At 36.6% G+C, this 244,127-nt stretch overlaps 9 protein-coding genes and 2 pseudogenes across 11 annotated transcripts; 9 read left to right on the plus strand and 2 right to left on the minus strand.

Moving 5' to 3' along the window:
* The first annotated feature begins 21,251 nt into the window (after positions 1 to 21,251).
* LOC132302609 (G-type lectin S-receptor-like serine/threonine-protein kinase At4g27290) lies at positions 21,252 to 28,107 on the plus strand. The gene is made up of 7 exons (XM_059799518.1): positions 21,252 to 23,692; positions 25,047 to 25,187; positions 26,508 to 26,632; positions 26,714 to 26,924; positions 27,052 to 27,289; positions 27,365 to 27,515; positions 27,616 to 28,107. Exons 1-7 carry the CDS (start codon positions 22,402 to 22,404, stop codon positions 27,916 to 27,918), a joined length of 2,460 nt encoding a protein of 819 aa, XP_059655501.1. The 5' UTR covers positions 21,252 to 22,401; the 3' UTR covers positions 27,919 to 28,107.
* A 40,279-nt stretch (positions 28,108 to 68,386) lies between these two features.
* LOC132305741 (small nucleolar RNA R71) lies at positions 68,387 to 68,485 on the plus strand (annotated as a pseudogene).
* Positions 68,486 to 91,466: 22,981 nt separating this feature from the next.
* LOC132304672 (G-type lectin S-receptor-like serine/threonine-protein kinase SD1-1) lies at positions 91,467 to 91,936 on the plus strand. Its single transcript, XM_059802409.1, has 2 exons — positions 91,467 to 91,690; positions 91,783 to 91,936. The coding sequence occupies exons 1-2, from the start codon at positions 91,467 to 91,469 to the stop codon at positions 91,934 to 91,936; spliced, it is 378 nt and encodes a 125-aa protein (XP_059658392.1).
* A 5,349-nt stretch (positions 91,937 to 97,285) lies between these two features.
* Positions 97,286 to 101,134, plus strand: LOC132304673 (uncharacterized). The gene is made up of 6 exons (XM_059802410.1): positions 97,286 to 97,397; positions 97,530 to 98,375; positions 98,513 to 99,142; positions 99,227 to 99,861; positions 99,962 to 100,194; positions 100,825 to 101,134. The coding sequence occupies exons 1-6, from the start codon at positions 97,286 to 97,288 to the stop codon at positions 101,132 to 101,134; spliced, it is 2,766 nt and encodes a 921-aa protein (XP_059658393.1).
* Positions 101,135 to 106,114: 4,980 nt separating this feature from the next.
* On the plus strand, positions 106,115 to 143,491 carry LOC132304674 (uncharacterized; annotated as a pseudogene).
* A 26,869-nt stretch (positions 143,492 to 170,360) lies between these two features.
* On the minus strand, positions 170,361 to 172,628 carry LOC132302611 (endonuclease 2). Its single transcript, XM_059799519.1, has 9 exons — positions 172,366 to 172,628; positions 172,104 to 172,278; positions 171,645 to 171,746; positions 171,494 to 171,549; positions 171,331 to 171,414; positions 171,150 to 171,242; positions 170,992 to 171,059; positions 170,744 to 170,817; positions 170,361 to 170,664 (listed from the first exon to the last, which is right to left on the minus strand). Exons 1-9 carry the CDS (start codon positions 172,477 to 172,479, stop codon positions 170,570 to 170,572), a joined length of 861 nt encoding a protein of 286 aa, XP_059655502.1. The 5' UTR covers positions 172,480 to 172,628; the 3' UTR covers positions 170,361 to 170,569.
* An 11,403-nt stretch (positions 172,629 to 184,031) lies between these two features.
* Positions 184,032 to 185,350, plus strand: LOC132302612 (uncharacterized). The gene has a single exon (XM_059799520.1). The coding sequence runs from the start codon at positions 184,171 to 184,173 to the stop codon at positions 185,113 to 185,115; it is 945 nt and encodes a 314-aa protein (XP_059655503.1). The 5' UTR covers positions 184,032 to 184,170; the 3' UTR covers positions 185,116 to 185,350.
* A 4,582-nt stretch (positions 185,351 to 189,932) lies between these two features.
* LOC132302613 (caffeoylshikimate esterase) lies at positions 189,933 to 197,431 on the plus strand. Its single transcript, XM_059799522.1, has 8 exons — positions 189,933 to 190,311; positions 190,442 to 190,471; positions 190,950 to 191,079; positions 191,166 to 191,312; positions 191,591 to 191,721; positions 192,670 to 192,807; positions 196,776 to 196,874; positions 197,001 to 197,431. Exons 1-8 carry the CDS (start codon positions 190,024 to 190,026, stop codon positions 197,217 to 197,219), a joined length of 1,182 nt encoding a protein of 393 aa, XP_059655505.1. The 5' UTR covers positions 189,933 to 190,023; the 3' UTR covers positions 197,220 to 197,431.
* A 496-nt stretch (positions 197,432 to 197,927) lies between these two features.
* Positions 197,928 to 208,632, plus strand: LOC132302614 (uncharacterized). Of its 3 annotated transcripts, none has more exons than XM_059799524.1 (9): positions 197,928 to 198,982; positions 199,147 to 199,508; positions 200,634 to 201,101; positions 202,306 to 202,493; positions 202,599 to 202,665; positions 202,781 to 202,906; positions 202,982 to 203,037; positions 207,906 to 208,004; positions 208,133 to 208,632. In XM_059799524.1, exons 1-3 carry the CDS (start codon positions 198,675 to 198,677, stop codon positions 201,056 to 201,058), a joined length of 1,095 nt encoding a protein of 364 aa, XP_059655507.1. In that variant the 5' UTR covers positions 197,928 to 198,674; the 3' UTR covers positions 201,059 to 201,101; positions 202,306 to 202,493; positions 202,599 to 202,665; positions 202,781 to 202,906; positions 202,982 to 203,037; positions 207,906 to 208,004; positions 208,133 to 208,632. The 3 variants fall into 3 exon arrangements, with proteins under 3 accessions (XP_059655507.1, XP_059655508.1, XP_059655506.1); XM_059799525.1 differs by having other exon boundaries at positions 202,982 to 203,016; positions 208,144 to 208,632; XM_059799523.1 differs by having other exon boundaries at positions 202,982 to 203,016; positions 208,133 to 208,630.
* A 770-nt stretch (positions 208,633 to 209,402) lies between these two features.
* Positions 209,403 to 217,466, plus strand: LOC132302615 (uncharacterized). Its single transcript, XM_059799526.1, has 6 exons — positions 209,403 to 209,644; positions 210,176 to 210,308; positions 210,419 to 210,522; positions 214,180 to 214,351; positions 214,470 to 214,610; positions 216,767 to 217,466. Exons 1-6 carry the CDS (start codon positions 209,595 to 209,597, stop codon positions 217,154 to 217,156), a joined length of 990 nt encoding a protein of 329 aa, XP_059655509.1. The 5' UTR covers positions 209,403 to 209,594; the 3' UTR covers positions 217,157 to 217,466.
* Positions 217,467 to 230,354: 12,888 nt separating this feature from the next.
* On the minus strand, positions 230,355 to 233,458 carry LOC132304675 (zinc finger protein JAGGED-like). Its single transcript, XM_059802411.1, has 5 exons — positions 233,415 to 233,458; positions 232,085 to 232,179; positions 231,576 to 231,707; positions 231,209 to 231,293; positions 230,355 to 230,925 (listed from the first exon to the last, which is right to left on the minus strand). The coding sequence occupies exons 1-5, from the start codon at positions 233,456 to 233,458 to the stop codon at positions 230,409 to 230,411; spliced, it is 873 nt and encodes a 290-aa protein (XP_059658394.1). The 3' UTR covers positions 230,355 to 230,408.
* Between the last annotated feature and the right edge of the window lie 10,669 nt (positions 233,459 to 244,127).

Below are 244,127 nucleotides of genomic sequence, written 5' to 3' on the forward strand. Positions count from 1 at the left end.
AAAGAGGCCATAAAAAGAGAAACAGATATTATTGATCAATCTGAGATAATAGCTTTTGATAAAGCAGAGGCTCTTGATGAGTCTCAGGTACCTAAAAATGATGAAATCATAAATATTGATAAGCCAAAAGCAACAAATGATGATATGGCCCTTGATGAGGCAAAGGTACCTGAAAATGATGAGATCTCATTAAATTATGAAACGAGAGGGAATAGAAAGGAAATTGTTGTCGACAACATATTCTCATATCTCGTTGCTCTTGATATTGAAAATGAGGATCCGAAACCTCAAAACGTCGAAGAATGTCGACGAAGAAATGATTGGCCGAAATGGAAAGAAGCGATACAAGCAGAGCTAAATTCATTAGCTAAACGTGAAGTATTTGGACCAATAGTCCAGACACCTGACCTATTGGGTACAAATGGGTGTTTGTACGAAAGCGTAATGAGAAAAATGAAATCGTGAGATACAAAGCCCGACTTATAGCTCAAGGTTTCTCACAAAGACTTGATATTGATTTTGAGGAAACATACTCCCCTGTGCTTGATGCAACTACTTTTAGATTCATAATACACTTGGCAGTCACAGAAAGATTGCATATGCATTTAATGGACGTGGTTACAGCATATTTATATGGATAACTAGATAGTGATATTTATATAAAAATCCCAGAAGGATTTAAAATGCTTGAAACAAAACCACGTTATATGTACTCGATAAAATTACAGCGATCCTTATATGGATTGAAGCAATCTGGACGAATGTGGTACAATCGCCTTAGCAATTACTTAATCAAAGAAGGGTATGTAAACAATCATATTTGTCCATGCATTTTTATTAACAAATCAGAATCTGGTTTTGTTATTGTTGCAGTATATGTTGATGATCTGAATCTTGTGGGAACATTGGATGAGATCAAAAAGACAGCTACTTATTTAAAGAAAGAATTCGAAATGAAAGATCTTAGAAAGACAAAATACTGCCTTAGGTTGCAAGTTGAATATTTTTCGAGCGGTATTCTCATCCATCAATTAACATATAAAGAAAAGATTCTAAAACGTTTTCATATGGACAAAGCCTATCCATTGAGCACTCCCATGGTTGTCCGATCACTTGATATCAAGAAAGATCCTTTTCATCCTAGAAAGGATGATGAAGAAATCCTTGGTCCTGAAGTGCGCTATCTCAGTGTGATTGGTGCTCTTTTGTATCTTGCAAATTGCACAAGACCTGACATAATTTTTTCAGTCAATTTATTAGCAAGGTACAGTTCTGCACCAACCCGCAGACATTGGAATGGAATCAAACACATACTGCGATATCTTCGTGGCACAACTGATATGGGCTTGTTTTATTCGATGGCACCAAAGTCTCCATTAGTTGGATATGCAGATGCCGGCTATCTTTCTGACCCACATAAAGCTTATTCACAAGCAGGATATGTGTTTACCTATGGCGGCACTGCTGTATCATGGTGATCAATGAAACAGACAATGATTGCAACTTCTTCAAATCATTCTGAGATACTTGCAATTCATGAGGCAAGCAGGGAATGCTTTTGGTTGAGATCAATAATCCGACATATTCGAACAACATGTAGTCTCTCATCAATAAAAGAAAGCCCAACAGTATTATATGAAGATAATGCGGCATGCATTACACAGATAAAGGAAGGGTATATTAAAAGTGATAGGACGAAGCACATCTCACCAAAATTCTTTTATGGACATGAACTCCAGAAAAAGGATGACATTGATATTCAGAAGATACGTTCATGTGAAAATCTAGCAGATCTATTCACTAAAACGCTTCCAACTACAACATTCAAGAAGCTGGTGTACAACATTGGAATGCGTCAACTAAAGGATCTTCAGGGTTGATCTAATGAAGGGGAGCAATTGATTGAAGAGATATTGGTATACTGTACTCTTTTTCCTTCGTCCAGGTTTTATCCCACTGGATTTTCCTGGTAAGGTTTTAATGAGGCAGTTTTAATCTATGCAATACCATTTTCAGATACATAAGAATATTGTACTCTTTTTCCTTCGCTAGGGTTTTATCCCATTGGGTTTTCCTTAGCAAGGTTTTAACGAGGCATATTCTTAGTGTAATTTTGTGGACCCCAAGGGGGAGTGTTATGTATATATCTAATAAATGAGTGGGGTCCACAATATATTGCATCATCCATGACATCAAGATTTTAGTCTTACAAAGAAAGATTGCATTTAGTGGCTTCTTAGGGAAGCTTACCTGTACGCCTATATAAGGCTATGCATATGTAATGTTTTGATATGTGTGGGAAAAGGTTTTCATTCCCTCTTTTACTCTCTCTTTCATTCTCTCTGTCTCTGTCTTTCGCTCTCTCTTATTTTGTGAAAGTGTTACTTCTTTTCTTACATAATATTACTATCTCTCTCTATATATATATCTACACATACACATATATTTTATTATATAAAGACAGATGAGATTAATTACCCAAAAAAAAGACAGATGAGATATATTTCACTATATAGTGGAGAGAGATTGATGTGCAGTAAATCACCACCATCCAATTTGCCACAATCCAACGATGTGGCTCACATCCGTGCTCAATCTCTCTCCTCTGTACTACAATCTAATGATCTATCTCATCTTTCTTTATAATTTATTAATCAATTTCTTCTTAAACCATATAATTTGCGATGGCAATCTATCCCTCCGAAAGCACAACCATCCAAGCCCACCTTCTCTCTCATATCCCCCTCTGTTTCTGAGTCAAATATATCTCTAATACATTCGCCGTCGCAAGTCACAAATCGTGTCCTAAAAATTGACTTCTCTCTATATTTATTTATCTCTATGCCGGAATCCATGGTGTGACACTGTGATGCCACAAGTTGTGGTGATATCGCCGGAGTGCTGTACTTTTGTTGTGGTTGTGGGTTTCCGAAGACAAATAAGGCCGATCATGATCTGGGTTTCCAGTATCGAAGAACGAATCTATGAAGACGAACAAGGCCGATCGTGATCTAGGTTTCTTGGATTCACCGGTACGAAACAGATACCTCTCCGGCAGTACAAACCACGCCTTTCTTCTTCTTCCCCGACAAGCTCCAAAACGCCAACAACCTTGTGAACACATACCTCTTCGGCAGCCTCTTTCCGACCGTCCTTTACCTCCACCTCTCCCTCTGTGACCTTAGCATCAACAAGATCGCCATCTACACCACCTTCACCTTCATCAGCAAGGCCTTGATTGAAGTCGTGAGCAGCGACCCAAAACTGATACTTAGAGAAAGTTGCAAGAACTGGTTTGCCCGGCGGTTGCGATTTTGGGATGCAGAGTAAGGAATGGTAGGGGTATTTTTGAAAGAGTAAAATGATAAAATATGCATTATATTAATTGAGAGTATTTTTGCACAAATTAAAAAGAATAAAAGTGTTTTTTGTACACCTAAATTTAGAGTTTCTTCTCAAAATGTGAATATGACATTGATGGAATGTGTAGAATTGACGTTTTTTTTTTGCACTTATTCCTTTTTTTCTTATTCATTTATTCTACATTGTTTACCCTTCCAGAAAAAATGAAAAAGAAAAAAAAAAATTTTAAAAGTGTTTTAATGAAAAAGAGGTTTAATTTGTGATATTTTGGAGTTAAATTTGCAGGGTTTCTGAGTAGTGGTGCACGCCGGTGCTTGGATGACTGTGGTGAGACCGGTTCAATAATTATGTTTTTATTTTTAAGGAATACTCAGGATTCTATTTTTATGGAATTCTACAAATATTATTTTTTTAAGATAAAAATATCTTTTTAAATCATCTGATCTTTAATCTTTCTCATTTTTTAATCGGTTCATATAAAAATATGTGCGTGTATATATAATACATATATAAAGTAACTAATATTGTGTGAATGGATACTAAAAAAGGAAAAAGAAAAATATATATATATATATAGATAAGGATATTCACAAGAGATAAATTATGAGGGATAAAAAATAAAAAATAAAAAGGAGTTAGAAAAGAATCCGAAAAGAAAAAAATGCGAGAAAAGAATCCATACACAAGATGGATTCTGAGATTTAAAATATATATATACAAAATTAGTTGATATATATTTCGTTTACAACTATCTTCGTGAATGAATTTTTTCCTTTTTCTTTTTTTCTGTTGTTTTTAGAATCCATTTATACAAAGGTAGTCGTAAAAAATAAAAAAATAAAAAAAACAATCATATATATGACAAAAACAAAAAGAAAAAAAAAAGAAAAGGAAAGAATTAATTCACCAAGTTTTAAGAAGATATATATATATATATATATAACAACTAATTTTGTTTTTTTTTTTTGGGTTAATTACAATGACACCCCCTGAGGTTTACTATAATTACAGCTATATACAAGTTAGACCATTTTTGAACGATGACACCCCACTAGGTTTGATAAAGTTAACAAAGACACCCCTTGCTAGAATTTTTTATCCAAACAAACCCTTAAAATGTGAGAAAAGACTAAATTGCCCTTCAATAAAATACTAATTTTTAATTTAAAATATCCAAATCTTCAAATGACAGAATTACCCTTATGAATTCTAATTTTATATCTCTATCCTCTCTCACTGAAAATCAGAAATTTTGCCCCCAAAACCACCACCACCCACTACTGCCACCTCCACCAAAAAACGAAACAGAGAGATTGCAAATGGATTTAGTAAGAATTATTGCATACTATTAATTAATTTCTCTGTGCCTATCCAATGTGTTTCTTCAATTTTGTGGGCAAAAAAATATATATATATTTCTTGAAAGAATGAACAGGGGTAATAGTGGTAGAGAGAGTGGAGGCGGTGCCGGGCCTTCATCAAAGCATCCACTGGCCGTGGAGACTTCGCGGCGAGCTTGCGAGCAAGATGGAGAGCACGGGTGTGGATGAACTGCGGCAAAGCGGTGACGGACTAGCTGTGACAGCTTGATGAAGCCGATAGAGACGGGCTGGTTAACTGCGGCGGTGAGCGAGGAGGGACTCTCGGCTTTGATGATGTCCACCGGCGGGCAAGGAGAACTCGGTTGTGGATATCTGTGACCGGCGATGAGAGCGACGGCGAGCTCGGCCAGTGGCTGTGGATCGGTGAGACAAATCTAGATGTCCACCGGCAAGGACTCTCGGCTTTGATGATGTCCACTGGCGGGCAAGGAGAAGTCGGCGATGATTTGCGACCGGCGATGAGAGCGACGGCGAGCTCGGCCGGTGGCTGTGGACGGTGAGACAGATCCGGCGAGGGAGGTGGAGCTCGGCTGTGGTTGACGACGGTGCTGCTATCCCAATTTTTTGTTGGACTTGGTTTTATATATATATATATATGTATGATGGTGTTGATGTAATAATGTATATATATAAGGGCAAAATTGACTTTTCATAAGTTCTGATATTTTCTCACAAAAATGAATTAAACATTGAAGGGCAATTTCGTCTTTTTAACATTTTAAGGACTTGTTTGGATCAAAATTCTCACAGGGGGTGTCATTGTTAAAAAAATGGCTAAGTTATATATGGCTGTTAATACATCAAATCTCAAGGGGTGTCGTTGTAATTAACCCTTTTTTTTTTTAAATATCAGAATCCATCTCGTACTTGTATGGATTCTTTTCTCATTCTTTTTTTTTTTTTCCTTTCTTTTTATTCTTTTTGGATTCTTTTCTGGCTTTTTTTTTTTTTCTTTTTTCTATTTTTTAAGAATCCATCTATCTCTTGTGAATAGATTTTTTTTTTTTTTTTCTTTTCATAATTCATTCACACATCATTAGTTGTTTTATATATATACACACATTCAGGCACTCTAAGATGAATTGATTAAAAGAGCAAAGAGAAGAAAGGATTTACTTGTATATAATTTAAAATATATTTTTGTCTAAAAAAGGTAACTTTTGTAGAATCTCATAAAAATAGAAAATAAGTAATTAATGCATTTAAAATTAGTAAATTCTAATAGTATTCTTCTTCTTTTTTTAATGTAATCCTCTTTATGTTTTTACCAAAAAATAAATAAATTTTGATAAATAATTAAAAAATTGCGTGAATCTTAATAACATGGCACAAGTAGACAAGAAAATAAGTTAAAGTTTTAAGTGCGAACATCACGCTTTAATTTTAAAAGATGAATGGTTGGCACCTTTCTGAATCCCAATATACACCATCATACCGTGCCGCAAACCTTGTAGGGTCCACAGTGGCATTACTTTAACCAAGCTGGTATACGATCAACCCAAACTCCATTACGATGCTTGAAAGGTTGAAGCGGAACTTGACTCTAGAAATGTGAGGCATGAGTGGATGAATTTTAGTACTCCAAAAGCACCAAATTGATTCTTTTCCATCCATTGAAGTCCTCATCAGAAAACAACTCGATCCAAATTAAGACAACACTTTAACAAAGACCACAAATAATACCTTTCTCTCTGTTAAATCCAAATTTCAAATAACCTACAACAATAAACGACACTCAGTCAAATGAAAAAAATAAATAAATAATAAAAAGCATAATGTATAAAACGACAATCAGTCGGAATCATGATCACAAAAAAATTTATTCTAGTCAGTTGTCAATTTAATGTACCAAAGGTCCACACCACACAACAATAAATCATATGGGACCATGCACCAAGTGCTTCTGGCCTTCAGATAAATTTGAAAAATCAGATGGTCAGGAACCTCCTTGATAACTCTTACTCTTCGTTTGAATATACAAAAAGAGAAGAAAGAAAAAAATTATTAGAGAAAAGAAAAAAAAATGATAGATATAATAATATTCATGTTTGGATGTGTAAGAAAGAAAAGGAAAGAATGGATAATATTCTTGTTTGGATGGATATAAAAGAAAAGAAAGGAATGAATAATTTACCATCTTACTCTTTTTTTGTGGGGGTCAGTAGGGCAAATCATTTCATCCTCTCCAATAGACTCCATCTCTGTTCCCCCCCGGCCCGCGCGCACGCAACTGCAAACTACAAAATGGAAGTTCAATCTTCCAAATGTTTTTTCTATTATTATTATTAGAAATATATATATATATATATATATATATATATCTAACGTAATATACACACTGTATATATTTACTTGGAACTGATCCGGCCTCCATCTCTATTCTCGTTCTCATATGTATTCCCTCCTCCCCCCCCCCCTCTCTCTCTATATATATATATATATATATCTTCTATTTTCAAAACCCATATATTTCATGCCCCTCTCTCTCTCTCTCTCTCTTTGCAACTGCAAACTATAAAATCTACAAGAATCAGAAGTTCAAAACCCATATTTCAAATCATTTCAACCTCTCCAATAGCCTCCATCGCTATTCTCATTCTCATATTGGCATATCATTTCAGATTGTTCAAAAAATCAAAACCCATATCTATTAGTTTCCATCACCCGCTGTTCCAGCTCAGTCATCATTCACAAAGCTTCAGTGTTGTCTCTCAACTCTCAAGCTTGCCCTGTAACATTACCAATTTTTCCTAATTTCTGAATTTATTTGATTTTTCTTGATTATTTGAATCCTTATCTCGTTTTGCGTGCCACGCGGGCCCCGAAGGGTGTTATCGGCATTTCATATGTGTAAGTGTATATTTATACATGTATGTATGCTGTATTAGTGGTATTGATTGAAGGATGATATTTTATGGCATGGTTGGTAATATGAAGAAGATTAAGGGGCATTATTGTCATTTTGACTCTTGGAACCACCTAGAGAATTCTAAAGACAATGATGTGTCTCCATTTGGCCCATTTCTTTCCTTCTTCCCCTCATTTTCGGACACCCCACAAGTTCTCTTTCTCTATATTCTTTTTCTCTCTACATTGTTCTCTCCATTCTCTCAAAAATTTGTTCATGCTAAAGAGGATTTGGTTTAAGCCATAGTTGGCAAATTGTAGAACATTGCAAGGGCTACGTTTTGGTACCGGTATTGCAAGCTTTTGGTGGGATTTGAGTTTAGAGCTTAGAGCTAGAGCTTACTAAGGACTTGATTGGTTGCTATCTTGAGGTAGGGGAAGTCTAACTTACAAATTCCTATGGTTTTAGTGAGTTTCTATATGCCTCCTTGCATGATAATTTTAAAGTTGTGAAGCATGCTTATATTTATTTTTTTTTAAATTTTGGTTGTGATGTTAAGCATGAATTGTGATGATTTAATTATTGAAGGATGAGAAAATGATGGTTTCTTGTATTTGTGCCAAGCATTCTACTTTTTTATGAGAAAATGTAAAAGTATGGTCTATGTCATCAATTTCTGGGTTTGGATGTTTGATATGATAACTTAAATGTAAATTATGACTTGTATAATGATGAATGGTTGTATGACATGCATATTCATGGTATGAGGGTGAGTTGGGAAGATGAAGGTTAATGTGGAAAGAAAGAAAGAGACATTGCATTTCATATTTGATGGTACAACTTGTGAAATTGTGAATTCCATGAATGTTGAAATGATTTAACCCCATGATCCTTTTTCTTTGATTCCCATTCTTTGGTTATGGCTCACAGGATTTTTAGGAATGTGATTTAGGCTTACTCTACTGAGCTGTTAAGCTCACCCTATCAATATTAACATTTTTCAGGAATGCGGGGATGAGCCGGTAATTAATGACGTCCATGAACATTGATGTAGTTAGGAATTCACTTCCATTTTGTTTATATTAAAGCTTTGTAAATATTGGCCATGGAGGCCTTGTTCTTGTATTTAATCCTTTAGAAATTGTATAAAATGAGACTTTTGTATTTCAGTCTTTAAATGATGTATTGGACATGTATTTGGGGAAGCAATTAAATATAATCTCACAAAATCCTTCTTGGTGTATTTTCTTGGAACGTGTTATGTATCATTCAAAATATTTATTACCAATATTGTTATCGTATTGGGTTTTGAATTGTATATAAATATATACACGTGCAATGGTGGTAATTGGGTGATTGGTTACCAAAGTTGGTGTATATGGGACAGTGGAAATTTCGAATGTGGGTAACCCAAAACCAGTCGACGTATAGCGTGAACTAGTAGCTTCCCACACATCGACCGGTATCCTGACAGTGAGTTTTTCACTGTACACATCCTAAACCAGTCGACGTGAATACCCCCACACGTCGTCCAGTATTCACGTCGACCAGTATCTTGGCAATGAGCCAATCACTGTGCGTGACCCAAACCAGTCGACGTATAATGTGTACACGTCGACCGATTCTTGTTCCATAAATTTTTTATTTAGTTTCCCTAATTATTCATTTATTTAAAGTTATGAGTATTTATTTTATAACCCAATAAAACTCAACAATTATATTTTAACCACGAAAAGGACTATATTGCCCGGACTTTATCTTAATTATTATGTGACATAAGTAAATGACTATTATACCCCTGAAGTCTCAAAATAATAGAATTGTGACGAATGACTATCTCGTCCTTGTTGGACTGTTGTATATAAATTTAACGTGAAAGGACTATAGTACCCTTGGATGATTCTGGGTTGGGTAAGGACCCGTTTAATGATCCGGATCCAGTGGATTTGGGTCGTTACAGAATGGTATCAGAGTTTTAGGTTTGAAAACCTAAGGACGAAGGGTAGGGTTGACTTAGTGTGGTTAGAGTTGGATTTGACGTGATTGCACACTTATGTTGTTGTTACTTGTTTAGTTTGTTTAGTTCAAAGGTATGATTAATTATTATATGCTTGTATACGAGTTAATTTTTATAATTTACAAACTCACGAATAAAATAAAGCATGCTAAATGATAAGGTGGTTATTGTTATTAAATCGTTGATTGATTAATGTAAAAACATGCCTATTTGCTAAATGTTTACGTGGAATTATTTGTATGATTAATAAGATAGTTATATTTGTTTAAAGCATGCCTAAATGTATGACGTTAAACGTTTATGTGTAACTGATTATATGACTAAGTTTACTTGAGACATGCTTGATTCGTTACGTGGTTATTTATTAACTGTTACTGTTGATAAAAGCATGCTTAATTAACTACATGCTTAACTGTTAAACGTTTAGTATTATTAAAAGCATGTTATACGAGTTCCTATTTCAAGTAGTTGAGCATGATAGTTATGAATCATGTTTTAGGACGTAGTTGCACGTTTAGGTTCATGTTGTAGTCGTTCATCCATTGAAGAGTGGATGTATGTGTGACTTATTGGTTTCGTTGTTGACGGGTTTGAGTGTTCGGCCAGTGTTGTATGTTGAGTTGCGGAAGGTTTTGATTCACGTAAGTGAGGGACTTGATCATTTCTATGTTTCTGAATGTTTAGTTCCTATCGAACGAATAGTGTGAGCACCGTAGCTCGTGGATTGAGTTACTTTATGCGTCTTTGTTGATCGTTTGGTTGTCATTGTAGAACCGTGTTTAAAGACTACGTGAAGTGATGGATCCGGATGAAGTTGGATAGCGAACAGGTGAAGGGCCATCCTAACCAGATAGGGTTTTGATGGGACAAGACCGAGGAAGAGTATCACAAGTACCGGAGGACGAAGTTCTGGTGGCAAGGGCTGTAGCCTCAGCCTTTTAGAAAATTGCAAGTACCACAGTTCCTCAAGTGGTACCGCAACTGGCTATTCAGCCTCAGGAAACAAAGATGGAGTGGAATCTTAAGTATCTGCTTCAATTTAACAAGTTCATGAAAGTAACATTTGAAGGAGGTCCAGATCCATTGGTAGCGGACGATTAGTTGGATGAAGTTGAAAAGCATTTCAGGGCAATAGCAGTGCCCGGTGATCGGTTGAAGATCACCTTAGCTACGTATAAGTTTGTTAGTAACGCGGTAGTATGGTGGAAGACCATGACTAACGCGCATGATATTGACAGTATGAGTTGGGATGCATTCAAAAGTCTTTTCTTTGAAAAGTATTTCCCACAGACTAACAGACGAGAATTAAGGACGCAGTTCGATAGTCTCAAGCAAGGTGACATGTCAGTAACAAAGTATGAGAATAAGTTCACTTCTCTCTCACGTTTCGCTACGGATGTGTTAGGGAGCGAGGAGGAGAAGACATGGCGTTTTGTGTACAGCCTAAACCGTTCTATTAGGCCGGGGTTGACATTTTTGGGGTTAAAGAATTATTCAGAAGCGGTCACGAGAGCATTAATGGTAGAAGCAGAAGCCAAGGATTGGCAAGAGAGGAGTGGTACCGTGGGTTTTCAGGAACGAGGTACGAGTATAGGTACTTCTTCCAAGAGTCGGGATAGGAAGAGGCACATGGATGTTTCCTTGTTTACTCAGGAGCAGCGGACGGCAAGTGCTACTCCTATTATTGGTGTTTCTTCAGAGCCTTCTAGGATAAGCTTAGTGTGTTATCACTGTAAGCAGCCAGGACACCGCAAGGCGGAGTGTCCTCTTGATAGACCTAGTTCCGGAGTTTGCTTTCGGTGTGGTCAGTCGAGCTACATGAAGAGGGATTGCCCACAGAGGAGATGAGATATTATTATGATTGATTCTTGTGTAACGGGGGATACCTGTGAGATTAGGCAGTTGCCTGTGCACAGTTCTGCTAGATGTAATGGGGGTTACCTGTGAGTTTTGTAACGGGGGTTACCTGTGACTGTTGTAACGGGGGATACCTGTGAGTTGTGTCGGTTGTAACGGGGGACACCTGTGAGCCAGCATGTGTTGTAACGAGGGCTACCTGTGAGTCATGTCGTGTTGTAACGGGGGCTACCTGTGAGTCATGTCGTGTCACATGGTCACCGATGAGTTGTGATGCATTGATGTCTATGGGTCGTGTTGTATTGTTGTCTGTGAGTTATGTCAAGTTGTACGGTAGTTGTCAGTTATGTTATATAGTTACCTGGGAGTTATGTCGTATTATCATATGTGCATCTTGTCGTGTTATTGTCAGTGCATTGTATCGTGTCGTAACGAGGGATACCTGTGAGTCTGGTACAGTAACGGGGGTTACCTGTGACTATGTAGCGGGGGATATCTGCGAGTTTGGTAGCGGGGGATACCTGCGAGATTGGGTGTGACAGGAGGTACTTGCACACAGTTGTTTTGGTAACGGGGGCTACCCGTGAGTTTGGACAGGTGCCCATACTCTTTGTGCAGTGTCGGTTCATCTATGCCAGGATGGTGGACATATCCCGTAGTGTGGTTCCGGATCGGGTGATGTTGATGATGCTTAGTGTGAGCCCTTGGGGCAGGATATAGATCAAAGAGTTTTGTAAATGTTTCAAGTTGTAATGATGTATCAGTTGTGACCGTTATGTATTAAAGCAATGATGTACTTGTAAGACTATATAAGTATTCCAGACAGTTTTATCAGATAATGATGTGTATTTTGTGAGCAGTTGAACTCTTATGTAATGGTTTTAATGATGGATTAATGATAGAAGAGTTTTCAGCCATGTCACTCTAAAAGGTTATTGATGAGGTTGTTTAGTGTCACGTAGTTGTTTCTAGGAATGAAGGGCATAGATTTTTACCTATAAAGTTCTTCTTTGAGCAGGACAGGACGCGAAGTTCTAGGATTCATTGTTTAGCCCTAGTACTTCTAAAAGAGGCACTGTCCTCGTTTGCTTATGGATGTTAAGTGTATAAGTTACGGATCGAGTTGTTTCGTCTCTGTTTAGTTCCTCTTTCTTGGCAAAGCTTATGCAAGGTATCGATAGATGTGTGTTCTGTTCTATTGCAGTAGAGGGACTTGATCTTCCTTCTTCGTGTGTTGGTCCTGGCAAGGACTTTCTTGTCTGTGAGTTTTGTATCTCCACATAGGGGTTGTGCGTTTTAGCAAACGAAAGGACTTTATAGAGTTCCCTCTTTTATTAGGGATCCGGAGTGAAAGTTTGATTTAGATTGTTCGACTTACCTCCACGGTAGGAGGTGAAGTCCTTGGTTTTGTGGGAATTATTCTAAGAAGTTATGGCCAATGTGATGTAAAACGTGACTTGTTACCGGTGTGTACGTTTTCTTAGCGCCTTGGAGCTAGCTGTGGCGCCTAGCAGTTGTGATTTGACTCGTGTGTTAAGGGTGGTTGGACTGTGTGTCTAGAGTTAGACGTGGAAATTGGTGCGTAGGTGTACTTGATGATTGGACCTGAGGACAAGAACGATGTTGGCGTTGAGGTCGAATGGACGATGGGAATGGCCTGGCCAACCATTTCCCTGAGTCAGTCTTTTTTTAACACAATGTCGGGTCAAAGGTCAATGATCATTGATTTTAGTATGCTTTGCGACCATTAGAGTACGGTGTTGTGCATTGCGTACGTGTAGTAGTACGATTCCATTTTTGAGTGAGTCTTACTTACAGTGATGGTATTCTTTGTATATGTTTAGGTGACTTGTCGTGGGTGGTAGTGCACTCGGTATGGGACTACATGTCCAAGGAGTTTCAGTTGTTGGATCAGTTAATCCTAGAGCTATACTGCTATGGTGTTTTTTCGGGTACCTGATGTTACCTTTAATAGTTCAAATGGTTCTCTTGGTTTCAGTTGTGGGTGTTCAGCTATGATGTAGTTACTGAAGGCAGTAGTTGTCAGAGATGGTTTTAAGGGTATCTTGGGATAGCGATTGAACTAGTATGTTGATTCATTGAGCGGTTTTGTAACCATTGTTCTGTGGGCCTTAGAGCATTTAGTGCGAACTGTGTGAAGCATTGCTGATTGGACCTACTGTGTATAAGATCCAACAGTTTTCTGGTGGATTGTCTTGTGTGGACAATGTTAGTGTAATTTTATAAATCGGGTTGGTTTTTACCAGGGTTGAGTGTTTCCCTTGATCTCACGTGCGGAAGTCGATGGCTGAGTGACGTGGTGACCTGGATTGAAGGATTATTTTCGTGATGCAGGTTGTTGGGTGGGTTGACTGAAGTCGTGGTTTAAGGATTTAGTATCGATTGGTGGTACGTTTTAGTTAGAAGGATGACAATCCTAATGGTTCTCAGGGGTCAAAACTCAGTGGAATCGCGAAGTTGGTTGGGGGTTTACGTCTCGTGTGCATATATGTGGCGGTGGAGAATTTTGTTCGGCACTGCGATGCCTTTTTCGTTCAGTTGGTCGTCGTGGGGGAAAGGTCGCATGTAATTGCGGTTACTGATCAGTCGTTGTTGCGCTAGGTCACTAGCTCAGGGTTGTGAGTGACGCAGAATGTGAGATTCTTTATATTAGGATTTTAAGGTATAGCGTGTTGCGTAGGGTACTCAGAAACATACTCCGTTGTTGTATCCTCTCGTCTTTCTCTCGTGAAGTGGGTTGATTTCGGGGACGAAATCTTTTGAAGTTGGGGAGATTGTAACATTACCAATTTTTCCTAATTTCTAAATTTATTTGATTTCTCTGGATTATTTTAATCCTTGCCTCGTTTTGAGTGCCACGCAGGCCCCGAGTGGCGTTATCGGCATTTCATATGTGTAAGTGTATATTTATACATGTATGTATGTTGTATTAGTGGTATTGATTGGAGGAGGATATTTTATGGCATGGTTGGTAATATGAAGAAGATTAAAGGGCATTATTGTCATTTTGACTCTTGGATCCATCTAGAGAATTCTAGAGACAATGATGTGTCTCCATTTGGCCCATTTCTTTCCTTCTTCCCCTCATTTTCGGACACCCCACAAGTTCTCTTTCTCTATATTCTTTTTCTCTCTACATTGCTCTCTCCCTTCTCTCAAAAATTTGTTCATGCTAGAGAGGATTTGGTTTAAGCCATAGTTGGCAAATTGTAGAACATTGCAAGGGCTACGTCTTGGTACAGGTATTGCAAGCTTTTGGTGGGATTTGAGTTTAGAGCTTAGAGCTAGAGCTTACTAAGGACTTGATTGGTTGCTATCTTGAGGTAGGGGAAGTCTAACTTACAAATTCCTATGGTTTTAGTGAGTTTCTATATGCCTCCTTGTATGATAATTTTAAGGTTGTGAAGCATACTTATATTTATTTATTTTTTAAATTTTGGTTGTGATGTTAAGCATGAATTGTGATGATTTAATTATTGAAGGATGAGAAAATGATGGTTTCTTATATTTATGCCAAGCATGCTACTCTTCTATGAGAAAATGTAAAAGTATGGTCTATGTCATCAATTTCTGGGTTTGGATGTTTGATATGATAACTTAAATGTAATTTATAACTTGTATAATGATGAATGGTTGTATGACATGCATATTCATGGCATGAGGGTGAGTTGGGAAGATGAAGGTTAATGTGGAAAGAAAGAAGGAGACATTGCATTTCATATTTGATGATACAACTTGTGAAATTGTGAATTCCATGAATGTTGAAATGATTTAACCCCATGATCCTTTTTCTTTGATTCCCATTCTTTGGTTGTGGCTCACAGGATTTTTAGGAATGTGATTTAGGCTTACTCTACTGAGCTGTTGAGCTTACCCTATCAATATTAACATTTTTCTGGGGACGAGCCGGTAATTAATGACGTCCATGAACATTGATGTAGTTAGGAATTCACTTCCATTTTGTTTATATCAAAGCTTTGTAAATATTGGCCATGGAGGCCTTGTTCTTGTATTTAATCCTTTAGAAATTGTATAAAATGAGACTTTTGTATTTCGGTCTTTAAATGATGTATTGGACTTATATTTGGGGGTGCAATTAAATATAATCTCACAAAATCTTTTTTGGTGCATTTCCTTGGAACGTGTTATGTATCATTCAAAATATTTATTACCAATATTGTTATCGTATTGGGTTTTGAATTGTATATAAATACGTACACGTGCAATGGTGGTAATTGGGTGATTGGTTACCAAAGTTGGTGTTTATGGGACAGTGGAAATTTTGAGTGTGGATAACCCAAAACCAGTCGACGTATAGCCTGAACCAGTCGACGTATAGCTTGAACCAGTCGATGTGTAGCTTCCCACACGTCGACCGGTATCTTGACAGTGAGTTTTTCACTGTAGACGTCCCAAACCAGTCGACGTGAATACCCCCACACGTCGACCGGTATCTTGGCAAGGAGCCAATCACTGTGCGTGACCCAAACCAGTCGACGTATAATGTGTACACGTCGACCGATTCTTATTCCATAAATTTTTTATTTAGTTTCCCTAATTATTCATTTATTTAAAGTTATGAGTATTTATTTTATGCCCCAATAAAACTCAATAATTATATTTTAACCACGGAAAGGACTATATTGCCTAGACTTTATCTTAATTATTATGTGACATAAGTAAATGACTATTATACCCCTGAAGTCTCAAAATAATAGAATTGTGACGAATGACTATCTCGTCCTTGTTAGACTGTTGTATGTAAATTTAACGTGAAATGACCATAATACCCTTGGATGATTCTAGGTTGGGTAAGGACCCGTTTAATGATCCGAATCCAATGGATTTGGGTCGTTACATGCCCTCTTTCACAAAGGCTACTTTTGTCGTTAGTTCCATTTCTCTCCAAATCCCTCCAAATCTTGTCAATTTTGGAGGGATTCCAAACTATCCCTCCAAATCCCTCCCAATCTTTTCTTTTCTCTCATATTCTTCCCATCCAAACACACTAATCATTATCCTTCCCTTTATTTTCTCTCCAAATCCCTCTAAATCCCTCAATCCAATTGAAACCTTAGTAAAAGTTTAAAAGTTAAAGGGAAAATTGCATTGACACCCCCTGAAGATTCGATCAATGTTACTTAAATGCGGGTCAACGATTTTTTTAACAATGACACCTCCTATGATTTCAAATATCATATTTGCCCTTGATTATTTAATTCAATTAATTTACCAAATATCAACCTTATTAATTAATTGACGAAACTACCCTCGTCATTAAACCTCTTTCTCTATCCTAATCTCTAACTCTTTTTTTTTTTTCTTTTTTTTGGTTCATTTTAGTACCTAGCTGTCGATACTCCCTCTCTCTCTTTCCGATCTCTCTCATTCCCCTCTTTCTTACTATGTTATTATTATTTTGGGTAAATTGCACCCCTCGTCGTTCTTGTCCTCGATAGAGGAGCTATCGGTGACCAATGGAGGAAAACATAAATGGCGCAAGAGGAGATGGCGGTTAGGGCAAGTTAATTCGTAGAATTTTGGAGACAAATGTTGCGGTGTGGTTATTGTAGCGGTGTTGGATTTGTGATTGAGATAAATAAAGGAATGAAAGTAGGTGTAAGAGGAAAGAAGAAAATTGATGGGAATGGTGAGTAAGTTAATTCGCAGAATTTTGGGAGAAAATGTTGCGGTGTGGTTGTTGTGGCGGTGTTGTATTTGTGATTGAGATGAGTAAGGGAAGGAAAGTGGGTGTGAGAGGAAATAAGAGAATTGATGAGAATGGTGAGATAAAAATAGCCATCGCTCTTTTTTAATTTTTTTTCCATTCTATTGTGTTAGTGGTGGTCTGGGTTGGACATAGCTGGTTTTTCTTCTTCTTCTTTTTTTTTTCCCCTATTGTGATGGGCCTGGGCTGGCCATGACTGTTTTTAATTTTTTTTTTCTACTCTGCTGGTGGTCGTGGTTGTGGTGTTATTTGGGTGTGGTTGTGGTGATTATGGTAGTATCTAGGTTATCAACGTGTTTCAAAAATTTTATTTTTATTTTTATTTTTTCTATTGTGGTGGTGGTGGTGGTTCTGATGGCATTTGGGACGTACAAGTACGGGTTGGTCATGACTATTTTTATTTTTATGTAGTTAGGTGTGGTGGTGGTGGTTATGGTGGTGTACAGTTATCTGGCTATTTTAAAAATATATATTATTTTTATTTTTATTTTTATTTTTATATGTGGTGGTGGTTATGGTGGTATAAGTATTGTTATATATAAACTATATCTATATGTATAGAAGAGATAAAGATGTTAGTTATGTTCATTAAATTTAGTTAGAAGGTTAAATTTATAATTTCATAATTTAAATTGAGTTGTTGACAAGTCAAATGGTTAAAAGGTAAATTTATATGATTTTAGAGGTCTGGAGGGGGTGTCAATGCACATTTTTGAAATCTCAGGAGTATCAATGCACATTTTTGAAACCTTAGGGGGTGTCAATATAAAAAAGTCATTGACCATCCGTTGAGTGGCGTTGACCAAAATTTCAGGGGATGTCAGTGCAATTTGCCCAAAATTAAATATATATTTTACATACATATATTAACAAATATCTTTAACCTTTTCTATTTTATATAATATATACTTATATAAATATAATCAAATGAAAAATAAATTAAATTTATTTTTTTAAGTGTTGGAAGTAGGGATAGTTTGGTCCAATTATAAATATCAGTAATGGTAATTTCATTTGATTGATGAGGTTAATTTTGTAAATATGTTACTCATCAGGGTAGTTTAGGCATTTATAATTTTTGTTTGATTTGAGAGGTGGTCATAGTTAGGTCAATAAAACTTTAGGGGAGGTTTTGTGTGGGTAATAAACCAAAATCTTATCCAAAAAGAAGATACAACATAAGCTAAGCACGATAATTAATTTGTACATAGACAAACATCAAAAGACCTCTTTGGAGGAGACATCACGCATATCTCAGCCTATAGGCACAGAGAAACAGAAGCAAACGATTAACTCTACAATCTCAGTTTGCAACCTTACAAAAAAATATATACACACAATTTCACTCTTAAATTGAGTTGGGAAGAAGGTAATCGGAGACAGACTCGGGTTTCTTTCCCTTTTTTTTTTTTTTTTAATCTTTCTTTCTTCTTTCTATAAAATATATTTATTTTTCTTATTCTCTTCTGGTTCAACAACCAATTCTGAAAGAGGACCGGCTGGGCTGCTAGTTCCATGTGGATTCCAATCATGATTCATCGTATCGATCAGTTTACATTGACTTTGTCCGAATCCGTTATACCGTGTGGGGGAAAAATCCCCATTAACCATATTACACCACGTGGCAACAAAAGAATAGCCCATTACTTAACTAGAATCGCCCAGAAGCCCACCGTCAATTGGGAGCCCAACAACAGAAACTGCACACTCAGCCCAATCAAACAAGGGAAGCTCTGCTTGACATAAAAACCCAAGGATAGGTCAATCATGGAAAGCCCATAAGTCTATAACACCTGCAATAAAAGAAATATTTACACGATCAGTAAACATAAATACCCACGTTTGGGAATAAAGCAAGAAAACGACTCCATGTAATTATCTGAACAAAGCCTATAAATAGAACATGAATGAGAATGAAAGAACATCGAATTCCCATCATTGTTCTTCTCTTCAAAAATTGTTTGTTGTATCATCAATATTTTGTGTATTTCTTTTTGATTCATTCCTTTAAGTGTTCGGGTGTGAGAAATTGCACCTAAATCATGATTCCAATACCAGAATTTAACAGTTAATTTTTCGTTGCAAAAATCGGCCAGTTCGTCGAACCATTGTATGCATTTTGTATATTAAATATATTTTTAATAGAATAAATGAATATATTATTTTGATATATATATATAGGCACAGGGCAGTTTAGGCATTTCAAAATTTATTTAACTGGATTTTAATATAGCTGACAATCAAGGTGCTCAGGAAGGTTGACTATCAAACAATCCGTACGGATGGATAAAGATCACTTCCAGTTGTACAGTAGTCAATTTCCTCCATTTTTGTAAGTAAAAGTACATTCCAAAATTTTTGTAAGGTGCATCCTAACATTTTCCTACTGTGCATATCAATATTTTCCTACTATGCATTCTAAATATGGGTGACGTGACTATTTTTGGACCCACTCATTTTAAAATGGAGTAAATGGCACACTATTTCACTAGATGATTTTCACCCCCATACGGACTGAGTGTGTGGTTGTCAGAAATATTGGCCTCGATGAGACAGGTTAAATTCGCATCCCTGGCCCATAATGTAAAATTGTTGTAAAAAAAAAAAAAAATCAAGAAATAAAAATTGTTGGCTGAGAAAATGAACCAAATAGAACCCTTGTTCTTTTGACCAAATGCCGAACAAAGTGGCGTAGTCAGAATTTTTTTTTTTTGGGGGCAATATTTAATAGTAATAATATATATATATATAATTTGAACCAAAACAATATATGTAAAAATTAAAACAATAATATAATATTTATATTCAGTACTCATCATTTAAATTTATGATTATAATTTGATATTATAATTTTAATTAAAAAAATTATTAGTTATTACTATCAAAATTATTTTAGGGCTTGTTGTTCTTTCAAAATTTAATTTGTGTAATGGTGTTACTAATTATTATTCTCTAAATAAGATCTAGATTTTTTTTTTATTTGCAGCTCAAATTAATGAAATCACAGATTCACTTTATCAAATTTTCTAATTGATTGAATTATCTGGTTATAACTTATAAGGTTAGATTTAGTTATCATGGATATTTTTATTTTATTTTATTTTATTTACATATGTAATATAGGTAACTGTGTTATTTTCTTTTTCATATCTTCTTGATTCATTGTGTTATGAGGAGTCTAAAAAGTAACATCGCCATTTGTAAGAGGGTAACATCACCACTTAAAAAGTAAAGGTTGTTGCAACAAAATACCTCATAATCCCCTTCAAAATCCTCTTTAAATTAACATGTGATTATTGTTTTGGATGTTTTATTTTTTATGATAAATTTTACTTTAAAAATATATAAATAATTTGTAGAATTGAGTAAGATTTATGTATGAGTATTAGTTTTTCAGTACTATGTGAATACCTTTTTTTGATGGTGAAGATGGTGAGTGTGGCAATTAATATTAAACTTGGATAAATTTTTTCTTTTGATGGTTAAAGTGGTGAGTGTGGCAAATAATATTAAACTTTGCCAAATTTTTTTCAAAAATATGCTAAATAATTTATACCCAAATGCATTTTTTTTTTTTTAATATTTAGAAGGAAAAAAAGAAAAGAAAAAGATGTGACTCTTTTGATTATTTTTTAAAACAACAAGTGTTTTGTTTGTTGTCTAAAGTTAATCCAACTTATTTTAATTTTGTTTAAAATTTTTAAATTAACATGTTAAAGTGTTTTTAAAATATTTTAATATCAAATTATAACATAAATGATATGTTGAATTGAGTTACGTTTAGGGTTACAACTCGGGCAGGCCCAACCAGAAATAATCTGAGCCCAGCCTGAAATTTTGTAGGCTTAGGCAATGTTTTTCTAATTTTGATTTGAGCATGAGTTATATATTTTGAGCCCGAATTCATTCAGGTTGGGTTTGGGTTGATATGAATAAAGTTCGAAATTCAACTCGAAATCTAAAAATATTATATATATTTATAATTATACTTTAAGTCACAGGAGTATTAGTTAAGTTGGGTGGCGTGGTTGTGATTTATACTTATAGTTTCATGTTCAAGGTATGGGTGCAACACTCACTGTAGGAGACAACATGGGAATCACACTACACGGGATTTGCGCCGAACGTTGCCCTAACCTCAAAGCCACCCGATTCCGAAGCCAAAATCCTGCCAACGAGTCTCGACGACAAAGACGAAGAACAAGTTCAAGTGAATCGACGACGAAGAACCCGAAGTTCAAAGTCCCGTACTGTCTTCTCCGTCCAGGCGATCCAAAACCCTAAACCCATTGTCTCTTCCTACCAAAACTCCGATACGTATCCAGGAGAGAGCGAGCTGTTCTCGCTGCAACACTTCCTCACCCAAACCCACCACCTTCTTCTACTGTCGGCGCATCATCACCTGGTTCTTTACTTCTCTCATTCTTCCTTTCCTTTCCGTTCCTTGTCCTTCTCTTTTTCAATTGATCGATGCCATTTATTTATTTATTTATTATTTTAGGCGGCTGAAGAAGGATACTTTAAAATAAAATTAAATTTGGAATTCTATGTTTGAGATTGAGTTTGATTTACTAATAAATTATGTAACAAATTAAGTGATTATTTTTTTCTGCTTCCTGCCTGGTGTAATTTCAGGTTTGAATTCCCCTTTCTAATTTTTGCCCTGTTAGTTCACATTTTTCTTAACTTTCAATCACATTATCAACTACTTGTTAGGTCACCACAATGATAATTATAATTTTTGTGTGTTGTGGATGTGCTCTTTGCTTTATATTTTGTGGACCTCCAATGGATCATTCGTTCCACTTGATTTTGAGATGACACCGTTTTTTACAAGTTTAGTCAGTGATGGTTATCTGAAAACTATGTAAACGACAATTGAGAGGTGAATGTCACCAGTCCTAGTCGTATATGCCTTCTAGATGGTTTATGTGGTCATCCGTGACCTTTGTGTAACAAATGTCAAGGATGTCATAGTGGCACATCACCTAGTTAATTAATTTAGTACTGTAAAGAGTGTGAAAGGAAGACTTTGAAGAGGACTTTCTGATTTGGTTTTCTTTTTTCTTTATGTGGTCTGCCAATCCAGTAAGTCAATAACTATCCTATGAGTTTCCTGAATTAATATTGAACAAAAAACTGAGAAACATACACAAACAACATATGAGTAAATCATCAAAGAAATATGGTTTTTGCCATAGTTCTTTTCTTTTATTTTATGATTTCCATGTTAACAATAATCTCCTATGCAGTAGAATTACACACCATAACTACAACTCAATTTCTTACTGATGGGCAAACCATGGTCTCTTCAGATAGAACATTTGAACTGGGATTTTTCAGCCCCTCCAGTAGTACTTCCAGGAATCGATACTTGGGAATATGGTACAAAAAGATATCTGACGGGACTGTGGTATGGGTTGCCAACAGAGATACTCCACTTACTGATGCATCAGGAGGTGTTGTAAAGCTCACTGATGGAGGAATTCTCGTGCTTGTCAACACTACAAACAGCATCTTGTGGTCTTCTTCAAATTCATCATCAAATAACAACACAGTGAACCCAGTTGCACAGCTTTTGGATTCGGGTAATCTTGTTGTCAAAGATGCAAATGATGTGAATTTCCTATGGCAGAGTTTTGATTATCCATGTGACACTGTGTTGCCGGGCATGAAGCTTGGAAAGAACCTAGTAACCGGAATTGATCGGCGTCTATGGTCATGGAAGTCCAGTGATGACCCCTCTAAAGGTGAGTATTCTCATGGACTTGATCTTCGTGGATTCCCACAATTGGTCCTCCTGAAAGGTTCAGTTGTGCGATCCCGTGCTGGACCATGGAATGGTCTTGGTTTGAGTGGCGTGGTGGGTTTACAGGCAAACAGCATCTACACATACCGTTTTGTTTTTGATCAGCAGGAAGTGTATTTTAAATATGAGCTTATTAATAGCTCGGTTTTCTCACGGCGGGTTTTGAATCAGAATGGAATTATACAGCGCTTAATATGGAATTATAAAACACAGGATTGGACAGTTTACGCGAATTCACCAGCAGATAACTGTGATTTTTATGGGCTGTGTCAGGGCTATGGTCGCTGCAGCATTGGTAATTCCCCGGTATGTGGGTGTCTTGATAAATTTATGCCAAGATACCCAAAAGATTGGGACACAGCAGATTGGTCAGGTGGGTGTGTTCGAAGAACGCCCTTGGATTGCCACAATGGCTCATCAAATGGATTTCTCAAGTATTCCGGTGTTAAATTGCCTGACACGCGGTATTCCTGGTTTAATAGGAGCATGACCCTCAAGGAATGCGAAAAGGTATGCTTGAAAAACTGTTCTTGTATGGCTTATGCAAATATAGACATAAGAGAAGGAGGAAGTGGCTGCTTGCTCTGGTTTGATGACCTGATTGATATTAGGGAAATCCTTGAAAGTGGGCAAGATATGTACGTAAGACTGGCCTCCTCTGAGTTAGGTATGTATGATATATATCCCCAGACATATATATATATATATATATATATATATATATATATATATATGTATGTATGTATATGAGTTAGTAGCTTTTACTTTCTGGTGTGGAAATAAAAAGAAAGTTGCCGTCTTTTCAACTGAAAGGTGGCATATAGAAGCTCTCACAAATGTGAGAAACTGATTTAGAGCCTGTTTTGGATTGCTTTTCAACCACTTGAAAGTGCTTTGTTTTTAAAAATTTGTATTTAGATGTGTTTGGTAACCATTAAAAGTGCTTTTAATTGTTACCAATTTGAGCTCAGTAGAGCTTTTGAATGAAGCTAAAATTTCTAGCTTTTAAAACTGTGTTTTGAGTAGAGATTTATTTTAGGTAACTGTTTTTCATTAGAAGATTTTATCCCTTTCTATATTTTATAAAATAAATCATCTCTTCTTTTATAAAATACTGTAATTATTAAATATAGTAACACTCTATTAAAGGACATTATTGTAAAATTAGTAGTAGAAGCGCTTAAAACAATGTTGTTACCAAACAAATTAAAAATTTTAATTGCAAAAAGTACACCTAACCTAACATGCTTTTACTATCAATAATTTTATGATACCTCTATTAATAAAAGTGTTTTTTTCATTCTAACATCAATGTCAAACCTTTAGTTTGTATGTTCAACTTTTTTTTTTCTCTGTCAACTTTTTTTTTCTCTGCCAACTTTGCTTCCAATTCAGTTACAACCGGGGATGAGCATTTGGCCTTTTACCACAATTAACTTCGTAAAGGCACCTAGTTGCTTTCCTTATCGGTGCAAGAAAAATTATTCAGTTTTGGGGCAAAGAAGCAGGGAATTCGCTCAAATTGATTGCTGATGATGAAATTTTGAGTGGTCACAGTATTAGGACCACATATGATGTGAGGTTCAAGGTTGAGCTGTGGTAGACCAAAACAATAAACAAGTGCCACTAGGTTTGTGCTCAACAAAGTCGCCAAATGAAATTGTCCATAATTTTTTAAACTTGAAGGAGTTTTGAAATTGGAAGTTTTGATATTAATTCCATTTGGGGTGAATCCGAAACCAAAAATAATAATATTAAGTTATTTAAGACAATTGTTTCCTAAACTAGAGAACTGATATCAATTTATTTTAGATTAGTCCAATTGCAGCAAATTTGCTGCAATTACTTCTTAAAGCCTGCTTCATTGTTGTGCCTTCAAGATGAATGACACCCGTGAATGAAAGAGTCTCCTAAAGACAATCATTTACCGAAAAGTGTCTTCTTTTACTGCTGCTTTATTTGTTAGTTTTCCTGCCTTAAACTATAGTTGCTTTACATTGTGGTAAATTTTGACCGTGCAGAGAGTCCAGAGACACATAGCAGCTCCCATGTAGAGGGACGATGGAAGATTATAGTCATTCCTATATTACTTACAGGAGTGGTACTCCTAGGCCTATTCCTTCTCTTGTATTTCATAAGGAGGAGGAAGCTGAAGAGAGAAGGTAAAGATATCTAGAAGACTCAAATTATTTCCCTTCCCTATTTAGCAAAGAAAACATCGGATTCTTACGGAGGCAAATCCAACCCCATTTTTTAGTTAGATTCCAAGTTTCTATTTGATGTCTTTCTCATGTCCTTTCGGCATCAAATGTCAAGATTTTCAAATAATTTCCTTTGCCCCTATATCTTGGTCTCATTCTGTACTTCCTCATTTTAATTGAGCCACTTCATCTTTACAAAAAGGCAGGTTGTTATAATCTGATGTCTCATGTACAGTGAAGTGTACCAAATTTAAGCTTTCTAAATGCTATTAAGTATTGACAAAATCATCCAACCAAAGTATTTATTTTTTATTTTTTTGTGGCAAATAATCTCTAAAATGGACCTATCAGATTGTGCGTCTAAATCATAATCCTTTCCCTTAGGCTTACATGACTTTTTCAGGATGAGTATGGAGACACAAGTTTTTTGTCATGAAGGGTGTGTAGTGGCCTTTACTGAAAACAACTGTTGACCACCATCTAATCTAAAAGTTTGAGCTGTTAGAGAGGGTATAAGTTGAATATTTAGATACATCAACGCATCCCAACGTGTGGCCTTCTTTTGGTCCAACACGTGTTTCAATTTTAATTATTAGGATAGAAGAGCTCTCCAAATAGAAAAGGAGATTAAATCTCCTAAAATCTTCTAGAGTATTATAGAAAGATACAATATGACCTATATTTATAAAATTTATAAATTTCTAGGTGTAGATTCTTTTGTAAGACCTGGAGAAGTTTGTGGCACTAATGACATCAATGGTCATCATGAGAGTCTGAGAACAAATTAACAAGTAGCCAACCCGGCCTCCTAGAAATGTACCATTTGGTACCAATATGGTTTTTGCACTGGGTGTGATAGCAATACTGCTATGGATGACATTTACTGAAGCAGGCAAATGATTAAAGAAACAAATCAATGCTCTGCTAAAAACACATCTAAGGGTGTCAGTACTTAACTGACATTATTTCACTTTCTTTTCTGTTAATGTGACAAAGGACCCCTTATTTCACATTCATTAAGTCATAGACCCTTTATTTTATTTTTTCTATTTTAGCGACAATAATATATTTCAAAATTTCGGGTTCTCACATAGTCACATGTTGCTTAAAAGTTTCTTTTTCTTTTTTCCTAAACAAATGATTATCATGCTGCCGCTGTATTTAAGAGTGTCATGCCATTCCATTCTGGAAAGAGAGTCGGGGTGATCCATTAGCATGCCAGACGGTTATTTGAGTGATGACAGTTATCTAGTTTCATCTATAACATTTTTTATTTTGCAGGTATGGAAACTAAGAATGAAGACATCGAGTTACCATTTTTTGATCTGGACACTATTGCAAATGCCACTAAGAACTTCTCTTGCACAAATATGATCGGAGAGGGTGGTTTTGGTCTTGTTTATAAGGTTAAATAAGTAATCTTTGGTTCGATATCTAATCAAAAAGTGAACCCCATGATTTTAACATTGCTATTAAAAAACTTGTAGGGTAAGCTAAAAACGGGACAAGAAATAGCAGTCAAGAGGCTTTCAAATAATTCTGGACAAGGTCTACAAGAGTTAAAAAATGAAGTTATGTTGATATCCAAACTTCAACACCGGAATCTTGTTAGGCTATTGGGCTGTTGCGATGAAGGAGAAGAGAGGATGCTAATATACGAGTACATGCCGAACAAAAGCTTGGACTATTTTATTTTTGGTCTAGTTCTCTTGACCATTCATCTTATTATACCACTTTCATAGTGCAATTTATGCAGCAGAGTCCTCTGCCCTATTTTTAAAATGATAACTGATGTAAAGCTTATATGGATGGAAATGTCATGCAGATCAGAATAGAAGACTAGAACTTCCATGGCAAAAGCGATTTGAAATTGCTATGGGAATATCAAGGGGACTTCTCTACCTTCACCAGGACTCAAGATTAAAAATCATTCATAGGGATCTCAAAGCCAGCAACATTTTACTAGATGATGAACTAAGCCCCAAAATTTCAGACTTTGGGATAGCAAGAAGTTTTGGGAGAGATCAAATTGAAGACAAAACAAAGCGAGTAATCGGAACATAGTAAGTTTTGCAAACAAATGTCAGATAGTACTTTGTTCAAGATTTCAAATGCTTAAATTTGATAATTTTATGCAGTGGTTACATGTCGCCGGAGTATGCCATTGATGGGAACTTTTCAGTAAAATCTGATGTATTTAGTTTAGGTGTGCTTTTACTGGAGATAGTGAGTGGCAAGAAGAATTGGAGATTTCATCATCCTGATCACCATCATTCCCTTTTGGGACATGTAAATCTCTATGGTTAAATATAGTCTATTCTATTCTATTTTATTTTTCTCTCTAGCTTTTTGTGTGAATTACTAAGTTTTAGGATTGTGATTGTTATAGGCTTGGTTGCTGTGGAATGAACAAAAATCCCTGGAACTAGTGGATACATATTTGGAAAATTCATACATTGAATCTCAAGTACTAAGATATATTCAAGTGGGTCTACTATGTGTTCAGAAACTGCCTAAAGACAGACCAACCATGTCATCAGTAGTGTTCATGTTGGGTAATGAGGGAGTGGCATTGCCTGAACCCAAACAGCCTGGTTTCTTTGTAGAAAGTTCTATGGATGCAGAGACATCAACAAGTGAGAGAAGTCATACTGGAAATGAATTGACAATAACAATAATGGAAGCCAGATAGAAGTTGCGCCTATTTCATACTGTTGTACTGATGGAGTTGATGCATATCAAGAAATGGAAGATTGTAATGTATATACATGGATTGTTTTATTGTTTAAATCAATGTTCTTGAAAAGTTAGCTTTGACTGCTATTCACCCATTGTAAAGAATTGGATAATGAGAAGTGGTTGGGGTTAGCATATTCTCACACATATGGACTATTTTTTTTTTCGTAGATCACATTATATTGACTATTCAACTGTAGCAATTTTTTTTTATTTGTTTTAGAGTTCAGAATTTAAGTCAACTTTGTGTCTAGAATATGAACCTACAAATATAAAATTCTGATGGAATTAGGCATGAATTGTTTTAACGTATCTGACACGTATCTGGGCTGTATCTACATATTCATATTGGTATATTTGGCAAATGTCTGTTACCACCTTAACATCTTAAGAGAAGTATTTGGTCAACAATAAATTGATATATAATAAACTTGATGACACTAGCTCATTGAATGTTCTTAAACACGAAATGGACTTGAATTTTTCGAATGGCTGTCAAAGCTCTCTACAAATATGGGAGTTCAGAAAATAAAAAAAATCATTTGCGTAAATATACATTACAATCTTTGTTTCTTTTCTTTTATCTCGAAGTACCAATTTCTTGATGTGCATCAACTTCATCATTACAACAATACGTAATACGCGATTCTTCTATCTGGCTCTCATTATTTTTATTATCAATTCATTTTTAGTATGGACAACTTTACTTCTTGATGTCTCTGCATCAATGGAACTTCTTTTCACAAAAAAACAATTTGGTTCGAGGCAATGCCATCCCTTCATTACCCAATATGATCAATATCCACTATGTAATTTTTAAATCATGAATGTAGCTGCATAGATGTACTAAATATTCGATTTAACAGTATTACTATCCAATACCCACAATGTAATTTTTAAATGATAAATTGTACTGATATCTCTTGAGGTTTTGGTCAACGCCACTCAACAGACGGTTAATGGCTATTTTTTATATTGACACCCGTGATGTTTAAAAAATGTGACACCCCTTCCGACCTCTTAAACCATATAAAATTACCTTTTAATCCTTTGCCTTGTCAATAATTCCATTTAAATCATGAAATTACAAATTTAACTTCCTAACTAAATTTAATGGACTAAACTACCCTCTTTATCTCTTCTATACATATAGATATAGTTTATATATAATAATACTTATACCACCATAACCATCACCACAACATAAAAATAAAAATTAAAATTAAAAAATAAAATTATATATATATATATTTTTAATAGCCAGATAACTATATACCACCAGAACCACCACTACCACACCCAACACCATAGTAGAAAAAAAAAAAAAAATTTGAAAACAGTCATGGCCAACCCATGCTTATACATTCTAAACGCTACCAGAACAACCACCACATCAAGACAACACCACCAACACATCCAGACTCTATCAGAACCACCACCACCACAATAGAAAAAATAAAAATAAAATTTTGAAACACCCTGATAACCTAGACATCACCATAACCACCACAACCACACCTAAACCACACCACAATTACCACCACCAGAGTAGGAAAAAAAAAAAAAACCATGGTCAGCCCAGACCCACCATAACAGGGGAAAAAAAAAAAAAAAAAAAAAAAAAAAAAGGCACCCCTGTTTGAGATCGAGAAGAGAAAGATGGAGTGTCGGCAGCTAGATACTAAAATGAATAAAAAAAAGAGTTAAAGATTAGGGTAGAGAAAGAGGTTTAATATGAGGGTAGTTTCGTCAATTAACAGGGAATAATCAGGGGCAAATATGACATTTGAAACCACATGGGGTGTCATTGTTAAAAAAGTTATTGACCCGCATATGAGTGACATTGATCGAAACCTCAGGGGATGTCAATGTAATTTACCCATTTTTAAATCATGAATGTAAAAACATAAATGTACTATATATTTGATTTAACAGTATTACAATATTGCAACACGATGTAATATATTGTATTTGTATTACATTATGTGATTCAACTGTACTGAATTATGATGGAAGGGTGTTATAGTATAATGAAAGTGCTTTACACTAGTGCACCAGACTCTTCTGAGGTTGATGTCATTTTCATTCACGTTAAACATAGCTACCTTCATTCTTTTCCAAATGTATTTATTAAACGGGGCGGGGCGGAACAAAGATGAGTTTTGTAGATTACGTACGTGTTCTAACTAACTAAAGTAATAATTATTTTCAAATAAGAATAATACAAATGGATATTTAGTGATTGGAATAAAAATAAGGACTAATTTTATAAAAACCCACTACTTTTAAATTTTGATCATAAACCTTCAACTTATTTAAAAAAAACCCCTACACTTTTAAAAGTGATCACATTGCCCCAATATCCGCGTCCGACCCGGACTGTAAAATGACAAATTTGACCTTGCTATTATTTAATGTTAAATTAAAAAAAAAATTGAAAATAATTTTTCTAAAATTACAAAACTACCCTGTTCTTTTTCACCCCACTAAAACTCTCCCTCTCTTTGAAACACTCTGATAGCGTGATAAAAACAGAGGAGAGGTTGGTAGTGGTGGATTTATTTTTGATCAACTGGATGGTTGTGAGGCAGAGGAGGCAAGAGCTGAATCAGAGTGGGACAATAAATCCTAGATATCGAACTCTGCTTATCCTCCACCATGCGATGATTGACCGTTATTTGAACAAACGGCTCAGATTCTAGGGCTTTGTGTTGTTGACGAGGAGGAGGAGGAGAAATAGTGTTAAGATTTTACTGTAGGATTGAATTATTTTCTCCTTAATTTAGGACTAATCGGTAAATAATTAGTTTCCCGATGTAATTGAATAACACCATTGTGAATAATATTGAATTGAGTTCGTAATTCTCATATTCTTTCTTTGAACTTCAAGATGGTATTAGAGTCATCATTGAACCGTTGCTTTGAATCTCTTTGAATATACACCGTATACACCCATACACATACATTTAGACCCATACCCATACACATACAGTCACCATAAACCAGATTCACAGACCCATACCCGCTGTCGAACCACTATTTACTGTCGAACCAGTCACCATAAACCAGATTCACAGACCCATACTCGCTGTCGAACCACCACTGACTGTCGAACCGCTGCCGGCGAACCATTGACTCTTGCGGCCATCCCAGATCTGTCGAACCGCTGTCGGCGATCTTTCATCGACAACGACGATGCCGAACCGCTGCACCGCTGCCGGCGAACAGCCGTAACCAAACCGCTGCACCTCGACGGATCTGTATCGCCGTTGCCGGAACCGTTGCACCTCGACGTCGCATCGCTGGATCTTCGCCGGATCATCGCATCGCATCTCCGGATCTCGTTGCACCGCTACCTGCCGGCGATTCTCCAAACGACGACGACGCTGCCGCAACGAACCGCTGCACCTTGCCTGCCGTTAATCAATCGGCCGTGTTCCCATCGAGGCCAAACCAGCCGCTGCACCAGTTTGTCCCTGCCGGATCTATTGTCGGCGGTGGGCTCTTCTCAGATCAGATCTGCCACGGCCGTCGTCTTCTCCGGCGACGCAAGCAATAATCGTCTCTGCCGCTGCAGTGCATCCCGCTGCCTTGCATCCAGTTTTTTGTTTTTTGTTTAGTTTATATTTATCTCTCTTAACAGAGAACAGCTTGATATATTATATATATATATATATATATATATATATATTCCAAAAAAAAAAAAAAAAATGAGTGAAAAACATATTGAATCTTTTGGAATAAAATCAGTTCCTATTTTTATTCAATCTGGATCCAATTATGATGTTTGGTCCCAACTGATGGAGATGCATATTGCTGAAAGGGAGAAACTCTCCTATATTTGTGGCAAGACTAAGCCACCTACTGAATCAGAAGATGGTTATGATAAGTGGTATGCAGAAAATTAGAAAGTGAAGTGGTGGCTATTAATGTCTATGACTCCATAAATTATGAAGCGTTATTTACACTTACCCACTGCCCGTGCAATCTGGAGTGCTCTATCAAAGGCTTTTTATGATGGGAATGATGAGTTGCAAGTTTCCGCCTTGAACCAAAAGGCCTTCACCGCCAAACAAAAGGGAAAATCTCTATCTGAATATTATGGAGAGCTAACTGAAGTTTTCCGAGAAATGGACCATCGAGATAAAGTGATCATGAAAAATCCAGATGACATTGAAGCATATCGGAAGTCTATCGAGCGACTAAGTGTTCACATCTTTCTTGCCGGATTAGATGGTGATTTTGAACAAGTTCGTAGAGAAATTCTACGCAACGATCTAGTTCCAGACTTGGAAGGCTGCTACTCTTTGGTTCGACGAGAAGCAGTACATCGTGCAACTCTGAAAGGGGAATCTAAAAACTCTAAAGCTTCAGTCATGATGGCTCGAAATAAGTCTAAGCAAAATTGGCAAGACCGTTCTAAACCTAATCAATCTAAAGCCACCAACGATGCAGACAAGTCTACCTATAAATGCACCAATTGCAATCAGACTGGTCATACCAAAAATCATTGTTTCGAACTTGTGGGATATCCGGAATGGTGGGATCATAGTTGTTGGAAGAAGAATTCAATGAAGACCTCCACTGCAGCAGTTGTTAAGACAGATGATAATGATGCTGACAAGGCCTTGGGGTTGGTAGTAACTAGAGATCATGGTGGTAAGGCTTTAAATATTTCTACACCTGTTGTTAATAGTGCATGGATAATTGATTTTGGTGCTACAGATCATATGACATTTGATTCTAGACAGATTTTCTCGCTTAATTCTTCCTCAAAACAATTTGTTTCTATTGCTAATGGTACTTCGACCTAAGTTATTGGGGAAGGATCTTTGACACTCACTGATAATCTAAATTTAGATTTTGTTTTAGTTGTTCCATCTTTATCTTATAATCTTTTGTCAGTTTCCTAAATAACCACAGTTTTATCTTGTGTTGTAATTTTTTGGCTTGATTTTTGTATGTTTAAGGACAACTAAACAAAGCAGATGATTGCTTGTGGTATTAGGCGAGGGAAACTGTATTACTTGGGCTTGCTGTAAAAAAGTTTCGACAAGCTACGATAAGCATTGACAGTAGATGGTTCTGCGGTGGAGAAAAAGAAAACTGAAATCTAGCTGTGGCATCGACGTCTGGGGCATGCTTCCTTTGGTTATCTGAAAAAATTATTTCCTAGTTTATTTGAAAATTTTGATGGTTCTAGGTTATGCTGTGATGTTTGTGAACTAGCAAAGAGACACCGTGCTTCGTTTCCATTATGTTTGAATAAAAGTCCACTTCCTTTTATGGTTATACATTTTGATGTTTGGGGTCCGTCCAAAGTTTCTACTTTAAGTGGATCACGTTGGTTTGCTACTTTTACTTGATGAAATCCAAAAGTGAAGTGAACTTATTGTTTCAAAAGTTTCATAAAATGGTTGCAACTCACTACAATGCACATGTTCAGGTTCTTCGTAGTGACAATGGTGGAGAATATCAGAGTTTTGACCTTTAACAATATTTGGAAGCACATGGAACTTTTCATCAAACCACTTGTTCCAATACACCCCAGCAGAACGGGGTTGCAGAGCGAAAAAATCGCCACTTGTTAGAAGTTGTTCGTGCTTCCTTGATAGATGCTCATATGCTGTTATCGTATTGGGGAGAAACACTTGTCTCTGCAGCATATTTAATCAATGGAGTACCTTCCAGCTCTATTGACTTCCAGACACCATTATAGGTTCTCACTGACACAATTGTTGCCCCCAACCGTCCGAAATCTACTTCCTCATGTCTTTGGTTGTGTAGCATTTGTACACCTCCATAAACATCAACGCAACAAGCTAACTCCTCGAGCGTTGCAATGCGTTTTTCTCGGATATGCTACTCATCAAAAGGGGTATCGTTGTTATCACCCTCTAACTCGACGAATGTTTATCACCATGGATGTTGTCTTCCATGAAGACTCGATGTATTTTTTCTCTGCGTCTGAACTTCAGGGGGAGTACCAGAAAGAAATTCAGACTTTGGATTATGATTATCACATTTTTTAGGACGGCGATTCTAGTGGTGATGACTCACAAGTTGGACCAGCCAATTAAGAATCGGGCGAATTGGATTCAACTGGTATAAGTTTGGATCAAAGTGGTGATGCACGCCTAGAAATGGAAAGCATGGTGCCAACTCCACAGTTGTCCGAGTTTGAGTTTCTCGCAACTGATATATCAAACCAATCGCCTGCTGAGGATGTTCCTGATTCAGTGCCTGAGCCACTCAGAAAACAATTACCACAGCCTCACACTAGAGGTATTCCTAAACTCACATATGAACTCGAACTTTCTAGTAAAGTTAAGTATCCCATGAGTCATTATGTGTCGAACCATCGTTTGTCAGAATCAAATTTGTTATTTGTAAATCAATTATCTACTGTATTTATTCCTAACAGTGTGCAGGAAGCTTTAGCTGATCCTAGGTGGAAAGCAGCTATAAACGAGGAGATGAAATCTTTACAGAAAAATAAAACTTGGGAACTCATTGATCCTCCACCAGGAAAGAAACCAATAGGATGTCAATGGATTTACACTGTGAAGTATAAAGCCGATGGCACAGTTGAACGCTTTAAAGCAAGATTGGTGGCAAAAGGTTACACCCAAACCTATGGAATTGATTATACAAAGACGTTTATACCTGTAGCGAAAATCAACACAGTTCGTGTCTTGTTGTCTTTAGCTGCAAACTTGGATTGGCCATTACAACAATTCGATGTGAAGAATACCTTTCTGCATGGTGAATTATCTGAAGAAGTCTATATGGATCTCCCACCAGGATGCATGATACCTGAAAAGTATAGTCCGAAAGTCTGTAGGTTAAAGAAATCATTATATGGGTTGAAACAATCTCCGAGAGCATGGTTTGGAAGATTCACAAAGTCGATAATAGCCTTTGGCTATCATCAGAGCAATTTAGACCACACATTATTCCTGAAGAAACAATAGGGTAAGATCACTGCACTTATTGTATATGTAGATGACATGGTGGTTACAGGGAATGATCTTGAAGAATTAAAGGCTCTCAAGAAATACTTGTCCAGAGAATTCGAAATGAAAGATCTAGGTCCTTTGAGATATTTTCTTCGGATCGAAGTATCTCGGTCTAATAAATGAATCTTTCTATCTCAAAGAAAATATGCCTTAGATCTCTTACAAGAGACTGGCATGATAGCATGTCAACCAGCTGAGACACCAGTGGAAGAAGGACTGAAGTTATGTGTTGAGTCCAACCAAGTACCTACTAATAAAGGAAGATACCAAAGACTTGTAGGGAGATTGATGTACTTAGCACACACAAGACCGGATCTGGCTTATGCATTGAGCATTGTTAGCCAGTTTATGCATAATCCTGGAGCGCAACATATGATTGCAATTATGCGCATTTTGAGGTATCTGAAATCTGCTACTGGAAAATGAATTTTGTTCACTAAAAATGCTGGTTATCGAAACATAGATGCATATACTGATGCTGGCTGGGCTGGAGCTATAGATGATAGGCGATCTACTTCTGGTTACTTCACTTTTGTAGGAGATAATCTTGTTACATGGAGAAGTAAGAAACAAAATTTTGTTGCTCGCTCGAGTGCAGAAGCTGAATTCAGAGGTATGACGCTTGGACTTTGTGAAACTTTGTGGTTAAGACTTCTCTTGCGGGATTTGGGTTATCTACCTGGGTAATCGATTCGACTACATTGTGACAATAAAGCAGCATGTGATATTCCCATAATCCAGTTCAACATGATCGTACGAAGCATGTCGAAATAGACAGATTCTTCATTAAGGAGAAGTTGGATGGAAAAATTGTGGAGTTACCTAAGATTCGTTTTGAGAATCAACTAGCCGACATTCTCACCAAAGAAGTCTCAAATCAAGTGTTTTCAAAAATTTTAGACAAGTTGGGCATGTGTGACATCTATGCACCAACTTGAGGGAGAGTGTTGAGATTTTACCTATTGTACAGTTGTAGGATTGAATTATTTTCTCCTTAATTTAGGGCTAATTGGTAGGTAATTAGTTTCCCGATTATTATATATTTAGTTACCTATTTTGGCTAGATATTACTCTATAAATTGAATGTAACACCATCGTGAATAATATTGAATTGAGTTGTAATTCTCATATTGTTTCTCTGAACTTTAAGAAACAGGACCTCTTCTGAAACAGGCATGACCGGTTCTGGTCTGATTGAGTAAGGAAATGAACTTCTTGAACTTGTTGACGACAACCACCCTATAATCGGAATCGCCGCTGTTCATGGCCTCTATAGTCTACACAGTGATGGTCGCCATGCTCACACCAACGATTTTCAAAGACTCAACCCTAATTTATAACCAATCGCAACACCAAACCCAAATCAATTAACATGGTCACTCCTTCTCTTAACACTCTCAAACTATCTTCCATCTCCACCATCAGATTCATATGTAGCAGCAGAATCCTCTCCCGCTACCCCCAACGGCAAGCTCCGCTACCACGGCGCCACACCTGCCTCCTCTCTGTCGAACTCTCCATCTCCTTTGTTTATCAGTCCCTCTTTTAATTCACACACACACACACACATTGATAGTATGTATATATGTTTACTTTGTTAGAAGATACATGTGTGGATGTGTAATGTGATATTTGTGATGTTGATGGGTCTGTTTTAGAGAAAGAGAGAAAGGGTGAGAATGAGAGAGAGAGAGAGAGGGATAAGAAGATGTCAAGGATATTTTTATAATTTTATAAAAAGTAATTTTCAGTTTTAAATTTAATATTAAATGAATATCAGGTAATGCGATCACTTTTTCAAATGTAAAAGGTTTTATGATATTAGTTATAAAAATAAACTAAATTTACTTAATATATAACTGATATTATGAAATATAAAAATAAAATATAAGAATAAAATAATAATTTATATGCAACTTAGTGCCGCAGGCACCTTTTTTTCTGCCCACCGCATAATCATGCGAGTTTTCGATGGTTCACCCAGTCCAGTCCCAAAACCATTTAACCAAGCCATAGCAATTCTAAATGGGGTATTTTGCCATCCTACCTGACGGGTTATGTTGCCATCCTACCTGACACGAGGGGATCCGGGTTCAGACGACAGACTGTAGATCAAAGGCCCGTAATGTCTCCTATCAGAAATCCTAAACCCATTGCCTCTTCTAACTGAAGCTCCGATCCCTGGCACATATGTATCCAAGAGAAAGCTGTTCTCGCTGCAACACTTCCTCATCCCAACCCACCTTTTTAAACTGCCAATGAGGCATCGTCCTCTGGTTCTTTCCTTCTCTCATTCTTCTCTTTTTCTTTTCTTTTTCAATCCTTTAAAATACATACATATATATATATACATACATACACACACACACACACACACATATATATATATATACATACATTTGAAATTCTATGTTTGTTGTTCTTGTGGACTCAGTACTTGAATGAGATTGAGTTTGAGAATTGTAGGCTTAAAAACTTGCACAAAGTAATATTCTTTCAACTCTAGTTCCAATTATAAGTCACCAAATACATGTTACCAAACATAATTTGAGAATTAATGACATTGTTGAGTCTTGTGTATGTGCTCTTTGCTTTATATTTATGGACCTCCAATGGATCATTCATTCCCACGATTTTGAGATGACACTGTTTTTGACAAGTTTAGTCCATGATGGTTATCTGAAAACTATGTAAATGACAATTGGAAATGTTAAAGAAAGCAATTTTTTTCTTTCCTTCTTTTATAAAATGACCGGTCCTTTACAAGGGTCGCGATACCAAGTCAAGCTTGAAGAGTTGTGAATTTAAGAGGTGGCCAAGTTTTACATTTATAGAAAGCCACTACTACATTTCTCTATATAAAATATAGATAGGGCGAGTAGGGATCATCCCAAGGGATTTGATGGTGTATCGAATTGTGAAACTATGGTAATTAGGGTTAGTAGGTCGAGTGATCACACAATTGATTGGTTGGTTGGTTAAGCTAAATTGAATTCAACTAAATAAAATAATATGAAGTAAACAAGAGAGAGAGAGGTCTTGGGGTGTAGAGATCACCACCAAGCAATACTTTTCTATACTACTAACAAGCGATCAATTGAGGGTAATGGATGTGTTGCAATATGATAAGGGTGTGTATGCATTAGGTTGATTCAATTGGCAATGATGACAAATCAAGCAAATATTGTCTAAACATCATGTGAAGAGCACAATATATCTAAACAATAGAGCATATATTGTCTAGACAACATGGGGATAGCACAATAGATCAAAACAAGTCATTAATCCTTCATTAAGCTCACAATCCACATACAACACAATATTAGAGGAATATGCCATTTGGACTCACAAGCATGGAACATCAAACATCAAGAGTAGATTGTCCTCCCATCTAACATTACACTACCACTACACTAAATCTACACTACTAGCATGAAAATAAAGCTATCTAGATTAGGGGAGAGGCACAAACCATCAAGAATAGGCATAAACCATCAAATGAACCAAAATAGCATTCATTAAGCATATCATCTTGATAATCTCTAGATCTATAGCATCAATACACATAGACATGCATCAAAAACACTAAATATAGGGATAAGCACATGAATATCCTACTCTAGCATACATAGACATATGGATAGAATAGAATAGTCAATTGGAAGCATTAAATCATACAAACCATGAAATAATCAAGATTTATATATACATGAATATCAAGATGTATCATACAACACTAATCCGTCAATAATACACAAGATTAGAGTATAGAAAGCATGCTTGGGGCTAACTCTAGCCCCAAGAGGATGTCTAGCCACTCATGGTAATGATGATCCAACCCTCAAGGGCTAACTCCATGGTTGCTCCTTGTTGGTGAAGATCTCCTCCAATGGTTACTCTAGTTTCCTAACTTCTTCCCCTCCAAGAATAGCCTCCAAGATGATTTTCAATGTGTGACAAGATACTCCCTCAAAAAATGTATCATATTCCTTATATAGGTAGGTCAAATACACCCCATGATGAGCTGTGGTCGTGCAAGGCATATTCTCCAATGATTGGATGAAGGACGGAATAAATGAACTGGACTTTAACTTTTTCTCGCTGGAGGAAGTTCGATCGATCGAACCTTAACTTAGATCGATCGAAAATGGGTTCGATCGATCGAACTGCATCTTGGATTGATCGAAGTGGTCTGACTCCTCCGGTTAATGACAAGGCTGGGATATTTTCAAGATATTTATGGGGAAAAAGACAAAAGTGGTTGGTAAGCGTACAGCTGTGGATAAGATCAATCATTTGAATAGGACAAAATAGGGTTCGATCGATCGAAGGTGATGTTCGATCGATCGAACTTGGAATTTCAGCAAAAGCCAAGGTTGGATCTATCGAGAAGTACTGTGATCGATCATAGATGTTCGATTGATCGAATTCTAAGTTGGATCGATCGAACTTTTCAGCTACACAACTTGATTCCTTTTTGCTCTTTTCTTTCTCCACTTTGCTCCCTCATTTGGTTTATCTCAGGATTGCTTCAATTAAGCTCTTATTTGGCTGAGTTAGCTAAATTTTGGGATTAGTGCCTGAAAATATAAATAACACGTAATAAGTCTAAAACGGCAAAGTAAGATAGATAAAGGTACTAGAATGCTTAAGCTTAATGGGTTTAAATGCGCACTTTTCAGTGCTTATCACACCCCCAAACTTAAATATTGCTAGTCCCTGACAATGAACTAAGAAGTAAAGGAATGAAATAAACAACTATACAAGTATAAACTAGAAAGCAAGTAAAATGATAACACTATTTTCGTAGGGAACACGATTGCATTTAGCATATGCAACAAGTCTTTTAAACCCCTAGGTTACCCCTAGTGGACGAGTAAAGTCTCGTGAGGGTTTCCAGAAATGGTACCCACAAACATTAAGCTCATTCTTTCAAAAGAGGCACCAATATTGCAAACAAGCATTGGGAGAAAACTACCTCAAGTATGCAATTTTTCAACTGTTTCTAAGCAATCTCCCAAAATTTCAATATCAAGCAAGCAAGTATGGTCCTCCACATATCAAGAAAATGATCATGAAAATCGAAACAAGTCTAGAATCCATGTGAGAGGTCCGGCATCAAGTGTGTTGCTATCTTAGCCAACTAGAGAAGTAATCACATCCTTACCCTCAAACTAGCACACAAATCTAGTACCGATCATCAAGATAAGAGAGTGGACCTTTTATTAAAACTTTATTGTTCTAGGTACGCTTATTCTTTTTACTCATTTTCTTCTTTTTTATTTTTTATTTTTTATTGAGGATCAAAGATGGAAATATTGTGCAATGTGTTGATCTCTTAAGCTTTCTAGAAGATTCATGTAGCGAGCTTTAGGTCAAGGACTCCTAAACCAGATGGCTTTAGGGCATTAGGTGTTAAGCCACCCCAACAGACTTACAAACTCAAATCAACTAGGCTACAAATCAAGACAACAACCATCTAATCATTTCCCACTTCTCGCCTTTTGGGAGAAGTCCTCACTTTTATTGCTTTTGCAACTTCCTTTTTTTTTTAATTTTATTTTTTATAATCAATTATTAACCTAGAGTTTGGGCCCTCCACCTTTCGGTGCGAGAAGTTCACTGCTTAATGAGGCAAGAATCCCGGCTACTCAATGAAAAGGGGTTGTTATCTACCTTTATCAAGAATGAAAGCTTTCAATGCACTACTAGCCCAATTGGGATATAACCAATTCAATAATCAACAAAGCATGTACCCCACAATTGAATGCTAGCGTGCGCCGGTGCTAGTGTAGAATCCTAGAATGAATCTCAAAACAATCACAAATTCAGGATGATGTGGACTATAAATGCAAGCAAGATATCAATCTTTTGAAAAATTTACTCCTAAATGGCATCCTCAAGGCATACAAGGAGTATTGGACTCTCAAGTCAAGCAATTTTTAAATTTTAAGCAATATAGTCCTCAAAAGATCAAAATCATAGCTAACATCAATCTCAAATCTCAATCATGCATTTAAAGCTCAAATCTTAAGTAGAATACAACAAGACACCCCCAAACTTAAACCGCACATTGTCCTCAATGTGTAATGAGAACAATGGAAAAGATGGAAAGAGTATACCGTGGTGGTGTAGATATGAAACCCGGTCATGATCCAATTCGAAAGACGTCTCTCCCAAACTTGGAATCAACAACCTACTTGAATAACCACACTAGCAAACTCACATCAAATATCAAATGGGTTAGGAATAATCAAATCATGCATTCTAAAGCAATATGACACAAGATGTAAGAGATATGAGATCAAACCCAAAATAAATCATAAAGTATGCATGACTACACATAAGGGCACAATGGTGATCTTTTTATATTTTTCATTTAATGAAAGCAAGTATATACAAAATGTAAGAAAAACAAAGAATAAAATACATGAACAAAATACAAAAAGAAAAATAAATAAGGCAAAATTCAATGAAAGAATATGTACAATGCAAGAAATGAAAAAGGAATATGTACAATGTAAAACAAATGGAAAGAATATGTACAATGCAAGTATATACAAAATTTTCTTACTTTTTGTTTTTCATTCATTTTTTTTTTTTTTTTTTTGATAATTTAGAAGAATTAAAAATTAAAGTTAAACAAAATATTTTTGGATTTTTGGAAATAAGATAAAAGGAAATAAAATAAAATAAAAGAAAAATGTTTTTGGGATTTGATTTTTTTTTTTTAATTTTAAATATTTGAAATAAAAATAAAAATAAAGCTTGGAAATAAAAGTAAAAATGAAAATAAAATAAAAATCTTTTTGGAATTTTTGAAAATAAAATAAAATTAACAAAAATATTTTTGTGTTTTTAACAAATTTCCAAAAACTTCTTTTTTTTTAGTCAAGAGAAAGAGGTAACTAAATGAAATAAAATAAAATAAAAATAAAAAAAATAAAATAAAATAAAAATAGAAATAAGAAAAAGTCAAAAAGTGAAAGGGTCAAAGGGGCAAAGTTGTGATCGATTGAAGATGAAGTTCGATCGATCGAACATAGCTGTGATCGATCCGAGATGAAATTCGATCGATTGAACATGTAAAATTTTGGAGATCCCGAGAGCATGCATTTTGGAATTTGGATGCAGGTCCAAAATTTTTCTAAGTGTTGGGTGCAAAATGAGAGCTGGATCGATCGAGTCCATAGTTGGATCGATCGAAGAACAATTCGATCGATCGAAGGTGCTCTTGTGATCGATCGAACTGGCACCAAATGCCTAATTTTGAACTGAAAGTGCAGAAAATCCTATGCTAAGCCCCAATGATGGTAACAAGAATGAAAATTTAAAAAATAGATGGAATAATGTACACAAGAATGAAAAATAAAAAGAAATGAGGGAAGAATAGAGTTGTGAAACTCTACGAATACTAATGTTTAACGTCTCTAGCAAGACGTTAGGTCAACTCACTAATCAAATGAATCAAAAACTGGATATGAAACATCCTTATTGACCCTCTTTTCACTTTTCTCATTTAATGTCCCACTTATGACAATAAAATCATCCTCCAAAAGAATGACTTGAAAAGAAATAAAAGAGATGATATTGTTCTTTTCATCCACGGTCTTGAAAACAAAATCAATCATGGTTAGGCTTGCCTCTTTGTTGTGTTCTTGAAACACATTCAAATGATCATTCACATTGACAATTGGTGAGGCATTATCTTTCAAAGACTCATTTGGATTAATAAGAAACACCCTCTCTTCATCCCTCTTCTCCTCCTCAAAAATTACCATTTCCTCACCTTCTAAGTAAGCTAAGGAGTCCATTAGAGAGTTTATTTTATTTTTAGAGCTTTTAAAGTCAAAACCACAATTTTTATACATTTCCAAAAGACATTCCTCAAGAGGGTCATTAGAGATAATAGAAGGAAGGCCCTCTTCAACAAGTTCCTCCTCCTTCTCTCCTACCTCAAGTGTGGTCAACATCTCCTCACTCTCTAGAGTAGCCATGTCCGAGATAAAATCATAATCAAAACAAGGAAAGTCCTCATTAATCATGTTATGTTTTATTAGATTAGCCACTAACTCACTTGCCACTTCCTCCTCTATACAAGATAGAGTGCTAGGCATTAGCTCACTTGTTTCATTCTCCTCACTCTCATCATCCTCATCTATATACATTGAAGTTCTTGCCATTTTTTCATTTGCCTCTTCCTCCTCCTCTTGATGAGAAAGAGTATTTGTAATTTGCTCAACTTGCGCTTCTAAGTTGGTTAAAGTTTGAGAATGAGAATTAATAAGTGAAGTGTGTGAAATATGCACATTAAGTAAAGCTAACACTTTTTCTTCAAATCCGGGTGAGTACTTAGAAGGTGGTGGAATTGATTCATCATAAAATGGTGGTGGAGGGCAATAGTCATAAGAAGGATTAAATAAGTGATCAAGTTCATAATAAGATGATGCATGAAATGAATTGGACTCAATCTCATAAGGATTAAAATATGATGGAGGAGCATAAGGTGAAGGGATGTAATCCCCCCCCAAACTTGGATCAAATAATTCCTCTATTCACAATTAAAACCCAAATGCAAGAAAAAATTGGCCTCAACAAGGGCCTATGCTTGGACAAAAATTTAGCAATAAAATGAGCCTCAACAAAGGCTATCACAAGCATACAAAGAAGTGAAACAATTAAAATACAAGAGTGCCAAGAATTGCTTACAATGGTCTTTTAGCACTTCAACTCCAAATTTAAAAGCTTAGCTTAGCAAAAATTTTTTTTTAGCAACTCTTCATTTTTAGCATTTTTTTTCCTTTTTGCTTGCTTTGCTCCTTAGCTTTGAAGTTCTTTGCTAGCTCCTTGCTCAATGCACCTTGTTAATGAAGAACAAACTTAATAAGTAATCAAAAACAGAAAATAAAAAGAAAGTAAAGACACGATCAAAAGAGTACTAATCCTAATTGAATTTCACAATTCGACGTTGCCAATTTAAAATCCCCGGCAACGGCGCCAAAAACTGACCGGTTGCCTCTTTACAAGGGTCGCGATACCAAGTCAAGCTTGAAGAGTTGTGAATTTAGGAGGTGGCCAAGTTTTACATTTATAGAAAGCCACTACTACCTTTCTCTATATAAAATATAGATAGGGCGAGTAGGGATCATCCCAAGGGATTTGATGGTGTATCGAATTGTGAAACTATGGTACTTAGGGTTAGTAGGTCGAGTGATCACACAATTGATTGGTTGGTTGGTTAAGCTAAATTGAATTCAACTAAATAAAATAATATGAAGTAAACAAGAGAGAGAGAGGTCTTGGGGTGTAGAGATCACCACCAAGCAATACTTTTCTGTACTACTAACAAGCGATCAATTGAGGGTAATGGATGTGTTGCAATATGATAAGGGTGTGTGTGCATTAGGTTGATTCAATTGGCAAGGATGACAAATCAAGCAAGTATTGTCTAAACATCATGTGAAGAGCACAATATATCTAAACAATAGAGCATATATTGTCTAGACAACATGGGGATAGCACAATAGATCAAAACAAGTCATTAATCCTTCATTAAGCTCACAATCCACATACAACACAATATTAGAGGAATATGCCATTTGGACTCACAAGCATGGAACATCAAACATCAAGAGTAGATTGTCCTCCCATCTAACATTACACTACCACTACACTAAATCTACACTACTAGCATGAAAATAAAGCTATCTAGATTAGGGGAGAGGCACAAACCATCAAGAATAGGCATAAACCATCAAATGAACCAAAATAGCATTCATTAAGCATATCATCTTGATAATCTCTAGATCTATAGCATCAATACACATAGACATGCATCAAAAACACTAAATATAGGGATAAGCACATGAATATCCTACTCTAGCATACATAGACATATGGATAGAATAGAATAGTCAATTGGAAGCATTAAATCATACAAACCATGAAATAATCAAGATTTATATATACATGAATATCAAGATGTATCATACAACACTAATCCGTCAATAATACACAAGATTAGAGTATAGAAAGCATGCTTGGGGCTAACTCTAGCCCCAAGAAGATGTCTAGCCACTCATGGTAATGATGATCCAACCCTCAAGGGCTAACTCCATGGCTGCTCCTTGTTGGTGAAGATCTCCTCCAATGGTTACTCTAGTTTCCTCCCTTCTTTCCCTCCAAGAATAGCCTCCAAGATGATTTTCAATGTGTGACAAGATACTCCCTCAAAAAATGTATCATATTCCTTATATAGGTAGGTCAAATACACCCCATGATGAGCTGTGGTCGTGCAAGGCATATTCTCCAATGATTGGATGAAGGACGGAAAAAATGAGCTGGACTTTAACTTTTTCTCGCTGGAGGAAGTTCGATCGATCGAACCTTAACTTGGATCGATCGAAAATGGGTTCGATCGATCGAACTGCATCTTGGATCGATCGAAGTGGTCTGACTTCTCCGGATAATGACAAGGCTGGGATATTTTCAAGATATTTATGGGGAAAAAGACAAAAGTGGTTGGTAGGCGTACAGCTGTGGATAAGATCAATCATTTGAATAAGACAAAATAGGGTTCGATCGATCGAAGGTGACGTTCGATCGATCGAACTTGGAATTTCAGCAAAGGCCAAGGTTGGATCTATCGAGAAGTACTGTGATCGATCATAGATGTTCGATTGATCGAACTCTAAGTTGGATCGATCGAACTTTTCAGCTGCACAACTTGATTCCTTTTTGCTCCTTTCTTTCTCCACTTTGCTCCCTCATTTGGTTTATCTCAGGATTGCTTCAATTAAGCTCTTATTTGGCTGAGTTAGCTAAATTTTGGGATTAGTGCCTGAAAATATAAATAACACGTAATAAGTCTAAAACGGCAAAGTAAGATAGATAAAGGTACTAGAATGCTTAAGCTTAACGGGTTTAAATGCGCACTTTTCAGTGCTCATCATAAAATATTAACGAAATATAAATAATACTATACTCGAATGGTATTGGCATCGTTAGGTCAATGTGTTTTTTTTTTCAACACGTTAGGTGAATGTCACCAGTCTTAGTCATATATGCCTTCTAGATGATAATATATACTTGATTCATCTGCAGCTGTAACTGATGGTAACCTGAAAACTATGTAAATGACTATTGGAAATTTTTATATATTTATTTTTTCTATTTGACAATTGGAAATATTAAAGAAAGCAATAGTTTCTCACATCTTTTTCCTATAAAATATTCACAGAAAAGAAATGATAATATACTGCAATGATATTGGCTTTGAGAGGTGAATGTCACCAGTTTTATCATATGTGCCTTCTAGATGCATCTTTCCATTTGCTGACTATTTCAAATAATTAGTCTGGAGGCCAAGGTAATAAAGAAGATGATCGATAGATAGTTTAGGTTTGGACATCCTTGTCCTTTGGATTCGTTACCCCCAAAGTTTGGACTGCATATGAAATGTGTAAAGGATTAGTCAAAAGTATATTTATAGAAGCTCATTTTTTTGACTCATGATTGACAATTTGGTGCCATGCTTATGATGCCACTCAGACCCTTTTATATCTGTTGTGTGTGTTCAACGATAAATTTACAAATTTGAAAGAACCAAATGAAAGGTCAATCATCAGTTGCGACGAGCTTTAAAATAGGAGATCTAGGCCTTATTTTTCCTAGTGAAATGACCAAATATCCATTGAATTAAGCAAAATTACATGACTTAATTAATTGCTCGTTCATACAATGGAGATTCCCATGCTAGCACACCACCTGGTCTGGGACCTTTATATAATTTATTAGCTTTAAGAGTGGGTAAGGAAGACTTTGAAGAGTTTCTGATTTCGTTTTTTTCTTGTTTGTCATCTGCTAACCAAACAATAACCATCCTACTATATTCCTATGGGTTTGCTGAACTAACATTGAATAAAAAACAAAGAAACACAGACACCCCATCATGTCAAGCATGAGTAAACCCATAATTCTTTTCTTTTATTTTGTGTTTTCCATTTTATCACTAGTCTCTGATGCAGTAGAATTAGACACCATTACCACAACTTTATCTCTTTCAGATGGGCAAACCATGGTCACTTCAGACGGAACATTTAAACTGGGATTTTTCAGCCCCTCGGGCAGCACTTCCAGGAATCAATACTTGGGAATTTGGTACAAGAAAATATCTAATGGGACTGTGGTATGGATTGCCAACAGAGACACTCCACTTGCTGATACTTCAGGAGGAGGCGTCTTAAAGCTCACTGGCGGAGGAATTCTTGTGCTTGTCAATTGTACAAATACCATCTTCTGGTCTTCTTCAAATTCATCATCAAACAGTAGCACACAGAGCCCGGTTGCACAGCTTTTGGATTTGGGTAATCTTGTTGTCAAAGATGCAAATGATGCTACAAACGGTCAGAATTTCCTATGGCAAAAGTTTGATTATCCATGTGACACTATGTTGCCGGGCATGAAGCTTGGAAAGAACTTAGTAACCGGAATTGAAAGACGTCTATGGTCATGGAAGTCTGGTGATGACACTTCTAAAGGTGACTGAAAGGTTTGGTTGAGCGATATCGTTCTGGACCATGGAATGGTGTCTGCTTTAGTGGCGCGGTGGGTTTAAAACCAAACAGCATCTACGCATACGGTTCGGCTTGCGGAAAAGCGCGAGTTCCACTTTCCAGGTGAGTGGAAAGTAGGAGTGGATGTCGGGCGTGCCAGGAACTGATGTCGTTCCAAAGTGGATATCCGAACAACTATCCGGTAGGAAATTGCAAGGATCAGGCGATTGAATGAAGGGCTGGAATTACCACCTTCAAGGGTTCTTTTTGCCTTGAAAAAGGACTTTCGGACTGAACTATGGCTAGTGGAAAGGAAAGCGGTATTAAAAGTGTAGGACTTCAAAGTAAAGTGCTGGAAAGTAGGAATAATAAGTGCAGGACTTGAATTAAACATATTGAAGGTGCATTACATGAATATAAAGATACATGAATGTAAAGATATTGAAGTACTGTTTTGCTGTGTGATTTGAACAGGGTTTGCAAGTGAAACATAAGTGCTCTATTTATAGGACTTTCCATGCATGAAGCAGCTTAAGGTGGCTGCTTCAGCAGCTTCTACGTGGACTGACTTCAGACTGCCACGTGTTCCATGATCTTCCAACCTTCTCTGGATATTGCCAAGTGTAAAACCATTTTCTTCCATGATCTACAACTGATAATTAATGGCCTTGGTAGTTGTATACATGTTGGTGAGCCTTCTCCCACATTCTGGAACTGCCTAGATGGAAAGGCAGTAGTTGCAGCAGCAATTAAGAATTTCTACCTAGAAGGTCTGGATTGTGTCACATGTCCCATGTCTTCCTTAGTCTTCTCCCTCATGCATGGTCTTCTCCTTTATTTCAGACCACGATTTCCCTAATTTAGCCATGTCATCCATTATCTTCAAACACTCCCTCAGTTAGTGGTAGTTACCATATGAAGTTCCACCACTTTTAACCGACGTATTCTCGTTTGGCCAAGTGTCCCACGATTTCTAATAGTCTTCCCCTTCTGTAGAACCTTCCTTCTGTATAATTTCTATATATATCATGCATGTATATAGAAATTATTCACATACCCATGTTCCCTTGGCTTTAGGTAACCTCTTCTGGTTGGACTTTCCATTTTGGTCTTTGTATCGTGACGCCGTGGCCCCTTTCTTTCAGCAATTTCTTTATCATGGGTAACATATATGTAAACATATATATCCTTGAATACATCATTCCCCACGTCTACTGACTATGATCTCTATATTTTAGTAACCTTTATTAATCAGACTTTCCCTTCTTGCTTGATGGCGTCGTGGTCCCTAAATTTCAGTAACTTTTTCATCGTGGGAGATATTCCATTCATGGTGTCATGGTCTCTTCTTTCAGCGATTTCCCTTTCATAAGTTATATCTGATATATAAATAAATATACATAAATATATATCCATATATACAGATATTCCCCACGTCCCTTTTCTTTTGTAAACCACGTTTCCATGATTTTGGCAACTTCCACCTTGAGAATTTCCTTCTAGGTTTAGAGTTCATGGGCTATGACCTCCTAGATTTTAGGACTGTTTCATCATGGATTACAGTTTCATCGTGGGATTATATCCAACCCACTTCCTTTCCTTTCATAGACCACGCCTCCTTGATTTTAGCTTTTATCATAGGTTGTTCCTTCCATGAATAGATATATCATCCTCCATATTGGACAATCACGTCTCCTTAATTTTAACAGCTTCCCTTCAGCTTTGCCTCATTTAGAACCCATGGCGCGATGGATTCCTTCCTCACAACAGTTACTTCATCATGGGCCAAATCTCATAAATATATATATTTTCATATATATATATATATATATATATATATATATATTTATAGAAATTAAACTCCCACGTCTCCTCCCTTTTAGTAACATTGTTTGACTTGGCTAAATGAAGTCTCCTAAAAATAAGGAGAGAATTAACACCACGTTCTCCTTCTTTTTGGCTAAACCAACTTTGGTCTTACCATATTTGGTAAGATAACAATCCTTTAAAAGAATTGATCCACAACAGTAAGTACCATAGTAAGCTCAGTAGAACCCACCATATGTAGTAAAACTCATTCCATACAGGAAGATGTGGGCTTTGTTTTAAAGATGGCAAGTCCTAATAGGACTCACATCTTTCCTTTAAAGATAGAAAACCCCACATGGTAGGATTATATTGGCCCACTTGTCTTTGATTTCAATTACTACGTAATATTACATAACTTCCAATAATAATTTATTAGAGTTGCGATTCAGCGTGATAAGTTCCATTGGAACTCGCCACATGTTGCTTTTCCACTGGGCCAAAAATAATGGAATAAACATATGCCCCCCAAATTCCATGCCTTATGGAGCAACTTGATAATAAGGCATGGGATTTGAATTCCGCCATTATGAAAAAAAAAAAAAAAAAAAAATTGAAGAAGAAGAAGTGGAAGTACTGGAAGAAGGAGGGGATATTTTGTATAAAGTAAAGGGATAAGAAAAAGTTTCTGAAGTATTTTTAATATGGCTGGACTTAACTTGGAATTGCTAACATTCAAATGCATGAATAAGCAAGATGAGTAATTTCCAGTATGAATAAAACCTGGACCATGTAATGTAGCCTCTTCTTAATGAAATGCTCATTACTTAGGAAATCAGCTGATCTTGGAAATTTAGCTAAGTCTGCTTCATTACTTTAGCAAATGTACTTTTCCAAGTACTTAACTTTTCCTTTTTGGAATGTCCAAAGTATGGCCATTATGCTTCCTTTCTAACTTTCCGGTTTACTTGGAAAGGAAGATACCAGCCATTCGATATGGCTGGTTGAATGATTGTGGATTTCCAGTTTTCACAGATGGAAGGGTAATACTCTTTCAAGTATACCCCATTCACAGGATGCTTGTGGGATCCTCCATCAATCAAAATGTAATGTGGCGCCAAAAGCTGAACCTTCTTGTTCACATTGGTACTAGGCTCCAGCAAGAATTGGATAATTGGTGTTATCCAATCTTCCAAGTTTAATCCATCTATATCAACATTGAAAATCTCCCATGTCCTTTTGGCAGGCTTGATCTTTTCTGGCTCGTCAGTTTGGAAATGACCTGCCATCTCATGTCGTAACTCTACAGAAAGGAGAGTACTTCTTTTGATTGTGATCATGGTCTCTTCTACACCCAGTGAGACTTTCACTCGAGAGGCTATTTGTGCTAGATCATTGGCCTCCATGTTCAAATGTCTTGGCCAATATTTGAGTTGGAAATCATTAAACTGGTAAAGTAATTCCAAGGCCAAAGAGTAGAAAGGCCTCAAATGTCAGTTGAGATATTTATATTCTTCAGAAAGTTGGCTAAGTATTAAGTTGGAATCTTCAACAATCTGGACTTTATCCACTTTTAGCTTTAGCAGGATTTCCAGTCGTAGTTCATCTAGATATGCTTTCAACCTAGCAAGGCAACTATTAACCGCCTGGCCAAGTATTTTATCTTCTTTAGGTTTCTCTTCCATAAAGGTTTTTGTTTGAGATGTAGTGCTGAACATCGGCCTTGGGTAGAATTGTTGGCCTAGGTGTTCCTTGGAAAAGCTCCCTTACGTCTTCTTCGGTGAAAGTTCTCCTCATGGTGGCCTTCCTTGGATGGCCCTTGCTATCCATTCCAATAAATCTGATTGGAACAAATTCATCACTATATAACTCGGCATCTGCATGGTGAACCCTTGCCACAAATGGCTGGCTATCAGCTTCCACCACTTGTACCTCATTTCCATCCCAAAATATCAACATTTGATAGAGTGAAGATGGAATGCAAAAGTTCAGGTGGATCCATTCACGGCCTAAAAGCAAATTATAGGCCGCTGTGGATTCAATAACAAAGAATGCTGTGATTGAAGTTCTATCCCCCACCGTTAATTCCAACGGTAGAATTCCTTGCGTCTTCATTATTCCTCCTGTGAATCCACTAATGGACACATCAGTTGGAATGATATCTTCAGGTGACTTTCCGAGCATGCACATAACATTGACTGGAACAATATTCAACACCGAACCATTGTCCACCAGAACTCTTGCCAAGGGCCTTCCTTCCACTAGCACCTTGATGTACAAAGGTTTAAGCTGCTGAGTCATGCCATATGGTGGCTTTTCTAATACAATTTTCTTTGGCCTTGTGGGGCTGTTCTTTTCAATCACAACCCCCTTTAATTTCTGGAGATGCTCAGCTTCATCTTCAAATACCTCCTCTATATGAATACCATTATTCAGTTCCATATTAATTGGCCCAGAACTAGACTGTTTAGGGCTTTCCATGGGAGGACTTGTATCTACTACATCTCCTTCCATTGAATTGGGCTGATTTGGCTGTGGCTAAAAAAATAAAGGAAGAACCACTACCATGTTGCAAGTAAATTTACCTGGAAGGCTCCTAAAATAGATTTTCTTGCTGCTACTGCTGGAACTGTAGGAAATTTCTAAATCTGTTTTATCTTTCGTAGGAGGATTGTCTGTAGTTAAGGAATTTCCAACCTCTGAATCAAGATCTAGCAAATCATCAGGATCTCTCTCCTTTCCTCTAGATGGAAGTTCTGATAAGTCTGACGGTTTAGTAGTCTTCTTTGGCCAACTAAACCAGCCATGGTCTTTTTCCCATAACCTTCTTCTATCAGCCTTCTTCCTTTACTGCCTCCGCTTTTGTGTGCGGGTCAAATAGGAATCATCATGGATAGGGAACTTGGGATGATCAAGCCTCTTCCATCTGTTATTTTACAAGATGGGAGGCTTAACCATTCTTGGTCGAAGATGCTCATTTTCCCTTCTAACCCATACCTCTGAGGCCATTTTTGGCCTGGAATGCCTGTCACCTTCAGGACCTCTGTCTTGCCATCTACTACTTTCAAACTTTTTGCTAGGAGGACGAGAACCTGGCTGATAGGAAATTCTATTCCTTTCCAAATTCTTTGAAAGGATTTCAGATTTCCTCTTTGCTGCCTTTCTTTCTGGATGAACCCGGCTTTCCTTCTCTGGAATGGTTACAGTAATTGTGTTTTCCACTTTTTGGAAAGTTAGTCGGTTATGGACTTTCCTTTTCTGACCCTGGTTATTATTGGAGGGCTTTTCATTCTGCTTCTCTTTGGAAAGTCTTTACGGTAACCTTCATTCTGAACTTTACACTTGGGGCAACAACCTTGTTGGATTAAAGCAATCTGGGCCTTTCGGAGTTGCCTCTCCAACTTAGCTACTGTCTTCTCCATAGATGTTGCCGCCTTTGGAATTTCCAACCTTCTACTCGTCGCTGGATTTACCAAGTCCACCTCCTTTTTTGAATGCTCCGGAACCGTGGAAGCAACGTTTGTTGCAACAACCTTGGGGAAAGGATTTTCGTCAACACCCATGACTTCTGATTTTTATGGAAACTTCAAACGGCCATCTTCGATTTCCTTTTGCACAATGTTGCGGAAGATAGTGGAATGCTTCCATGAATTGTGGAACTTGCAATACTCCTTCTCGGCCATTTCTAAAGCTGACGGCATCTTATGGCCCGTTGTGAAAATCAGTTGCTTGTCAGCCATGAGCAAATCAGGTTTAGAAATGTCAAAAGAGTAACTTCTGGAAGGGTCTGCCCCCTTCCACTTGGAACCAGAGGCGGCTTGCAAGTTGGCCGTGGCTGATTTTGATTTTGTGAAGGCCTCACAAGTGTAAGCCTTCTTTATGTTGAGCTCGGCTACATTGACTTCAAACTCCCCTTCAGTTTCAGTGGTATACACCTCATAGTTAGGATCACGATAGTAGGTGCCCTTGGAAGAGTTCTTCCTATCTTGCTCTTCACAAAGGAGCTCTTCATACTTAGCCACTTTGCTGGCCAAGTCAAACAAGTCATAAAATTGTATACCTTCAAACTTCTTGAGAAGTTCAAATTCTAGGCCGTTCACAGCCATTTTCACATATTCCTCCGGCAGCAAAGACAAATTACATTTGAACTTGGCTCACCTGAATCTGGAAAAGAAGCTCATCACGGACTCTCCAGGTAGTTGATGAAGTCTGGAAAGGTCTGCCATGGACACTTCAAGCTCAGCTCTATAGAACTGAGTATGGAATAAATCCTCAAATTGCTGCCAACTTTGAATGGAGTTGGCTGGTAAGTTAGAATACCACCTGAAAGCATATCCAGTCATTGTGTTTGGAAACATGTGTACTTTCAGCCATGAATTGGCTGTTGCTTCTCCACATTGGACAGTGAACCGACTGATATGTTCCAAGGTAGAGTGTTCGCCCTCTCCATTGAACGTTGCAAACTCTGGAATTCTGAAATTCCTTGGAAATTCAACTTCATCAATGAACTCTGGATAGGGCTTTCTGTAAGTTGGCCTTGCCCCTTCGAGTTAGGCCAAATTCTTGTTGAAGGAATTCTGCAAATTGGCCTCTGTCAAGTGCCATAGGTTGTGGAGGGTTGTTGTCTGGCCAACCTTGAGGTTGATTAGCCACCTGATACCCCCCACCCGCCATAAGCAAGGGGTTGGCATCTGCATAATTGTTCCTACCACGGTTCCTTCCTCCTTGGTCAAGAAGTGGCTCCCTTGGAATAGGTTGCCCCCCAACCGCTATAGGAATGACCATAGGTGGTGGCCTTGCTGGAACAGGTGCGGCTGGCTGAATATTCAGAGGTGGAACATTCTGTTGTGCTTAAGGGTTATGGTATGGCCATGGTTGGACAGGCTGATCATGCCAAGTTTGTTGTGGAAATGCCACAGGTGGAGGATTCTTAACTTGCTGAGTGGTTGGCATGGGCGCAACTTGTGGAATAGTCATCTATGCCACTGAAGCAGTCACAGGTGCAGCTGGAATATAAGTCTGTGTCATTGGAAGGGACTGCACCTGCTGTTGAGTTGGAGCGAGTGACCCTGCATGTTGCTGAGAGGAACTTTCTTTAACAAACGTGGCTGGCCTACTAGCTTAGAAGACCGACTGTTGAGACCTTTCAGAGTTGTTTGGCCAAGGGGCCAAACCTTGGTTTAAGCTTCCAAGGGTCCATTCCAACATAGACTCGAACTTTTGAGAGATTCGGTCTACTAATTCTTCAAACTTCTGGTCTTGAGATAGAACAGCTTTAGATTGATTTTGAGTAACTCTGGCTAAGTCTTGAGTGACTTTAGCTTGGTCTTGTGTAAACCTATCTTGCTACATTGCCATCATGCGGATTTTGTCCATGATAGGTCCATTTGCCATTGTTTGAGCAAATTTTTCCACCATATCATTTTCATCAGGTGCGAATCATGAATTTTCCACTGGAAGTTCATTGACTTATATCTCTTCTAGTTCAGCAGGGTCTTGGACAGACTTGCCTTGCCTTCTTCCACCGGTCATCGAACAATCTGTCTAGATGTCCCGCCGGGCGTGCCAAGAATGTTCGGCTCGCGAAAAAACGCTAGTTCCACTTTCCAGGTGAGTGGAAAGTAGGAGTGGATGTCGGGCGTGCCAGGAACTGTTGTCGTTCCAAAGTGGATATCTGAACAATTATCCAGTAGGAAATTGTAAGGATTAGGCGATTGAATGAAGGACTAGAATTACCACCTTTAAGGGTTCTTTTTGCCTTGAAAAAGGACTTTCGGACTGAATTATAGCTAGTGGAAAGGAAAACGATATTGAAAGTGCAGGACTTCAAAGTAAAGTGCTGGAAAGTAGGAATAATAAGTGCAGGACTTGAATTAAACATATTGAAGGTGCATTACATGAATGTAAAGATACATGAATGTAAAGATATTGAAGTGCTATTTTGCTGTGTGATTTGAACAGGGTTTGCAAGTGAAACATAAGTGCTCTATTTATAGGACTTTCCATGCATGAAACAGCTTAAGGTGGCTACTTCAGCAGCTTCCACATGGACTGACTTCGGACTGCCACGTGTCCCATGATCTTCCAACCTTCTCTAGATATTGCCAAGTGTAAAACCATTTTCTTCTATGATCTACAACTGATAATTAATGGCCTTGGCAGTTGTATACATGTTGGTGAGCCTTCTCCCACGTTCTGGAAATGCCCAGATGGAAAGGCAGTAGTTGCAGCAACAGTTAAGAATTTCTACCTGGAAGGTCCGGATTATGCCACATGTCCCATGTCTTCCTTAGTCTTCTCCCTCATGCGTGGTCTTTTCCTTTATTTCAGACCATGATTCCCCTAATTTAGCCATGTCATCCATTATCTTCAAACACTCCCTCAGTTAGTGGTAGTTACCATATGAAGTTCCACCACTTTCAACCGACGTATTCTTGTTTGGCCAAGTGTCCCACGATTTTTAATAGTCTTCCCCTTTTGTAGAACCTTCCTTCTGTATATTTTATATATATATCATGCATGTATATAGAAATTATTCATATACCCACGTTCCCTTAGCTTTAGGTAACCTCTTCTGGTTGGACTTTCCATTCTGGTCTTTTATCATGACGCTGTGACCCCTTTCTTTCAACGATTTCTTCATCATGGGTAATATATGTGTAAATATATATATCCATGAATACGTCATTCCCCACGTCTACTAACCATGATCTCTATATTTTAGTAACCTTCCTTAATCAGACTTTCCCTTCTTACTTGATGGCGTCGTGGTCCCTAAATTTCAGTAACTTTTTCATCGTGGGAGATATTCCATTCATGGCGTCGTGGTCTCTTCTTTCAGCGATTTCCCTTTCATAAGTTATATCTGATATAGAAATATATATACATAAATATATATCCATATATACAGATATTCCCCACTTCCCTTTTCTTTTGTAAACCACGTTTCCATGATTTTGGCAACTTCCACCTTGAGAATTTCCTTCTAGGTTTAAAGTTCATGGGCTTTTACCTCCTAGATTTTAGGACTGTTTCATCGTGGGATTATATCCAACCCACTTCCTTTCCTTTCATAGACCACACCTCCTTGATTTTAGCTTTTATCATGGGTTGTTCCTTCCATGAATAGATATATCATCCTCCATAATGGACAATCACGTCTCCTTAATTTTAGCAGCTTCCCTTTAGCTTTGCCTCATTTAGAACCCATGGCGCCATGGATTCCTTCCTCATAATAGTTACTTTATCGTGGGCCAAATCTGATAAATATATATATTTTCATATATATATATATATATATATATATATATATTTATAGAAATTAAACTCCCACGTCTCCTCCCTTTTAGTAACATTGTTTGACTTGGCTAAATGAAGTCTCCTAAAAATAAGGAGAGAATCAACCCCACGTTTTCCTTCTTTTTGGCTAAACTAACTTTGGTCTTACCATATTTGGTAAGATAACAATCCCTTAAAAGAATTGATCCATAGCTGGCTGGGTCGGGTATCGTCGCACTACCAACAGCTTAAAGAGTGCGCATTAAGGCGAGGGCCAAGTTTTACATTTATAGAAGCCACTACTATCTTTCATTATAAATATAGCTAGGGCGAGTAGGGATCGTCCCAAGGGATTGGTAGGTTGGTTGATTAAACTAGAGAGCAACTAAATTAAACTAAGTGATGACAAAAGAATGCAACTAAGAACAAATAAGAGAGAGAAGAGTCTTGGGGTTTAGAGATCACCACCAAGCAATGCATTTCTATACCATTAACAAGTGATCAATGAGGGCAAATGGTGTGTTGCAATATTGATGTGTATGTGTGTTTGGTTGATTCAACAAGCAAGGCTGACTAGTTAAGCGCGTATTGTCTAAACATCATGTGAAAGGCACAATATATCTAAGCAATGAAGCATATATTGTCTAAACAACATATGAAAGGCACAATAGATCAAAACAAGTTATTAATCCTTTCATTAAGCTCACAATCCAAATACAACACAAGGTTAGAGACATATGCTACTTGCATTCAAAAGCTTGGATCATCAAACAACAAGCATGGATTGTCTTCCCATTTAACACTACACTACAACTACACTACTAGCATGAAAATAAACTAGGGGAGAGGCACAATCTATCAAGGAATAAGTATGAGCCATCAAGAAAATCACAAGAGCATTTCATTAAGCACTATGTTTTGACAATCTCTAAATCTATAGCATCAATACACATAGACATGCATCAATAACACAAAATCTAGAGACAAGCACATGAACACATATTCTAACATATATAGACATATGAATAGAATGAAATGATTAATTGAAAGCATTTAACCACATAAATCATTGAACAATCAAGATCTATATATATCAAAGTGTCAAAACATTAATTACAACACTAATCCCTCAATAATACATAAGATTAAGATATACAAAGCATGCTTGGGGCTAACTTTAGCCCCAAGAGGATGTCTAGCCACTCATGGTGATGTTGCTCCAACCCTCAAGGGCTAACTCGATGGAAGAAATCTGCTCCTTGTTGATGAAGAACTCTAATGGTGTCTCTAGCCCCATCCTCATCTTCTTCTACACTAAGAATAGCCTCTAAAGTTGTATCTACCAAATGCTAAGTCTCCCTTATAAAAAGCAATACTTATCCTTATATAGGTAGGTCAAATGGCACCCAAAATGAGTTAGGGTCATGCACACAATATTCCCTAATGATTGGATAAAGGACAACTTTCAATGAGCTGGAAATTTAACTTTTTCACACTGGAGGAAGTTCGATCGATCGAACCTTGGACTTGGATGGATCGAACTTGGCTGAGATCCATCGAACTTAGGCTAAATCAATCCAACTGGTTTAGCTTTTTGGGAAAAGACAAATCCAAGATATTTTGGGAGATATTTTTGGGAAAAGGACAAAAGTGGTTAGTGAGTGGTATAGCTGTGGATAAGATCAATCATTTGAATAAGGACAAAAGTGTTCGATCGATCGAAGGGTGGTGTTGGATCGATCGAACTTTGGACTTTCTGCTTTGGGTCAAGGTTTGGATCTATCTTGAAGTGCTGGGATCGATTATTGTTTGATCGATCGAACCTTGAAGTTGGATCGATTGAACTTTGCTGCTTCCCACCTTTGGCTTCATTTGCTTCTTTCTTTTTTCACTTTGCTCATTTCTTTGTTTAATCCCAGAATTGCTTCAATTAAGCTCTTATTTGGCTGAGTTAGCTTATTTTAGGGATAAGTGCCTGAAAATGGAAATAATACGAAATCAATCTAAAACGGTAAAGTAAGATAGATAAAGGAACTAGAATGCCTAAGCTTAAGGGATTTAAATACGCACTTTTCAGCGCTCATCACACCCCCAAACTTAAATATTGCTAGTCCCTAGCAATGAACTAAAAAGTAAAGGAATGAAATGAACAACTATACAACTATGAATTAGAAAACAATAAATGGATAATGCCACTTTCGTAGGGAACACGATTGCACTTAGCACATGCAACAAGCCTTTTAAACCCCTAGGTTACTCCTAGTGGACGAGTGAAGTCTCGTGAGGGTTTGCAGAAATGGTACCCATAAACATTAAGCTCATTCTTTCAAAAAAGGTACCAATATTGCAAACAAGCATTGGGAGAAAACTACCTCAAGTATGCAATTTTTCAAACATTTCTAAGCAATCTCCCAAAATCTCAACATCAAGCAAGCAAATATGGTCCTCCACACATCAAGAAAATGATAATGCAAATCAAAATAAGAGTGGACCAGCATCAAATGTGTTGCTATCTTAGCTAACTAGAGAAATGATCACATCCTTACCCTCAAACTAGCACACAAATCTAGTACCGATAATCAAGACAAAAAGTGGACCTTTTATTAAAGCTTTATTATTCTAGGTGCGCTTATTCTTTTCACTTGATTTTTTATTTTATTTTATTTTTATTTATTTATTGAGGATCAAAGATGGAAGTATGGTGCAATGTGTTAATCTATTAAGCTTTCTAGCGATTCATGAGGTCGAGCGTTAGGTCAATGACTCCCAAACCAGACGGCTTTAGGGCATTAGGCTTTCAAATACTCATACGGACTTACAAGCTCAAATCAACTAGGCTACAAATCAAGACAACCTCCATCTAATCATTTCCCACTTTTCACCTTTTGGGAGAAGTCCTCACTTTTTATTACTTTTGCAACTTTTTCTTTATTTTTCTTTATTTCATTTTATTTTATTATTATTATTTTTTGAACAATCAATTATTATCCTAGAGTTTGGGCCCTCCACCTTTCAGCACGAGAAATTCAATGCTTGATGAGACTAGAATCTCGGCTACTTAGTGAAAAGGGGTTGTTATCCACCTTTATCAAGAATGAAAGCTTTCAATGCACTACTAGCTCAATTGGGATATAACCAATTCAATAATCAACAAAGCATGTACCCTACACATGAATGCTAGTGTGCGTCTGTGCTAGTGTAGAATATTAGAGTGAATCTCAAAACAATCACAAAATCAAGATGATGTAGACTACAAGTGCAAGCAAGATATCAATGTTTCAAAAAATTTACTCCTAAGTGGCTTCCACAAGGCATACAAGGAGTATTGGACTCTCAAGTCAAGAAATTTTTAAATTTTAAGCAATATAGTCCTCAAAAGATCAAAATCATCGCCAGATATGGACCAATTATAGAAAAATTCCTCAAATACACAAGTCATGCTCAAAATTTTGAATTTAAAACTAATACTGCAAAACACCATTCCCCCCAAACTTAAATGGCACAATGTCCTTAATGTGCAAAAGAACAAAGGAAAGAGTATACCAGTGCAACTAAGGCATAGAATGATCGGGACTGAACTATCCGAAATGGGTGGCATGGCCCCCGCAAACTTGAGATGAACTGTGGTCCTGAAAATTGGCACTTGGATAAACTCATCAGATAACAAAATGGGATAAATTAGTGCACAGTGGACATGCAAGTGTAAATGGGATAAACTGTAAAGAGATGAGAGAGGTATAAGGGTGGTCCTGAAAATCGAGTAACACTCTCTCACTGAAGTCACTGTGATGCACCTGATAGAGTCAAACATACAGATATGAGAATATAATCATACAACATCCATAGCAAAAACAGATATATATATAAAACAGATAAAGTGCAGGTACAACAGAAATATCAAAGCCGACAGACCGGCTGCAAAAATAATAGTACTGTACAGTGACAAAAATAGAGATCAAAGAGGGATCAAAAGATAGAAGGAACTGGGAACTCAGGAGGATGAGGCAGGAAGGGCAGGTCGGGCTCCGCGGATATCTCTGGATAGATCTCGGAACGTAGTCGCGACACCCGTACGGAAGGTAGCAAAATCAGCTCTGTAGGCCGTAAGATCAGCTCGTATAGCAACAACAGCATCCTCAAGAGTCTGTAGGCGTACTCCAAAGCCAGGGGTTAGATCTAGAGCCTCAGGTATAGAAGAGTCAGAAAAATGAAAATCCTGAGTCTGCTCCTGCTTTTGAATGGGGGACCCAGTTGGAGAGTACTGCTCTGTGTCATTTGCAGGTCACTCCAAATCAATATCTATATGCTCGGCAGCTGGACCGACTGGTACATCGTCCACTACAGGATCTGCTGCTGCTACCTGAGCTGCTGCCTCTGCCTCCTCACCCTCTAGCTCATCTGCAGCCACTACTGCGTGGTCCTGTAGTCTATTAATGATGGCATTGTAGCTCTTATCCCAGTCCTTCTTTAAGAAGTGACAGGAACCTCTCTCAGGGTGCTCCCGAGGATGAATAGGGTAGCACTAGTCAATCAAAATCTGGGTGATGAGGTGGCCGAATGGGAGAGACTTAGCCCGTTCGGGTTTCTCCTTGCTAATATACTCATCAAATAGCTTCCTCATCACGCTCCGGATGAGCGCGGGAATAGATACCCAGTGGCCCGTGTAGAAAGCGTAAAGGGCTGTCAAATAGTCTCATCTCCGTTGGATCTTGTGCCCGGCCATATATATATTCCGAAAAAGAACAGAATCGAAGAACCATAGGTCATCTGGAAGGAATGTGTGGGTGGCGAAAGTCTCGCTATTGGCATGGTGACCTGTAAGAAATTCTGCCATGTCGGCATAAGAAGGCCTGTATAGCCTCAGATATAACTCTTGTAGCTCCGGAAGGCATCTGTGTAGACAATGGCAAGAGTGGGCTAGCGAGTCCACAGTGATAGTGATCTGATGGCTATCTATGGTAGTGACCAGCTCTGCTGTGGTACGCGGGGATGGTCGGAGGTTCTGGAAGAACAACCGTACCAGCCGTGGGTAGACTGGCTCTGTAACTGGGGTAAGAATAGCTGCAAGGCCCCTCTGAATGATGTCGTGGTAAGTTGATTGGGTCAGCACCGATCTGGAGAAAAAGGCTGTGTCGAACACTGACTCATGGTCGACTGCCATATGCGCATATCTAGACGCGGACCTATCACCCTCCTGAGCTGGCTGGCGTGGTAGAGATGGTACTGGTGAATGCTCAGCTCCAGCATTTGGTGGAGATGGTGATGGTGTAAATGCAGGCTGAGCTGTAGAAGTGGATGGAATATGATCATCCTCAACCTCATGAGCAAGTGACTGAGGTGGGGTAGGCTGTACTGGCTCCTCCTGTGCATGAGAGGGCTCTGCTGGCTCCTCTATCCGTGGTCTGATATGTCTTTGAGGCCCGTGTTGCCTCTTGGCAACAGTCTTGCGCTTAGTCATAGCTTGAAAAATAATTTAAAAACTTATAGGGGAGTTAGTACCAGAATTAAGAATTGAAAGCACGAAATAGAAACATGCATGTCAAATAAGATAGACAAATCATATAGATGACATGAATCTATGCAAGTGACAAGATATGAAATATGCTAAACAATGTAAGTATGAAATGCATCCAATGTGGAATATCATAGGCATTGGGTATATATGAGATAGCATGAACATAAGGCATGATGAATAAAGTGTGTGTGAGATCTGTGAAGTTCGATTGATCACAAAAAGGTTTGAGATCGATCTCAAAACTTCGATCGATCTGAGGTATGAGTTCGATCGATCTCTCAAGATCGATCTGAGATTGAAGTTCGATTGATCGAACTGTGCGAAGGTGAAAACTCAAAGGTCACAGATCTGTGACTTTGGAAGCACGGGGGCCTTCATGACATAGTTGTGGGCCCATCAACACAACAAATCATCAATTACCATCACCCAAACAAGGCCCATACAAGAAACATTGATGAACTCTCCTCAAAATTAAAAATTAGAATTAAAATTAAAAATTGTAAAATAAAATAAAATAAAATAGAATAAAATATTTTTGGATTTTTTTTTTCTTTTTTTTCTTTTTAATTGAATAAACAATAATAATTAAAAACTAAATAAACTAAAATATTTTTGTATTTTTGAAAAATTTTTGAAAAATAAAATAAAATGAAATGAAATGAAAATAAAATAAAAATGAAAATATTTTTGGATTTTTGAAATTTGAAAAGTCAAAATAAAGTCAAAATAATGAAATGAAGAACTGATATCGATCATAACAAGAGTTCGATCGATCAGACAGAGGGCAAAAATATGCAGGTTTATGGCTCAGAAAATTGGCTAAGTGTTGGAACTTGAGATAGATCGAACTTTGAATATTCGATCAATCGAAGAACTTCAGATCGATCTTGAAATGTTTCGATCGATGAGACAGAGAGGTGAAATATGCAGGTTGATGTAGGCTCAAAATTTTTCTAAGTGTGGGATCATGAGATCGATTGAACTTGAATATTGGATCGATCGAAGGTCTCCTGATAGATCTAAGAATAAGTTCGAACGATGGGACAGAGAGGTGATTTAGATGCAGGTCGAAATTTTTTCTAAGTGTTGGATGCAAGTGGAAGTTCGGTCGATCGAACTCTCATTTGAGATCGATCGAACTTATGCATAATGCTCAATCACAACACAAAATTTCATGTAATCCTAATCACAGTTCCTATCAATGCATATGAACCAAAAACAAGTATCTAGACTTCGCAAGAAATGAAAATTAAGATAGAAATGAGGGAGGAATAGGGTTTTGACACCCTACGAAATGTTTTTGCTAGTCTTTAACGTCTCTAGCAAGACATTGGGCTCTTTTTAGCTCGGATCAAAGATCTTATAATGCATTCCCTCCTTGTTGGGGTGATAGATGCTTTGAACTCCACCTAACAAATGGTTCTTTGAAGAACTTGTTGGATTAAACTCAAAAGAAACTTTTGATCCTTTGTCTATGCAATCACAACCTTTGGGCTTCCATGCCCTTTCAAAGCAAGAATTTGAAACAAGGCTTTTAGAATGCAAGGTTGAAGATGATCCTTTGGAAGTTTTGGTCTTACACAAAAGCTCACTTCCTTGACATTGAAGATTATGACATTTATCTACAACATTAACCTCTCCTTCATATTTGTTAAATGAATTGGGTGTGGGATTAAAGATATTCAGCTTCACCTTCATATGGCCAAATGAGATCTTCATTATCCCTGTCCTACAATTGATGTTGGCATTAGCGGTTGCCAAGAAAGGATGGCCAAGGATAACGGGAATTTGGCTCTTAGGATTGGGGACCGGTTCCATGTCTATGACAACGAAATCAACCGGTAAGAAGAATTTATCAATTTTAATCAAAACATCCTCAATGACACCCCTAGGCTTCTTGATAGATCGGTCGGCAAGTTGCAAAACTACCGACGTCGGTTTTAATTCACCTAGGACCAATTTGACATAAATCGAGTATGGAAGAAGGTAAACACTTGCTCCTAAGTCAAGAAGCGCTCAATTAATGATATGATCACCAATGATGCATGAAGTAGTAGGTGAACTGGGGTCCTTAAACTTTGGCAAAGTGTTATGTTGCAGAATTGAGCTTGTTTGCTCAGTCAAAACCACTTTTCTTGGTGCTTGGCTCTTGTTCTTCCGCTTTTGGGTGCACAAGTCTTTCAAGAATTTGGCATAAGCCGGAATTTGCTTGATTGCATTCAGAAATGGAAGATTAACTTTCACTTGCCTAAACATTTCCATAATTTCATTAGTTTTTGCCTTTTGCTTGTCTTTTGAAATGGATCATTTTAAGGCATCCGGAAATGGAACTTTTGGTTCAAACACTTTTTCAGAATTTTCTTTTGAACTCTCTTCAACACAAGAAGTTTTTAAATCATTTTGTTTCAAATCATTTTTCAGCAAAACTTTTTCAACATCATTTTTCAAAACTTATTTTTCAAACACATTTTTCAAGACTTTCTCATTCACAAGATCATGTGTATGCAATGAAGGAGGAATGGGATATGAAACGGGACGGGTGACAACTTAAGGTTGCACTGGTTCACTCTCTTCATGTAATACCCCTAATTTCAAAAGGATAGTTCTGGTATTTAATTTATTGTTTCAGTTGCATTTTTAATTATTTAAGTGCATGTTATTTATTTGCTTTGTTTTATTTTGTGTGATTAGCTGCGTAATTGATTATTTGTTTAAATTGATTTTAATTAAATTACTTGTTTACGTTTAATTATGAATTAATAGATTATTTAATTATAGTTAATTAGTTAGTTGTTTTAATTGCATTTATTTAATTGAATTTTATTATTTTCTGACTTAACGGGACTGTTTTTATTGTTGTATACATATAGTTACATTAGGGTTACAATTGATATATGTAGCCGACGTTGATTATAACCTAGGTTGTTTTATTGGCTTAGTAAGTCAGATTAGGGTAATTGAGCCTAGGATTCGTTTGGCCTATAAATATACATCTAAGGTTTCTGCCTAGGGTTTTAGAACCCTGTTCATGGTTGTGGAGACAAAGAGAAACTAGAGGGAGTAAACAGATAGTCGCCGGAGGATTTAGGAAAACGTCGGTGTAAGGCAAGTTCTAATCCTAACTCTATCCCGTTGACTTGTGTTCTTTGCATGTCTAATACAACTCCAGGAAGGTATAAGGATTAAAAGTAAACTGGTTTGCATGACTCTGTTATTTTTGAACTGAATGTAACCTTGTGTATATTGCTTGTTCTGAAATCTTTTGTATGTAACGCATAAATTAATTCATGTAAACTGATATATACCATGTTGAGTTAGTTTATAACACTCTGATAAGCCTTAATATTACTCTGGTTCACATGGTGGATTTAGTTAGAACCGCGTGTGTCTTGAAAGATAAACTGAGCATTCTAACTTCTTGTTACATAATTCTTGTTCTGATTGGCGTCGGTGAATGACTAAGGCATTGAACTATTTCTGGATCATGTTGGGACATAGGTTACCCAGTTGTAGCCTTAGAACTTTAGGATGAATGCACTGGTCATCGCCGGAGGGGACAGAGTTGGAGGAGAAGAGGAGATTTGGAGCAGAGAGGCAAAGAGGCGGCTCCCCACAAGGGGGTGCAGGCTCCATTAATGGTGGAGGTGGCTCCACATGGTGTGGAGCCGTCTCCACTCAAAGGGGAGGAGGATCCCCTTGTGGGGAGACGTCTCCTTCTTCCTCTGTTGGGTTTTTGACCCTCTAGGTTGTTTCCAGACTGATTTCTGATGCTTCGGGTATGTTTAGGAGTTGTAGTTGGGAGTTTTGGTTGGGATCTAGGATCAAATTAAGTATTCAAAGGGCTTGATAATGCATAATAAATTAAGTAAGGTTTGCTGTTAGAACAGTATATAATTTTTAAGTAAGAATTAGCAGACTGTTTTTGGACTAAGGATTTAAATTGCACAACCTTATGGGTAGCAGTTCATCTGTGAGGGAGTTATGGTTTGTTCATGTGTTTGTAGTAAATTATAAGCATGTTATATTACAGGATGATTGTATGCTTATAATGGATAAATGGTGAAAACATACATTAAGTGTGTCATTAGTTCCTAAACAATTGTGTAGTATTATAAGGTGAGCATGTAAATCTGTATATTCTGTTATGCTATCTTGGAGTTAAAATTGATGTTTGTATGTATGACAATGATTATCAATTATTGGATCTTGGGAAGGTACTATGTATAAGCCTGTTAAACAATACAAATTTTACCATGCTTAATCTGGAACTACTGATGTTTGTATCAATGTTTTACTATAAATTGTTAGATATGTGAAATAGTTGATAACTACAGTTATTACTTGTTTTATCAACTGTTGGATGATGGATTACATGCACCGGTATGGGACGGTGACATGTCTAGATTTGGATTAGTTTCAAAATACTACATCCTACCTACACGGAATAAGGGAATGGATTTCAAAATAAATCCTACTTATGCTTAAGTCAAAGAAGCTGCACAAGTTAAATGACTAACTGGATTACTTGTTATATATGTTAAGTCAAAGAAGCTGCACAAGTTGAATGACTAACTGGATTCTTGATGGATAATTAGGATCGGACTTTAAATATATTTTTGTGGTACCGCGATATGAGCTTAAGTCTCAGAGTCGTCGGTTAGAGAGCGTATATGCAGTAGGATGCGTAGCTGGATATGAGAGGTTGAGGTGTACCCTATTAGGTCTAGGTACTCATGCCCACCTATGGGTGCGTTTTCGCATGTTGCCTTCTATTCAGGTTGAGACCCTCTCCATAGTCCAGTGAGAGTCCTGTAGTGTGAATATACATATGTATGGACTATTGGTTATTATTGAGTTGGTTATATTGTATATGCATATCGAGTCTCTGCTTGGATAGTAGTAGGATAGAACTTGTTTGTGGGCCTGACCCACTTTTATTTTTCAGTTGTTCGACCGTTCCAGTCGTAGGCTTGATCGTGCTAATCAGAGACCGTCACTCACTCTTCCGACGACGTAGGACTTCTCTCCATGATTTACTATGGATGTTCTTTTAGTAGTTATCTTTTCAGTTTGGATTATTATTAGGGGTCCATTGGAGATGGATTCCCGAGTTGTACTTATGGAGATTTCGGAAGTTGGATTTATTTAATTTTTGTCAATTAGGGATTTTATTTTAGTACTCGTTTCAGCTTTATTATTTTACTTTCTTAAATCTATTTTGTAATCTGCGTTCATTTTTAAATATTAATTGTTAGATATTCCCTCGGGTTTGGGCCTGGGCCTGATCAACCCTTGTCTCGGATTCGAGGGGTATCACACTTCATTGGACATTTCTACTTGATTGTCCACAATCCTACCACTCCGCAAGGTAGTCACCACATTAACATGTTCAATGGTGGTGGGGCATTAATATGCATTTTTCCCTTCTTTCTTGCATTGAGAGTGTTTGTTATTTGACCTACTTGGGTTTCTAGCTTCGCAATAGATTGAGAGTGAGAATGGAGCAATTGTGTATTAGCCTCTAAAGTGCCCAAAGCATTTAAAACTTTTTCTTCAAAGGCGGGACTTCTACTATATCCTTGGGAATAAGATTGGTTGGGAAAATGAGAATTAACAAATTGATTCCCTTATGATTAATAAGGTCTATAACCTTCGGATCCTTAGTTTTGAAGTGGAGGTGGAGTGTATTTCCCTTGAAAACCACCTTGGGAAGGGTTTGAGCCCTCTCCTTGGTTTTTCCAAGAGAAATTCGGATGATTCCTCCAACTTAGATTATAGTGAGTACCATAAGGATTGTTCCCTTGGTTCACAAAAGCTGCATTGATTTGTTCATTAGGTTCATTTTGCACTTGTCCGTGAGGACAATGAGAAGTAGAATGAAGAACACTAGAACAAGTCATACATGTTTCATTTGATGCATGATGAGAATGGTTAGGGAAGGAAGATACTTGGTTCGCCGAGTTTTGGTTAATCAAAAATTGATCAAACCTTTGAGATAAAGACTTCATTTCAGCGGCTATTTCATTTGAATGGTCGACTTGATGTAAGCCAACACTCTTCCTACCTTGTGAATTTCTACCATTCTTGGATGATAGTGTTCTATGCAAAGAATTTTCACTCATGCTCTCATAAAGACGCCACACGTCATCCTCATGCCTATCAATGTATGAGCCACCCATGGAAGCATCAACCATACCCTTATAACTGTCCGATAAGCTCTTAAAGAAATATTGAACTAATTGCCATTTGGGCATGTCATGATGTGGACACTTCCTAAGCAACTCATTGAAGCGTTCCCATGCCTCATGAAACGTTTCTCCATCCCCATGTGAAAATTCTCGAATTGAGGTTCTCATGACATTGGTCTTAGAAACCGAATAATACTTCTTCAAGAACTCTTGTTGCATTTTTGCCCAAGAAGTGATTGAAAATGGCCTAAGATTGTTAAACTAATACTTTGCGTTGTCTTTTAAGGTGGATGGAAAAAGTTTGAGTCTTAAGACCTCTTCCGGCATGTCCGTATATTTTACGGTGGAACATACTTCAAGAAACTCATCCAAATGCTTGTAAGGTTCTTCACTTGGAAGTCCATGATAGTTAGGAAGCATTTGAATGGTTTGTGGCTTAATTCATAATGATGTGCTCTAAATGGAGGCAATTGGATGCATGTAGGTGCATTATATTCATTAGGCACATAATGGTCTCTTAAAGCAAGAGGTGGATTAGCTACTTGAGGTGCAACATAAACACCTTGGTTTTGAATTCTTTGATTGATGATGGGAGGTTGTGGAGCATACATTGGCCTTGGTATTCCATATGAAACTTGGCCTTGTTGTTGTGGTGGTTGGTGAATGTATGTCCTAGGCATGCCTAATGGTACTTGTATGTTCTCATTGTGCACATTTGGATGAAGGATACCTTGTTGGTCTATGTGACCAAGGTCCTCAACATGATCATCATTATGGTCATCCATTGATAGATTGGTTCTATTTGAACTTCCTCTTCCCCTAGGATATTTAACAATGGATTCAAGATGCAAATCTAAAGGGACAAAAGTGGGTCTCAATGAACGACGTCCATGCATGCACAATGCAAAACACAACAAACACAAAGAATGACAAACACTATGCCTTCACAACAATGCAATTAGACTTCTTCCACAAACACTTAATTCATACTCCCATGCTTTAACAATAATGATGCAAAGAACAATTAAGAATGCCTCCACTCGGGCTCACGATTTAACTAAGAAATTAAAAACAAGCCTCCACGTGGGCCGACGATTTAACTAAGGGATTGAGTAAAGAAAGTCTCACAAAGGTCCTTTAGCACTTCAACTCCAAATTTAAAGCTTAACTTAGCAATTTTTTTTAAAATTTTTTTAACCTTTTAATTTCTTTGCTTTGCTTGAATGCTTCTTTGCTTGCTTCCTCTCCAACAATGCACCTAGTCAAGTAAGAACAACACAATAAGTAACCAAAAAGAAAAATAAAAATAAAGTAAAGACACGATCAAAAGAGTACTAATCCTAATTGATTCCACAATTCTGATGTTGACAAATCAAATCAATCCCCGGCAACGGCGCCAAAAACTGGCTGGGTCAGGTATCGTCGCACTACTAACAGCTTAAAAAGTGTGCGTTTAGGCGAGGGCCAAGTTTTACATTTATAGAAGCCACTACTACCTTTCACTATAAATATAGCTAGGGCGAGTAGGGATCGTCCCAAGGGATTGTGAGGGTTGAACAAGGTTGCGGAATCGCTATTAGGGCTAGTAGGTCGAGTGATCAAACAATTGGTTGGTTGGTTGATTAAACTAGAGAGCAACTAAAATAAACTAAGTGATAACAAAAGAATACAACTAAGAAAAAATAAGAGAGAGAAGAGTCTTGGGGTTTAGAGATCACCACTAAACAATGCATTTCTATACCATTGACAAGTGATTAATGAGGGCAAATGGTGTGTTGCAATATTGGCGTGTGTGTGTGTTTGGTTGATTCAACAAGCAAGGATGACTAGTTAAGCGTGTATTGTCTAAACATCATGTGAAAGGCACAATATATCTAAGCAATGAAGCATATATTGTCTAAACAACATGTGAAAGGCATAATAGATCAAAACAAGTCATTAATCCTTTCATTAAGCTCACAATCCAAATACAACACAAGGTTAGAGACATATGCTACTTGCATTCAAAAGCTTGGATCATCAAATAACAAGCATGGATTGTCTTCCCATTTAACACTACACTACAACTACACTACTAGCATGAAAATAAACTAGGGGAGAGGCACAATCCATCAAGGAAGAAGTATGAGCCATCAAGAAAATCACAAGAGCATTCTATTAAGCACTATGTTTTGACAATCTCGAAATTTATAGCATTAATACACATAGACATGCACCAATAACACAAAATCTAGAGACAAGCACATGAACATCTGTTATAACATACATAGACATATGGATAGAATGAAATGATCAATTGAAAGCATTTAACCACATAAATCATTGAACAATCAAGATTTATATATATCAAAGTGTCAAAACATTAATTACAACACTAATCCCTCAATAATACACAAGATTAAGATATAGAAAGCATGTTTGGGGCTAACTCTAGCCCCAAGAGGATGTCTAGCCACTCATAGTGATGTTGTTCCAACCCTCAAGGGCTAACTTCATGGAAGAAATCTGCTCCTTGTTGATGAAGAACTACAATGGTGTCTTTAGCCTTCTCCTCCTCTTCTTCTTCTACACTAAGAATAGCCTCTAAAGTTGTATCTACCAAATGCTAAGTCTCCCTTGTAAAAAACAATCCTTATCCTTATATAGGTAAGTTAAATGGCACCTAAAATGAGCTGGGGTCGTGCACATAATATTCCCTAATGATTGGATAAAGGACAACTTTTAATGAGCTGGAAATTTAACTTTTTCGCACTGGAGGAAGTTCGATCGATCGTACCTTGGACTTGGATCAATCGAACTTGGCTGATATCCATCGAACTTAGGCTGGATCAATTCAACTGGTTGAGCTTTTTGGGAAAAGACAAATCCGAGATATTTCGGGAGATATTTTTGGGAAAAGGATAAAAGTGGTTAGTGGGTGGTACAACTGTGGATAAGATCAATCATTTGAATAAGGACAAAAGTGTTGGATCGATCGAAGGGTGGTGTTGGATCGATCGAACTTTGGACTTTCTGCTTTGGGTCAAGGTTTGGATCTATCTTGAAGTGCTGAGATCGATCAGTGTTTGATCGATCGAACCTTAAAGTTGGATCGATCGAACTTTGCTGCTTCCCACCTTTGGCTTCATTTGCTTCTTTCTTTTTCCACTTTGCTCCTTTCTTTGTTTAATCCCAGAATTGCTTCAATTAAGCTCTTATTTGGCTGAGTTAGCTTATTTTCGGGATAAGTGCCTGAAAATGGAAATAATACGAAATCAATCTAAAACGGTAAAGTAAGATAGATAAAGGTACTAGAATGCCTAAGCTTAAGGGGTTCAAATACGCACTTTTCAGCGCTCATCAACAGCAGTAAGTATCATAGTAAGCTCAGTAGAAATCACCATATATAGTAAAACTCATTCCATACAGGAAGATGTGGGCCCTTGTTTTAAAGATGGCAAGTCCTAATAGGACTCACCTCTTTCCTTTAAAGATAGAAAACCCCACATGGTAGGATTATATTGGCCCTCTTGTTTTTGATTTCAATTACTACGTAATATTACATAGCTTCCAATAATAATTTATTAGAGTTGCGATTCAGCGTGATAAGTTCCATTGGAACTTGCCACATGTTGCTTTTCCACTGGGCCAAAAATAATGGAATAAACACATACCATTTTGTTTTTGATCAACAGGAGGTGTATTATGAATATGAGCTTATTAATAGTTCAGTGTTCTCACGGTGGGTTTTGATAAAACATAGGATTAGACAGTTTACGTGAATACACCAGCAGATAACTGTGATTTTTATGGGCTGTGTCAGGCCTATGGTAGTTGCAGCATTAGTAACTCCCATCTATGTGGGTGTCTTGATAAATTTATGCCAAGATACCCAAAAGATTGTGGGACAGCAAATTGGTCTGGTGGGTGTGTTCGAAGAACACCCTTGGATTGCCACAATGGATCATCAAACAGATTTCTTAAGTGTTCCGGTGTTAAATTGGCTGGCACGCAGTATTCCTGGTTTAGTAGGAGCATGACCCTCAAGGAATGCGAGGTGGTATGCTTGAAAAACTGTTCTTGTATGGTTTATGCAAATTTAGACATACGAGGAGGAAGTGGCTACTTCCTCTGGTTTGATGACCTGATTGATATTAGGGTCCTCACTGAAATTGGACAAGATATACACATAAGAATGGCATCCTCTGAGTTAGGTATGATATATATTCCCAAACATGTAGATGAGTAACTTTTACATTCTGTGTGGAAATCAAAAGAAAGTTGCCATCTTTTTGACAACTTTGCAAGCGGAGTTATAAAAAAGAGGCATAAATGAAGAGGCATAGAAAACTCTTACAAATTTTTTTACACTTCATACAATACTTAGGCATGGATTATCTTATCAGTTTTGAGTCTAGGAGCAGGGAATTTGCTCAAATTGACTGCTGATAACGAAATTTTGAGTGATCACCAGAATTAGGACCACCTAGGATGTGAGGTTCAAGGTGATGGTGTGGTAGGCCTAACATAATAAACAAGTGCTCCAAGGTCATTCATTTGCTCAACAAAGTTGCCAAATGAAATTTTCTATAATGCTGAAAATTAAAGGACTTTCAAAATTGACATGTTTTTATGTTAATTCAATTTGGGGTGAGTCCTAAACTGAAAAAAAAATATTAAGTTATTTAAGATTAGTCCAATTGCAGCAAATTTGCCACAATTACTCTTCCTAAAATGCCTGCTTCATGGTTGTGCCTTCTTTTACTGCTGTTTTAGTTCATAGTTTCCCTGCCTTAAATTATAGTTGTTTTTCACTATGGTAAATTTTGACTGTGCAGAGGCACACAGCAACTCCCGTGTAAATGGATGAGTGAGGATTATAATCATTCCTATATTACTTATAGCAATGGTACTCCTAGGCATATTCCTGCTCTTGCATTTCTTCAAGAGGAGAAAGCTGACGAGAGAAGGTAACATATCTAGAACACTCAAATTACTTTCCTTTCCTATTTAGCAAAGATAACTTCAAAGTCTTACCAAGTCGAATCCAACCCCAAGTTTTCTATTTTATGTCTTTCTCATGTCTTGTCGGCATTAAATGTCAAGTTTTTCAAATTTATTTCGTTTGCCACTTTATCTTGGTCTCATTCTATACCTCCTCGTTTTAATTGATCCACTTTAGCTTTACAAAAAGGGCAGGTTGCTATAATCGAATGGCTTGTGTACAGTGAATAGTACCGAAATCAAGCTTTCCGAATGCTATTAACATATGATTTTCATTTTCCGTATTCTAAACATATTGATAAAGTAATCCAACTAAAGTGATTTATTTATTTATTTGCCAAATAATCTACTAAAATGGACCTATCAGATTGTGGGTTTCAATTCTAATCCTCCCCATTAGGAACCGATATGGTTTTTGCACGGGGAGTGACAACAATACTGCAATAGATGACATTTACATAAATAGGCAAATGATTAAAGAAACAAATAAATACTCCTAAAAATACATCTAGGGTGTCTGTCATTACTTAAGTTTTGTATTATTTCACTTAATTTTCTGTCAATATAGCAAAGGACAACAGCGGGACATCTCAACTCTTGTTCTACCCACTGATGTTACTTACCAATTTCTTTGTCTTCCTTCTTAAACAAATGATTATCATTATGCCACTGTAATTAAGAGTGTGACACCAAACCATTCTGGAAATAGAGTCTGGGTGATCCACTAGGAAGAATAATGTTAGCGTTTTTATTTGGGGTGTTAGTGAATGGTTTATCCAACTTCTGGATCGATGCCATATTTCCATACATGTTTGTTCAAAGAATCGTACAATTTGTCTCATTCATATGAAGTTCATTTCCCACTCTGCAGGACCAATTAGATTCAATCAAGATAGAGATTATGCCAGTGAAAATGAAACGAGAGATTTAGAGTTGCCACTATTTGGCTTTGAAAAAATAGCAAATGCCACAAATAGCTTTTCGATTGACAATAAGCTTGGAGAGGGCGGCTTTGGACCTATCTACAAGGTAATGATATTTATATAAATCTATGCAGCAACTAGATGAAAATAAATTCTGCTAACAACTCTGTTATGGTACCATCTCTATGCACCAAACCTGTATTTGGATAAATAGTTTTCATTCACTAATTTTCTCAACTTAAAACTATTCATTCTGAATGATTTACAGTGTTAATAAGTGCTATTCATCTCAAAGATATTCAATCTTATCTTTTTTCCAGTCAAAGGACTGTGTATGCCTCTTTGGATGGTAAAAGGGTTAGTCTAGTGCACGAGGCTCTAGCCATAGGCACATAGCATATAACTAATATGTGTGCTGAAATGCAAAAATGATTTGCCTTCTGGTTATACACAAAATAGTACTACAAAGACAGTACTCCAAAGACACCACTTTGGTCACATGGTTTGGGGTGTTCCACGCCTGTGACTACTGTTATGAAATATTAACTACTTGTCTTAATATACCTATTAGAGACAAACTCTACATAGAATGGTGCACTGAAATGTCAGGGGAATAAAAAAGGGATAATAGAACTCTCAGAATGATCATTCTCAGGGCGTGTTAGAAGAGGGACAAGAAATAGCTGTGAAGAGGCTGTGAGGATTTGCATTTTTATCATTTTTCACACATGGTGGCATTCATGCATTTTATTTTATTATGATTTAAGTTGCAAATGTGTTTAATTTAATTTAAATGTCATTTGTTTATTTCACAAAGGGCGTTATGGACTTTTTACTTTACAAATGGCATAGTAGGCATTTGGAAATGTTTAAGGGGCATAGTGGACTTTTAGTATGCAAAAAGGCATACTTGGCATTTGGTAGTTGTTGGAGGACCTTTTGGTCATTTCACTTGGTTTTACTTTTGACTTGATTGAGAGCTTGACACCTAGATACATGATGAGGCTATGTTTGTATTTAATTTTTATTTTTGCAATTGAAAGGTGATAGATACAGTAATATAATTCTGCAGGTGCCATTTTCGTTCTTTCCTTTTTCCATGTAGTCGCCTTCTTGTCTTGCAAATTTGATGCCTTTTGGTTGGGATTTTGAGTAGGGTTTGTGAATGAAAAGTGTGGTTGATGTTATGGGATTCATTTTGGTATCAAATTTGTGCTAAGTTCTTCATTTCTGGGGTTTGAAAATCTGTTTGAAAGATGGGAGTCTTTTGTTGCAAAAAAAGGAAAGTGCTCTTCATTTTTTACAAGTTTTGGAGCTTTTATTTGATCTTTGGATTGCTTTTGGATTGTTCTTGCAAGGGATTTTATCTTCTTTGAGGTAGGATTACTTAACTCTCACACCCTTTACCTTTAAGGAATCAATTCTATGTGTTTTGTGCTTAAAACAAAGGCTGCTACTTGTTTTTCGCAATTCTGGAATCACAGCAACCTGAACTTCAAAGGATCATAACATCCTTGTTTTAAGTCCAAATTGAGCGATTTTTGAGTCTAAATTGACTAGCTCAAAGCAAGATTTCCAACGATACCAATTTTAGCATTAGATTCCATCTGGGGAAAAAGTTATGACCTTGTAAACATAGGCTGCCAGTTTTGTGCTGTAATCTGCAGAATTTCCTGCACAGCGACCTGAACTTCAACTGACCACAACTTCCTCATTTTAAATCCAAATTGAGTGATTTTTTAGTCTAAATTGACTAGCTCAAAACAAGCTTTCCAATGATATAAATTTTAGCCTTAGATTTCATCTGTGGAAAAGGTTATGACCTTGTAAACATAGGCTGCCGGTTTTACGCTGTAATCTGCAGAATTTCGTGCACAACGACCTAAACTTCAACTGACCACAACTCCCTCATTTTAAACCCAAATTGAGTGATTTTTGAGTCTAAGGTGACTAGCTCGAAACAAGCTTTCCAATGATACCAATTTCAGCCATAGATTCCAACTGTGGAAAAAGTTATGACCTTGTAAACATAGGCTGCTACTTGAAAATTAGAATATTGGTTGTTATGATATTTCTTGAAATGGGAAGTTTTGTACTTGATTTTCTAAATGTTATTAAGCACTGTTATGTTGTTATGTGGTAAATGTGAGTTAGAAAGCATGCTTCTTATGTTATACAACCATAGATTAATTAGGCTGTTAATTTACCATGCTTGTGTGTGGATTAAAATGCAATACCATGATATTGTATACGAGTTGAGATTTTCATATTTATTTCATTACCAGTATATCATGTTATACAAATGTACATGCGTCTCACATGAGCATGGGGATGATGTTGGAATGAAAAGGAAAGTGCAAATGTTTCATTAAATGGTTTTGAAAATTAGATAACAGGGAGGTGCCTTGTATCCATGAGTTTAGAAAAGGGAATTGAATCAATGATTTCAAAACCAGACAAGGAGTTTTCTTGTTTGTGCAGTTAATGGGAATCTAGAGGAGACGTAGGGAGTGACTCTACACGTAGTTGTGTCACTAGAGCCCCAAATGATAACAAGGAGTGGCCTTGTATCAGAGATAGATGACCAACTGTCTTCTCGTGGTACTGGGGAGCAGCCCTGGGCGGATTACATTAACTTTTTGTGATGGAAATAGGATCTTTGGGAAGTGAGAAGTGTCAGTGGCATTAGCATTGGCATTGGCATTGGCAATTGAGGGGAGCTATTTGCTTTTCCTAGATTGATTTGAGATCTGGTTACTACCAGTTACGAGTTTGGGATGAGGCTATTCCGAATACAGCTTTTCGTACGCAGTATGGTCATTATGAGTTCCTTGTGATGCCTTTTGGTTTGACGAATGCGCCAGCGGCATTCATAGATCTGATGCATCGTGTCTTTCACAAATATCTGGATCAGTTTGTGGTAGTGTTTGTGGATGACATTCTTGTGTATTCATAATCTTGGGAGGATCACGAGATTCATCTGAGGATAGTGTTACAGATGCTGAGAGAGCACCATTTGTATGCCAAGTATTCAAAATGTGAATTTTGGCTACAAGAGGTGAAGTTTTTGGGACATGTTGTTTCAGGCAGTGGGGTTTCAGTTGATCCTTCGAAGATAGAAGCAGTTCTGGATTGGAAACGTCCCAAGAATGTGTATAAGATTAGGAGTTTTCTTGGCTTAGCGGGTTATTACCGCAGGTTTGTGAGGGACTTTTCTCGCTTAGCTGCTCCTATGACTCGGATGACCCGAAAGGGGATCAGATTTGATTGGACCGAAGCTTGCAAGTCGTCTTTTCAGGAGTTAAAGACTAGATTGACTATAGCTCCAGTATTGGTGATACCTGAGCGTGGTTTGGGTTATATTGACTTTTGTGATGCTTCTCGGTATGGTTTGGGCTGTGTGTTGATGCAGGGTGGTAAGGTAGTGGCTTATGGATCTAGACAGTTAAAGATTCACGAACTTAACTATCCCACTCATGACTTGGAGTTAGCAGCAGTTGTTTTTGCTTTGAAAAGCTGGAGGCATTATTTGTATGGTAAAAGATTCGAGGTGTTCTCGGATAACAAAAGTCTCAAGTACCTTTTCTCTCAGAAGGAGTTGAATAACAGACAGAGGCGATGGGTGAGTATGTGGAAGATTATGATTATGATTTGCAGAATCATCCGGGTAAGGCGAATGTGGTAGCAGATGCCTTAAGCCAGAAATCTCATGGAGTTTTAGCTGGGTTAGCCATTCAGAAATGGAAGATATTGGAGGAGCTGGCAGAGATGGGATTACAGTGTTGTGATGACAGTATTGGTTGTGAGACAGCTTTTCTGTTTAGTCTTGTGGTTCAACCTACTCTTGTTACACGGGTGATTGAGGCACAGAGATAGGACTCAGATTTAGCTGTCATTCATCAGTTGATTTCAGGTGGGGACGCAGTAAAGGACTGGACCTTTCACACGGATAGTGGCTTACGATTCAGAGGTTTGCTTATGGTTCCTACGGTTTGTTGGGAGGATGTGTTATGGGAGTTTCACACTTCTCGTTTTACTGTGCATCCAGATGGTACTAAAATGTATCATAATTTAAGACGCCAGTATTAATGGAATGGGATGAAGGCTGATATAGCTCAGTTTGTTTCTAGATGTCTTACTTGTCAACAAGTAAAGGCAGAGCATCAGAGACCAGCAGGTTTGTTGCAACCATTGCCAGTAGCACAGTAGAAATGGGAATGTATTGCTATGGATTTTGTGACAGGACTTCCGAGGTCACAGAGGGGTAATAAGTTTGTTTGGGTCATTATTGATAGATTGAGTAAGACCGCTCACTTTTTGCCTGTTAAGGCAACAAATTCTGCTGAGGCACTTGGCAGATTGTATATCAGAGAGATTGTCAGATTGCATGGGGTTCCACTGTCCATTGTTTCGAACAGGGATGCCAAGTTCACATCGAAGTTCTGGGAAGGGCTTCATGCAGCATTTGGGTCACCGTTGCATTTCAGTATGGCATTCCATCCTCAGACAGAGACGGCCATTATCCTTTGAGGTGGGAGACCACGTGTTTCTCAAGGTTTCTCCACGAAAAGGATTGCTACGGTTTGGAAAGAGTGGCAAGTTGTCACCACGTTTCATTGGACCATTTGAGATTTTAGACCGAGTGGGCGAGGTTGCTTACAGATTGGCATTGCCACCACAGATGGACAGGGTCCATAATGTGTTTCATGTTGGGTTGATGTTGACATGGATGGGGATGTTTCTTACGAGGAGGGACCCGTTCAGATTTTTGACACTCAAGACAAAGAGTTAAGGGGTAAAACGGTAACTCTCGTAAAGGTTTTGTGGCGACATCACAGTGTTGAGGAAGCTACGTGGGAACGGGAATAGGATGTTAGTTCTGCGTATCCAGATTTGTTTTCTTCCCCAGGTATGACTTGATTTCGGAGACGAAATCCTTGTATGTTGGGGAGACTGTGAGGATTTGCATTTTTATCATTTTCCACACATGGTGGCATTCATGCATTTTATTTTATTATGATTTAAGTTGCAAATGTGTTTAATTTAATTTAAATGTCATTTGTTTATTTCATAAAGGGCGTTATGGACTTTTTACTTTACAAATGGCATAATAGGCATTTGGAAATGTTTAAAGGGCATAGTGGACTTTTAGTATGCAAAAAGGCATACTTGGCATTTGGTAGTTGTTGGAGGACCTTTTGGTCATTTCACTTGATTTTACTTTTGACTTGATTGTGTACTTGACACCTAGATACATGATGAGGCTATGTTTGTATTTAATTTTTATTTTTGCAATTGAAAGGTGATAGATACAGTAATATAATTCTGCAGGAGCCATTTTCGTTCTTTCCTTTTTTCATGTAGTCACCTTCTTGTCTTGCAAATTTGATGCCTTTTGGTTGGGATTTTGAGTAGGGTTTGTGAATGAAAAGTGTGGTTGATGTTATAGGCTTCATTTTGGTATCAAATTTATGCTAAGTTCTTCATCTCTGGGGTTTGAAAATCTATTTGAAAGATGGGAGTCTTTTGTTGCAAAAGAAGGAAAGCGTTCTTCATTTTTTACAAGTTTTGGAGCTTTTATTTGATCTTTGGATTGCTTTTGGATTGTTCTTGCATGGGATTTTATCTTTTTTGAGGTAGGATTACTTAACTCCCACACCCTTTACTGTTACGGAATCAATTCTATGTGTTTTGTGCTTAAAACATAGACTGCTACTTGTTTTTCGCAATTCTGGAATCATAGCAACCTGAACTTCAAAGGATCATAACATCCTTGTTTTAAGTCCAAATTGTGTGATTTTTAAGTCTAAATTGACTAGCTCGAAACAAGCTTTCCAACGATACCAATTTGATTATTAGATTCCATCTGTGGAAAATGTTATGACCTTGTAAACATAGGCTACCAGTTTTGCGCTGTAATCTACAGAATTTCCTACACAGCGACCTGAACTTCAACTGACCACAACTTTCTCATTTTAAATCCAAATTGAGCGATTTTTGAGTCTAAATTGAGTATCTCAAAACAAGATTTCTAATGATATCAATTTTAGCCTTAGATTCCAGCTGTGGAAAAAGTTATGACCTTGTAAACATAGGCTACAAGTTTTGCGCTGTAATCTACAGAATTTCCTGCACAGCGACCTGAACTTCAACTGATCGTAACTCCCTCATTTTAAACCCAAATTGAGTGATTTTTGGGTCAAAGGTGACTAGCTCGAAACAAGCTTTCAAATGAAACCATTTTCAGCCTTTGATTCCAACTGTGGAAAAAGTTATGACCTTATAAACATAGGCTGCTACTTGAAAATTTGAATATTGGTTGTTATGATATTTCTTGAAATGGGAAGTTTTGTACTTGATTTTCTAAATGTTATTAAGCACTGTTTATGTTGTTATGTGGTAAATGTTAGTTAGAAAGCATGCTTCTTATGTTATACAACCATGGATTAATTAGGCTGTTAATTTACTATGCTTGTGTGTGGATTAAAATGCAATACCATGATATGGTATATGAGTTGAGATTTCCATATTTATTTCATTACCAGTATATAATGTTATATAATTGTACATGCGTCTCACATGAGCATGGGGATGATGTTGGAATGAAAAAGAAAGTGCAAATGTTTCATTAAATGGTTTTGAAAATCAGATAACAGGGAGGTGCCTTGTATCCATGAGTTTAGAAAAGGGAATTGAATCAATGATTTCAAAACCAGACAAGGAGTTGCCTTGTCTGTGCAGTTAATGGGAATCTAGAGGAGACGTAGGGAGTGGCTCTACGCGTAGTTGTGTCACTAGAGCCCTAAATGATAACAAGGAGTGGCCTTGTATCAGGGATAGATGACCAACTGTCTTCTCGTGGTACTAGGGAATAGCCATGGGTGGATTACATTAACTTTTTGTGATGGAAATGGGATCTTTGGGAAGTGAGAAGTGTCAGTGACATTAGCATTGGCATTGGCATTGGCATTGCATAACACTTCATTTTATTATCTCATTTTATATTCTGTTTGTTTCCGAGCTTGTATGATCGCATTATCCTTTGTCTGTTCTTTATTTGGATTCACGGAGGTATTAAAGAGTGCGTTTTAAGTAATTCCCGCTGAGCCGTGGTTGCTCATTCCTATTTTATACACATCTTTTTAGGTCATGGCATGGATGGTGTAGAGGGGTTCCTCCTCAGCTGTAGACAGAGTCGGGGCTGGTGTTGTTGTGTTTTGTTTTGCATAATAGACTATGTTTTGTATTATATTTCTTTAAAGTATTCCTGGTATGTAATAAATATTATTTCAGACTTTAAAACTTTAAAGTTGTAATATGTGCGTCTTATCTATTTATTTTTAGTCTTGGTTTTGTAAAGGGAAATAGATAGGTGGATGTGTGGTTAAGACAGGTTACAGGGATATTAGTGATTTTGAGACTATGATTGTTTATGTGTTGTGTTCACAATCCGGACCACCATCTAGGGGTGCGACAAAGGTGGTATCAGAGCATGGTTTCTATAATCTAGGGACGACGGGTGGAGGTCTGTCTACAGCTGTGTGTGTAGGGGTTTGCATTGTCTCATATGCTTATATGTTTATCTATTATTTGCCTTACAAGCATGCTTATGTGTATATGTGATTACGTGTTTATCTGATTATGATAAAGCATGCTATGTGTTTAAAGGCTTTTTTTCATATCAGTCAGTTTTGGGACTGTGGATAGTGTCATTGTTATTGACTTGCATTTCATTTGAGTATGGCACCTCATCGGAAGGGACATGCATTGGAAGGCCTAGGAGATAAGCCTAATGTTAGACATGTTGGGGAGAGTTTAACATCTTCTCTCTTGAGACGGAAGGATGTACCGTCACATGCAGAGGGGGGTGAACGACCTGTTTAATGGGCAGTGGTTCAGTGATAGAAGGGCAGTCTAGTAAAAGACAAAGAAGTGGTCCATCTCAGTCTCGAGGGTAGGAGCCAGTGTGACTTGCTCTTTCGACTCCTGTGCTATCGGGATCGGGTAGGAGTTGAGTTGTATGTTTCCGATGCCAGCAGCTTGGGCACTATAAGATGGAGTGTCCGTTGTCATTTCCTACTGGAGTTTGCTTTGAGTGTGGTCAGCAAGGCTACAAGATTAGAGATTGTCCGAGTAGGACTGGTAGATCAGGCAGAGGTTCTGGTAGTGGTCAGATATCCTCATTAGACTTGGTTGGGTTTGTATTGTGAGGTGTTACCAATGTGGTATATTTTAGGGGTGCATTGATTAGTGCTTGGCACATGTGAACGTTTTGCGTACATAATGGTGGAATGTTCAGCTGTGATTAATGGTAAAGGAGTCTAGAGTTGGATCCTGATGATAGAGAAGTTTTTAATTAAAATTCATGTTGTATGTGAGCCTTAGTGACTTGTGCTTCGATTTAAGGGGGGTCAGTGATACTGTTATTGTCGTTTGGGCATAGGATAGTCATATGGACCGGCCGGACATTTTGGACCATACCCAGCCCGAATGTACAATGTCAGGACACTGATAGAAAAGGGGATTGGTTGTAGCTTGAGTGATGCTTGTTATTCGGGAGGCCTCACAGTTGCCTCGAAAGGAGGATTTTGGTTTTTGATCTCATCATTCTTGAGATGACAGGGTTTGACGTCATTCTCGGAATGGATGGTTATCATCATTTCAGGCCACGATTTATTGTTTCAGTGGTAGAGTTTCAGTATGTACGCCAGAGGGAGATTGTTTTATGTTTGTGGGAGATCGGGGTGATTCTCTAGGTTCAGCTTGTTATGGTGTTCGTGGTCGGGACCGTTGTGATTTCTTCTTAGCTAACATTTTAGCTGAAAAAGATGGTGATATGGGGATAGCTTATCCGTCAGTTGTTTGTGACTTCTTGGATGTGTTTTCGGATGACTTACTGGATTGACCTCCTAGAAGAAAGGTTGAGTTTGTGATTGACTTGATGCCTGGTACTGTGCCAATTTCTTTGGCTCCGTATCGTATAGCACCAGCAGAGTTGGAGGAATTAAATAAGTAGTTGGATGATTTGAGGCTGAAGGGTTCTATTCAGCCTGGTGTTTCACCATGGGGCGCGCCAGTGTTATTTGCAAAGAAAGAAATGATGGTTTTATGAGGTTGTGCATCGATTATCAGAAATTGAATCATGCAACCATCAAGAACAAGTATCCTTTACCGCGGATTGATGATTTATTTGATCAGTTGAGGGGAGCTATTTGTTTTTCGTAGATTGATCTGAGATCTGGTTACTACCAGTTATGAGTTTGGGTTGAGGATATTCCGAATACAGCTTTTCGTACGCGATATGGTCATTATGAGTTCCTTGCGATGCCTTTTGGTTTAACGAATGCGCCAGCGGCATTCATGGATCTAATGTACCGTGTCTTTCACAAATATCTGGATCAATTTGTGGTAGTGTTTGTGGATGACATTCTTGTGTATTCAAGATCTCGGGAGGATCAAGAGATTCATCTGAGGATAGTATTACAGATACTGAGAGAGCACCATTTGTATGCAAAGTATTCAAAGTGTGAATTTTGGCTACAAGAGGTGAAGTTTTTGGAACATGTTGTTTCAGGCAGTGGGGTTTCAGTTGATCCTTCGAAGATAAAAGCAGTTCTGGATTAGAAACGTCACAAGAATGTGTATGAGATTTGGAGTTTTCTTGGCTTAGCGGGTTATTACCATGGGTTTGTGAGGGACTTTCTCGTTTAGCTGCTCCGATGACTCGAATGACCAGAAAGGGGATCAGATTTGATTGGACTGAAGCTTGTGAGTCATCTTTTCAGGAGTTGAAGACTAGATTGACTATAGCTCCAGTATTGGTGATACCTGAGCGTGGTTTGGGTGATATTGTCTTTTGTAATGCTTCTCGGTATAGTTTGGGCTGTGTGTTGATGCTGGGTGGTAAGGTAGTGGTTTATGGATCTAAACAGTTAAAGATTCACGAGCTTAACTATCCCACTCATGACTTGGAGTTTGCAGCAGTTGTTTTTGCTTTGAAAAGCTGGGGCATTATTTGTATGGTGAAAGATTCGAGGTGTTCTCGGATCATAAAAGTCTCAAGTACCTTTTCTCTCAGAAGGACTTGAATAACAGACAGAGGCAATAGGTGAGTATTTGGAAGATTATGATTTTAATTTGCAGTATCATTCGGGTAAGGCAAATGTGGTAGTAGATGCCTTAAGCCGGAAATCTCATGGAGTTTTGGCTAGGTTAGCCATTCGGAAATGGAAGATGTTGGAGGATCTGGTAGAGATGGGATTACAGTGTTATGATGACAGTATTGGTTGTGAGACAGCTTTTCTGTTTAGTCTTGTGGTTCAACCTACTCTTGTTACATGGGTGATTGAGGCACAGAGACAGGACTCAGATTTAGCTGTCATTCATCAGTTGATTTCAGGTGGGGACGCAGTAAAGGATTGGACCTTTTACACGGATAGTGGCTTACGGTTCAGAGGTTTGTTTATGGTTCCTACGATTTGTTGGGAGGATGTGTTATGGGAGTTTCACACTTCTCGTTTTACTGTGCATCCAGATGGTACTAAAATGTATCATAATTTAAGACGCCAGTATTAATGGAATGGGATGAAGGCTGATGTAGCTCAGTTTGTTTCTAGATGTCTTACTTGTCAGCAAGTAAAGGCAGAACATCAGAGACCAGCAGGTTTGTTGCAACCATTGCCAGTAGCACAGTAGAAATGGGAATGTATTGCTATGGATTTTGTGACAGGACTTCCGAGGTCACAGAGGGGTAATGAGTTTGTTTGGGTCATTATTGATAGATTGAGTAAGACCGCTCACTTTTTGCCTGTTAAGGCAACAAATTCTGCTGAGGCACTTGGCAGATTGTATATCAGAGAGATTGTCAGATTGCATGGGGTTCCACTGTCCATTGTTTCGAACAGGGATGCCAAGTTCACATCGAAGTTCTGGGAAGGGCTTCATGCAGCATTTGGGTCACCGTTGCATTTCAGTATGGCATTCCATCCTCAGACAGAGACGGCCATTATCCTTTGAGGTGGGGGACCACGTGTTTCTCAAGGTTTCTCCACGAAAAGGATTGCTACGGTTTGGAAAGAGTGGCAAGTTGTCACCACGTTTTATTGGACCATTTGAGATTTTAGACCGAGTGGGCGAGGTTACTTACAGATTGGCATTGCCACCACAGATGGACAGGGTCCATAATGTGTTTAATGTTTCGATGCTACGGAAGTATGAGCCGGATCCATCACATATATTGAGTTGGGTTGATGTTGACATGGATGGGGATGTTTCTTACGAGGAGGGACCCGTTCAGATTTTTGACACTCAAGACAAAGAGTTAAGGGGTAAAACGGTAACTCTCGTAAAGGTTTTGTGGCGACATCACAGTGTTGAGGAAGCTATGTGGGAACGGGAATAGGATGTTCGTTCTGCGTATCCAGATTTGTTTTCTTCCCCAGGTATGACTTGATTTCGGGGACGAAATCCTTGTATGTTGAGGAGACTGTGAGGATTTGCATTTTTATCATTTTCCACACATGGTGGCATTCATGCATTTTATTTTATTATGATTTAAGTTGCAAATGTGTTTAATTTAATTTAAATGTCATTTGTTTATTTTATAAAGGGCGTTATGGACTTTTTACTTTACAAATGGCATAATAGGCATTTGGAAATGTTTAAAGGGCATAGTGGACTTTTAGTATGCAAAAAGGCATGCTTGGCATTTGGTTGTTGTTGGAGGACCTTTTGGTCATTTCACTTGGTTTTACTTTTGACTTGATTGAGAGCTTGACACCTAGATACATGATGAGGCTATGTTTGTATTTAATTTTTATTTTTGCAATTGAAAGGTGATAGATACAGTAATATAATTCTGCAAGTGCCATTTTCGTTCTTTCCTTTTTCTATGTAGTCACCTTCTTGTCTTGCAAATTTGATGCCTTTTTGTTGGGATTTTGAGTAGGGTTTGTGAATGAAAAGTGTGGTTGATGTTATGGGCTTCATTTTGGTATCAAATTTGTGCTAAGTTCTTCATTTCTGGGGTTTGAAAATCTGTTTGAAAGATGGGAGTCTTTTGTTGCAAAAGAAGGAAAGCGTTCTTCATTTTTTACAAGTTTTGGAGCTTTTATTTGATCTTTGGATTGCTTTTGGATTGTTCTTGCAAGGGATTTTATCTTCTTTGATGTAGGATTACTTAACTCTCGCACCCTTTACCTTTAAGGACTCAATTCTATGTGTTTTATGCTTAAAACATAGGCTGCTACTTGTTTTTCGCAATTTTGGAATCACAGCAACCTGAACTTCAAAAGATCATAGCATCCTTGTTTTAAGTCCAAATTGAGCGATTTTTGAGTTGAAATTGACTAGCTCGAAACAAGCTTTCGAACGATACCAATTTTAACATTTGATTCCTTCTGTGGAAAAAGTTATGACCTTGTAAACATAGGCTGCCAGTTTTACGCTGTAATCTACAGAATTTCCTACAGAGCGACCTGAACTTCAACTGACCACAACTTCCTCATTTTAAATCCAAATTGAGCGATTTTTGAGTCTAAATTGACTAGCTCAAAACAGGCTTCCCAATGGTATCAATTTTAGCCTTAGATTCCATCTGTGGAAAAGGTTATGACCTTGTAAACATAGGCTGCCAGTTTTGCACTGTAATCTGTTGAATTTCCTGCACAACGACCTGAACTTCAACTAACCACAACTCCCTCATTTTAAACCCAAATTGAGTGATTTTTGAGTCTAAGGTGACTACCTCAAAACAAGCTTTCCAATGATATGAATTTCAGCCTTCGATTCCAATTGTGGAAAAAGTTATGACCTTCTAAACATAAGCTGCTACTTGAAAATTAGAATATTGGTTGTTATGATATTTCTTGAAATGGGAAGTTTTGTACTTGATTTTCTAAATGTTATTAAGCACTGTTTATGTTGTTATGTGGTAAATGTGAGTTAGAAAGTATGCTTCTTATGTTATACAACCATGGATTAATTAGCCTGTTAATTTACCATGCTTGTGTGTGGATTAAAATGCACTACCATGATATGGTATATGAGTTGACATTTCCATATTTATTTCATTACCAGTATATCATGTTTTACAAATGTACATGCGTCTCACATGAGCATGGGGATGATGTTGGAATGAAAAGGAAAGTGCAAATGTTTCATTAAATGGTTTTGAAAATCTGATAACAGGGAGGTGCCTTGTATCCATGAGTTTAGAAAAGGGAATTGAATCAATGATTTCAAAACCAGACAAGGAGTTTCCTTGTCTGTGCAGTTAATGGGAATCTAGAGGAGACGTAGGGAGTGGCTCTACGCGTAGTTGTGTCACTGGAGCCCCAAATGATAACAAGGAGTGGCCTTGTATCAGGGATAGATGACCAACTGTCTTCTCGTGGTACTGAGGAGCTGCCCTGGGCGGATTACATTAACTTTTTGTGATGGAAATGGGATCTTTGGGAAGTGAAAAGTGTTAGTGGCATTAGCATTGGCATTGGCATTGCATAACACTTCCTTTTATTATCTCATTTTATATTTTGTTTGTTTCTGAGCTTGTATAATCCCATTATCCTTTGTCTGTTCTTTGTTTGGATTCACGGAGGTATTAAGGAGTGTGTTTTAAGTAATTCCCGCTGAGCTGTGATTGCTGTAATACCCCTAATTTTAAAAAGGATATTCATGGTATTGAATGGTATTTAATTTATTATTTAAGTGCATTTTATTTGATTATGTGTCATTATTTTTTTTATTAGGTGCTTAATTGTTTTCTTTTGTGGTGATTTAATTTATTTCTTTTGTGGTAATTTAATTTATTTAAATGATATTTATTTTTAGTTATTTGATTGGAATTACTTGTTAGTGTTTTAATTATTTAAGTGGCATTAATGGTTTAAGTATAATTGGTTTAGTTATTTGATTGGAATTACTTGTTAGTGTTTTAATTATTTAATTGGCATTAATGGTTTAAGTGTAATTGGTTTAATTATTCTATGTGTGTCTTATTTTATGTGTGTCTTATTTGGTTTAATTAGGTTTACTAATTATTATTTTGTTCAATTAGATTATTTGTTAAGTATTTAATGGTGAATAGGGTAATTAAGTAAATACATCTAACTAGGGTTTTAATTACAGTATAAATTAGGGTTTTATATTATAGCCGTCGTAGGTTTCTACGTTAATTGGATGAGCCGGTTAGGATTGTGAGTTGGACTTAAATGAACCTAGGGTTTAGGAAAACTCTATAAGTATAAGGTAGACGTCTGTGTAGGGTTTTTTTTTAAACAAAGCACACGTTTTGTGGAAGTGGAGAAGGAAAAACGCAGTTTTTCACATTCTGCCAAGGTTTGATCAAAGCTCCGATCCCGCTTCGTCCGTGGTCCGATCGAGCTGAATTGGAGGAGAGGTTCACGACTCAGTGACGCACAATTTGAACGGTGGAGATCAGAGTTTGACCTCGGGAACAGTGATTCGTACTCGTGAACAGTAACTGGGTCGCACAGGTTTTTTTCCATTCTGCCTAGATTTCATCAAACATCCGATCCCGCTTCGTCCGTGATCCGATCGAGCTGAAATTTGGAGAATAGGTTCATGACTCAGTGTTGCACAATCTGAACGGTGGAGATCAGATTTTGAGTTCGGGAATAGTGTTTCATACCCGTGAATAGTAACCGGGTTTTGGAACTCGCCGGGATTTTTTAAGAAGACGACGTTGAAACTTTGAACAAAAGTTTCTGAGGCAAGATTATATCCTTACTCTTTCCCTTAGGCTTCATACTCTTTGCACTCTTAAATGATTTTAGGATTAATGAAGATTAAACCAAACTAAAATGATATCTGTTTTGCTATGAAACTGGTAGTTACAGTAGTGTTGTATGCTTGTTCAACCTAGACTAAGCATGTTTGTGGATGCATTGTGGTTCTGTGGTTCACGTTTTTCCTTACCACTGCTAGTATAAATTATTGGAAGGATGGGTCTAGATGATAGCTATCTTAACTTCTGTAATGGCAACTGTTGGAACTTAAATACTAGGAGGATTTGAGTTTAACACTAGATCGGTTTTGTGGAACACTATAATTTGAGCATGTCTACATACATACTGTGAATATTGTTTTGATGCTTACATTATCACAGTTAGTATCAACTGTGAAAGTTAGGATTTTGTGATACATACCCTACATATCTGTATGTCATTTGTAAGGTGTTAAATGGAAGTTTTAATTAATTCTGTCTTTATATCAGACTAAAGGGAACAACTTAAATTGGGCATGTATATGTTGTTGTTATGACCCTGTTTATCAATGCTTATTTTATCACTGCTAACATTGAATGTTGGATGTTGGAATTTAGTTGATATATACTTGATTTATTGGTATTATTGACTACTGGAGGATTGGAAAGTAGGCACCGGTATGGGACGGTGGCATACTAAGGATGGGTTTGGTTTTTAAAACAATACCATTACCCACCTACTTGGAATAAGGATGGGATTAACTAAAAGTTAAGTCCCGTGGATTTGTATTGTCATGGCAACTACTTGTTGAGCGGCAATACCAGGGATTTTGGATGGATTTTATATATGTACTGTTATAGTGCCTCGGTATGAGCTTGAGCCTCAGGACCGATGGCTAAGGAGCGTATATGCATCGGGATGTGTAGCTGGCTACGATGGTTGGAGGTGTACCCTGTTTAGGTATAAGTACATATGCCCACTTCGTGTGCGTTTTAGCATGTTACCTCTATTCAGGTTGAGACCGGCCTGTAGTCCAGTGAGAGTCCTTTAGTGTGACTATATATATATATATTTACGGACTATTAGCTATTGTTGAATTGTTTAGGATGTACATGCGTATCGGGCCTCTGTTTAGATTGTAATAGTATAGAACTTGCGCGTGGGCCTGACCCACTTTTATTTTTCAGGTACACGACAGTTCCAGGCTTAAACGTGTTCGTGCTGAGCAGAGGTCTCTATTCACTCTTCCGACGATGTAGAGCTCTCTCTATAGTTTTATTTCTGGACGTTTATTACAGTTATTCTATCTTCCGTTTAGATGTTTAATAGGGGTCCACTAGAGATGGATTCCCAAGTTGTAAACTGATGGAGTTTTGAAGTTTGGGTTTGATGGATTTTAATAATTATAATATTTTGCGGATTCTATTTTTAGTTCCTTCCAGTTTTAATTTCATTTCTTAATTTATTTTGTATTCTGTGTTCATTATAAAATATTAATTGTTTGATATTCCCTCGGGTTTGGGCCCGGGCCTGATCAACCCGTGTCTCGGATCCGAGGGGTATCTCAGTTGCTCATTCCTATTTTATACACATCTTTTTAGGTCATGGCATGGATGGTGTGGAGGGGTTCCTCCTCAGCTGTAGACAGAGTCGGGGCTGGTGTTGTTGTATTTTGTTCTGCATAATAGACTATGTTTTGTATTATATTTCTTTAAAGTATTCCTGGTATGTAATAAATGTTATTTCAGACTTAAAACTTTAAAGTTGGTAATATGTGCGTCTTATCTATTTATTTTCAGTCTTGGTTTTGTAAAGAGAAATAGATAGGTGGATATGTGGTTAAGACAGGTTACAGGGATATTAGTGATTTTGAGGCTATGATTGTTTGTGTGTTGTGTTCACAATCCGGACCATGGTCTAGGGTTGTGACAGAGGCTTTCAAAGAATTCACAAGGAGGACTTGATGAATTCAAAAAGTGAAGTTCTACGTATTTCCAAACTTCAGCACCGAAACCTCGTGAAGCTTCTTGGTTGCTGCATTTAAGATGATGAAAGGATGTTGATCTATGAATACTTGCCCAACAAAAGCATGATTTGCTTCATTTTTAGTTTGTATCACTCAAAAACTTTGATGTATTTAACCCTCTGTAATTTTTGATAGTCTTAATATTCTAAACTTAGTCCTATCAAGTTTATTCTTTTTATTTTTTCAAAAATGTCCTGTCAACTTACTTTCATTATGCATGGTACAAAATCCCCATTTAAGCGGGTGATTTTATCAAAAGCCTTGGGAGAAAGGTTAAGTTCCACATCTATCCCAATTGAAGATGGGAAACAGGATACTTTTAACTTCATTGTAACAAGAGCAACTGCTTGAACTTGCTCCTAAGGATTTTATCCATGGTTGTGATTTGTGAATTTAGAAAAGTAGTTTTCATTTAGGTTCATGAATCCAACTAAATAGCAACATGAATTAAATGGATGGAAAAATTGGGCAGATAAAAAACAAAGCATGTTACTGGATTGGTCTAAGCGCTACAACAGTATCAATGGGATTGCTCGGGGACTTCTCTATCTGCATCAAGATTCCAGACTCAGAATTACCCATAGAGATCTCAAGGCTGGCAATGTTTTACTAGATAACAATATGAACCCCAAAATTTCAGACTTCGGTATGGCTAGAAGTTTTGGAGGTGATGAAATAGAAGCAAATACAACTGGAGTGGTTAGAACATAGTAAGAACTTCGAATAGGTTGAATGTGCTACTTCTATTGCTCAGAAATTGATTTCTTTATTATTATTATTATTATTGATTGATTTCCTGTAGCGGCTACATATCCCCTGAGTATGTAATGAATGGATTCTTCTCAGTAAAATCTGATGTGTATAGCTTTGGTGTATTGGTGCTTCAAATAGTAAGTGGGAGCAAAATAAGAGGATTTTCTCATCCAGACCACAACCTCGACCTCCTAGGACATTAAGTGTCAAGAGCTACTATGTAGTAGATATTTCAGTGCATTGATTCAATAATTACTGACAAAATGAGTGGCAATTGTCTAGGCATGGAGACTTCATAAAGAAGGTAAGTCTCTGGAATTGATGCATCGATAGTGCACTCGTGTAATTTTACTGAAGCATTTAAATCAATCCACATTGGTCTGTTATGCATGCAACAAAGTCCAGAGGACAGACCCAGCATGTCATCTGTGGTGCTGATGTTGGGTAGTGAGATTGCATTGCCTCAACCGAAAGAGCATGGATTTTACACTGGAAGAAAGTTTCCTTTAGTAGATTCATCATCAAGCAAGCTTGAATTATGTTCACTCAATCAATTAACTATAACAATTTTAACCCCATGCTAGAAGACCTTTCATGTCAATATTTTGGTTCTCCACATCATGTGATGTCTTGATTTGAATTGTTTTGATTTTATTTCATTTGTAATTGGTAACTTCACTAAAAACCTAAGAACTTGGTATTTTGACCACTATGAATTTGTAGCTACAGTATATGACAGTGATACCTTGTGGCATTGCAAGTCATTTCAGTAAAAATTGTTCCTAGGAAAGAATTTAGGAATAAATTAGTCGCTTCAAATCTACAAATAATGCATTTCCTTTTCATTATTAGAATGATTATAATGTCTAGAAAGGTCGCCAATATTTGTCAAAGGAGAGACTTTATATTATCCCTTGGCTAGGAAACCCTAAATAAAGACTTTGTATCATCCCTTGGCTTGGAAACCCTAAATAGCTTGCCCTTTTACAAACCCAATTAGAGTCTTTAACAGATTCGAATTTGGGGTTTGTTGGTCTCAAATTTGTGGGAAAGGGTAATTGGTGTTCTGTTAACCTAAATAGCTTAAATAAACAGCCACCAACAGGGAGCGGTGGGCAGACTCAACTTGGTGACAAAATTTGCGACCGGTGACAAGCTCGCTGGCAGGAAACTGATAGGATTCTGGTTCAACTTGGCGACAAACCTTGCGACCAGCAACAAGCTCGCCGGGAACTGATAAGAAAATTTACATATAGCACCATTGTTGTTCTTTGTGCATCTTTCTAATTCCATTGCATACTGCTCATACTATTGCTTCTTATAATCCTATTCTCGCCTTGTGTATAAAATTTCTTACATTTTGTTTCTATAAAATCGTCACAGAAAATAAATGATAATAAATGAATGTCAGCAGCCTTACTAGATGCATCTTTCCATTGCTGACTCTTCTTTCTTCTCCCTTCCTCTTTTATACCTGTGATGCCCTAAGGGGTCTCGTTTATTGGGGAACAAGCTCCAGCCCGTTTCTTGCTTCTTCGGATAGAATTGGGCCTCTTAAAAGGTTTGGGTCAAAGGGTTGAACCCAGCTTGGGCTTATGTACCTAGTTTGGTCCAGTCTCAAGTTCTGGGTCTATTTATCTGGGTCTTGGCCCATTGCTTGGTTCGGACACGCGTCTTCTCTTATTGCGTAGGTGTCAGGGTCTCATTGGATGGGGGTTTTCCCTCCACAGTATTTCAAAGAATTAGTTGCAGAAGGCCAAGATATTCCTACCCCAAGTCGAGGGAAATGAACAGTTGATAGATGGTTTTTTTATTTATTTGGTAAGTCATAAATTCATTGTATGTCGTAGTGTTTATGTGGACATTCTTGACCTTGGATTTTGTTACACCAAAGCACTCTATGGAAAGGATTAACAAAAGTTTGAATTGCCTGCAATGCTCAATTTTTGGCTGATGCCATCTGAGTAAGATTTATCACACTCATAATTATGAAAAAAAATCCTCCAAACTGTCAATCCGGTGCCGTGCTTATGATGCCCTTTGACCTTTATGTGTAATATATACATGTATATATATTTTCATGACAAGAAATTTACACATGTTTTTATGCGAACTTGAACCCTCACCTTTAGGAGTGTATACTAATCGAATTGGTTCGGCTTAGACATTGTTGATGAACTCGCCACATCACCTGTCTATGTGGCACCTCCTTGAAAAGACGCTTCGCATCACCTGCTTATATGGTCCCACCTGTCTCAACAGGCACAACTAGCCAGAATCTGTCTGGCGTGTCATCGAGAAAAGGGAACAAGTAGTCCTGGGCTGCTCGCCCCATGACTGGAAATACTGGCGAGGAAGGGGTCGCTACCCTTCACTCCTTCAAGGACGTACCCCTCTCCATTCGGATGGGTCCCTCCTCATTGCACTATCCATCGCTCGAGGTCCCTACCTGCAGACGGGACCTCGGCCGCGTGATTACCTCTGTCACCTCGAGCTCCCCTCGCCATGAACACGAGGGGACCTCAAAGTCTGGCTACCTCGAATTCTCGACCTGGGATCTGAAGGGAATTCAAGGACCAAGGTCTGTTACCCCGAGCTTCCCTCACTCTGAACTCGCGGGAGTCTCGGGGAGCCATGATTCGAACTAGATCTTGCAAGGTCAAGAAGGTAATACGTTGAGGAGATCCGTTCTCTACCTTCAAAATCGGGAGTCTGAGAAAATGTGGACAGGTGGCTGGGCAGGTCAGCACAAGGGGGAAAGGATACCGATACCCATGGTCGAGCTCTAAATGGGGTTAAAAGAGGTTATTAATTATGAAAGACAGCCGACATGACTAGCATTAATGAGGAAGCGCCATTTTCCCTTTAGACTGGGGGGCAAAGCGGTTCTTCCTCTTTGGACTAAAGGGGGAAGGTATCTTCACCCGATGAGCAATGTCCCATCTGTCAGAGGAAGAGGTCCTCGATCCCTCGGACAAGAGGGAACTCACCTCTGTAACCAACGGATATTGACCGTTCGGAGGCATTATAAATAGGAGAAGTTAATTAGCTTTAAAAGCAGAGTTAAGAGATTTCCAACTACCAATTACCATCGAGCTCGAACCTACTGGGTATCACCGTACATTGCCTTCCCTTTCTCAACCCCTAAGTTCCAGGGAATCCTTTGTGTTGCTTAGGTCCCCACTTGGATACTGATCTCAGCACTCCCAACTCACGTGGAATATAATCCTCATATCATCCCGAACCACTATCAATATTTTGGCGACTCTGCTGGAAAGGAGTATTTCATGATGTCAAGTGTGCATGAATTCAGCCCTAATCCTCAGGAGGGAGTCTCCCTCGGAGAGGAGTATGACGGGACTGCGAGCAGTGTCCCGGGAGCACGATACTCGGGAAGGACGATTCTTTTCTCCGAGGCCCTAATCGAAGCTGGAAGACACTCAGAGCGAAGTAATAGCCCTGCTCAGAGACATCGCCAATAATGGAGTCCCACGGCGCCCGACGGAGCAACGTGGCGGTTTCGTTTGCGAACCCAATGAAAGTCAGGTAACCCCGGATCAGTTGGTACGCCGGGCATATCCTTCATCTTCGGAGGGGAGAAGATTGGTTAACTCTCTTAGACGGTCGAGGGAGGCGACCACTGGGGCCTGTCGAGCCCTATTCAACACCCTACTCACAGCTCCAGTTAGGGCAGGTGTGCCCGAGTCTAGCCACAGGGAAGCTATTCGTGAGGAAAGGGTCCCCGATGGTACACAGTACCTACAGGAGTTGGCCCAACATTCACCCTCTGTGACCTTGGTGGACCTCCAATCGCTATGGCGAAAAGGAAGGTCCATACTCTCCCAAGAGGAGGCCCCCGAGCCGCCTTATTCTCAAGCTATTGCACTGCTTCCATACCCCCAGGGGTATGTCGCACCAAAATTCAGTAAGTTCGACTGTAGGAAGGGCAACCCGCGGGAGCATATGGTGCGGTTTATAGAGGCATTGGAGCCTTTTGGAAATGATCACTTCCTACGACTTAGGGAATTCTCCAAGACTCTTACTGATAGAGCTTACAAATGGTATGTAAACCTGGAGCCAAGGTCTCTCAACACGTGGAATTAGTTGGCTTTGTTGTTTCATACCAAGTTTTTCCAAGCCGAGGAAAGAGTGACCACGTTATCTTTGACAAAGGAGGTGCAGGGCCACGGGGAAGACTTGTTGATTTATGTTCACAGGTTTCATGACCGAGCCATGGAGTGTTACGAAAAGCATGAAGAGGAGGCCCTAGCCAAGATATGCATACAAGGGATGCAGGGGGCCTATCGGATTCACCTTATCAATTTGAAACTCCCTACCTTTGCAGATCTAATTGAGGCATCTCACAATCTAGCGGGAAATCTTACTGTCAACACCCAACTCTAGGCACAAGATGATCACCGAAGCAAGCACAGGCCTCTGATTTCAGCGGCTGATGCACCCACTAGCAAAAGGGGTGCAGGAGTGGCTCACCCTCCCCGAAGGAGAAACCCAGAAGAAATCCCGCCTCATTTTTCATGCACGATGGAAGAGGTCGAGGCCATTCTCAAAAAATGGATCCAGCATGGAGACATCAAGCTACCTGAGGTAGCACACGAGCCGACCCCAGAAGACTTGGCTAACCCTCGATTCTGCATGTATCACCAGCACACTCGCCATCCCACCTTTGACTGCTGGGCTCTATGAAACACCTTCCAGCAACGAATCGCTAGTGGCGAGCTCATCCTACCCCCACGAGACGTGAGGGAGGAGCCTTTCCCCACTCACGATAGAGGAGCAATGATGATAGCGACTGGGGGGGTAGATAGTGAGGAGCTCACTTCAGGAGATATTGCTCAGGTTGCGCTGGTCGAAGAGGAAGACCTGGGCGCGTTTCGCCTATTAGGGACAGCACCAATCAGGAGCATCCTCCAAAAGATGGATTTCTCTCCCCTCGCCTAAAAAGAGATCGCTAAGACTCTTTGGCTCGCCACGAGAGAGGGGCTAAAAGAGGCAGCGCTGATTGCACCAGTTCCAATGAGCCAGGGGTCACCCGGAGCGGCCATAGTTTTCAGCGAGGAAGACAAGTGCGTGCCCACGCCTCACAATCAACCTCTGTATGTCACAGCCTCACTTAATGGAGTAGAACTCAAACGGGCGTTTTTGGATAATGGTTCCTCTCTCAACATAATGCCCCTGGAGGTCTTTCATCGGAGCGGGTTACCATCTGGAAAGCTCGTTAGAAAGCCGACTGAAATTGCGGGATTCGGTAGTGATATCCGGAGAACAGAAGGACACGTGACGGTCGAGTTGGGCATCGGGAAGTTCAGAAGCTCTACTAAATTCCACGTTATTGATTCCGATACTTCCTACCACCTCCTCGTGGGCCGAAATTGGATGCACAAGTTTGGAATAGTACCCTCCTTGTATCACCAGTGCATGAAGGGATTCTGGAATGGAAAGCAAGTCACAGTCCACTGTTTCGAGCTTCCATTTGCCAGGAAAGAGTCTCATATGGTGGAGGCTGGTTTCTTTGAAGAATTCGAGGTCCTTTGATGGCTGCCCCTCTGTCGAGATGGGATGAGCTCGATCGACCACTACAAGAGGGAATCCTAACACAAAAAGAAGAACGAAAGGCTGGAATTGACCAGCGGCGAAAAACCGTGTGTAAGAGAGTGCGACTGTCCAATGGAAGAATCGCTTACCGTTTATGACGGTGTGGGGGGGCACGGCCTTGGGCGATTCCGCACCCCCGTGAACAAGCATGTGAAGCACATGACGGGGATTGTGACGAAAAAGTCAAACCAGAGCCGGCCGAATTGGGTCGGTCTAACCAGGAAGAGCTCGAGAAAGTTGATTTAACTACCGATGATTGGCCTCGTATAACTTACGTGAACAAAGGGTTGCCAGCGGAGGAGAAAACAGCATTGATAGAAGTGCTAAAGGAATTCAGTGATGTATTCGCATGGACATACGATGAGGTACCCGGGCTGAACCCCCAGATTGTTGCTCACCACCTCAACATACGGCCGGGAACGAGACCAGTCAAACAAGCACAGAGGAACTTCCGCCCAGAACTCGAATTACAGATCAAGGAGGAGGTGCAGCGGCTCTCGCAAGCTAGTTTCATCAAGCCCATTCAGTACCCTACTTGGTTGGCAAACATTGTTCTTGTGAAGAAAAAGAACGAAAAAATTCGGGTCTGCGTCGACTTTAAAGATCTAAACAAGGCGTGCCCTAAGGATGACTTCCCCTTACCTATAATCGACAGTCTGGTTGACTCGACTTCTGGGCACGAAATGTTCTCATTCATGGATGGATATAGTGGGTATAATCATATCAAGATGACGCCATGTGATGCAGAAAAGATAGCCTTTCGGACCCCATTGGGGAATTTTCACTATACCGTCATGCCATTCGGCTTAAAGAATGCTGGGGCCACTTACCAACGGGCTATGACGGCCATTTTCCACGACATGTTGCACAGGAATGTAGAAGACTATATGGATGACCTGGTAATAAAATCCCGAAGGAAGGAGGAACATCTAGCAGACCTGAGGAGAGTTTTTGAGCGCTGCCGCAAGTACAAGCTGAAGATGAATCCTTTGAAGTGTGCCTTCAGAGTTGAGGCTGGCCGGTTCCTGGGTTTTGTTGTACATCAATAGGGCATCACTGTCGATCATGATAAGGTACAAGCTATACAGGAAATGCCCCCCCTCGCACTTTGAAGCAGCTGAAGAGTTTAATAGGCCGGATTTCTTATCTCTGGCGCTTCATCCCAGCCTTGGCTGAAGTAACACACGCCTTTGGCTCATTGCTGAAAGGAAGTCCCGAGTTCAAGTGGGGCGAGGAGCATCAACAGGCCCTCATAAGAGTTAAAAATCTACTATCTTCACTAATCACTATGGTTGCCCCTCAGCAGGGTATCCCACTCAGGTTGTACATCACCTCCACTGAACATTCCATCAGGGCGCTGCTCGCCCAAGAGAAAGAGGGGCGAGAATGCCCTATTTATTACATTAGCCGAGTCATTCAAGGTGCAGAAGTGCGTTACTTGCTGATCGAGCACCACTGTTTGTCCCTAGCATTTGTAGTAAAGAAGTTTCGTCACTACTTTCTCGCTCATACTATCCACCTCATCACGAGGTGCGATCCCCTGAGGTACCTATTCTCGCGGCTTGTCATGTCGAGACGAGTGGCTGCTGACTTTTGCGAGTTTGACATACAATGCTCTGTGCCCCGTGCTATACTGAGCCAAGCATTAGCAGATCTGATGGCCCAGTTCCCATCGGGAGAATACGAACCTGTGAAGACTGACCTACCCCACGAGGACCTTGAGGAGGCATGTTGCGCTGCCAAGGATGCAATTTGGACGCTGTCGTTTGACGGATCGTCGACGGCGCAGGGAGGAGGCGCTGGAATAGTGCTAACCCCAGAAGAGGGAGAGGCTTAAAACTTTTCGTACAAGTTAACCTTCGGGTGTTCTAACAATACAGCGGAGTATGAAGCCTTAGTCCTGGGATTGCTAGCAGCCCGAGAAGGAAAGGTCAAACGCCTACACGTGCAAGGAGATTCCAACCTAGTGGTAAAGCAATTGGATGGCTCGTACACTATTAAGGAGCCGTCATTGGCAGCTTACAGAACCATCATACAGAAACTTAGCGGCCACTTTGATGAGCTGTGCATGACTCACACGCCCCGCACGGCCAACCGGCATCCAGACGCCTTGGCCACCCTAGCTTCTAAAGTTGCAATAGTGGGGGAATCAGTAAACATAAGAATTCAGAAGAAAGAAGCATCTTGCTTGCACAATGACGAATTCACCAATGACAGGAAGGAAGAAAATTGGAGAGATGCTTTTGAATCACACCTGAGGGACGGCAAAGGAAAAATCCCGTTGTCCGAGTTAAAAGATTATACACTTTACTTGGGGACATTATACTATAGAGCGCCCGGGGGCATCCTGGCAAGGTGCGTTGGAACTGAAGAGGCTGCATGCGTCCTGCACACCATTCACAAGCAAACTTGTGGCAACGATTCGTTGAGTTTTATACAGGAGAATACAGAGGCAGGGGTATTTCTGGCCATCCATGGCAAAAGAGGTGAGCACCATCCAGAGGGAGTGCCCGAGGTGTAGAGAGGCTCTCGACAGACCACAGAGTGTCGCCTGTGTGAGCGAGGATTGGAGGTAAAAATATTTGGATTATCTTGAGCGACACCTGCTCCCACAGGACCGCGAGGATGCTGCAGCATTAAAAAGGGACGCACGTCGTTTTTTCATCAGCAGCGGAGAATTGATGAGGCGAGGCTTTGACGGGAATGCCAAGCGCTGTATCAGTACCTCCGACGTACAGGAAGTACTTAAGCAAACTCACGGAGATGAGCACCAGGGATGGAGAAAGCTGTACAATTGGATTATCCAGATAGGCTACTATTGGCCTACCATGCAGAAGGATAGCAGACGGTATGTGCAAAGGTGCTGAGAATGTCAATTTCACAATCATGTAATCCATGCGCCCGCGGTCAAGTTACACCCCCTGAGCCCTCCCTGCCCTTCCACACCTGGGCGATGGACCTAATAGGCCCAATTTCCCCGCACTCAAGAAAGAAGAAATGGATTTTAGTGGCAACGGAGGTCTGCACTAAATGGGTAAAGGCGATGGCCCTCTCAACGGCAACAGGACAAGTTGTAGCTAATTTCATCAAGGAAAACATCATTTACCGCTTTGGCATACCTCGAGTGATACTATCCCGATAATGGAACTCCTTTCGTCAACAGCAGAGTTTGGGCGCTCCTTCAGCAATACCATGTCACCCACCATAAATCAACACCCTACTATCCCAAGGGCAATGGACAAGCGGAAGCTACTAACAAAACTCTACTCAGAATCCTAAGCAAAACTCTAAAAGAGCAGCATGGTAAATGGGCAGAGCAACTGCAGCTCGCACTTTAGGCCTATCAAACCACTATAAGAGGGGCCACGAGCGCCACACCCTTTTCCCTAGTGTACGGCACGGAAGCAGTCCTCCCTATTAAGATAGCAGTACCATCAGGGGGCTTAGCTGAATGGAGTCAGTCTCATTACGATCTCAGGCTCGGTGAGCTCGAGGGACTACAAGAGCAACGGGACCATGCCAAAGGAAAGTTGAAGATCTACCAGCAGAGGGTCGCCCGGGCTTACAACGCTACTGTCCGACCCAGAGCATTCCAAGAAGGCGAGCTGGTGCTAAGAACAGCGACGCACATAATGCGAAATCAATCAGGGCCAAAGTTTACCCCGAAATGGGAAGGCCCTTACGAGATCAGGACCGCGAGTGGCAGTGGGTACTATGAGATCGGCGAGGTCGGTAGTAACACCTTAGGCTTATTCAATGCTAAGTGGTTGAAGAAATACTATGCGTGACAAGCAACGCCAAACGAGGGTTGCAACTGCACCCTCACTCGTTTGTAGCAATATATATATGTAAGCATGGGATCTTATGTGACCCAAAGGAGTCCATACTTCCCGAATGATGAATGTGATTCCTACCATTAACAATTATTAAAACAAAGGGGCCTGAGGGAGTCCATACTTCCCTTATGCCTGGCCAAACATACAATGGTGTCAAAAAAGGGCCCGAGGGAGTCCATACTTCCCCCAATACTCATTGATTATTTTTTCTTTAGTTTTTGGTTGAAGTTTAAACTACTGACATACTACACCACAAAATAATTACCCTAGCCACGGCATTACAATCAATGCATCAATCTTTATAAATAGGTAAAAAAAACTTTGTTCCGTTGATAATCTCAAAATAGTCATGCTTACACGGGAATGATAGAATAAAAAAATAATAACAATAATAATAACAAAAGCTATAGTCTGAACATTTTATCTAAGGGAGATCGCCTAAGTTCAAGGTAGCCGGGCCAAGTAACGCGAGCCTGCGCCTAATCTCCAGGTCCAGCGAGGCGATGTGTTGTTCCCTCGCCTGCACCTGTTCTTACAGCTCAGCCAGGCGAGCTTGTTCAGCATGAAGAATTTGCTTCTCATCCTCCATCTGATCACGCAAATCCTTAATTTCCTCAAGTATGGTTTCTCGTGTCTCGAGGCCCCTGATCCGAGCGACAATATCGTTAGCCAACCCTACCTCGACCTGTGCTCTCTTCAGATTTGCGAGTAAAAGATCCACAGATTCGAGCTCCTCCGCATGTAAACGCCTTCCCTTGGCCTCACGAAGGATAGTCACCAATTCAGCCAAAGCCCTGTACACAAAGACTAAGAACAATGGTATGGCTTCATCAAGGTATCCAAAAGTTTGCGGGTGCATGGTTTTCACCTCACGCAGGATCTCCACCTCGCCCGCTGTAAGTTCGGCCCCCTCCCAATGGATGCTTGGAGGGACAGCCTCCCCTCGCCCCAAAGGGGTAACGAGGGATTCTTGCCTCGATCCTGCCGTGGCAGCTCCCCCTTCAACTGTTCTCGTGAGACAAGTTGAGTCAACCCCAGCATCCTCAATCGCTGTGATAGTTCGATCCTGGGACGTTTCCTCCTCCCCCTCGACTTACTCATTGTCATCCTTGGAACCACTTCGTCTAGAGGATTCACCCCCGGACGATCCCATAGAACCTAAGCTCTCTGTACCTTCTGAGTTACTTTCTTCAGGAGCAGGGAGAACTTTGATTGCCTTCTCAACCATGTCCCTTAACTCCTCGAATGGCTCATGAGGAAGCTCTTGAACCATCGTGTTTAAACCATCCTTGTCACTACCCTCGCTAGCATGACCCTCGCGGCAACTCACAACCTCGCCCCTAGTCTCTCGAACATCGATCGTTTCGGTATCTGCAAGTGGTCGTGGTTAGAATTGTAAATTTATATATCTAATAAAGCTTTAACGTGAAGAGGTTACCTTTATCTGAGGATGAGTGACTAAAGCTTTGCTCGATCTCGATCACACCCATGGCAGGGTCCGCGGCAGTATTTACTCTACCGGTTTCCTCGTCAAACCTCCCTAGGCCTCGAGTCAGGGACTAAGTTATTTCCCCACCCCATGCTGTGAGTGAGTGGGGGGGTTTAGGTCAGAGGAAAGTACATCCCTCGTAGCCCGGTCGGGGTCTTCAAGAACACTAGCGAGAATGTGAAGAGGATCTTGAGCGCCCCTACCAGGGTCATCCTCAGGAGGTAAAGAGCGGGAACTCATGCCAGAAGATGCCCCAGCTCGAGCCGGTGGGCGAGGGAGCCCTTCAGGAATCGAGGCCTTGGCAACAACGGCATCACGAGAAGAGCCCTGAAGATAAGAAGAAAGTGGTGTTAAGATCGGTCAGCAGAGAATTTAGATCAAACCATGTCGAGGTAGCTTACCTTAGCTCACTTCGAAAAAGAAGATTGAGTGGTAGAAGGCACGAAGGTGCTAACATCCTGGTCAGCCTTACGTTTGGTACGATGAGACTTTGTAGCTCGAAGGGCTATAACCGGTGCACGAGTATCCTTCAGGATCAAGGGACGAAGGTTAGCTGTATTGCATGCCTTGCCTGGACCCTTCTTGTACGCACGAAAGGAAGCATCTCCTCTCAGCAAAGGAGGGGCATGGACGGGCACTGGCTCGCCACAAACAAATCGATTGAAGGCACTAACTATCTCCTTCCAGTAAGCCCTCGTCTTCTCACCCCATCACCCCACTCGCGAGGGAGGAGAGACGCAAAGAATACGTTGAGCCCCTACGAGTTCCCCCCCCTAAATCCAGGAAGCGAGTGAAGCCCAACCTGTAAGTACTATGATCCTGACGAGCGCTGTAACCATAGTCTCGAGCAAGTCCTTGATCCTAACCGAATTAACCAGCCACCCGATGGGGGTTATAGACCTTACCCACTCCCGAGCTTAGAGGAAGGAGAGCGGGGAGATAAACTCCTAAGGACATGGCAAGAATGGTTAAGGCAGGATTGCACTTCAAAGCTTTACCCGAGATGACCTCGCCATCCTTTGGGGCCCAATGATCCACGCGAGGACCTTGGGTATAGGGACGAGCTATGAAGCACTTCTCCCTATCAATATACTCGGTGAGTTTCTTTTTTGGATTATGCTTATGCCATTGATAGGACCTCTTCAAGCCGCTGTCATGAGGAAGCGCAGTGGGTCGAAAGGCATACCCTGGGAAGTGCTCGTAAAGGAACATCTGAAGAAAGATGGTGTTGATTGGAGACACCACACTCATTCAGCCAATAGAACGCTTCATGTGGGCATGGACGAGGTCGAGCTCATGATAGAAGGACCCCAAGAACATTGCAGCTAAGGGAAGACTGTGACCCCCAGAAAGTTTGATGGATAGAGGAGCAAGGTCAGGGTTGGGCCCATCATCAGGAGGACCTGGGAAAATAAAGTGAGAGAGCCAAGTCAACAAGAAGCAAGCAAGACGAAGCTGGTCCAGGCACTTTGGGCCATTGAAGGCTTCCTCACCCTCCATTTCCCGAGGTGGGAAATCCCGAAAATAGTAGCGTAGGAGAGAAGCAAAGGTACACTTGTTTCCTGTTTCAGGAAAGTCTTCCTGAACACCGCTCTTTTGATAGTGCGTGGCGAGCTTGCCAGCCAAAGTAACGGCACTTCGAAGCTCGGTGATGCTCTTGACCTCGACCTCAAAAAAGACCCAAGTGCTTGGATCGGTCTCCCTAAACAAGTTCAGGCACATGAGTTGTACCACATCCTCGAGGGTAGGGGTAAACTCCCCCCAAGTGGTAATAAAAGTATGGGTGTCCTTATTCCAACGAGATAACAAAAGCGCGAGGCCTGAGCAATCTCGACCAATTGACAGTTCGTGTGTGTTGCCAATGGCGTCCGTTATTTTTGAACTCTTCAAGATTCTGGTAAACTCGGCGTCACTTAAGATAGCGTCCGTCCATAAGTCCCACCCTCGACCGTGACCAGTCTGGCTCGTAAAGATAAAGGGCGAGTGAGGAAAGTCGCCTCGCTCCACTCGAAATCTGAGTATAGAGCTTAAGGGGATGGAGACCCCCTCTCGCGCGTAGGGTTCACCCTCAAAGAGAAATGATCCCTCTTGGACTTCATCCACATCGCTCAATGCGTCGCCACTAAGCCAAAAAGTATCACTCGAGCCAAAATAGGGCACGACCCGCCATTTAGTTAGAGGAGGGACACTGGGGACATCGTCTCGAATTGATTGGGACATGGTCTATGATTAAATTCAAACAAGTACAAAGAAAGCTACTTATGCGAGCAAGGGTCTAACAAGAAGAGAGTATGTTCTATTTTACAAAATATATACAAGTGTGGTTTAAATAGTAAGGGTATGGTTCCCGAGGCGTCACACCCCTGACATACGAAAAGACGCGACGCGAAGCTCGAGGCATCCGAGCATTTAATACACTAATAAAAAGCTGACACGATGACCAAGGGAACCAGAACGACACGACCACTCAATAAAAATTATTAATGATTACGAAAAGACGTCTTGGCTTGCCCGAGCTCGTCTTACCCGCGACCTCGAGCAGGGGGGCAAAATGTTGATGAACTCGCCACATCACCTGTCTATGTGGCACCTCCTCGAACAGATGCTTTCGCATCACCTGCTTATGTGGTCCCACCTGTCTCAACAGGCACACCTGGCCAGAATCTGTCTGGCGTGTCATAGAGAAAAGGGAACAAGTACTCCTGGGCTGCTCGCCCCATGACTGGAAATACTGGCAAGGAAGGGGTCGCTACCCTTCACTCCTTCAAGGACGTACCCCTCTCTATTCGGATGGGTCCCTCCTCATTGCACTATCCATCGCTCGAGGTCCCTACCTGCAGACGGAACCTCAGGCGCGTGATTACCTCTGTCACCTCGAGCTCCCCTCATCATGAACACGAGGGGACCTCGAAGTCTGGCCACCTCGAATTCCCGACCTGGGATCTAAAGGGAATTCTAGGACCAAGGTCTGTTTCCCCGAGCTCCCCTCACTCTGAACTCGCGGGAGTCTCGGGGGGCCATGATTCGAACTAGATCTTGCAAGGTCAAGAAGGCAATACCTTGAGGAAATCCATTCTCTACCTTCAAAATCAGGAGTCTGAGAAAATGTGGACAGGTGGCTGGGCAGGTCAGCACAAGGGGGAAAGGATACCGATACCCATGGTCGAGCTCTAAATGGGGTTAAAAGAGGTTATTAATTATGAAAGACAGCCGACATGACTAGCATTAATGAGGAAGCGCCATTTTCCCTTTAGACTAGGGGGCAAAGCGGCTCTTCCTCTTTGGACTAAAGGGGGGAGGTATTCCACCCGATGAGCAATGTCCCATCTGTCAAAGGAAGAGGTCCTCAATCCCTCAGACAAGAGGGAACTCACCTCTGTAACCAACGGATATTGACCGTTCGGAGGCATTATAAATAGGAGAAGTTAATTAGCCTTAAAGGCAGAGTTAAGAGATTTCCAACTACCAATTACCATCGAGCTCGAACTTACTGGGTATCACCGTACATTGCCTTCCCTTTCTCAATCCCTGAGTTCCAGGGAATCCCTTGTGTTACTTGGGTCCCCACTTGAATACTGATCTCAGCACTCCCAACTCACGTGGAATATAATCCTCATATCATCCCGAACCACTATCAACAGACATAAACCAAAACTAATCCAATTCCAACGGTTTCATAAAAATTGTAATTAATCAGAACCAATGAGGACTTTTAACCCCGAATCGATATATAATCCGTAAATTAACAAGTTTGGATCGGTTTGGTTTTACTATTTGGACTTTTCTAAACAGTCCAATAGTTAGTTTTTTTTTTTTTTTTTTTTTTTTTTTTTTTCAAAGTAGCTATTCTCCATTTAGAAAAAAAGATTGTGTAAAATAAAGAAAATGAATTGTATACCTTCATTAGTAATGCATCAAGAGGGGTAATTAATACAAGTTCAGTTCAAAGGAATAGAATAAACACAAAAATAAATAAATAACTAGTAAATAATACTTAACAAAGTGTATACTTCAATCAATTTGTGTCAAATATATATATTATATAGTATTTGTATAAGTAATGAATTGATTTGGTTAAATTGGTTGGGATTGGTTTTTTAGAAACTCAAATTCAAGAATATAATGAATTTCAGTTTAGGTATTTTTAGAACTCCAAATGAATCTATGAACTAAAAAACTATGGACTAAAAAACTATGGAAGGATCTCGATGGAGTCAAATTTCCGGTAAGAGATGTTAATCTCAATCTTACATAATATATTCTTGAATTTGAATGGGTGCGGGACCACCAATTGAAAGGTCAGTTATGAGTCACAAAAGGAGGCCTAGATCCGGCTGGCTGGCTTTGACCCTAACTATTAATACTGAAATACTAGGTTGACTATTGAACTGACCAAATTTACATGACTAAATTAACTGCACTTTGGTTAAATAAATAAATAAATAAATAAAAGAAGAGAAAAATTAACTGCACATTTATATATTTAAATTTTAGTAGCTTAAAAAAGTAGGAAAGGAAGACTTTGAGGACTTTCTGATTTTGCTTCTCTCTTGTTTGCCATTGGCCAACCCAAGAACTATCTTATGGGTTTCTGAACTAATATCGAATAAAAAACAAAGAAACACACACCCCGTATGTGAAACATGAGTAAATCATCAAAGAATTATGGCTTTACCATAAATCTCTTCTTGTATTCTATTTTTACCATGTTAAAAATAATCTCTGATGCAGTAAAATTAGACACCATAAGTATAACTCAATCTCTTACTGATGGGCAAAACATGGTCTCTACAGATAGAACATTTGAACTGGGATTTTTCAGTCCCTCAGGTACTACTTCCAGGAATCGATACTTGGGAATATGGTACAAGAGAATATCCAATGAGACTGTGGTATGGGTTGCCAACAGAGATACTCCACTTATCGATACATCAGGAGGAGGTGTCTTAAAGCTTGCTGATGGAGGAATTCTCGTGCTTGTCAATAGTACAAACAACATCTTCTGGTCGTCTTCAAATTCATCATCAAACAACAACACAGTGAACCCAGTTGCACAGCTCTTGGATTCGGGTAATCTTGTTGTCAAAGATGCAAATGATGAGAATTTCCTATGGCAGAGTTTTGATTATCCATGTGACACTCTGTTGCCAGGCATGAAGTTTGGATAGAACCTTGTAACCGGAATTGATCGGCGTATATGGTCATGGAAGTCCAGTGATGACCCTTCTAAAGGCGAGTATTCTCATGGACTTGATCTTCGTGGATTTCCACAATATGTCCTCCTAAAAGGTTCAGTTGAGCAATACCGTTCTGGACTATGGAATGGTATCCGCTTAAGTGGCTCCGTGGGTTTAAAACCAAACAGCATCTACAAATACTATTTTGTTTTTGATCAGCAGGAGGTGTATTATGAATATGATCTTATTAATAGCTCAGTTTTCTTTCGGTTGGTTTTTGTTGTGGTTTTGTGGAGTCTGATTAGGTGGAAGATTTTTAGAAAGATTTAATTATATGGAAACTTCAAAGTACTGAATTTTAGGGAAAATTCAGTTTCCTAATCTGTTAAGGAAAATTCAGTTTCGTAATCTGATTTGACTTCTTTATTGGTTTAAGGAAAATTCAGTTTCCTGATCTAATTTAATTTCCTTATTGGTTTTGAATTCTACAAAAGGCAAGTTCTTGTATAACAAGTTTGGGACTCTATAAATAGGGGTGAAAGTTAGAGATAAATGTGTGTCAATACAAGAGAGAGCAATTGAGAGAGATTGAGAAAGAATTCTCTATTGTAATTCTTCATCTTTTTCATAGTGAATTTGTTCGGTGTGCTATATGGACGTAGCCCTAAGATTTGGGTGAACTATGTATATCTTGTGTTCTTGTGTGTGATTTTTTTTTTTTTTTTTTTGTGATTGCTTGATTATTCCTCAAACAACGTGCGTTGTTATTTTGCGTTTCCGCCACAACAACTAGAATCAAATTCGGGTTGATTGTGCAGTGTAACCTTTGGTTGAGAACCTATGGCACAGAAGGTGTTTGACGAAATTCCGAAAGTCTTTCGATCAGATTTGTCCGTTCGAGTCGGAGTAATGGCGTTAGAAGATAAGACATCCACATCCATGATCGAGAAGTTCGATGGCACAAACTTCAATTTCTGGAAGATGCAAATTGAAGACCTCTTGTTTTAGAAAAATCTATATTAACCTTTTGGAGAGAAGCAAGAGGATACAAAGGATGCAGAATGGGAATTACTTGATAGGAAGGCTCTTGCCACCGTCAGATTGACGTTGTTAAAGTCAGTTGCCTTCAATATTAAGAATGAAAAGACGACAAAGTCTCTCATGGCAGCCTTTTCCAGTATGTATGAACAACCTTCTGCAGTGAACAAGGTGTACTTGATCAAAAAGTTGTTCAACATGAAGATGGTCGAAGGTGGTAAGTTCAACGAATATCTAAATGCGTTTAACGAGATAGTTGGGCAATTAGAGTCTGTTGATATTGACTTCAAAGACGAGGTCCGAGCACTGCTAATTCTAGGGCAGTTACCCGAGAGTTAGAATGGCATAGTTACAGCGATCAGTAGCTCTGCAGGGAAGACCAAGTTAAAGTTTGATGAAGTTGTGAGCATGATTCTGACTGAAGAAATCAGAAAGCAAACAGTAGGGGTTTTCACCGGTGGTTCAGCATTAAATGTTGAAAGCAGTGGCAAGGGTTCAAACAAAAAGAAGGGCAACAGTAATAGAAACAGAGGCAGATTCGAGTCAAGGAATGAAAGAACACAGTCTCAAAATTTCAGGAATTCCACAGATCTCAGTGACGTTGAGTGTTGGAATTGTGGAAAGAAGGGACATTACCGTGTTGATTGCAGACTTCTAAAGAAGGGAACCGAAAGGAAAACTGAAGCAAACGTTGTCTCAGAAGAATCAGATAATGCATTGATATGCTCTTTGGAGAGCAAGGCGGAGTCATGGGTTTTAGATTCTGGCGCATCGTTTCATGGCACCTTAAACAAAGAGCTATTTAATAGCTATGAACCGAGTAACCTTAGTAAGGTGTATCTTGGTGATAATCAGCCTTGCAGCGTCATTGGCAAAGGTGAAATGCAAATCAAGTTGAATGGGTCAGCTTGGAAGTTAAAGGATGTGAAACACATCCCTGACTTGAGAAAGAATCTGATTTCGGTAGGACAATTGTCAGATGAAGGTTTTGTTACAACCTTCAATGGAGACTTGTGGAAAGTTTCTAGAGGCATTATGACCATTGCACGTGGTAAGAAATCTGGCACTCTCCACACAACTACTAGTGCTTGTGGGTCTATAGCAATTGTAAAAAATAGAGAAGATCACACAACCTTTGGCACCAAAGACTAGGTCACATGAGTGAAAGGGGGCTCTAGATTATGCACTCAAAGGGGAAACTACCAGGCATACGGACAATTGATATTGACTTCTGTGAGAGTTGCGCGATGGGTAAACAGAAGAAGGTCAGTTTCAAGAAGAATGGCAGAGATCTCAAAAAGGAGAAACTTTAGTTAGTTCATACAGATGTTTGGGGGCCAACCACTGTTTCATCCATTGGCTGAAAATCTTACTTCATAATTTTCATTGATGATCATACGAGGAAGGTATGGGTTTATTTTTTGAAGCACAAATCTGAGGTATTTGATGTGTTCAAGAAGTGGAAGGCCATGGTGGAGAATGAGACAGGTTTGAAGATCAAGAGGTTGAGATCAGACAATGGTGGTGAGTATGAAGACACTGGGTTCAAGAAGTTCTGTTTTGATAATGGGATCAGATTAGAGAGGACTGTGCAAGGAACCCCATAACAGAATGGAGTGGGAGAACGGATGAACCGAACATTGACAGAAAGAGCCAGAAGCATGCGCATACATTCGGGTCTACCCAAACAGTTTTGGGCAGAAGCAATCAATACAACATCCTACCTAATAAATCGTAGACCATCGGTGCTTTTGGAGCATCGAATACCAGAAGAGGTATGGAGTGGCAATGAGGTAAATCTTTCATAGTTGAAAGTTTTTGGTTGTATTGCATATGCGCATATTAGTGACCATGCCAGGGGAAAGCTTGACCCCAAGTCACTAAAATGCATCTTCGTGGGGTATGGCGGAGATGAGTTTGGTTATCGACTCTAGGATAATCAAAACAAGAAAATCATCATAAGTAGAGATGTGATTTTCAACGAGAATGTGATGTACAAGGATAGAAATGCAACACAGTTAACTAGTCTTGTACAGAGTAAGCCTGAGTTTAATGAGTTAGATGATGATCTAGAGACGTTGACGCGGAGTAAACAGATGAGGGTTCTTACCCAGAACTCACAGAGCATAGTTCACCGCAGATTCCAACTCATATGCCTGCACCTAAAAGGTCTACGCGACCTCGTGTACCGAATAGGAAATATTTGGATTATATGTTGCTCACAGATGATGGTGAACCTGAATGCTATAATGAAGCATGTCAAGTTGAAGATGCTAGCAAGTGGGAGCTTGGAATGGAAGATGAGATGAAATCTCTTATCTCCAACAAAACATGGGAACTAGCTAAGTTGCCCATGGGGAAGAAAGCTCTTCACAACAAATAGGTGTACAAGGTAAAAGAGGAACATGATGGTTTCAAGAGATACAAGGCGAGAATGGTGGTCAAAGTCTTTCAGCAAAAGCAAGGCATTGACTACACAGACATTTTTTCCCCGGTTGTGAAACTAAGTATCATTCGCTCATTTATTAGCATTGTTGCAGCAGAGGGGTTACGCCTTGAGTAGTTAGATGTTAAAACTGCTTTCCTCCATGGTGACCTTGAGGAGGAGATTTACATGTAACAACCGGAGGGTTTCTCAGTCAAAGGGAAAGAGAAACTAGTGTGCAAGTTGAAGAAAAGCTTATAAGGTTTGAAGCAAGCCCCGAGGCAGTGGTACATGAAGTTTGATGGTTTTATGAAGCGATATGGCTACAACAAGTGCAACGCTGACCGTTGCTGCTACTTCAAGAGGTTTAAGTCAAGTTCATTATCCTTCTACTTTATGTTGATGACATGTTAGTGGCAGGTTCTAATTTTGAAAAAATCAGCAAATTGAAGAAGCAGTTGTCTAGTGAATTCGAGATGAATGATCTTGGTACAGCGAAGCAGATTCTTGGGATGAGGATTAACAGAGACAAACAGAAAGGTACTTTGCAGTTGTCTCAGGCTGAGTATGTTGAACGGGTTTTGAAGAGGTTCAACATGAATAATACTAAGGCGGTGAGTACTCCCTTAGCTAATCACTTCCGATTATCTCAAAATTAGTGTCCGAAGACAGAAGATGAGAAAAACTTCATGGCTAAAATTCCATATGCCTCAGCCATTGGAAGTTTGATGTATGCCATGGTATGCACAAGACCAGACATTGCATATACAGTGGAAGCAGTAAGCAGGTTCATGAAGGATCCAGGCAAGCTACACTGGGAAGCAGTAAAGTGGATATTGAGATATCTATCTCACCATTGACTGGGAAAAAGATTTTTTGTTATCACAAATAAATTGTTTTCTTAAGCTTGCCCAGTTAGTTGGAGAACTAGATTTTCCACAAAATACGTTTGCAAAAATCAATCGTATATGTCTTCTTGAAAAAGTAAGAAACATATTTCCTCCTGAACTGTTTCGAATAATCCTTTCCAAAGCACTGGATCATTTTGTTACAATAAAAAACTTTTATTTTTCTCATCATGAAGACATCAATACCTTTGATGTAATTTATAATGGGAAAACAGTCCCAAAACAAACTCTTTTCATTGTTCCCGATTTTCCCTGGTCAATGGAACCTGTCGATTGGGGAGTAATTAACAAAATTACTTTCTCATCTCATGACTCTTGGAAGGATTTTCTTGCAATGATCAAAGCAATGACCTAATCCACAGCCTTTCCCATCTACTTCGCATCGACGAAAACGTGTTTCAGACACTATCCTAGATGAATCTTTTTACAGTGATATTCCTCCAACAGAAGAAATGCATCCAGTAGAAGAAACTCCTATTCCAGCCTCTGGCACACCTGCCGAGACTTCTAAAAATGCAGAACCCAAACCAACTGGATCTGCCACGTCTTATAATTACGATTATATGACCTATCCCACCTTTACCAGAAAGGATGACCTCAATAAATTCCCCATTTCACAACATAGTACTTATCTTGATCTTACGAATGTTCCCTATAAAGACTGAGAATGTTTTACAAGAGAGAGAGTACAAGCTAGAGAAAATAGATCAACTTCAGATGCCAAAACCTTAATGGAGTCTCGGTTTAAATAGAGAAAACAAAAAGAAAACAGTTCTTCAGAAGATAAGAGGGAATCTTTCTTTTTACTGTTCCTTAAAGCGGATGTCGACAACTTTCACTGTTGATGAATAGTTTGTCGGCTACTTTTCACTGTTGGTGAATAGTGGATGTGACAGCTCTTCTTATCGTGTGCTGGATGAACTGCAGTCAATCAGAGAGAAGAGTGACACATCAGGTTATCCTTCCATTGCATTGATGAGATTATGGAGCTCATTTTCATCAAGTGGAGGAGTACTGACTGGGGATTGAGCATCGGCAATGTCCCAATCGAGATTGATGTCATTGGCACCACTGCAGATGACTTCTGGAACATCAATGGTATTAGCCATAATTTCTTTTAAAAATGCTTTGGCTGTTTCAACATGGGTCTCTGAATATTCAGGATAATACATAGTTAGAGAGGTGACGAAAAGTCTTCGTCCATCACAACAATAACCAAGGCGGTCATAGTTATTAAAAGTTCCATTTAGGATTCTTTTGGCTTTGCCTTGTAGGTGAAAAAGACTGTGCATTGCAAGGTAATAAGGCTTGATACCATTGGCAATTTCTTCGGAATTTAAAATTTTAGAGTGCTCATATTCATCTGCTTCAGTGAGTTTAAGAAACCAGATTTGGTAGGGTTGGAAGAACCGAGTTTTTTTTCGCCATCCAATAGTACTAGAAATCTAGAAAGTGAGATTTCGACTATACTGCCATTGAGCAGTGACTTTGTAGGTCATTGCTTTGATCATTGCAGGAAAATCCTTCCAAGAGTCATGAGATGAGAAAGTAATTTTGTTAATTACTCCCCAATCGACAGGTTCCATTGACTAGGGAAAACCGGGAACAATGAAAAGAGTCAGTTTTGGGACTGTTTTCCCGTTATAAATTACATCAAAGGTATTGATGTCCTCATGATGAGAAAAATAAAAGTTTTTTATTGTAACAGAATGATCCAGTGCTTTGGAAAGGATTATTCGAAACAGTTCAGGAGGAAATATGTTTCTTGCTTTTTCAAGAAGACATATACGATTGATTTTTGCAAACGTATTTTGTGAAAAATCTAGTTCTCCAACTAACTGGGCAAGCTTAAGAAAACAATTTATTTGTGATAACGAAAAATCTTTTTCCCAGTCAATGGTGAGACAGATTTGGATACAAAGCTTTTTAAGCTCATCAGTCATAGCTGTTTGTTCAGTTAGAAGAGATGTAAGAGTACTCAGGTGTTGCCTAAATTTCTTATTGGTACCGATTTTATAACATTTCCAAACATTATTAATTTCATTATAAAAATTGTTTGGAAGTCCGGGATTATAGAAGTCTTTTACCTCTATTGGTTACTGGATTTGAGAAAACATTTTTTGTGAGGCTTTACCCACGTTATAGAAAACATTTTGTGCATCTATAAGTGTATCATAAGCCTTGAAACATGAGCCAGGAAAAGAGCGTAACTGTTTGTGACAGTCGTTCCATTCGGCATAGATACCTGGTTGGTGACCAGCAAAAACCACAAACCATTTGTTTGGTTGTGATGGAGTTGGCTTATCTATTGCCTTTTTAGCAATTGTGATCCAACCATCTTTGTCAGGGCAAGTCTTTTTACCTTGATCACTCATCTGTGGGAAAAGAAATATCTTTGTTAGATACTTCGTTATGGTTTCTGCTTAAAAATCTGCAAGAAAATTGTTAATACCTAATATGTTCAATAGAAAAGGAATATTGAGCAATAACATTATACCATTTTAATCGACGTCCATCTAAACAATTCTTTTTGTTTATTAGGAGATCTTTGACTGCTTGATTATCAGTCCTAATAATAAAATCTTCTGGAGAAAAATAAATATGAAATCGTTTTATTGCTAGTTTAATTGCCAAAAGTTCTTTTTCATAAATAATACAATTCTGTTCATTGGGTTAAAATTTTCCAGAATTATATCCACAAATCAATTCTTCTTTTTAAAGCTTTTTTGGAATAGGAGTTTTTCGTGCTCGTATCTGATGATTAGTGAAAATAGCTTCATCCCACTTGTCATGTGGAATAGCTTTTAATACCATACGGGCTTTATTTCTTTTTACCTCACTATGGTTTCTGACCATAAAAGCAAGGCTGCTATGATCAACAAGGGCGAAGTGAAGTTACATGGCTATGTAGATTCAGACTTTGCTGGCGAGGTGGACCATAGAAGAAGTACTACCGGGTATGTGTTCATGGTGGGTACAACTGCAGTTAGTTGGGTTTCGCAAATACAGAGGATTATAGCATTATCTACTACAAAGGCAGAGTATGTGGCGATGACAGAGGCTAGTAAAGAGATGATTTGGTTACAAGGTTTGTTGACAGAGTTGGGCCTCGAACAAGAGAAGAATGTTTTGCACAGTGATAGTCAGAGTGTGATACATCTGGCAAAGAATTCAGCATTTCATTCAAGAACCAAGCATATAAGACTTCGGTATCACTTTATCAAATCTTTGTTAGAAGATGGGGTGTTGACACTTGAGAAAATACTTGGCACCAAGAATCCGGCTGACATGTTAACTAAGACAGTGACCATGGAGAAACTGAAGTTGTGCACAACTTCAGTTGGTCTTCTAGCTTGAAGACATAAAGAAGCACACCAACATGTATGGGACATGCATGAGAAGAAGATGGAATGGGTTTACAAGTGCTCCAGACTCCAAGTGGGAGATTGTTGTGATTTTGTGGAATCTGATTAGATGGAGGATTTTTAGGAAGATTTAATTATATGGAAACTTCAAAGTACTAAATTTTAGGGAAAATTTAGTTTCCTAATATATTAGGGAAAATTCAGTTTCCTAATCTGATTTGACTTCCTTATTGGTTTAAGGAAAATTCAGTTTCCTGATTTGATTTAATTTCCTTATTGGTTTTGGATTCTACAGAAGGCAAGTTCTTGTAGGACAAGTTTGGGACTCTATAAATAGGGGTGAAAGTTAGAGATAAATGTGTGCCCATACAAGAAAGAGCAATTGAGAGAGATTGAGAGAGAATTCTCCATTGTAACTCTTCATCTTTTTCATAGTGAATTTGTTCGGTGTGCTCTATGGACGTAGCCCTAAGATTTGGGTGAACCATGTATATCTTGTGTTCTTGTGTGTGATTTTTTTTTGTGATTGCTTGATTATTCCTCAAACAACGTGCTTTGTTATTTTGTGTTTCCGCCACAACAACTAGAATCAAATTCGGGTTGATTGTGCAGTGCAACTCTAACAGTTTTGACTCAGAATGGATATTTACAACGGTTGACATGGAATTATAAAACACAAGATTGGACAGTTTACGGGAATACACCAGCAGATAACTGTGATTTTTATGGGCTATGTCAGGCCTATGGTAGCTGCAGCATTGGTAACTTTCCAGTATGTGGGTGTCTTGATAAATTTATGCCAAGATACCCTAAAGATTGGGACACAGCAGATTGGTCTGGTGGGTGTGTTTGAAGAACACCCTTGGATTGCCACAATGCATCATCAAATGGATTTCTCAAGTATTCTGGTGTTAAATTGCCTAACACACAGTATTCCTGGTTTAATAGGAGCATGACCCTCAAGGAGTGTGAGACGGTATGTTTGAAAAACTGTACTTGTATGGCTTAGGCAAATATAGATGTAACAGCAGGAGGAAGTGGTTGTTTCCTCTGGTTTGATGACCTGATTGATATTAGGGAAGTCCCTGAAGTTGGGCAAGATATTTACGTAAGAATGGCCTCCTCTGAGTTAGGTATGTATGATATATATCCCAAAACATTTTTTTTGATAAATATATATCCCCAAACATGTAGATGAGTTAGTAGCTTTACATTCTGGTGTAGAAATAAGAAGAAAGCTTCCATCTTTCAACAGAAATGAGGCATATAGAAGCTCTCACAAATGTGAGAAACCAATTTAGAGCCTGTTTTGGATTGCGTTTCAACCACTTGAAAGCGCTTTTATTTATAAAAAAAAAATACTATAATTATTAAATATAATAACACAATATGAAAGGATGTTATTGTAAAATTAGTAATTGAATCGCTTTAAACGGTATTGTTACCAAACAAATTAAAAAGTATTTTAATTGTGAAATGTACACCTAACCTAACATGCTCTTTACTAATAACAATTTTATGACAGCTCTACTAATAAGAGGCTTTTTTATTCTAAAAAAACGTCAAACAGGCCCTTAGTTTTTATGTTCATCTTTTTTTCCTCCCCTAACTTTCTACCACCATTAAGTCTGTGAAGGCACCTAATTGTTTTCCTTATCAGTGCAAGAAAAAATGTTCAGTTTTGGGGCAAAAAAGCAGGGAATTCGCTCAAATTGACTGCTGATATTGAAATTTTGAGTCGTCACAGTATTAGGACCACCTATGGTGTTATGTTCAAGGTTGAGCTGTGGTAGGGCCAAAACAATTAGTGATCAACGAAGTTGCCAAATGAAATTGTCCATAATGCTGAAACTTGAAGAACTTCTGAAATTGGCAGTTTTGATGTTAATTCCATTTGGGGTGAGTCCTAAACCAAAATTAATACTATTAAGTTATTTAAGCCAAGTGTTTCCTAAACCATAAGAATGATATCAATTTATTTAAGATTAGTCTAATTGCATCAAATTTGCTGCAATTACTCTTCTTAAAATGCTTGCTTCATGGTTGTGCCTTGAGGATGAATTACTCCCATGAAAGAAAGAGTTTCCTAAGGACCATCATTTACTGAAAAGTGTCTTCTTTTACTGCTGCTTTATTTCTTAGTTTTCCTGCTTGAAATTATAGTTGCTTTACATTGTGGTAAATTTTGATTGTGCAGAGAGTCCAGAGACGTATAGCAGCTCCCATGTAAAGGGACGATTGAAGATTATAGTCATTCCTCTATTACTTGCAGCAGTGGTACCACTAGGCCTGTTCTTTCTCTTGTATTTCTTGAGGAGGAGAAAGCTGAAGAGTGGTAAGATATCTAGAAGACTCAAATTACTTCTCTTTCCTATTTAGCAAAGAAAACTACAGATCTTACAGAGGCGAATCCAACCCCATTTTTTAGTGAGATTCCAAGTTTCCATTTTATGTGTTTTTCATGTTCTGTTGGCATCACATGTCAAGAATTTCAAATTATTTCCTTTGCCACTTTATCTTGGTCTCATTCTGTACCTCCTCATTTTAAAGGGCAGGTTGTTATAACTGATGTCTCATGTACACTAAAGTGTACCAAAATCAAGCTTTTTGAATGCTATCAACTATCGATAATGTTATCACACCAAACTGTTTTTTTTTTTTAAAAAAAAAAAAAAAAAATTCGGCAAATAATCTCTAAAATGGACCTATCAGTTTGTGTCCCTTAATCATAATCCTTTTCCTTAGGCTTACATGTCTTTTTCAGGATGAGTGTGAGACAAAGAAGTTCTGCCATGAAGGGTGTTACCATGTGTAGTTGCTTGCCCTGAAAACATCTGCTGACTACCATCTAATATAAAAGTTTAAGCTGTTGGAGAGTGTAAGTTGAATATTTAGATCCTTCAACACGGCCCCCACTGGTGGCCTTATTTTGGTCCAACACGTGTTTCAATTTTAATTATCAGGGTAGAAGAGCTCTCCAATTAGAAAAGGAGATTAAATCTCCTAAAATCTGCTAGATTATTATAGAAAGATACAATATGTACAATAATTAGAAAAGGACAAGATTTCTAGGTGAAGATTATTTTGTAAAACCTGGAGAAGATTGTGGTCCTAGTGACATCAATGGTCATCATGAGAGTCTCATAACAATTAAACAAGTAGCTAACCCGGCCTCCTAGAAATTTACCATAGGAACCAATATGGTTTTTTCACTGGGAGTGACAACAATACCGCTATAGGTGACATTTACTGAAGTAGGCAAATGATTAAAGAAGCAAATCAATGCTGCTAAAAAGATATCTAAGGGTGTCATTACTTAAGTGACATTATTTCACTTTCTTTTCTGTTAATAAAACAAAGGATCCTTTATTTCACATTCATAAAGTCATAGAACAATTATTTGTTTTTGTTTTTTTAAAGTATAATAATATATTTTTAACTTTAATATTTCAAAATTTCGGGTTCTCACATATTGCTTTACCAGTTACTTTTTCTTTGTTCTTAAACAATTGATTATCATGGTGCCGCTGTATTTAAGTGTCATGCCATACCATTTTGGAAAGAGAATCAAGGCGATCCATTAGGGTATATGCCAGTCGGTTATTTGAATGATGACAATTATCTTGTTGCATCTATGACATATTTGATTTTCCAAGTATGCAAACTCAGAATGAAGACATTGAGTTACCAGTTTTTGATCTGCACACTCTTGCAAATGCCACTAAGAACTTCTCTTGCACAAATATGATCGGAGAGGGTGGTTTTGGTCCTGTTTATAAGGTTAAATAAGTAATATTTGGTTCGATATCTACTAAAAAAAAGTGACCCCATGATTTTAACATTGCTATTCAAAAACTTGTAGGGTAAGCTAACAACGGGACAAAAAATAGCAGTCAAGAGGCTTTCGAATAATTCTGGACAAGGTCTACAAGAGTTCAAAAATGAAGTTATGTTGATCTCCAAACTGCAACACTAGAATCTTGTTAGGCTGTTGGGCTGTTACGTTGAAGGAGAAGAGAGGATGCTAATATACGAGTACATGCCAAATAAAAGCTTGGACTATTTTATTTTTGGTCTAGTTCTCGTCCATTTATCTTATTAGACCAATTTCATAGTGTAATTTATGCATTTAAACAGCAGAATCCTCTGCCCTATTTTCAAAATGATAACTGATGTAGAACTTATATGGATTGAAATGTCATGCAGATCAGAATAGAAGACTAGAACTTCCATGGCAAAAGCGATTTGAAATTGTTATGGGCATATCGAGGGGACTCCTGTACCTTCACCAGGACTCAAGATTAAGAATCATTCATAGGGATCTCAAAGCCAGCAACATTTTACTAGATGAAGAACTAAGTCCGAAAATTTCAGACTTTGGGATAGCAAGAAGTTTTGGGATAGATCAAATTGAAGCCAAAACAAAGCGAGTAATCGGAACATGGTAAGTTTTTGAAACAAATTTCAGATAGTACATGTTCATCATTTTCATATGCTTAAATATGATAATTTTTTGCAGTGGTTACATGTCGCCAGAGTATGCCATTGATGGGAAATTTTCAGTAAAATCTGATGTATTTAGTTTAGGTGTGCTTTTACTGGAGATAGTGAGTGGCAAGAAGAACAGGATATTTCATCATCCTGATCACTATCATTCGCTTTTGGGACATGTATGGTGGTGAAATGTATTCTATTTTATTTTATTTTTCGCTCTAACTTCCTATATGAATTACTAAAATTGAGGATTGTGATTGTTATAGGCGTGGTTGCTGTGGAATGAACACAGAGTCTTGGAATTAGTGGATTCATGTTTGGAAAATTCATACATTGAATCTCAAATACTAAGATGTATTCAAGTGGGACTACTATGTGTTCAGAAACTGCCAAAAGACAGACCAACCATGTCATCAGTAGTGTTCATGTTGGGTAATTAGGGGGTGCCATTGCCTGAACCCAAACAGCCTGGTTTCTTTGTAGAAAGAACTATTGTTGCAGAGACATCAAGTGGTGAGAGAAGTCATACTGGAGATGCATTGACATTAACAATGATGGAAGCCAGATAGAAGTAGCACCTATTACATACTGTTGTGTGATGGAAATAATGTATATCAAGAAGGAAAAAAAAAAAAAAAAAAAGGGAAAAAGATTTGGTTGGGGTTTTAATTTGTTTGAGTGCAGAATTAAAGTCAACTTTGTGTCTCGATGAACCTTCCTTTCTAAAAATCTGAGGGATTAACCCTAGTCAGGAGTTCGTTGACAAATTGACTGCAGGTTTCAATTTTAATGTGAGAACTAATGAATGTCCTTGAATCTTTATGGAGTCTGTATAGAAGAATGTGAAAATCACATCACTTCTCATCCTAGAGACTAAAACATTGCCAGTGAAGGCATACCTACATACATGCACTAAACATTTCTTTAAAGTATTTTGGCATAAGCAGCTTCACAAGTAGTACTAATTAAAATGTTAAAAAGATTTTCGGCTAGATTTTTGTGTTACAGATGCTCATCTTGATGTTCCTTTGCCCGTGGGGTATGTTTTGCTAGTGCTGCATTTAGTTTGAAGGATGCAAATGACCCCCAACCACTTCTCATTTTCCAATTCTTTGCATGATTTTTAGCTCTTCAAAAGCTCATGATCGGTATTTACAATGAAAAGGAGGTCAAACATGTTTTGATTTTGATCTGTCTATGAATTTGTACCCTATTCATTTGGTACCGTATAGGACAGAGTAAATACTCACCAGTTATTTCAATAAAAATTACTGTACTCAGAAAGAATGTAGGAACAAATTAGCCCCTCAAATCAAATCTGCTGAAAATTCTATTCCTATAATGATTATAAGGTCACCGAAGGTAACCAATTTCCCTCAGATGGAAGATTTAATATTATCCTAATATTGTAATATTTCTAGTTTTTTCAATTTTTCATTTTCTGTGATTTTTTGATTTTCTAGATTATTTTAATCATTGTCTTATTTTTACGTGTCGTACATAGTGGGGTATGCCGGGAGAGTTCCTAGAGTTGATTGGAGCATTTCCTTGAATTCAGGACTTCTAGAAATGTATCGTTTGTCATTTCGGCATTTTTTTATGTTTTGGGTCGAGTAGTCCTAGGCGGGACCCGCTACAAGAGTTGTTGAGCACGGTGTTTGTGTCACGGGCCCATTATATTTCATGCATGTTTATTTAATGCACAATTACGTGGTTACATGCTAAATTATGTGGTTATGTATTAGCTAATATGTATATAAGTATTAATGTTAAAGAATTTTTTATTTATTTATTTATTTATTTATTTAAGCCGTGGGACCCGTTGGATATCATAACAACTGTAATGGCCTTACACAGCCACGAAATTCACTCTCTCCCTCTGTTTTGCAAATTGTGTGGCTGTATAATGTTATTGTATATATAAAAAAGTTATAATGATATTATGATATTTTAAAAAGGGTCAATGAACCCACCATTGCATTATAACTTTGTAAATGGCCTAAGGTCATTAAGAGACCCTTCTGTCTCTCTCTCCCATCGTTAGTTTCTCCCTTTCTCTACTATTTATTTAATTTTTTTTAGATTTCTCTTTCACTTTTGAGAATTTGATTTTGTCACTTAAAGCAAAGTTGATAAGCTCGTCAGAACCTTCATTTTGATCGGAGCAATTTTTAGTTTGGAGCACTTTAGAAATTTTGAATTTTGGGACTTTCTTCAATTGGTTGAGGTAGGGGTGTTCTAACCACAATTTCTTTAACCCTTGTGAATTTTTTTTTCTTAAATCTACTTATAAGCATGTTTAATTTGATTATTTGACCTTTGTTGTTTAGGATTTTATATGATAATGTGAATTATGTGAATAGTTGGCTCAATTACATGTTCCAATATATTCAATTTATGCCTTGATTTGTTTAATATGTTTAAATTGTTTATTTAAGTATGAGGTATGTGTATATTGTTGAGAATTATTGATTTACATTAGATTTAATTGTTAATATTGAAATTGTGTAGCATGCAACATTCATGCATTCCATTGGGAAAGAAAAAAGGAAAAAGTGTTTTTGAAAAGCAAAAGAAATTATTTTGGGGGAAAAAGTTTTCGAAAAGTGTTTGCGAAAAACCGAACGCCTAAGAGTCGCCTAGTGGTCCGCGGTGTTAGTGTGGTCTAGAGGGGATTAAGGAGAGACCCTAGCGTGGTTGAGCTACCTAGGCAGACACGACGCCTTGGAGTTGTCTTGTACTCGTGGATAGTTAGTCAATCCTCCTCTCGTGAAGCCTTAGAGTCGCCTTGGGTTGGACTGCACTAACGGTTTGGAAAGGTGAAACGTTATTGTTTCGGAAACGAAGAGCGACATTTCATGGCATGGCATATTATTAGCATATATTGCACACTTGGTAGTCGGATGACTTGTGTATGTATTTGTTGATATTATTACTATTTTACTTGTTTTCCGAGGCATGATTTCGTTCACTAGTATTCTATTCCTTATGTAGGTTCACGGGGTCGTAAGAGGTGTGTCTTAAATACTTCCTACTGAGCGGTTGGCTCACCCTATTACTTTAATATTTTTAGAACATGGAAAAGAGGTGGTGGACGATGATCCACCATAAGTTTAAGCGCTATTGGAGATTTATATTTTGCTATCTTTTGTAATTGAACTTTAATATTTTGTAAATATAATCTTGACTATTTTGTAAAACTTTAGTTTAATTTGTATAATGTTGTAAGTTATGGACTTTTAATTTTAGCTATATTTCATAGACTGTAACTTGAAGTAATTAAAGTGCATTTCTGGTAAAAGATTATGGGACTAATAGTGGACTGGTGTTTCCATATTTGGATGAAATGAAGGAACGTGATTCTTTTTATATGTATGTGTTAATTTTGAGAATATTGTATATTATTTGCATTGTACGTTGGGACATAATAGGTTAGTTTTAAAGCCAAGTAAGACCATTACATTTTATATGTATTTCAGCAGGTCGTAGTAGGACTTTTTATGCAATGGTCATGCTGAATTTATTTTTTATTTATTTATTTTTTTTGGTATCGTCGACCGGTATTATTTTTGGGTCGTTACAAATATGATTTGAGTCTCAGACAGACCCAATTAGATTCTAACTGAAATTTGGGGTCTGTTGGTCTCAGATTTGTGAGAAAGGATAATCGGTGCTCTGTAAACCCTAAATGGCTCGCTAGTATCAACATTAACGGCCACCAACCGGCGATCGGCGGTGGGCTGGCCCAACTAGGTAACAAACCTTGCGACGGGCGACAATCTTGCTGGAAATGGATATATGCATATGTGTGTATATATATATAAATATTTAACCACATCTATGTATATGTATATTAACACTAAAAATAAATAAATAAATCTAAGGGCAATCTAATTATTTAGGGTCATTCATTAACACAAACTGTTAAGAGGGGAAGAAAACAAAAAAAAAAAAAAAGTTGAAGTAGAAGAATAATTGTAATTCTCCCAAAACACAGTATGACAATTTAATCTTCAAATTAACTCATTCAACTTCCATTAGACGGAACACCCCATGAACAATAAAAGAATTTTTTTACAGAAATTTCAACCTAAAATAGGCATAAACTTAAAACAAAAAAGAGTAAAGTAGGACACCCAATTCCAGATTTGTTTTTACAGAATGGATACAAAAGTAACAAAACCCGTTACAAATAGCCACAACAAGAAGGAGAAAAAGTTTATTGTATTGTAAAAGTATTAAAAATCAAATACAGTATAAAGTATAAATGCATAACTCTAGACAACAGTTGACTTAAAAAGAAAAGAAAAAAAATACTAGTACATAGTACAGTATACACACACATATATATATACACACACACGCTTTCCATTTGTTGAGGTTTGAGTTGCACAAATTCCGATATATATATATATATATAACTAGTGAAATTTTCATGAATAAATTTAAGGGTTAAGTGTAAAAAAATTCCCCTCAGAATTTTGCAACAAACCTCCGAAACTATAAAAAATCTTTCTGAGCTTTCAATTTGTTGCAATTTGCCCACCGGAAAAGAAAAAAAACGATACTGCCCTTCCTAAATTGACTTATTAACAGCTCTGTATAAACACACACACATATATGCACTGCTCATTCGTCATCCGAAACCATACGCTGCTGCCGCCGAAAATTACATTGATCATCATCGTAGCCGCCGAGCGAGAGAGAGAGGGGGGTGAAGGTGATGGCAGCCAGCGAGCGAGAGGAGCTCAGCGGTGTAGAGCACGGTTGTGGAGATTTCAGCAGGTGGAAAGCTCGGCAGTGCAGAACAGTAACTAAAGAAGTCGCAATTCCGGCGCATATTAGAGACTGGCACAACAGCGACGGATCCGGCGTTGGCGACGGCGGCTTGTGCATGCCGGCGATTGACAAGAAAGCGGGCAATATGGGCGAAGACCAAAGGTCGTCGGCTGCAGTAGCTAAGCAGCACGGCGGCTTCCCTCTCCAGAAACTGACCCACCGCTCCTTCCCGGAACCGACCCAGCACTGGTCCGGCCTTCGTTCCTCTCCTCTTCGTAACGACGACGGTCAAACAACTGGACTGCATTCATAACCCTACCTTCCATACACAAACCCTTAACCAAAGTACTGACGATCATGGATCCGGCTTCAAACCTCTTTTCAAAATCTCCCCAAAAAGACCAAACCCAGAATTGACATTATTCAAGTGACAACAACAATTGATCAAAGTGTTCAATGTACACAAATCAGGCTCAATTCCAGCAAAACCCATCTTCTTATATAGCGAAAACACAACCAAATAGCATCCGAGCTTGGAGATAGAACCCAATAGATGATTAAACGTATGGATTAACGGCATTGGTTGCGTTTGATTCAGTTTGTCAAAATACTTCTTGGCATCATTGAGTATAATCCTATCTGATTTCCACTAATCTCTCACGTAATATTCAAATCGGTTTGGACAACCCTTAACATTATTTCTCCTATAGATTTCGCTGGTTTTGGAAGTTGAAGAAGATTATTGAAATGGGTTTGTATATATGGAGGTTAAAGAGTATATAGATTTACTCTTTTGAATTGCATTACCTGTAAGAACATTTGCATTCTTTTGCAACATTAAAGTAGGAGTATTTAGAACTAAAATAATTGTTCAGATATATGTACTTTGGAAGTTACAAACATGCATATGTATGAATATATAGACTTGCATAACAGATGACCCAACTTAAAAAAAAAAAAAAAACCGAGAATGCTACTAATAGTACCCAACTTTGGTCTTCATCAGCGACCCAATTGCAGAACTGAATAAGCAGCTTGCAGCAGTCACTATTGCACTAATGTCATCTAATTGCCATAATCCATAAACCACACATGCTTCACCAGCCGTGACTCCATCCTCAACACAACCATCCTTGCTTCCTCGTCGCTGCACTCCCTTCCAAGTTCACAAGCGACCACCGAAGTTCCGTCCGTAAATTTCAGTGCTCACCGGATAGCTCCTTACACAGCTATTCACGCTCTCTGCCGCTACCGCTTTGCCGCTTCACTGCCGATCTAAGCACATTCCTCTGAGCTCGCCCACAATGCCGTCGCTCACCTCTCTCTGAGATGATGGAAATTAATTAAGGGCATTTTAGTCCTTTCATGCGTCTAAGGGTAGTATGGTATTTTAAAATAAGTTAACTATTTTTAATGGTCAACATTCACCGGAACTTGGTCAAATGGAGTGATCTGTAACTTTTTTTGTATAGTTCGGGTTTCTTACATTTTTGAAAGTTTAAGAGGTTAATTGCAAGTTGTTTCATAATTCATCAGGAGGAGGTGTCTTAAAAAGCTCACTCATGGAGGAGTTCTCATCCTTGTCAATACTACAAACAGCATCTTCTGGTCTTCGTCAAAATTCATCATCATCCAGTAACAACACGGTGAACCCAGTTGCATAGCTTTTGGATTCGGGTAATCTTGTTATCAAAGATGCAAATGGTATGAATTTCCTATGGCAGAGTTTTGATTATCCGTGTGACACTTTGTTGCCGGGCATGAAGCTTGGAAAGAACCTAGAAACCGGAATTGATCGGCGTCTATGGTCATGGAAGTCCAGTGATGACCCTTCTAAAGGTGACTGTTCTTTTGGACTTGATCTTCGTGGATTCCCACAATTCGTCCTCATGAAAGGTCCAGTTGAGCAATACCGTCCTGGACCATGGAATGGTCTCCGCTTTAGTGGCACGGTGGGTTTAAAACCAAACACAGGATTGGACAGTTTACACGAATACACCGGCAGATAACTGTGATTCTTATGGGCTTTGTCAGGCCTATGGTATCTACAGCATTGGTAACTCCCCGGTGTGTAGGTGTCTTGATAAATTTATGCCAAGATACCCATAAGATTGGGACACAGCAGATTGGTCAGGTGGGTGTGCTCGAAGAAAGCCCTTGGATTGGCACAATGGATCATCAATTGCATTTGTCAAGTATTCCGGTGTTAAATTGCCTGACACGCGGAATTCCTGGTTTAATAGTAGCATGACCCTGAAGGAATGCGAGACGGTATGCGCAAAAAACTGTTCTTGTATGGCTTATGCAAATATAGACGTAACAACAGGAGGAAGTGGCTGCTTGGTCTGGTTTGATGACCTGATTGATATTAGGGACCTTGGAGAAATTGGACAAGATATTTACGTAAGAATAGCCTCCTCTGAGTTAGGTATGATATATATTCCCAAGCATGTAGATGAGTAGCTTTTACATTCTGTTTGGAAATATAAAAGAAGTTGCTATCTTTTCAACAGAGAGGAGGCATATAGAAGCTCTTATTGAAAAATGTCTTCTTTTACTGCTGCTTTATTTCTTAGTTTTCCTGGCTTCAAATATAGTTGCTTTACATTGTGGTAAATTTTGACTCTGCAGAAACACATAGCAGCTCCCTTGTAAAGAGACGATTGAAGATTATAATCATTCCTATATTACTTGCAGCAGTGGTACTCCTAGGCTGTTCTTTCTCTTGTATTAATTTCTTGAGGAGGAAGCTGAAGAGAGTAGGTAAGATATCTAGAAGACTCAAATTACTTCCCTTTAGCAGAGAAAACTACAAATTCTTAAGGAGGCGAATCCAATTCCATTTTTTAGTTAGATTCTAAGTTTCTATTTTTTGTCTCTCATGTCTTGTCCGCATCAAATGTCAAGATTTTCCAATTAATTTACCACTTTATCTTGGTCTCTACCTAGTCACTCTAATTGAGCCACTTTAGCTCCACAAAAAGGATAGGTCGTTATAATCTGAATGCTATTAACTATTGATAAAGTCATCCAACCAAAAATTTATTTATTTAATTATTATTATTATTATTGTGTGTGTGTGTGGCGCTTAATCATAATATTTTCCCTTTGGCTTACATAAATTTTTCAAGATGAGTATAGAAGTTGTTCGTCACGAAAGGTATGCAGTTACCATCTTGAAAGCATTTGTTGACCATCACCTAACATTCACTTAAGGGTGACAATTTAAGTCCAAATTCATTAAACCACCCAAGCCCATCTATTAAAATTAAATTATATGGGCACTCAAATCTTAACCCATTGAAACAAAACCTTCTTTTCTTTCTCATCCATTTCTCTCTCTTCCAGCTCCTCGGTTTTCTGATTCTCTCCTTCTCTTTTATCTTTTTCATTTTTTTCACCTTTCTCTCTCTCTCTCCTCAGTTTCTCTCTTCCCGCTCCTCCATTTTTTTTTTTTTTTTGTTGCGTTCTCTCACTTTGCTGCTTCTTTTCTTTTCTTTTCTTGCATTCTCTCTCCACAGTGGTTCTTTTCTTCTTCATTTTTTTTTTTTTCGTGTGATAACTCTCTCTCTCTCTCTCTCTTCACTCTTCCTTCAAATTTAATTTTGTTTTATTGCATAAAATAAAGGCAAAAAAAATATAAAACTCCTCTCAATTATTAAAAACCAGTATTTTACTCCCTGACTACAAAAGTGAGCAAGTAAGTACACAACTATAAAAAAACATGCAAATCGCTCCTGCCGGTCACTTCCGGCACCTTTCCGGCCGACTTCATTGTGCATTTACAAAAATACCCATTATAATTTATAATTAATATTTAAAAAAGGCAAAAAAAATTAAAGAGCGGCAAAATACCCTCAATACCCCCATCTAATATACACATATTTTTCCCAAAATTGGTCCAGTGTTAAGCTCGTTGCTTCATATATTCTAATATACATATTTATCGCCGCCATCCCTGGCTGGAATTCATTGCGTCTGGTATATTCGACTCCCTTCTTGGCTTCGAATTCAGTTCAAACAAAACTCGAACTGCTTTTGAATCTTGATATCCACCTGCCTCGCCGTATCCCTCATCGGATATCCGATCGCACTGATCATCTTCGCTTTGGTTCACCGGAATTGTTGGTCGTTGTTTGATTCACCGGAATTATACGTTTTGTTGGATGGAATTGGGTCTATGCTTCTCTCCTTTAGATCGACTAATGTTGATCGACCCTGTTGCATCTATTAGGCGGCTTCCTTTCAATCTCTTTAGGGTGTGTTTGGATAAATAGGGGAGAAAAGAAAAGAAAGAATAGTATTAGTTAGGAGAGAAAAGAAAACAAATGATAGTAATAATTTATATTCGTGTTTGGATAGATAGGGGAGAAAAGAAAAGAAAGGATAATTATTCTTGTTTGGATAAGATAGAGGAGAGAAAAGAAAAGAAAGAATAGTGACCAAATTACTGTCTTACCCTTTATAATAGTCATCACTTTACCTTTTTCTTTTGCCTTTTTTAATTGAAAGTAGAGTTAAATGTCTCTATCCAAATTTCACATTCCTATGGTGAAGTGATAATCAGCTTTTTTTTTTTTTTTTTGAGGCCTGTCCACGAACAACAAAAAGCAAAATAAATGAGAACTTTAAATTGACTTGAGTGCATAGCTCAAGTTAACAATTTAGTGTGTACAGAAGCTTAACAGAGACCAAGACTACTCAACAATTGGGACATAAATGAAATTACATAATTGGGACATAAATGGAATTACATCTTTGTATGTGAATTTGTGAAGGGTATTTTGGGTATTAAAAATGTACAACTTGATATCCTTCACTATCTCTCCATATCTTCTCAATTTAGGAGAGAAAGTATATAAGGGATAGGGAAGGATAGCTATCCCTCTCTATCCCTCCGTATCCTCTCTTTTCTCTCTACTTAAACTATCCAAACACACTTTCACACTATCCTCTCTTTTCTTTTCTCTCCATATCCCTCCAAATCAACCCTACCAAACACACCCTTAGTCTATTTAAATCAAGAAGGGGAATATATATATATATATATATATATATATATATATAAACAAACATTATTTATTAATTTATTTGATGTTAGTTAAAAGATGCTATGGTGGAGTATTAAATTGTGATACCCCCAGATTTCCTGATGCGGGTTGGCCAGGCCCATGCCTGATTAGCCGAGGATATCAAACCAATTAGCAATAATCGAACACAGATTACAATTAAAACAAATAAGATAAATAAAATTTGCTGAAATGAAAACTAAAATAATAATCCAATAATTGAAACCTTAGAATAAATAATTCCATTGATAAATAAACTATTCTGTTACAACTGATCCTCCACGAATACAAATCGTTCTCCAAATTATACAACTCAGGAATCCATCTAGTGGACCCCTAAAATATCACACTAAACTCAAATGACTGGAAATAAAACCAAAGCCTAAAACATGAAATAAAGTCCTACAGCATCGGTGGAGTGAATGACTATATCTGCTCAGCATGATCCAGCTCTAAGACTGGAACTAACGAACACCTATAAAAATAAGAGTGGGTCAGGCCCACATGCAAATTCTTCTCTAACTACAATCCAAACAGTGACCCGATACACAGATACACCCTAGATATCTCAACAATAGCTATCTAGTCCATACATATATATAATTTCACACTAAGGGACATTCACTAGACTACAGTAGGGGTCTCAACCTGAATAGAAGGTAACATGCGAAAACGCACCCAAAAGTGGGCATGAGTACCTAGACCTAACAGGGTACACCTCAACCTACTATAGCCAGCTACGCATCCACTGCATATACGCACCCTAACCAACGAGTCTAAGACTCAAGCTCATCTCGTGGTACTATAACCATATATTTAAAATCCATTCATATCCATCCATAGGAACTCCAATAAATCGTTCAGCTTATTCAACTGCACAGACTTATATAAGAAATCCAGTAAGTCGTTCAACTTATTCAACTGCACAGACTTAAATATAAGGAGAATTATGTTTTTTTTATAATTCGTACCCTTATTCCAAAATAGGTAGGACTGAGTATTTTGAATCAGTCTGTCCCTAGTATGCCACCATCCAATAACGGTGCATACAATCCATAAAATTCATATAATTGATCAAACAGGTAAAAATGTTCACCAATTAAAATCCATAAGGTAGGAATTGGCGTTTTGAGCTAACCATACCTAGTATGTCACCGTCCCATACCGGTGCATACAATCCTCCATATCCATGTAAATTACAATATATAAATAATAAGCAAGTAATTTACAATCCAAAACCAAATATCCATATCATTGCAGAAAAGTGTTTTAAGTTTCAACAATCTAAATCCAATAGTTAAACCATGTATTGTTTAACAGTTCAACAACTAGCATCCAAAATATGCATAGATCAAATCTAATATAAAACCTTATCATGCATTTAAAAACAAGTTTTATTAACATACTGGATCCCATTAAATTGCTAAAATTTAATTAAGCAATTAATCCGTCTTCCATCCGTTAACAGCGTAGAAAATTTATTAATTTTATACTGTTTGTCCCATTAATTTAAAAATCAACTTAAATCATTTCAAGGTTTTAATCACACCCAAAATTAACTATTTAATCTCTCTGTGAAGTCTCATTAAATTTCTGAAATTTAATCAAGCCATTATGTTCCTTTCTTCTGTTAATAGCATGCACAGTTGTATATTTTTACACTGCTTCATCCTTTATCATAGAGACTTAAACCATGCAATAATGAGTTTAATAACACTTAGAGTTAACCATTTAGACCCTCTGTGAAGTCCCCACAACCCACTAGAACCATTCAAAAGCTCAAACAGTTCGTAAAACCCATTCACATAATGCACAAAAATGTTGGAGCCTGCTCTAAAATAAAATAGCAGGCTCTTTCCCACTTGGAGCCGGCTCCAAACACCCTTGAGAGCCTCCAGTCCAGTTTCTTCTCCGATTCCGACCTTCTGCTTCATCTCCGACCTATTTCTATCATTCCGTTGGTTTCTGAAACTGATCTTAGGTGTCTTATTAATACCCAGCAGCATCCCAATGGTTTGATATCAACAATTAAAATCAATTACAGAGATTAAATTTGCTACCGAACTAACACGTTATGAACAAAACTGAAACTATTTTTTTTGCAACAACAGTTCTATCCTAACCCCTCTATTCCTCTTCAAAAACTGATCTTAGGAGTCTTATCCAATCCCAGTAAAAATCTCATGGTTCATTTACAGTAATTGAAAGCAAAAACAGTAACTGAAATTACAATAGAATTCACATGCCTTAAGAAAACAGACCGAAAACATACATGCATGAGTTACAACAAATATGATTTCAACACAACCAGATCGTCAATAAAGCATATAATAAACATGTAAATTCCAGATACTAATTGATTAAACCCTAGAGACTATCTAGGTGCACAGAACACGAGCCAAAGAGAAGGAGAAAGAGAAGAACTTGCCTCTTTAAAGGTTTTGATCTGAAACCTTTCACCGTCTGCTTCCTAGGTTTTTCCAGTGACCTTAGTTCCATTGAACCTCCTCTGCCACTCTTGGTTTAACCCACAAACATCCCTCAACCTTCCTCCTTGGTCCGGTCTACAATCCTTGGCCAAAACCCTAACTGCTATCGCTCAATTTTCTCACGTTCAGTTTTCTCACAAGTCTATGTTATGATGTTCTACCTTCACTGTGTTGTGAATAGGGTTCTCAAACCCTAGAAACATATAAGTTATATATTTATAACTAATTCCAAATCCTAAGTCAATAAAACCCTAAACTTAAAACCTAATTAAAATCATAAACTGAAAACCTCTTTAAAACCTAGTCGGCCCATACGATACAATAGAATATACGTAACCCTAAAATTATAATATATATTAAATTATGATTATTAATAAATACCAATAATGAAAACTAACCCTATATACATATACACCCATATATACATGTATATACTTCCATGGGTAAAAACTGTACCCATTTATTCCATCCAAACAGTCACATCCAAACAGTCCGTTAATCCTATCCAAGCCCAGGTTCGTTTAAAAATAAATCAACACATTTAATTTAACATTCAAATACACAATTAATAATTTAAATCAAATAAAACAATTAAACACCTAAGCAACTAGTCACATAAAAATGCAATAAAAATAATTAAAATTCCAATTTTATCCTTTTCAAAACTAGGGGTATTACATAAATTGCCAAACTAAGATAAATGGAAGTTGCAACGCCAAGCGCGTAGACTTCAATTGCTGTCCCAACCAAGTCCTTCCCACAACGACTCACCATCCCTACACCTGCAATTCCAGAAATTCCGATCGAAATTCGTCGAAGAACCGTTTTCCCGGCGTTCGAAACCACAGCGTCCGTGAACACTTCCACCGCAAAGGCCTTGAACTCAACCTGTCCCAGCTCCAAGGTGGTATCTTTTCAAAATTAATTTGACATCGTAGCCATGGTTGTGGCTTAGCTTTGCATAATTTTTTTAAAATCTGAATGAATGGTGTTATATCTGTGTATATGTGTGTGTGCGTATATATTTATATACATAAATGGATATAAGAAATAATAAATATATAAAATAAGAAGAAAAAAAAAATGAGATTGTGTGTGTGTATATATATATATATATTTGTATATATAGGTCTATATATCTTGTTCATATAAGAGATGGGTCATGGGGTCTGTATATGCATGGAGAGAGATGAGGGGTAGGTGATGAAAGGTGGAGAAAGAAGACAAATGAGAGAAAGAATTAAAGAGGGCTACAATGGTCAAATGGATGGGCAAAGATGGAATTATAAAAAAAGTACAACTCACGTGTGCAACTATTGGCCGGAAAGGTACTGAAAGTGACTCGCAGGGGGCAATTTGCATTTTTTTTTATAGTTGTGGTACTGACTTGCTCACTTTTGTAGTGCAAGAGTAAAATGCTGATTTTTAATAGTTGAGGGGGGGTTTTATGCTTTTTTGCCTAAAATAAATGACCAACAATTAATTTAAACTCTTGCTCAAAACTCTTTTTTAAAAAATATATGTAATTAATATTGTTGAGTAAGTTGTATAGTGACATTTCCCAAAATAATTTTTTTTAAAAAAAATTGTAACTCTTGAAATCAAAAAAAATAATTAATATTGTTGATTAAGTTGTATAGTGACTTTTCTCAAAGGAAAAAAAGGGGGGAAAAAAATAATAATAAAATAAAAAAAAAATAAAAATTGAATATTTAGATCCCTTAACACGCTCTCCATTGGTGGCCTTATTTTGGTCTAACACGTGTTGCAATTTAAATTATTAGGGTAGAAGAGCTCTCTAATTAGAAAAGGAGATTAAATCTCCTAAAATTTGCTAGATTATTATAGAAAGATACAATATGTACTATAATTAGAAAATGACATAATTTCTAGGTGAAGGTTATTTTGTAAGACCCGGAGAAGATTGTGGCCCTAGTGACATCAATGGTCATCATGAGAGTCTCATACCAAATAAACAAGTAGCTAACCCGGCCTCCTACAAATTTACCATTTGGAACCAATATGGTTTTTGCACTGGGAGTGACAACAATACCGTTATAGGTGACATTTACTGAAGTAAGTAAATGATTAAAGAAGTAAATCAATGCTGCTAAAAAGACATCTAAGGGTGACATTACTTTTTTTTTTTTTTTTCACCTGGCAAAGACAACCCCAACACAAGGAACTAAAAAACAACCACAAACAACTAAGACCCAGCATCCGCCACAGCAAAAGGAACGACGGAAGGAGGTAAAGAAGACAATAATTGATCCGACCTAAGCCCAAGCTGCGAAAGAGCTGCCAAAGCATGAGCCACCCGATTACCCTGGCGATACACATGAGTCAAAGTAGCAGATGAAAACCTCCGCAGGTCCCAATTAATGTCATAACATATAAACGCAATTTTCGACGGACAGGTCGCTCCTTGCAATATCCCATCCACAACAACTTTGGTATCCGATTCAAACCATAAGCATGAAAATCCTAAATCCAAAGCACAAAGGATAGCACGCTGACACACCAACGATTCCGCCGCCAGAGATAAAGAAACGGAAAAGGGACGAAAAAGGATCGCTTGAAGCATATCACCCCAAAAATCACAAAAAACAGCACTACCACTATGATACCCCTCGATTCTAGAGCCACGGGTGATCAAGTCCGACCACATAATTAAGTATATAAACAAGCATATAATACAAGAAGAATTTAGAGATTAAATAATTAAGCTGAAAGAATTCTAAATAATAAATCCTTCAAAATTATAAAATCTAATATTGCCAAAACCTCCAATATTATTATAACTTGGGAATCCATCTAGTGAACCCCTAATAATATCCTAGTTAGAAAATAAATAACTAAACTAAAAAGAAAAACCAAAACTAAAAAGCCTGGAATTGTTGAACACCTGAAAAATGATAGTGGGTCAGGCTCACGAACAAGTTCTACTCTACTACAATCCAAACAGAGACCCGATACGCTTGTACATCCTAGACAACTCAACAATAACTATAGAGTCCATAAATAAATAAATAAATAAATATATATATATATAAATATATATATATATATATATATATATATATATATATATATATATATATAGATCCACACTAAGGGACTCTCACTGGATTACGAGGCAGTTTCAACCTAACTAGTAAGCAACATGCAAAACGCACCTGAAGTGGGCATTAATACCTAGACCTAACAGGGTACACCTCAAACCGTCATAGACAGCTATGCATCCCAATGCATATATGCTTCCTAACCATCGATCCTGAGACTCAAGCTCATATCGTGGTAACATAATTATATATTTAAAATCCATCCAAAACTAAAGTATGTCATTCAGCTGTTTGCTGATCTGACACGAATATAAGTAGGACTTATCTTTTTAGTAAATCCATTCCCTTATATTAGAATAGGTAAGACTTAGCATTTTGAGCTAATCCATCCCTAATATGCCACCGTCCCATACCGGTGCATATAGTCCACAAATCCAACAATTGATAATACTGATAACAAATGTAAACATCAATTAATCTATAATAAGCATAATAAAAATATGTAAATTAACATACTTATTTGATACCCCTGATACATGATTAAACTGTATAACCGTTCACAAAAAATTGTTAAAATAAAGGTAAACAATTTAAATCATCCATATCCAATAACAGTATGCAAATTTATTTAAGAATTACATACTGTTCAAGCTATTAGCACAATGTGGTTCATTATGCATTATCATGCCCTCTGGAGTTTTAATATGACCTTAGACATCATTTAAATCCCCTATTACAGCTCCCAATTAAACCTGGAACGTCAAAAACCAAACCCAGTATAAAAAATAAAAAAAATAAAAAAATAAAAAAATAAAAAAAAAAAAACCATCCAGAACCATCATTCAGTGGAGGAGCCGGCTCCCTCAAAGAAAGAACCGCCTCTTTTCCAAAAGGAGCCGGGTCCCCCCTTAAGGGAGCCGCCTCCCATTGATGTAGAGCTGGCTCCCCACCATGGGGAACCACCTCTTTGCAAAGGGGAGCCGCCTCCCTTCAAAAAGGAGCCGGCTCTCCTCCTATTTTCCTCATCTGCTTCGCCTCCGACGACTTCCAGACTTTTCGATTACCTTTGTTAAAGTCCCTAACCCTTTGTTCTAAGTTCCAGACAGTCCCAATTAAATATAAGAAGTAATTATGCATCACCAACATGAATCAAAACAAGTTCATATGCAAAAAAAAAAAATCAAGATTTAGTCAAGAACATATACTAACCATAAAAATCAGTTTTAATTCAATTCAAGCATGCATATTAGATCAATTTAATTACTGATAATCCTAGAGTTAACCTAGGCATGTAAAGAACACGAGTCAAAGGGAGAGAGTTAGAAATAGAACTTGCCTTTGAGATTTCGGACTAAAATCTCAACATCGTTTTCCTAGACTTTCGGCAATTCCTTGACTGTTCTCAACCTCTACCGCTCCTGGTTCAACCCACAGGAAATCTTCTTTCTTCCTCCTTAGCCCGACCTTAAATCAATGGCCGAAACCCTAACTTGTTCCCTCTGTTTTTCTCTCAAACTTCTCTGTATACGGCTCCGCCTCTATGTGTACGTGAATAGGGTTCTAAAAGCCTTGCAGACACATAACAACATATATATAGGCTTAAAAACCTAATTCTAATTAACTGAGGATTCGGAAATGAAAAAGAAAATAAATTATAATACCAAATAACTTTATTTATATAATTCGGTGACTTCATAAATATATAAAACCCTAAAACAAAAATAATACATATAAATACATATATCATGAATAATGCTACTAATTTAACCACTAATAACAATTATTAATTAAATTAACTTTATATACATATATACTCATATATATATATATGTTATACCCATCTATGGGTATTAACTGTACCCATTTAATCTCCTATCCAAGTAGTCCATGAAACTCAATTGGTTGGTTCATTACTATTGTCCAAGCCTAACTCCTTTAAAATAAAACAGAAATAAACACTTAATTTAATTTAAATAATTAATTACACAACTTATAACAAACATTTAATTCAATTTAAACACATACACAATTAATTCAAATAAGCAGTTAAACATATGTCAAATAACCACATACACAATTAATTCAAATAAGCAATTAAACATATCAAATAATAAAAAATGAAATTAAAAATGCACTTAAACAATAAAATAAATACCGAGACTATCCTTTTAAAATAAGGGGTATTACAACCACCCCCTGCAAGAACTACCGACAAAAAGAAGCATCAAAATTGCACTTAACAATACCAGATAGAGGAGGACGCCACGAATCAACCAAGGGGTTGGCCGGTCCTAGCTTCAAGGAAGAACAAAGGAACCGAGCATCCCGAAACTCCCAAAAACTGGCGACGGCCTTCTGCACCACAACCTCAGGCTGCCATAAAATCCCCTCAAAGACCAATTGATTCTTGGCCTTCCAAATACCCCAAACACAAAAGGAAATTAAACTAAGAACATCCACAAATTCCGATGAGATCATAGCCCTATGCACCAGAAATCTCCATCCAGCCCAGAAAGAAGAAAAACAAGAATCCAAAAAATCAAGACACATCGAAGATAATTTCCACACTTGAATGGAATGAGGGCAAGAAAAAATAAGATGCATAATAGACTCCCCCTACAAACCACAGCGAGGGCAGAGAGGCAACACCTCACACCCATGATCCAACAAAGCAACATGAACTGGCAAAACATGAAGACAACATCTCCAAATAAAGTGTTGCACTTTAGACAGAGTACGGCACCGCCAAACAGAAGACCAAGCATAGTAAAAGAAGCCACCCCTGAAAAATTAGACATGAAAATGGCCAAGTTATAAGCAGACCGCACTGAAAACTTACCCAACCTCTCTGGATTCCAAATAACAGCATTCGGTTTATCTCACTGACTAATACGAATTTTGAGAATTTCCTGCACCGTAAAGGGAGGGAAAAACTGAGACAAAACTTTCACCTTCCACAAAGACGTAGCAGGATCAATCAATTCCGCCATATAAGAGAACGGAGCAGGATTCAGAGGTGGGGGAAGTTTGTATGGAAGCGTGAAGACCCAATGATCGTTTCAAACATGCGTGGATGTGCCATTCCCAATCAAGGATCGGACTCCCTAACGTAACAAAGCCTGAGCAGACCAAATACTACGCCAATCCCATAAAGGATTGGATCCCAAAGAAGCATCCAGAAACGACGACGAAGGAAAATACTTGGCCTTATAAAGCTGATACACCAGCCCCTGCAATCCCAAAGAGCGACTAAGAGAACGGCCCAGTGACCCAAAAGCATTACGCGAGAAAAAAAACAGATGAATTACTAAAATTCACTTGTTGCCTAAAGGCCCATTCATAATCTGCCAAAATACGTTTTAAAAAAAAATTTCTTCTGGAATTGCAACACAAAACACAATAGAATCATCAGCAAAAAAAAGATGAGAAACAAACGGAGCGCCCCGACAAATTCGAATACTAGATAACAACTGAGCTTGCAGAGCTCTCAAAATAGCAAGAGAAAGAACTTCAGCACAGATAATAAATAAATAAGGTGAGAGAGGATCGCCTTGACGCAGACCCCTAGATGGGTGGAAAAAACCCACTAAACTCCCATTAATTTTTAAAGAGTAAGAAACCGTGGAGATGCAAGCTGTGATCATTTCAATTCAATGGGTGTTCAAACCCAGCCGAGATATCATATGAAATAAGAAATCCTACTCAATCCGATCATAAGCTTTACTTATATCAAGTTTCAATGCCAACCACGCCTAGCGCCCCTTACGCTTATTTTTTAAATAGTGTACTAGTTCGTAAGTAATTAAAATATTATCGGTAATATGACGACTTGCAACAAATGCACTTTGTGATTCACTGATAAGGGAGCCAATGATCCCTTTCAATCGGTTAGTTATAATTTTCGCGATAATTCGATAAGACACATTACACAACGAGATTGGTCGGTAATGACTAACATGCGTTAGAGAGGAAATCTTAGGAATCAAAACTATATTAGTATGATTAAAACCGGATAACAAATTCCCTGTAACAAAAAAACTGGATACAGCCCCAACAATATCCCGTTTAATTACCTCCTAATATTTCTGATAGAATAGCGGTGTCATCCCATCCAACCCCGGAGCTTTCATCGGTTGCAAAGAACAAATAGCCTGCTGCACTTCCAGCTCCGACGGGGTCAACAAAAGGTTGGCATCCATCTCAGCACAAATCCGAATAGGAACATACTGCAAAAACTGAGCAACATTCGAAGGATGGGACGACTGAAACAAACCCTAAAAATAACTTAGAAATACCGACTGAACGGCGGTCTCGTCAACCACCCACTGATTCCCAACATCAAAAACCTCTGAAATAGTATTACGGCTTCTTCGCCTTTTAGCAGTGATATGAAAAAATTTAGTATTACGATCCCTCTCTTGCAACCAAAGGAGACGAGACTTCTGTTTCCAAAACAATTCTTCCTTTAACCAACACGACGTCAAATAATTTTCTAATTGAACGAAGTCTGCATGACAGTAATTAGAAGTGCGAGCCCTCAGCTCGCGAAGCCTAGCAACCGTACGATCTATGTGAGCTCGGGAATTAAGATTACGAAGCTTAGCCCAATGAATGAGATCAGCTTTACAGTGCCGTAATTTATACGCCCACTGAAATTGAGCAGAACCACTGATCGGAGTAGACTATGCCGAATCAATAATGTGCCTACAATCCTCCAATAATGCCCAGCGAGCATCAAAGTGAAATTACATTTTCTGAGGCCGAGCCTCAGGCAAAAGGGCAAGAAGCAAAGCATAATGATCAGAGCCTATCACAGAAAGATGAGATAATTGAGCCCGAGGAAAAGCAGATATCCAATCCTTAGTTGCCAACGCACGATCCAAACATTCCTGAATATTAACGGGCCCGTCTCTCTAGTTAGACTAGGTAAAAGAAAACCCCACATAACCGATATCCAACAAAGCACAACGATCAAGCAGCGTACGAAAGGACTAAAGTTGCCATCCTTGCTTAACTCGGCCCCCATGCTTTTTAGAAATATATAAAATAGCATTAAAATCACCAATGAGAACCCACCGACTGGACCAAAATCGAGCACTATGAATAAAATACTCCCATTGCAAAGCCTGTTCCCGGTCTACTGTACTAACATAAAGAAGAGAAAAATATCAAGGTAGCTGGGTAGGAGACAGAACAACAGCAGTAATAGAAAAACTGGTTTTATCCACCACCCGCAACTGAACATTATCAGTCCACCAAAGGGCAAGACCACCCGCAATGCCATCAGGCTCAACCAAACACCCATTAGAAAAGCCCAACAACTTTTGAACAACCGCCTCAAACTTTTAGTTTCAAGAACACCGAGAAGAATATCCGGAGCGTATTGAGTTTTTAGACGTTTAAGTTGCTGAACCGTAGAAACAGACCCCAGACCTTGGCAATTCCATATAATAATGTTGGGACAAGCATTATGGAAATCAGAAAAACAGACAGGTGAAACAGTAGAAGACGAAGCAAAAGAAGAGGAACTGGTAGGTACCCAACCAGACAAAACATCAAAACTGTTTCGGGAAGAAGAACCCCGAGTTGAAGGCAAAAACCCGTGAGCCATCACCTGAAATTGAACCTGCAAGGAGTAAGGCCTCGACCGGCAGGACATAAAGACCAAACAAAATGGGACAACCCAGTAACAAAGACCCAAGAACACACCCTGACCGCCCAACAGTCAAAACCTCGATCCACACAACATGTGAACCATGGAGCACACAATGCAACCCAAAATGGAGGAACCACAATACACCATGTGTCCACACCGGATAACCATAAAAACAACATCGCCAAACCAACAATCCGGAACAGAACCAGTGCCGACACCGCACGATCCACACAAGCCGAGCCCAAATCAAACCAAAAGCTCCAGAACAACAAAAACCGTCCGAAAAGAAAACGGAGGGAATTAAGACAGATCGGTACAAGAACAACCCCGCAGACAAACCACTGACACACCAAAGGCACAAGCAACCAACAACCAACAAACCTTGCCGACGAGCACCCCAAATCATCCCAGCACAAGGAAGCATTGCAAGAATCCCCGGCCGGGCCACCCAAAAGCGGAACAAAACCACACAGCCGATCACCACAGCAAACGGAGGGGACAACCAGCCCACAACACACCGGAACAACAAAACAACCCACACACGCGCGAGCAAGACGAAAGCAGTAGCAAGATGCACCGACTCTCACCGAACGAGAGAACTCTGAAACCAGAGGACCTTGACGGGTAAGGAAGCTTCTAGGGTGTCATTACATAAGTGACATTATTTCACTTTCTTTTCTGTTAATAAAACAAAGGACCCTTTATTTCACATTTAAAGGAGGATAATATATTTTTAACTTTAATATTTCAAAATTTTGGGTTCTCACATGTTGCTTACCAGTTTCTTTTTCTTTCTTCTTAAACAAATGATTATCATGATGCCGCTGTATTTAAGTGTGTCATTCCATACTATTCTGGAAAGAGAGTCAGGGTGATCCATTAGAATTCCAGACGGCTATTTGAATGATGACAGTTATCTTATTGCATCTATGACATATTAGATTTTGCAGGTATGGAAACTCAGAATGAAGACATTGAGCTTCCAGTTTTTGATCTGCACCTCTTGCAAATGTCACTAAGAACTTCTCTTGCACAAATATGATCGGAGAGGGTGGTTTTGGTCCTGTTTATATGGTTAAATAAGTAATCTTTGGTTTTATATCTAAAAAAAAAAATGTAAACCCAATGATTTTAACATTGTTATTCAAAAACTTGTAGAGTAAGCTAACAACGGGACAAGAAATAACAATCAAGAGGCTTTCGAATAATTCTGGACAAGGTCTACAAGAGTTTAAAAATGCAGTTATGTTGATTTCCAAACTTCAACACCGGAATCTTGTTAGGCTGTTGGGCTGGTGCGTTGAAGGAGAAGAGAGGATGCTAATATACGAGTACATGCCGAACAAAAGCTTGGACTATTTTATTTTTGGTTTAATTCTCTTGTCCATTTATCTTATTAGACCAATTTCATAGTGTAATTTATGTATTTATGCAGCAGAGTCCCCTGCCCTATTTAAAAATGATAACTAATGTAGAACTTATATGGATGGAAATGCCATGCAGATCAGAATAGAAGACTATAACTTCCATGGCAAAAGCGATTTGAAATTGCTATGGGCATATCGAGGGGACTCGTGTTCCTTCACCAGGATTCAAGATTAAGAATCATTCCTAGGGATCTCAAAGCCAGCAATATTTTACTAGATGAACAATTAAGTCCGAAAATTTCAGACTTTGGGATAACAAGAAGTTTTGGGATAGATCAAATTGAAGCCAAAACAAAGCGAGTAATCGGAACATAGTAAGTTTTGTAAACAAATTTTAGAAAGTACTTGTTCATCATTTTCATATGCTTAAAGATTTTAATTTTATGTAGTGGTTACATGTCGCCGGAATATGTCATTGATGGGAAATTTTCAGTAAAATCTGATATATTTAGTTTAGGTATGCTTTTAATGGAGATAGTGAGTGGCAAAAAGAAAGGAAATTTCATCACCCCGATCGCTATCATTCGCTTTTGGGACATGTATGTTGAATTATATTCTATTTTATTTTATTTTTCTCTCTTACTTCCCATGTGAATTACTAAAATTGAGGATTGTGATTGTTATAGGCACGGTTGCTGTGGAATGAACACAAAACCGTGGAACTGGTGGATGAATGTTTTGAAAATTCATGCATTGAATCTCAAGTACAAAGATGTATTTAAGCGGGTCTACTATGTGTTCAGAAACTTCCAAAAGACAGACCAACCATGTCATCAGTAGTGTTCATGTTGAGTAATGAGGGAGTGCATTGCCTGAACCTAAACAACCTGGTTTCTTTATAGAAAGAAGTTTCATTGATGCAGAGACATCAACAGGTGAGACAAGTCATACTGGAGATGCATTGACAATAACGATGATGGAAGCCAGATAGAAGTAGCGCCTATTGCATACTGTTGTTGTGATGGAAATGATGCATACCAAGAAGGAAGGGAAAATAAAAAGGATTTGGTTGGGGTTGACGAATTCAACTATTGGATTTTTTTTATTTGTTTGAGTGCAGTATGAATAAAGTGAACTTTGTGTTTAGATGATGAACCCACCTTTCTAAAAATCTGAGGGATGAATAGTCAGGAATTGGTTGACAAATTGACTGGAGGTTTCAATTTTAATGTGAGAACTAATGAATGTCCTTGAATCTTTATGGAGTGTGTGTAGAAGGATGTGAAAATCATATCACTCCTCAGATTTGAGTCGAGACCATTTCAAAACCCAATAAACCCAATTAGAGTCTTAATAGATTTGAATTTGGGGTCTGTTGGTCTCAGATTTGTGAGAGAGGATAATCGATGCTCTGTAAACCCTAAATAGCTCGCCAGTATCAACATCGACGGCCACCAACTATTTTATCCGGGGACCGGCGGCGGGCGGGCCTAACTCCGCGACAAACCTTGTGATGGGCGACAAGCTCGCCGAAAACTGATACGATTCTTTACTTTTCTACATCATTGTTTATATTTTTCTCATATATATATATATATATATATATATATATATATATCATATTTGCTCTATCCTATCACTGATCTTGCACATTCAATACTCACAGCACCATTGTTGTACTCTCTGCATCTTGCTTATTCTGATCATTGTGCATACTGATCATCCTGTTGCATCTTATTTGTAGTCTTTTTGTTTTAGGTATTGTGTATATAGAGTAGAAAGTATGGTTAATTTTAGGAGGGTAATTTACACAGACCTTCCCTATGGTTTGTCATAATTATAGGCAGCACCCTTCCTGTTTCGAAAATTACGTGAACATACTTTTGAAAATATCCTACACAGACCTTCCTTCTGTTAGAGTCAACGGCAGTCAATGACGAAAAATGATGACATCAGCTACTATTTTCATAAAATGCCGAAAATACCCTTATTCTTACCAATTGATATATATATATATATATATATATATATATATATTTCCCTGTCCTTACATGGACTTTTCGGTTCCTTAAATAAATGATTTTTTCATTTCCTATGTTTTCAGTAACATTAATTTGAAATATTATGACCCGTTACCATTCTAATTAAAACCCCTTTTTCTTTTGGGATACGGAAAATTAAGAGATTATTATTACTCAGTCATTATAACCTCTGTTTGTGTGAGTATTTATGTAAGTGCCACATGACCAAATTAATGTCCTCTAAACGGTTGCAAATTACAATAAATGTTTAATTTTATAATATCTTACTACTTAATTAATCATATCTTACTACTAAACTAATTCTACTGTGGAGATGGGAGAGCGCGCTTATGGGTGTTATCTTCCTTTGTTTCCTTCAATTCACCAAATATGTGGTAATCTCTCTCTCTCTCTCTGTCTATCTATATATCTATATATGCATGCATATGTATGTGTATATATGTACTAAATACTAACCCCAAAAAAATAAAAAAATGGATTGCAGAAGCAAACCATATATATATATAGAATTTAAACTCCCACATCTCCTCCCTTTTAGCAACATTGTTTGACTTGGCTAAATGAAGTCTCCTAAAAATAAGGAGAAAATCAACCCTACATTCTCCTTCTTTTTTCCCTAAACCAACTTTGGTCTTACCATATTTAGTAAGATAACAATCCCTTAAGAATTGATATGCCGTGGTAAGTCCCATAGAACTCACCATGTGTTGAAAATCGATTGGTTGGATGAATCTTGTCTTGGATAATTATATGAAGTTGCATGTAGGATAGTGTTTCCATGCAATCCCTATATTCCAAATAGGAAAAAGTGGGCTATTGTTTTAAAGATGGCAAGTCCTAATAGGACTCACCTTTTTCCTTTAAAAATAGAAAACCCCATATAGTAGGATTGCATTGGTCCACTTTTAACTACTACGTAATATTACATAGCTTCCAATAATAATTTATTAAAGTTGCGATCCAATGTCTACAAGGGTCTCGTAATCTCGAATGGTCCATCTCGATCATATTAGAAATGGAATCCAAATCACCACGTCCCTCTGCTTGCCGATCCTACAAACAAACCATGTGCTATCAGTTTTTATTAGATTAAAATTATAAACCTCCACCACTTTCAAGTCAAGAAATTGAGTACCTAGTATGTCACTAGACCTTTTTAATGTAAAAAGATTGAATCTTTGAAAGAAAATGAGAGTTTTGAGGTTAATTTATTCGAGTTACCTATGTAGTCGCGAAGTGTGTTTTTGCTGGGCAAGTATTACTGAGCTTGGTGATCGCGTCTCCATAAAGCTGTATATGTAGAGTAATTGTTGACCAAATATGTTCTATACCTATCACAGCTCCAATGCGATCCGTAATCATGAATGGACCAACAAATCGCGGTGACAACTTCTCTATTCGATTTTTTTTGCCAAAAAACCACACACACACAAATTTCAATCTTCTTGTTGTCTATTTATTTATGTCTTAAAAAATCTTGATCCATATATATTACTATTTCTACACATACGTGATCATATATATTGGTTCGTGTTGCGCGTCGTGGGAATTGCCTCATCGTCGCCGATTTTGCCGGTTGGGAATGTTCAGGTTAGGTCGTGGTTACGAGACTGATTTAGGAATGCAAAAAGAATTTTTAAAAAAAATTTACCCTGTGAGTTTGACCAATGTTATGTGAACTTCTATTTGTGAATTTTCTCAAAGGGAAGGAGAACCTTTACGTGACAATGAATCAGAAGAACAAATCAATGTTACATTTCTCCCCATTAATAGTTAATAGATTGAATTCTACTTTAGTGCTTATGTGATTGCTAAAAAGGTTTTGTTTTGTGATTAAACCTGCAGTCTTTCAGGCTTAGAAAAACAAGCCTTTTGAGAACTCCAATAGATGAGTGAAGCACATTCCCGTGATCCTTGGTAGGCCATTTTTAGCCACGGCTAATGCATCAATTAATTGCCGAACCGGGGTGATGGACATTGCTTTTGGAAACATGCAAATCAAACTCCACATCTGCCAATGTATAAACAAAAATACTTAAGGAGGCATGGTTGAGTTGCCAATATATAAATAAATATATTTATAATGGCATGGTTGAGACGATTTTTCAAAGAAGCATTCCGTCTTGCTAGAGACGTTAAACTTAGCACCCATTTTGCATATTTCTTACATTTTTCATTTTTCTTTGCATATTTTCACATATATATAAAATAAAAATAAATAAAACTGAACTGAAGATTACAATTTGATCCTTAAAGGATTCAATAATTATAAGGAAGATACATTTCTTTCCTTATTCAAATTTACATTTCAAAAAATGATAACTTATTAGAAAGTAATGCTTCGTGAGTGGACATTGAGCTGTTGTGAGAACCCTCAAGTATACTATGTCAAGAAAGTTTTTCTAAGGAACCTATTATATGACTAAACCTTTTTAATGTATACAGATTGAATCTTTGAAAGAAAATGAGAGTTTTGAATGAAGAAGCAAGTTAGCTTCAATTTGTAAGGGTTGGTGTAACTCAAAGGAAGACTAAGAGAGGTTGTCTCTTAGCAAAGTGAAGCAAGGAGTTACTTCATGTATAATTAAATTACATCCACAAATCAAGTCAAACAACACGTCATTCAAATTCCACACATAGCCACATAAGCACTTAAAAATAATAAAATAAATACTGAAAACAATAAAATAAATAATAAAAATTCCGATTATATCCCTTTCAAAACTAGGGGCAAACATAATCAAGATAATTAAAATTAAGCATATTCACCCAAAACCTCTCCACCCTTTTTCTCTCTCTAAAAACTTAATGTAAAAATTGAGATCCCCAAAAATACAAGCCTTCCCCCCCTCTTATCCACTCAAAATCAAGTGAAAATGAATCCCGTACGAGGGTGCGAGTGCAATTTACCCTAAAGAAAAAGAGAAACCTTAAATGTACAAAACAAATGATATGGGAGGAATTGATGTTGATTATCGAGCACATAGTTCTCGACTGGGCAGGGGAGCCTCTTCTAGTGCACCTAATCAGCAATTGGGTTATCAGATAGGTGGTTCTCAGGGCAGATAAACCAGGGTCGTGCAGGATCAATAAGCACGGTAACATTTTTATCCAAAATAGACCTTTTTAATGTATAAACGTTGAATCCTTGAAAGAAAATAAGAGTATTGATTTAAACTTATTCGAGTTACTTATGAAGTGGCGAAGAGTGTTTTAATGAGTGAAATTTTCCTCCTTTTGAAAGGCAGGAACAAACTGATAAGTGAATCGAATGATGTGGTGCTCAATGGTTGACTGCTTTGCTTTCATTATATGGTGTCAATGCCCTCCTTGGGAAATGGTTGTGGAGATTTGGTGTGGAGACACTGGCCTTGGAGGAGGGTTGTGACGAGCCGTTTTGGGGAGTTGAGAGGAGGGTGGAGTTCTCTGGAAGTGAGTGGTGCAAACTTGCCATTTGTATGATCATTTTTTCATGTTTATGAGCCCCATTGTTTTCAGGCATGCATTAGAAACATGCTTAGGCCTTACAAATGACATACAGATATGTAAGGTATGTATCACAAAATCCTAACCTCCACAGTTGATACTAACTGTGATAATGTAAGCATCAAAACAATATTCACAGCATGCCTTTCTTTTGTTATCATATTTTGAATGCCATGGGTGTATGGTACTTTTGGAGCTTTAGTAGCTTTCTTGATATGTAACAACACTCAAATAATTGCTTTTGACATTATAAGCATGTATGTAAAGAAGCCATGCACTAACGTTTTTGTCAAAATGCCCCCACTAAAATTAAACACCCTCGTAAACTATAAATCGTCATCACATTGCCCCGTTTCACTTCAAACTCGTTAACCTGCCGTGAAATGATAAAAACATGTCATTTTATAACTGAATTTTTAGAAAACAATTTTCAGAAAATTGAACCAAGTATAATTTTCTATTTTTAGTTTTCAAAAACTGTTATCAGAGTTAAAAAAATAACTTACATAGTATTTTCCTCTACTTCTCAATATGGAAGGTGAGAATTGGAGTTTCTTTAGAGACAAATGAGTTGGTGAATTTCTTGCTAATAATAATAAACAAAAAAGTATTTAGCATACTTTTCAAGAAAAGTAAAAATACCAATGTCATGGAAATCAAATATCATGAATGCATGCAAAATTGAAATCAAATCCGAAGTCACATAAATCACACAATTCAAACTAAACAAGCAATTCAAATAACATATAAACAAATAGCCAAATAATCATATAATTTAATAAAAATACAATTAAATCAATTAAATAAATACCGAGACTATCACTAACCGGGTCCGTACCCTAACCCGAATCTACTATTTTTAGAAATGACTATTTTGCCCCTGGGGGCTTATTTGTCATATTTTCGATCTTTTGCTTCCGCATCAGTTCTTGTTAAGTTCCACGACCTCATGGAAGGTCACTTTGACGATCTCATCAGTTGGGAACGCATAGGGTTTCTAGAGCCGCTGAGATTGCTCAATTTGGAGTTCCAAGTAAAACATTATGTCCATGCCGTATTTACGATGCGTTTCTAAAGATGAAGTTGACTACATTTTGAGGGAGATCCACCTAGGAATTTGTGAAAACCATGCTGGGAGTAGGTTACTTGCCAACAAGGCCATCCGTCATAATAATCTACTTCCTTTGTTAAAGGGTGAACTGGGTGTTGTAAAATGCTAGGTCGATGCATGCTCATCTCCTACGAGTAGCTTTATGTTACTCACCCCTACGATACTGGGGCATATTTCAGGTACAAAGACTTGGTTCGTGAAGCCTAGCATTCCTTGAATGTCGAGTAACTTTCAAGTTTCCATTTCATGCTAACATTCTAAGGCATGGATTGTGTGGTTTCAACCTACTTGTGCATGAAAGGTGATTTCATGCATTATTTAAATTACGTATAAGTACCCTAACTATATTTTTAGTGAAGGTAGTAGTAGTTTCTATAAATGTAAAACTTGGCCCTCGCCTTAATGCACATTCTAAAGCTTGTGGTGCGGCAACTTCACTGTCTTCTTATAAGGACATATATACTTCCTGGAAGCTCAGTTACCAACTTTCACTTAGCTTGGCGGAAAAAAGAAGTTTCATTTGGCAGAAAGTTGCCACCGAGCACACCGCTGGAAGGACAACGAAAAACTAATCAAGATGGACTCAAGAATCGCATGATTCGGAGTCCGAACGAAGGAGAAACGGCATGACGAAGAAAAACGAGCACTTAAAGCAAAAAGGGTAAACTGGTAATTATCCAGGAAGAACTGGGTGCAACCGAGCACACCGTTGGAAAGACAGCGAAAAATTAGTCAAGTTCAAACAAAAATCCCGGGCTCTTTGGTTAAAAGAAGGAGATCGGAACACAAAATTCTTCCACAGTTTAGCTAATGCTCACAGAAGGAGTAGTCATATAGGTACAAGCCAAACCACATATAGAGTAGTAAATTCCATTGAAACTCGCCACATGTCGCATTTCCAATGGGCCAAAAATAATGGAGTAAACATATGCCCCCCAAATTCCATGCCATGTGGAACAACTTGATGATAAGGCATGGGATTTGAATTCCGCCATCATGACGCTCTTAAAATTCCAACTTCCTCTTTTCATGCAGTTGACTTCCTTATTTCCTTCAAAGTCTATTCATTATGCCACTTGTTTGACAAATACCATATATTCCGAGAAGATCCTATCCCTTTATGACAAAAACTTCATTCCTTTTAAATTTTGAAATCTCCAAACAAACCCCCTTAAAAATCGTCATTGGATTAAAACAACCCAAGTAATCATTAGTTGAAGAGTTTCAATGCAACACACTGCTAGTTCCTCGGTTTCCTCCATATCAATCCTTATCTGCCGCCAACTTTCAAAAGAACATTCCGTGTTCCAATATAAGTCCTACCCATTTATAGCTAAAACCATCCAATTTCCTTATCTTTATTACCTTTTTTTGAATTTTGAAAATCCCAACTACCAACCCTCAGAAAACGTAACTTTCTCATTACTTCTATATATATATGCATGTGTATCTCTCATCCTCATCAGAAAACCTCTCTTTTTCCTCTTTCCTCTTTCTTCTCCTCTAACCAAACCCTAAAAAATAGCAAGACTCTAACTTTGTAGCAGTAACGAATCATGGCTCCTGTGAAAGCTAAAAAACTGCCCAAACAAACCACTAGTTCCTCTCTTCCAGCTCCTTCAATTCGGCCTAAAATCAAAATTCGAAGCCATAGCCACCAAGTCCAATTACTTCTGCAATCCCTGAATCCTGCTAGGCTACATCTCAACCCTCTGATTCACCTTGAAGATTCTTCAATCGGGCTTGGACCGGCCTTTGCAGGTGTGGCCCCCTCCGAGTTGGCAGAGCTCTACCCTTCCGGTACGTCTCCTCTCCCCTTTGATTCAGAGTTCCCTCTTATTTTAAAGAAAGGGAAAAAAGTAAAGCCTTCCTTCAATATAAAGAATTGGACACCATATAGTTCCTCTTGGTCGTCCTGAGTGAATCGTCTGTCCAAAGATGAATGGATTCTTCAAAAGTAGTGAAGTACCCGTGTCGGACACGTATTATTTGGACATAGGTTTAGGATATGTGTCCGACACTTTTGGTTGGACATATAATTAAAAACCATATCATATCATTTAATTACATTTTATTATTTCTTTAAAATGAGTTAAATGCCTATATTGAACATTATATTAGATAAAAATATTACTTTACTCTAGAAAATAAAATAAAATAATTAATAAAATAAATATTTAACCCCATTTTGCAAAGACCTCCCAAAGTATACTTTTTGTCAGAAAATTGATTTGAAGTGACCAAATGCCCATAATTTTATTTAAAAATAAGAAAACAATACAATATAGGACCAAAGTATTTTATTTATATATATATATACTCCCTTTGTCCCGAAATACATATCTTGCATGAGGAATCCAATTTTTTATGATAGTGGAGTTCTAATAATTTTTATTATATTAATAAGAGTGAAGTTTAAAATATGTCCTTATTAAAAGACAAAATAGTGTTCTTGTTTAGTTAAAATGATAGTTTGGGAATGTTATAAAAATTATTACATTCAATTTTGGAATGGAACATATTTTTTGGAACATTCAAAATGAAAAGATGAATAAGTATTTTGGGACGGGGAGAGAGAGAGAGAGTGTGTGTGTGTGTGTGTGACCCATTGAAGACCCAATTTTTTGTTACATGGTTCCATTAATTGTGTCTGACCCATTGAAGACCCAATTTCTATTTTTCTCATTGTCACACCTTGCAGTTGTCTGTCATAAAGGTTCCCAAAACAAAGTTGTATAATTATACTATTACTAGTGTGTGTGTGTGTGTGAATGGCCATTGAAAGCTCAGGTTCGTATGATCTCAATTTTTTGTTACATGGTTCCATTAATTGTGTCTGACCCATTGAAGACCCAATTTCTATTTTTCTCATTGTCGCACCTTGAAGCTGTCTGTCATAAAGGTTCCCAAAACAAAGTTGTATAATTATACTATTACTTAGTCTCTCACATAGGCCAAATGAAAGATATACTACTAGTCTCAAGCAAAGAGAGTCATGGTCCTTAAACTGTACTTGCAAACAATTTTTTTTAACACACAATCCCATAGAAGGTTTGCACAATCCACTAGTGTTTATAATCACAATACTTTGCCCGTAGATCCTCAAGCTCCTTCTTTTGCGCATCCAATTCGTGTTTTGCCCTTAGAGCCTCCAGTTCCTTCTCTTCCGGAGACATATCTCTGAAAAAAAGAAAAAAAAAACATAGAAGTGTTTTTAAACCTAAACATAATTTGTAACAAAAGGGCATTCAAAAAACTCAATTACATGGTAAAAAGTAAAAAGACTAACCGTTCTACCATCCAGTCTATCAATTTATCCATCCTGTAATAAAAACAAAAAAGTCAACAAATAAATAAATAAATTACAGAGAAAACCAAAAATTCCTAGACATCTCTCACTAGAACCAAAAAAAAAAAAAAATGCTAAAAATCAACTAGCATCTTTAGAAAAGTGGAAGTCAATGTCATATTAATTAGGGTAAAGTGCAAAAAAACCCCCTTCAACTATTGGCCATGTGCAATTAACCCCCCTGAACTACAATTTGCCCCCTTAAACTATTGAATTTGGTGCAATTGACCCCCAATATGACATCTCCGGCCAATTGGTGGTGTAAACGGAAATAGTAAAAGACAATTTTACCGCTGTATAAAGCCACATCGTTTCAGAAAATTTTAGCAACCACCAGCTAAAAAAATAAATTCTGAAAAAAAAAAAAAAAAAAAAAAAAAAATCAGGCCATCGCCGTGAGTCAACCATGGCCGAACCAACCCATCACCGTTCAGCCCACCATTCAAGCTCGTCCCCACTGCCGTCTCTTCATCCACAAGCTCACAGCCGAAGTCGCAACCAGCTCATCGCCGTTCAGCCGCAACCAGCCCATCGCCGTTCAGCCCACCTTGCTCGTCGGTCCTCTCCACCATTCGAGCTTTATCCCCACAGCCGTCGCTTCATCTGAGCGCCGCCGTCGCTTCATTTGAGCGCCGCCGAGTCATCCACGGCCGAGCCACTACTGAACCAGCCCGCCGATCTCACCGCTGCATTTCGCCGTTGCCGCCACTTCACTGCCGGTCCATTCCTCGCCAGAGTCACCATCGCCGTCCGGCCCCCCACCGGACGAATCACTATTCCTCCCGATCGACCAAAGCACACAAACAGAGACAAATAGAATTATACAATCATCAGTTTGTGCATATATATGTATATAGAATTACAAAAACGATATAGAGAGAGAAAGATGAGAGGAGAGAGAGAGTGCGAATAAATTGAGGAAAATAAACCTTATCCTCTGAAGCGAATTCTAAGTTGTGATATTTGTGGTCATCGGAGTCCAAGCTTGTGTACCTCACGGCCAAGAGTCATCCGTCTACACGACCTGCCTTCATCGGCTCCGCGCCGAACAAGAGCTCATCACACCGCCGCCAAATCTATTCTCACAGCTCTTTTCTTATCTCCTCCAGATCCGCCGCGAGCTCGATCCACCATAGCCGGATCTGTTCTCACCGGTTTTTCACTACTATCAACATCCTCAAGCTTGCCGCGTTGCAAATCCAAGTCCAAGACCCAGATCTATCTCGCCGGTCATTTCCATCCTCACAGTCGGATCTGTCTCGCCGGCCATCTTCATCCTCGAAAGTGTAGTTGTGGGGACGGACGGGACGGTGGTAATGGTATCGTCTGTTTTATTGACAATGAACAGTGTGTATTTAGCATAAGGGCATAAGGGCGTGTTTGGGTATTTTAAGTGATTTTGGGTGTAAAGGTAAAGGGTTGTACGGTCATTTAAAGAAATTTGGTTTGTCACGTGACCCATCGCGTGCGTCTTCACGGCCAAAGTCAACCGGCTTATCACCGGAGGGGGTTAATTGCACTAAATTGATTAGTTCAAGGGGGTTATATGTCAAATTAGTAAATCAAGGGGTTAATTGCATATGGTCAATAGTTGAAGGGGGGTTTTTTGCACTTTACCTTATTAATTATTGTAGAAAGTTAGAAACTAAGTAAAGTCCAATTCAAAGAGGAGGAAGAGGGTGAAACATACCCATCAGCTAAGCGGCTACCAACATACAAACCAGGAATAGCCATCACCGAATATAACACTGATTTACAAAAACAAAATTATTTGAATTAGTACTGAAAATTGAAACACAATTAAGACAAGAAAGTTAGGGCGAATAAATAATTACATGTTTTAGCAAGCCATAATGGCATCTGTTTAGACATCTTGGCGAAAATCTGAAAGAAACTTTTTTACAAAATAAATAATAAGAATATTTTATCATCAAAAAGACAAAAAACAAATAATAAGAATATTATTTTATCCATTCCAAGTTCCTCTTATTGAATCTCATGTTTAGATGCGCGCGCGAACACACAAATATATATATATATATATATATATATATATATATATATATATATATTTATTGTAAATAGTAGAACACCACTTACTTGTTAATATTGAGAGTTCTCCTATTCTCCTTCAAATTATTTCTCTGAAAGACCGATTTGTATTGTATAGCATAGAGTATAATACACAACCTTATATATATATATATATATATAGTCTTCCTACCGTATATAACTCTCCTCTTCCAATTAGGATTATCTTTTTTATTTTATCCTATTTTATTTTATACACTTAATCTCTCTTTTACAATTGTACCCCCTTAATTAATTGCTAGTAGTTTAAATTATATATTAGGTTTAAAATCATAAAATCCCACTTTCAAAGTAAAATAAAAAAACTCCATAAACTAATAAAACTTATCAAGTTATCTAAAATTCGTGATTGATCAGTTAAATGAATCGTAAAATATTAAATTAATTTTTATTATTTAATATTAAATTTAAAACATATTATATATTGTTTTGTTTGTTTTCTATCTTATTAATTTTTGTTTAACTTTTCTTATACAAAGCACAGTCGCCTGTTCGCATGTATGAGATGGTGCAGAAAAGGCACACTCACGTGCTAAAGATGGCAGAAGTATATGTTTTTCTGTGTCGTTAACTCTTTAAAGTTATCCTAATTTCTGTAGTATCATCTGTTATGATGTTGTAAGTGATATATAGATTTTACTTATAACATGTAATATAGTATTATATTTAAATTAAGATTATAAAAAAAAAAAATTCCTAATTTATATGGGTTGAAGTGATATAGTTTAAAAAACATGTGCAAATAACACTTTTTGTTATATATATATAAGTGAGGTCCACATGCAATGTTTTTCACTGAAAACAATGAATGCACACTTGTTTGGCGTAAAGAGGAAGCCCAAATGGCTTATCATAGAAGCTTTATTCCGTGGCGTATTAAAGAAGCTTCGTACTGGATAAAAGGGCATGGTCTCTGCTGTATTTGTGTGTGCTTAATGAAAAGGCTTTTCACTTTCTCTCTCTTATATTCTCTCCCTCTCTCCCTTTAAGCTGTCAATATTATTCTCTCTCTATATATATACATATATTCATTATACATTATAAGCACAAGCTTCATCCATCTGAAATTTGAAGAAAAAACTTTTTCTCCCTCTTTCTATCCCAACTATATATCTATTTTGTGATATTAGTTTTGATAGATTGTTGGGTTGGTTTACTTTATCAAAGAAAATAGTATTTCTGACTCCAAATGGTAAGAAAATTTTATTTATGGATTATTGTTCATAAAATAAATTTGTTCACTTAAATGATATATGTGTTCACACTATGGTTGGTTCTACCACCTTTATTATTTAATAATTTATAGCCGGTTTTATTGCCTTTATTGTTTAATAATTTATTCCCTATGTCTGGTTTTACCACTTTTGTTATTTAAATAATTCATATTATGTTATTATTTCATTTAATGCCATTTTATTTATTTATTTATATACTATTCTAAAGTATATTTTTATATTGTTATATCTAGTTATTCTAAAAATGTCAAACTTGACAAAACTGGAATTCGTAGCCCTGGATATTTCTGGCAAAAATTATTTATCTTGGATTCTGGATGCTCAGATCCATTTGGATGCTATGGGCCTTGGAGACACAATCAAAGAAAAAAATGATGCATTATTGCAAGATAAAGCAAAGGCCATGATTTTCCTCCGGCGCCATATTAGTGAGGAACTGAAAACTGAATACCTCACTGAAAGAATTCACTTTGTTTGTGGAACAATTTGAACGAAAGATATAATCATCAAAAAACAGTTATTCTCCCAAAGGCCAATGCTGATTGGCTGCAACTGAGGTTACAAAATTTTAAAACTGTGGCTGAATATAACTCTGTCATATTCAAAATCAGCTCTACATTGAAATTATGTGGTGATACTGTTACTGATAAACTTTTGCTAGAAAAAACATTCACCACATTTCACACCTCGAATGTACTCTTACAATAACAATATCGAGAGCGTAGATTTAAAAAATATTCAAAACTGATATCATGTTTGCTTGTGGCAGAGCAAAATAATGAGCTTTTATTAAGAAACCACCAGTCCCGTCCAACTAGATCGGCACCGATCCCTGAAACATATATTGCTTCATCCCGTGGTCGTGGACACGAACGTGGACGTGGTCGTGGTGGTAGAAATGGTCATAATAATGAATATGGTCGTGGTAAATATAACTACCACAATAATGACTATACGCGTGGTAGAAATCATTCTTATTACCATGAAGTATATCAATCCTCACATTCTCGTAATCAGAGATCCATACCATATACCCAAAGGAGAAATTATAATGAAATGAGACAAGTAAAAGGGAAGGATGTGGCTCAACCTCCCAAGGCACATGATAATACTTGTTATCGGTGTGGCATGACAGGGCCTTGGCAAAGTATTTGTCGTACACCTAAGCATCTGGCTGAACTTTACCAAGCCTCAATGACAGAAAAGGGGAAACAAAAGGAAATGAATTTTCTTGATCATGATGAGCCAGTTGACATCACAAATTTGGAAATGAATTTTATTGATCATAATGAGCCGATTAACATCACAAATCTGGATGTATCAGATTTTTTTGAGGACCGTGATGGAAAGATAGACTTCCTAATTGGTGATGAAAATGTCCACACCAATTAATCCTATTTTTTTTTTTTATGTACTGTCTACTATGTTTTTATTGTCCTAGTATTAAAGTTTTTATCTTCTAGTTTGTATTAAATTTTCTTTTGTTATAAAAGTTTTCTTTTCTGATAACGAAATTTGCATGAATAGGAATGGATCTGACTAGTTCCAAAATAAATGGAGAACATATATGTCTTGTAGATAGTGGAACGACACACAATCCTTTGAGATCAAAAATATTTTTCTCACTTAACTCTGACAGACGCTAGTGTCAGTACAATATCAGGTCCCACCGATTTGATTGAAGGCTCCGTACGAGCCAACATCATTTTATCACATGGAATAAGATTACAAATCAATGATGCCTTATATTCTGCAAGATCTCGGAGAAATCTGTTGAGTTTTAAAGACTTGTGTCGTAATGGGTATCATATTGAGACTGCAAATAAAAGAAATGTGGAATATCTCTACATTACTTCCATTACCTCATGCAAGAAGCTGATATTAGAAAAACTCCCCATTTTCTCTTCTAGGTTATACTATACAACCATTAGGACAATTGAGTCAAATGCTGTGATACATAAAAAATCATGTGACCTAAAATTTTTTATGCTTTGGCATGATCGATTTGGTCACCCGGGGAGTACAATAATGCGTCGAATTTTTGAAAATTCACATGGACACCCAATAAAAGATCAAAAATTCATCTTACCAAATAATCATCAATGCACTGCCTGCTCACAAGGTAAGTTGATTATCAGACCATCCCCTTCAAAAGTCATTGTTGAGTCTCCTCCATTTTTACAACGAATTCACAGGGATATATGTGGGCCAATTCATCCACCTTATGGACCATTTCGTTATTTTATGGTCTTAATTGATGCCTCAACACAATGGTCATATGTTTGTCTGCTTTCTACTCGTAATATTTCATTTGCTAGACTTCTTGCTCAAATCATCAAATTATGAGCACACTTTTCTGATTACCCAATTAAGACAATCCGTCTTGATAATGCTGCTGAATTTTCTTCTCAAGCTTTTGATGATTATTGTAAGTCAGTTGGAATTAATGTTGAACATCCTGTTACACACACTCATACTCAAAATGGTATGGCTGAATCTTTTATTAAAAGACTTCAGTCAATTGGTCGTCTTTTGCTTATGTGAACAAAATTACCTGTTTCTGCCTGGGGTCATGTCATATTGCATGCTGCATCATTAGTTCGTATACGACCATTTATCATAAGTACTCACCATTGCAACTTATTTTTGGTGAACAACCAAATATCTCCCACATACGAGTTTTTGGTTGTACTGTATATGTTCCAATTGCACCACCCCAACGCACTAAAATGGGTCCTCAACGTAGACTTGGAATTTATGTTGGTTTTGATTCTCCATCTATTATTAGATATCTTGAACCCTTGACAGGTGATGTCTTTAAAGCACGATTTGCTGACTATCATTGTGATGAGACTGTTTTCCCACCATTAGGGGGAGAAAAGACATAGCAGCAACGTGATCTTACTTGGAATACCCTGGAATTGTCTCATTTTGATCCTCACACAAACCAATGTGAACAAGAAGTTCAGAGGATCATTAACTTGCAAAATGTTGCAAATCAATTACCTGATGCATTTTCTGATACAAAGAAAGTGATAAAATCACATATACCAGCTGCAAATATTCCAGCTCAAATTGATGTCCCTGGGGAACCTTCTGTTAGTAATGCAGCAAATGCATCTAAAACATGCCTGAAGCGTGGCAGACCAGTTGGTGTAAAAGATACTGCTCCTCGTAAGAGGAAATCGCAAAAAAAAGCTGGCACTCCTGAAGAGGCCACCAAAGGAGCAACAGATATTATCGATCAATCTGAGACAATAGCCTTTGATAAGGCAGAGACTTTTAATGAGTCTCAGGTACCTAAACATGATGAAATAATAAATATTGATGAGGCAAAGGCAACAAATGATGATGTGGCCCTTGACGAGGCAAAGGTACCTGAAAATGATGAGATCTCACTAAATTATGAAACGAGATGGAATAGAAATGAAATTGTTGTCGACAACATATTCTCATATCTCGTTACTCTTGATATTGATAATGAGAATCCGAAACCTCGAAACGTCGAAGAATATCGACGAAGAAATGATTGGCCAAAATAGAAAGAAACAATACAAACAGAGCTAAATTCATTAGCTAAACGTGAAGTATTTGGACCAGTAGTCCAAATACCTGAGGGTATTAATCCTGTAGGGTACAAATGGGTGTTTGTACGAAAGCGTAATGAGAAAAATGAAATCGTGAGATACAAAACTCGACTAGTAACTCAAGGTTTCTCACAGAGACCTGGTATTGATTATGAGGAAACATACTCCCCTGTGATTGATGCACCTACTTTTAAATTCATAATACATTTGGTAGTCAGAGAAAGATTGCATATGCATCTAATGGACGTGGTTACAATATACTTATATGGATCACTAGATAGTGATATTTATATGAAAATCCAAGAAGGATTTAAAATGCCTGAAACAAAACCACGTAATATGTACTCAATAAAATTACAACGATCCTTATATAGATTGAAGCAATTTGGACGAATGCGATCGCCTTAGCGATTACTTACTCAAAGAAAGGTATGTGAACAGTCATATTTGTCCATGCATTTTTACTAACAAATCAGAATCTGGTTTTGTTATTGTTGCAGTATATGTTGATGATCTGAATCTTGTGGGAATATTGGACGAGATCAAAAAGACGGCCACTTTTTTAAAGAAAGAATTCGAAATGAAAGATCTCAGAAAGACAAAATTCTGCCTTAGGCTGCAGGTTGAACATTTTTCAAGTGGTATTCTCATCCATCAATCAACATATACAGAAAAGATTCTAAAATGCTTTCATATGGATAAAGCCTATCCATTGAGCTCTCCAATGGTTGTCCGATCACTTGACATCAAGAAAGATCATTTTCGTCCTCGCGAGGATGGTGAAGAACTCCTTGGTCCTGAAGTGCCCTATCTCAGTACGATTGGTGCTCTTTTGTATCTTGCAAATTGCACAAGACCTGATATAATTTTTCCAGTCAATTTATTAGCACGGTACAGTTCTGCACCAACTCGCAGATATTGGAATGGAATCAAACACATACTGAGATATCTTAGTGGCACAACTGATATGGGCTTGTTTTATTCGAAGGCACTAAATTCTCCATTAATTGGATATGCAGATGCCGACTATCTCTCTGACCCACATAAAACCTATTCACAAACAGGATATATATTTACCTGTAGCGGCACTGCTATATCATGGCGATCTATGAAACAAACAATGATTGTACCTTCTTCAAATCATTCTGAGATACTCACAATTCATGAAGCCAGCAGGGAATACTTTTGGTTGAGGTCAATGATCCAACATATTTGAACAACATGTGGTCTCTCATCAATAAAAGATAGCCCGACAATATTATATGAAGATACTGCGGCATGCATTGCATAGATGAAAGAAGGGTATATTAAAAGCGACAGGACCAAGCACGTCTCACCAAAATTCTTTATGCACATGAACTCCAGAAAAAGGGTAATATTGATATTCAAAAGATACGTTCATGTGAAAATCTAGCAGATCTATTCACTAAAACGCTTCAAACTACAACATTCAAGAAGCTAGTGTACAACATTAGAATGCGTTAACTAAAGGATCTTCAGGGTTAAACTAATGAGGGGGAGCAATTAATCAAAGAGGTATTGGCATACTGTACTCTTTTTCCTTCGTCCAGGTTTTGTCCTACTGGATTTTCCTAGCAACGTTTTAATGAGGCAGTTTTAACCTATGCAATACCATTTTCAATTACACAAGAATATTGTACTCTTTTTCCTTCGCAAGGATTTTATGGTTTACCTTAGCAAGGTTTTAATGAGGCATATTCTTAGAGTAGTGTAGTGGACCCCAAGGGGGAGTGTTATATATATATGAGTGGGGTCCACATGCAATGTTTTTTAGATTGAAAACAATGAATGCACACTTGTTTGGCGTAAAGAGGAAGCCCAAATGGCTTATCATAGAAGCTTTATTCCGTGGCGTATTAAGGAAGCTTCATACTGGAGCCTATAAAAGGCCATGGTCTCTGCTGTTTTTATGTGTGCTTAATGAAAAGGCTTTTCACTTCCTTTCTCTTATATTCTCTCTTTTTAAGCTCTCAATATTATTCTCTATATATATATATACATATATTCATTATACTTTTAGCATTCAAAATCTATTGTAGTTTCAAAATTGGGCAAATAAGGGTTCTGACTTCCTAAAGTGGCATGTGCAGAGCTTGAGACTAAAAAAACTCCTTTAATGCCCAAACTACCCTTTTGCACTACCTAAAGTATCCCTTACTCATTTGTCTCTCATTTTCTATATATAATATATATATATATATATATATATATATATATATATATATATATATAATACCCTTATTTAATGATTTCTTTTTAATTTCAATAATTTTTTTTTTTTATTCTCTCATCTCCTCTCTCTCAAAATAATTTTCATTTTCTCCCTCATTTTTATATATAATATATATAATACCCTTCTTGAATTAATATGCTTTCTATAAATACTCTCTATCTATATATATATATATATATATACATATTTTCACCCCTTACTTATTTTCTCCCTAAGTTCTATATATAATACCATTTGATAATACTTAGATCCTCTATACAGATGTAGACCAATAATAAATGGACACATCCAATTTTAATTATCAAATCACTATCTCTAATTTAGTAAGTGAATATCTACTACCATCTTTGATTTGGTAAGTGAGGACCTAAATATTGTCCCTACATCAAATGTTGAATAGGGAAGGAATATGAGCTTAAAATATTATATAGAAATTTGATGATCTACATAAGATGGAAGAATTATTTTTTTTTTGTCAAAATTAGATCCATATTTTGCATCCTCCTAAGTTGCCAACACTTTCAATTCATTTGTTTGGCAGCTGAAATTGAGGAGTTAATTTATTCAGTGAATCTAACTACAATTTGTAGGAGTCCAAAATGTCGAAATAGATAAGTGGACAATGTCGAAGTAGATAAGTGGACAATCAATGGTGCACATTCCGATTGGGGGCCATTTCACTCATGTGTACGCTAAACATCTTACCAATGCCATGCCAAAAATGATCCAAACAGATATATGTATTAATGTTTTTTTTTCCTTTTTTTTTTCGAGGCAAGAAAACAGACCACTATAACACACTACAGAGAGCAGTCCAAAGCTGCCAACTGAAACAAATGCACCAGAAGCTCTTGCAAAACTTGATCCCCAGGTAGAAGAGATGTTGAAAGCGTAGTGGCTTCATTAGCCAAACGATTCCCTGCCCTTCTAACGTAAGATAATTTCACTTCCGGAAAGCATTGGAAGACGGATTTAATATTGAAAACAATGGATGAAATATCAGAAGGACAAGTCTGCTTACCATTAACCGCGTCACACATAACATGAGAGTCACTTTCAAACTATACTCCATTAAAGTTGAATCGTTGAGCCCATTCCATTGTAGCCCACAACACCCAAGCCTCCGCCATAAGCGGTGTTGCTGCAGGGAACTGCTTAAGAATCACTAGCTTTAAGATGGACCCATTATTGTCTCTAAAAATGATTCCACCTCTTGCCAAGCGTTTGGAAGCCAAAAAAGAGGCATCAACATTACATTTTGCCATGTTTGTTGGAGGAGGGATTCATACATCATGTTCTGAAACCACACCATCCAACTGAACTACATCAATAATTTCTGGACTATTAACATTAGCATCCAAAAACTCCCAATAATCAGTCACTGCTTTTCGAACCACATATTACGGGCTGGAGCATTTGTCATCAAAAACCACTCAATTATTTGCCTTCCAGATGGCCCATGCACATACAGCAAACAAGCTTCTTAGCTCTAATCTAGCAGACCCACCTATAATTCCATGACCCAAGGAACTCCACCATGTTGCAAACAATGAAACGGACAAGGAGACAAAATCAAATCGAAGAGGGGACAACTTTCATACATGAAGAGCGAAAGGAAAACGGAACATGAGATGCTCAACCAATTCGTTTTCTCCACCACAACATGGGCAAACTGGATCCAAAAAAAAAAACCCCACTTGTTAAGTGCCTTGTTTGTCGGTAACATTGCCACAAAAAATGTTTCACTTTTAAAGGAATATTAAATTGCCAAATTGACTACCAGCAATAAACATCAATATTAGAGTGCAGAACACCATTATCTTGACTAGAGATCTATGAGAGAATCTTAAAGGCAATATGATATACTGTTTTAACAGAAAAATCTCCGGACGGTATTGGTGACCAGCATTGGACATCTTCACGCCCATACAAGCTAATCGGAATTCGCAAAATGGCCTCCACGACATCCGAAGAGAAATATTGAGCAATGATAGAGACTTTCCATGAATGATTTGCCTCATCAATAAGATCCGCAACCACCTTTATTGATGGATTTTCAACCTGAGGGGCCAACGGGCAACAAGAATTTGGTATCCACACATCTTTCCATATATTAATCATTTTCGCATTGCCCACCAACCATCTCACGCCCTTTTTAATAATGGGTTGTGCAGACTAAATGATATGCCAACACCATGATGGATTACTTCCCAATGAGGCATCGAGAAAAGAACAGTTACTAAAATATTTTGCTTTATATAATTGAAACGCCAGCCCTCGTTTCGTTACCCGAAAATTCCATGCTTGCTTGGAGAGCATAGCCACATTATATGCCTCCATATCTTGAAAACCCAACCCTCCTTCTTGTTTGCTCCTGCAAAGACAATCCCAACTAGACTAAAGCACTGCCCTGTGCTCCTACTTCTTACGCCTCCAAAACATGTGAAAATGTTTCATAAGCTCCTTGCACAAATTTTTAGGTATGCGAAAACAGGCCATCACATATGTCGGAAACACGCTCAACACCGCTTTAAGAAGAACTTATTTCCCTCCTTTTGACAAAACTTTAGCTTTCCATAAAGCTAGCTTCTCTTGCACTTTTTGTAAGACAAACCGGAACACATCCATCTTGGATCGTCCTATAATAGCTGGCAAACCCAAATAGCATGCTTGCAACCCTTCCTCTGAAATTCCCAATATCCGACAAAGTTGTTACAACACATCAGAATCAGCATTCTTGGAGAAAAAAATAGCTGACTTGGAAAAATTAATTACTTGGCCCGAAGCACACTCATAAGCTTGAAGGACTCGCTTAAGATACAGCACTTCTGAATAGGTCGCCCTGCACAAAATAATTGAATCATCTGCAAAAAATAAATGCGAGATCAGCGGGGCACCTCTACAAATACGAACTCCTGTCAAGAGTTTTGTTTGAACTGCTCTTTAAATAGCCTGAGATAAGCCCTCTGCACACAAGATAAATAAGAGATAGAATGTCACCTTGCCGCAACCCTCGGATTGGTTTAAAGAGACCCCCAGGACGCCCATTTAAAACAAGAGAATATAACACAGAGGAAATACAAGCTGAGATAAGTTGAATCCAATGAGGATTTAGACCCAATCTAGCAAGTATTTCCAGGAGGAATGGCCATTCAATGCGATCATACGCCTTACCATATCTAATTTTAAAGCCAAAAAAGCATTCTTCACATTCTTTTTATTTTTCAAATAATATATAATTTCATGTGTCACAAGAATATTGTTCGTAATATGGCACCCATAAACAAAGGCGCTTTACGAATCAGTGATAATAGAGGCAAGCACCGATTTCAAGCGGTTTGCAAGCACCTTTGCAATAATCCCATAATAGCTAGCAAACAAGCCATCACATATGTCAGAAGCGCGCTCAACACCGCTTTGAGAAGAACTTATTTCCCTCCTTTTGATAAAACTTTAGCTTTCCATAGAGCTAGCTTCTCTTGCACTTTTTATAAGACAAACCGGAACACATCCATCTTGGGTCGTCCTATAATAGCTGGCAAACCCAAATAGCGTGCTTTCAACCTTTCCTCTGAAATTCCCAATATCCGACAAAGTTGCTACCGCACATCAGAATCAGCATTCTTGGAGAGAAAAATAGCTAACTTGGAAAAATTAATTACTTAGCCCGAAGCACACTCATAAGCTTGAAGGACTCGCTTGAGATACAGCACTTCCGAATAAGTCGCCCTGCACAAAATAATTGAATCATCTGCAAAAAACAAATATGAGATCGGCAGGGCACCTCTGCAAATACGAACTCCTGTCAAGAGTTTTGCTTGAGCTGCTCTTTAAATAGCCTGAGATAAGCCCTCTGCACACAAGATAAATAAAAGATAAAATGTCACTTTGCCGCAACCCTCGGGTTGGTTTAAAGAGACCCCCAGGACGCCCATTTGAAACAAGAGAATAGGACACAGAGGAAATACAAGCTGAGATAAGTTAAATCCAGTGAGGATTTAGACCCAATCTACCAAGTATTTTTAGGAGGAATGGCCATTCAATGCGATCATACGCCTTACTCATATCTAATTTTAAAGCCAAAAAAGCATTATTCCCATTCTTTTTATTTTTCAAATAATGTATAATTTCATGTGTCACAAGAATATTCTCCATAATATGGCACCCATAAACAGAGGCGCTTTGCGAATCACTGATAATAGAGGCAAGCACCGATTTCAATCAGTTTACAAGCACCTTTACAATAATCCTGTAGGCAACATTACATAATGAGATAGGCTGATATTGTGAGGCCATAGTGGGTGATTCCACTTTCAAAATAAGGTATCAATGCTTGTCAGGGTTGGGCTCTATCTTGAATTGTAAAATCATTATTTTCCCAACTATGTAAGGAAAAGAAAAACATTTTCTACCATTGGCGGGTTGAAAAAATGTTTGAGTATTTTGTCAATAGTTTGAGTCCAAATTCATCTTCTCATAAGAACACGTGAGTTTGTGAATTTTCTATTAGGAAGTACAAAACATTATATCAAAATATAAACATTGTATTTTTTCCATCCCAAAATAGTTGTCCATCTTTTCGTTTTGGAATGTTCCAAAAAAAACATATCCCATTCCAAAATTGAATGTATTATTTTTTATAGAGGGATGCTAGCGTTAGTTGCCTTAGGCGATTGCCGCTATCAGTCGCGTCATATGGCAGTATTTTATTGGTGCCTGATTTATTTTTTTATTTTTTTTGTTTTTTATGCTTTTCTGTGTCGGCTTTTCCTCTCCCTCCCTCCCTACTTCCTAACCCAAAACCACTTATCTCTCTACTCCGATCTTCGTCCAAGCCACCACCATCTCACCTTTACCTCCTCCATCAACCCCTTTCATGCTCTCCGATGCCGGCAATTGAAGAGAGAAGGTGGAGAGCTGAGCCGGCAAGGAGAGGAGTCTGCGGCTGAACTAGGCGACACCGATGGGCTCGGCGAGGGCGGAGTGAGCGCAGCCGAAGATGAAGTTTCGGAGAACCAGCGCGCATCGAGCCATGGCATAGAGATTGGAGGAGGGAAGAGAAGAGTGGTCAGTAGCTTGGACGGCCGGTTCTTCACCCGCCAGTGTATAGAGAAAGAAAGAGGCTGAGAGTAGAAAGAGAAGAAGTGGTTTTGGGTAAGGAAGTAGGGGAAGAAGAAGAGGAATTTTGGGTCTGCAAAATATTGGGTTTTGGGTTTAGAGGCAGATTATGGTGAAGGTGAAGGTGAAGGTGAAGGTGAAGGTGAAGGAGAACAAGGTGAGAGACAGTGAAGGGGAAGAAGGGGAATTTTGGGTCTGCGACTTAGACGAAGTGAGAGAATGAGAACAGGGTGAGAGAGAGAAGAAAAGCCGACAAAGAAAAGCATAAACAATAAATAAATAATAAATAATAAATAATAAATAAAAAACACCGGCACAAAAAAAATAATAATAATAATGATAAAAAACAGGCGCTAATAAAATACTGCCATGTCACGCGACTGATAGCATCAATCGTCTAAGGCGGCTGTCCCATTCTAAAATTGAATGTACTATTTTTTACTCCCTCCGTCCCTAAATAGAAGTCCATATTTAAAAATTGGAGTTTTTAAGGGGACATGCAATTAATGCATTGTCCCCCTTTTAAAATTACCAAATTATCCTTTTTAATTTAAATATATATAGTTTCAAAGTTTGAAATTTTTAAAAAAGATAAAGGACAATGATGGAAATATAATGAAAAGATACTTTGAATTTTAAAAGAGAACAACTAATTTGGGACATATAAAAAAAAAAAAAATGGATTACTAATATGGGAGGAGGGAGTATAACATTCTTAAACTATCCTTTTAACTAAACAATTGCATTAATTATGGAGCACTATTTTGTCTTTTAATAAGAACATATTTGAAATTTCACTCTTATCAATACAATACAAAATTATTAAAGGCTCCACTACCATAAAAAGTTAAATTTTCCATGCAGAACGTGTATTTTGGGAATAGTTGATATCCATGACTTCCGAACTATAATGGTACTCTTTGAGGATTTGGGTTGGGTAATGCGTTCCAGTTAAAAGTTCACTTGGTTTTGTACCAAGCCTGTGGCCCCAAAGCCAGTGGACTCGCTACATCTCGAAAGCCCATCAATGCCATCAGCATAACACACACTCCATGCGCCCACTGATTAGGTTCGTCAGCTCCGGAGGAAGATCGAAAAGACTCTCTCTCTCTGGAATTCTCTCCCATTTATTTGGTATGTATGCACATATATGTATATAGCTCAATTTGTGTTTCCACATATTATTATTTTGGTATGTATGTTCATATATGTATATAGCTCAATTTGTGTTTCAACATATTATGATTTTGTTTTGCTATATCTTTTTGGTGAATATGTTTGGTTGAGAACTCAGAAGTTGTTCTTATTCATTCGTCAATTTGTTTATTTAATTTATATTGTTCAGTTCATAATGGGGCATTTGAAAATTGGGTACGAACCATCCTTTGCATTTTCCCATGATAATGCCGTCAAGCTGTAAAGATCTGTATTACGAAGTTGGTGCAGGAAGCAGGGTGTTTTGGGTTTAGGGTTTGTAAACGTGCAACAAACAGTTGGGGTTTGGGGGTTTATAATTGAATTTAGGGCTATTCTGATTGTGTGAAAAGTACACACTACTGTACACATTAATGGTACTTGGTTACTATTTGCCTAGTTGGAGCTATTCTGGCAGTGATAGAGGATTGGACTTTGGAGTTTCATTTCTTTCAATGTTTGGGATTTTGAAACTTAAAATAAAATATAAAAAATAAAAAATAAAAAGAAAAACAAAGGAGAAAGAAGAGAGATGAAATAGAATGGGAAAAGACGACTGAATTGCTTACTTCTCATATTTCTCTATTCTTATTCAATGAATTTCTTACTTAATCGAGTTCATTGTGTATGAGCAATGTTAAAGAAGAGGGTCATGTGCAATTCAGTAAGAGAATGAGAAACAACGAAGAAACGACATTGCTCGTGCTCATGAATCGGAGCTGTGAGATTATTGATTGCATTTTGTGAATGAATTCTATAAGAAGAAATAGGGGAAGGGGGTAGTATCTTAAAAGAATAGCACCTACTATCAAATAATCTCCTAGCAAAACTTATATAGCTTGTGTGCAATAAATTACGTAGATGGGTAACCAAGCCTTCATTCTAACTATCTCGATTAACAAGAATCGGTAACAGGACTAGCTTCTGCCCGACTCGTAGAAAATTCCAGAATAAGACATACTTTCTGCTTGGATATGATGAGACCACAAATAAATATCTATCTTTCTATTTGGATCTGAACTTGGTCATTGTGATGATGATGGAGGAAATGCTTGCTCTTATCTCTCTACTAGCACTGGACGACTTGGTTCACCCGCCACCCTCTCTCTGCTCTGCTCGCCATACTTGTTGAATTCAAATGAAATAAGAAGTGGCAACAAGAAAACAGCTTTCAATCATAGCTGCAAGGGTTCCAAACCTTAACTCAAAGTTCTTTTCCTCCTTAAAGGGAACATAAGGGTTCCAAACTCATTAGAGGTCAGGGGCAGGGTGGCGTAGTCGACTAGATCCTCAACATTTTGACTGTGGGCCCCAGTTTGAGACCGAGAAAGCCTCTTGAGCACCTTTGCCTGTATTCTTTCTATTAATGAAATTCAACAAGGGATAATACTCGGACTACGTGGTATTGCAAGAAAACAAGCTCCTTAGATTGCTTATCCAATGCCTTTAGGATAACTTCCATTCCAATTAGCCGAGCGTACACAGTTAGTTTAGTTTGGACATCGATACCTGCCCCTCCCCTCTTCACTCAATGTTCTTTTTTCTTGGGAACAGATGGGGCATCTCCTCCATATGAGAAGGAGCATTTGGAGTCTTATGATGGGGGGGAACCAAGTGAAGTTGACCGAAAGCCCGATATTCTCAAAGGGATTTGGGGTCCCGAATGTCTCAAGGGTCAGATGTTTACTTGTATGACTATCATTTGTTTAGTTTCAGTTTATTTTTTTTCTTATTAATTTTTGTTTATCTAATGAAAAAAATAATAATTTATTTGAAATTGTAGGTTGCTTTCCAGAAATGTTGCAAATGGAATGCAAGCTCTATATGCTTTTATTTATTTATTATTTTATTTGTATTTTTTGTGTTGGTGTACAATATATGTTCTCCCGATTCTTTTAGCATTTGTTGCTGCGTTGCATGCAGGGAAAATGGCTGACGTCGTCGAGGTGTCTGTATTGATGATGGGGGCTTGGTACTACCATCGCAAAACTCAAGAAGAACAAAAACAATTGGCTCTGCCTATAGCTTTACAAGTAATGTCTTGTTTCTGATGGCATTTCAGTTTTTAGATCCGTTACATTGTTCACAAGACCAGAGTCTTGATCAGGTTGTTTGATTTTAAGATTAGTCATGGTGTCTTAAGTATGGAAAGTTTTTTTTGCAGGAGCACAAAGCAGATGCTGAAGAGCGCATTGCAGATGCTTGGGAGCGCAGAGCAACTGCTGTGGAGCTCTGAAACCAAGTAATTGTTTCTAGTATATTGATGTTTTTGTAGATAATTATACCTGAGTATTCCTACTGATGTAAACCAATGGTTGGGATGGGATGTCTGCTATATTCTGTTTAGTAATATTCCATGGGGATGCAAAGTAATGAAGAGTCTACCATTTGCATTAGAAAGTCAAAATTTTCATCATTCTTAATCGTGTTACGATAACATAGGAACAACATGTTCTTCATCTGAAAGCAATGCAGAACTTTAAATCAAAACAACAATATAGTACTACATGGTTCCAATATGTTTTGCGGTCAGGTATGCTCTGTTTTCCTATTACATCAGAGAACTCCTAGAGCTACCTGCAAATTGATAATTGGATTGCTGTCATCCAAATATACGGTTAAGAGTGGCTGCCAAGCGAACTCCACCTTGAGCTAACCGGAGATTGACAATTGGTAAACGGGATAGGAAGTAGTCATCTGCAAAGCAGTTTTAGATCATTTATCCTGTTCTGAAGATCCTGCATATTTATCAACAGCAAAATCATGTATTACTTACCTTCTAGTACCGAATCTTCAGTCACACCTTTGTATGCCCAATCACATGCTGCTTTAATACCTTCAGTTGCATATCTGCAGGAATGAAGGACCCAAACTTCATTTTAAGTGTATGTCTCAATTTAGGTGTAGTTATTGAGTCAGTTTCAAAATCTTGAAATGGAGAACTAGGATGCAAGCATAGGAAGGAAAAGGATTGCATTTTATCTGAAGGTAGCATAAGTTTTAAATTTTGGGGATTAAGCTTACATGTCAGGGCATGCTGTGTTATTCCGGCTGCAGGTCTCCCATGTCTTAACTTGATCTGCCCAGTTTCCCTGTCAAGTATCAAGGAAAATGATGTCTGAGACTGATATCGAAAAGACTTGAATGGATTCAAGTTGGGAGTTATCTGCCAAATCATGTACCGTAATGTTGGTTTGAATTGCGTCGATGAGTCCATCTACATTTGATTGATAAAATCTTTCTTCAGCAGTCTCAATAATGCTGTCATCCCAGACCTGTATGTATGGTTTGAAATGAGAAACACAGTTCCAGTTCTTGTAAAAGCTTTCTGTTAAAGTCATTGAAGCTTGCAACTGGACTTACATGATGGAGAACTGTCTTCCTAGTGTACCAATGGACATCAATTGTGTTAGCTCCCCTGTCTGAGGTAAAGCCAACATGTAGAGGCTACAACCAAGAGTCTGTTCAGTAATATTTAAGTAAAATGCATACAAAATTCAACTTGTAATAGTCTGAAAATGCATACCTGATGAATGTCTCCAATGAAATGAGAAAGGAACATAAGTGCTTCTGTGAGATTATCTGATTATTGCACAGATGAATTCAATAGACTTGATGTAAGGGTAATTTTACTATAATAGACATAATAAATGAATTGTGCTTAAAGAGGGTCAAACATTGAGAAGCAGAATTGTCATAGCTGAGAAGCTGGGTGGTGTAATTGTTGATTGCCCCTGCAACACACCTGTCCTTCACTCCATTTTCATCCTTGCAGTCCCCTGTAAGTTCAAGTGGCAATGGTAAAGTTATTTCACTGGTTTGAAAGAGGAAATAGCCTCTCTGCATTCAGAGATAAGACTATGTGCATCTAAATCTCACAGTTGTCAGTGTCTCGTGCATTGACCTAGCACCATTATTTGTAAAAAAAGCTAGCAAGGGCTCTATGTAATTTTTATATAGTAGTCTCTGATCTATATATTTGGGCAGGAATAAAATCCCAAAAACCTCCAGATTGATAAATTAAGAAAGAAAAATAAATCCCAAAAAAACTCCACCTTTTAAACCAATATATACATACAAGCATATATATACTACGTATATGTATAGGACATGAGAGCTAGAGTGAAGGAACTAACTGTTGTACTGGTAGGTGCAGAGATTATCAGGTGTATCAATGTAATGGAGAGCTGATGACCAGTGATAACGGAACTTGACACGGTCTGCCCATGAACACACGCTCCCTAGATCATTCTCTGCCGACCCTGGTAGCAGATTCTTTACAGCATTTGCTGCAGCTTCGCTCAAGCGTGCCTGTAACAATCAATCAAAAACACATAATATATATGTGTGTGTGTGTGTGTGTGTGTGTGTGTAGAGAGAGAGAGTTGAGGTGTGAACCTGAGCAATCTTGCAAACTGTGAGATGCCCATCAATTCCCCAGCCATGAACAACTGGAGTGATAAACAAGAGTAGTGAAACTAGAGCTACTGCATGTACTCTACAAAACTCCATTTTGCTTCTTTCAGTGACAATTGATGGGCTACTTTTGCTGTGTGTCTATATATATATATATATATATATATATATATATATGATGCGTCTAAGTATAACATTGATGAATCAAAAGGGAAAGAACCAAAAATCTTTCTGTGATTGGTTAGTGTGAACTGAATGAAGAAACGGCTGTGTATTAATGTCAAGCAGTAGTATTTGGACGCGTGTCCATCTGGAGTCTGTTACAGACTGATTTTTAGGGAAAGGACAATTAAATTGAGTGCTCTACTGAATCATCGTTCACACTTGAATGATGCAATTGACTAAAACAACCTTGGATAAATTAAAGAGAGCTTGAGATGACTAGGTCGTTTTTGGTCATTTCAGAAACCAAACGCGATATTTTTGTTTTCTAGGTACGTGCTTGTAAAGGAAAGGAATTGAAAGTGGAGTGAATTTAGAGCTGATTGTTGTAACGATTGATTCTTTTTTAAAAGGTAGAATATTCCAAATATATAGAGTATTTAAACTGAAGTAACGGATAGTATAAATTATATGGTAAATTCTGTCATTATTATTATTTTTTTTTTTTGAAAAGCGATTCTGTCATTATTATTTACTAGCATTGTTAATTTTGACTGTTTTATTTTAACCTTTATGAATTCCATATGAAACTCGCATAGAGTGTCACATTTCGGGCCAACTCGAACCTTAGACGCCTAAGACTCCAGTCAATAGAAAGACTCCAAAATTTTAAAATTTTCTTATATTAAATTATATTATAATTATTTTGTAATATTGTTAAACTCTAATAAATATAAAAAAATTATATTAGGCATCAAATATTTATATCCTAAAATAGTTTTTTTTGTCTTTTTTTTTTTTTTTTGTCTATCCCACTGGTTTCGATTTTATATCAGCCTCAAATATTTAAATCTTAAAATAATTTCTTTTTTCTCTTTTCTCTTTTCTCTTTTCTATCTCTCCTCATTCGATTTTATATAGGCCTCAAATATTTCTTATGACTTTTTTTCTCTCCCTTTTTCTATTCTCTAGTATTCGGCCCAAACAATTGTATCAATAAATAAATTTTTTTCCCTCTTTCTTTCTCTCATTCATGTCTTTATATCAATACTAAAAACATTTTTGGATAAGGTACACCAACACTAAAATATTAAAAATCTATTTAAAGATGTTGTTTGGGAAAATGGCAAAAACTTTCCATATTCTTCTTCTTCTTCTTCTTCTTCTTCTTCTTTTTTTTTTTTATGTTTTATCTTTTTCTTTTCAGCAAGATTTCTTCTCCCCATCTCATTACAAGTTTACAGTTGTTTTGAACGCATTTTTATTCTATTGAAAAATTTGTAATAGTATTGGATTTGGGTTTTCTAAATCAGGTTCTTTTTCTTTAATTATTTTTTAATTTTATTAACTTTTGTTATTATAAATTTGTGTGTATATATATATATATATATATATATATATATATATATTTATTTATTTATTTATTTATATATTTTGTTTTTGAGTTGTGGCTAATTTTATTTATATTGTTGAAAAGTTACTTTTTATTTTTCGCCTAAGGCCCTAAATTAGATTGAGCTGTTCATGGTCGCATCTTAGTTGTTGGATGATACGACGGTTGCGACTGTCACTAATACTTGCTAACATGTTACATGCGTTATGTCTGTCAAGTTGCTTGAAACCTCCATGGGATGGGACTATTAGAACTAAAAAAATGTTCATCATTTATTTATTCACGTTAGTATACATGTTATATCTATGGTGTTGGAAGACAAAGCTTGAGTACAAGTTTAACGTTCCCCGTGATTTTGCCCAAAATAATACATTCCGTATGAGTCAAGTTTTTTAAATGTGCTTTGGGGTGCAACTCATGAGGAAGATTGAGAGGTTTGAAGCTAGATTCAACCCAACTCCAAGTAGAGTATGAAACCCTCAACCCAAAACCTAGTAACCTAGTCCAAATCCAATATTCAACCCACCAATGGGTCAATGACCTAATGGTATCGGTCACTTACCTCCCAAATAAAGGTTAGAGGTTCAAGTCTTGAAAAAGACATGTATGTGTGAGTACCAACTAAAAAAATATATATATTTAACCCGACAATTTTTTTCCCAAATCCAATATTCAACCCGACACATTGGTTATTTTTTAAATTAAGCCACTAGGTAATGTCCTAAATCGACAAATTCAACCCTAGCACAATTCAAGCATATTTTCTAGGGATTATTATGAATATATGGTATTATCGACCCATATTTACTATTTAATGAAGTCAAAGACAATGTTTCAAAAAAAAAATGAAATTAACCAAAATGCTGACGTAGACATGAAAAAACACTGTTCGTTCACCCAAACTGCCATTATTATTTTTCAGATACCACTTTTGTATTAGGTATAGAGGTATCACTTTTATACAAATTGCTACCACTTTTCTTGTATGCATGCACTATTTTTTTGTGTAGATCGTGTCATTAGATATCACCTTTTGTCCTCCATGGAAAGTAATACCTTTATGCACAAAAGTGATACTTAAAAGTAAAGGTAGTTTGGACAATGAATTATGTTTTCCCATGCTTACATCAGCATTTTGGTTAACTTCATTTTTTTAAAAAATATTAAGACTTTAACTCCATTAAATAATAAATATGAATCCATAAGTCCATGTATATGTTATAATCCCTATTTTCTACCCTCAAATTAAGCTGCAAGTTTGTTGTGTGCTCAGCTTGGCGGGATGGGCTTGGATTAGCAATGGCCCAATCCAAGCCTATCCCAAAAATCATGTTCTTGATGCTCTCTCCAACTAGTAATTCCAAAAATCATAGTATCAGATTAAAATGTGAAGTCATTAAAAATATGTTACATTTATAAGGAGTAGTTGTTAGAAAGCGTATACAAAGACTATACTGTATGGAAGTTGACGAGCCCCAAAATGTGTGACGTAATGTATTAGCTCAACACGTTCCAATTACATGAAGGAACTAATCTTTGAAGCATATAATACGATGCTTAAAAGAATATATATATATTTATGTATATGTATAGCATGAGCAGCAAACGATGTCACTGCATTGTATGGAAAATCAAAATCAATTTCAACATGTACAGCAGCCTAAAAGAATTAAATAAATTGACTTTGCGGGTCATTGTTCTAAAATGTATTTCAATTGGGATTGTGTAGACTTTTTATGTTGTAATATGTTTGTTTGACCATTTTGGAAATTTCTCTGCATTATTGTTTCTTTTTGTTTGGTAGAGAGGAAGTATTGAATGAAGAGGGAGAAGAAAAGGGTAGGGTTGGAAATTTTTTCCTTGTTCTAAAATGGATTTCAGTTGGGATTGTGTGGACTTTGTATATTGTAATATGTTTCTTTGACCATCTTGGAACTTTCTCTGTTGATCATTATAATGATCCATTTTATGATTAGGTAGAGTTTGTTCGGTAGAGAGGAAGTATTGAATGTAAGGAAGTCGATTCAAGGGCATTTTATTAAATAATTTAATTCGAATATGATATGTTTAATAATCGTGTTAGGAACTCTCAACATTAACCCGACCTATTTATTAAACGGATTACACGTGTAACTCATTTAATAATATATTTAATAAAATCAAATATAAGTTTCATTTCAACCAAATTACTAAATAATCTCTAATGTATAAAAGAATAAATTAGAAGATAAAGGAGTTATACGGGTTACTTTTAAAGAATATATATAGGAGTCTAGAGTAATTTTATCTTTTTGCTTATCTTTTCCTTAAAGGCAGGAGTTTTAACCGGATTTGGATCCTCTTTACGAAATTTTAATAGGATTTGGATCCTCTTCACACATAATTTAGTCTGAAGAAAAATGAAAATGTGGTGTTTTTGTAACCGTTAGATTTAGACTTGGAGAGAGAAAAAAAAAAAAAAATTTAGTTGAGAAGATCAGGTCTGTCTTAACAGTCATCTACTATAAAGCTTAAACGGTTAAAGGTGTATTATTTTTAAGAATATACTTTCTCCCTGTACAACATAATGTAAGAAGAAAAATCTAAGGGAAGCAAAAACTATACAATATCAATTAAATATATATATATATATATATATATGTATATATTTACACACACACGATATCTAAATTCGATTGTCTTGTTGTAATTGAGAATTTGTCATGGAGGCTGCTTTTTTTGTCTATTTAATTTAGTTTGAATAAAATACCAGCATGAAGGAAATAAATTGTTGGTATTGGTATTATTTTATAATTAAGTTTGTCCAGTCACTAAAAACACACAACTGGCAGAAGGAATCTTAAAGAACAGAAAATATAAAATAATTAGCTTCCCAAAATTGGGACATGGGAGTATTAAATTTGGTATATTGTATGGCATCTTGTATATCTATACTATTATTAAAATATAAAAAAATATTTATAAAAAAAATTAATTGATATAAAAAAAGTTTCTATAAAACTCTAAAAATTACCTAATAAAATCAATTATCACTTTCAAATTACCTAACAAAATTCAAATTACAAATTACCTAATAAATCTATTTTCTATAAGACTCTAACACAAAAATATAAAAAAATATTTATTAATTAATATAAAAAAAAATTTTATATTTTATAAAAAAAATTAATTGATATAAAAAGAGTTTCTATAAAACTCTAAAAATTACCTAATAAAATCAAGAATAATTATAGGGAGATCGATGAATTAACTCCCAATAAGTATCGAATCTGACGTGCTTTTGTCCACCTCATCCACTTAAATAGTTTTCAAAAATAATTGTTTAACACGTGATAAAAATGACCAACTACATCAAATTCGATACTAATTCGGTGATTCCTTTTTGGTTCCCTTATCATTACTCTAAAATCAATCATCACTTTCAAATTATCTAATAAAATTCAAATTACAAATTACCTAATAAATCTATTTTCTATAAAACTCTAACACAAAATATATATAAAAAAAAAAATAGTTATTAATTAATTTTAAAAAGTTTCTATAAAACTCTAAAAATTACCTAATAAAATCAACCACCACTTTCAAGTTACCTAATAAAATTCAAATTATAAATTACTAACTCTAACACAAAATATAAAAAATATATATGTATTTATTAATTAATATAAAAAGAGTTTTTATAAAAAGAGTTTCTATAAAACTCTAAAAATTATTACCTAATAAAAATCAAATTACCTATTTTATCAATTTGTTACTAAAAAAATCTATACTATTATTAAAAAACACTCTAAAAATTATCTAATAAAATTCAAATTACCTATTTATCTATTTATTTTTAAAAAAATCTATACTCTCTCTCTCTCTATAAGCATGTTTTCTATTTGTTTCTAAAAAATTCTATACTCCCTCCATATATATAAGCATGTTTTTGCCGCTCTAATCACATCAGTTTTATATTTTTTTTCAAAGTACGTGTCACCCGACTCACCCCACCCCTTATGTCTTGACATAATTCACCATCCATGTTTTTTTAGTTCTACTTGTTTTAACTAAAAACCTTTTCCATGATGGGTTGGTGTGAACGGAATGGGAAACCATATTTGGACTCATACTCTGTATTAATGTCACGCGTCCATCTAGGACTGATCTTTTAAGGAAATACCAATTAAATTGAGTGCTCTACTGAATCGAAGTTCTGTCATTATTATTTACGAGCATCCTTATTTTTACTGTTTTATTTTTATCCTTATTTGTTGGATCGGGAGATACAACGGTAGCACTTGCTAATTATGTCGAAAAGATGGACTGATCTTTTAAGGAAATACCAATTAAATTGAGTGCTCTACTGAATCGAAGTTCTGTCATTATTATTTACGAGCATCCTTATTTTTACTGTTTTATTTTTATCCTTATTTGTTGGATCGGGAGATACGACGGTAGCACTTGCTAATTATGTCGAAACCATCCATACATGTTGCTTGAAACCTCCATGGGATGGGACTATTAGAACTAAAAAAATGTTCATCATTTATTCATGTTAGCATACATGTTACATCTATGGTGTTGGAGGACAAAGGAGTACAAGTTTAATGTTCCCCGTGATTTTGCACAAAATAACACATTCCGTATGAGTCAATTTTTTCTTTCTCTTTTTTTCTGTTTGGGGTGCAACTCATCAAGACGATTGAGAGGTTTGATGCTAAATTCAACCCAACTCCGAGTATGAAACCCTCAACCCAAAACCTAGTAACCAAGTCCAAATCCAATATTCAACCCGACAAATTTTTTTTTTCCCGAATCCAATATTCAACCCGACACATTGATTCTTTTTTAGATTAGGTCAATGTTAATGGTAATATTTACTATTTAATGAAGTCAAATACGTAATATTTCAAAAAAAATGAAGTTGACCAAAATGCTGATCAAGACGTGCAAAAACACTTTTTGTTTACCCAAACTACCATACCACTTTTCTATTAGGCATAGAGGTACCACTTTTATGCACATAGATATTACTTTTCTTGCATGGATGAACTAGTATTTTTTTTTTTTTTTTTTGCAGACCGTGTCATTAGGTATCATTTTTTGTTCTGCACGAAAGGTGATACATGTATGCATAAAAGTAATACCTCTGTGCACAAAAGTTATAGTACTTAAAAGTAAAGGTAGTTTAGACAATGAACAATGTTTCTCCATGTCTGCGTCATCATTTTGGTCAAGTTCATTTTTTTTAAAAGATCAAAACTTTGATTCCATCAAATAATAAATATGGATCTATAAGTTCATGTATATGTAATAATCCCTATTTTTTACCCTCAAATTAAGTTTGTTGAGTCAGATTAAAATAATAGTATTAGTTAGACTAAAATGTGAAGTCATCAAAAATTAGTTACATTTATAATTAAGGAGTAGTTGTTAGAAAGCGTATACAAAGACTATACTGTATGGAAGTTGACTAACCCCAAATTGTCTAACGTAATGTATTAGCTCAAAACGTTCCAATTACATGAAGGAACTAATCTTTGAAGCATATAATACGATGCTTAAAAGAATATACACATATATATATATATATGTTTATGTATAGCATGAGCAACAAACGATGCCACTGCATTGTATGGAAAATCAAAATCAAAATCAAAATCAATTCAACATGTACAGCAGCCTAAAAGAATTAAATAAATTGACTTTACGGGTCATTGTTCTAAAATGGATTTCAATTGGGATTGCGTAGACTTTGTATGTTGTGAAATGTTTCTTTGACCATTTTGAAAATTTCTGTGCATTATTGTTTCCGTTTGGTAGAGAGAAAGTATTGAATGAAGGGGGGAAGAAAAGGGTAGGGTTGGAAAATTTTTCCTTTATCTGGATTATGATCATTATAATGATCCATTTTACTATTAGGTAGGGTATGTTTGGTAGAGAGGAAGTATTGAACGTAAGGAAGAAGAAAAGGGTGGATGGAAAATTTTTTTATCGTTTTGCTTATCGTTTTTGTTGGGATTTATATGCCCTGGCATAGCAAATTCTTATCTGGATTATAGTGACATATGTTCCTGACATATCTGAAATATTTATCATTTATATAATTGGTGAATTCAATGTATTATGTTTCGATTCTGTCCATGTAATTACAAGAAATATTTATATATATGTATGTGATGGTAATCAATACATAATATATAAATAGTAATTATAAATTGTTCATAGTCGGTAATTATGGATGGACTCATAATTAATTAAGACTTGAACTGGATCCGTATTAGGTTGAGATATATTGCGAGAGCCGTCGTATGCAATTACTCCCTATCACCGTCATGGCATTTGACTCTTAAGTATGAGAAAAGTATAGACTCTTTTATTAATTAATAATTACTTTGATTTGTTCGACGGATTCTTCGGGATCCTTAGACCGACACTTTGGGTAGTTATGTAATTAATAGTTAGAGGGTTATATTTTCAATATTTGCATCATTACTACTTGTATTTATTTTGTATTGATTATGGTTGATCACAAAGTAAATTCGAAGGCCTTCGTGTGGTTTTAGACAAAATGATTTATTATATATTTATTTATTTAAATTATTATTTTTGTCAAACAAATGTTTTATTGTGATCGAGCCAGAAATAATCAGAGGTACCAAAATAGATATATTAATTAAGTAGTCGGATTGATGGCTTTATTTATCCGATAACTAATTATGCATAGAGGGGTCAAAGTGCAATATTGACTTAGAGGTTATTTATTATTTAATTGGAGTTCAATTAATTTCTTTTAGTGGAGTAGAAATTAATTTATGAATTAATTGAATTGGTTCCATGGACCGGGCCAATTATTAATTCATTATAGCCAATAAAATAATAGGCCCAATGGATTCTCACTCATAGCCCAACTTGATATTGGAATCATATTAGATTTGAGACATATGAATTAGAGATGGAGAAGGATTTGTTGTTTCCTTTTCTTTATTTTTATGTTGCCTATAAATATACATGGTCTATGTATATTTTAGGGGGTAATTTTTATGAGAAGGAAAAAGGGAATAAATTTTCTCTCTCTAGAAAATTAGGGTTTATGTTCTCATATAATGGAGGCTCCCATAAGCCTAGTTTTCCAAGGTAATTCATGGATGCTTATGAGTGATTTCTAAAGGTAAAATAATTACCAAGAAGACGGAGATCCAAGGAGAAGACATCTTGCTAAGAGATTTACAATAAGTGAGAACATTCACTTTAGAGGAAAGTTTTAAAGGTTTACTCAGACTTTTGATGTAAGTATTCAATCCATTAATTGAATGATACATTATATTTTTATTTTTGCATAAAACTTATCTCTATGTGATGAATCAAGATTTATGAATCAAAATCCCTCGAAAAGTTTTTAAAACTTGCACGTTTCCCAACAGTTTTCTTAAGATTGGAGTTTTAATCGGAGTTGGATTCTCTTCGCACACAATTTAATCTGAACAAAGATGATAATGTGGTGTTTTTGTAACCACGAAAACTATTAGAGATGTATTATTCTTAAGAATATACTTTATCTCTCTATATAACTAATGTAAAAATCTAAGTAAAGCAAACAATATATATATATATGCACGATATCTAAATTCGATTGTCTTGTTGTAATTGAGTATTTGTCACGGAGGCTGTTTTTTTTGTCTATTTATTTAGTATGAATAAAATACCAGCATGAAGGAAACAAATTATTAGTATTGGTATTACTTTATAATTAAATTTGTCAATCACCAAAACACATAACTGGCGGAAGGAATCTTGAAGAAGAGAAAATATAAAACAATTAGCTTCCCTAAATATTAAATTTGGTATATTAACTTATCATGTATGGCATTTTGTATATATATGTGACAATGAAATATAAATATATACAATTATTAATTTCTCTTTCTTTCCACGACGAAAAGAAAGTTAATTTTTGTTGAATTGACTTCTCAGAAAATGGGTCCAGTACTGTTTAACTAATTTTTAATTAAATAATTTTTAATTAAATGTAACAACCCACTAATCCTATTTTTCAATGAATTAGTGCTGATATTGATTTTAGAAAAAGATAATTCATGTCACGGAATCTATTAGCATATAATAAAAGTAGAAATGATGATGATAAATTTATATTAATTTTATTGTTAATAGTATGAAATTATTCTTAAACTAGATTTTTACTTCAAAGTTGGAACAACATAAAATAAAATTTAGAAAACTTTTTTTTATATAAAAAAATTGCAATGTTGGTTCAAGACAAGTATAATGATAGATGTGAATTTTAAAAAATCATTGACTATTTATAAGTATCACATTTTCACCATTGAAGTGATTGACCCAATATATATATTTTTTTGGGTGGCAGTTGATAATAATTGATTTATGGCACTAATTTTTCTTTCAAACCATGATTGTTTAGGAGAACGAAAAAATTGAGATGCAATATTAATGAGATACACACAAAGATAGGCGTACTAGGTGATTGCAATAAAGCAACAGTTCATTGGCAAGTCAATAATCATGTCCTTTTTAAAGAAGAAGCAAAGCTTTTACTTAAAAATACCAAAGATGACAAGACCTTGAGCTGACAATGCCGAAGCAATAATCATCAAAATTAATATTGATATAACAAGTGCAACCCATTTCCGACCTTTCTCATTCTCTCTCTCTCTCTCTATATATATATATATAATTTCTAGGTTTCATCGATCAGTCGCTTTAGTGTCCCACCGACTCTCCCATCATGGCTATTCCAATAATAAAGTCCACCAACCAAGTTCTGTGATTCAACTTGTGAGTGACTCACATAGCTCAGACGGTGCATTATCTGCCAAGCTTTGGTTTGCCACCATTTTTTTTTTTCTGCGCCATGACAAAAACTTGCTTTGTATTTTTGTTTTTGATTTGTCAATGTATTATAACAAAACACAGATAAGACTCGTATTTGGTCATGTTATTACCATTGGAATAATATCGAAGTCTTTTCAAAAAAGATGTTAAGATCAAAAAATTTATACTTTTGATTTTTTCTGCAATACTGTTCATAAATTTAAAAATAAAATTAATTAGTCATTTAATTTTTTTCAAACTTACACTTTTTTACACCAAATATATTTTTACTTCCAAAAATATTACAATAAATATGTTATCAAATAGACTTTCAAATAGTATTGAACACATTTTAAAGTTAGAAACATTACTTCTGTTTGATCTAAACAAAAGTACAAAACAAAAATAATCACAAGTTAACAATTTGACATTAATTATTGTCTAATTTATAATTAAATATACACCGAATGTGTTCGCTCTATTATAACATAGAAATCATGAATTCAAAATCGAAAACAACTTCTTCAAACGCTAGTACACTGAATTTGTTTTTATTATTAAATTTTTCTATTACGCTCCATGCCAGGGGCACCTAATATTCTGGTTCCGTCCCAATTGAATTTATCCCTACTATTTATTAAATCCAACCATTGCATCCGGTGCACTAAAAAAAAATGTTGGCTAGGGAAAAACATTTTCATTTACTTGGCATAAATTCATTTTTTTTTTCCTAATGAAAAATTCAAACAATTAAAGTGATGATTATTTGTAAAAACTAAATTGGTCCACTCTAGAAAAGAGAATAAAATGTGTAACAATCAAAAGAAACGTGGTAAAATTAAATTCTCTAATGGTCGGTCATCCTCTCTATGTTGCTTAATGGGGACCATCTACCACAAAAGAATTCATCAGAAACGCCTAGAAAAAATCAAAGCAACAAACCGTCACCGCGTGTCAATGGTCTAACCACCCATCGTCAGACCCACCACATATTCCAAGCAACTTCGTGAATCACGAGTCACGACTACGAAAAAATAAAAAAGATTTAACGGATCGAGTCTACTCCGTCACAGCTGCTGAGTCATCAATGACACCACCATGTTTCGCTGACTCAGCCGTCACAATCTCTTCCTCCTCTAACACTTTGCAACCTTTTCTGACGTGTTCCTTTAATCTCTATCTTTTCCCCAATCAACATCCGCCACATCAGATAACCTCCCAATTTATTCTTATTTTATTATCCTCCCACCATCGTTATAAACCCCACCCCCCTCTCCTTTCCAAACCTCTCCGTTCACTCTCTCTCTGCATCCATCAATCCTCACTTCCAATTCATTTATAAGTTCGCTCGATTCGATTCTGCGATTCCGATTTTACGAACTTTTCTGAAGTTTTTTTTAATGGAGATTCCGGAAATAAACATGATTAGTGATTTTCAAGCAGGCATGAAATGTCTGCAAAACCCATCTTTTCTTTCGGGTATCGGAAAAGTGGCTCAAGCTCACAGTTTCTGGAAATGGGGTGCTCTGGTTTTTGCATTGGTCGCTGCTTTCACCGGCGTGATCAACACAATCAAGCTGTTGATTGTTCGATTCAGTAGAATTGTTTTTATTTCTTCTTCGGAGCCTCTTCTTCAGCACCTCAACGAAGACGGCTTCGACGACGACTTCAGCGACATCGACTCGGTCTCGTCGGTCTCGTCCGACGACGGAGAAGAAGACGAAGACGAGTCCACGGCGTCGTTTGAGGAGGAGGATCAACAGCCCGGCGATGAAGATTTCTCTGTCGCGGGTTCGAGCTCTTTTTGCGATTCCCGGTGGCAAAACTGTAATTTAAAGCTCCGGCGACGATTCTCGTGGTCGGACTTCGCCGCCGGCAGGAGCGTTGTGAAGTTGTGGGACAGCTTTGGTTTGGGGTTAGATCTTGAAGATTGTTCTGGCAGTGCGATTTCTGTTTGGGACTTGAACAAAGATCGGAAAGTTGGCTCCTTTTTCGGCGGGAGATCTCAGATTCCTGCGTTCTCGGTGTTATCGTCATCCGCGATCTTATCGGCGGAGGTGAATAACAGCAGCAATGTGACAGTGGGGCTGTATGACACGAGGGTCGGGCGTCAGATTCCGACGGTAACCGCTGAGTGGAGGCAGCCGCATGGGAAGGCCGTGGGTATCAATTCCGGCGGCGTCGAGAAGGTGTACGTCAGGGACGACGTCACCGGTGCGTTAACGGTTGGTGACATGAGAAATGTGAAGACGCCGTTAGAGAATTTAACGGAATCTGACGGAGATATCTGGTGGGATGCTGACGGCGCTATTGTCGCAAATGAGTTCGCTGACAATTCACGGTGAATGGGTGTGAGTCACTTGACACGCTATCTTTCACTCGGTGAAGTCTATTGACTGTTATCCGGTCTAGATTCTAGAAGGGGGCAAAACAGTCCCAAAAAAGGTGTATCAAAATAATTTTTATTTTTATTTTTGTATGAAATTAACATTGTAAATATTTGTTGATTAATTGTATGATCATTTATATTTATTGCTTGTATTGTATTTCGGTTCGGAAAATGATAAGATTACCATCCAATTAGCTTGATTAGGTTTGATTTGTTTAGATTTTTGATATTTTTTTTTCATTTGTTTTTTTCATTGGTAATAATAAAAGCATTTAAGTCCCACCATCCATCTACTTTGGGAGGTATATGATACCACTAGGCCTCCCTGGTAAACTTAAGACTTGTCTCTAGCAAATTCTCGGTACAACTGTTTAGAGATTCAAAAAATAATGTGAAGACTTAAATGATGAACGTGTTTTTGGTGGGGCTGTAGTATGTATGCGTCAAATAAATTATTAAATGGTTTAGGCTCATAGACCAATTAAATTCAGAAGTCTTTGGTCCACCAAATAATCATGGACTTGGACTATCTCTAATAATTTGTCGTAATAAAATTTTATTTCAAGTATTTTTTCTCGAGATTAAAAAAAAAAAAAATGATTACAAACATTCCAAAGTTTAAAATTTAAGAAAGTTTTATAGGGGCAAAGAAGTGAGTTTATTTTTTATTATCAATAAATATAATTATATTTATAAAAATCATATGAGAGTCCTAAGTTATTAGTGAGTAGATTCATTCTTCGGCTCTCCATTTGAAAAAAAAAAAAACACATATATACAATATTTGAGGGTACTCGAATGTGATACTTCCGAAAAAAAAAGACAGTAATATAAATTGTAATTTCAGAAGTCATTCTCAATTAAAAGAAATTCATATAAATGTCAATTTGTTTTGATATATGAAAAATGAAGATTTGAAAAAAAAGAAAAAAAAAAAAGAAAGAAAAAAAAAAAGAAAAGAAAAAGAAAAAAGTACAATTTAGTACTAGTAACCAAGTACTAACTTGTATCAAATTGGGAGAGATTTTTTTTTTCCCCTCAAAATACTTTCTGATCAAATCCATCATGAACACTAAATATGAAAATCATTTTGGCATTGTTGAGTGTGAAAAGAAGATGTGATTGCAGACGAAATTGAAAAAGCTCTATGGTTACTTTAAGCAATCGATTATTTGTGTACATGTTTTTAATAATATGTCACGTTTTTGACGTTGTCTTCATTACTCACACGCACAATTAGCTTCATGGTCAACAAAATTTGTCAAACTGAACAAACATCAATGCTAAAGTAAATAAATACAAACGGTATAATATTAATTTTTGGTATCACGTTCGTTAAAAACTCACTTCTAAAAGCTGCCTCGGTCCCATGTGCTCTTTGCTAGTTGCATCTAGAGAGTGACATTATATAGTCCGTTGAGAGAAATTAATGTCACTTTGAATGCATAAAAAAATTGTAACTCTCAGATCGTGATTGGTGGGACAAATTGTGATGGATCCAAATCATATACAATTATTACGTGGTTTTGTGAAAAAAATAGTGGTTGAGAAGAATTAATATTGATTTGAATGTATAAAATTAACACGTTTATTTGCGTATCAAATTGTCATCAGGAGGAATCATATAGTAGATCATATAATGATGTCTCGTGCAATAAAAGTTTAGAAATTATTGTATGGTCCCAGCAAATCACAAGTCGATATACAAATAAATATGATAACTTTAATTCAATTTTTTACTTACAGGTCGAATTATGGTTGACTGAAATCATGTAATTCCGAACTATATAATAAATTTTTTGTCTATAAGACTTTGCTCACTTGTAAGTTAGGACTATGTAAATATACAATTTGTTTTGCCAGAGCAATAAGTTTAGTTGTTACACCTAAGGAGGTTGAGAAATGAACAAGATAACTTGTATGGTTGTTTGATTTTGCTGTAAAAAATGTAAGTAGTAACCATTAAGTTTGACTAATAAATCTAATTTCAGGACTTTTAGGCTTTGATAGTTGCCCTCAAAAATCATATTTGCCACAAACTATGATATAATAATCTAATACTCACAAAATTGAAATCATGAAATTTCTTAAGAAAAAAAATTCAACATTGTGCTTGAAAACATGGAGTCAACATTTTTGAATTGAAATTGGAGAGAGTTCTATTGCACCAATAAACGTTTTTCAAGTTTAAGATACCAGTTTCATACTGCTAACATAATTAAAAGTATTTTTTTTGGTGTTTACACTGTGAAAGTCGTGATTATTCAAAGTGAAATTGTGGAAATAAATAAAAAATAAAAAAAGAAAGAAAACATTGTCTTTAATTTTAATTTAGTGAATTCAAAGGAAAAAAGTTCTTCCATGTTTCCTCTTATGCTCCGTTTGGTAGGAAAGAAATAAGAGGTGTGGAAGGAAAATAGAAACCACCCCGATTAATAATTAATCTATAAATTAAGCTCATTTTTAAGATTTATTTATCAAACAAACCAAGTTGTTGAACTTGACTCTTGGAGATGTGTTAAAAGTTTTTTGTTCTTTACTTGGAGAAGTTTTGTATTTGTTTATTGACAAGAAAATTCATAAAAGATAATGAACATACATAAAATATAATAAATAAATATAAATAAGAAAATATGTCTTTGAATCTCAAAAGTGGATTGAGCCCGCTCTTAAACAACTTGAACATGTCTTCAACTTGGCCTTTGTAGACTTTTCACTAATCTAAACCAATTATGAAGTGAGCCCATAAACAACAATCCTTTCAAAAAACCCAAATTTCAAAAAAGTGGACATTGCTTAATTTGGTCTGGTGTAGGTGCGAACTGTATTTGTTGCGTTTGGAAATATCAAATTGATATATATTTTTTTAATTATTTTTTTTCTAATTTCGAATTAAATAACTGATACTTACATTACTTTTAAACTTAACATTTTGGCACTTTTTAAAATCATAGGAATACCAATTTTTAACTACATCAATTCAATTCACATGCATAGGTTTTCAAATTATATTATGATCGGATCTCTAATCATTATATTTTAATCCCATGTGGTTTTAGTGAAAGTGAAAAGGAAATAATAAATTGCTTGTGTCCCATGAACTCATTTTTTTAATATATGAGACAAGGGCATGCAAAATATTTAATTCAAATCTATGGGGCTCTTTCGAGAAAAACAAAAAAGTTAGCTCCTCAAATACTTATAATAGGAAAAATTACAATGAGATAGTCTCAAATTGCTCATGCCTTCCAACTATTAAATCAAAAGAATGTCTGTCATTGTATTAGTGTCATGATCCAATGAATTGTAGGTGCAAATTCTGTTAAAACGTCCATCTCACTGAAATTCATGAGAATATTACTATTATTATTATTTTGTTAACAGGCAGAAATTATTAGGACCCTCAACAATTTGATTAATCTCTGAGGATTCGAAAGGGCGCCTCCCTATCCGGGTCGGGTAAGTTATTGCAAAAACAACAGAAGTTAGCTACAAAGAATTCGTAACGGGACTCGAACCTCATACCTTAAACTTGTTAAGCTCCAAAGTCCAACGAGTACGATTAACTATATCCACAGTGGGTTGAAAAAATTATCTTTGTTTTACATTCAAATCACCTTTTTTTTTTTTTTTTCCTTTCCCTTATGCGAAATGAAGGAAAATTACTATTTAAAGCTAAAACTTTAACCAAGAAGCCTAGTTGGGAGACTTTCTACCCCTTAATAAAATGAATATAATAAAAAAAGTTATAGAGGTCAGGTAGGGGACGTCAATTTAACCCCTGACATTCTATCCTTAATGGGACATATTTGGGATGTTAGGGACCGGATTTAAAAAGACAGCTTAAAATCTTCAAAGTTTTGAATCGCGCTGATTAATAATTAATATATAAATAAATATTATTTTATTAGTTAAAATTTGTATTTTTCCTTTATATTTTTTTAATGATAATTTTAAATTTTAATAACATTTTTGTTATTATGATTATTAAATATTTCTTTTATACTACCAAAAAAAATTACAAAATTTATCTTGCATTTATTAAGTCTGAATTGTTTTTTCTTAAAAAATATGTATATCGGCCGGCGATGCAGGTGCCTAGAATTGGGTTTGAGAAAATATTTTTTTTGGTGGAACGAGTTTGGGAAAGAGGCGTCCCGTTCCGAACCCACTTTGTTAACATTCCTAATAATAGATTATTCACTGGATGATAAATTAAATCTAATTTTATTAGATGTCTTTATGTTAGAATCCTCTATTTTCCTATCCAATTCCTATTCCTCTACTCGAGTTCGAATATGCTAGAGCCATGACTTGAGGGGAGGAATAAGAACTAAATATGAGAAAAAAAGGAATTTTTATTGAAGAAATCTAATGAAACCGACTTCTTTTTGTGATTGATAAAAATTATTTGACTAGACTTCTTCATTAGAGTTGTAGGTTTAAGCAACGCAAGTGGTTTAAGTTCTTATGACCTAGTTTTTCTGATTCTATAATTCATTAGAAAACTTTATCAAGGGATAGAAATTTCTGTACTAGCTTCTTCGGTGGAATTTTAGGTTTAAATATCACTTCTTTAACACCAAAATTTTTTTTTGGTTAAATATACAAAATTTTTTGTTCTTACAACATTTGTGTTAAAACTTGGTGCACGTTTTTTAGGTGTGAATAATCAATTTTATGTACTTTTGACCATATCTGACCAGCGCTATTGGAAATTGTTGGTGACGGTGTGCACATGTCTTCTTTTATAGTGGGTTAAGCATTTGATGCTTTATGTTTCACAGTCTCTTCTTTTTTATTGTGGTTGTGGAGACCACTCTCTGTACTATCCTTTCACTGAGACGTAAAAAGCCTAAAAGTGATGGAGCTTTCTATGACATCAAGATCATTCCGACCATCAGAGCTCTCTTTGTTTCGCCGGAAATGTGACGCACACACCATTCTCCGGCGAAACCTCAGAACAAGACCGAATGTTTCGCTCCCAAGAACCCACCTAGCGATCACCGCCCACAAAAAGTCGAGAATCGAAGGCGTGAGCGATGAGTTGAATGCGATCGCGTCTCAGAACTTGGATTTCGCGCCAGCTCGCAGAAGGGTTCGATTGGCTTTCACTGAAATTCAACAGCAGCTTGATCACTGCTTGTTTAAGGTTGGTCAAGTGTAATTTTCACTGTTGCTTTTACTATTTAAAAAAAAAAAACCCACCAACATTATTATACTTCTTGAGTTACTGATTTTTAATTTTCATGTGTTTTTGTTTCTGTGAATTGTTGGGGTAGATGGCTCCTCCTGGGATCAGAACAGAGGAGGTAAGCTATGCTGCTTCTTGTAATTTATATATGTGTATATATAACATATATTTATGTATATAATTATATATGAGTTGGAAACAACTTACATCTGATTTTTATACCCCTCAATAACTTTTTTCTGGAGGACTTATGGGTTGTCAACCTCATTATTGAATTTTCTTGTCCTCTAATGCTTGTCATGCATGCCATGTAGTTGATTAGAAGTGGTTACCTGAGCAACAAAATCAAATTTTTTTTCAACAAAAAATTATAGTAAGTTTCCAATTTAAAGTTGGCTTGGATGAGAGAGCAGTAAATTTTCTAGAACCTTGATATTCAAAAAGATACTGAGTGGTGAAAATTCCTTGATTGCTGAGAAAATGTCAAGTTTGTGCTAATTTTCCTTTCTTTTCTTAGCAACCAACTAGAGCTACATTTTACAATTAATTTACTTGAATTGTCAAAAATCTGATAATTGTCTTCATGGATTTCTTAGTGGTATGAAAGAAATTCAAAGGGTGTGGAAATTTTCTGTAAAAGTTGGTTGCCGAAAGCTGGTGATCGAATCAAGGGTGCTGTGTGTTTTTGTCATGGATATGGTGATACTTGCACTTTCTTCTTTGAAGGTTTGTGATTACATCTTTTTCAAAATGTTGTACTTGACAACAAGTGGGAGAACCATGTGTGATGTATTAAGAATTCGGAGTTTCAGGTATTGCCAAACAAATTGCTGCTTCCGGGTATGGTGTTTATGGTATTGATCACCCAGGTTTCGGTCTTTCTGAAGGATTGCATGGCTACATTCCCAACTTTGATTACATAGTTGACAATGTAATTGAACAATATACAAAAATCAAAGGTCAGCCTTTTATCATAATATCTCAATCATTATGTATCGCAACTTCATCTTGAATGGATAGGCCGGTCAGTTTCCCTTTTCATCTCCAGAAAACTGACCTTCATTCTTGTAAAATTTTGATGTACTCTGCCAATTCATTCACAATGAGCATTTGAAATGACACCAAATTGACGAATTTTATTTTCCTTCTTGTAATATTTCATTGTTAATGTTATATAGGTTGAACTTGTCAATTTAGTGTACAATCTGCCGCTAAATGTTTCTAGTGTGATTGGCAGGAAGGCCAGAAGTGAGAGGGTTGCCGCACTTTATATTGGGACAGTCGATGGGAGGAGCAGTTACCCTAAAAGTTCATCTAAAGGAACCACGTGAATGGGATGGAGTAATACTTGTAGCTCCAATGTGTAAAGTAAGACCATCTTTGCTCATACTGATTGATGTTTTATTATATGATGCATTATAATTTAAACTGTTCAACTTATTGAAATTTAGTGAGGAACATTTCAAAGGTTTTGTGTTCTGATGAGATTATACGGGCCAATGTGTTTCAATTCCCAGCCAATCTAGAAATTCCTGAAAATTTCAAGTTTCAGCTCATTCCTGGTCAAATGTTCTGAAATTTGAATGAATATGATGATATATTTATTCTCTATTACTTTGAAATTTGATGCATTCCAATCTTTGATATAGTTTGGGCTCACTGGAGTTAAACAGTTATGAATTATGAGATTTTCAACCCTTGAAATTGATGCATTCCTATCTTTGGTAAAGTTGGGGCTCACTAGAGTCAAACAGTTTTCTTTTTCCATTCCAATGTACATAGGACAGATATGTATAAACTCTTAAGGTCTTTTGGAGTTGTCAATCCATTTCCTTCTTCGTTCTGCTTGTCCTTGGAAAGCTAACATTTTGAAAAGTTTTAACACTACCTACTTATTGTTGCAATAAGGGCTTCTAATTTAGTATGATATTTTAAACCAATGGTAATTTCACTTCTTTTTTGAAGTTTGGTGTCATAGGTCTTAATCATTTCAGTAGCAATGACAAGCTGATAATGTATTGCTTACCCTTCCGATTTTTTTTTATTTCTTTTAATTATTGGTTTGGACACCCTGCGAGAGAATTTACCGATCATGGGGAACAAATAAGTACTGTCTTTCATAATGTTCACTGATCTATACGTTTGTTGTTGAATGATGTTATATAGTGTGCTTCCTCATCTTTAATCATGACCTGTTTTTCTGTCTTGATCTGATCACATCACGTGTTATCACGAAATTGCACGGTCAAACTTTTTATGGCGATGATAAACTGTTTGTCTTAAACAAGAATGTGCTGACATTGAGTTGCTGCCAAGATTGCAGAGGACGTGACACCTCCGGAAGCAGTTGTAAAGGTCATAACTCTTTTGTCTAGAGTAATTCCGAAAGCAAAACTTGTCCCCCAGAAAGATCTAGCGGAGCTGGCATTCAGAGTGCTAAAGAAAAGAGAAATGGTTTGTTCTTTATCTTCTCTCTTGATGTGAATACAATTATATATCACTTATGATTGCAAGTAAAACTGGTGCTTCACTCAATTGTTATGAAAAGTTGCTTTGACATTTCGTGGCATGATGGGCCTATGTTGTGCTAGATCTTTTAAGAGAATGGATTGTTAAAACCGTAAACCTTAAACAGTAAATAAAGGAAGTGCAAAACATGAAGGTGCCTGCCAGTTGGTTTTGTCAATAATGGGCTAGCTTGGAATAGACAGTGACTATGCTTCAAATTTTTTCCTTCCATTAAGGGACTTGTCACCTATTGCCACTGGCGGAGTTCCCCATTTGACTTGCATTAGAGGTTAGGACTTCAAGCCTCGGTAAAGTATTTTAGGATGCTATGAAATAAGATTGTCCTAGAGTTTTTATGAGATACCAATATATATGAGAAAAATAAGGTTGTACGCAAGTACTTATGAGATATATATAAATACAGACATATATATTTGATAAGTAAATAAAGAATGCTAATAATTTGCTATTACATTGTGGGGCTGCTTAGGATTTGTGCAAGCTTCTTTGTCTTTATTTGGGGTTGACTGGATCGTGCCAATGAGAGTAGGCAACTTGTTGGAGGATTGGAGGATAAGGTCAAAAACGCTTAATAAGTTGTAAATATGACTTCCAATATTGCCGAACAAATGAAAAAGGTCACTTCCACAAGGACCTTGTTTACCCAAATACCTTTCCAGGTTAAGGCAGAACAGCCTTCTCCTGGTGAGTTCTTGTAGGTAACCTTGGAAAGTACTTGAGTACTTGATATTCTTTAGATTCCTCCACCTTATCACATCACGTGTCTCCCCTCACACCGCACAGCATTCTAGTAGAGACCACAACAATTCCATCTCCCAGTCATGTAACAACCTCACTCCCCAACAAGCTGATATAATTCATGAAATTCCACCGCAATCCTTAATAAGTCCAACCATGCAGGTATTCCATCCTGAGTGGCTCATTACAATACACACACACACACACATGTAGGTACTTTCATTTATATTTTTTGTTTAACACATGAACCTATATGTCACCAAAACACACATGGGCCTTGGGTTTGTATCAAGACTCTGCATTTTCCATTTTTGTATTCAAGTTGTACATTTAGTGAGGCTAAAGTCATTATTAGGCCTGTAAAAGTTCTTTTTGGAGCAATTAACATTGATTCTTTTAGTTAATTGTTATTATTATTATTTTTTTATTTTTTACATTTGTGAGAAATATTATTTTCAAATTTTACATTGAGTCTTTTATTTAGTTTCTAAAGGATCTCACCACTCACTACGGCGTGGAGCCTCATGGACTCAAATAAAGTTAGTTGACCTGAAAGAAAATCTAAAAGGATGGGGCCTTTTCATTGATATGAAAGAGGTTAGGGGTTTTCTGTAATTGATCCTGCTAACCCTTGGAAAATAAATTATGAAGTCAAGATCCAATATTAGAAACTAGAAATTCAGAAAAATAAATTAAGCTTAAAATTGATTAGGGCTCACCAACCGTTCCAATACTCTAATGTGTGTGTGTGTTTGTGTGTGTGCGTGAGATAGAGAGAGAGAGAGTCAGGGAATGGAGAGGGAGGAGAGGGCCTCTGGTGTTGCTTGGAGAGTCCAACTTCTTTTAGTGAACATTTTTCGTTGAAGAGTTGTCCCTAAACATAAGTTCATTGAACTGATTTATTTTTATTTAATTTTTTAATTGTTGGATAAAAAGTTATTCTTTTTATTGAATCATTTTATTATTTCATTTATTGAATTAGTTTAATGATTTGTTGTTTTACTTTCCAGAGTTTGTTTCTTTATGTTTACTTTCAGTGTGTTTATGTTATGATTTCTATGCCTGGTTTAAAATTTGCATTAGATTAATTTTGTGATTTAGGGTTTTGTTGTTTGATGATATCATTATATTTTATAGATTTACAAAAATATAGTCTAACCAGTCATTGACTGAACTGTGAAAGAACAATCTTGGCTCCACCATTGACTATTTGAAAAACAATATGTTAGGTATTCAGAATCAACTACTAACAACATTTCAATTATTTGATGAGTATTATGTAACTTTTTGGATAGTTGTTGAACTGAACCTGAATGGCCTACCTAAAAATATGTTAGGATGTTATAAGTCATTAATGTTTGTGTTTTGTACTTGTGGAGGAAATCCAACTTTAGCTTCTGTATGATGAGTCTGGGATCTTCTTTTCAGATTCTGTGTAGACTGGTCGAAGATAGAGCTTCTGCTTCAAGTCAGTGTAAACACTGAAGATAATATTAACTTACAGTTAGAAAAGAAGGAAATTAAACAGCACAACTATTGTTCCATACAGTGTGAACGGGAGAGACTAAATTAGACTAGTGCACATTGCAGCGTGGGATTATCAGTACCTCTAACTGAAATAGTTGGAACCTAATACTCACATTTGTCATCTAGTGGATCCCTGATAGCTGATAGAGGGACCTTTCGACTTCTTTCTTCTTTGTTAAAAGAGTTCTGGTCCAGTGCAATTTATAGGTTCTCGGCATTCTGCTGTTGCTAAATCCGTATTAAAAGTATTCTTTAAATATGTCAAAAAATTAATTCATTTTCAAAGTTGATCGAAATCCTTTAAATCTTTATGGTTCTGAATTACCATCCATGTGTTCTACATAAGTAACACTTTTGCAAATATAAGATCAACATTTGGAATGTGGGAAAACTGAGAAGGCAGAGCCAATTGGCAACAATGGATGCACGTAATCTACCCCAACTACTTGGAATTAAGGCTTGGTGAGTCGAATTGATTTGAGTTACAAAATGTGATGAGCCAATAAAATTCCCGATAGGGTATTCTATAACTTATCATTTAAGAAATAAAGGTCAAGATATCAAACCTAGTTTCTATGTATTTAAACTGAAATAAAATTTGAATTGTTGTTGAATGGAGATGGAACAATTTCATTTGAGAGGAAAAGATGCAGGCGCACACATACTATTTTGTAAAGAGAAGTTACAAATGTCCAGGTGATATGGATGTTGTTCTAAAGGGTCATTGCTTTGTGCAATGGTAAAAATTTGGAAAGCTAACTGTAACAACTCTATGATCAGATATGATACATAACATTTGGACTGTTCCTGGCCCTCATGGCCTATAGTTGACTAATCTAACTTTTTAATATTATTACATCATAGCCAGTAGCCAAGTACACAAGTACAGATCTGATCTGTCTGTCCACTAACTCCTTCCCAAGGATCTGAAATAGGAGGTTAGAGCAATCAGATTTAAGCAAATATATGACAGAATGATCTACTTACAGAACATTTCATACTATATATATTTATTTATTGTTTTTATTTTATTTTATCTTGCCAAGAAACTCACTCACACCCCCACTTTGTCCCTTAGGGGACTTGAACCCTCGACCTTCTGCTTTGAAAGGTACAGAACTACCACTAGGCTACAGCCCTTGGGGCCAAAATTCATATACTATATAAAAGTGCCAGAATCTCAAAAAGGATTCCGAAGCTTGTACACATAAATCTAACACTATCGTAATCTTGATCCCATTGTCTGGATAAGCAATAAAAGCCGATTCAATTATGAGCTTTGGATTCCTTCCAGATTTACCAAGCTCGATTTTTAGTTTTGTATAATTTAGACAGCAGGAAGAAAGGTTGATAAGAGTGCCAGGACATTGACCGAGGTCATGGGCGGAATTATGAGCAAAAAAAATGAATTTGACAGACCAATGTTACGGCAATGCAAAGTAGATTCCTCCCAGATGAGTGCAAAACTTCGATAGAATGAAACAAATGATAAAATGTTCAATAAATACAAGCTTCCTAGTTGCCTTTTGAACTTCTAGTATCTTTTATTTTATTTTGTTTACTTCTTTGGAGTAGAGATTCATGAAAAGTTGAAAACTATCACTATCTTTTGCTTCCATTGTTTTTAGGCTCCTTACAACGTGATTTGTTACAACGATCCAACGCGATTGAAGACTGCTGTGGAGCTTTTGAAGGCTACGAAAGATATTGAATCACAGGTGGAGAAGGTCAGTTCACACTTGTGTTTGTGGACATAATAACCATTGTTATTCTCTTCCATTGATATTTACTGAAACCAGCCAAATATTTACATGTTATGTTGAAAGAAGTAAACATTTCCAGAGATATTGCAGGTTTCAGCTCCATTGCTAATTCTCCATGGAGCTGCCGATAAATTGACAGATCCTTTGGTAAGCCAATTTCTTTATGAGAAGGCTTCCAGCAAGGACAAGACCTTAAAGCTCTACGAAGAAGGTTATCACTGCATTCTTGAAGGGGAACCTGATGACAGAATATTTAATGTACTGAACGACATTACCACGTGGCTCGACTCTCGGTGCTCCCTTAAGTAGGACTTAACCCTGCATTTTTGTGCCTTCCTCAAATTAGTTGTTGTAATATGTTTTGTGAAGATTGATGTCTCAGTCAGTTCATTTTAGTTTAGAAGTCTCCAATAGAAACATGATAGAAACTTTCTTCTTTTAGTGTTGTATCTTATGTGTACCTTTTTCCTTCTCTGAATTATTAGATAATTTTTTTTTTTTTTTTTCTTATTTTAAACTCACACATCCATTTTCCTCCAATGGGCACTTGAACCCTCCCCCATTTTACGTAGAAGGTGAGAACTTGATGATGATCAATGCCATACAGCCCTCCCAATTTCTTGTGACAGGATAAGATGTTACCCTCTGTCATATTTATGTTTTCATTCATAAAAAATGATATGTCAACTAAGAAATGTTTTGCATGAACAAAGATAACAATGAAATTCTTTTAATTGTGAACTAAGAACTTGTAACTAGAAAACAATGATATGTGATACTCGGGTCATGTACTTCTTAATATTTGTGTTTTGGAGTTTCTGATTCCTTGACTGTATAATTTTTCTATGGGAAATGAATGATTATGATCACACATTAGCTAAGTTTGCTTTACAATGTAGAGTTAGCATGTATTTTTCAAATTCCTTCCCACTGGGAAAATGAACAACTTGATTGTTTTTAATTTTGTTTGTTGAATAAAATCATTCTTGATGAATTTTCTTAGTTTATAAAACTATTTTCAAAATATCATACAACCAAGTAGTTTTATTAGTTTTTGTTTTTCAGAAACTATTTTGTAAATTCTTTTAACAAGGTAAGTTTAAAATTTAAAAACTGTAAATTCTCGTGTGTGTGTGTGTGTGTGTGATATATACACACGTGGGGTTTTTGACAAGAATAACCCCACATAAGTAACTCTTTACTTGAACTCAAATAAGAAAGGGAAAGAAAAATGAGGAGTGATAGGTGATTTTGATGTTTTGTAGGAAAAATTATGAAAAAAAAAAAAAGAGATTAATTAAGTTAAGCAAGGCAGGAGATTAAGCTAAGGTTATAAATTAATCAATCTTTTTTCTTTTCTTCTTCTTTTTTTTCTTTTTTTTCTTTTTTTTTTTTTTTTCGATCTTAATTAATCAATAGAGTAAGGTCTCAACTCTGAACTTGCCCTCTCTCTGTCTCTGCAACTGCAAACTACAAAACCTACAAGAATCAGATCAGCCTCCCAAATCGCCTCCATCTCTATTCTCGTTCTCAACTCTGAACTTGCCCTCTCTCTGTCTTTGCAACTACAAACTTCAAAATCTACATTTCAAATTGTTCAAAAAATCAAAACCCATATCAGCATATCATTTCAGATTGTTCAAAAAATCAAAACCCATATCTTTCAGTTTCCGTCGCCCGCTGTTCCAGTTCGGGCTCGCCGTTCGCAAGCTCCAGCCGCTGTTCGCAAGCTCCAGTGCGCAAGCTTCAGCCGCTGAATCGACAATGGACATCGACATCGCTCGTTGGGTTCTCGAATTCCTCTTTCGGCAGTCCATCGGCGATTGCTTACTGAATACTCTCGTTGGAGCCCTTCCTCTGTCCAACGACCATCCGAGTTTGAAGAAGACAATCCTTGTGCGAAGGATCGAGTCGGAGATCAAAAGCGTTTCGGTCTCGGAAAAAGTTCTCGAATTGCTCGAACTCATCGAACAGCTGGACTACGAAGAGGGAATTGCGGCTTCAGAGGCCATGAAAGCTGCATACTGCGCGGTGGCGGTGGACTGCACGGCGAGGTTTCTCGACCTGGCCTGGTCAGTACCTAGCCGGGCCCTTTTTCCATTTTTATATTATATAAAATCAAAGTGCTATTTCTTATTATACTTTCTTCCTTTTTTTATTTACTTTCTTTTTTACTTCACTGAAATAAAGAAAAAGTGGAAATTGTGGATTCTTACACAATGTATTTTTATGTTAGGATTTCCGCAGACGGCAACAAGGACGAAGGGTGGGACTATTTTCATGCAGTCAAGAGAATCTGGAGGGATAGGTTCGGCGAGATAGAGAAATGGGAGAATATAGGGTTTGTGTCGGATGAACTTCGGAATTGGAGGGATAAGCTCGAAGCTGCAATTTGGGATGTGAGTGTTCGTGAAAATCTGCGAAAGAGGAAGGAAGGGAACGATGCTGTGGAGGCTGTTCGAGTTTATGTCGCAGAAGTCTGGGAAAGCATGGGTCCTTCATTTCTTGAACTGGTTGCCCAAACAATGGGTTATGAAACACTGAAGGTGCTGGGCATGAACAAAGTTTGGGAGAGAGTGACAAGTTTGACAGATGCAGGTGAGAAAGCTAATCTCATTTATATAAACTTATTTATTCAAAATTGTAACTGTTTTAGGGGTTTGCATTTTACACCATCAACTTGTAAGATTATTGATAAATAATTCATTTGAGTCACACATAACATTATGTATGGCTGTGTTATGGCCTAGGTTGAATTCGTTATAGTCATTTATATATTTAAGAATCTCTTGAACTTCAATTATCTGTTGGATATATTATGTACAAAAATTAACCAAAAAGACCAAATAACTACTACAAAAAACCAAATAATTATCTATGAGACTAAAATTCATATATTATCGATTGGTAGCTTGACCATCGTATACCCAATTAACTTGAAATTAATCAATCAATTACTCCCTCTGTCCCAAAATAGTTGGGCGCTTTGGGAACTGTGACTCACGCCCAACTATTTTGGGACGGAGGGAGTAGTTATTTAAAGAAGCTTGTTCTATTTTATCAAACTTCCGTAACAAACACAAAAAAACAGACAGTACGACAGTGAAGCCAAAATTTTAAAAACTTTTAACCCTAAAGTAAAGTGAATATATTATCTATTATTGCAATTGGGCTTAGTATGATATAATATTCAAAGGTTTAAGAAAAGAGAAAAAGTATAAGAAAGTTGTGTATTTTTAATAGGAAGTTAGAAACCAATTATAGTTAGAAAATATTATGGGAGGCCAAGTTTGTATTTATCTATACTATTTTTCATTTTAGGTAATACTAATAAAAGTTAATAAAAATTTTGGGGGGGCCATGGCCCCTGCTGGCCTACCCCTCCCTCCACCCCTGACTCTTTCTCTGTCTTATTATTTGGTTACCTGTGGGTTTTACTCTTTCATTGATCATTATATATTGCAAGCAAAGTAAAATGCCATGTTCTTTGAAGGTTCATGCTTTTCTGTTTTATGCTCGTGTCAGTCTGTTATGATGTCAAAGCAATCAATTTTCTGGCATATAATGGTTAATTGTACGTCTTTACATAACAAGATTGTGGCCACAGTAATTGTGCTCCTGTGATTATTTTATTGGTAGAGTTTTATTTTACCAGGCTTCTTTCTAGAATTTATGAGTTTTGCATTTATATTTCTGAATTGAGGGTTCTTGTTCACTTTTCAGAAATGCAGAAGCGTAACACGCTTCATAAACACAAGAATCCCACTGGTCGATGCTGTAGAGGACCAATCTCGAAAACAGCTAGAGGAGTTCATATTACTGATAATGTGGAATCAGACTCAGGGACGACATACAACAAATATGACTGCCCCCCTACCATTATGGTTAATAAGATACAAGAAGAGCTTAGATCCAGTTCTTTGCAGCTACAAGCTATGGTGAAAGACCCTCTTCCTGATGCATTAAAGCTTGCTGAAGCTATAATAATGCAAAGAGGAAAGATGAACCACGAGCCTATGGCAGAAAATCAGAATAAGTTTGATGTACATGCTGTGAATACCTCTGTTGACAAGAGTGCTGAAGTTGTTGAGGCCAATGAAGGTAACATTGGGAATCAGTGTTGCAGCCATCAGAATGAGGTTGCCTAGGCCCAGCTTAATGGCACGGAATGGTACTGCCTGCACTTATGAGGTAATGTTTTCCTGTTTTTGGTCTTTTTCTTCTAAATTTGTTTCAAGTCTAATGGTAAGTGGATCTATGAGAGAAAGAGAGGGAAATTTCCTTTGTTTTGGAATCTAGTCTACTCATATGTTTCATCCTTCCACATGTTCAATTTGTTATGGAATCTAGTCTACTCATATGCTGTAACCATACTTCTCATTTTTACACAGTTATTTCCCGATTATTGTCACACCGATATCGTCTTACCAATATCAGAACCACCGTGGGGAAATTTTGGGAATTCCTTATGGTAACTAGCATGGTTCTTTATCGAAAGTAACAAGACAGTGTTTTCAATCATTAAGCATTACTTATCGCATTATCATCCTTTCAAAACAACATAATAGCTTAGAACTCCATGTTACAATTTCTCGATACCTTTGTTATGAGCTTTACTCAATTTCAAAATGTCTCTGTCACAATAGCTGACAGCTAGCATTAGATTTAGTATGGACTCACTTGACTCAACACACTAACGTATCCACATATAAAGGTAGTACTCCGTAGTAGCTATTAATCAAGACAACGTCATTAGGGACAGGCTGATATTGGTGGATAAGATCCTTTCTATCTGATGTTTATGGTTTATTTGGTAGATTGTCTCGAATATTAGGCCTGCTATATATTTCTCATGGCCATTTGTGCAACAATGATTATGAAATTGTGTATTTCAAGATTTTAGTAATAAGTAGGTAGAATTTTTTTTTCTCCGAAAGGTAATAAGTAGATATAACTTGCCAAAATATGAAGTGTAAACAACATCCTGATGGCGGACAAAGCCTACAAAAGGGTAATTAAAGTACCCATGGTGATACTTGACATCTGATCTGATATGGTCTCCAATTTTCTAATACTTTTAGGAAGTTATATTGAAATATGTTGCATACATCTATGAATGAAAAGATAATCCGGTGAATTTTCCCTTGGGTAAAAAATCAACAATAACTGCTTGAACTAAACCTATGACACAGTGCACAAAAAATAAAAATAGAAATAGAAAATAGAAAATAGTTGTGTTGCACTTTCATGGCTGGGAATTTTGTTGGATCAGCTTTAATTTCAAGGATGTAGCGATTGCTGGGCATATTATCTCCTTTAAAAGGTTGCAGTTGTGTTAATTTATATAATATCGGAAATAAATATATATTAACACACAAGTTTTTTATTTTTGCAGTGGGATGATTCTATTGACAATTTATCTGAAGGGTCACCTGATGGTCAGAATAGAGTTCACTTACCCAGCCCAAAGAGAAGGATTGTTTCTCCTTTGAAGAAGTATGAAATGCCAAAATTATCGAAGAGGAGAAAAGCTAAGAAATGGAGTCTAGTAGAAGAAGACACATTGAGGACTGGTGTGGTGAAGTATGTGACTTACTTTTGTAAAAAAATTCTAGTAATGTTATTTTTTATTTTTTTTTTTGAGTATGTTAATTTTGACACTCATTTGAGTATATGTTGTTTTTGAAGGTATGGTGTAGGAAACTGGGCGATCATCTTAAAGTCCTATCCTGATGAATTTGAAGAGAGGACAGAGGTATAGAATTCCCTGTTTCTAACATTTGTGTTTTTTTTTTTTTTGGTATTGAAATCCCTATATTTGATTCAACATTTGTTTTTTATTGTACTAATACAGAGGTTATTTTGTTCAGGTTGATTTGAAAGACAAGTGGAGGAACATGACTCGTTATTGACTCCTCTAATCATAGTCTCTAGCGTTTTGTATCTTTTTGTCTATGCTAAATTCGTATGTTGACATATTTGAAGAGCGGACTGAGGTAAAAATTTTGCATGGTTTGCTTCAATAAATCATTTTTTTCCTGTATAATAATATGAGAAGTTATTTTGTTCAGGTTGATTTGAAAGAGAAATGGAGAAACATGACTGGGTATTGGCTCTTCTAATCATGGTTTGCGTTTTTTATTTATGGTCTGCAGCTTTTTATATGTTTTCTATATTTTTGTGTATAGGTTTGTTTCGCAATATCTCTTCTTTATCCCGCAACTCATTATGTATCAACAAGTTGTATAGATCTCAATGTCTTGACCAGTTCAGAACTTTGTATTTTGTCTCCTCTTTATGTGTACAACCTAATGATCTTCTACCTCATGACTCTTCTGATGAACTCTCTTTTAAATTAACATACTACTTTGGGGGAAAAAAAAATAATGCAATAATTAGAGGAATGCTTTCGCTTGGGCTCCCTCATTAGAAGGGTCATGAGTTCTTCATATTATTTAGGGCAAAGTGCAGAAAACACTCCTATAGTATGTTTACAGTGCGTCTCATACCCCACATGTGGAGAAAATACTCCTAAAGTTTCAATTTGTGCAAATAGGTTCAGTCCAAATTACCCTTTTACATATTATTTTTTAAAGAATTATTTTGTGAAATGACCATGAAGGACAATATTATTTTAGCTTCTTTTTTTATCAAAATAATATTTTAACATGAGCGCTGGGTCTGGTGCAGCACAAAACAGAGAGCTTTCGAGCATGGAGGTACGGCGACCCACAGTTGCTGGAAACAGTGACCATGGTCGTCTACCTTTGGTCAGGCGGGGTCGCTACTATCTGACTATGGTCAGGTGGTGACCCTTCTCTCTCTTTCTTTTGCTCCATTTTTGTTCCTTTTCAAAAAAAAATAAAAAAAAATTCATCCCCTACCTCGCCTCAAACCTCCATTGATGACCATAATCTTCAAACCACCTTTGGACCTCCATTGATGCTCAAAACAGCCTCAAAAAACTTACAAGCTCAATGAATTACAAAGATTCAAAAGAAATTGAATGAATTACTAGGAAATTGCAACAAACCTATATACTCAATCTAACAAAAACGGCCAAAAATTAGTCTGAATCCTTCTCTCTCGAAAAAAAAATAAAAAAAATAGAACAATGAATTAGTGAATATCATACTTTGTAATTGTCATTGTATTGAATATCCTCCTTTGTTTGGACTGCTACCTCGGGAAAAATTATAACATTGGATAATCTGCGTAAGAGAAGTAATACCATTGTTAATTGGTTCTGTCTCTGTAAAACTGATGGTGAGTCCGTGGTCCATCTTCTTATGCATTGTCCTGTTGCATCTGATTGTTGGAATCTCATTTTCAGTATTTTCAGCGTTCAGTGGGTAATGCTTAAGCACTCTTTCCAATTAATTAACGCTTGGAGAAGATGCCCTGTTACCGGTCATGCTTGTGATTTTTGGAAGGTCGCCTCACACTGTGTTTGGTAGTGTATTTGGAGAGAGAGAAATAACAGAAATTTTGTAGGAAAGGAATCGTCTTTTGCAAACCTTAAGTCTCTTATTCTTCGCTCTCTTTTCTGTTGGTTAGAGGCAGCACTTGCTCCTCGATTGATGATTTTTTTGTTCTGTTGGACTCTGTTGGTCCGTAGGTTTGGCTTTTGCTCTTTCGTTTTTGTGTATTAGGGATGCATTCCCCTTTTGAACGTTTTTCTAATATATTTTTTACTTATAAAAAAAAAAAGTATATTCCTTTCCATGACTGATACCTTAATCTTCTAAAAAAGGTGAAATGGACCTTTGAATAAGTATGGAAATCATGTGATGATTTGTCTATGAAAGTCCATGTCCTGCTTGTTGCCAAATATGTAAAAGCAGCGGTGGCTTCATGAAAGTTGACAAATGTTGTGTTCTGCAGGCTGTTTTAATAAAGAACCTTCTACATTTTTGTTTAATTTTGAAGAGGTTGAAATTTAATCAATGTCTGACCTTAAAACTGGCACTGACATCTTTTGTCCGTTTCATTTGGTGTTGCCGGAAAGTGGATTTTTATAGTCTCTTCCATTGTCTTGTTGAGTTGATTTTTGCTTCTTTGTTATATTTTTTGTTTACCACATGAACCTATATGTCACTGAAACACACATGGGCCTTGGGTTTGTATCTATTTTTTTTTTTTTTTCCTAGTTGGGGACTCACACACACTGCCTCAACTGAGGTTCGAACCCCTGACCTCCCTTTGGGAAGTAAGAGCCTTGTACCGCTAGGCCACAGGCCTGTTGGTCCTTGGGTTTGTATCTAGACTCTGCATTTTCCATTTTTGTATTCAAGTTCTACATTTAGTGAGGCTAAAGTCATTATTAGGCCTGTAAAAGTTCTTTTTGGAGCAATTAACATTTTTCTTTTAGTTAATTGTTATTATTGTTATTTTTTATTTTTTATATTTGTGAGAAATATTATTTTCAAATTTTACATTGAGTCTTTTATTTAGTTTCTAAAAGGATCTCACCATTCACTACGGCGCGGAGCCTCATGGACTCGAATAAAGTTAGTTGACCTGAAAGAAATCTAAAAGGATGGGGCCTTTTCATTGATATGAAAGAGGTTAGGGATTTTCTGTAATTGATCCTGCTAACACTTAGAAAATAAAGTTATGAAGTCAAGATCCAATATTAGAAACTAGAAATTCAGAAAAATAAATTAAGCTTAAAATCGATTAGGGTTCACCAACCGTTCCAATACTCTATCGCATGTGTGTGTTTGTATTTGTGCATGAGAGAGACAGAGAGAGAGAGTCGGGGAACGGAGGGGGAGGAGATGGCCTTTGGTGTTGCTTGGAGAGTCCAACTTCTTTTAGTGAACATTTTCCTTTGAAGAGTTATCCCTAAACAATAAGTTCATTGAACTGATTTATATTTATTTAATATTTTAATTGTTGGATAAAAAGTTAATTCTTTTTATTGAATCCTTTTATTATTTCATTTATTGAATTAGTTTAATGATTTGTTGTTTTACTTTCGTTTTACTTTCCAGAGTTTGTTTCTTTATGTTTACTTTCAGTGTTTATGTTATGACTTTATGCCTGGTTTAAAATTTGCATTAGATTAATTTTGTGATTTAGGGTTTTGTTGTTTGATGATATCATTATATTTTATAGATTTACAAAAATATAGTCTAATCAGTCATTGACTGAACGTGAAAGAATAATCTTGGCTCCGCCATTGGCTATTTGATAAACAATATGTTAGGTATTCAGAATCAACTACTAACAACATTTCAATTATTTGATGAGTATTCTGTAACTTTTTGGATAGTTGTTGAACTGAACCCGAATGGCCTACCTAAAAATATTTTAGGATGTTAGAAGTCATTAATGTTTGTGTTTTGTACTTGTGGAGGAAATCCAACTTTAGCTTCTGTCTGATGAGTCTGGGATCTTCTTTTCAGATTCTGTGTAGACTGGTCGAAGATAGAGCTTCTGCTTTAAGTCAGTGTAAACACTGAAGTTATTCCTGGACGTTAAGATAATATTAACTTACAGTTAGAAAAGAAGGAAATTAAACAGCACAACTATTGTTCCATACAGTGAACGGGAGAGACTAAATTAGACTAGTGCACATTGCAGCGTGGGATTATCAGTACCTCTAACTGAAATAGTTGGAACCTAATACTCACCTTTGTCATCTAGTGGATCCCTGATAGCTGATAGAGGGACCTTTCGACTTCTTTCTTCTTTGTTAAAAGAGTTCTGGTCCAGTGCAATTTATAAGTTCTCAGCATTCTGCTTTTTCTAAATTCGTATTAGAAGTATTCTTTAAACATGTCAAAAAATTAATTCATTTTCAAAGTTGAAATCCTATAAATCTTTATGGTTCTGAATTATCATCCATGTGTTCTACATAAGTATCACTTTTGCTAATATAAGATCAACATTTGGAATGTGGGAAAACTGAGAAGGCAGAGCCAATTGGCAACGATGGATGCACGTAATCTACGCCAACTACTTGGAATTAAGGCTTGGTGAGTCGAATTGATTTGAGTTACAAAATGTGATGAGCCAATAAAATTCCCGAAAGGGTATTCCATGACTTATCATTTAAGAAATAAAGGTCAAGATATCAAACCTAGTTTCTATGTATATAAACTGAAATAAAATTTGAATTGTTGTTGAATGGTGATGGAACAATTTCATTTGAGAGGAAAAGATGCAGGCACACATACTATTTTGAAAAGAAAAGTTACAAATGCCCACGTGATATGGATGTTGTTCTAAGCGTTCATTGCTTCGTGCAATGGTAAAATTTGGAAACCTAACTGTAACAACTCCTTGTCGAGGATCTGAAATAGGAGGTTAGAGCAATCATATTTAAGCAATATATGATAGAATGATCTACTTACAGAACATTTCATACGATATATTTTTATTTATTGTTTTTATTTCACTTTACCTTGACAAGAAATTCACTCACACCCCCACTTTGTCCCTTAGGGGACTTGAACCCTCGACCTTCTGCTTTGAAAGGTACGGAACTACCACTAGGCTACAGCCCTTGGGGCCAAAATTCATATACTATATAAAAGTGCCAGAATCTCAAAATGGATTCCGAAGCTTGTACACATAAATTAACACTACCGTAATTCTGATCCCATTGTCTGGATAAGAAATAAAAGCTGATTCAATTATGAGCTTTGGATTCCTTCCAGATTTACCAAGCTCGATTTTTAGTTTTGTATTATATAGACAGCAGGGAGAAAGGTTGATAAGAGTGCCAGGACATTGACCGAGGTCACGGGCGGAATTATGAGCAAAAAATGAATTTGACATACCTATATTACAGGCAATGCAAAGTAGATTCCTCCCAGATGAGTGCAAAACTTTGATAGAATGAAACAAATGATAAAATATTCAAAAAATACAAAGCTTCCTAGTTGCCTTTTGAACTTCTATTATCTTTTATTTTATTTTGTTTACTTCTTTGGAGTAGAGATTCATGAAAAGTTGAAAACTATCTTTTGCTTCCATTGTTTTTAGGCTCCTGACAACGTGATTTGTTACAACCATCCAACGTGATTGAAGACTGCTTTGGAGCTTGTGAAGGCTACGAAAGATATTGAATCACAGGTGGAGAAGGTCAGTTTACACTTGTGTTTGTGGACATAATAACCATTGTTATTCTCTATATGGAGCACTCTTCCATTGATATTTACTGAGACCAGCCAAAATTTACATGTTATGTTGAAAGAAGTATACATTTCCAGAGATATTGCAGGTTGCAGCTCCATTGCTAATTCTCCATGGAGCTGCCGATAAATTGACAGATCCTTTGGTAAGCCAATTTCTTTGTGAGAAGGCTTCCAGCAAGGACAAGACCTTAAAGCTCTACGAAGAAGGTTATCACTGCATTCTTGAAGGGGAACCTGATGACAGAATATTTACTGTACTGAACGACATTACCATGTGGCTCGACTCTCGGTGCTCCCTTAAGTAGGACTTAACCCTTCATTTTTGTGCCTTCCACAACTTAGTTGTTGCTGTAATATGTTTTTGTGAAGATTGATGTCTCAGTCGTTAATATTAAGCAGTGAAATTTGAGATGATGATGTACCTTGCTAAACTGATATTGTCCTACTGTTCATGACCTATTTGTTGTCTGTTATGCCACCAAATGCATCAGTGCTGGCATGAATGGACACAATTTTGTTTTTATCTCTTAAAGATCAAATCCACCTATCATTTAAAATTTAACAAATTTGTATGTGTATAATCTGATTGATTTGTGAACGCCGCCTTGGTAGACCAGCATTGGGTTGCTCCCCATTGTCTTTGGGAGTCTAGTTTCGAGCCTTTAAACCTCTAATTTTTATTCTAATTTAACATTCTTGAAAAAGAAATATATATATATACTGATTGATCTACCTCTTTATCCATTGGACCACCTTGAGGAAAATCTTTTGCTCTGTAGTATGCTTCAACTACATGGGCTGAGGGGGCCTAGCATGGGTTTATTATAAGGTCACTGTAAAACATTTTACAATTTGCATGGCATGAAATTCGTATAGGAATGAATTTGGAAAAAGTTTGAAATTCACACCAAAATATATATAACTAAAATCTATAAAGTGCAACACTATGGCATTTTATTTCATATTGATTGGGTCTAAAATTTATAAATTTATATAACTAATATTTTAATTTTAATTTTTTATGGTATAAAGAACACCTAAATTGTGTTTTTAAAAGTAGATAAAATAGAATAATGATAAGTATTCGAAAAGTCGGATACATGAGACTGTTTTATACTTTTGTATGATTGAAAGATGATGTTATCATGATCCCGATTCTTCCTCACATAAATTTAATCGGATGTTTTCGACCAAAAAAACAGTACCGCGGGGAGCCAATTTTGGATATATCCATCTACTTGTATCTGGTGTGGAGGTGTGGGCCTAGTCCAAATAGTAGGACCACTTACCGGAGCCAAGTTTTGATCCTGAGGCCCGTGGATTACTGGCCCACCCGCTGCAATTTAAAGGCTAATCAAACTCTCAGACGGTCTCTTCGACGCAACAGAGTTGGTACTGTGGTACTTTGCGGTGTTGATGTAAATTGATCAACAACCAAATCACTCCGTCGCTCAACAATCGTTTACAATCAACAATCTCAAAAGGGGTAGTTGGGTTTCTGTCAGATTAGTCTCTGTTGTTTCAATTTGGGGGATCAATGTCGCTTTTGAATCAACTCTTCAACAGAGGCATTCTTGGCGCTAAATGGTCAGTTCCAGTAATTTTAATCGGTCTTTATTTTCAATTTATTCACTGTGAAATGATGTATAAGATTTATGTACTTGGTTAATTTAATATTTCATTAGCTCATGTAATTTGGGTTGGTCAACTCATAATATTTTTACCCAAAAAAAATTTCATCTTTTTTGTTTTGGGTATGTTGTATCTTACATTTATACGATATATATGTGTGTTTGTGTGTGCGTTTATAGTGCTTGTTGTTTTGTTTTATCAAAATTCTCAATATATGAAATACCCATCAATTCAATGAATTTTTGAACTTCTTTTAGCCAAGTTCAAAGCTTAATCTGTATGATATACATGTAAAGTTTGTTGCTGTAACTATTCTGTTTCTACTAAGAAAGTCATTATATATAATGGGGATTGTCGCAATTCTTCAAGCTTTGTATTTGTCTGCTCAAAAATGGGATGAGTTGTGCTGTAGTTTTTGATGTCTCTTAGTTATGCATAAATTTCTATTTTGGGTGTAAATGTTGATGTTGATAGATGGTTTTGTAGCAAAACATGCTTGAACTTGGCAATCGCGCGAATTAAATTGCTGCAAAACAAGAGAGACAATCAGCTCAAACTTATGCGCAAGGAGATTGCCCAATTTCTGCATGCTGGCCAAGAAGCCATAGCTCGAATCCGGGTATTCCATCAAATTCAGTCTTGCTGGTTGCCAATTCACTGGGATTCGTTTTCACTGTTTCACACAATTGATATCTTATTTATTGGTATTCAATATTCATCTTTTGTTAGGTTGAACATGTTATACGGGAACACAACACATGGGCTGCATATGAAATATTGGAAATGTTCTGTGAATTCGTTCTTGTACGTGTTCCTGTTCTTGATAGCCAGAAGTAAGTAACTATCCACAAGGGTTTACTTTTTTACATTGAAGGTGGTGATTGATATTTTTTCACTACATTTTGCCTCAATAGAGCTTAGTCTGTTGGTTCACACATTCTTTTGAGCTCAGTTTATGCATGTTTATACTGTTCTACAAACCAGTGGCACCCCTTTATTTTTTCTGACCAGGCCCTGTGTCATAGGGTTTTTAATCAAAATATTTCTTAGGTTGTGGTTTTGCCCTGAAATCCCCTTAAAGGTGTTTAAATCGACTGCCATCCTTCTAGGGTTGCATAGCTGTTGCGTATTTGATCAAATGTTGGTCTGTTTCACTAGCATGTAAAATTATTTTGTTTGCTTTTCTTTCTACATTTGCAAAATGTAGAATATTTTGAAAAAAATTAGTATCTCAAATGTAAAATTCTTGGCAATCCCAATCCAGTCTATGGTAATATTCATACTTCATACTAAGGATGCTTGGTATAGGTAGAAGTTGATATTAGGCAATTTTACTGTCAGCACCTTGACATGTCATGAATTGACAACAAAAATTCTCTCCATATCACGATTCATCTTAGAATACTAGTGGTGCTCTTGGAACAATATTAAAGTCTTGTACTTAACAAAATGAGTAAATGACTAACTAAACCACAACCATGCAATATGATATAACATCATCGCAAAAAGCCTTAAAAAGTACAAACTTGATTTCCTTTGATTCATCGCAAAAATTCTCTCCATATCACGATTCATCTTAGAATACTAGTGGTGCTCTTGGAACAATATTAAAGTCTTGTACTTAACAAAATGAGTAAATGACTAACTAAACCTCAACCACGCAATATGATAATATAACATCATCGCAAAAGGCCTTAAAAAGTACAAACTTGATTTCCTTTGATTAAAAATCCAATTACAGTAGTGACAATGCTATATTTTCTGTTTCTACTTATCCGGATACCTTTCCAAAGATGTCATTCTCTAGAAGCAAGCAAAAGCCAATTTCCTTTCTAATCATTGTACACAATTTACTATGGATCACAAATTTGGTACTCTTGGAGGAAGAAATCCAGTTTACATGTTTGGTACAGAAGAACTTTTTTATGTGTCACGAAATTGAAGGGCATTACGTTTAAAACATAAAACAGATTTCATATGCGTTCAAAGGGGTTGAACCTCAACAACTGCTGTAACTTGTGTGTAAAATAGTGCATCTTGATTCCAGTGATTTGTTTTTTTGAAAAGAATTTACTGGTGCCTTTATTAGCCTTAGATGACTGCAATACCTATATGAGATGCATTACACTCAACTAAGGAGCGCAGATACTTGTATGAAAGTGCCGTGTTCATGTTGGGCACATGTTTAACTCTGAAACTTCACGGGCACTCCTGAACATGTGTTTGACATTTCAGGGATTTGTCTATAATTTTAAAATAAATTTCATTATTTCAGGGACCCCTTAAAATGGTTAGAAAATTTTATTTGGAGTCATGTTTAATCTTTTCTCAACCTTGTTTGTCTGTGAGAATTGTCAAATTCTGTCATTGATTATGACGACAATGATATTGATGAAATACTTAGGAAATCGATAATAGTATGTTGCGAATCAATAAAGACTTTGGACCTCGTGTATGGACTTAGTTTGGATTTGCCATTTTAGAATTGCATTAGGATAAAGGCAAGGATGATGATTGTGATTTTAGAATTGGTTTGCTCTTATCATTATGAAGTTCTATTTTTATTAAAAGCACAGCCTAGAAACACAACATTGTTACAAGAAACATATAATCTACCTTTTTTTTTTTCATTTGTCACCAGGTCAAAATCTTACATGATAGTGGCAATGGGATTTTGATTTTGGAGAAGAATTCTGTGTTGAAGCATACAGCAGATCATTTAGTAACTAACTGGGAAGTCATATTTCATCATAATCTGTGTGCCATTTTCTTTTAAACGAGAAGGGGTGGGATTTGTTTAAGGTGTAAGATTGGATGTAACACATCTTTAACAAACCCTGTTCTTGGTGTTGAAATTTCCTTGCTCCCTGGGGTTATTCAGGAGTTAGTCACATTAGGCAAAGTGGCCCTTGACATCAGATCAGTTCAGTTTTGGATATAACATAAAGTCCAGATGATAACCAATTGGGAAGTTCATTGCCACAACATCGGTAATTTTTTCTTAAGAGTTCCTTCGGGCTTTCTCAGTACCCCAACTGATTCCTCTTCCTTGGTTTGGAGTAGGTCACAAAAGTATAGGCAATAGGGTGTTCTTGCACAGTCTTTAAAATTGTTTTGAGAATAAGACACTAAGAAATATCTCTTGCGCCCTTCACTTAAATGTTTCTCAAGGGCGTGAAGCATACTTATCCTTCTATTGGAGTGAATCAACACCTTTGCCATCAGTGATACATATAAGCTATGCAAAATGTAATCACTTGTCCAAACCTCATGTTGGGTCCTTGAGGCCACTACAGTACACCTTAGAACAAGGCTTTTGGCTATATTAGGATCATACTTTTATTGGAGGTTCATTATTAATAATCTCTTGTCTCCTCTTTCTCTCTCTAACTATTTTAATTAAGATTTCATTACAAAGAGTGCCATTTTTGTTGTAATGATAAAAGCTTGAATGTTTAAAGTAAGACATGGGTTTTGACTTAGAGAGCAGCTACTTGATGTGAATAAAATCAGAAGCTAGGTCTGTATGTGTTCCATCCATCTTTGCATCCCGGAGCAGCAAGATCAAAGTTGGTTAATGACCATTTGAGAAGAAAAAAAAAAAGTAATAATGAAAATTGAGAGAGAACAAGGTATATGCAGAGTATACAATAAGCAATATTTTCCCAGTTTTCTACCTACAAGACATAATTGTAAGAAAACTTAAAAAAGGAACTGCAATTTCCTCAACTGTATTACAATTGAACAATGATCTAAACAAGACCTCCTTGACCTTTAAAGCATGTCATCATCTTTTTATGAAGATCTTTCTTCTGTTTATGCATTGCTATTCGTCTCCTTAGATAATAGATACTTCCATTCTCAAAATCCTGGTATAAAAACAAATTAATTTCCGAAGCTATTATTTAATCACTCTCCCACAATGTACCATGGCTTGACTCAATCGTTCTTAGTTTTATAGAATAGAAACTAACATGGTTATAGAGATGCTTTACGTTGATTTATGGCATAGCTTTATGATACTTGATTATTGGACTAAAAAAATAATAATAACATTTTTTCATAAGTTAAAATTATATATAATAAATAATAAAATAAAATAATAAATATATAAATATGTATATAAAATGATAATAATAACATAGCTCTTCATGATATTATAAACTTGCTTCTTATTTATTTATTTATTTGAAATATCTTAATGTTGAGAGAATGAAAAGATGCTCATTTAGGGGTTACATATAAGCTTTGTCCGACATGTAAATTTCCAATTTTCAAATTCACTGTATCTCTTCATGATTGCTGAAACAATTTCTGGCAGTTGCTAAAATAGTTTCTGGCTTTAACTGAATTCTGTAACATGTTTGAAGGGCCTCTTTGGTTTGCTTCAACTATGAAGCACTTTTGGAATTTTTACTAATAACAATGAAGAAGTCCATGCACCTTGTAAGATATCTGCAAGTGACATAATTTGTGATTATCTTTTTCAGGGAGTGTCCTTTGGAATTGCGGGAAGCTGTTGCAAGCATAATCTTTGCTGCTCCTAGATGTTCAGATTTGCCAGATTTGTTGCATGTCAGGACCTTGTTTGCTGCAAAGTATGGGAAGGAGTTCATAGCTGCTGCCTCTGAACTTCGGCCTGACACGAGTGTCAACCGCACGGTTAATTGGCTCCAATACATCTTTTACATTGCACTTTTGCTATATACCTGGAGGAGTGACCACTGTAAATTGGATGTCCCGATTCCATCTTGTCTGAATTTCTTTTTTATTTCTGCAGATAATTGAGAAACTTTCCGTTAGTGCTCCATCTGCAGGAGTAAGGCTCAAGGTACTGAAAGAAATTGCACAAGAGTATAACGTGGCTTGGGATTCTTCTAAAACAGAAGCAGAATTTAGTAAAAGTCCTGAGGATCTGCTGGTACTTGCCATATCCTGTTTCATCTTTTCTCCCTTTATATCGATAGTTCTAGTTCAATGCCCCCTTTGTTGAAAGATATAAAAATTGAAGAGAGAAATTAAACATGAAGAACACAAGAAAAGACACACAAAGCCCAAAGGGTTACATCACCCTTATTATATTCTCTCTTAAGATTGTTTACAATGAGCACCTCTATTTATAGGTGAAAGAACAAAGCCATAAATATGGAAAATACATTAATGGAGGATTCATAAAATCAATCCTATAAATCACTCAAATCATATTTTACCATAGACTAAGATCACTCCCACAATATTCTCAGAGCAATACTTTGTGGAGTAATTTAAGGTTCCTATAATAATATTCTCCAACACCCTTTTTATTATTTGATTCATCAACAGTCACTTGTGTTATGATGTGAGTAGCAAACATGACACAATATAGGTGTGTGTGTAGGACCTCTAACAAGATTGGTGGTTAATGTCTTATCATGGAAAGATTTTAGGAGCTCTTTTGCTTAGACTATTGCCGAGTTTTTTTAAAAAATATAAAATATTTAGTGTCAAATAATATTACAAAGTGGTTATTTTTGCTGGAGGGACCATTGTTTGGTGCACCAGTAAATGCTCGAGCTGTCAAGTGTGAGAAAGCAGTCCTGAGAGCAGTCACTTTGTGTAAATAATGCTAAAAGTTTGGTTTCTATCCAGTAACTTTTCTTGGACCACTCAGTTAACAGGGACCATACTGGTTAATATGCTTGCCTGGGTTCTCATTACTTTGTATTGTTGTCCTTATTATCACTAGGATATATCAATAGATGCCAAAGAGGAGGGATGGGGAGAAATGATTAGTACACAGAAATTATATATTTGAACATCTTTAGGGGAGATAATTACCAAAACCTTTCATCAATCATCATCAATCAGCGTGAGTGGATTCCATTAAGTGGAGCAATTGCCACAACAACAATAGCTGCTTCCATGGAAAATAAACTTTTTATTTCAAAAATTAAAAACATGCTCTTGATATGTAAAACTGTGTCCTTACTCTGTAATTTCCCTCTTTGTGACTTCTTTCTTTCTCTTAACCTCTCTACCTAGCCACCCTAACCTCTTTTTTCTGTCTCTCTCAAACCAACATCCAAAAGCAAAATCCAGCAGTGAGGATGGTGCTTTGAGTTTGATCATGGAATGATGGTGAAGAAGATTGGGGTTTTGCAAAGGGCTTGAATGGTGGTGAAAAGTGAGGAAATTGAATAGCTGATCTGGTGAAATGGGATGTCTGAGGATGGTGGTGGTGATGAAGCTGACATGTTATAGCAGATTGTGGCAGTTGACTCTGCTTATGAGGGATGGATACAATTTGGTGGTTGCAGTGGTTTCGGCTAGATGAGGTCATAGATTTGATGGTGGCAAATCAGAGTGACAAATGGAGGTCAATGATGATTGCTTTCAGCTTTGTTGGAGATAGAGGTCAGGTTTGAATTGTTTGTGGTTTGGCAACAGTGCTAATGTTTTAGATAAGGGGTTGAACAATGGCAATTTTGAACTGTATTATAGGTGGACGAAAGTGGTATTGGTGATTTATTAAAGATTGAGATGACAGAGGTGGTTTGGGTTTGGTGGTCAATTGAGGAGGTGTTGTCATAGACTGGAATGAGAATATAATGGTGGTACGGGGTAATTGATTTCCTGCAGCTATGGTGGTCTTTTAGCCAATTCTTGGAACTTAGTTTGGGGTTTCGTTAGCGGTGATGGTGTTAAGACAAATCTAGTTACTGGTATTGTTGTGGTGGTTGTAGCGATTGGTGAGGGAGGTGGTGGTGACTGATGAGGGATGTTGTAGTTGTTTCATCACGTAGGTGGACAAATCTGTGGAACATTTTAATTTGGGGGGCCAATCATCTCTGTGAAATAAAAATTTTACGCACTGGAAACAACATTTGCTGCTATGATTGTGGTGCCCTTACATATTCTTTGATGTCCAAGTCAACATTTACTGGATTTTTTTGTGGCATTCAAGACTAAATGAATATTAGTTTTTCTCATATTCGATGAGCTCCAAGTCAACTTTGATTTTCCATTTATTCTCTTTTATTATTATTGCTATTTTTGCCACTTAATATTTAATTATGTTTTTTTTTATGTTATCTATAGAATGGACCAAAGCCCGTACCTAGTGCTGCACTTTCTCGAGCTCCCTCCAAACAGGATCCTCCTGAACATCCACCTTCTAGCAAAGCACATCCTATCATGTCTACGGATAATAAACTAGGAGTCCAGTATCAACAATCACAAAGCCCTGGCATGCCCTTGTTGGGTTCGGAGGGAACTGCACCATCAGTTAAGGATTGTAATATAGCACACGTTAGTGATCCTAAAATGGAGACAATTCCACATTCATCCAGACCACAATCATCGGATATTTTGGAGAGAGCTCAAGCTGCTATTGCTGCTGCGGATCGTGCATCAGCTGCTGCCCGTGCAGCTGCTGAGTTGGTTAATGTTAAATTTGGCTCTTTGAAAGTAGAAGAAAGCAAGAGTTAAAAGTTCTCCGTTGGATTATTTTGCTTTAAATACGAAAGATAAAAGATCAAGGCAATGCGTTCTTGACATTCCTTGGGTTGGGTTAGGAGAAATGTATATCCTCTGCTAAACTTTTATCGAGTGCACTGTGGTGTTATTATATAATTTTCGAGCCGTTATATGTTCTTCTGGTTAAGAACCGAAGTGTTTACTTGTAAAATGCATTATATAATGCTCTTTTCTCAGTTGCTATCGTGTATCTTATTTTAGGTTCTGATTATTGAATTGTGTAACTTGTAATGCTTATCAATATGAACTTGCACTTTTTGCATTTCCAAGTGTGAGCCCAAATGATGAAATCATCACATGTAGAATATGAGCATTTGGGAAATTCGGGAGTTACTTCTTGCATGTCTCAACCCTAATATATATATATATATATATATATATATATATATATATCTTAGGTTAGAGAAATTGGTTTATAATGATATGGTGATTGGTGGCTGTTATGACTGGTGCATTTCCAAGTGTAATGAATTGTTGCTCCTTATCTAGGGTTATAATAGTACTTTGTTGTCGTATATGCCTTCTGTTTGTATGGAGCCTAGTGAAGTACCAGCACCTGCATTCACACAATACACTTTGGGTACGGGTACGGAATATTTGTTCAGCCATGCACTCAGTCAGCATATTCATTACTTAAATTAATTACTATATATACTTGTGTATATAAGTCTTTCTTTTTCTTACATAATCTTTTTGAAGTCTGGAGTGCTCATGCAGAACCCTCTATTACATAAAATTACTATTTTACCCTGAAAATCTGGTAAGAATATCATACAATATGAATATTTAGCCATAGTTTTTTCCTAAAATTCAACGTGAAGGCATACGCTCCACATTTACTGGAGTCCATGTAACATAAATTGTAATAGAATTGCATAACTCTTGTTAAGAAAATGCAACAAAATATGTTTTTATTCGAATTATTGTTAGGCATTGATCTTGTCAATACATATACATAGCACTTGTGTGATATTAGGTCTTTCATTTCATGACTAAACAGCAAAATATTGCAAAACCTAGGCTACAAAATAGAAATATGCATTGATAGGAAATGTTGTGAAAGTGAACACAGAAAAGCAACCAAGGCAAAGTTGACTACTGTGCTCTGTGCTTTCAATCTGTTGTTTAATGTGGAGGCAGTGTTTGGTGAATAATTGTGCTATTTTTATCTTCAACCCGAATCCTCTCCCGTGACACAGGATGTTCGGTGTCACCATAATAACTTTATATCGAAATAATTTTCAATGCGCAACAACTTTACATCACATGTTATGTGATGTATATATTATATTGCGAAAAGGATGTAATGTGTTGTGTAAGCGACAGAGGACGTACATCCCGATTCGTACATGCAGCGGCACAGCATAATTGGTGATGGGCAACCAGAGATGAACATAGCCCAACCAATGAAGACATCCTGTGTCACAGGAGGTGATCCCGATTCGTGCATGCAGTGTCACAGCATGATTGGTGATGGGACAGCCAGAGATGAACAGAGCCAAGCCAACTGAGACAAATTTTGATCTGATCAGTTAAAAAAACCAAAATAAAATGTTGTTGCTTTCTTAGAAACTCGATCGACCTAGCTACTACATGACATCCACCACCCCTTGTGAGTCTGACCACACAAGGCCATGCCATATGCTAGCTCTGGGTTTTATATGTGTGTGTGTGTATATATATATATATATATATGTATGAAATGTCCCTTTTGTATAAGCATGCATACACCCACAGACATTTTTGTACAGCTTAATACATATATAGTCACACTTGAGCAGCATCCTCCTCCTCATGCAACTCAATTTCAAACCCACGTCTGCTTCTATAAAGACACAATATAACATGAAACTTCAGCAAACACTTGTGTAAGATACAAACCGTACTGATACATCATATTGATATATATACATATATGTGTATGTGTGTGAGAAAGAGAGTACTTACTGTGAGAAGGGTTTTGTCGTTAGTAAGAGAAGTATGGGAACAAGTTAAGAAAAATGAATAAAGAAAAGCAGTGGTTACACAATGATAATAACATGCATATTAGCAGGGACTCGAATGCGTGATCTCCACTTTGTACCCACATTGATTTTGTTGAAATGAAGAGTCGTTTTCGTCTTGAATTTCGTTTTATGTTTTAACACACAGGATATTTCCAGTGCTCAGTCTAGATCTTCTGTGTGTGTGTGTGTGTGTGTATATATATATATTCAGAAATTCAAACAAATTGTACAGTAATATGAATACTGTATGGACTGCCAAACAGATCTGGACAGACCAAACAAAAGGCCCAGAAGCCCATAATGGACAAAAGATTCACATAACGTGAGGACATCCATCCAACATGAGAGCCCGAACCGCCAGAATTTCATTTTAGGAGAGATTTGAAAAGAAAAAAAAGAAAAAAGAAAAAGAAAAAGAAAAAATTTAAATTTAGCTAAATGGACTTATGATTGTGAGGTTGAATATTTAATAAGAGGATGCTGCGATGGTTGAATATGACCAAAGAAATCAACTTAAGTATACAATTTGTTCCATGAATCGAACGAAAAATTTCTTTCAAATGGCATATTGAACGGGTGAAAATATATATATATATATATATATCTAACATGACAAATATTTAAGAACTTAAATTATCATGCAAAGAGTATTTAACATAACCTATTTTGTTTTAGAAGGATAGTAGAACAATTTGATAGTCATTATGCCACAAATTTTAAGAACTAATTGTCTTTCTAGCTGCTTCTAGTAACTGTGCACCATAACTACTAGTTCGTCGTTATGGCTGCTTCTACTAAGTAAGATAATCAGGGGGACATTTTATAAATTAGGCAAAGTAAAAAGGGCAGGGTCAAACTAATAATTTTGTAAACTAGGGGGACACTTTATAAAAGTTCACAAATATATATATATATATATATATGTGTGTGTGTGTGTGTGTGTGGGGCACAAATTCAAGATTTTATTATTATTATTATTATTATTATTATTTTCAAATCAAATAAGTTAGATAGATTCGTACATTTACTTGTTAAGTATGAAGAATTCTACCTGGATAGAAAAATAAATATAAAAATTTGTGTGAGATCAAGAACTAGAAAAGACAATCTCTTTCTTTTATTGAAATTTTATTACAAATGTGGCTCATATACAATTACATTATTTTTGTTTAAGGAAGGAAAATGATTTGATAGTCTAAACGGCAAACCGAATAGGGAGCCGAAGTGCACCCTAATTCACATGATAGTTGTTGTGGGATCCGACCCGTGTTTGCATCCCATACCATTCATCACATGGATAGGGAGCACTTCGGATCTCCATATGACCTTTGTAAGGGTCGTTTTTATAACACAATAATATATATATATATATATATATATATGGCGATATCTTAAACACAAATATGAGGGATACAGAGATTGAACTGGATGAAGAAGAAGAAGAAGAAGAAGACTGATCCAACGAGATTTAGATGAGGTTAGGGAGAATATGCTATAGTTATATCACAAAGCCTTCTTGTTTCTTGTCCTGCCTTAATGCTTCCTCAAAGAATACTATTTATAGACCCTGGGCCTTTAGGGTATTGCCCAATGGTTCATCGCATGCTTTTTCCTTTGCCTCATGTTTACTTGGGCAGTCATGATGGCCCTAGGAGCCTAAGAGACCACTTCCTCTCATCGAGCCCTGCGGTATGTTATGTTTCTCTCATTTGTAGCATTAAATGCATATTGTCATTACTTTACCGACGGTAACCGAACTCGTAATGGTAATGTCAGAGCATTATATGTTATATGAAGGCTTTCTGTCATAGCATATGCTCACCATCTCATTAATTAGGCCTCACGAGGCATTTCTTGATTTCGCATCCATCAATCCAAGATCCTTCCAAGTATTCCAATGTGAAGTCCCAAGTATATATGCAAGAAGGCCCTACCCTTGTTTCGTATTCTACTTGGGCACCCCTGGTTTCATTAACACTCGTGACCAGGGTTTCTGTCTTGGTGCGCTGTCATTGTTTAAGTGACTCGAGGGTGAACCCTCAAGGTTTTGGTGACCTGGCGTGATGCCAGGGTTTAAGTGACTTGAGTGTTGGCCCTTGAGGTTTTGATAACCTGACGGGATGCTACGGTTTAAGTAACTCTAGGGCTGGCCTTCGAGGTTTTTGGCGCAATGCCAGGGTTTGAGTGACTTTATCGAAGGCTGGCCCTCGAGGTTTTGATGACCTGGCGCGATGCCAAGGTTTGAGTGACTCGAAAGGTGGCCATTAAGATTTTATGACCTAATGCGATGCCAAGGTTTGAGTGACTGTTTGCACCATAAAATTAATTTTATGGAACACATGGTGTTGGTTGATTGGAGGAAAAGAAATATAACGTGTAATAGGACTCTTATTTTGGAGTCTAAAGTCACGTCACTTTGTGTTTCAAAACACAGGTGTTTGGATAAAGCTTTAAGACATGTGGATAAGTCTAAAGGCAAAAAGAAATTTTTATAATTCAAATATAATTTTTGAATTTAAAAAGAAACTGCCAAAATAAATTGCTAAGCCTCAACTATAAATAGCACTATGAGGGCCTTGTGCAAAAGGTCCCCGACTAACACAAATTTCCTGTTTCTTTATCGATATTTTTCATTCTCTGTAATTCAATACAGTCTTTTAATTGTATTTTACTTCTGTTTATAGAAGTAACCTAATGTTAGAATTCCACTTCTTGTACTCTGTATAAGAATTTTACTTATGAAATAAAAGTCGACACTTGGCATTAGTCCACTCTACTTTTGTTTTCTAAGTCTCTTGGAATAGATGAATACTTGTGTAATTTGTTTTACTCCCTTCATTCATTCTACACTGAAAGTCCTCTTTATTGAGACGTTGAAGAACCTGAAGGAAAGGGTCACCTGATTCAGAAAGGGCCGATTTTAGACTCGGTCAGTACCAAGGATAGTTTGGCTATCTAACCCCTTGGGTCGAAACATTCTGGCACGCCCCTAAAAAAAAAGCCAAACAATGACTCGAGGGTTGGCTCTCGAGGTTTTGATGACTTAGCGTGATACCACGGTTTGAGTGATTCGAGGGCGGGTCCTTAGGGATGTCTATTTTTACCGCCCCGCTGAGGCTCTGCCCCGTCCAGCCCCGTTAATAATGGATATGGGAACACTTTTTATACCGTTGGGGCGGGCATGGATACAAATTTTGTACCCGTCGCGAGTCACGGGGTGGGTAAAGGTTTAGTATACATATCCTGGGGGCCCGCCCCGCCCCGTTCCACTAAGCATATAACTATATTTAATATATATATATATATATATATATATATATATATATATATATATATACACACACAATATTAATAACTAATTTTAGCGGCTTACCCAGATATCCATCTCTTACAATCCTAATTTGGGATGTAAACTTGATATTAAATATGCTTTTGTTTTGATTATGGTAGACGTTAGAGTTTAGAACTTCTTGTGATTTGATTGTATTAAATTTTTATTTTTGTTTATTATGTTCTCTGAATTATGGCATGTGCATGTTATTTTTTTTTATTTTTGTTGAGATAATAATTTCATTTATGTTGTGTCATTCCCAGGATTTCCGCATATAAATAGTAGGAGCTTAAGTTCTAAAAAGTGGGAGAAAAAAATTTGTTAGCAGGGCGGGCACGGGAGCACAGTATTCCCCAACGGGGCGGGGCTGGACATAAAAATTCAACCCGTTGTGGGTCTCGGGGCGGGCATGGACTTGACAAAAATTAAAAGAGACGGTGCGGGATTTAGGGAAACTCGCTCCAAACCCTCCCCGTTGCCATCCCTACAGGTCCTTGACGTGTTGCCGAGATTTTAACTTTTCAACTTGTCACATGACTTGATCGTTTGAAGTTCTTTAACTTTTCATCCTTTTTTTTAGCTACAAACTTTTCGGCAAACCTATCATCACTATTGTTTAAAATTTGAATGAAGTACAGTAAAATAAAATAAAATAAACCTTATAATGAGACTTGTATTAAAAATAAAAATTACTTGAAAATACATAAAAGAATAAGGGGTCTTAGCTACTGCAACTCCACTAAGGGTTTAGATGACCATGCGCATGAGTACTATTTACAAGAGTAGGGGGATAAATGTCTAATGACAGCAATTTCATATATATAGAGAGATGGAAATTACTACTACTCTAAAAGTAATTCTAAAATGTTATAATATATAAGGTTATAAAAAAGTATAAATATTAAAATTCAGTAGAGATCGAGAGATAAATTACAAGTGAGAAATTAATATGCATGTAAATATATTAATATAATATTTCACTGAAAAATAGATATTGATTAATATAATATGTCATATCCAATCATACGCATTGGCAAGTATATATATATATATATAGAGAGAGAGAGAGAGAGAGAAAGAGATGAGAGAGTTTAGATACAAAACCATATATATATGCAGCAGCTTTATACATTCCCTATACTGTGATCGCATGAATGAGCTGAGTCTATAGCCGTCGACTTTTACTGCGGCTATTGCATGTCTCTGAGACTTTGGGTTTTGTCACAGGGAGTAGTTCATCTATGCAACTATTTTTGTGTAGTTCTGCCACTGCTGCTACTTCCTTGTTGAGCATCTAGAGAGAGATATATATATGTGTGTGTGTGTGTGTACGTACTTGAGCAAGGATAGCGAGACTGTAGGTTGACAAAGATCTCTGAGATGCTTTTATGGTCCTCTTATAGTGAAACAGTGAACAAGTTTCAGGTTATGTTACCCAAAAAATCATTAATTAAAAAATAAAGTTTCAGGTTTTGTTTGGTTAATTGATGATGTAAAAGTACATTAGTCGCTTTGCTAATTTTGTTCTGGTTTTTTTATTTTTTATAATCTACAAAAATCAGCTTCTTTCTTTTTTTAATTAGTCTTTTATGCACCTCACAAAGTACACAACAATTGTCGGTATACAAATAATAATTATTATTTTATAATATTTTATTTCCTTTTCATCGAAAAGATAGCTTCATTTCACCCTTTGTGTCATCGGAAAAACACGGTGGACAATGCTATGAACGGAAAAAGGTGAAAACGAAAAGATTTAAATGCTAGCTTTACTTGTGTACTTGTAAGTTGTAATTAATGCTTTTTTGTTTGAATGCATAATACTTTATGGAAAGATGATGATGATGTATAATAATATTTTACAAATAGTTTATTTATTTTATTTTATTTCTATACTCACACACCCGAGGATCTATTTGTATTTAAGAGGAGTCCAACCATCAGCTCTAAATCTGATGCTTCTATGACCAAGTGATGTACTACTCGAACCTTCATTACAATTTATCTACTTAAAATGATGTGATAATTCATCTTTAAAATTAATCAGGAATTTTGTTTTGTTATTTGAGTAATTATAATAATGCTGCTCGTTTTATTATTAATACTAATAAAACACCAACATTTTTCACTTAGATCTCTCTTAGTTCATAAAATTGTTATTTATGTAATAGATTATTCCCTTGTTAAAAACTTAACACCCCGAGATAAAAAGAATTTGCTAATGTCAGCAGTAAAAAATGAACAAAATGTCATTTTTGCTCTTTTAATGCCTAGAATGACATGTTTAACCTTATAAACAAAACGATAAAATAACACACTACTATTACCTAATTGGACTGTCGTCACTAAAAGAGAAGGTATGACCAACAGGTTAGTGGCGGCCTAACAGTATCAGCCTCTTACTTCCCAAAGGAAGGTCAGGGGTTTAAGTTTCAGAAAAGATACGTGTGTGTAAGGACCAATTAGAAAAAAAAAATAATAATAATAAATAAAATAAAATAAAAAATATCAAGAGAGTATGTAGAATAATGACAAACCTTAAGAAAGTTAAGTTGAATTTACCCTTTTATAAAGAGCAAGTATATTACTTCATCTGTTCCAATTTAAATGTCACTTTTGGGGAGTAAAAATTTTTAAGGAGACATGTGGGACATGACTTGTTTCCCTGGAAAGTTACTAAGCAACTTGCCCTTCTAAGTTTTAAATATTCAAATTTTAAATTTTAAACTCCAAGGACATATATAGAAAGATGTAAAATATATTGTTTGAAAAAGGAAAGTGACAACTATTTTGGGACAGACCACAAAGAAAAGTATGATATTTTTTTTGAGACAGAGGGAGTACTAAAATAGGTTTAGTGAGAGTGGAATCTTCACCCAATTTCATTTAATTTTATCCTCACAAAAGGGTAGTTTGTTTATAAAGAGCACGAATTTATTTAGTTAGTTTTTCCTTTAATAAAGAGCGCTATAGTGCTTTTTCAATGCATTTAAATTCATTTTAACACATTTATTTCATTTTTTAATGCAATTTCTACACATAATACAAATATGTTTAAACACGATTTAAGTGTGTCTAAACTAAAAATAACTATATTGAAGAGAGATTTTATATAACACAGATAAAACATGTTTCTAACACAGAATTTTTGTTAAGTCTAGTATTAATGTGTTGAAAATATATTTAAATACGTTGAAAATTTTTACACAACATACATTTGCTACACCGTTTGAGAACAGTCTCTGAATTTGGACCCTCACTGTCGATCCAATAATTATGAGCCGCGCAAGCTTACTTAGAGCAGGTTCCATTGTTATAACCTTTTGGTCTTCAAAATATTTTGTGGTTCCATCTTTATGAGTAGTTTTTTTTTTTTTTTTTGCTTTTGCTCATCTTTATGAGTAGTTGTATAGGTTATAGATGTAATTGACACACTGAAACAGTGAAACCAGAGCCGCTAGTAAGTGGTGGGCAGTTGCAGTACTAGTCCAGCTTAACCTATGTAGTTAAAGGTGGCTAGGGTTAGCTCCTAGTGTTTGAAATATGCCAATCAGAGGTGCAATCACTGGTTAAAAAACAACAATATTACACGTAAATTCAAGCTCTTGAATTCTGCGCGTGCTTTAAAGTTCATTAGAGTAGTGGTGTTGTGTGTAACTCAAATGCAGCTTTTGGTGAAAAACGATGTTGGTCTGTTAGTGTCGCTACACTCTGACAGTTTTCTTAATGTGGCAATTTTGTTCTTTTAGGCCGGTTTAATTAATTCGCGCCTCTAGGTTTCTGAAGCCTTAATTAAAACATTTAAAATAAAAAATTAGATAAAAAAAGGCCTTAATTAAATAAACTATGGGTTGTCTTATTCAATTTCCATTTCAATTTAATGGAAAAATGTTCTGTATCTAAGAGAAATGATAAGTTTTTCGTTTAAGAAACGAATCCAATATAATGGTTTGCATCGAAGTGAAGCAAGAATGTATTGTACTGCATCGAATCGCTCATCGTGTAACATCATATTGTATTACAACGGATCCTAATACTTGAGTAGGGATGGCAATTTGACCCGTCCCTGCGATTACCCGCCCCACCCCGTCTCGTTTTTGACGATTTTGGGTGACCTTTTTGTTTATTTGGGCGGGAATGGTTTGATACAATAAAAACTCGTACGGATTTGGTGCGAGGGCAAGGACACCGCCCCACCCCGTTTAGGTAGACATATTACTTAAGTATCCTTATTTCATTAGTATATATATTTTTCACTATATATTAAGTATCCTATATAATAATATTAAAAATAACAAATGAATTTTATTAAAAGAAAAGTTGCAATGGTGAATAATTGAAGATGAGGGGAAAAAAAAAAGAATAGCAAATCAATTTCAACAATAATTAAATTATGATCTTAAATGTGACTGGTCGGGTACTCGCGAGGGTAAAAATGTTCAATGGTTACGGGAATAAGATGAAAAGTTCTTTCATTTTTGTGATTTTGGGCGAGAACAGGATAAAATTTTTAAACATTGCAAGGACAAAAGAAAATATACCCGCCCAAACTCGCCCGTGGTCACCCAATACTTGAGAGTTCCATTTCAGAGCCTACAAATCATTATTCTAAGTGCTATAATGTGATGTGATGGGCAATCAAATGAAAGATTTTACCGTAACAAATTAACCTTCTCTAAAATGGTAAGTGGTATAAATGTAAATGTACGTGAGCATAATGTTTTTTGAATTTTATAAATTTGTTTCTATTTCAAAAATGTTCATTGAACATCTCCTTCTTTACCACTACTGTATATTAACGGTGGAGTCCAATTATTTGTCCCTATTAAAGCCAATATCAGTGAATTAATTATCAAAACTGATTGGGGGAAAATTACTCATTAGTATACTTTTATTTTTTAACTTCAAGATAAAAAAGAAAAAAACTAACTGGAAAAATAATTGTGAAATCCCGGACAAGTTAACTAAAGGACCTATTAAGGGACCAGTAGAGGGACCAGTGGAGGTTGCCGCCCCACTGATGTTTTTATTCACAAATTATTTATAGTTTTTTTTTAAAATCTTAAACATGTCTCCATTCAATTTTTTATGACACCCATTATATATTTATGTTGTTCAAATTCGTCCCTTCTTATATAATTTTCTAAATCCGTCAATAAGTGACATATATGTTTTTAGAGCCTGTAGCTTAGCAACCTCCGACTAAGTTTATGCATTGGAACCATAATCGACCATGAAATGATATCTAAAATGATATATTTCAATACATACTTTATAAAATACTAATTTTGTTGTTCAGGATATTTGTAGACTTTCTCCCCTATGGTGCAACTTATCTTGGGATGTTCCCCTCGCCCTTTTTTTGTTTATCTTCCTTGAGAATAAGGTGGTAATTATGCTCCACGGGTTAATTATTATTATGATAGCTACAATTGTCGGTATTGTCACAATAACAACGATCCAAAGTTCAGGAGAAGTGGCCGGAGAGTATGTCGGTATAGAAATATCTTCAATTATAGACTTTTCCCCGTGATAAACAAGTTCACTTTTGCATTCTTCTTACGACCTTTAAAAATGAGGTTTATGAGGAGTCTTTCAAAACTAAAGACCGTGATAGTGAAATCACTAACATACAGGGCAATTGCAAAAAACACTTTTAATATATACTCTCGCGTAATATTTTTACTCTATATTTCAAAAAGTGTGTAAAAATGCCCTCATCATTTTCACGTTGTGCGAAAAAAACACATCTCAATTAGAAATGCCCCTCAGAAGTATGAAATAATTTAGCAGTTTAATACTCGTTTTGTCCTTAAACGGGTATATATGTTACTAATCTAATAATATAAGAGGTATTTTATGCACTTTACTCGTATAATTAAAAAAAAAAAAATAGCTTACGCTCTCGTGCGTGGAGGTCCGGCTACTCGTAGTCTATATCGGTGAAGCCAAACATAGAAGACCAAGTTCGGGTGGATGTATGTCCCGCCTGTTATCTGAAAACTTTATTTTAACCGGCCAGAGCATAAATTCAGAAAAGCGACCCACCGAAGAAAAGTTTCGGCGAGACCCAGCTGCGGCCTAATACCGGCGAGTTCCAGAACAGTAATAAAAAACCAGAGAGTTCCAAAAGCTTGATCGGAACAGTGAGCATTGAGTTCAGTTTTGGTGAAAGCCACGGCGACCCATAACCGAGCTAGAGCAAGAAAGAGAAATCCAGCTCCGGGAGGCAAGTTGTTCCAGCAAAGACTCCGGCGAAGAAAGCAGTTGCAGCTATTTATTCCGAAGAAGAACTACATCAATTCGATCGGCGCTAAGGTAGCAACCTCTGAGCATTAACGACCCAAACCAGAAAAGCTTCAAAAAAAATCTGACAAAAAAAAACTACGGGCTTATTTGTACCAAATTAATAGTTTAGAGAATTTTTGTACACATAACTGGTGTGACATAGGGATGTATTTTGAATAGTCAAATAATTGTATAAATGTGGGAGTTAATAATGAATGCATATACATTCGCAGATCCAATATATTATTACAAACAGACCAGTGAGAGTTACTTGTTACGTAGTACGTTTTAGCTCCTCCGTACATGTTCATATTTATATGTATTTGAAATTATACTTTATTTTAGATATTGGAAAAAGAAAATTTTGTTTGAAAGGTTAGTACTTTTAATTGATTAATAGATTTCATGAATGTCACGTTGTCTAATAAGTTTCTGCCGCTGCACTGGGGTTCTGGGGCCCTTGCTGTTGTATACTTTGCTTTTACCCTTGTTTTTTATGGCATTAGATGGAGCCTCGCTTAGGACTTTTTTTGCCCTCTTTTTTTTTTTACTTTCTTCCAAATAATTATGAAAATATGACTGTAAGTCTATAAATTGCTTGGTTTGTCGCATCCATCACTCACTTCGTAATATTTTTTTAAGAGTTCGATAGCATTACTTACTCGATTCGATCGGTTTATACTGATATTTGTCCGAATTCGTTATACCGTAACTAATATCGCGACTACAAACCATGATAGGAAGGTTAACTGGCCCAACTTAGGCTTTCAAGAAAGAGTTTAAAATTAAGCTCTTACAAAACAAACACTTTTATTCGATTCAATTAGAATCTCTTTCCTCCTCTTTGAATATAGAGAAATTATATTATTAACCTAAAGGCCTTTTGTTTGCTTGACGAATCCCTTATAAAAAAATGAACTTTGGTTATTTTTTATATAGGGAACTTTTGAAGTAAAAGAGTTTAATGGAATTTCAAGAAGAACACAAACACACACACATATACACACATGGTGTGATGATATAAAAGTTTCAAGAAGGGGACACAATTACACACAGAGGTATTGTCCTTTTTCCCCCAAGTGGTCAGAGTTGTAAAAGGCACAAAAATACAGAAAAGATATACCATAAATGCAAAAGTAAAAGTAAAAAAATAAAATAAAAAAAAAAAAAAAAAGCATCCCATCCCATCCCACCCATGCAAAACTAATTAGTCCAACAACAGCAAATATTAAAAGGGGGGTTGGGGACTTTCAGTTCATATCTAACTTCCAGTCCCACCTGCACCCATCCCCACCCCATATCTAGTTTCTTTTTCTCTCTCACACACACACACTACTTCTACTTCTACTTGTGTAGTAAACACCAATACAAATACCCCATCCATTCTCCCAACTCCAGGCCAAACTAGTAGCTAATAACCCCCCCTTGTACCTCTTCTCAAAAGTTGTCCCCAAACCTGTAGAAAAACCAAACATCTCTATTTGTCAGCATACTTGTTTGGATCTCTCTCTCTCTCTCTCTTTCTATGACAGTGCCATGTCATAGCAGACTATAACTTGCACCTAAACTCAAAATATTTTTAGAACCCATCTTGAAACCGATTGATCGATGTGGGATCCAAATGTTGCTGTGTCCCTGTGTAGCTCCTTCCCCAATTCAATCCTTCCTCCTGATTAATGTGCAGTGACATGTCTCTACCACCACCACCACCTCCTCCGGATAAGCCCATATCCGATGACCCTCCTCGCCCACCACCGGATGCAAAAGTATGTCCCACTGGAGCACCAATGCAAGTGTAATTAGTATCCTGGGGTGCACCCACAAAGTTAGGGTTAGGGTGGCCGGAGAGGGCGTGGCCGAGGAAGTAATCAGTCATTGGATGTGGAGGAGGAGGAGGAGGGTAGGAGAAGGCCCTCGAAGGGGATGTGTATATGTATGAATGAGGCGGTGGTGGCGGTGGCGGCGGCGGCGGTGGTGATAAGATGGTGGATGAAGAACCAGAAAACAATCTTGGTGAGTAGACTGATCTGAAAGGGAGTGTTGGATCACCCATGTTGGCTGTTTGATGATATCCTCCATGTCCAACTGGTTGTCCACTGTTGAAATTCTCAAGCAATTAATTTATCAAACAACAATAACACACGGAAAACACATTCTTTTAATTCTCAAACAACAATGAAATCAAAAGGCTTCAAAAGTAGTACTCATACACAAAAAGTAGACCTTATCAAATCAAAGCTAATTTGGTGAAATCAAGTGGAGTATCTACTTTATTCGAAAATGATATCTTGGGTGATCATTTGATCATATTATTTTTTGGGTCTAAAAAGGCCTTAAAAGAGAAGAAGAAGAAGAGAGAATATGATGACAAACACATACCCTAGTTGATGAGGCCCTTGAGCAACAATGTTATCTTTGCTGAAGACCAGCTGACGAGCCCGGTTTAATGTTTCAGTCTCTCTCTCTGACCATATCAACACAAAAATATATATATGTATATAGCACTGATCAAATCAAATCAAATCAAGAACTGAAAATTATGTTTCTTTTTGGGTGAAAAATAATAAAGAGATTGACATGACCACGCTAGGCTTCATGGCAAATCATTAACAGACACTGTAAGTTCATTCAATATAATACAACTAACTTTGATGTTTGTTCGATCTATAGACCTATATATATATATATAGACTATTTTATGTATATATATATATTTTTTATGGGGGAAATTAATTAAAGGACTTACCTTGGCGATGGCGGTTCATGTGTCCCCCAAGGGCTTGAGACTTGCAGAACTTGAGGGTACAAAACCTACACTCATAGACCTTCCCACACTCATCTTTTCCATCCCTAGCGCCGCTTTTCTTTTTCCTGTAGCCTGGGAAATATATACCAATTAAAGCATCTTTGATGAGACTACTCCTACTCCAAACAGCCCACCCTAATTCATGACATAATTATTTATAATTAAATATTCAACCCCACAAAAATCTTCTTAATTTCTCACCCCCAAAACCCTCTTACCTTACATGGGCTTTTTTTATTTAAATCTTCAAAATATATATATAAATAATAATAACAAAAAACCCATACTTTTCAAAAAAGAGTTTGAATAGAGAAACCAAAAGGGGTTTCCATTTTTCTTTTCTGAAAGCAAGAAAAATTGGTTTGTGTTTGAGTTTGTGTGTGTGTGTGTGAGAGAGAGAGAGAGAGAGAGAGAGAGAGATTAATAGTAGTTTTGAGAAGAATATATACCGACAGATGAAGAGGTGTCCTCAAGGACCTGTTTGCCATCTCTAGTGCAATCCTCAGGTAAGTTGTTGAGGTCTAAAGGGTTTCTTTCTGGTCTCCTGCAAACAAGTCACAAAAGAGAGAGAGAGAGTTAATGGAGGGTTTTAAGAGTACTTGAGACATTATAGATAGTGAGGAGGATAATAAATAAAGAAGGTTGTGGGGGTGAGACCTACATGGTACCAACAGAGAGAGACAGAAAATATATTTGAGGGATTGAAAAATATATATGTGAGATGGAAAGAGAAGTAAAGCTTGGGAAAATTATAAGACTTCAGTTTGGGACTGCAAGGTGGAGGGCTAGTGGAGTGATGGTGAAGAAAGGAGCTTGAAAGTTCTCTATCAGTTTCTCTGCTAGCCCCACTGGAGACATCTGTTCTCTCTCTATCTCTTTCTCTCTCTAGAATTGAAAGAACAAGGGGGACGGTGGGGACTCATCACTCGTGACTTTAAAAAGGGTGGAGTTGAGAGGGGTTGGGCAGGTGGTGGATGGTAGTAGTAGTAGTATCATCATTTGGTTAGTTTTGAGAGTTAAGTGGGGAATGAGAGGGACGTTGCCTTTAGTTTTTATTGGTTTGCTAAGAGGGCTAGGTCTGTTGCCCTACAACCATTTGTATCATGTCCGATGATACACATTTAATTGAAGTTTATATGTGTCTGGCTAGCTTCATGTATATATATATATATATTTATTTATTTATATATGTATAATTTGCTGAGAGTGACAATCGAATTCTCATGTCCTTTGTGCATCTATATATATACAATATGACATTTCTAATTTGAGGCTGGGGCAGTCAAGATAAACCCTAGCCTTAGAAATATTATTAATATTATGTTGACAAGGGCATGCTAGTTCTCCTAATGTTGTCTCTTTCTTAAACCCTTTTCTTTTCTTTTTTTCTTTTTTTTTGGGGGGGGGGGGGGGGGACGGAGGGGGGGTTTTATTATTATTGTTATTATTTTGAAGTGAGCTCGTATCACCACATTAAAGGAGGATTCAGGAATTGTCAATAGGGTGAACTAATATTTTTTTGGGTAGATTAATACTAGTAATACTTATTTATTTTTATTTTTTTGGTTGGACTAAAATTGTCTATAAAATATTTTACATCCAAATAAACGGAATCCTAATCACCAAATACTGTAACCTAGTGGTATTTTACGGTCAAAGGTTCAAGTACCTATAGCTGTAATGTGAATATGTTTGTTGCAAATAGAATAAAAAATCTACATCTATACCTTTACCTTTCAAAAAAAAAAAATCAATGTAAGCTTGGTGAGCTCATATCACCTGGGCCAATAGCCCGGAAGCATCTCTCCCTTGATTTGGAACATCTCCTTCTCTTAATAACCAAATGATGGCAAGAAACTCAAATCCCCTCACACTTTCTCTAACAAAACTTGAACCCTCGTCATTCTATTTTGGAAGGTGTGTAAGGCGAGAAAGTACCACTTATGACTTAACTATAGCTCTTAGTGGTAAAAGAAATATATTAAAGCGCTCAAAAAAGAAGCCCTAAAACAACTCAAAGTTGAATCAAGCTAAACTAAATTGGAGGCACAAGAAGAAAGAAGAAACTCAACTACTTTAAATGCAAGAGCTATCTAATCCGCCCTCAACTTCATGGATAATAGTTTACATCTAATCACCAAATACTGTAACCTAATAGTACTTTACGGTCAAAGCTAGGTTCAAGTCCCTATAGCTGCAATGTGGATATGTTAGTTTCAAATAGAATAAAATACATCTTTACCTTTCAAAAAAACAAAGAATTCTACATCTGATCACTTGCATAGTTGCATATATCCTTAACTACATAGTTTATAAGTAGCACTTAATTCTGAATGCTCTACTATTTATCTCCCTCCAAATGTTGTAATCAGGAGCTGCTAGGCAATTTTGTTCACAAAGGATGAAGATGTCCAAAGAAGCAGCAATAGGGAATGTGTTTAAAGGATATGGTATGTTGATCCAAAGAATAAAACTGTGTTTGGGAAATAGATTACTGCTAAACCAAACAAGATATGTCCAAATGAGTGAAATAGGAGGGGGATGTCAAGGAAATGAAAGGTGAGAGAGCAAAAGAAAAGTGGAGGGTATGGGAAGGAAGCTAGACAGCACACATTGTCTTGGGACTGGCTAGGCCGAGATAGATTGATCGAGTTCTGGAACAACAAGGACAAGACTTGGAGGAAATCTCCATTGATGGTCACTGTGGAATGTAAGTCTATTCCACGTTTAAGAGCAACATCGGGATTGAATCTGTGTCACTCAGAGCGCCTTGAGACAACCAGAGATCAAACTAGGTCAGGGGTTCACTGTTGTCTCCTATTCTGTGAAAAATTTAAGACTTTTTGCCATTTTCTGTTAAATTCAAGAATCTTTTCCGGCACCAGGTATTGTAAGGCTCACCAACAGACATTAGTTTAGATGATACGATCTCTCATCTTCAAAGAGAAGATTGAATGTTCGAGTCCTATTATAAACAATATTAAATGTGTGTGGGTGTTTGCTTCAATTTTGAAAGAACAAAGGGGAAAATAATTAAATAAATTGTAGGAGTAAAATATGATTGAGGTTGGCTACTCTACACCACAATTCAAGATTAGGATCGGTGGTCTAAACTAAACTACCATGAGAAATAGATAGCTACTAATTTAGACCGTGAGTGATTTAATTTGATTTGTTTTTGGTCAATTTTAAGAAGAAAAAAATCTCCAACTAATCCTACTATTTCAATCCATCATATGAAAACAATTCAATGTAATTTTCAAAATTGGAAAAACAGAACAAAAAAATAAAAATTTCTCAAGTAACTTTTCTTCTTTTTGGTAATTATGTCAAGTAACTTTTCTTTATATTTAAGGGATATTTACACTTAACTCCCCTCCAGATTGTCTAAATTATGGAGACCTCCTCTATGGTTACAAAAATAACATTGACTTTGACCTGAATGTGTTAAATAACTATTATACTCATTGTATTTTTATTAGTTAATAACATTTTCAAGCCTTCTAAGGGTATTCTCGGGTTTTAAGTAAATTTTGAATATGATATCAGCAAACAAGAGTGTCAGATTTATGGATGACAGTTTTCTCTGACCCGGCGAGTTTCCGCCCCGCCCTGCCCCGCCCCTACCCCTAATGGGGTGGATTTAGTGACTCCTAAATGGATTTGAGATGGGTATGGTAAAATAATTGAAAACCCGAACGGATTTGGGGCGAGAGCGAATTTAGCAATGAACCCGCCCTGTACCCCGCCTCGATTTTGTATATACCTTCTAATTTTTTATATATATAATTTTATATTTTTAAGACTTTTATTACTTTGCTGGAAGTATCTTGTATCCGTTAATATATTAATATTCACTACTTTGTAATTTTAAAGTTGAAACAACTTATTTATCAGCCTAATTTGAGCACATTGGACTAGTTTTTTTTTTTATTACATAATAAAAGTGGCATAACGCAGCCGGCCCTTGCCACGCCTTGCAATTAAACGAAGTACATGGGGCTGAATCGGGGTACTTTGTCTACCAGAGTAGAGGCGGAGATGGTATAACAATTACAATTACAAACCCGTTCTGGAGAAAGGATAGAGTTGGTACGATAGATTTTCTAACGAGGCGAAGTAGAATTTGGCCAAACCTGCTCCATTGCCATCCTTAGTCATATTTTTGAAAGTGATGTCAATGTTACTCAAACCTAAACCAAAAGAAATGTTATTGTTATATTTGAAACTAAAAGGAATGACCATATTATTTAGGCAATCTAGTATTGAATTACCAAGATGAAAAAAGTAATTTTTCTTTATTTAAGCATAACTTAAATTTTGATAAAATGTTTGTTACTTTAGCTAGGTCCATCTGCTATACAAGCCAATCCATGTCTTAAAGCCATTATTAATTTGCTTGATAGCATTAAGCACTGGAAATAATTTATGCTTCTTAAACTAAAATCTTCAATTGATTGATAAGTAGTTTTTTACAATGAATAATGTTCTCTAAGCAGTATTAATAAATAAATCTAGTAACCAATGTGACAATACATAAACAAACTATTCTCATGTGGGATCCACATAATATTTCATCATTATCCATTTGTACCAATAATTTTTCTCAACAAAATAATGATGATTACAGAGTGTTCAAACAATTTCAAATCTTGTCGCCAGTTGTTGTTCAAACATTTTCTCAATATTTCTCTTCCTTGTCGTTAATTGTTGGCATTAACCATAAGAATAAAAATAAAAATAAAATAAAAAAACACAGTGTGTACGGTTTTTTTCCTTTTCTTTTGGTCGAGAATATATCGAACTCACTGTAATTGGTCAGTTGACACAAAGTCAGAAACAAACCATGGTCTGAATGTTTTGTTCAATCAGCTAGGGCTTGATGGGACGAAATGTATCTCCACAACAGCTGCTTTTCAACCAATGATTATTTTCTACCAAAGAAAAAGATATATATTTCATGTGATTTTCCTTATTTTACCAAGTAATATTTGTCTCATGTTTATTATAGAGGACAACAAATAAATGGGAAGCAGAGAAGCAGTGAGTGGAATAATAATAGATATAATGTTTTATATAGTTTTGTCATTTTTCATTTGGACTTTGTATATAAACTCTCAAGGTATAATGATGGAGCCTAGAGAAACTTTCATAAAAGGGGTGTCCTACTAATTGTCATTGCTCCTTGTGGAGACCGCTGGACAGCCCTTTATGAACCCATTACGTGGACAGCACTGCAGCGTCCGGTCTATTTTTTGGTATCCCCCATATAGACTCAGGAGGTTTGTTAATATTTCGTATAGACTCATTCTATGTTTCGTAATTTTACTTTGACGGATAGATAAAATTTGTTGACGTCGGTAGTAGAAAATTGATAAAAGATTAATTTTGTCTTTTTAATGTTTAAAATGATAACAAATATTTTATAAATGAATCGTAAAATAATATACTACTATTATCAAGTTAGACGGTCATCACTGACAAGAGAAGTAAGTGGGATTATAAAACATGAGGAATCTATGTGAAATATGAACAAATTTTAAGGAAAGTAAGAGAAATTTACCTAAGTACTCCCGAGCAGTAAAGAAGATTTGGAGAAAGTATTTGTGAGCACGGAAGAATAAAATATACTTACACGCTATATTTTTTTCCACATGTGCGCCTGAACACTCAACCTCCCAAAGAAAATGAGATGTTAAACTTATATCATCTAAACTAAAGTTAATTGCCAAAAAAATTAAAAAAAAAATCTTGCAATATAACAAATGTGCAAAATACACCTCTGCTATTTTATATGTCCATATAAAACCAAAACATTTGAATATATGTGCAAATTGTCTCCTAATATTTGTTTACCTTCAATTTTGACCAATTTATATTTCTAAAATCCCAAAATACCCTTAATATACCCTTAAAAACTAAAATTCATGTGTTTTTTTTTAAATTTTGTCTTAAGGACATTTTAGATATTCTAATCTTCGTATTAACAAATTATTTTTATTTACTCAATTTGAAAAATGTATGAAATTTTTTTAACATCAAGGAATATTTGCACATTCTGTATATAACATAATTTTTTATTATTAATTTTTTTCACTTTATCCATATTAAAACACCAACTAAATTCGAATGTGCACCATTTTAGAGAGTATATGGATTTGGTCGGGTTTACCACATTACTTGCTTAACATAGTAGGTAGGGGCTGGTGGATTACATTGGGCTTGGGCAGCTTCAGCATAAGTTATATTTGGGCTTGGGCTTCATTTCATCTAACCCCATTTTTGACTAATCCTTGGGCCCTCATGTCTCCCTCAAAATTGAAGGAGCCCAATTGTCACATGAACAATTTATTTATTTTTTTTTTCTTCCTGTCTTAATCATGAAGTTATGATTTGAGGAAATTGCAACGAAGAAAATGAAAAAGAGAAGTTTGAATATTACAAGTACCACTTGGACTACCATACTAGCTCTTGGATTGGTGCACTTAAATTATTTTCTTATTGTTTCTCAGTAGTCAAACAAAGGGAAAAACAAAAGCAAATTCCAGGAACCTATTAAACTAATTCAACTTGTATGTTTGGGTTGTACCTGAGAAAATATGTGAATGGAAAAGCAATCAATCTATATATTATATCAAATATATAAATTATATAGTAATATAATATATATTATATTAAATGGAAAAGCACTCAATATAATATATTAGGTGTGAACAATTTCTTAGATGTAAAATATTTTTTTATTTTTTTTGGTGTTTGGTTGTCGTAAAATATTTACAAAGAAAAAAAAATATTAAAACTTACTCATCAATTTTTGACAAATTCTTTTACATGCCTTACCCAATTGACTCCACATCAATCTTGACCTAAACGTTTGACAAACACAAAAAATAAAAATAAAAAAATATATTTTACTTGACAAGAAAAAAAAAATATTTTACCTCAAAACAAACTGAGTTTAAAGGCTTGTTTGTTTAAATGTAAAATATTTTTTACTTTTTGTATTTTTAGATATTTGATAGTTGTAAAATATTTACAAACAGTTTATCAATTAAATAATTTATCTTCATCGATATACCAAAGCTTCAAGCCTTCAAACCAAGCTTGTTCAATGGCCAAGGTGTGACCTCCCCAAGCCACGAAACAAGGAATCGCAGAGAAAATTAATTTTTTTTAGAGAATCATTTTCAGTGAGGGTTGGGACGTCAGACTCCATTTTGGACAACAAGAATCGAATTGAACTAAATATGAGATTCATTGAGATTAATTAAACTCAGTTTGTTTCTGAGCTCTAATTGAGATATAAAATATATTAAATTTTTTATTTTATTATATTTCGTTAAAAAAATTTATTAATTACTATTATTAGAAAGATTAAGTTCGAGGTTGTCCAAATGGTTGGTATTGAAAATAATGGTCAACACAATTTTAGTCAATTCTAATATGTTAGTCACGCCACTTTACATTTTGTTGTTGATATTGATCATTTTAGACGCAATAATAAAATTAAAAATAAAATAAAATAAACACACACACACAACACGTGCATTTTAGCAAATGATGCAATACAATTAAGGGGGAAATGCGTCACTCACTCCTTTGAGTGGTTTAATTTAGTGGCGAATTAAAAGGGGAAAAAGTGTAGAATTTTTTTGATTAGTGTAATGATTTTGATTGATGCTACTTTTGACAAAAGTGAAAGGAAATTAAACGCTTTGCTTACACGCATTAAGAAATGATTTTGCTATGCATCACTTTCTCTGCATAAAGTTTGGTTTGAACATAATATTGTGATGAGTTTATTGTTTAATGTGGATTTAACATTAATTGGGTAACTTTGATTAAAGTTCTGGGAATGGGTGAGTTGGGAATTAAGAATATTTGGTATGAAAATTTGCATGATTTGACAGGAAGGCATGTTATACAAGTGTTCGGAAGGTATTCAACCCTCTACGTTGTTGTCCTTGCGTAGGCATAATTAATAAGAATAGCAATTTGCCTCGCAAAAATGGATACCCATCCTGTTTATAGCGATTTGGTAGATCGTTTAGTTTATTTGGACAGAAATAATTTTTATTAATTAAAATTCGCACGGGTTCGTGACGAGGGCGGGGTGCCTGTTTAGGTAAGTAAATTATTAAATTATTTTTATTTTATTAGTATATATAATTAGCTCTATAAATCATTGGTCACATATCACTTTCTCAGTCATTCTAAAGAGCAACAGAGCCTTAAGAACTAAACACTCGTACCTTTAAATTATTGACTGTCCATTTTTTAATAATTTTTTTCAATAATTATATAATTGTATTTGAGAAAGAGAAAAATTAAAAAGGAAGAGAAATTCTGGAACTAAATAGGACGGGTGCCCGCGAGGTTGAAAAGGTTAAACGGGGGTAGAGACTAGAGATGAAATGAAAAGGTCTTCCGTTTAGACAATTTTGGGTGGAAATGGACAGCAGTTTCTAAATGGTTGCAGGGGCAGGGGGAGGGTACACTCGCCTAAAACTACCCACGTTGTTGTCCCAAGACACAAGTGACTTACTTTGTTTTTACGAAGATTTGAACCATTAATTATTTTAAAATTGGAAGAACTTTCACTAGATTAAAGTTCTTAATAGAAATAGTTAATTGATACTTGAGTATTATATTTATCCTTTTAATTGGATTCACGATTGTTTTAAACTAAAAAATACAAAATTTGAACCAAATCATGTAATTCGTTATATGATTAGTGCATTTGCTTTATTATAAATCTTTTAATATTTTTATTCAAAACTAACAAATTGTTTTCTTTTTTGGTTGTAATTGTTGATGAAATAAGAACTTACGTCAACACATACAAATGGGCATTACCCCAGAGAACATAATCAAAGTTGAGTGTTCAAAAAATTTGGTTGACACAAGAATATAATTCACCAATATTTGAAAAAATAGTAAAAATCATAATATCAAGATTTTAATAATTATATTACATGGTCCTGACCACTAGTGTTAACTTACAATTATCTTTTGGATAATATTTAGATTTTCACTGGTGATGGATTAATAATAAATTGACATGTTCAATTTTAATTATCAAATTATAATAAGTAAATGAGTATTTATTTACTATTTTAATTTGGTAATTAAATATTACATATTAATTTATTTTTAATGCATATCAACTATATATATATATATATATATTATAAATCCTGATTAGTTAGGACCTAGTATTGTCTACCTTTATTTTAATTTATGCTGTCAATCAGCGGAGATCATGTAATAAATTTTCATAAATACAACCCCCAGCATAGAATTACAATGATAAAAGGTAGGCAGCAAAATTTAGGGTCCCACACGTAAAATTAATTAGGTGAAAATGAATTTTCACGATATAAAAATAAATTGATATTCGGAAAAAGAGGCAGCGAAATTTCGAAGGAGAATGATAAATGAGAAATAGCATTTGGACCACTGTTGAAGCCAGATGATAAGGACATGAGAAAGCCTCATTCATTAAATCCAATTAGGTCATGACATCTAGGGTCTAAAACGCAATTAAGGAGTGAATGGTGGGTACCAAAAGGAAAATAGACAGTAACTTGTGGGGGCTGGCATCTGACCATCCTTAAATGGTTGAAACCTTTACACCCAAAAGGCAAAAACAGAACATGTTCTTTTGGGACATCACACTCGCATTCATTCCTACTTGACAATGTGATTAGGTACTGCATTCAAGAATACATAGAACAATAGAACAATGGGACAAATAGGGCAAGTTGAGTAATTTGAAAGGTCAACATAAGTTGAACTAATCTCGAGAAAACCCTCTGTTTTTTTTTTTTTTTTTTTTTTTTTTTTTTTTTTTTTTTTTTTGAGTTTTGAGGTCCTAGCATGATCCAAATTTAACCATAATTTTTTAAAGTTTGAGGTTAGATTGTCATGACCGTATTAATCTTGAGTTAAATGAGTTAACATTTAACCAAACACGACTTATCAATCAGTTGATAAATATTTTTAAGGGTCATGTTAATCTTGAGTTAAATGAGTTAGTATGGTTTGTAAGACTCAGAGAGCGTTATATGCTTTCATGAACGATTTGGACAGTTTATATTGATATTCGTCTGAGTCTGTTACACTGTGACTACAACGGATGCAGCGATTAATACCGCGATTACGAACCATTAGTTTATAGCATGAGTGCATCCATACATGTATACATCTATGCTGTATTGCAGAGGATTCAAGCATCTATAATGTATTGTAGAGGATTGGAGCTCCATAGAAGTGTCTTGCAAATTTATTACATTAAAATTAAAATAGAGTTAAGAAAATATTCAATGTTAAAAACATTTTTTATATTGCATAGAAGGGTTTTTTTTTTTTTTTTTATTCTAATTGACAATCACACATACGCCTTTTCTTAGACTTGAACCTCTGATATCCCTTTGAAGGGTAAGAAACTGATATCGTTAAGTCACTCGTCCGTTAGTATATTGCATAGAAGTTGTATTGCATCAAATGCATATATGTGTGGATAGGAGCTCGAATCCTCCTATTTATAATTTCACAATGCATATATATTGATGTTGTAATTAAACATATTTTATAACTGAATCTTAAGATCATTTTTTATAATTTCAACATTTGATTAACTAAATTAAAAGTTGTTATATTAAAATAGAGTTAAGAAAATACTTAATTTTAAAAATATTTTTTATAATTCTATGATTCTATCTGTACTTAATTTTTTTTTATAAGTATATAATTACAACTAAACTGGATCATTTATCAAACAACTTGTATAATTATAAAGAGTAAAATACAGTAACACCCCCTGAAGTTTGTTATATGAATGGTCGCTATATACAAGTTCGCTGTTTTTGAATAATGACACTCCATATTAGAATTGTCATCAAAATAATGCCGTAAATGATTAGAAAAGACAAAATTACCCCTTAATATTAAAATAAGTTGAAATGTCGATATTACCCTTGAATTAATATGAGTCACAAATATACCATCAATTTATTGTGTTGAAATTCATTATTTTCTCCAAAGTATTGCAACATTCCGATTCCTATGAAATTTCATATTTTTTAGCTGTCTGGAATTTTTTACTGTTTGAAATCAGGTTATTTATTTATTTGTTTGACAGTCTTCTGGACATCGAACCATCACCAAATTCTCCAGTCTTATACTTCCATGAGTGTACTTTCCAAAGCATTTTCATTTGTTCCATTTCAATTTCAAACGAATTTTCTATGAATTTTTAACTCACTATTATGTAGATTTTTTCTTTAACTCAGTACTTCAATTTTTGCGCATCAAATGTTAATGAGTTTACTTTTCAAAACATTTTCGTTAGCTTTCTTTTGATTTCAAACGTATTTTCTATAAATTTTTTACTCACTATTGTACAGATTTTTCCTTTAACTCAGCAATACAACTTTTTTGCATTAAAACGAGAAATAGATTGATCAAATTCATTTCATAATAAAGCTAAAAAAGTTTATTAAACGGTGAAATGACAAATTAGTCAATTTTCTATGTGTCAGATATTCCGGGTAATTATAGGAGTATCTTTGTCAACTTTTTTGAAAAATAACTTGTATACGGTTGTTATTATACTCTATCCAATTATAAATATAATTATATACAGTATATTTGTAGTAATAACAATAATGGTTTGATTTCACAATAAGGTAATTAGTGATGGCAATTACACGTAGCTGTTAATGACCATGGAAGCCGCATTCCCCGAAAAAAAAAAATAATAATAATAATAAATAAAAAGGCCATGATAAGCTTGAAGAAATAGTACTATATAGTAAACGAATAAACCGTTGGGTAATCGACACGTATAAGAATCTGTTGAAGATGAGACGTGGGTGATGTGTCATTTCATTCCCAAAACAGCGACACCGTACAGCGTAAATCATGGTTTCGCTGTTTCATTCAAACAGTCCCTCCCACGTGCTCAGTACACCAAAAATATCACAACATTCAATTTTCTTTAATGAAAATTGCTTAAATTTTCAAAATATATATATATATATATACACGTAAGATACTGTATTATTAATTAGGTATTAGTATATTAGAATGATATTTCTTGATATTTAGATTCCTATACGTGTATTATTTTGATTCTTTTTAAGATTTGTAGCGTATTTTTAAAGATATATATTTTTTTTAAGTATTCTTTCCCCCACAAATTTGTTAATCAAATTTTATAAAATGATAATGTTGTCCTTCTTTTAAATAAAATACAATATGATATGTTAATATAATATAAAGATATTATTAATTTTTTATACCCAAAGTCATTTTTTGATTATAGACAAACGGGTTTAGAGTGAACAAAGTAATAAAAGTTAAATGATGGTAAATTACTCGAATTTTAAGTGAGGTCTTTATCAGTATCTTATAATAGAACATAATATGGACTCATAAGTTTATAGATTGAACATAATATGGACTCATAAATTATTCAGTCATTTTTTC

This window comes from Cornus florida, unplaced genomic scaffold, assembly GCF_030987335.1.
Source record: "Cornus florida cultivar Cherokee Brave unplaced genomic scaffold, ASM3098733v1 CherokeeBrave_3.0.0_Hap2_Chr04, whole genome shotgun sequence".
Classification (NCBI taxonomy): Eukaryota; Viridiplantae; Streptophyta; class Magnoliopsida; order Cornales; family Cornaceae; genus Cornus; species Cornus florida.

Coding starts and splice junctions, on each gene's coding strand:
- LOC132302609 (XM_059799518.1), top strand. CDS start 22,402: ATGGTTTTTGCCATAGTTCTTTTCTTTTATTTTATGATTTCCATGTTA. Junction 23,693..25,046: donor ACTGGCCTCCTCTGAGTTAG/GTATGTATGATA, acceptor TTGACCGTGCAG/AGAGTCCAGAGACACATAGC. Junction 26,925..27,051: donor CTTGGACTATTTTATTTTTG/GTCTAGTTCTCT, acceptor AATGTCATGCAG/ATCAGAATAGAAGACTAGAA.
- LOC132304672 (XM_059802409.1), top strand. CDS start 91,467: ATGTTACTGGATTGGTCTAAGCGCTACAACAGTATCAATGGGATTGCT. Junction 91,691..91,782: donor ACTGGAGTGGTTAGAACATA/GTAAGAACTTCG, acceptor GATTTCCTGTAG/CGGCTACATATCCCCTGAGT.
- LOC132304673 (XM_059802410.1), top strand. CDS start 97,286: ATGGCTGCCCCTCTGTCGAGATGGGATGAGCTCGATCGACCACTACAA. Junction 97,398..97,529: donor CCAGCGGCGAAAAACCGTGT/GTAAGAGAGTGC, acceptor GTGACGAAAAAG/TCAAACCAGAGCCGGCCGAA. Junction 99,862..99,961: donor ATCCAGAGGGAGTGCCCGAG/GTGTAGAGAGGC, acceptor CTGCTCCCACAG/GACCGCGAGGATGCTGCAGC.
- LOC132302611 (XM_059799519.1), bottom strand. CDS start 172,479: ATGGAGTTTTGTAGAGTACATGCAGTAGCTCTAGTTTCACTACTCTTG. Junction 171,747..172,103: donor CTGCACCTACCAGTACAACA/GTTAGTTCCTTC, acceptor TTGAACTTACAG/GGGACTGCAAGGATGAAAAT. Junction 170,818..170,991: donor AACACAGCATGCCCTGACAT/GTAAGCTTAATC, acceptor TCATTCCTGCAG/ATATGCAACTGAAGGTATTA.
- LOC132302612 (XM_059799520.1), top strand. CDS start 184,171: ATGGAGATTCCGGAAATAAACATGATTAGTGATTTTCAAGCAGGCATG.
- LOC132302613 (XM_059799522.1), top strand. CDS start 190,024: ATGGAGCTTTCTATGACATCAAGATCATTCCGACCATCAGAGCTCTCT. Junction 191,080..191,165: donor TTGCACTTTCTTCTTTGAAG/GTTTGTGATTAC, acceptor TCGGAGTTTCAG/GTATTGCCAAACAAATTGCT. Junction 192,808..196,775: donor TGCTAAAGAAAAGAGAAATG/GTTTGTTCTTTA, acceptor CATTGTTTTTAG/GCTCCTTACAACGTGATTTG.
- LOC132302614 (XM_059799524.1), top strand. CDS start 198,675: ATGGACATCGACATCGCTCGTTGGGTTCTCGAATTCCTCTTTCGGCAG. Junction 198,983..199,146: donor AGGTTTCTCGACCTGGCCTG/GTCAGTACCTAG, acceptor TTTTTATGTTAG/GATTTCCGCAGACGGCAACA. Junction 199,509..200,633: donor GACAAGTTTGACAGATGCAG/GTGAGAAAGCTA, acceptor TTCACTTTTCAG/AAATGCAGAAGCGTAACACG.
- LOC132302615 (XM_059799526.1), top strand. CDS start 209,595: ATGTCGCTTTTGAATCAACTCTTCAACAGAGGCATTCTTGGCGCTAAA. Junction 210,309..210,418: donor AAGCCATAGCTCGAATCCGG/GTATTCCATCAA, acceptor ATCTTTTGTTAG/GTTGAACATGTTATACGGGA. Junction 210,523..214,179: donor CCTGTTCTTGATAGCCAGAA/GTAAGTAACTAT, acceptor TATCTTTTTCAG/GGAGTGTCCTTTGGAATTGC.
- LOC132304675 (XM_059802411.1), bottom strand. CDS start 233,458: ATGTTCCAAATCAAGGGAGAGATGCTTCCGGGCTATTGGCCCAG. Junction 231,708..232,084: donor GGACACCTCTTCATCTGTCG/GTATATATTCTT, acceptor TATATTTCCCAG/GCTACAGGAAAAAGAAAAGC. Junction 231,294..231,575: donor CATGAACCGCCATCGCCAAG/GTAAGTCCTTTA, acceptor TGATATGGTCAG/AGAGAGAGACTGAAACATTA.